We start from the raw sequence: 288,358 nt of genomic DNA on the forward strand, positions 1-288,358 counted from the left end.
ATATTTCCCTTCTTTGTGTTAAGTCAATGTATTCCTTCTGAATGATGCCCAACAAAAGAGCAGTGTTACTAAAATGTTGCGAACTTTGGGCTGGGAAGATTTGGGAGTAAGGAGACGAGATGCTCAGCTATGTGGTATGTTTCGAGCTGTCAGTGGTGAGCTGGCATGGAGTGACATTAGTAGATGAATAATCAATCAATCAATCACTTCTGATCTGCATTTAGGGCAGTCGCTCAGGTGGCAGATTCCCTATCTGTTTTCCTAGCCTTTTCTTAAATGATCGCAAAGAAATTGGAAAATTATTGAACATCTCCCTTGGTAAGTTATTCCAGTCCCTAACTCCCCTTCCTGTAAACGAATATTTGCCCCAGAGCTTGAGTGGAGCTTTTAAAAGTAGGAAAGATCGTAATATGAAGATAAAGTTGGAATTCAAGAGGATGAATTGGGGCAAATATTCAGTTTTAGGATGAGGAGTAAGTGATTGGAATAAATTATCAAGGAAAATGTTGGATAAATTTCCAAGCTCGTTGAAAATATCTAAGAAAAAGCAAGGTAAACAATCGATAGGGAATCTGCCACCTGGACAACTGCCCTAAATGCAGATCATCGATTGATTCATGTGAGACTTTTCCAATCATTTTATTCTTTTGTTGATAATGCAACATGTTGTATGTCAAATTATTAAACATTTTGGAGGAACCAAAACAAAAACTTATTTTCTTCCTTCGTCTGTGTTTATAAATATTCAATAATGCCAATAAAAACTCTCTAATTGATGGTGATATTCAAGGATGGATCAATGTGTTACTTGTAGTTTGGTTTTAAACTTCAAGATACAACTTCTTAAAGTTGTATCCATACCAAAGACCTTAGAAATGGAGCTAGTATAGTAATCAAAGTGTAGAATGGGTACAAATGAGTTAGTTTAAGATCTGTATTCAGAATTAGTTACTCAAGTCTAGTCTTCGTAGAAAGGTATGTCAGTGAGTGAGTTGGACGTGCGGTTAGGGTCGTGCAACAGTCGGCTTTTGTTCGGCAGATAGTGGGTTTGAACCTCACTGTCGGCAGCCCTGAAGATTGATTTCTGTTCTTTCCTGTTTTCATTCCAGGCAAATGCTGGGGCTATATCTTAATTAAGGCCACGGCTGCTTCCTTCCCACTCCTAGCCCTTTTCTATCCCATCGTCGCCGTAAGACCTGTGTCGGTGCAACGTAAAGCAAATTGTAAAAAAAGTTTGTCTTAGAATCAATGATAGTCCTATCTCCTGTGTGTAAGTAAATGACTTGCGGATGAATATGACGTCTTATTTGTGACAAGTAAGGAAAGCACAAAAGCATAGTCCAGCCCGTGACAAAACGTTTTTAAATCTAGGAGCCAGCACTCAAACTTAGGAGCCAGGTAATTTTTCTCGTACTCCCATCATTAACATACTGGCGTCAGCCTTCTGAAAAATAAAACATGCCAGTAATAGCAATAGGTATTGTAATTTTGTAGTTTTATACACTGCAACAGATTACCACAAAATGTAAAGACACTGAACTAAATAAGACATGCCACTAAGTATACAAATTTATGAGACCAGCCAATTGTTGCATACTTATATAGGGGGTACAAAAAAAAACCAATTATTTTTTAAAAGCTATATATTTTCAAATTTTTTTACAATACAACCTTATCCTCATCAATACACCCTCCATTACAACTAATACATTTATTCCACCGGTGCTTCCACTGTTTGAAACATTTTTTTGCAGTCATCCCTCGTTTTTTCATTGACATTTTCAATGTTGTCAAATCGGTGTCCTTTCATGCCCCTTTTCATGCTTGGAAATATGAGCCGGGTCAAGCGTGAAGCAGCAGAACCATGCCATTTTAGCCAAAAACTGTCTAACAGAGATGGCAGTGTGTGCAGGTATGTTGTCGTGGACAAATAGGTCTCCTGTCTGCCACAAATCAGGTCTTATTTTGTCAAACACTGTTGCTCAATCTTCTTAAAACTTCCCAATAAAAGTTTTGCACGTTGTTCACTTAAACTTGCCATCATAAAACAACGAATCAAGAACAAAACAGTGCTAGCAAAAACAATCACTGCAGATGAACAGACCAAGCCAGGTCGACAACACAGGCGGCACTGAACTGGCAATGAGTTGCACTAAACATGCCTAGAGGCAGAAATGCACAGAAATGGCCCATGGCAATGTTGTTCCGGTTACTTTTGGGTACCCCCTCATATTTTGATACTGTTCTAAGAAACTTGTAAATTGTCAATAGCAAAGTGAATATTGTTGTCAACGACACCAAATTGCACAATATAATTATGTAATAGTCTGTCATGTTAAAGGATTAATAACTTAAAATTTAAACATTATCTACCTATGTAAAAACAAATATGATACAAGGAACAGCCCATACTTTATAACACATTCTTATTTTGTAGCCCTGAAGATGGTTTATTGTTGTTTCCCATTTTCATTCCAGGCAAATGCTGGGGCTGTACCTTAATTAAGGCCACGGCCGCTTCCTTCCCACTCCTAGCCCTTTCCTGTCCCGTCGTCACCAGAAGACCTATCTGTGTCGGTGCGACGTAAAGCAACTAGCAAGTATTTTGCCTTTAATCCATGCACATGCCTGGGAGCTTCGTACCCTGTCAACATTGGGAAATAAATTCCATGATAGTGCGTACTATTTCACTTTAAAGTAACAGCTCTGTTGAAATAATCAATTTAATAGCAAATAAGATTCAGTTTGGTAATAACGGAGCATCGTAGGATATTATTCATGTCATTTACATGAGAAGAATATTTTAATTATTTCTATGTCGGTAATACTTTCTTTACAAGAGGTTTTCTCGACACCCACACATTCGTACTTAACATTAATTTTTATTCCATAGCTCATATAATGCGACCTTGATTCAGTTTGTAATAACATTAATATCAAAGCAGAAATTGCGCGGAGTGTTAAGGGGTATTGCAATAGTTCAGCAACACAAAACCGGGAATGAAACATATATGGAGGAGTTGTACCCAGCTCGAAAAATAAGGTGCCAAAGAAAGAATTATAGGTGCCCGGGATTTGTTGTGTCCTGGCATAGTCCTTTCAGTGTGAGTTCAAACCGAAGTCTAAGTATGATTTGCTATTTTTCCACTTCTCACCAATTTCTTTCTGTTGTTCACAAACAGCTTAGTAGTGGTGATTATTGTTTTAAGAGGAAGTACAAGTGGGCAGCCATCCTCTATTAACACAAATCAGAGAGAAAAAATGGAAGGGACGCAGCACTTCGAAAAATGTCCAAAGAAAGACAACGGCCACGAAGGGCATGAAAATGAAAGACTCCCTAGGATTCACGAACTTAATACCGTTGGGCTCAGAAAAGAACAAAAGTTGACCAAAGGAGATCAGACCGGGTAGATGGAAGTGAGGAGCCTGGCACAAGTAAGTGAATGCAATGTCAGGACTCAGCTAAGGGCCCCACGCTCCCAAGTTGAGAGCTCTCACAAATAGGTTAATTGAAGTGTGCGGCCAAATAATTGTCTTTATTACTTTTTTAGGCATGTTGAGTATATGGCGGAGTAAAGTCTATGGACACAATTTCCACAAGAAATGTTAGAGAATTAGCATGTGCGGAATAAGGGTCTACGTGCGCACTTGCCTACCGCCAGGCATACTGAAGCTCTCTGACCTTTTCAAGCTCATAACTCGAAACACTCCGGGTGTAATATAGACCCTTATTCGGCCTCATGTTTCAATTCTAATTTTTACCCAATTCTTCCCAGGAATATTTCATTTTTATAAAAAAATCATTAATAGTCATTCAATTTTCATCTTTATTGTGTTCATTAGCCACTTTGTACATTGTACCTGCCCTGTACAGGCTGCAGTTGCTACTTTTGGTTTGACAGTCAGCAGAATTGCAACTCAGGCTCTTTCAACATTTGTGGGAGGAAGTTAGTTATATTCATACAGCATTTCGAGCAGGAGTTCTCTCTGTATATTGTTATGAACATAACTCTCTAACACTCTGGTTAATACCCATGATGTTAAGTCAGTTTGCTTTTCTTGCAACATATGCAGTACCTACTTAGAAAAAACGGTTAAAAGTCGTGTGCAAATTCACCAAACACAGTAAAATGGATTGCACATTTGTTGCATCAAGACTGTTTCTCTCCTTCTACATGCATGAACTGGACACCAGAATCATACTCTAGTCTATGGAATGAACATGATCATCTAGAAATCACTGAAATTTTGCTTGAATATTGATTCCAGTAATCCATTTTGAGATGTAGGTAAATCTTCACTGCTGTTGTTTATTTATTTCTTTGAGCCTGAGGATACTACAATATGTGGTCCAAAACAATGAGAAATGGGTAAAAATTAGGTGTAGAATACGCACATTATATGCCTGCATATTAGTGGACTTCTCGGAGGTGGTGGTGATTATTGTTTTAAGAGGAAGTACAACTAGGCAACCATCCTCTATACAACACTAATCAGAGGGAAAATACGGAAGGAATCCAACACTTCAATAAAAGAAGATATCAGCCAAAGGCAGACAAGAGCCACGAAGGGCGTGAAAATGAAAAAGTGTCCCTACCCCTCGCAAACCTAATAGCGTTGGGGTCGGAAAAGAACAAGAGTTGACCAAGAGAGGTCTGATAGGATAGATGAAAGTGAGGAGCCTGGCACAAGTAAGTGGAAGCAATGCCAGAACTCAGCTGAGGGCCCCATGGTCGCCAGCCCACGCTCCACACTCTTACAACAGGCAGGGGATACTGTGGGTGTTATTCTACTGCCCTCACCCACAAGGGGAGAACTTCTCAAACTGACATGTAATAGTGAGGAAAGCAACAGAAAACTACCTTACTCCTCATTTCCCTTGTATGCTTCTTCAGTGATGTCTAGTCCATGTATGACAGCTGATGGTAGAGTTGTCCAGGATCAAACCAGCCTTTGGTCTGTATACCCAACATACATACGATCAAAATAATTCTCCTTCTACTGTTTTTCCCACCTGTTGGAGTGAACTGTATCACGTGTGAGTGGGTAGTTGCTCTCATTAAACAAGTAAATCAGTAGAATAATATCTACAGTATCCCCTGCATGTCTTAAGAGGTGACTAAAAGGGGCCTCAGGGGCTCTTAACTTGGGAATGTGGGCTCTCAACCATGGGTCTCTTAGCTGAGTCCTGGCATTGCTTCCACCAACGAGCTAGAAAATAATACATAGAGTGCCTATAGCAGCTCAATTAGCGCTCCGGGCAGAGGCAACCAGCACTACGGCGGCCATGATATAAATGTATCGGCTAATGACAAAAACTCTCTGATTAATATTGCATGTGTGTCAAGTTCATCGTTGATAGACATTACTTATAGTTTGGCTTTATTTGTTGAGGCATGAATATACCTGCATTCTGTTTTGCATACTTTTGTTCCAGGAAAATAAACAGTGTATCTTATTTCAGGTAACTTCCTTTCTTTTCTATCATAAGAAGGCTATGTATATTAAAAGACCATCTTAATTTTCACCACTGTAAACCACAAATTCTCGCCACAGGTTCTCACTGAAAGACAAATAATTGACTAGGCAGTGGGTTAATAATATGAAGAGAGACAAGTGGTATCCCAAGCAGCAAAGTACTCTCTGTTCAGAACATTTTGAAGAGCACTATATGTGTGTGACCAACCCGTGTCCCGTTTCTCTATAGAGTCAAGTGTTTAGTTAATGACAGGAGTCGTTTGCTGCCCAAGGCATTACCGAAATTTAGAATTTCTCTTTTCATCCATATGTAATAGTGGGGGAAACAGAAATAATCTCAGTGGTGATTGGTGGTGATTATTGTTTTAAGAGGAAGTACAACTAGGCAACCATCCCCTATATAACACTAATCAGAGAGAAAAATAGAAGGAATCTGACACTTCAAAAAATGACGGTATCGGCCAAAGAAAGACAAGGGCCATGAAGGGTGCGGAAATTAAAGACTGCCTAGGCCTCGACTGCTCTAATACCGTCAGGGTTGGAAAAGAACAAGGGAGGTCGGAGAGGATAGATGAAAGTGAGGAGCCTGGCACAAGTAAGTGGAAGCACGGGCCCCGTGGTCACCAACTCACGCTCCAAAGTCCAGAGACCCTGGGGCTCCTTTTAGTCACCTCTTACGATAGGCAGGAGATACTGTGGGCATTATTCTACTGCCCCCACCCACAGGGAGAAGAAATAATCCCAAAGCAGAGCAATTCAGATCAGCATATAGGAAGTGTTTACTGGGACAGTTTGATTCATCAACGACTGCAAATTGTAAACCATCAGGATGTGGTGTGTTTCTCTTATCTGTATAAACCGTTTCTTCTGAACACAGCACCTCTACTGATGTAAAACGTAGTATCTTTATCCAGCACATGATGTGAAATTGGCATGCGGCTGAAAAAGTATTCAGAAAAACAGTCACTGTTGCAAAGATAACATAAAATTTAGGTTAAAGTTACAGACTGAAATTCTCTCGTCAGTTGCAGGGCAGTTGTTTTACAGTAACGATCATTTATTTACTGCTACCGAGTTCAGTGTGCAATTCCATTATGCCAGCATGACAAAACTTCTCTTAGAGCAGTATTTTAAATTAGACTGCACCACAGATACAGAGCAATTATACAAGAACTGAAAAGAGAAACCATGAGGCAGATACACTTTTCATGGGACAGTGAAACAGAGCTAGAAAATATGTATTGGTTCATGAGGACCATGAGGAAAAAGGATGAAGCAAGGATTCAGGCAGCTGAATTGAGATTCGTATGAGCGATGGTCGGCAAAACAAGACGAGATAAAATTTGTAATGAGAACATCAGGCACATGGCTCAGGTTGACAGATTGCAGGATAACATAACTCTGCGTGGACTCAAATGGTATGGTCAGATCCTGATCGCACACCCAGAAAAATGTATGATCTGCAATTAAAATATTCAAGACCAAGAGGGCAGCCAAGAATGTGATATACAGACATGATGAAAAACAACATTCAGTAACAAGGAGAAGACTGGGACAGCACTGAAGGAGAAAAAGGCAGAAGTTAGTGGAGGGGCTTCATTCGCTGATCTATCATATAGATGGAACGACGTGAGGTATGTATATATGTGTGTGTGTGTGTGTGTGTGTGTATGTATGTATTTACTCATTGGAGGAATTTGAAAATAGGTTTAAAATAAAACAAAATTTGAATGGTTATGCTAAAAATGGATGAAAAGGGAACCTAAGTTCCCTGAGAAACAGGGCACTTGCCATTTATATGCCCTTAATTAATCCACTCTCACACATAAAGCGAATGACATTCCCCTTCCAAAACCACACCTAACAGTTCTCCTACCCCTACTCCCTCCCCTCAACTCCTACACCTCACTCATACAACACAAGGAGTAGATGCGGAACAGCAAGCAGTCGCCATACAAGCTTAGTTAACACCAAACTAACAAACGGCGGCTGGAGGGGTAAGTAAAGTTCCAGAAGCACGCAAATAACTAGCAACACAACTTCCAATTACGTACAAGTCTCCTTTTCTTGTTACAGAAATACAACAAGATAAACTACTCAACAACTTTTAACCACCATCGTCGATTTACATCCCTTTCAATCATACCTTTTTAAATCTGCAATTTCAACGTATGGTCACCAACGTCAGAGCTATTTATTCAACAGCACTCACCGTGGTCAAATGACAACAAGTATTTAAATTTCATGAAGGTCTATATTATCCTGTTACAAGTACAATTATCAAATCAACAAGATTTTTGAATCTTTATAGACACTTATCCGTAAGGGATATAAAACTCTTTCACCAGACCTCGTTGCAGAGAAATTTTCAAATTTAGTTCTTAAGATTGAATTTCAAGTCTTTCTAAGATGTTGGACATGCTACTTATTTTAAGTATTTTAATGTGTCTCTCCTACTAAACTCAAGTTATTAAGGCATGTCACCAAAGATTCTGGATTTTATGATACTCTAGTAAATCAAGTTTGAGTTTGTGAAATAATGGTTTAATAGTTCTTGAGTCATTGTTTACAAATGTAACCATTCTTTGAGATTCAGATTTGGTTGATCCTGTCACAAGTCCAATTATCAAATCGACGAGATCTTTGAATCTTTATAGACTCTTATTCTTAAAGGATATAAAACATTTTTACCAGATCTCATTGCAAAGAAACTTTCAAATTTTAGTTCTTAAGATTGAATTTCACTTATTTCAAAGATGTTAAACATGCTACTTGTTTTAAATGTTTTAGAATAACTCATTCTACCACAATTCTATTGTATATCTCCCACTAAGCCCATGTTATTAAGGCATGATCAAAGTTTATGTATTTTATGATATTCCAATAGAGTAGGTTTAAGTTTATGAAAAAATGTTTCAATAGTTCTGGAGTCATTGTTTACGAACATAACCATTCTTCGAGATTCAGATCTGGCTGATGATGCTTTGTAAGGGAGCAAAACGTCCCACATTGTCAATTAATGAAGATATTTTAAATGTGACAACATTATAATGTATTGAACAAGTGGATTAGAATAAAAACTTCATTATTACAAATACCGTTGATCAGTCGTGTGCTAAATACGGTACTGTACGTAACACCAAACGCTGGCCAATGGTAATCCTTTTTGATTTGTTGAACATGACTGCCATAAATGCCTTGTGTGTTTTCTTGGCCAATGATAAATATTCGAAAGTACATAGGCATTTGTTTCTTGAAGTAGATCGCATGAGACTTCATAAAGCCACAAATATCTCGGAGGTCAGGAGTAAAATCATTTCCAGTTTTTCTTCGAAAATGTGCCAAGTTTCTTCTTGGAACTGATATTCCTTTTGTTCATTCTTTAGCTGACCAAGAAAATCAAGTAGGAAGTTGCTTCTTGAGTGGACAAGGGAGGGATAAATCAACAAGAAAGAGTTGTGGAAAATACTATAGAAAAGTCTGTCCAAATCATTCTTTTTGCATTTGCGCAGTGTTTCAGTGAAAATGAAGTGTTGTAACGGTTCAAATCCTGTTACAAGCATTCATCTGCGTTATTACTTTATTTATTTATTTACATAGTTTACGCTCACATTAGAGCACTTAAATCAAACCCAAATACATTTATGTTAACAAAGAATTAACTGAAGATTTAGCTTGCATCATCTTCTTCCTTTCCCAAAACCTCTTCATTCTGGCTGACCTGGCTGCCCTTTCTTCATCAGATATGACATATTGTTTGTGTTGTACAGTTCTTAATGACAATCTTATTTGTTTGTTCTTGAGAATCCTTATTTTCTTCTCTATTTTCAATTTGCTTCATTGTAATATTCAGCTCTTCTAAATCATTCTGAACTTCTTTAAACCAATTATTTTTTGTTTTACTTTTCCAGAAGTAATTAAATAGTTGTTTTATTATCCTATTATCATTTAATCTAGAAAGATGACAGCTTCTTTTTCTCATCATATCTATTATAGATTCACTTTCCCTATAAACCACTGCATTAGGCAATAATCTCCATTGTCCATCCACCTGATGTTTTTTATGAATGATTGTTCTGAGTATTTATATTGTTATCATCATCATCATTATCATTATTGTACCGGGCGGTACACCTCCACGCCGCTAATTTAAAATGTGCGCCAGTTGAAACTCCTCTGCTGGAGGAAGTTTGAACTTCATCTACGCTATTAATTCTCTACTTTCTCAGAAGATGTCACCACGTGGAAAACTTTGAGTTTTTGAACTGTGTCATTTTTGATGTGTTTTTGTTTAGCTTGAAGTAAGAAGTGTGAACTTTCTCTTCTAGAGGACACTACTGAAGATCAACAATAGTGCAACCTAGTGCGGAGTCAAAGAACTATTTTGTTGAAGAAATTTTTATTTCAAATGTTTGTTCTTTGCTAAATTTCTTTCTGTTATTGTTTAAGTTGGCTGTATACCCCTCTCTTTCCCCTTGTTTTGCATGTAGCCAATCCCGAATTTCTTAAATTAATTTCTATCCAATCAGATGTATCTTCCCCCAACTTGAATCTGTTGCGGGGTCCTACCCAATAAAATCTTTGTGGGAGGGTGTTTTCTTTCCCCTAACGCCTAGAACTTTCTGCGAGAGTATTTAAACTGCTGATTTTTGGGTCTCCGAGCCACTTCTGTTCCATCTTTCAGTGTATTAAGTACATAGCAGGAGGCGGGAAGCGCCTCTTTCCTCGGCAGCGGTCAACAACCAGGTAATGGCCGATTAATAAATTCTTTCTTTGCTAGCTCAGCAGTTTAACTTTCGGGGCGGGTTCTAAGCGTTCCACTATGTAACCTTTTCCTAAAATGTAACTTCTCTTTTCTTCTATTCTCTTGTAAAGCTACATACTGGGATAGAGAGTGCTAACCCTCTCGAGCTCCCACTCGCATTGTCTTGAGGTGAACTTATTTTCTCAACCAATTCTTCGGTAATGTAATGTAAATTGTTATTTTCTTAAGTCACCTCTGTAGTATGGGATTAGCCCTTGCACTCACGGCCTAAGGCCAAGTAGGTCTTAAACAAGTGTATTAGGAGTGCAAGTTCGCCTCCTCTCAAATTGTTACCTTAAAGGTCATTTAATTAACCTTCTTTTCATTTACTAGACCTCAGTAGATTGGGTATTTTACCCCTGTGTTTAGGTCCGTTGAGGACAACTTGAAGGTGGAGTTTGGTGTGGCCTGGGAGAAGGCTTAAATCTGAGAGCGAGTGGCTCTTTTAAAAATCGATTGTGGTATGCCTCGTGGAGGCTTTTCAGTGTAATTTGGAGCAAGGGCTCCGAGGTATGAATGGGGTTTTTCTGCCCCTCTGTTGAAACTTGTGTTTTGGAGGTAAAACTGGGCTGATTGCCCAAGCATTGTGTTTTCGGGGCTCAAAGCCCAAATCCTGTAAATATTGTGACTCCCCTTTGATTTGCTACTTTGTACCTGCCATACTTGTTATTTCTTTGTTCTTGAAAAGAAAATATAACCTTGTTAAATTTTACATTAACTTTGATTCCGTAGTTTGAGACCCGTTCACGCCCGCACCTTCTTTCACCTCTACCTACCACCAAAACACGGTAACAAGTGGTAGCAGAGCGTGGTTGAATGGGTCTCAATTTAGCCCCTTTTGACGGCTAGACATTGTTTTGATCCGAACTTTAACCATTTTCTCAGTTGCTGGAATTTTTGACCTTTTCAAAATTGGTCTGTCATCATGCACGGCCCTCGCGATGTTCTCCTTCTTAACTATTTGCGCAAGGAGGAGTTGATCTATGAATTAACTATCAGAAATGTGCAATCTGGAGGCACGGTTGCAATAGACACTAACAAGCTTAGAGAGTCCCTTGATTTGCCCATTTCCATCCCCAATTTGGGAGAGAAAGAAATTGACGATTCTCTTTCCACGATCACGGAGAATATTACTGGGCTAGCTTCTGTAGTTAGTTTTTTTGATGAAAATGATCCGTCTCCTAATCAAATTAAGCGGGTGCAAGGCAGGCTATATCATTTTTCGAATAGGGTTAACGATCTGTTGTCTCTAAAACTGAATGACGTTCAGAGGAAGGAAGCTAGTACGCTCCTGGAAAATATTTCCGAATTATCTAGTAAGGTCACTCAATTGTTAACTGGGGAAGTTCCTCCCAAATCTGATCAACCCACCATTGTGAATGCAGGTAGTGAGGAAGCGCCTCCCAAGGGAGAAGTCAATAGGATAACCGTTGCTGCTCAAACTATCCCTGCCCCATTGGACAACGAATCTGAACGTCGGGCATCATTGAGTAACATCCGTTCTGAATTAACTTCCTTACCACTGAAACCTTTACCTACTATGTCACCCGGGTTTAGCAGCTTGCCTCATCCATTGGCAATGTTGCTCAGAGGTATCTCTAAGTTTTCCGTTAATACCACCAGTGATGTAATTTCATTTTTAAGATTCCTAGTGGAATTTCAGGATCATGCCCTTGTGTTTTCTCTTTCCCCTTGTCAGATCTTGCAAATTATCTATCCGTATGCTATTGGTATTCTCTCTGATAAAATCGTAAGAGCCATTGCCGAGCAATCATCTATTGAGGATTTCCATGCCCATTTGCTAGCTAACTTCATCCCGGCTAGGGCCAGGTCCTCCCTTATTCAGAAGTACTATTATCGTGTACAGCGCTTGGATGAAAACTTGGCTGATTTCATACAGGACATTAAGTTTTATACTAGGGTGTTTGCTCTTCACTTCCCTGAGGATCAAATTGTACAAGCTATTGTGGAAGGTATTTCACCATCCTATAGGTCATATTTGTGTTTCGCGGCGTGTCCGCAAACTTTCTCGGAACTTGAAGCATTGGCCGTCTCAGCGGAAGGAGTTGGATACGCCGATTCCTTGCGTGTCGCGAAAGAACCTCCGCCTTCCTTTAGTAACACTCGGCCTCCACCTCGCCGAACAGTCAATCCCCGTAAATGTTATGCTTGCGGGTCGCCTGACCATCTGCGCGACAAGTGTCCACTGATCAAGTCAAGTGGGACAAGGAATGGAGCCGGGTCATCACAAGGCTGTTTTAAGTGTGGGGCCTTCTCACATATCGCCAAGAATTGCCCAAACTCAAATAGCACCCCCTCCTGCTCAACTTCTGGTGCAAATTCCACCTATGCCAATAATAAAAATTGACTAGTGGCTTCGGCTGAGTCGACTAATCCATCTTCCCGAGACTCAGCCCCTAGTAAACAGGTTGTAAAGGCAGAGAACGATCAGCCTTCACATTCATCTTTTGAATGCCCTAAAGAATGTCTTAGGATTGCGGCGGATACCCCCGCACCTGTTCCTTTCCTTAAGATTGAGTTAAATAACGAGCCTATAACAGCTCTCTTAGATTCAGGCAGTGTTTGTTCGATTATTTCGGCTGAATGGTATTCTAAATTGAAATCGGTTTGTAAACTTCCCGACTACGTCTCTTCTTCTGTTCAATACGTTTCGGCTAATTCATCTCCATTAGAAATTCTAGGTTCCGTACTGGTCAAAATTCGTATTTTTAATTTAACATGGAAAACCAAACTGTTTGTGGCTAAGCACTTGTCTTGCCCCATCATACTGGGAGCGGACTTCATTTCTCACACTGGTCTTGTGCTCGATCTTCAGAGTAAGTCGTGCACATTCAAATTTGCGTCCAATTGTAAAATTCCCTTGTTAAAGTGTAATTCTGTGTCATGTTCATCTATTTCGCCTACCCAGGATGAGATGTTGTTAGACCTTAGACATCTACCTGAGGAGCAGGCTGATAGTATTCGTAAATTATGTCAGTCATTTCCAGAGGTGTTCTCTGATACTCTCGGTGTTACTGACCTTATTGAATACAAAATTGAGGTCACGGATTCGATTCCTGTCCGTTTTCCACCTTATAGGCTATCTCCACCTAAAATGAAGGCTCTGAAAGAAATTATCGATCAGATGTTGAAGGATGGTATTATTAGGCCCTCTAAGTCGGCGTATTCATCGCCTATTTTTCTAGTCCCGAAACCCCAAGGAGGCTTCAGGCCTGTAATTGATTACAGGGCTCTCAATCGGAAGGTGGTGTTACAATCTGTGCCCCTTCCCGACCTTCATTCTTGCTTTTCATGGTTTCGTAAGGCCAAGTTCTTTACTATCTTGGACTTGAATCAGGCCTATAATCAAATTCCCCTTGCTGAAGAGTCTAAACACCTCACAGCGTTTGCCACGGACTGGAATTTATATGAATACAACCGCGTGCCTTTCGGGCTCCCCACGGGGGCAGCTGTGCTCACTAGGCTACTAGATAGGGTCTTCTCCGACATCAAATTCGAGTACTTATATCACTATTTAGATGATGTCGTCGTATTTTCAGAGACTTTTGAAGAACATCTAGATCATCTGCGAGAAGTTCTCGATCGCCTTCGTAAGGTTGGGTTAACTGTAAAGTTGTCCAAGGTTGCCTTTGCTAAGCCCTCTATGTCATTCCTAGGGCATATTGTGTCACCCGATGGGGTAGCAGTCGACCATTCTAGAACTCAGGCCATCCGTGATTTTAAACCTCCCAAGGACATTAAAGGTATCGCCAGGATCATTGGTATGGTGAATTTCTTCAGGAAGTTTATTCCTAACTTTGCTAATAGAGCGGCGCCCTTAAACCTCCTTCGTAGGAAAGGCATCAAATTCGAGTGGGGACCTTCTCAACAAGCCGCTTTTGAAGATCTTAAATTAGCGCTTTGTAATGCCCCTGTCCTTGCTATGCCTGATTTCTCGAAGAAATTCATTGTCCAAACCGACGCGTCGTCGTCGGCGGTAGCTGCAGTCCTTCTCCAAGAGACTGAACTAGGGAGGCGCCCCATCGCCTATGCATCTAGGACTCTTTCGGCTCAAGAAGCAAAGTACTCCATATATGAGCTTGAAGGTTTGGCAGTCTTATTCGCCTTAGAAAAGTTCCGTCTCTATCTGGAACACGTCAAATTCGACCTGGAGACAGATAATCAAGCCTTAAGCTGGGTCTTAGGTAGACCGCGTCGTACTGGTCGTATAGCCCGTTGGGCCATCCGTATTTCTGCCTTCCAATTCGATGTCAGGCATATCAGAGGTACCGAAAATGTTGTGGCTGATGGACTCAGCCGTATGTTTTCTAACGACGTCGAGACCCAGGAACCGGCCGACAGTTCATCACCTCCCGAGTCCATACTACCTGGTGTTAATGCCATCTTAACAGATGCTCCCATGCTTTTTAGAGATATTGAGAAATACCAACGTGAAGATCCGACGCTGGCTCCGATAATGGAAACCCTTTCTTCTGGGGAACATGTTGTCCCTTATGTTCTGAGGAATGGTGTTTTATGTTGCCCTTCGAGGCATGACAAGATGATGAAAGTTGTCGTTCCAGCCGTTCTGGTAGCTATGATCTTCAAGTATTATCATGAGACCCCATTAGGAGGGCATCTTGGAATCTTTAAAACCCGTGAAAAGATTCGTGAAATGTTCATCTGGAAAGGTATGGACGGTGAAATCCGTGAACTTGTAAAAGCTTGTAAATCATGTTTGCTGAGTAAACCCACCATGTCCACCAAGGTAGGCCTTTTGTCTTCGCATCAAGCGTCGCGCCCCATGGAACGCCTGTATATTCATTATGTAGGACCCTTCCCCCAGTCAAAGGGTAATGCCAACAAGTTCATCTTTGTGTGCGTAGATGGTTTTACCAGATTTTCTTGGTTATTTCCGACTAAGCTGGCTACCGCTCAGTCTACCATTACCTGCTTAAATTCTATTTTTGCTTCTTTTGGTCCGTGTCAATATATTGTATCTGATAATGCTAAGGCTTTTACATCTAATTTATTTCGTAAATTCTGTTTTGACTTGTCCATCTCTCATGTAACTACTTCTGCTTATTACCCTCAACCATCTCTGGCTGAACGGGTTAACCGTAATCTCAGGTCTGCACTTATTGCCTATCATCATGAAGATCATTCCAGGTGGGACACGTCCCTGCATTGGATAGCTTTTGCTTTGAATTCGGCGGTTCATGAATCTCACAAGTTTACTCCAGCTTCTTTGATGTTCAAGTTTGTTCCCAACTCGCCGCTCTCTAACCTCTGGTCTCTGAATGACATTCTACCCGAGACAATAGATCCGGATAACATTAAAGATCTTTGGAAGAAGGCTAAAGCCAATCTTAAAGTGTCTCATGAAAAGGTTAGGGAAAGGTATGATCGTGGACGGAGATCCACCCCTTTGAAGGTAGGTGACCAGGTTATGGTCAAAAATTTTGTTCCCGCGGGCAAGCTTGCCCCCAGATTCCATGGGCCATGCATCATTCTCGATTTTCTCACACCGGTTACATTGTTAGTAAGTAATCCAGCCACCGAGAGAATATTTAGAGTTCACCTGTCCCAGGTGAAACCGGTGTAAATCTTGTGTCAACTTGCTTCATATAATTTGATAGGAATATGATGGTTATATTTTTTTTGAGTTCCACGCTTAAGGCATTCTGCTCCTTCTATAATATTTTGTTTTATATGTAAGCTTTTCTTGTAAACCTTCCCCTATTGTTAAACTGCCATCCTGTCCTTGCCACGGCCATTACCACGCTCCCGTCTCCTGCTTCACCTTATACAGTGGCTTAACTTATGCCATGGATATTTGCACGCCGCTGGCCCCTCAACCTCTCCACAAGCCTGTACCCTCAAAAAAGTCGATGGTCCAACACAATTCTGCCGCCTAGCTTTATGTTTCAGTGCCCCCGCAGCCGCGTGGCGCTGTGCCGCGGCTGGGTCCGAGGACGGGCCCCCTCGGCCCCAGCGAGGACGACATGTGCACGGCGAGCCGGAGCTCTCCTCCCGGCCAAGGCTGATGTGCGGCGCACAACCTGCTACTTGCCCGCAGCCTGTATATGTTCACCGCGGGCGCGGCGTGCTTCAACACCTCTGCTCCCCTCATAGTGCGGGCGAGCGGAATCTCAGGGTACTTGAGGGGTCCGAGCGGCCTCATTTGGACGCAAGCTGCAACGGCCGGTCTGGCCATCCAACTTCATTAACCTCAACTACATGAACAGTTACTATAAGTAATGACTACACCTTGGAAACCAACAAGCAATATTTGGTGGACATTGCAAAATTCTTCATCACTTTTAAGTATTAAAAGTTATCTTCAGAATTCAACTTCTACAACTTAAAGACTATACTTCACCTGCAACAAGAAAATTTTGAAACCGATACAAACCAAATTAAGAAAATCTTATAAATTTTTTTTTTTTGGGGCAATCAATCTCCATATCTACATCAAAACTTGGACCTGGTTTTCAAACAAATTTCATATATCACCCCTGGTGGAACTTTTGGGGGGGGAGGTCTGTACCGGGCGGTACACCTCCACGCCGCTAATTTAAAATGTGCGCCAGTTGAAACTCCTCTGCTGGAGGAAGTTTGAACTTCATCTACGCTATTAATTCTCTACTTTCTCAGAAGATGTCACCACGTGGAAAACTTTGAGTTTTTGAACTGTGTCATTTTTGATGTGTTTTTGTTTAGCTTGAAGTAAGAAGTGTGAACTTTCTCTTCTAGAGGACACTACTGAAGATCAACAATAGTGCAACCTAGTGCGGAGTCAAAGAACTATTTTGTTGAAGAAATTTTTATTTCAAATGTTTGTTCTTTGCTAAATTTCTTTCTGTTATTGTTTAAGTTGGCTGTATACCCCTCTCTTTCCCCTTGTTTTGCATGTAGCCAATCCCGAATTTCTTAAATTAATTTCTATCCAATCAGATGTATCTTCCCCCAACTTGAATCTGTTGCGGGGTCCTACCCAATAAAATCTTTGTGGGAGGGTGTTTTCTTTCCCCTAACGCTTAGAACTTTCTGCGAGAGTATTTAAACTGCTGATTTTTGGGTCTCCGAGCCACTTCTGTTCCATCTTTCAGTGTATTAAGTACATAGCAGGAGGCGGGAAGCGCCTCTTTCCTCGGCAGCGGTCAACAACCAGGTAATGGCCGATTAATAAATTCTTTCTTTGCTAGCTCAGCAGTTTAACTTTCGGGGCGGGTTCTAAGCGTTCCACTATGTAACCTTTTCCTAAAATGTAACTTCTCTTTTCTTCTATTCTCTTGTAAAGCTACATACTGGGATAGAGAGTGCTAACCCTCTCGAGCTCCCACTCGCATTGTCTTGAGGTGAACTTATTTTCTCAACCAATTCTTCGGTAATGTAATGTAAATTGTTATTTTCTTAAGTCACCTCTGTAGTATGGGATTAGCCCTTGCACTCACGGCCTAAGGCCAAGTAGGTCTTAAACAAGTGTATTAGGAGTGCAAGTTCGCCTCCTCTCAAATTGTTACCTTAAAGGTCATTTAATTAACCTTCTTTTCATTTACTAGACCTCAGTAGATTGGGTATTTTACCCCTGTGTTTAGGTCCGTTGAGGACAACTTGAAGGTGGAGTTTGGTGTGGCCTGGGAGAAGGCTTAAATCTGAGAGCGAGTGGCTCTTTTAAAAATCGATTGTGGTATGCCTCGTGGAGGCTTTTCAGTGTAATTTGGAGCAAGGGCTCCGAGGTATGAATGGGGTTTTTCTGCCCCTCTGTTGAAACTTGTGTTTTGGAGGTAAAACTGGGCTGATTGCCCAAGCATTGTGTTTTCGGGGCTCGAAGCCCAAATCCTGTAAATATTGTGACTCCCCTTTGATTTGCTACTTTGTACCTGCCATACTTGTTATTTCTTTGTTCTTGAAAAGAAAATATAACCTTGTTAAATTTTACATTAACTTTGATTCCGTAGTTTGAGACCCGTTCACGCCCGCACCTTCTTTCACCTCTACCTACCACCAAAACACGGTAACAATTATTATTATTATTATTATTATTATTATTATTATTATTATTATTATTATTATTATTATTATTATTATTATTTGTATTATTATTATTTTATCTGTGTTATTATTATGATTATTATTGTAACCATTATTATTGTTTGATTCAATTTTATAATCTGATTTCACTATGTATTAATTAATTATCAGTTGCTTTATTGTATTTAATTTATTGTGTATATATGTGCGTGTGTGTTAGCATTAAAATCATGTAGAGTGAGACTAACTGCCTAATATCAGATATGGATATGTTTTGTGAAACCTTTTGACATTGCAACATATGGTGTAATACTGCTACATTAACTGTCAAGTCATCGCTCTGTATGCATTTAGCAATGAGATCATATTTAGGGAACTCCTAGTTTGTCTTAGGCTATTTCACCACAATATGTAACATTTGTAGCTGGGTGGGAGTGATATCATAGTTATTTTGAGAGATGACGTGTGAGTGACAACTTATGTCTATATATATGGGCTGTATCCTATAGCGGCAGTCAGTTGGTTGGCAGGAGATGAATGGAAAGACTTGCCATGAAGTAAATTGGAGTCAATTGGAGGGAGATGAATGAGGAACAGTAATATGGATACTTAATCGTCAGTGACCAAATGGATCAATCAGCTGAATATTGAGTCGTCGTAAAACAGATTAACAGTTATCAGTGAATTACTTGTAAAGTTGATGGTGAAGTGTGAGTATAATTTCAAGCCATACTATGTCTCGTCTGTGAAACTAAAAGGATACATCACTAAATTAGGCTCGAGATACCTACAGCTGATACCTACGTTGTAATAACACTCAAAGTGTTCAATTAAGTGAACCGGTGAGGGATAAATTTCTTGTACAACTTTTAAATGTCCGGTTGAGAGGATTTCAAATTTAAAGCCTACAGTTTACTGCCAGAGTTTTATATTATTTTTTGAATTATCACAGTAAATATCACTTGTTGAAATCAGTATTTAAAAAATATATTTTGTTTAGTATCAAATAAATTAATTGTTTCATTTCAATAAGTAGATCTGATAACCTCACATTTTAATGGGGAAACCGAACACCAATCTCCTTTTCCCAGAACCTATATGTTATGCTGTCAAAGTAAGCTTATTACCTCATACCCTAAAGACTCTCATTCTATTATCGTTACATCTATTTGTAGCTGGCGCCCATCAACAATTGTTTGTGTAAGTAATTAGGTAGCCTAAGTATTAAGTGTGAGTACATAGTCCGACGATTGAATATTTTAATATTGTTTCATTTTAATTCAATTTCACATTTTTGAGTGAGGAGTAATCACAGTGTGAAGTGTGATCATGCTTATTGAGTTTTCAGTCAAATGTAGAGGCCAAAAAGACAAAAATCGTAAAACAATTGGTAGAGATATGTTTAAAGTGCTAAAATTCCTTAAAATGCTCACAGGAACTCTAAGACAGTTTATTTATTTATTGTTTCTATTTATTTACCATGCAAATATGTTCTAATGTAGGTGGTTTGGTGTATATACAAATAAATTTAAAGGCTCTAATTCTTTTACTTCTGTTTCCATGGTAGATTTCCCTTAGTGTGAGAAGCAATCAATTTCAAGGGATTTTATTTCCTCTTCTCAACAAAAGAAAAACCTATATATGGTCTTCAAATTTGGCTTAGAATATTTATATATACTACTATTTAAGATATTATTACCAAATAAACCTAAAAATAGCATGTACAAGTCATTCAGATTGAATTTTTATTTGGGCTTCATATGCAGCCTGCGCACCGAGTAGTGCTATATCTATTCCTAGCTTGAGTGTCTGAGGGTTAAGACACATTACTCCAGAAGGCATCTGTACTCACGACTACACCTCCAAAATCAAAATCCTTTCTTAAGCCTTAAAATTAATCCTCTTTCACACCCTGTCACAACCAATCCTATCACAACGCCTCACTCTACCACTGAGCTACTCCAGTCACTCCTAACAAACTGCAGCTACAACCCCTCCCCCATCAAGCCAAACCCTCCACTGCCCTCCCCTCTTTTAAACACTGCCTGCCCAAACTACCTCATATCCCCTCTCAACACAGTTCCTCAAATGCATGCCAGCACAGATGAGAGACTCCTTCCTGTACGCTAGGAGCCCCACCTCCTAATAAACCTCCACAACAACCACATTTCTATTACTTCACTCGACTGTCGCTCCACACCTTTCCTTGAAACACCTGAAACAAAGGGCCTTTACAATTTATTGCAACAACATCTTTACGTCTCACCAATAACAAAAAGGTACCAGCAATTTTCCAATCCGCTGACATGGGACAAAGGACCAGCAAAAGGTCGCCAGTCCTTTGGGAGCAAATCGACTGTGACTGTGATCCATTGGGCTACTGTGCTTCACAAACAGGCACGCATACCACACCTATTTGTCTGCCTACTACGTCGCTTGTATTTAAGACCTTTACAGGAAATGGTGGTATCTAATTGTTTCCCACACTCGTAGATACTCCAGTTAAGATGGCAATGTTTCATTGCCGCGGAATATCAAACTAGGAACCACAACATCATGGTTGCATGTGACAATGCCAGTTTCCATTACCGATTATGAACTTCATTCCGTGAATAGGAGGATTGTAATTATCTTGTTATAAGAATGCTGGTTACTGTACAGCTGAACTTAGGATTTGTTTGAGTAACATAGCTTTTAGCTTGCATTCGTGAGGTAGTGGGTTCGAACCTGACTGTCGGTAGCCCTGAAGATGTTTTTCCATGGTTTCCCATTTTCACACGAGGCAATTGCTGGGGATGCACCTTAATTAAGGCCATGGTCGTTTCTTTTCCACTCCTATCCCGTCATCATCATTTATTGGTATCAGAAGTATGAAACAGAAAACATTAAAATAAAAAAGAAGCATGAAATGGACACAAGTGCACAAACATGTGTTCCTCAAGTGACTTCAAACAGTTCTCGCCCAAAACGAAGCCACTTTGAGAGCACTTGAATTATCTTGAGTCAAATTACTCATTGTACTTCTGGATGGTTTGGGAGACAGTAGGTTCGAACCCCACTGTCGGCAGCCCTGAAGATGGTTTTCCATGGTTTCCCATTTTCACACCAGGCAAATGCTGGGGCTGTACCTTAATTAAGGCCACGGCCGCTTCCTTCCCACTCCTAGCCCTTTCCTGTCCCATCGTCGCCATAAGACCTATCTGTGTCGGTGTGACGTAAAGCAATTAGCAAGAAAACATCTGGATGGGCACAATGGACAATGTAAGAGATGTTGTGTTCTTTGAAATTCGCCACAATCACATAAAACTGTCTTAGTCGGAAAATACCACTTATATAAGTTGTCCCTCCTTCTTGCAACTTCAGCTCACAGTCTCTTCAGGGTCTTCCGGATTGGCCAGTTCTCTGTGTGGCCAGGAGATGGAGATTACTTTGGTTCCATCCGTTCAGACAAATTATTTGGTCTCTCCTTCTACATAACAACTCGTGCTTTTGCAGCTGTTCCTTGTAACGGTTGAGTAGTTGTTAGGAAGTCTTTTCTCGATTTTAATCTCCTTTCAGCAGGTCGATATCCGTACAGTGGGTGTGAGGTCATAGTAAATGATTTTCTCCTTTCATTGTTGGCAGCCACTTCTCTTCTGACATCAGATGGAGCAATCCCAGCCAGATAGTTCAATTTATTGATGAGAGTTAGCCTCAAACAACCTGAAATAATCTTGCAACTCTTGTTTAAGGCAACGTCAACCTGTTCTGCATGGGCTGACTTATACCACACAGCATAAGGCTAGTGCTGTTGTTCTTAACGTTTGGGAATGGGTGGGCCAGTTTATGGAGGAATTAGTTCCTCGAAGAGATCTTCAGCTTAAGACACTGCTCCTTGTATGTAAGTGTACGGTCCAAGGTGAACCCTAGATATCTACGATTGAAGCAGTGAACCAATAACGTACCATTCCAGAATACTTGACGTTTCCGATAAGTTTGCATATGTTTCAGGTGAAACGTACACACCCGAGTCTTACTAGGGACGGGTAGTAGTTGGTTCCTTTCATAGTAAGTACCAAACTGTTCTATAGCACGACTGAGAGTATGTTCTACGACCTCAAACTGTTCTGAGTGAGCAACAAGAGCAAGAACATCAGGGTAAATGAAACTTTTGCTCCCTTGAGGCTGTGGTTCATCATTGGTGTACACATTAAATAAAATGGAAGACAATGGGGCAACCATTATTCTGAGTTCTCCATCGGCTATGATGTCCTTGGAAGTTCATGAAGAACCAATGATCCTGTAAAAGTGTAGCTATCATCATAGTGAATCCTTAATTGTCAGTAAGATATTGTCATACAACATAAAGAAAATTGTAAAACAATAACTTAGGATTTTTCAGTACAGCTAGGCAACCATCCTCTATATAACACTAATCCGACACTTCGAAAAATGAAGATATCGGCCATAGGAAGACATGGGCCACAAAGGGCGTGAAAATGAAAGACTCCCTAGCTCTCGCAAACCTAATAGCGTCGGGGTCGGAAAAGAACAAGAGTTGACCAAGAGAGTTAGCATAGGATAGCTGAAATTGAGGATCCTGGCACAAGAAAGTGGGAGCAATGCCAGGACTCAGCTAAGCGCCCCATGGTCACCAATCCACACTCCAAAGTTCAGAGCCCCTGGGGCCCCTTTTAGTTGCCTCTTATGACAGGCAGGGGATACCGTGGATGTTATTCTACCACCCCCACCCACAGGGGGATACAAGGTAGGGAGACCCTGGCCATTTTTTATTCATTTCCCTGGCTTTCCTCATACAGGCAACTTCTAGTCCAAAGAGGATCCTTCCAGGGGCCTGGAAGTTCCTAGGAAGCTGTTTCTTGATTTCAGTCTTTGTCGAACAGGATTGTACCCAGATAGTGGGTACGACGGATGTAGATCTGCTTTGCCTCTCTCATTATTTGCCGTAACTTCCCTTTGAATGTCACCCGGAACAATCCTAGCAAGGTCTTTTTCTATTAGAGTCGGTCTCAGCAGCCTGCAGCGATTCTGCAGTTCTCATTCAGGGCCATGTTGATCCGCTGAGCATTAGACAGTTATAGGCCTACTCCCCAGCAGAGTAGCTGAACTATTGTTCTAAGTGGTGATCAAATAAGATAAAATAACGTACCGTACCGGTAACAAAGAGAAGGGATACTAAGTACTGACTTCAATCTTCCATTAAGTCATAATGTTGAGAATGCACCTTTTGGTGTGAGTTATTGAAAATTGAATTATTGGTGAGGGTTCAAAATGCAATTCCTCTATAATTTTTGCACAGGGAGTGAAACAAATCACAAACTACAGGTGGTGGTGGTGATTATTGTTTTAAGAGGAAGTGCAACTAGGCAACCATCCTCTATATAATACTAATCTGAGAAAAAAAATGGAAAATGAAGATATCGGCCGAATTAATAATTCCTTTATGATCAGCAGCAGCATAACGCCGAATTACAAAGATCCGTACGGTATTGAAATAAATTGCTCGGAAGGTCTTTCTGATCACACTGGAAGTGTTAAAGTGAGGGAACTTACTATGGTACCGGTATAACTGGAAATGAGGCATAATTGTACATATTAATTCCCGTTCGATTAAAATGCTATATATTGTGAGAACTGGTCGCATTTCAGTATTATGGATGATCTACTTCTCTGTCTGATATTTACATCCTTTACACATCCAGATTTACGTCTGACTACCTCTCTCTTTCCAATCGGTTTCCATCTCTCCTTGTTTTTTTACATTAGATTTCAATCCTGTATTTTGATAAATCGTATTATTCGAACGTAGACTTGACATCCAAAAATTTCCTGCCAGTGGGGCGAGGAGTCCGTTATTTTTGAAGGTCAAACCGATGGGTCTTCAGAATGACACTTGGTGCTAACAAATTATAAATATGGTACGGTATAATATATTAGTCGTGTATTAAAATATTTTATGTCTTGAATTCGAGGAGAATTAATGTAACTTCAAGAAGATTGTCTCAATCAAAGGAGAACGAAAGAGATGTGGTCTAATCCAAAGAGAATATGTCTAATCATTGCAGAATCGAAGTTTTCAGTTGTTACTTGAACAGGCAACATTTGAAAGATAAAATGTCATGCGATACTTTCCGGAGCGAACATCTTTTAGAAGATTTTATTCAGCCCAAATTCCTATTAAAATTAAAATGTGCGCTCAGAAATTATTCAGACGTATAATTTTGACTTCTTAACGATTACAAATGTGCATAATGTGGTTTATATGACAGGCCTGATAAGCATCAACTATACCTTTGAAAGTTGGATCCACAGTGTCAGTGTATGTCGTAGTATTATCATTTAGTAAAATAATTTCGGAAGTAGACATCAGTGTGACAGGTTATTGAGTGAATTTCTAATGTGTTAAAGTTTGCTTTCTTTCAGTTGAAAACCTGAGTTCAAGTGAACTGTTTTCTTAATTTTTCGTTAAGTTGTAATCGAGTTGTGTAGTTAGCTGTCAGCGGGGATCAGAGAGATATATTTTTAACGAAACGGTAATCACTCCCTTCGGAGGAATATGGTTTGAATCTAATTGTGCTCTTTTCGGAACGTTTACTGCGGTTTCTTCCTGTAATAATGCACATTTTCCTCGAAGTGTTTATCTATCATGGCCGACGTGGCAAATGTTGACATCCGTAAAGTTCAGAATAAGTTGCTAGAGTGGGAAGATCCTGATCAGTGTGTCGCACCCTTGACTTCATCTCAGAGGGATTCAGTGTTAGAAGTAGCTGAAGAGGTCGGCAGTATTCCAGTTCCCAGTGATGTATGTATTCGCTATATTTATAGGTTAGGACGTCTGTTTACATTAACCTATATTTGTCAGCTTTTCTGATGTTAGACTTTTAAGGTTGATAATAGTAGTCGCTGTTGTGTTTTCTAGCTTCCCGTCGGTGATGAAAATGGCTCATCGCTACCGGAAACTGTACGTGGTGTGTCAGGTGACGTTTCGCAGGATTTGGCAAAAAGTTTCGTGAATTTGGAATTAGGAAAGGTTAAAATAGAAACAACTCAACAGGTAAGTACATTCATTTCATATTTAGTTAAGGTTCGTTTGGTATAATATGAGACACTGAATTTTCATGTGATAATTTAATGCAAGAAGGACACATTACTTAACATTTTATGCTGAAGTTTTTGAAAGTGTACGTAAGTTATTTATGTTAGAGGTTAAGGACTTTCACTTCTGTGTTGTCATTTTATGAAATATGTTTTAAAGGGAAGTAATTGTTTATTAAGTAGTACAACATGTTCTGCGCTTAGGATAATCTTTTCATCCCTGTCCGGTGCGACGTAAAGCAAATTAAAAAAAGTGTTTTATGGGAGGAGTACCTCCTCATTAGTAACGTAGTCTACTCGTGGGATCTTGAATACACTGTGATTTATCTAGGCTACTAGAGCTCTTCAGTGAATGAGTCTGAGGTCATTACATCAGATTTATACCTGTCCACAATTCTGCTGGTAGAACGAACAGAGAGGGGGTCATAAAATGTAGGAATCTGGATAGACTAGAACTAGGCTCATTGCTGCTCAGTCATTGTTCTGCATTTAATACTGTCTCCTAGGCTTTTTTAAATGATTTCAAAGGCATGCATACATTGTTGTTGTCGGCGGCTTTAACTCGTTTCCCCTGTACATACGTACACTGCCTGACAAGAAAAATTGAAGCACCCTGGAGGGAAGGAGGAAACAGAATTATGTTAATTCAGTAATTACACAATCAAGTCAAATTTACTAAGAGCTTGGCAGTACGAGTATGACGTTTCACCCTCTCTGACCTGAATGCCTGCACTCATTCTGTTGGGAAGGATGTCATAAAGCCGTTGTATCATCTCTGAGCCAAGCTGGCCCCCAACTGTTGTACTTGGTCCTTGATATCCTGGGTACTGACAGTGGGACGGAATTGACGTCCAAGCTGGCCCCGCAGATGTTCTATCAGGGACAGATCTGGGGATCTTAGTGGCCATGGGAGTACCTCAACATCACTCAGACAGTTCATAGATAAAAGCGGCACCATGGTACCGTCGCATGAGAGGCAACGTGAGGATGCAGGATGTCTGTGACGTACCGTTCTGCCATTCGAGTTCCCGGAATCGCTACCAGCTGTGACCTGAAGTCATACCTGATGGCTCCCCGCACCGTGATGTCAGGAATAACACCCCTGTGCATCTCCAAAACATTGGAAGGATGGGACCTCTCCCCAGGTCGCTGCCATACTCGCAGACGATGGTCATCCGGGGTAGTGCAGAATCGTGATTTGTGTTGTGGTGTTAACGGCAGCCTACTCGTGGGATGGTAATTCCTGCTAGTCTCTGACCAGTGCTGCGGGATGACACAGAGTGTTGCTTGTTCTTGATGACGGCCGCAGATGTGAAGGGGTTACAATGGGCTTGGTGAATGATGTGTGGTGGTCAGACGTGATTAACTGGAACCTTGACCATATGAAATGAATTTCATTTTGGGTCCATATTGATGATTTATCACTATCAACAAAGATGAGAAGATCCACGTATTCAGTACTGTATCTGGCCAAATGGAGACCCAAAATGAGGCCTCTGTCATACGAGTATGTGGCATCTCCCCTCACAGTTATCACTCAACATCTAACGCTGTTTACACCCTTTATATACCCTATCACGTCTGGTAAAAACAACACTAATGCACTCTGGTAGCCGTTCTACGAGTCACATACTCGCCGATGATGTGTGCATGTACAAAGTTACATTGACATCCGACCATTTCTTCTGGGTGTACATCTTCTTTGTATACTGTTACGCCTTTCAGCGTTCAGTCTGCAAGACTCTTACTGATGCTTGTTGTTTAAAGGGCCTAACATCTAAGTTCATAAGCCCTTTGAATTTACTAACTGCCGCCACAATCCTCTCTTTGTAACTGGTTAAGTGGTTTCGTTAAGTTTCATACCATTTACCTTTAAATCGTTGTAAACCGAGTGTAGCCATCGTTGTGTTGGTCTCCCTGTACCTATCTTACCCTCCATGACCAGGTCCATTATCCTCCTAAGTAACCTATCCTCCTCCATTCGCTTCACGTGACCCCACCACTGAAATGAAATGGCGTATGGCTTTTAGTGCCGGGAGTGTCCGAGGATATGTTCGGCTCGCCAGGTGCAGGTCTTTTGATTTGACTCCCGTAGGCGACCTGCGGGTCTTGATGAGGATGAAATGATGATGAACACGACACATACACCCAGCCCCCGTGTTATAGAAATTAACCAACGATGATTAAAGTTCCCGACCGTGCCGGGAATCGAACCCAGGCCCCCTGTGACCAAAGGCCTGCACGCTAACCATTTAGCCATGGAGCCAGCACTGAAGCCTGTTTATGCGTACAGCTTCATCCATCGAGTTCATTCCTAACTTATACTTTATCTCCTCATTTCAAGTACCCCCCTGCTATTGTTCCCACCTCTTTATACCAGCAATCATTCTCGCTACTTTCATGTCTGTTACTTCTAACTTTTGAATAAGTTATCCTGAGTCCACCCAGCTTTCACTCCCATAAATCAAAGTTGATCTGAAAGCAGACCGATGTAAGGATAGTTTAGTCCGGGAGCTGACTTGCTTCTTACAGACCAGGTGAATTGGCCGTGCGGTTAGGGGCGCGCAGTTGTGAGCTTGTATCCGGGAGATAGTGGTTTCGAACCCCGACGTCGGCAGCCCTGAAGATGGTTTACCGTTGTTTCCCATTTTCGTACCAGGCAAATGCTGGGGTTGTACCTTAAGTAAGGCCAGGGCCGCTTCCTTCCCATTCCTTGGCCTTTCCTATCCCATCGTCGCCATAAGACCTATCTGTGTCGGTGCAACGTAAAAAACAAAATATATATATAGCCTTCTTACAGAATTCCGTTGATCGCAACACGAGCTCACTACTTTAGCTTTATTGCACCTTGGTTCAATCTCACTTACTATATTATCATCCTGGGAGAAAGATTTCAAAGAACTAGTAAATTTATCAAACATTTCCCTAATTCCTCTTCCTGTAAGTGAATGTTTGCCCCAGTTTGTTCTCTTGAATCCCAACTTTATATCTTCATGCTAGCTCTTACCCACAGCTTCGCCCGTGTGGATTTCCTAATTTGATCAAAGTAGTAAATTGTTCCTCGGTACTGCACTAAGACATTATATGAAAATCCCTAAGGTATAAAAACTGACCAAAAAAAGTGAGTTTCATTTACCCCTGAAACTCTTTATTTATAAACCACGTTTGTGGTATTGCTTTCCAGGGCTAAGATGACCATGCGACATAGAGCTCTACATGTGACAAACGGTCCTTTCTTAAGTCAGAAACAAAAAAATATGTGTTTTTTTTAAAAAAAGGAGATACCAAATACCAATTTTCACATCTTGGAACATATTCAGTTTTTGAGATATAAGTATCTTCATAAAAAAATTCAACTCCTTTTTCAATTCTTTTCACCCCTGTTCTGTGAATTTTTCAAAAAAAACCCTAACATATTCCTGTATTTTTAAAAGACTTTTCATATACATATTTTCATGTCTGTAACACGTTAAGTTTTGAGGTATAGGTATACTCATTTTACACATTCAGCCCCCTTTTCACCCCCTTAGTGACGGAACATCCAAAAATCCTCCCTTAGTGAGCCCCTACACTGTAATGTAAATATATCTCCAAAATTTTATTTCTTTATGTCCAGTAGTTTTGGCTCCGCTATGCTAAATCAGTCAGGACATGTTATTTTATATATATTTTATGCCCTTCCTGCATCCAAGCTGGGTCACATAAAAGAAATCGCGACCAGTCTCTCAGGGTTTTTGAATGGTAAAATGTTTTACGTGGGATCAGAAAAGAGAATTGATACGACAAGTGCTATTTCTGTTTCCCTGTACATTCGATGGACATCTCCATCCGACGTATCCGTGGTGCACATGAATATCCAAAGATTCCATTGCCTTAACTCAATGGTACCTTATACTACTACAACAAATTATAAATAATACATTGCCGGGTTGAGTGGCTCAGACGGTTAAGGCGCTGGCCTTCTAACCCCAACTTGGCAGGTTCGATCCTGGCTCAGTCCGGTGGTATTTGAAGGTGCTCAAATACGACAGCCCCATGTCGGTAGATTTACTGGCACGTAAAAGAACTCCTGCGGGACTAAATTCCGGCACCTCGGCATCTCCGAAGACCTTAAAAAGTAGTTAGTGGGACGTAAAGCAAATAACATTATTAAATAATACATCAAATAAACCTTAATTACTATTATTTATTGATAAAATGGAAATGTTGGAAGAGAAAAATGGAATAATAATAGTAATTCATATTAAGTTAATTAACTATTATCTAGGGGACTGAAATTCTTGGTTATCAATGGTATTCTTCATCTTGATTCCTAATTTCATCATTGAAATTTGCTATACTTTGATATTATTTACAGTCTTTGCCAATAAAATTAATAACAAATACAAATTGTTAATGGGAAGACTTTTGTGATATCAAGGTCATATTCTTCTATTCGTTGTAAATATTCCTATGTATTTACAGAATGCATTAATAAAATATTGCTGGTTAAGATTTATTTACATGTATGAATGCACATCTGCAGCTATGGATTATGTAGGAATGGGTTATCTCATAATATCTCTACTCTAGTTCCTCCTAAGCATCGGGAAAAAGTTATAAGTTTCCTTTTATTTAGCATAATTCTGCTTCAAATCAATTGTAATTACCAATTCATTCACATTCATACCTGAAAATAACCTTCCAATATGTACAAAGTAGCCATTAAATCTACAGTATAATTGTATCTACAACCTTAAATTAGTTTAAATATGGTTATGTTACAGCATTAGGGAAATGTCATTCTTGAAATACAATACGGTATTAACTCATCTCTATTCTCATTTACAATAGCCATGATCCTACATGTTACTCTAGGTACATATGTCATGCATAATTTAAGAGAGTGCATCTTTTCAAAAGAAAATCCTAAGTTAATATGTCCAAGTATAATGCATATTCATTCTTATAATGGATATCTTTCGGTGACCAGGTGCTATTATCCTATTCTACGAAAGGTTATGATACGTTACAGTTCATATTATACACGAATTCTTGACCAATGCAATATTATTAGATCCCAAATACAATTGATTCTAGTCTGCATCAATTATCTCCTTTCTTGCTTAAAAAAAATTCCATTTCTTCTTTTATTTTGACGTGGCTTACATATTTCTATTCAATTCATCTTATATTTCTTTCTATAACATCCCTATATTGCCTCCATTTACTTATTTAAACTCTCATCTCTTCTTACTATTCTCAACTCTTGACATATTAACTTCATTTTGACACATGAGTAGTTTTACTCTCATGTTTTCTCCTCATCTATACATATATAAAAGAACATGTCCTGACTGACTGACTGACTGACTGACTGAAATGAAATGGCATAGGCCTAAGGCTTTTAGTGCCGGGAATGTCCGAGGATATGTTTGGCTGGCCAAGTGCAGGTCTTTAGATTTGACTCCCGTAGGCGACCTGCGTGTCGTGATGAAGATGAAGTGATGATGAAGACGACACATACACCCAGCCCCTGTGCCAGCGAAATTAACCAATGATGGTTAAAATTCCCGACCCTGCCAGGAACCGAACCCGGGACCCCTGTGACCAAAGGCCAGCACGCTAACCATTTAGCCATGGAGTCAGACTGACTGACTGATTTATCATCGCACAGCCAAAACTACTGGACATAAAGAAATGAAATTTTGGAGATATATTTACATTACAGTGTAGGGGCTCACTAAGGGAGGATTTTTGGATATTCCAGCACTAAGGGGGTGAAAAGGGGGGGGGGGTGAATTTTTGAAATGAGGATATCTGTATCTCAAAACTTAAAAGTATACAGACTTAAAAATTGGTATTTGGAATCTCCTTTAAAAATAAACACATATTTTTTGTTTTTGTAAAATCCCCTTAAGATTCATCATCTCGTCTTGCTCAGTGTTGGAAATACAAACCATACATGCAATCAGTCGATATATATTAGTATAAGCAAATCCTTCTAATTTAACAGATATTAATCTCCTCTTTTAGAATTTATTTGGTTAATCTATGGCTTTTATATCAGACTCCCAATATGTCTGCAAAATTCTCGAATGTGTGAGTGGACCGGGTGAGTTGGTCGTGCGGTCAGGGACATGCGGCTGTGAGCTTGCATCCAGGAGACAGTGGGTTCATGGATCAGTTGCCCTCCTGTCTTCTTTCTAAGATTTCTCATCGCTACTTGTCGTGAAAGTAGATTTCCTAGCAGTCACAAGATGTGAAAGAAATAAGAGATTCCTTTCTTCTTCACTGTGCTGGTGATTGGGTCATTCTCTCGATAGTTTTATTAGAAAGGATTCTCCAGACTGCTTAGGCACGGTATTTTTTATTTATGTACGTTCTGATGATTCTTCTTTCAGTTTTGAGGAACTAATCAGTTCTTTTTTTCGTTTTTAATTTGGAACAGAATTTCACGAGCGGCAGTGGCTTCAGAGAGAGTTGGGTTTTATAGTGTTGGATTTTAAGGTCTAATATGTAGCAATTGAGGCTTTGACAACTGGCACTACAAATTATGTCAGTGCTTTCCGGGCTTGTAGGTCATTGTCCAGGAGCGTGTGATAGTCCCGACGTTTCACCGAAGACTGCGTTCGGCATTCTGAAGGGTTCTGACCAACTTCAATAGCAGTGAAGATCACAGTGGAATGAAATGAAATGGCGTATGGCTTTTAGTGCCGGGCGTGTCCGAGGACAAGTTCGGCTCGCCAGGTGCAGGTCTTTTTGATTTGACACCCGTAGGCGACCTCCGCGTCATGATGAGGATGAAATGATACCCAGCCCTCGTGCCAGTGAAATTAACCAATTATGGTTAAAATTCCCGACCCTGCCGGGAATCGAACCCGGGACCCCTGTGACCAAAGGCCAGCGTGGAGCCGGACACAGTGGAATGAAGTAGTGGAGTAATTCCACGTCATTATATAGTGCAGGCTATGGTATGCTACTCGCCTGTTTGTCCGCCAGGCTGGGGGGGGGGGGGCGGTCGCTGATTGGCTGTTCTTCGACCAATGGTTGAAGCCTTGAGGAGCCTGATATACATCGACCTACCTCGGTGGAGATAGGCAACTGATCACCCGTTGCGTTTTCTTTTCTTTTTCTGTTCTGTCTCTGCCATCGTGTCCTTCAGGATTGGAAGCCAGGCTCTGAACGGGTAAACAAAGCCTGGTGTCCTGGACCACGGCCTACAAGCCCGAAAAACACTGACATGATTTAAGGTGCATTGACAGGCATTTCTTATTATGCATTGAACGGGTTAGAAATTGGGCTTATTTTCATTTTGTCAGTTCTAGTTATCCATTTATGTGTGTGATGATTTCTCCAAGATATTTACATTTTAATACTATGTCCTTTTTTTGACCATTTATGAAGACTTTATTTATGTTCAGGAGTTCCATGGGATGATCTCAGTTTTCTCAAAGGATATTTTAAATGGTATTTTTTGGGTGATTTTTGGAGACTGGTGATCTTTTCTTCCAAGTCAAAGTTGAATAACCTAAATTGTCTGCAAATCCCAGGCAGTTTCTTGTTATTGGGGGTTTTGCTCCAGTTTTCATTGTAGATGGGTTTTCCTTTTGCCAAAGTTTCATGGTGGCTCTCGATTATATAATGAAATAATAATAACAATAATATTCTTTGATTGTTTTTGGAGACGCTAAAATCCTGGAATTTTGTGTCTCACAGGAGTTGTTTTACGTGGCGGTAAATCTATAGACACGGAACTGAAGTGTTTGAGCAGTTTTAAATACCACCGGATGTAATCCGCCACCTTGGGCTCATAGTTTGTCAACTTACATAACTAAAAGTGTTAGGAACGAAATTATTATTGCTTATGTGCAAATACATTTGAGAATAAACCTTTGAAAATACTTTCGAGAATGGCCGAGGTGAGTCCAACCTGATTCACCCCCATACTAGCATAGTAGGTGTAGGTAATGATAAGTTTACTGTTCTGTTTCAGTTCTTGAACTGGTACTCCCAAGTGGAGGAGGAACTACTTCAGGAAGATGATGTGCAGTACACAGAATATCTGAAGCAGCTGTCGGAGCGTCGGGATGAGTGTGCCTCGCTCTTAGCGCAGGTAAGTGGCTGTATACGTCTCGTAACACAAATTGGCGTCATCATTTCTATTCCTTGTCTTGTGTTCTGGTTGGTGGTGCTGTGGTACCCTTCCCGCATGTTTGGAAATGTAGAAAAATGATGTCCTTGTGTTGAATAAAATAGAGGTGGAATCCACCTTTTCAATACCCATAAGCGGAATACAATTACATATTTATTCACAGTAGAAGTGCAAATCCAACTAGAGACTTTAAATGACAATATTGAGTAATATGGGGGGGGGGGGAGCAAAGCAATGGTGATGACAAGAGATGAAAGAAAAGGAATCGTTACTAAGGTTGTTGAAAGCTTCAAATATTTGGGAAATAATGCGAGGTCAGATAAGGAGATCAGCAGAAGGGTACAAGTGGAAGGTACATTCTACCAGAATGTAAGGAACCTGGTGTGGAACAGAGAAGTTCCTATCAAATGTAAAGAGATGATGTACAAGATGTACTCTACCTCTGTATTAACGTACGCGGACACTGACAGGAAGAAATGAGAGTAACATTCAGGCCAGTGAGATGAAGTTCCTGAGGAGTGTGGTAGGAAAGACAGAAAAGAGCTAGGGGTAGGAAAACTAATGGAGATGGTTTGGACATGTTACGAGTATGGAGGAGGGAAGGAAACAGAGGGCAAGATGGATGGACTCTGTCAAGGACAGTACAAGAATACAATTACTGAAGAGGAGTCGTGGAAGGAGAGGCAGGAGCTGGACAAGGGAAATGAAAATGATGTTTCATCCCTATGAGGGACGTCCTCAGCTGTAAGGAGACTGACTACAAGAAGTCCAAAAAAAAAGTTAAAGATATACAATAAAAATAGTTAGCTAAAAAGAGGAATCTATGACATTCATTTATTGAAAGAACACTGGTGTCTGATGTAAGATGTATTGGATTATACAGTCCCAAGAAGAAAAACATAAAACTAGATGTTAAAAAAGGTGTGGATCAAAGAGTAAAATTGGTAAACGCCTTCGTTAAATCTTGTGTCCTTAAAATTAAGTGAAATCTGGTTAAGATATCACAACAATAAAATGTTCCTTTTACATGTTGACGTTGCTGAAGCCAGGGGAGTTCCTCTCTAATTTGAGACGGTGATGATTCTCATAAAACTTTGGAACGAGTGGATCAAATCAGGAAATAACTTGAAGATTTAGGGAAGTTATAATCTTTATGAAGTGAAATTTATCGACTTTTTAATCAGTAAGGCAGTTCATTCATAGTGCAGTGTGTGCCACACATCTGGAACTAAGGGTGTTTGCAACTTTCAGTTAAGTTAAAGTTATTTCGAGACAGCTGAAGATGGCCTAATGCAGCCGAAACATGTACTGTTCTCCTAATATGAGGTTTTTACAACTTTGAATTATACATACATTTGTATGTGTTGACTAGGTGGAACAAGCATACTAGTTTTTCAACTTACGTAAGTAAAAGTGTTAGGTATAAAATTAATATTGCTTATGTGCATATTTAAGCTATCGGTCGGAAGGGGTACGTTTTTGAGGCCAATGTTCTCCCTAGTGGGTGCACCGTTCTGCCGTTTTTACAGACCACCCGGCTAACATAACCTACATATGTGCTAGTTACATAGTATTAATATATATTTGAGTCATTGGATGCTCCAAATTAACATGTAAATACTGTAAAACTATTTATTTAAATGATAAATCTTAATTATTGTCAGCATAATTGCACCTGTTACATCAGAGTTTTAATGGTTAACTTGACTATCATGTAGTGCTGTACAAAAGCGGTGTCTTGATCGGCGTGCAATTGCATGTGAGTGCTGAATTCTGCACAATGTCACAAAACCTATGACACTCCACAGCAATCGAGTGTTACATGATTATGATTGAAAAGTAGAATACTAGAACTCAAAATATTCTGTTATATCTTATTCGTGATAATAACACTAAAATAATTAAATTTTGCAATTAGTGTTTACCTTTCAGAGAGAGAGAATCCACAAGGGATAGCTGCTCTAGAACAAGGGGTACCGTACGGTAACAGCATCAAATTATTACCTATTTTCGCACTATTTATCTTAGGATAAAATGAGCTTATATATATTTTTAATTTTGAATTTCCCCTGCTGTAGCCCTACAGCTATCCCCGGATCAGGAAAACTTCATTTTTCTTTACACATATCGTACAAATGATGATTTACCATTGCCAAAGAATCTCGTAAAACATCTAAACAAAATATCTTTTAGATATGAAACAGGAATACCAAAATGAAGGAAGAAATTTATTGAAAATTTTGTGACAGATCCTTGCGCACCGAAGAGTAACCCAATCACTTCCCAGCAACTGGCGGGTATGTGATACTTTTCTTCAAAGTACTTAAAATAGGGTTCGTAGTGTCTCTTCTTTTCAGAATCAACTTCTTTGGCCTATGAACTGTTACTCTCAATAACAACGCCGATGTTTCTCTTGCTGTCAATCGCGACAATGTCTGCACGTTTACTAGACCCATCACTAGAGATACAGTGCACTTCTTCAAAGACTTCAAATCTGTCAGATATTTTGAGAAGTTCTGCAATACTGCTCCTGACCCTATGGTGCCTGTTATTTCTCAATAGTTCCCCTTTCGAGCAGAAACCAAGAACATGAGAGGGGTTTCTATCTCTTTGCAGTGACGGCATCGGTTTTCTTGGCTTCTACCGGGAACGCTTCGGACTGCTATCACATTGCAGTTCATTTTAATGGCATTAGTCCATTGGGAAATAAATTGAAATTTTATAATGTTCATTTTTTACCTAGTATTCTCTACCCGGCTACTAATTACTGCCACCCAGCTTACGAACGTTTCCACTGGAGGCACGCTTGTCTTATCATCATCATTATGCATTTTGTGCATAAATATTTTTACTATTGCATGCATGATCATTCAATTATTTACCATTATTTATAGAAAAAATGTTAGTATAAAAATTGTTCTATTTTTCACCCTGAAGGGCATGGATATGTTACTTAATGTTCTCTTGTGTGTGTGCAGGAGTTGAGTCCTCCCGTCGTGTTATTTGAGAGATATATAGAAATATAGTAATAATATAATAACAACAATAATAATAATAATAATAATAATAATAATAATAATAATAATAATAATAATAGAAATATAACATGAAAAAGACCACACGACAAGATAAACGCAACCCCGTGCGTGTGGGGGACGCACAAATACACTTGCGGTATCCCCTGCCTGTCGTAAGAGGTGCCTAAAAGGGGTCCAAAGGGCTCTCAACTTGGGAGTGTGGATTGGCGACCACGGGGCCCTTAGCTGAGTCTTGGCATTGCTTCCACTTACTTGTGCCAGGCTTCTCACTTTAGTCTATCCTGTCCGACCTCCCTTGGTCAACTCTTGTTCTTTTCCGACCCCGATGGTATTAGAGTATTCGAGGCCTACGGAGTCTTTCATTTTCACGCCTTTCATGGCCCTTGCCTTTCTTTGTCCGTCACTTCATTTTTCGAAGTGACGGATCACTACTTTTTTCTTTTTTCTCTTTATCTACCCCATGTGGGTGGAGGACGCAGACGAAGAATATACCCACGATATCCTCTGCCTGTCGTAAGAGGCGAAATTAGAAGCATTAAACTATTTGTGATTAGTACCACCATGCGGGGAACACCATGGGTCGCTTTTCCTTGCGCATAGTACCACTATGTTGGGTACCAAATAGGTTTGTGATTAGTAGCAAACAAGAGCGCGACGGCTTTTACAGTATATGTGATTAGTAGCACTGTATGAGGAACACCATGGGATAGTACGAGTCCCTGTGGTTAGTACACTTAGGTGATGAACACCATAGGTTTGCGTTGATTGTCAAGGGCGCCGCAATGTGCGAAACACATTAGGTCTGTAATACATGTGCAAATTTCATTACCTGTGAGTCATACCATAATGTATGGAACCGCGAGTCTACGCTACTCTTGATTAGTACTGCAACATGACAAATATCTTGGTTCTACTTGTCTAGCAATAAATACCATTATGAGGGCCGATGATGTGGATTTTGGACCCGTTTTCAGAACGAGCATATTCTAATCGATTCAGCATCGTGCTATAGAAGCAGACCCTTGGTCTGTACTACTATTGTTTTGTGCCAGCTTCTGTGCATGTGAGGCATTGTGGGTCGGATCCACTGATCGTTTTAACTTCATATCAATCCATCCATTCATTCTTGTCCTCACGCTTTGTATTCTGCTCAGTAGAAGATTTTGGACTTTTAATTTGTCATCTCATTTCATCTCATTTCGTACCATTAGGGGCCGATGACCTCGATGTTAGGCCCCTTTAAACAACAAGCATCAATCATCAATCAAGATAAACACAATGACTGGTCAATGTCAAAAGAGGGAGCGATGGCAAGGAGACAAAGATGAACTTGTAAACACAAAAAGATAAGAACAGTCTTCCCATCTTCGCAGACTTAGGCTGCCCCCTCATCAAACCCGGCTTTTCTACGTCCATCTCTTCTCAGCTTCTGACGAGCTAATTTCTTCTTGATAGATCTTTAGTCTTGATGAGGGAAGTGTAGAATAAGAACTGGATAAAGAATGGGAAAGGGAAGAGACAAAGGTAATGATGAATACTGGTGACAAAAGGCTGAGAATACAGGACAAAGGAGCTTATGGATTAATACTTATCTCTTTCTTTTTATTTGTGTTCCAAGGTTTTTATTACCTGTATTCATCTTTATCTTTCTGTCTCCTCCCATTTCCTGGTTTTATCATTTCTTATCATCATATACTTCTTACATCAATGCTGCTTCCATACCTGGTGGGCAGACTTAGTGATGATAAAAATCACATAAAAAGAATGTGCAACGATGCCTTAAACAGTAGAAAGGAGAGATCCTTCCTTTATGCTTGCCAGAATCTCACATTCCCGCCCCATGGAAGTATTCTTACTTCTTGTTCTTCCTGATAAGTTTCTGCTTATGCAGGTCGTTCACAGAGTCTCTTCCAATCTTCTCTTTTTCCCCACATTCTATCGTTCATCACTATCTCCTACTGTAGTCCTCTCTGATTTACATCATCCTCCACCTGGTCTCTCCATCTTGTTTGTGGTCTTCCAATTGGTCTTCTTCCAGATTCTGTCCATTGCAGAGCTCTTCTTGGTAATCTTTCTTGTACCATTCTTTTGATGTGGCTGAACCATTTCAGCCTATTTCTCTCCATAGTTTCTTTTTGGGGGTTCATCTGTAGCATGTTTCGTATATTCTTAATTAAAACAGAGACTTTGTAAATCAGCTGAATGTGACTGTGTGCAATGTTCCTATTGGCCAGCCAAGCTTCGTATTGTCTCTGATAGAGCTTGCATCGTTTGCAAGTGCAGGGCTGGCATATTCACCACCAATTTCAAAGTTTGGTAAAAGTAAGTAAACCGCCGCTTTACAAGTGTCATGGCGTGTGCTGGATGTGAATGTTTTATCTGCGACATCATAACCTTGTGTACTGATGAAATAAAATTCATAGATTAATGGTTTTGTTACTAAGAATGCATAAGTTGGCAAGCCTGCCGAGTGTTACGTGACATCGTCCAAGCCGCGGCACGTTGGATCTCTAATGTCGCTTTCAGCCACCTGGTATGGAAGTTTTACCTATAACGTCAGGTAGTATTCAGAAGGCAGTGGTGAGTTCGACAGTCGTGTTGTAATTTATCTACTTGTTTACGTGTTTTCTAGAACCGTCTGCTGTCTCTTTATTTCTAGGACAAATATTATTTATGTTGTATAAACATTATAGGATATTTTATAATAATTCTAGCACACCTGAGCACACCTGTTTTATAATTTTTTCTCCTTGTCAGAATCATTGTAGTCATTTTAATCAAACCTTGTATTACAGTCCCTTATTTCTAAGACTAATTAATTTTGTTTCATTTGGTTATCATTTTCAGTTGATATAGAAAAGGTAGGGGGAACAAGAACTCCAAATTTTAGTGCATTTGAAATTGAAATGCTCATTGATTTGGCTAATTTCTTGATGAAACAGAATTATTCCTACGAATATTGAACTTCGAGTTAGTCACCTTTTAAGTGTAACAACAACGCCACAGTCTCTTTTTCTCTGTTCATCATCCTTAAGATTCTGTAGATATACGAGATGTGGTGCCAAATCCTTTTTAACCATAACATCATGGCTCTTCTGATGCACGCAGTGTGATGTTATATTGCCCACTCACGACCGGTAAAGTTTTAAATCGGATCCCAACACTTTTGATGCACACAATGTACAACTTAGTCGTGAGGTTATGTAGAATATGGAGGCCTCAAAGCCTCGGTTAGCTGCTTGACCGCTCGCTCATGAGCGGTAAACTTTTAATAGTTTTAAACAGTTTAAAATTTCAAAACCTGGCTTGATCCGACAGAAATTCAAGTTAACCATGGTAAACTACCCATTTTACCCCGGTTAAGTCGTAACCGAGGTTGACGCACCCGGGCACTATGGGTCGCAATGACCTCGCTCCTGATGAGGCCGGGAAGCAGAAGCAAGCTTGTCAGGGGTTGAGAAGAGATGGTACTGATGAAGAGAGTGTTCTTGTCTCCTTTCTGTTGCTCCAAAGCCAACTTGTCATGAAGTTGATACGTTTCTCCGTGAAGATCAGGTGTGCTAGAATTCATTGACCACATATTTCTGTGCTGTCCTTATAAGTCTTGACCTGTATGTTCATCTTTGTGATTGCAGATTGAAAGTTCGTTGAAAGATCTAAACCGGCTCACGGAACAGTACCAGACGGTATCGACACGAACCAAATCCTTACACCATGTGAGTGAGCAACTCCTGGCTGATCAGGTATGTACTGTGTTCTATAGTAAATATTGTGTGTTTTACTGCAGACATCTTTAGCACACTTTTGCAGTGTGAGAAAATTTCCCTATTATAATGCAATGTTCAGCTATAGTTCCTTCTGTGTAAGCTTATACACTAAGGGCCGTTTTCCCCAAATGAGTTTAAACTAGGTTTATTTTAATCTGGTTTAAATCTGAGTTTAAACTAATATTCACTTTCCCCATATTGGTTTAAACTTTGTATCATGTTTAAACTTGGTTCAAAGTTAAACCTTCTATATTGTAGGTTTAAACTGCTGTTTATATTCAATCTTCTTGACATTTTATTAACGTATCTGTGATTTTACTAGTAGAAGGGTTAGTTTTGACTACCAGTACTGCAGCACTTTAATAGAAAATGTACTAAAATTATAACCTAGTATTAGCATTAGAAAATTGGGAGAATTTATTGAAGTCTTTGGTTAAATAGGAAATAATTTTGATGTGCAAGTGAGGTTAAGAAGCCGCATTCCAACAAAAGTTTACAATCTTGGAAAATCGGATGTAACGGAGTTTTTTTTGATGGATTTATAATTCATAAGCGAACAGCAAGGATTGTCTAGTATCGAAGAAGGATTCATTTAAAACATCAACTGCACGAAATAATGCTATTTCGCTAGAAGCAATGATTCTGGTTGCTTTAAGATATGATGCAGCAGGCATTTTTCTCATTAACAATGGGGACCACAGACCTTAAATTGCAGTCTCCTTATAATATTACATACTGTAAAATACTGTTGGTTGTATGAATACTGTAATGTGAAGCATTAAAATATTCCTACATAAGTCGTGTAATACGTCTAATACGTCCGCCCGCCATGCCATGTGTGGTGGCTGTGGTCACTAAAGCATTAGATCAGCATCGTCCGAATCTGTGACTAGACGGTTCGAAACGAATTTATCGAAAATATTTTTACCATCAGAATGTCGACCGGCACGGTAGGAGAGGCGGTGTATACAATTTCTAATCGCTAGATTATATATTTATAGCATCAGAAAAACAATAAAGTGTTTCATGCTTGCTAGTAAACTTGTAATAGAATAAATTATAGTTAAGAATGTTTCGTCGTAACAATTGCCAGCATACCAGCAATAGAAATATTAATGCTATAGGGAGAAGAGTATTATGCATACAGTACGACATATCGCGAACTTGGTTATGTTATAAACGAATATGGAATCAAGTAATACATCTCCAAATAATACATCCTCAGTGGTCTGTCTGCTGGATCCAAGGCCGAGGGCGATGGATTTTAATAGGGGATTGATCCCGAGCATGCTTGGAATTTGTTTACTTGAAATTCACATAAATGTTGATTTTATGAGGAAAGGAATACCGTAGGCCTATTGCTGAAAAACCAGGATTGTAATATTTCAACGTTCCCGTGTGTTCCGTAAGACAATACAGACATCAAAAGACACGTATTAGGCCCACAGTACTTATTTATGTTAAAGCATGACAGAGAAATATAAGAAATAAAAGTGCGTTCCAAGAAATTGTAGACATCAATGGGTAAAATTATATGACACAACACTTCGCACAAATGTAAACAATTTATTTATCAGTAAAGCTAATATCCCGCAGAATTTCTTCTTTATTCACTACGTACGATAGCATTAATTCGCCACAAACAGCTGATATTATTACAAAAATGTCGGTTATTGAATTACTTGGCTCTGATTGGCCAATTCCAATCGACCATGCCTTCGACTATTCCTTCAGTGCAGCCAACATTAGCGCCAACGACAGCTCGCCCGTTTAAACTAAACGCGTGTCAGAAATTGGTGGAGAAAATGGACCCAACTTTAAACGAGGTACTAAAGTTAAACGGGTTTAATTTATACCAAGTTTAACTCGATTTGGAGAAAATGGCCCTAAGTGTTTCTAACTGTTGGGTTTGATTCAGACATTGTAGGGACCCTACTTGCCGTCTTACAGTTACTGTTAATCTTGCAGGTTGGCACTGTTTAGCCATGAATTTTTCGTGACTTGCGAGATTAAACGTACCGCTACTGCCATATTATGAAAATCACCAGTGTTACATTTGCAGGCATAAGTAAAGCATATTTTCATTTTCTGTAAGATTGTAAATCTGTTCGGGTAATACCAGATAAGTAGAACTGTGGCTTGTTCAAATAAGGATAACGTACTTGGGGTTAAATGGCTGGTGGAGGCTCAGCTCTCTGGATGGTTGAACATAATTTTACATGATCCTTGCAAATTTGGTTCAAGCTGCACGATCTTCAGATCAGTGATTAGTGTGTCTTGTATCATTGTGTTGACCTTCCGCTGTACCACTGCGAGCATTCCTCCTGGAGGGGAACGACGTTCGTCTTGTCATTAGGGAGAGAAACTGCATGGGACGATCTCCAGGATGTGTGGAGGACTGGTCAGCTCTCAATATATCTGTTGAGCACTGCATATTTATATGATTGAAATTAGTTTGGGACTGCGATTATTTTGAAGGGACCGAGCTCGATAGCTGCAGCCAGTGGGTTCCAACCCCACTGTCGGCAGCCCTGAAGATGGTTTCCCATTTTCACACGATACAAAAGCTGGAGCTGTATCTTAATTAAGGTCACGGCCGCTTCGTTCCCACTCCCAGCTCCTTCCTGTTGCATTGTTGTCATAAGACCTATCTGTGTCAGGGCAACAAAAAGCAGCTAAGGAAATACAGTAATGCTTTAGACAGTAGAATATTTCTTATTTACTAGAGCACTAAAGTGTTAAATGTTCATGATCACAACATACTGTGAATTAATCAACGGTACTTCACACCCGTCATTCTTCACAGCAGTGCAGAAGTGTGTCGTAAGCCCCAAAACACTGTTCCAAATGCAATGGAACCTGACATTTTTGGCATAACCACCTCAGTTCAGATTTCTTCTTGTGGTTTTTTGCAAACTTTACAGGCTTTAGAGGTGAACTGCTTTGTTGCATTCGATGAAGAGGGTAATGGCATTTACACCACAAACCACGTAACAAGCAATACTTCTTCTTTTATTGACATCACAGGTTCATTCCTTTGAGCGTTCCTTTCTCTATGTATCATGAATGTGTGCAAGAGTTTCATGAGTAAAACTTTGATTCTGTAATTTATTTTCTTTATTCCAGACAAAGTTGAACGGCATATGCGAGGAGGTGAGCCGCAGGTTGGTCTTCTTCACAGCTGTAGATGGCCTGTCGAACAAGCTAACATCCCCCACGTTGTCTGTTGCCAGCGAGGCCTTCGTGGGCATCCTTAACAAGCTAGATGAGTGTATGGAATACATGAGCACTCACGTAAGTATGAGCTGTGCTGCAGTGGTTATCCTGCATGTGATTTTTCTACTCTCCTCTTTTACATATAATTTGACAAAGTTGTAATCCACCTACTCAATACTATACAATAATTACAATAATTGTAATGCCTATGTGTACATTACAGTGTAATATAGGAGTAGTTTTGACCCTGTGTGGGACATCATCAGCCTAAATAAGATCATTTTTTATATGTTGGTATCCAGGAACAATATTTTGTTGATAAAAGAGTGTCCAATGCGCATCGTGATTTTGTCGCTGCAAAGCCTCATACAATTTGTGATTCAGAAATTATTTCTTCCTACATAAGAATCTAATTTTGTTTCTCAACCAAATGAGGATGGTTGCCTAGTTGTACTTCCTCTTAAAACAGTAATCACCACCACCTCAACCAAATTGTATTAGTCTTGTTTTGAGTTTTGGTAGTTTGTGGTGTAATCCAGCGTTTCTTTTTGTTATTTCTTAGAAAGTTTGGCGTTAAATCAAATAAAATACACTGTTTAAGGAAATCAACATCTTTGCATATGTTAGCTATTTTTTGCTTTAAGCCTAAGTATTGGAAGGCTTTGTGTTTTGCTTGGTTAGTTGCATCATCCAAGGTTATGAATTTCATTATTGGTTCCGTATTGAATTAAGAGTACATATAATTTAATTGACAAAGTTTTAATCTACCTACTCAATACTATACAATAATTGTAATGCCTATGTATACATTACAGTGTATTAGGGGAGTAGTTTCGACCCTGCGTGGGTCATCATCAGCCTAAATAAGGTACACTTTTTATATGTTGATATCCAGAAACAACATTTTGTCGTAAATTGATAAAATTAATCAAATGAGCAAAATGTGTAATGTGGTAACATGTATATAAAATGGTGAAATGCATAAAATGTTAAGTGAGATAAAATTATGTCGTGGTACTCATCAATAGATAGTGAAATGTTCAAGTTTACTTATGGCATAATACACTGCAATGTATACGTAGGCATTACAATTATTGTATAGTATTGAGTAGGTGGATTAAAACTTTGTCAATTAAATTATATGTACTCTTAATTTAATACGGAACCAATAATGAAATTCATAACCTTGGACTCTCCTCTTTGGTAAGATCTTTCTGGGTCAGTGCAGGGGATGTATGGCACAACGTCACATGCCTCTCCATCAAATGTCGTTAATGCTATGGGTAAATTTAAAAATTGACTCAGTTTTTGTTTGTTTTCATGATTTTTACACATTCACAAACTTGGCTGCTTAGCAATGGGCACACAGACCAGTGCCAACTTGCTGACACATTATTTTAGTAACATTGTATACCATCAGCTGAGGGCGGTGATTGTGGGGGGGTGCTATGATAAATAATCCTGCGGTTCCTCACAGTAACACTATCATGATGTAATCTACAGTTGCTAGATGGTGGTTGGTTTTTAGTGTATTCTTTCTGTCTTTTGAATAGTTTTATTGCTTTGAATGTGGATATAAAAAGTGGGGTGGAGGGTTGATATATGCACGTCAAAGCTGTTTTTGGTTGAGAAATGTTTGCAGTACTGTAGCAAATTCAAAAAAACCCTCAAATTTTATCCTATACTAGAAGCTACAAAATCGTTAACAGAACTGTACAGTTGAGTGCATAAATTTGGCTGTTGCAGGAGAGTGCTTTCTTTCAAAAGCCCCACCTTTGAAACTGGATCAGTGTATTCTGCAGGTGGAAGGATTCCAAGTGTCATCTCGTCAGCCAGCGGCCACCTACGTTTTGAGAATTTACAATATTAAACATTTCACTGCTGGCCAGTTTTTGTACACTCGATTGTACATCTGTGAATGTCAGCGCAGTGCAAGTAACCTTTCAGGTTTGCACTTCTGTTTCTTTATGTCAGTAGTCGCTACTGGGTCAGAGCTGTATTTCCCGTGTTTGAATGCAGCGACTCTCTGTGCCATTGGCGTGTGGCACGTTGAAGAGTTCCTGGAATAGAAAGTCTGACAACTCACATCTGTTAAGACATTTAGGAGGGGGTTCTAACTCCACTGTCGGCAGTCATGAAGTTGAATTTCTATGGTTTCCCATTTCCACTCCATGCAAATGCTAGGGCTGTACCTTAATTAAGGCCATGGCCGCTTCCTTTCCATTCCTAGCCCTTTTTTATCCCGTTTTCACCATAAGACCTATCTATGTCGGTACGAAGTGAGAAAAACCTGTAACTTCACACCACTTGACTCATCTTCTTTCCAGATCCTGATTTATTTTAGTGATCCATTTTTCTCTTGGTTAGCCTCTAGGTCTCTTTCCTTCAGGTCTTTGTCAAGCCATCCTCTTTACATATCCAAACCATCTTGATATACAGTGAGTTTTTCTCATCGGTTCGCCAGCAGGTGTGCGCAGCTTATCGGCTTCCCATTGACTCATCACTTCTCGTTACACGCGCTGCGACAGGACTTCGCAGTTCAAGTCTGTGCTTACAGCGTGTATTAAGTATTGATCTGTCACGCCAGCTGTTCTCGACTTGTGAAGTCTTACTTTTGGTATAATTCTCATAATGCCTCCACATGTGTACACGGTACAGGAAAGGGTATTTGTGTTCAATAATTACATGAAAACAGAGTCTTGCAGGGAAGTCGTTTGGCAGCTTATAACACAATTTCCAGGTGTACGTCCTCGACATAGAGAGACCGTGCAGAAAGTCATAAAAAAAAATGAGAGGAACTGGTTACTTACTTGCTAAGAAGCGAAGTATCCAGCACAAATTTCACATGGAGTGACCGGGATTTGAACCATGGTATCCAGCGGTGAGAGGCCAGTGCTCTGCCGCCTGAACCACGGAGGCTATTGAAATACTTGATCCATGCTTAATATTTTTCTCTGGCGAAGTACGGTTCGATTTACACGGGTATGTTTTGATGCAGAATAACAGATATTTGAGTACAGGAAACCCCCATTGCCTATACGAAATTCCTCTACATGACGAACAGATCGGAGTGTGGTGTGCAGTGAATGGATACAGAATTATCCTTTCTTTTTGGGACACAGTTAATGCCCAAAGATACAGCGATAATATACTCAAACCTTTTTTGACTGATACTGACTGTTGATGGGATGTTTTCAGCAAGACTCGGCCACCGCGCATACAGCTAATGACATATTAAACTTAGTTGAGGAAAATGTTTGAAGACTGTGTTATTAGTATGGTCTTATGGCCGTCATGGTCCCCGCATTTAACTGTTTGCGACTTTTGTTTATCGGGGAGCTTAAAAAATAAAGTGTACGCAAGAATCCCTCCCACGTTGGACGAACTGAAAGAAGGTATCCAGAGAGAAATAGCCTCAATTACAGAAAATGAACTTATGGTCGTGAATCAGAGTTTCCTAAGACGATCCTAAAAATGTGTCAAATTCCTAGGTGTTTCGACAGGATCTGATGATATTCTTTTAAGAACAAAGCGTGTCATTCTTTGTTTCATAGTGTGTCTGTTATTGTGTAGTATTTATATTCCTGTTGTTTGTCTTCAGGGAAAATGGAAGGAAACTGGTGCTTACTTGGTGAAATACCGCCACTGCCTGTCGCGCGCCGTGTCCCTGGTCCGGACGTACATCGTCAACACGTTCCAGCACGCGACCCAGCAGGTGTTGGCTCCCAGACAACACACTGGCTCACAGACAGATAGAGACACGGCCTTCGCCCTGTGCTACGGGAAGTTCCAGGCTTCTGCTCCCAAAGTGAAGCAAGTGGTGGCGCAGATAGAGGAGAGAGTGACTCGCAGTCAGGAGTGAGTGGCAAGCTTCTCTCTGGCGTCACCTTGCCGACATTGAGTAATTTAAATGTTTCCAATTTCTGCTTTTAAAATAGAACTTTCATTGTTTGAACAGGACAAAGAATCTGAAGAATTTCTAACTGAAACTCGAGTCAGAGGAAGAGAAGAGGGGGGTTAGGGATGATAAAGGAAAACACATACAAACGTGTCATCTCCTTCGATTTAAACGGGAGACTCCCTATTTTTGGTCCTTCCTCCCTCTCTCGTAATCGCAGAGACTTATCTCACGATTTTGAGAACTGATTTAGTATTCCTGTATTTTTTGAAACTCCCAGGGTTTTCCTTGTTCAGTACCTATACTTCTAAATTGACGTTTCACAAAACAAATGAGCATCACTTTACCTGTGTTGCGAGCGCGCTACCACCGCGAGAACAGCTGGTTCAATACGACGACAGTAAGTAGCCCTCGTAAAATGTAATACCGTACTCGGAAAAGCTAATGAATCGGGATTTAAAACAAATTCACAAAAGCTAAAAAGAGAATACTTTATTAAGAATAAAAGAGAATGAGGAACTAACGCATTTTAACCACTGAAGGCTGGCATGGGAAGCAGGGAACACTCCACTGATCTCATAGTCCCTTTCTTGCCACTTATCTTTCCCTACATACACTGACACGTGCTAAATATGCACAAACTAATACACTAACCAATACACGGACGTAAATAAAACTACAGCTACTTCTATACGCTGAACTATTAAACCAATATTGTACTAACTTATGCTAGGCTAAACTGTAAAGTGTGCTATACTGTACTATACTAGAGAGATAAAGACTAATATGAAAATCACTAATATAACTGAAGAAAAATGCAAAGATTGCAGACCATACCGAATACCACACACGCTGAGCGAGATAGGTTAACCATGTTGTGAATGTAAATATTAGAGTTGGCAACGAAGTTTTGAGGTGGCACTCTGTTGATATAAGTCGATATGAATGGCAGCTGGGCATTGGTTGGATGTCTGTATTTCAGTGTGTAACCACCAGACAGAGCCAAAATCGGGCAAAACATCAATTTAGAAGTGAAGCCTTGTGTAGTATAACTGGAGAGAATTGATGTTCCGTGGGCACTAGAAAGACAGTGGTGTTCTTAAATATGACAGAATCACTTATTTCATCATTTCCACATAGTAATGCCGACTGTATTTTGTAGCATATTTACAAGGACAGAAATTCAATTCAGATCAAAGCTTCCTGAAAAAGAATTCTAGAAAAAATTAAATCTTAAAACCCGTTCAACAAGGCCAGTGGTTCAAACGTTAATCTAGTTCAGAAATTTATGAAGAGGCCTAAGACAGTTACAGTGAAGAGTCATGTGTTCTAAAGCTTGGATACATGCAGTATTTCAGTATTTATAAATGAATGAATAAATAAGGTAAATTACATAATTGAGTAGTATAACGTGTTAAATGTTCTTCACAGTTACGTCATCAGTGTTGTGTCGTAACATGTTGGGATATGCCGCAAATAAACCTCATCTCCTGATCTTTTACTTTTGAAAGTTGGCACGTTTGCATATAATAGGACGTGGGGCAGACTGGGCGCAACTTCTTTGTTAGATATAAAGAATATGTCAACACATCAAAATACAATAGATTTTCAGCCATGAGTTTCCACATGATTGATTCTAACCGTTGATTTGCCTATATAGATCCTTTGTTAACCACTTGACGTACTTTGACAGATCTTTCCGTCCGCATGTAGTGTTTATTTCTGGACCCGCTCCAAGCCGGTTTCCTTTGTGAAAGGATTTGATATTAGTAAGGTAACCTCTTGACAGATGGAAGCACTGTTTTATTCCATTGCTGCATTCGATAAACACTTCTGTGCAGGTATTCTATGGAAAGAATAACCTTTATCTTAGCAAACCCATCATAAACAACATCATGGCTGCCCGTGATTAGTACCACCATGAGGAACTAGTGACCTGGATATTCGACCCCTTTAGATGAGTACCTCCCGGGCATTGTGAATAGGATCCACATATTGTTCTTTTTTTTTTTTTCACGGTCATTTTTCATTGTCATTCCTTTTAGACTAGTCAGTGGATACATTTTTAAGTTTTAATTTTAATTTTATTCACCTCGTTCCATTAGGGGCAGATGACCTAGCTGTTAGGCCCTTTAAACAACGTATATCATCATCAACATACAGTACGTATTGAAGAAATAATTAATAAATTCCTCAGACCCAAATGTCAGATTAGATCAACATACTCTTTTTGCCCTCCCGCTGGATCAGACTCTCCTAGCTAGCTTCTATCACAAGCAACTTCCTCATACAGCTCTAACACTCAAGGTGAGGCAGGCGTGCGGGACGGGTGAGGACGTGAGTAACGGGATGTGCCCACACATTTGTCTACTTTCACTTGTAGAATCATTTCATACTTTTAAGCCCTCATTGTCAAATTGTGGCACAACCCTTCAACCAACTTGTGCAGTTTGAATCAGAGATTTCACCTACTCATTGCTCCACTCATGACGCAGCCTGTGCATTCTACAGCGGTAAATAATGTGTGCATAACTTTTTCATCCCATGGACAGCACTACAATTTGTGCTGTTTTAAAGATACCACGTCCGTGTTCTGACAGCTCGCAGCACGTGGCAGCGCTGTGTTGCCACATGATCCGGCTGGAGTTACTGCAACTACAGTCAAAGCCTCTCGCTCTGTGCTACGGGGATCATGAGAGTGTTAGAATAACATTAAATATCGTTGCTTTTATTCCAAGGTGACTCTCCAGTAATTTTATCAGCTCAATAATATCGTAAGATATACTCGTAATTCCCCTCCCTCACAGTCTATCTCTGGATGATTCATTTCATTTTTAGGAACATTGCAGCAGCAGGATGGCACTTTGACTGGCCTGCTCAATATTCTGGGTTCAAATCTGGGTGAGGATGGGAGAAAGAGACTTTAGTATACATAAAAGAGGGAACTTGTTTGGAGCCTGCCATAGGCACCGACCGTCTATAACCGAAACGTGTGTTGTGATAGGTAAAAGTCCATCTTTCACCTTGTCATTTTGAGTGTGTTTGCCCGTCCACCTTAATGAGAAGGAAGCAAAGAAGAAGAATGTATAATTATTATCTTAAGAAACCAAAAATAATAAACATCATAATAATTTTGAAGGGTGCTGGTAACACCTGTTATACTTCAATTCAAATATTAACTTTTCAAGGCATTTTTCAGTTTTGCTGACTTAATGGTAGAACTAGAAAAAATGCATGAATATAATACTATATAAAATTTACACTGCACTAAAATGCCAGTCTTGATGATGATACAGTTATTAACATGAACACAATAGCACTATAAATATATAGGTGATTTAAAAAACACACTATAAAAATATCACTTAAAGCACTGTTATATAGCTCGGCCACAATGCCTACAGTATACCAGTTGGTAACCGGCCTCGTCATAGAGCTTTAAGACAGAGAGGGTAGGAAAAAGGGGAGAGCTTATCTAGCTGGGATTGGCTTAAACTGGAGGCGTGTACTGCCGTGCCTTACTACCACGCTGGGAGCTGCCAGAACATGCATGTTGTTTTAGTAGCACTATTTCATGACATGACATCAAATAGGTCACATTTTAATTTGATGCATTCGACTGAGAATTTCAGTTAACATTCAATGTTTCTAATGTCCTTACCATATTTTAAGGTGTCTTGTATACCATCAACTGAAGATGTCCTAAAGGAGGACAAAACATGTCTTGAAATCTAATAATATTGTCTTTAAATAAAGACAGGCAATTTGTATTGTAAAGGTGGTGTGTTTGATAAAGGATTTCATGATTATAAGTCTTGTGAAGTCTTGAATTTGAGAAAACTTTGATTGTGTTCAACATTCTGGAGGCTGGTTGGATCCTCAAACAGCACCACTAAAGGGAAACTGCAAACACCGATGGTGCTGCCGTAATGAGACATGGCGAAGCGTGAGGTATTTGTCATTGCCTTTCCCTATCGAACCAAGGAGTGCCCTTGCAGCGTGGCTGACCCTTTGAGTAGCAGCTTTCATAACTAGTCGTGCTCTCAGCAGCTTCCATACTGTCGCACTGTGACATCAGGGAAAGCTACATTTTACTATATTCTGTGCCAAGAGACAGATGCTAAAATAACAACAGCTCCTGTACTGGCAAAAAATGTGCAAAACCAAATCTTCGATGATCCGTTATATCTGATACATCTTTACCATCTTTTTCTTCCATCACCCTTATCCAGGGAGTTCCTGTGTCGGGCAGTGCATCATTGACCTCCAACCACTCGCTGCACCTCCCGGGAGAAACAAGAGTTGCCCGTTGCTTCTGGGTACTCCTTAGGTCTTTGTTCTGATCCACTTTAACGCTTCACGTAGGCTGCTATTACGTTGGACTTGTCACACCCAAAGGCATTTTCATTGACACTTCCCCTAACCACAGAACAATAGCTGTATGCTGGATTTCAGTGGCATTTCCTCTACTGGTAGAGCTCCTCCGCTCGAAGCCCTGTGTCCGTTAACAGAATCGGATTATTTACGGCTGCCAAACATTCAGCCACGTTCTACTCCATATTGTAGCAGCAGGTAAAATTGGCCAGACTTTACATTTTTTATGTATGAACTATAATAATGGAGATAACAGTATTTTTTATTGCTAAGTCCACCACTGCCCAGCATCTCCGACACAGAAATATTCTTCAGTCACCAAGTGAGTTGACTGTGCTGCTAAGGGTGCGCAGCTGTGAGCTTGCATTCGGGAGATAGTCGGCAGATTATGAACATTAAAATAAGAATAATAGTAAACACCACCTTTCCAATACTTATCTTTCCTTATATTTAGGAAATAAACATTACAACAGGCGTTTCACATAACTGTCATAAGCATCATCAGCTGAAATAAATCTTAGCCTAAAGTTAGGTCATGGCCCTGAACGTAGTGTCCTTAAAATATATGGCACCCTAAGAATTAACATTTACATTTAGAAAATCGAATAGGCTTAAAACTAGTGTGAAAAAAACATAGAATATTACAACATGGCTAAGACAAACACACACAATCGTGTTGAAACAGAGGTTTAAAACAGAAAGTACAATACAGAGCTGGTAGTGAAATAATTAAATTCATTAGGATATCATTGCTACCAGTCAGTCAATCAGAATGTTCAAACATAAAACAAGAGCGAAAATATATGAGAGTGTTCATCATGGCTAAGTGAAAAAAAACCCCACGTAATTGTGTTGCAAGAGGTTAAAAACATAAGGTACAACACAGAGCTGGCAGTGTAATAATCAAACTCGTAGCTACCAGTCAGTTAATAAGAATGCTCATACATAAACAATAATGATGTTTATATTCTTTTGAATGTAGAAATAATTAAATCTCACTCTTGTATAGATACATGAGTTGGGCAAGAGAAATCACATATTGTAGCAGACATGGAGTAGTAACACATCTTCCAAAAACAATGGTTAAAGCTGAATAACAGGTGTCTTCATTTTTACTGGGAGTTCAAGATCAAAACGGAAAAAATAAGATGCAAAGTGCATGAACTGAAGTCTGAAAAATGGAAAAAGGAAAAAGATGTACTTGGGCCTTGAAAATAGGGTGTTCAAAATGAGCGTTAACTGGAGACATTAGCTGTTCGAGGGGGTCTGTTAAACGTATGCCCGTTGCTGCGTGTGTTGTATCGGTGTGCTTGCTTAGGCGGAGAGTAAGTTGGGACGGGAAGGGGTAGGCGCAACAATGAGAGTGCTGGAAGGTGGCGGCGGAGTTGTGTTATGGGGAGGGGGTAAGGTGGAATCTGTTATCACAACCGGAGGGATATTTAAAGGTTTATAATTGAAGATTTTTGTGAAATTGTTATGATTTATATTAAAATTAGTGAGTAACTTGGGGACTTGTTCAATTAATGAGCTGTTGTTCTCAGGGACATCATTCAAATTATTATTATTATTATTATTATTATTATTATTATTATTATTATTATTATTATTATTATTATTATTAAAATGTTGATCCAAGAAAATGTATGTGTATTTTCCAATTCAGTCATTAAGCTGCTATTATTTACATATTTTATAATGTGGAGGTTCTGATCAATTGTAGAATAATTGTGGCCAGAACCCCTCATGTGGTTGCTCATGGCAGCCCTGAAGATGGTTTTCCACGGTTTCCCATTTTTACAGCAGGCAAATGCTGGGGTTGTACCTTAATTAAGGTGACGGCCGCTTCCTTCCCACTCCTGGCCCTTTCCTATCCCATTGTCGGCATAAGACATATCTGTGTCAGTGCGATGTAAAGCAACTTGTAATAAAATAAAAATATTCTTCAGTAATCATGGTAGCGAGTTAACTGGCCATTGTGGTAGTTGTTGCAGTTGTTACGTGGTCATCGGTCCCACTTCTCAGGAAAACACTGAGAACATACCATTCGAGTACATGGCGTTTCATATCTACTGGAGTGATACACAATTGAGTTTTTCTGCTAATCCTGTTGTTTGTAAGATGTTCTGCAACAGGTAGTTAAATACGACTCCGTTCTCTTCCAGGTACGAGCTGTTACTTTCGGAGTGTCACCAGTGTTACTTCCAACAACGTGAGGTCTTGCTCAGCTCGAGCGTCCGCTCGGCCATTGCAGACTTGTCCCTCGCCCACAAGGGCGATCACTGTTCCCTCGTTAGGAGCGGCTGTGCCTTCTTGGTGCACATCTGTCAGGATGAGCACCAGCTCTTCTACCAGTTCTTCAGCCTACCAACGCCACAACTCACGTAAGTCTGTGATGAGGTCTTGTGGAAAGGAAAGTGCACACTTTTCAAAATCTCCTGAGCCATTGCTACTTACCTTATTTCATTAAAAAAAAAATAGTAGTTCACACTTTTTTTAACTTTGAAACATATTGATATAGAAACATTTTATAATATTTTCATCATCGTCATCATTGTAATATCATTCTATTATTGAATATTGCACCCACCTCCACCTCTCTCTTGCCTACTTTCTTACCTTCCCCAGCTTTTAAATATTATACTCAACACAAGGCAGAACGTTCCTATTAACTTCCATGCTGCTAAAGCCTAATTCACAGGGGGATATTTTACTGGTGTCAAGTACTCAAAACTTCTAAAAGAACTAGAAAAAATCAAAAGAAAAGCAACTCAATTTGTTCTGGGTGATTTCCGAAAAAATGTTGCAAAGTTTGGGCTGGGAAGACTTGGGAGAAAGGAAATGAGTTGCTCGAGTAAGTGGTTCGTTCCGAGCTGTCATTGGAGAGATGGCGTGGAATGACATTAGTGTACTAATAGGTTTTAGTGGTGTCTTTAAAAGTAGGAAAGATCACAATATGAAGATAAAGTTGGAATTCAAGAGGACAAACTGGGACAGATTTCGTTTATAGGAAGGGGAGTTAGGGATTGGAATAACTTACCAAGGGAGATGTTCAATAAATTTCCAATTTCTCTGCAATCATTTAAGAAAAGGCTAGGATAACAACAGATAGGAAATCTGCCACCTGGGTGAATGCCCTAAATGCAGATCAGTAATGATTGATTGAATGATTGAAGCCAGTACTTTTAATCAGACAGGTAAAACCACACACAAACTGTTTTTAGAAGTGCACATAAACTTCAATATTTTAATATTGCAATTCACTAGTAACTGTCTGTGAATTTGCATTCAGTTTATTGAAGTGGAGATGCCAAGTGCACAAATACAAGCATGCATATTATTGTTGCATGAGTTATATAACTTATTGTTAGAAGCATTTAATTATTATATACTAACAAATATACTAAAAGTGTCGAGAAAAATGCATGTGCTCTGTTTTCGAAAGTCAGGGTTCAGACTGGGCAACTGCTGGAGTCATCAAGTGGACGCAAAAGTTGACAGTGCGGCAACTCAAATTTACTGGCAAGGAAAATTTCAGCTTTACTGTCCTGACCTAGTCGTACGCAGAAAGTTGAAGGAAAGTTGACTTTCTTGAAGTAATTGACTCTTTTAAACTATCACCATGCGAATTAGGCTTAAGAGAAAAATTTGAAGTACTCTTTGACAGGAAAGTTTCAAGTTAACTTTAGCCGACTTCTGCTGTGAACAGCGACTGCTGGGGTGAAAGGGTTAAACGTTAACCTCCAGCTTCGCACCCTCTTGCTCTTCGAGGTTCTGAAGTTGGTCGTCAGCTGGAGCTCAGGTCTAATGAAGCACTCAGCCTTAACGTTAGATAACCACTTCTTTTTCGTTTCTCTTGTCTTGCCTGTCTACCATTCTTTCAGTCTCACAACAAGGCGACAGTGCTATCCTCCACTGGTGAGGGCTGCTACAGAAAATTTTGGATCCATGTCTTTCTTAACCCTAGAACTGGCAATATTATATCTTGTGGTGGCAGCCTTCACTTGTCTAAATAAACTACAAAACATAAGCAAGATATGAAATAAATATACAAAGTTGTATGTATCTACGTGTAGATAATACACTGAAGATTCTCGTGGTGATGCGAAATAAATGTTTTGACTACGAAAATGTACAGTCTGTTCAAAATGTGTAATTCCTAAATTCGGAATAATAATAAGATTTTTGATCATATGAACACAAAACTGGAACGCGTCGCAAACATACAGATCGTATGTATTGTATCTGTAATGCACTAGCAAAAGTTTCATCACTCTGAAAGGTATATTTGTGAAAATATTAGAGACAATGTATTGACGTGCAGTCATTTGGAGACGTGACCTTAGATCGCGTTATTATAGGTTGCTTTATGTGAGGTTCATCATCACTTTCACTTTACAATGCTTGATGAGAAGAAATAGCTGATAAACATTCCAAATCTGACTGTGAATCTGTCAGTTCATTCTCAGTAACCTCAAAGTCAGATCCATCCCTTCATTTTCCAATAAATTTTGCACTACTTCATTACTAATTTTGTGTAATGAAGTGAAGATGCCATATTTAGACACACACTGTTCTAAAACTTCAATCGAATAACAAGATATATACAGAAGTAAATAAGTCACACTGAACAGAAAACTACGAAATAAAATGAAATAGAATAGCAAAGCAGAGCCCGTGAAAGTTTGCAAACACTACAGAAACGGCACTCAAACAGATCGCCGGAAAACTGCAGTCATTTATTTTGGTGATATTGCGCTCATAGAGGTTGTAAATATGAATGAAATTTAACACACGGCTGCTGTGGACATCAAGAACGACAAGAAGTAGACTGTCATGACATTGTTGAAGAAATGAGAAAATTATAAGAAGAAATAGGAACATGTTGAATATTCGACAGCTGTCAGTTCTAGGAAAGACAATATTATAAATGAAGCAAACAGTAAGGAGGCTGGGATCGAGCTTTTAGGAAGACGCAATGGTGGGGACATGTTATGAAGATGAACAGAACGAGAAGTGAAAGGGGAGACGCCAGCTGGTAGGCCAAGGAATAGATGGATAGACACAGTGAAATCTGAGGTCAGCAAGAGGAATGTCAAGTGGGAGGACATCAAGGAACAGAAACTTTACTTTGACACGAAGAAGTGGCGAGCGCTTGTACACCACACCCGGGAAACTTGCAGCTGGAAAGTGATGTCTTTTTTTGTGTGTTTAATCTATGTACTGAAAAGAAAATTAGACCTCGAAAAACAGAAAACGGATGATAGACAAAATGAATTAGAAATTGAACACCTAGCACAGGAATAGCGGAAAAAGAAACTGGCTGTAAAAAGACTGATCCAGGAAGAACAAGAAAAGTGCTGGGATGACTTTACTACAAGGATAGAGGAAGACTGTCAAGGAAGTAGGAAACTACTATACAAAACTGTAAAAGAAATGAATATATAAATATCCTTGCACTGGAAACAGATGATGGTAGCTTAATACAAACAGAGGAAGGGATCAGGGATGAAATGAAGAAGTACTTCAACATGCTGTTAAATCGAGATGGGGGCAACACCACCACCAATGACTGTAGTGTAGATGAAGCCAAAAACAACAAATACCCATTAACATGGCTTGAGGTTGAAACAGCACTAAGGAGCTTGCGAAATAGGAAGTCCCCAGGCTTTGATGATCTCAGCTCAGACATGATAAAGGCAGCTGGAATACCAGGCTTGAATTGGCTATAGAGTATGTTATCAGTGATTTGGGAAAGAAACAAAATTCCAGAAGATTGGAGTAAAGGAGTCATCATCCCACTGTTCAAAAAGGGCAACCGACGGAAATGTGGAAATTACGGAGGGATTACGCTGTTGTCACACTCACTGAAGCTGCTGGAAAAGAGCATAGAAATGAGACTTAGGAAGATAGTGGAACCTTTGCTTGAGGAAGAACAACACGGGATCAGGAAAGGTCGTAGTACTGTGTATCTTATCTTTGCAGTAAAAATGCTGACAGAAACGTACTGGGAATACGGGAAGAAATCTTGTGATTGTATTTGCGGACATAGAAAAAGCATATGATAGTGTTCCTCGAAACAAGATATGGGAATGTCTGGAAGACCTAAAAGTGCCAAAGTACTTAACTGACAAAGTCAAGATGCTATACAAGAAGTGCTACAGCTGTGTCCAGATAGGCAACGGATGATCAAAATGATTTGAAACAAAGAGAGGTGTCCAACAAGGAAGTGCTCTGTCTCCACTCCTGTTCGTAATAGTATTGGACAAGGTCATCAAATCTATCAAGAAAATGGACTGTGAACCAAACACCCTGGTATTTGCTGATGATGTTTTTTTATGCGGAGAGACAGAAGCTGAATTTCAGAAGAAATTTAATGAATGGAACAACACATTCAAAAATTTTGGACTGAAGATGAGCAAAACAAGGAGGTTGTGCTAAATACAGGGAAAGTTACATAAATATTAAACCATAATTCAGGGAGTGGGAAAGTTTTCCGATATAAACAGTTTTCGGGCTCATAAGGGCAGGTTTTACTGTATATCAGAAAGTTTGTATTACCTTCATTAATCCAGGACCGGAGGACCATGTTTGTGGCTCTCGTGACTCAACGGGCATTTGACTGCTTCAGATAACATTAATTATTTTGATGTTTTATTACCACATAACTCCATGTACGCACCTCTTAGTAGTAGTAAGATCTGTACTTCAATGAGGGGGACCATATAACTTACAGTATATAATTATAATAATGAAATAATATCTTCTCTGGAAAATTCATCGTAAGGAGATTACGATTTCAAGTGTAATTTGCAGAGAATCTCTTATGATCTGTAGTAAGATTTTCTCTATGTCGTTAAAAGGAATTTTTAAATTTTGAAGGATAGTGGCTGTGTTATTCATCAGGGTACCTCTGGATCCCAACAGGAGGCCTCTGACAAGCCATCGACCAAAAGGAGTATTATATTTGGCTGATAGATACGGCAGACATGATGCATAAATTGCTTGTTTTTGCAGATGAACATTGTGAGCCCGTTGCAGGTTCCTCTCCAAGTGATTGGTAGGATGTAACACCATTGCTTTATTCTCTTTCTTATTGTTGGCTGTCATGTCCACTCTTCTGCATTGAGTCGTCGGTAGAGACACACTGAACTTCTTCGTGCACCTCCCATCCACGTTGCCACAATTGATGTCCTTACAACAAAACATAAAATATGTCACTGCACGAGTCAAACATGGGTGATTTGCTTGACAATGTGTCAGAACGATTTATAATTAAATATATAATTTAAACTAAGTAAATTGATCATAGTAGGAAATAAAATATTTACTCTTCCCTTGCCTGCAGCTTGGACGTAAACATCTTACTTATAACGTAAAAGATCGCATTTCGTGACAGTTGCATAAATACTTATTCTTATGCTGGCCTCATAACATGTTAACACAGAATCACAGACATTTGCTCATTTCTCAGAAGTTGCAATTTAATTTTACCTTGATATTTGTAGGTCATTTGATTCTTGTTTTGATATAAGTAATTTTGTTTATAGAATAGCTTGTATATTTTGCTCCTGTTATCTTTATTTGTGACCATTAAACACCAGACAGTGTAGTTTCAGCCTCATCTGGTCCTAGATATTTCCCTACATGCCAGTGTAAGAATAATTAATCAGTATTTTTGTCTAGAGTTAGCCCATAGCATGTAACTGAATTCAACTCCTTCATTTTCCCTGACATTGCTGCTTGCAAGCATAATATAATTTATTTTTTTCCAGAAATTTCCTGGAGGGGCTGTGTACGACCTTGTACGACATGTTACGTCCTTACATCATCCACATCAATCACTTGGAGACGCTGGCCGAGGTGTGCAGCATCCTCAGGCTGGAGATGTTGGAGGAACACGTTCACAACAACCGTATGTGGTATATACCATATTTACTTGTACATTGTCAGTTCTCGACATCTTTCTAGTGCTATTTCTGCACAGTGGCACGGTGTGCTTCCGTTGTTTATAGATACCGATGGCAAATTGAGAGTCACCAGCATGTTATTATGTATTTATTTATTTAATTATATTTCTAAAATAATAATCCATCCGATAATAAAATCCATGAAAGAACTTTGCAAAGAGCCTAACACTCTCCTAATATTTGCAGATGTTCTGATCTGGGTAGAAAATGAGGCAGAAGGATAGAGAAACTAAATCTCTGAAATGGCAAGTTTAAAGAATATGGAATAAACATCAGTAAAACAAAAACTGTTGAAATGACTATCAAACATTTTCCTGGAGGGGACTCTGTCACAGTCTGTTTCTGACTTCAAATACCTTAGAAGTAATTCAAAAGATAACACAGTAGACCAAGAAATACTTAATAGGACTCAGAAACCTTCTCAGTTTTATTTTCAGGTGAGAAATCTACTCTGTGATGATAAGATGCGACAGAAAGCAAAATTGACAATGTTTTATACCTACTTCCTTCCAGTCCTGACCTATGTGCCCTACGTAACAAGGCTAATAGTAAAATCCAGTCAACAGAACAATGAACCAAAAGACCAGGAAGGACAAGATTAGGAATGAAGGAAACAGGAAGGAGGCTGGCATGTTATGAGGATGGACAAAACGAGAACAGCAAGGAATTAATTTGACGGAGAAGTGAAAAGGGAGAGTCCTGTCGGGAGATCAAGGAATAGATGGATAGATATATTGAAATCAGAGGTCAGCAAGATGAATGCCAGGTGGGGGGACATAGAGGAACAGGAACCATACTTTGACAGGAAGAGGTGGCGAGCGCTAGAGTACACCTTCCAGGAAACTGGAGCTGGAAAATGATGATGATGATGACCATTCCATCATTGAGAAACTGGTTGTCATTTTGTTGTTGGCCATGGGATGATGAAGATATGTTTAGTGGAGCATAGTGCAGGAGCTGGAGGAGGAAGCATGGATACAGGATTCTACTTACTCTGAGATTAGTGTAGGATGTATTATTGTTATATTCTCTTTATTTAGTTTTGCTTAATTTACTTTTCTCATTTTCGTGTCACATGTTTGTGTTTTCAGTTTTTAACATCTTTGTAGGACTTGTTATTTTCAAGGTATTACCTATTACAAGTGATGTGTGCCACAACTATTGCGTTGGCCATTTTCGCAGCATTACAACAGTGGCAACACAGGTGAGGTGTTGGTCATGTGGCATGGTCTGTTCCAAAGGAAGACTTCTCTGATAATGGTGGTTTGAATTTTTTTAAATACACTCTTGTTCGTCACCAGACGTTTCGCAGTACGCGAGCCTTCCGAGTGGGAGGTGACGATGCCATATTAGCTCCAGTTAAGATGTTCCTTGTTCAGTCGTATGTGTGTTACGAAATAAACAGCAAGATCATCAGACGAATGAACGACGGGAGATATTGGGTTCGAATCCCACTGTTGGCAGCCCTGAAGATGGTTTTCCGTGGTTTCCCATTTTCACACCAGTCAAATGCTGGGGCTGTACCTTTATTACTGCTTTTCTCACACCTAGCCCTTTTGCATCCCATTGTTGCCAGAAGACGAATCTGTTTCGGTGCAATGTTAAAATGTTAAAAGAAAAAAAAAAAACTCATTATGGTACATACCTATGCATAAAATGTAGCCCTCGGTAAGTGTTTGTATGTTATAGTTTGTAGCAAAACATCAGGTTTATAATTAGAAGCCATACTTTGAAATTAATCTTCCCCCACCCAAACCCAGGAATCCCCTGGGTTTCGCAGTGGATCATTGACCTTTGGAGACTTCTGAGGTACTTCTGGCTCTTTGTCGTGATCCACTTTGACAGTCATGTAGTGGGCTCCCAACACCCAGGTTTCAGTGTGGCCTCCACTTCCTGCTGGATTTCAGCGGCATTTGCTCAACAGGAGAACCATCATCCAACTAAATTAGCTGCTTCGCCCGAAGCTGTTGGATCGTTTCCAGAGTCGGGTTGTTGACCACTATCAAACACTTGCCATTGAGTCCCTGGCCTTAGGAGGTAACTCTGGCCAGACTTACCGTATTTACGCAAATAATCCTTGCTAACTTTAGGAAGGCTGATTTTGAAAGAAAAAATGCCAACATTGACGCAAATAAAACTCGCACCTCAATTTCGTGCCTCTTCTTTTTTTTTAAATGTGCAGGTATTATTCGCGTAAATACGGTATTATCATATAATTCGTTCTTTCTTTACTTTGATAAGTATTAAACACACAATCCTTAGCAAAATAATATTTCATTCACCTCAGTAGTTTTATTAAGAGTAAATGCTCTTTACAGTATATAATTTGGACAAATGGCTTAGGAATGATTGTCGTTTCAGTTAACGCGCAGGAGTGGCATAAAGAGCGTATGGGAGAAGGGGCACGCTACAGGCAGGCAGCTGGATACAGCCGCACTGAGCTACGTACGTACATCAAGGGGGGAAAAAACTAGTAAAATTGTCTGGAAAGAAATCTTACAAGGTCCATCACTCTCCAGCTCCTGCCAGGTCGGGGTATTGATGGCACTTCTTTTCCGGTGCCACTCTTTCAGTGATTGTATTCCAGTCCATCCATCTTGCTTTGGGCCTCCCTCTTGCCCTCTTTGCTTCTATCTTAGTCTCTAACACTTGTATCCTTCCCTCCTCCATACTCATAACATGTCCAAACAATCTCAATTTATTCTCCTCCATCCTATCTCTTTTCTGACCTCAACATTTCTTACTCTGTCTCTCCTTGTCTTCCCTACCACACACCTCAGGAATTTCATCTCACTGGCCCAAATTTTACTCTCATTTCTTGCTGTCAAAGTCCAAGTCTGATGCGTATGTTAATAGAGGGGTATAGTGCATCTTGTACATTATCTCTGTACATTTCATAGGAACTTCTCTGCTCCACACCAGGTTCCTTATATTCTGGTAGAACGTATTTCCTACATGCGCCCTTCTGCTGATCTATCCCTATGAATTCAAAATTGTTTCCATGCGGTGCAACTCCGTCAGTCGTGGAGTTAATCCATTTAAACTTAATATAAGAGGTTTATTGCAGCTATTAGCCATTAATCAAAATCAGTTATAGTTAAAATGAAAGGTTATTCATGACATAAGTCCTTACGAGACCCTTGTCTCCTATTACACCACTCGGCGTGATGTCGCTCACATTTCTGTCTATGTAGTTCACAGATGCACTTTAAGGCTGGCTCGTGGAAGGTTTTGGTTTTGTATACTCAAGAGTGGAATCTGTGTACTGAGAAACGAGTTATCATATGTCAAAGATCATAGTCTGAAGATGTCATGGCTTCAGTTGCATAGAGCTTAGACCACATTTCTTTCTTCTTGGCTTGTAGCTCTTAGCAGGTGTTGGTAGGCGTATCTGTAGTCTTATATTCTCTATATAAAAGAATTCTTTGGCTAATTATTCAGTTTTTCTTGTCTGATACTCTTGCTGTTTGTCTTAACGGTCTACCTTTTACATTCCAGCCGATCCATTGGAAGCGTTTGGTCGTGTGGCGTGGCAGCTGTTGCAGGACGTCCAGGAGCGGTTGGTGTTCCGGGCACATTGCTACCTCCAGTCTGATATTCTTCAGTATCACCCAGCTCCTGGAGATCTGGCATATCCTGAAAAACTGGAAATGATGGAGGTGAAATATTAAAATCCTCTGTACATAGGATAATCGCTTGGAAATCAACTTGAAAAGAAAAAGATAATTGGAGTAATATTTCATAAGACGTGGTCAACGTTTAGCTTGTTGGCGTGTGCACGTGATGCTCTCAGGCTTGGGAATACAATGGAAAGCAGGTTTTTCAGTCTGTTGACACTTTTGCAAAATTAAGAAATACTAGAAAATACCTGGATAAGAAACCTTGTAATTAATAACAGAATGATATGTTTTGTACCTGAAAGAAAATCTTCAGATACTATTACTTTTTACGTTTAAATTTTTATACCGTCATCATCATCAATGTCCCACTCCAGTCGCCCGGGTGTGGTTAACAAGCCTCCTCCACTCCTTTCTGTCCTTGCACATTTCCTGTTCCATTACTTCCGCCACATCCAATCCAGCTTCTCTAATGTCCTTCCAAATCTGATCCATCCACCTTCTTCTCGGTCTTCCCACTGGTCTCTTTCCCTTAACTTCTCTTTCCAATTCCCTTCTTGCTACGTGTTCCTTTTCCATTCTTTTTACATGTCCGAACAATCTCATTCTTGATTTCTGTATGTTCTGTACTAATGAGTCTGTATTTAGCTCTTCTCTGATTTTAATATTTTGAATTCTATGTCTTTTTAACTGATGTTCTTAAAATTTGTATACAGTATAACCCCGATTTTGCATGACCTTGATTAACGTAAACCCAGTCCCGAAAATTATTCCATAAGAGGAATGCAATTTTATATTTGATTTAACGTAATTCACAATATGGCAAAACCCGCTTTTAGCGTAAAGGAAATGTAAAAATTCTCAAATATTTATTTCTATTCGTTTTAGTTATGGGACATTAAGAACCTATGAAAAAGATGTTAAAAGCTTGCTGAGGAGGATTCAAGGCAGAGTAGGAATTTAGAGCACAGGCACTTAGGGCTAAAGTGAGATGTCGGACCCAGATGCACGTCCGACCACGGCCGCTGTAGCAGAAGAGAACCCCCGTTTTAATGACGTTGTTATAAACTTCGAAAATTCCTATATTAATCTGTGCAATATCCTTCGGTTACAATCAGAACTCTTTTACTGATACATCCGTTATTACTGACAAATTTAGGCGTGTTAGATTTTATCTGTTATAAATATTCATACACCTTGCCACGTATATGACTCTACTCCGCAGTCCAATGCCAATGTTGACGCGCAAACTGTAATTATCGAGCTGCTCTGTGGGGGGAAGGGGGGTAAGCTGTGGACCAGTTGCAGTTCTTCTTGAGATCTACTTGGAGTCTTCCTCGCAGTCACAGTGACATTTCTTACTGCCTAGAGTAGATTTCTGGCTTGGACAATGGTGGTTTGGCGTTCCGTCAAGACTTGGATGACCAGAAACCTTTCATCCCTAGCAGATGTAGACCTCCGGTCATCTGTGGTAGGTATCGAGTTCACGAAATTGTCTGAGAACATGATGGACACTTCCATATGATGCATCATTAGCATTAGCCGCATAACAAATGCTCCTTCCGTCATTCACCAATGCCACTGCTTTTGTAACATCTTCTGAGCTAAGAGGCTTCTTAACTTGTCAAATGTGAAAGAGAAAGTGAAAAATTTTTTTGTGTGTGCCAGATATTGTGTGTCTCTCTCTCTCTCACACACACACGCACGCATGCACACACTCTCTCTCTCCGTGCCAGTATCGTAAAACTTAAAAAGGCCGTAATTGCTAGTCGATGCAATAAAATTTAGTACCTGGTTATTGGATTGATGAACTGAATGCTGTAGCACACATGTTGTATTACTAAACAGCGATGATTATTCTGGTAGTGGACTGTAGTTTGGTTATGCACGTGATTAGACCATAGGGTCAAGTCATTCACCAATATTACACGCAATAAAACTTTTATTACAATTATACATGATTAACAAAATGCACAAAAACTATTTACACGTTACACAATAAAATGAAATGCCTGGATGGCTATCGATTAAGTTTGAGGCCATGTGGCTGTGAACGCGTGTCTAGACGACATTGGTCTGTGTTGTTCTGTAGTTGCCAGAAACCAGATGCATTCTGGTCACTCAAACGAGATGCGGACAAGAGCGTGCGCTCTATAAATTTTCTAAGAGGAGGAAACACTAGTACTTATGGGTGGAAAGCAGCTCTTTAAATTGATTTATGATCTCTAACTATCATATTCTTTTTCAAAACTGCACAATACATATTAGAAAATGCTTTAATGTATAAAAATGAATGTAATTAAAGGAACAATTCCCTCTAATAATTGTGTTTAACAATTACGATTTTGTTTTTACAAAGTGATCCACCTTTTTTTGTCCGCCAGTTGTTTTAACACCTAGGTACTTACAGTAATTACCATGACGTACTACCACCCCCATCAACAAAACTTGTTTAATATTATTGATTAAGAATGGGTTGTTATTGTGAACAAGTGTAAAAGCGTTTGATATAAAAATCTGATTTTACTGCCTTAACCCTCTTAGTGACATGCTCTTATGCTGAGAATGAGCCAAGAATGCCAGCTGATTAGTAGCATTTTGCAAGTACCTATAAAACACCACGTAAATTATTTTGAATATTTTTACTTCAAACTTGCAGGAAATGTTGAAGATGGTATGTACTTACTATTGACAATGATTACAATACTGTGAAATTAAAAAAAAAGATCTTAACACTTTGAAAACAAGGAAATCAAATTTCAAAATTAGCAATAAAAATAATTCATATTTAAAACTACAGATAAAATGTGGTAATCCCTCTGCTATGCCAAGTGAGTAAACACAGAAAATTTGAAAAGTATTTGTTTGGTAGTTCAGTAGGTAATTACCGTTTCGTAACTGCTAGTCGCCACCTGACCGGAGAAACACATGAAATTCAGAAATCCAAGGTGTGTAAATAAATGAACAAAAGGTCCGCGTAATGATAAGATTAGAAACTACATTCTTTATTCTATGGAAACAAAACATAAGATATTGCCATCTGTCTTCCATAATCCTGCTAAATGGAGATAGTAAGGCGCACTGTTCAAATGATGATATATCATTGCTGGCACTTTATGCACAAGTACCAAACAATGGTATATCGTTTTCTGGCTTCCTAAAGGTTAATAAATATCAAACTGTTTTTTGACTTACCTTATTGCACTCCGTCTGTTGTACGTCCTCGTTGTGTTAAGTTTTCTTTTCTGGGTATTTTCTAATATTTTCGTGTAATAGTTTTGAGAGACTGGTGGGTAAACTTAAATGTTAAAAGTTAACAAGTCAAAACTTGAAAAGAAAATAGCTTACAATTACATTTTTTTTTTTTAAACATAAAAAAGGATAGGAGAAGTGCATTAAAATCTCATGGCATGTTTCTTCTTATTCTAAGTCAAGACAGGTGGAAACTCGACCTCTAACTGAATTTGCTGTGTTAGCTATTCTACAAGGACGTTCGACAAACTCTTGGGGTCTTGTCAGCCCACGTGTCCCGCTCACCGCCAAGTTAATTTTGCAACTCTCTGCAGGATGTCTGTCATGTATATTGTTCTTTTTATCTCTTCTGATTTGAGGCTAACACCCTGTGTGTCCCTTTCCATTGCTCTTTCTGTGGATTGTAGTTTACAAGCACTTAACTGCATCAGAGTTGCAGTTTCTAGATTGGAAATTGTTACTGATATGGATATTGGTCTTTACGAAGTCCAGTATATCTTTGTTGATCAAAAGTAATGGAAGCTACGTGAATGCTCTCCTACTCGGCCCCTTCCTCACTCACTCTGTTATGAATTTCTGTGGTTTGATCACTCACTTCTAGCTTCATCTTTTTGGCCGAGTTTATTATTATTCTTTCTGATAATTGTGGAAGCTTATCTCTCCTGCATCTTATATGAAAGTATTAAAGAACAATTAGAAGAAGAGCTAGGAGAATACCAGGGAGGTTTTAGACCACGGAGTGGTTGTGCTGAGCAGATCATTACTCTCAGATTAGTTATGGCATATTACAAGAAACGAAATAAGGCGCTGTCACTAACATTAGTAGATTCTAAGAAGGCATATGATTGCTTACATAGGCCTTCAATATTACAAATTTTAAGGAATTTTGAAATCCATCCAAAACTAAGTAAACTTACAAAACTTACTTTAACTTATACTAAATAAAAAAATAAAGTTTAGAGGGGAAATTTCTGATCCATTCATGAATAAAACTGGTTTAAGACAAAGTGACTGTTTAACTGTGGATTAGAATATGTAATGAGAGAATGGTTCAAACAGAATCCTAAAAACATAAAAATTGGAAGTTCTAAACAAAAAATTAGTTTTGAACTGTTTGGAACTTGCTGATGACCTTGCATTTATTATCCAACAATATTCAAGAAACTGAGCATCAAATCAGATCTCTGCAGGAAATAGCACAGAAAATATGACCCAGAATTTATTTGTGAAAAAACTGAAATCACTCGAAAAAAAAAAAAAAAAATTAACATGGAATCAAAAGTGTTGATAAATTTAAGTATTTAGGTGAAGTTATAATCTAATGAAAAACCAACGTCGCAAAATAGAATAAATAAATTAAATAAAGTGAATCATGTCACTAAGAACAGTCACACAGCCAGAGGTGACTTTCTCAAAACTGCTAATACAGGTGAAATAAATAAGAAAGAAGAATGATAATCTGTGATAATAAACAGTATCGGTCATTTTAGAATAGCTACAAATAACAAAGTTTATAAGGAAATCAAACCAGCATTGAGCACAGTTAGAAAGAAATGCATCTCATTTTTTGGGCAACTTATTAGAACTCCAGAAATTAGAATTAGTAGAAGAGAATAGAAAATTTATGGAATAGCAATACCAGGATTAAATAGATCACAGAAATTAAGAATGATATTAATGAAGTACAAATAACACTAAATGATCTCAAGAACAAAAAAAAAAAAAAAAAATAAGATTCTCGACTCACATGTATTGGTGTATAAAATTAATAAATTATTGAAAGGGCATAAAGCTTGGTTGAGTGACCAGCAACAAAGAACTGAAAGTTCTAGGGAAGAATTAATCCATGCTAGATGATTAACAGCCAAAGAAATCACGAGGGTTAAGAGGAACCATCAGAAGTAAACATTAAAATCTATTGATGAAGCTTTCAATTGCCATAAAACAAGAGACTATTATAGGACATTTAAACAATACCAAACAAATTATACTCCCCCTACTCTTCTGTTGAAGGATACAAATGGAAAGGTGACCCATAATGATTATGACAACGCAATAATTTTGGCTGAATACTTGAAAACACTACTTAATAGTGATGAATCTGAAGATTATTTTGTATTTGATCTGTATCTGAGAAATAAAACACCCCTGGAAAAGATCATACCACTGGTTTACGATGAAGTGTGTGCAGCTATTGATTCACTTAAAAAATGTTAAGCGGTGGGAGAGAATCAGCCAGTAGCGGAACTTTGGAAGAATGAAAATGTACAGACAATTCAGAATGTATATAAACATCTCAATGACATATGGAATACCAAAAAATTGCCTGAGGAATGGAATGTTGCAATTATACACCCACTGCATAAAAAAGGCGATAGATCAGATCCTAGTAATTATCAAGGAATATCTTTGCTGGTTTTCACTTATAAGATTTTTTCTAAGATTTTATATTCCAGAATTTATGAACAACTTGATAGAGAATTTGGTGAATATCAGGGTGGTTTTTGTCCAGAAAGAAATTGTCCAGATCATATTATCAGTCTGAAATGGATTGTAAAATATCAGTGGATTAGGAGCAAAAATTTAGTGATCACTTTTGTTGATTTTCAAAAAGCTTATGATAGTCTCCATTGTGAATCATTATTGCATATCCTTACTGAATTTGGTTTACATCGGAAGCTTGTTAACCGTATTGCGGTCACTCTTAGAAATACAAAATCTAAAGTTAGGTTCAGAAATGAAATCTCTGAGGCATTTGAAATTCAATATTGGTCTTTGACAGGGAGATGGATTGTTCCCGTTGTTGTTTAATTGTGTGCTGGAAAAAATTATGCGTGAATGGAATAAGGTATGCCCACCGACTGTTAAGATTGGAAGAAATATTGAACTAAATTGTCTCGCATTGGTTAATGATTTAGCATTATTAGCAATAGTATTGAAGAAGCTAAATTTCAAGTAGAGCAATTGGAACGATTAGCAGCGAAGGTTGGGTTGAACATTTCTTTGGAGAAAACAGAAATGATGCCATCTTTTCAAGTTGACATTTCACATATTATGTTAAATAATACTCAAAAAATAAAGATTGTAGACAAATTTAAATATCTTGGCGACATTATAACTTGGAATGCTAATGGAAAAGCATCCATAGATAGTAGAACTCAAAAATTGAGACATGCACAACAAATTACCTGGCCGAGTTACAAGAAACAGTCTCTTTCGATTAATGCTAAATTTTGACATTATTACTCCATCGTAAAGCCAGAAGCGACATATGCAAGTGAAACATTATTTAAACTGCATACCCAATCAATAACAGACAAACTGCAGAAGGCTGATAGAAGAACTCTTCGGGCAATTATTAATAAAAACACCAGATTGATGGCCAGTGGAGACTTTTGCCGAATTCAGTACTTTACAAGGAAAATTAATCCATCATTGACACGATGCAAAAACAGAGGATTGCATTCTTTGGACACATATACTGCTTACCAAATACTAGACTCCTGAAACAATTTTTTATTTCTTTTGGAATAGTAAAACAAAAAAAAACCCATTGTTTAAAGAAATACAAATGGATTTAGATGAATTGAAAATTACTAAAGATCAAATTGAAAATAGAGAAGAGAAACGGAATATAAATAACAAGTACACAAGACTGTCACTAAAAATATCGCAGCGTAAGAATGAAGTTTTGGGAAAGGAAAAGTGTCAAGTGTTAAGAGCTGAACTTATTCTTTGAAGACTTTGATTTTGAGTTTGATTTTGGTGCTCCAGCGTGGGGATAAACAGTATAAATAAATAAATAAATAAATAAATAAATAAAAGGACAAAAGGTTGAGTGTTTTCAACTGAAGAAAGAATGTTGGCATCTGAGAGGTTGAAGAAATATTGGAAGGAAAGAAAACCTAAATTTTCCTTGTATAATTGACTTGAGTGGTCCTATGTTGACCACAAAATGTTACAATAACAAATCTTTGTTCCGTAGGTGGTGGCTGGCTGAGGGGAAAAGTCCCCTGGCCAGAACACTGCTCTGGGTGCTACTGTTCTCTGAACATGCTTTTCTTTTTTTTGCAATTGGTGTCATTGATGTTAGGGCGGTGGCCCCCAGTTTCTTCCTCAAAATTCTTGTGGCAATTTTTCTGTGGGGCTGTTCTATGGATCTTGCGTTGCATTGGTGGTTGTTCTCAGAAGGGTTGGTGGTAGTCAAGTGGTATTCACTGGACAAACACGCCTGAGCCATTACAGTCACTGTTTTCTTTTTAAAAACGTTTTCATCCATGGATATGTAATGGTTGCACCTTTCTCAATACAGTGGCATCTGGAATACCTTGAACTTGGTCTTCATTTCAGACCCATACAGGAATAATAACAATAATTTTTATTATTGATGTCTGTTAACCTAATAATGGTTTTAATTTTACTGAAGACCTGGGTGTCAAGCTGTGTTATTGGGTTTTTCTACTCTTTTCAAAATTACACAGTGTTTTTTTTCTTGCAGAGTATAGCACAGTCTCTCCAGGAACAGGCGAACCAAGCTCTTAGGAGATCAGAGTCGAGGACGTCGCTGGCCTCCGTCGGCTCGGCAACATCACAGGAAGTGGCTCGCATTAACAGTGACAACGCTGTGGATCAGCCGCGATCAAGAACAGGAAGTGAGTGAACTTGTTTGGACAGGAATGTTTGAGTACCCCCTCTGTGGCACAAGCCCGAAGCACAAACAGTTGTCATATTTGAAAATTATGGCGGTTTGTGTGTCATACTAAGAGTTGGTTCTCAATAATCTTCGTTCCACCAAGGATACCTGCTAGTAGTACTGTAGGTACAGACATATCTTTGAAAATAATCTTCTTAGAATATAGAAAAAGGCCAGTAAACATTACCAGACTCGGTAGTTATACACTAAAAAATCTTCAAATATGCATGATAATTCTCCTGAATACGAACGTATGTTTTCTCGTAATTGTTGAAACATATGCCTGGCATCTCAGGTGACCGTACAGATCCAAAATACAAATAAAAGTTAAGGTTACAATTTTCTGTGTAGAAAACAAACAAGAATTATTGTGAACTTTGATTATAAAGATGATTGTGTAAAAAAGTGAACGTGTACCGAGTGACTGGCCACATGGTTTGAGTTGCGTAGCTGTGAGCTTGCACTGTGGATATAGTGGGTTCAAACCGCACTTTCGGCAGCCCTGAAGATGGTTTTCTGTGGTTTCCCATTTTCACACCAGGCAAATGCTGGGGCTGAACGTTATTTAAGGCCACAGCCGCTTCCTTCCCTATTTCATCATCTCCATAAGACCTATCTGTGTCGGTGCGACGTAAAGTCAATTGCGAGTAAAATATTTCATTTATGTGTGAATGTTCATAGTGTTTATAAAACCAGTTTCAAATGTATGTTTGTTTTCTGCTGTAACATAAATAGCCATTTTCAGGGTGGGTGTTCTTTCTGTTGCAGACTCCCCTGCCGATCTCCACGGTATGTGGTACCCTACTGTGAGGCGGACGCTGGTCTGTCTGTCTCGCCTGTACCGCTGTGTGGATAGGCCTATTTTCCAGGGGCTGTCTCAGGAAGCACTCACCATGTGCATCGAGAGTGTAGCGTCTGCATCACAAGCCATCACTCAGCGCAAAGTGAGTTGGTTCACAGGCTGTATAAACTCGAACCTTAAGTGTTGTACACAGGGTGGTTGGAAAGCACGTGAGCATTGGAAGGTTGGTCATGCTTTTGTGGCGCTGCAGTACAGGGTGCACCTTGGCCTTTCCATCACGGTCACAATCTGTCTGGCTTCTGCTCTTCGGATTTTAATAACTTAGGTTTTTTTTTTAAACGTGAAAAGGATATTAACTTCAGGCCTAACCCCCAACGTGGGGGTCTGGATCATCACCTTAGACCTGTCCGGCTTGAACGGCCCTACCAGGAGCTTATCTCCCGCTGGCATAGCTCTAAGGATCATTTGAACATGCAAGCCTCCAAAACACACAGCAAAATGTAGGTGGTGATACCATTGGGAGGCATGCTGATAAATAATATGAAAAAAATAATTCAGCATCTCATGCCTTTTTTTTCCCCCTTATTGAAAGCGACTGTACTCTGTATTCTGCTGACTTGCTAGGCCTAACGCATAAGAGGATTTTCTTTCAGGGTTTACTCCCTTAACCTTTGAGAATGCCTTCCTCGTCCTACAAGGCAGCAGGTTCCATTTGTACACCCCAGAAGGATGGGTTGCCTCTTCCGCCATCTCCACCGTACCGAAGTCCATCTTCTCCGCCGTACATGCCGTTGAGGTCTTCATCCTTAACCCAGGGCAAGGGCCCTCCATATTTATGACCCCTGGAGAGAGGGTGTCCCTGTATTTTAAAACCCTCAGGAATTGGGCTACCTGTTGGTCCGTGGGTTGTATTGGTTATTTCAACCAGCCCTACATACTGTAGGGGCCTCCTATCCGCCACCTGGGACACGCTCTGTAGGGATCAGTGGTTACTTATTGGAAGTTAACCCCACTCACAAGGAGGAAGGAAGGAAGACGACCCGTGGGAAGGCCACGAAGGAAATGGATAGACTTAGTTAAGAATGATGTACTGCTGAGAGGTCATGATTGGTGCAAGTTGGTGGAGGACGAATGGTACAAGAACAGGATGAGATGGAGGAGGCTCATATACCACACCCGGAAAACTGGAGATGGTTTAGGATGATGATGACCTCATGCCATTGTCATTTCATCAGCTGCCAATCAGGCAAATTCAAATGGGTTTGTGAGGTGGTGTGGCTTGAGAACGCCAATCAAAGGAAAAAGAACAAAATGGACCGGGGAGCGATTCAAACACAGACCTCCGAGCTGATAAAATCGCACCGTAGTAGCAAGTGCACTACGGTGACACTGGCTGAAACCCACAGTGTGTTTGTGTGTTTTTTAAAAATGCTAATTTTTTTGGCATGACCCTGAGGCCGGTCTTAAGTCACTTGCAGATTTAGCAGTACCGCCTCGCAAAACCCATTTGAATTTGCCAGCGAAGCAATCTGATTGGCTAACTTCAGAAGCTAATAAAATGACAACGGCGCGAGATACTGAATAATTTTTTTCTGAATTATTTATGAACACAACCTACCCTCTAACGCTCATACACCTTGTTCACGTTGTTTCCATCCAAGAGATAGGAACGTGAAAATGCACACATAATAGGACAGACAGTGTGCGAAGAGGGAGCGTTAGAAGGAGAAGTCAAGGACAACATTAAAACACAGAAGTACAAGGACAGGCTCTCGTCTGATCACTCCCAGTTCTTCTACATCCATCTCTTCTCACCCCCTGGTGAACTCGTTTCTGCTTCCCAGCATCAGTACTCTTTGAGGGACAGAGGGAGTTGGCTGTGCAGTTAGGGTTGCACAGTAGTGAGCTCGCATTCAGGATAATACCAATGCCTGCAGCCCTGAAGATAGTTTTGTATGGTTTCTTGGTTTAGTGCAGAATTAAACAGGTAGGGAAAAAATGAAAGAATAACCTAAAAAGAGACATTAAAAAATTGCTCCAAAATTTTTGACAACACACAATGGTCGAATAGAGAAAGTAAAAGAAATTCATATACCTGGGAGGAATAATTAAAGAAAATGGCTCAGAAAAATCCGTTGTAGAGGAAAGATTACACAACAAGCGTATGGCATCACTAAGAATTTTTACAACAAGAAGTGCTTATCTAAAAATCCTAAAATAAAGCACTACAGTACAGCGATGAAACCAGGATGTCTTTACGTAAGTGAATGTCTAGTTTTGATCTGTGGTTTAGATAAACTGGAAGTAGTGGAAAGAAGGATCATGAGAAAAATCTTAGGTCTAATGAAAACAACAGAACAATGGAAAGTAAGAAGTAATAAGGAAATATAATAGTAAGAAATAGGAGATTGCTATTTTTTAGACGTATCTATAGAATGGACCTCCATGAATCTTTCCCGGAACTGTCGTTTTCCCGTATTAATCGTTCAATTTATTTGGTTCCAAAAATATTCCACATAAACCAATGTTAAATTTCCTTGTATCTATTGTTCCTCAAACTGACGTTTTATCGCATCAATTGTCAAAAAATATTTGTCCTCAACCATAATTTTCCCTGCATTGATCGTATGTAAGAAAATATGCGCAAAAGCTTTTTGAATTTAAAGCGACATTGCAATACTCTAGCATTGAATAGTAGCAACTTGGTACGTGAGAATGTACGAGCTATTCAGAGTTGCTAGCCTTGAGCAAGGATCTTGTAGGCAGGTTATTCACGCACAACCTTACTACGAATCTCCTGGCGCCAGTGCTTCGCTCCGACCCACCAACAGACCCTGTAAGAACACACTGTAGGCACTGTAAAAACACAGATTTGCCATCATTTTCTGTGTTGCTATTGGCCAGCTAGGGCTGCCACCTTGCTTGAAAATAACTAAATCGCGCAGTTTAAAATAGCCACGGCGTGCGCCGGGTACTTCTTAATTAGTCACAGAGTGATTAGTCGCATCGTACCTTGTGGAGTGTGTGGGATGCTAGATGCCTGTTGATCGCTTTGTTGATCCCTGCCCAATTGTCTTATTACAAGCAGGAACTAACCGAAAGTCACCTTAACCGAAATGCTCTGGCAAAATTGTTTTTTAATATTTTGTTTTTACCCTCTCGTTCTTAGTTGTCGATATTAGTTATTCTCTTGCTATATGTGCTGAGACCTACTAGGCAAACCGTATTTTTATATCATGACTTATCCCAGAATGCACGTGTAGCATAAAACAAAACAGTTTCTTCCCATCTAGTTCGTTCCATGATACATTTTTTCTTGAACAAGCAGGAATTATTATTATTATTATTATTATTATTATTATTATTATTATTATTATTATTATTATTATTCGGACTATACTTCAGCTTCTGTTAGGAAACCAGGGAAGTCCAGCGACCCTTCTCCATTCATATTTTTCTTTCACCCAAGGTCGTTCCACTGGCATTGCGGTTTTATACCATAGTTCCAGTGCTTTTCGTACCCCATTACAAAATAAATGGTTCATTATTTCAGATTGCTTTGCGCTTTGTTGAACAAAGCAATGAATCTACACCAGCTGATGTACTGTTGATTAAACGGTGGCCCGACATACTGTAGCTGCACGACAGCGCTGCACCAAGAAAATTCAGGAGAAAATCACTGATTTTTTTTTACAATGAGTGACATGTAAACATTTTAATGTTAATATACAGTATGTACCTCTGCTTAACAGAGTTTATGCATTTTTATTTTGGCATTTAACTTCCGAAAATATTTACCATGTATCATCCGCAAAAACGGGTCATCCGAAGTGGCTCCACCCCCTTCATTTTGGATAAACAGAGTTCTACTGTAGTATGAGCATGTCCGGCTCCATGGCTAAAAGGTTAACGCGTGTTGGCCTTTGGCCCAAGGGGTCCCGATCGGTTTGGAGATTTTTACTTTCCTTAGTTTATTCCGACGGTTCAGTGGATGTGTATTTGCCGACTTCAGCATTAGAATTCATCATAGGTAGGGCCATATTTTCATAGGCGCTTAGATCGCCTGTCATGCAACAATTACACATAATTAATCTCATGATGCGACCGTATTGAAGTTACATAAAATTTTATTTGTAACCACCCATTCAATACAATATACTCTTTATAATTAGGGTATAATCATTATACCATATTAATTATGGGACATGTTTCGCTCAACATAGCAAGCATCTTCAGCCATTAATACTCAAATATTAGGTTAGGGACCTGAGCCAGAATTGAACTTAAGACAGTCTCTTCATATCTAAAGTTAGCCATGTTACAATAAAAGAATGACCATTGGTTACAATAAGTTGTAAAATGAAACACAAAGGTATATTAAGAATGTTACAATATGTGTAGCAGATTTAAATTTTTTTAGCTTACAGCATCATAAATTACAAAGAAGTGATTCTCTGGTTGAGAAACCAGTCATAAGGAGTACCAATGTTTTACAAAGGTTATAAAATATATAAGCGTACGAAGCGTGGATTAATGAAAAATTCTTTATCGTGGAATAATAAATCACATGTCAGAAAAATGATAAGCCGAACCATAACACATTCATGTTGTACTAGTCAAATGGCACTTTATCAACAGTAGCAGTTACTGAAGACACAACAGTACTTTTATTATGTAAACTTGTATATCTTCTATGAACACATAATGGGGAGTTCAACTAGGCCTTAGGTGTGACATGGAAGCAATTAGACGCATGTTGAAGTCATCATTGGGTAATTTACTTCCTTATTCTGATCGCAAGCTGAAGGAAGTCAATTCCTCTCTTATGTGGTCTGGTTGCATCCTGTGCTCCATCAGGAGTTCTTGACTTTGTTGGATGAGGCAGGAATGGTATCCTGTATGGCGTCCCCACGTCGTTACTTACAAAAACCAAACCCCATGGGCTACCAAGCGACTGCTGCTCAGCGCAAAGGGTTGTAGGTTATCACAACAAATCCTCTCACCCGGTATTCTTAGCCTTCTAGACTGAGACCGTGATCTTGCTGTCAGATACCACCACGTAGGCTGAGTGGACCTTGAACCAGCCCTCATATACAGGTAAAAATCTCCGACCTGGCCAGCAATCTGAACCCGGGGCCTCACTATCACTACCACGGGGCTGGCTTTATACTTACTAGAGCAGAAAAGTACTGGAAAAAAGCAACTAAGTGTCAAATCAAATTATGTATTGTCATCGTGCCTGCGAAAACCTCAATGTGATAATGCTGCGGGAGGAATACTGAATTGTTAGGTGTTGGCGGGGTAGACGAATGAATTTTACAACTGCTAGCGTCTAACTCTAAAAATTTATTCATGAACTACTTAATCTTAAGATTACACACCAACACAAAGACATACCAAGCCCACAGTTTACACAACTGGTCGATGTGATGTACACTGTCCGCTCACTCCTTACAAATCACTTCGTTCGCTGTTCCATGCTGGTGCTCATTGTTCTCTTCCACGCTGTTCCAGTACCCGGCGTTCACAACACAACGGCAGGCCCAAGAGACTCTACTTCGCGGCAACAGACAGGCAGAACAAAGACTCGGTTCCACAGACTGCCTCCGTAACTATGGCTGTAACCATCTCGCTCACTGAACTCAGCTAGACAGCACTGGCAAGTCTCGCCTGAATCGTGTACCTGGGCTCGCCCCACCTGAATGCTTTGAGAAGGGAGATGCCTCCAGAGTCTTCCAGAAAGGGAACACTGTTTCCTCACCGTTCAGATACTTCTCACGATGCCGGAGGCCTCCGATGAGGAAGCAGGGCAACGGCAGAAACCTGATCAATGTGCGCCGTCTCTCCCAATAGGTTCACTGTGCGGCCGGCGAGAAGCGAGGCCCCAACGCAGTGACGTAGCTCGTGATCCACTCCAGGCTCGCTTGCTCCTCCCCGCCACTTACGACCATGTCACAATATTTTCATTTCAGTGATGTACATCTTGTTGTGAAGCATCTGTTGTAAAGATTGTTTTTTAATCTTTATTTCTAGATTTGATCAGAGTACTCGTGGTTTTACATGCCGGGACAGTTCCTATTATAGGCCACGGCTGACACAAATCTCCGTGGCCTAAGAGACAGGGTTACTCTGTCCAGGTACGGAATTAAAACTTTAACCCACCCACACTGAGTAGAGGAGGCTAGCCTTGCACCTCGACGTTCCCATTCTCCTGCACTGTGGCCAATGCTGGGACACATCCACCTCTCCTTCTCAGCAAATCACATCGCCAATACAAATCTCTGTGACGTAGGAGGCCCGCAATAACATGTCTCCCTCTCCCTACCAAATAAAGGACATACAGATAGAATTCTATGAAGTAACAAACCCAAAATTTAGACATTTAATTATAGTTAAACAAAAACAGTCGTTTGCATCTTATCTGTAATGGTAATTATGTTGCTCACTTGAAAATTATAAACATGCATCTTAAGAAATGCTGTTACAGGCTTGCTGCATAATATACTATCATAGTATGTAATATTCTCAAATTCTTATAACAAAAAGAGATTAAAAACCTCTTTTCAAAAGTGCAAATTTATTCATGTATGATCTGCTCAGAGGTCCACTGTATGTATTCTGTTGCAGAGTCCTATCGATGGAGAGCTCTTCCAAATCAAACACCTGCTCATCTTGAGAGAACAAATTGCTCCTTTCCAAGTAGATTTTACCATCAAGGAGATGAGCTTGGACTTCAGCAAAGTGAAGACTGCAGGTGAGTCCAGCTGACGATCATGCAGAGGTTTTATGTTTCATATAATTCATAAATAAGAACTGTTACGTGCCCGTCATTCACGGGTTACTTTCTGTAATTACTGTTCTGTCGGAAGTACGAACCCGAGCCCACGAATATTAAATTCTGCGGAGTTATATTATAAAGGGATGGAAAAGCTCGAGGTGAAGTTAAGATTGCTGTAACCGGCAGCAATACTACTGTCTATTTGTGATTGCTGTAATCACCGACAATACAGAGAGTGTGATGGAAAGTCACGCGGCCTGTAAGCTGCGTGGAAACTTACTAGCAAACAGGAGTATCGCAACTATTGGAAATTGGCGGCATTTAAGAAATCATAGAAGTTCTAGAAGGAATGTTATCATGTTGACAAAGAAGAGAAATTACTGAGAAAACAGGATGTTTAAGTATGACATAGGGCAGTCACGTATGCAATATGTGGAGTATAAAAGAGGACCAGCCGAAAGGGTCGTGTAGCTATTGACGGAAGCTGTGCCGCGCTCGTGAGAGGAGACTCATCCGTGAACCTGTTAAGAAGAAGACCAGTTGATACAGTAAGTTGTGTTCCTTGAGTATAGTAGCGCGCCAGGTAGGACACGAGTAAAAGGACAGTAGCCCGTGGTTTTCTGTGCCTAACAAAAGGCATTAATGTCAAGTGTATATAATTGTAAATAGTTCAAGTAAGAAATAATATATATTGACGGAAAAGAGGAATAGTCATTTCTCAACTTAGTATTCACCGAGAAACCTACCCGCTCCTAAACGGCACTTGCATTTCATGGTCTGGTAAACTTGCTCGCAAACACACTATCATTGAACATCCGCTGCTGCCGTAACTCGCGCAAGCAGATTTTCCCCTGACTTCAGCTGGTCTTGCAAATCCGACGTTTCCTCTGACCCCACAGGAACGACATAAGGCTCGATGCCACTTGTGTAGCAGTGAATGGCGGTCAAAAACAGAAAAGTATGACAAATTGAGAAAGACAGCAGTAATCTGAAACGGTTTAAAAGATACACATGTGGTATACAATAGCAGTTTTTTTTTTTAAATTTCGTGTGGCTATTTCTAGCCGAGTGCAGCCCTTGTAAGGCAGACCCTCCGATGAGGGTGGGCGGCATCTGCCATGTGTAGGTAACTGCGTGTTATTGTGGTGGAGGACAGTGTTATGTGTGGTGTGTGAGTTGCAGGGATGTTGGGGACAGCACAAACACCCAGGCCCCGGGCCATTGGAATTAACCAATTAAGGTTAACATAGCAGGTGAACTGTGATGTTTTGCGAATGTGAGGACGAGCGTGAGGAAAGTGATGCATGACAGTTTTCAGTTCTGTGAGTGTTCAGTGATTATTGAAAAGTATCTAATGACATTTCAGTGTGCTATGCATGCTTGCTGTAAATTGTAGCACAAATGTACTTTTATTGGCCACAAAATATCCCCCCTTCCGTTGGTAAAGTCCGTTCCTGGAATCTGTGAAGTGACGGTCAAAAACAAGCCGCCTGCACAAGCAGTGCTGTAGATAGTTGGTCCAGTGGTTAGTCAAACCGAAGGGGATAGTGTAGTCAGATGCATGCACATTCTGTAGATCTGTGTTATTTGCAAAATGGTATGTGGGACCCTCAGAGTGACTTCGTACAGGACCATACTTTGAGATTTGATGTATGGACTTCAGTACATTTTATTGAAATATCTTGACGTAATGAGGATTAAGTTGTATGCAATATTACACAGAATACACGTTTTTACTCAGTTTGTTACAAAATGTGAATTAGATGCTACAAAGTGCTGAAATTGGAACTCAGAATGGTTGCTCTGTTTACATGTGGTGGTGTGTTGTATTGCAGCCTTCGGACTGCTCAACAAGCGGAAGAGGCTCTTCTCACTCGGTACCAACAACGCCCTGCTCGAGTTCCTGCTGGAGGGAACTCCCCAGGTGAAGGAGCAGTTGGTGGACTCCCGTAAGGAAGTGGACCGTCAGCTGAAGAGCTCGTGCGAGGCCTTCATCGGACATGCGACCAGCCAGCTGGCTCAGCCCATCCTCTCCTTCTTGGAGAAGGTGTGTACCACTGTTTTACGTCCTTCATAAGCTTATATTACCAGTAGTAGATAATTTTAAATGTACGCTATGGACAGAGCAGGAAGGATAAACACAGTGGCATTGTCAGTGTAAGTTGCAAGAGGAACAAAAGACAAAAATGAAAACACAAAATAACAATCTCCACATCTGTATACACAGTCAGCTCCCTATTCATACACTGACCTCTCATTATACGAGTACAGGAAAGGAACATGATTTTTAATAATAATATTTTACACATTTACATGTTATAGAAAACAAAAAGTAAGTAAGTTTGTAACAGCATGTCCATATTGAGGGGCTTTGGGTATATAATGAGGATGGAGCCAGTAAGGACAGCTTATGTTATTTAGGAGAGGTAAGTGGCAGGAAAACAGATGGTGGGAAGACCAAGAACTCACTGGACGGACATCGTAAAGATGGACATTGCAGATCGGGGAAGGACACTGGAGGTCGTCATTAACCCATTCTGGTTTGGGCCCAAATATCCTTAACAAACGTTCTGGACTGGGAATTTTTAAGGATAAAAAAAAATCTCTCTCTGTGCCTGTAGGAGATATTTGCACAATTCTCTTTTCTTTGTGCTTGTTCAAGCGTCTAGTTTTGAAAAATGATGTTTGTTTTATGTCAGCTGTCACCTGAGATTTTAAAATTGTTTATAAATTACACCACGTTTTCCAGATGCAAAAAAGTCTGACGGATTACTAAGTAAGTATAGTTTTCTGAAATACTGTTATATTTTGATAATGTAAAATGTCTGTTGCAATTACAAAACAACATCAGTAGTGAAAATGATATAACAGTAATACCGTATTTCACGGCGTAATCGTCGCATCCTTTATTTTCAATACAAAAATCGGACTTTAAACCTTTAATTACATAATCGTCGCACGTCCAAATTTTGTTCACTAATCTGGTTAAAAGGTAAAGTGGAACTGCAACGTAAGTTGCACATGAATGCGCAATTTAAATACGTGTATGGTTTATGGGCAATTTGGCAACACAGTCACGTTTGCGACATGTTGCACAACGTATAAATAAATAATACCGGTATATGTACGACGCATGGCTTACCGGTAGACTATCGGCAGTTTGATAACGTGGTCGCGAGACAGTGTACTATTTATTCACCACCTACATATTATGAGTTCCCATTTGAAATACGTAAGGCTGTAAGTTATTGCTTATCGGCAACGTCGCCAGGAAGTACCGGCTAGGTAGGTTGAATGGACCTCGAACCAGCCCTCACATACAGGTAAAATTCCCTGACCCGGCCGTGAATTGAACCCGAGGCCTCCGTGTAAGAGGCAAGCACGCTACCCCTACACCATGGGGCCGGCTCCTGTGTTATTGCGCACGAAGTGAAATCCAAGATGATAACTCAGATTTCCACGGAATTATTCAGCCGAATTATTTACGATGTCTCAGTTGTCATCGCTAGACTCTTATCTTACTACTACGTCATGTGTCCGGGCATGGGATGAAAACTTTTATCCAAGCAGTCAAGATAATTATTATCCAATGCTATTAAAGTTTTATTTTATAAACTCGTCAGTAATGTAATGTAAAATCATCAATAACTGGGAAGAAATATTAACCTAATTACCGTATGTTTAAAAGAAATTGAAAAAAATGAATGTTTGTTACTGACATCTCGGAATACAGTCAACTATACAGTAGATTTACACCGCGCTAGCTAGAGCTCCGGTTTGCGAGCTTTGCGCAAGCGCAGTAGTGTGTCGCAACCAACAAGCTAAACTGATAAATTGTTGCATGCTTCCTTGCTGCCTAACAGTATTGGCTGCTCTGGAATGGACAGATCACAGATGCATTTATTTGTTTCAGATTTACGTGATTACTGTAGACATGTGTGCGTGAGAATTTAAATTTTTAATTTGTGTTTTGGGTGTTTGCAGAAATAATTTGTTTTAATAATTACGGAAAGTCATTTATATCGCAAAACATTAACGTGTGAAGCATTTATAAGCGATTATGGATAAATATAGAAACTGTTCTGCGGGCTTCAAGCTAAGCGTAATTGCCTTCGCTGAACAGCACGGGAACAGAGCTGCAGAAAGAAAATTTTCTGTGAGTGAAAAGTTGGTGCGTGACTGGCGGAAAGTAAAAAAACAAGCTAAAAAGCACAAACCCTTCTAGACGCGCGTTTAGAGGTCCTAAAACAGGGAAGTTTCCTATAATTGACGAAGAAGTGTTTAGGTACGTCAGTGAAATACGTAACAATGGCTGCAGTGTATCATATGAAATGTTACAAATTAAGGGACAGGGGGTAGCGTGCAAACACAACATACCGGTAACTCAGTTTAAGGCGACTCGTGGGTGGATTAAGGGGTTCATGCGACGACACAATCTGTCAGTGCGAAGGAGAACAACACTAAGCCAAAAGTTGCCTGCTGATTACACGGACAAGATTGTAAATTTTCACCGATTTGTCATACGTTTGCGCAAGGAAACTTCGTACTTGCTTTCTCAAATCGGTAATGCCGATCGAACTCCAATCTTTTTTGATATGCCTCGCAACAGCACTATTGCGCTAAAAGGATCACGCAGTGTATTAATGATAACCAAAGGTAGTGAGAAACTGCGATGCATGGCAAGGCTAGCCATTACAGCTGACGGGAGAAAGTTGCCGCCTTACATCATTTTCAAGAGGAAAACGATGCCTAAGAATATACAGTTTCCCCGTGGAATTCATGTACGAGTGCAACCAAAGGGTTGGATGGACGTAGAACTCATGCTGGACTGGGTTAAAACTGTGTGGAATAGAAGACCTGGTGCACTACTAAAACAACCAGCTCTGCTTGTTTTAGATAGTTTCCGAGGTCACCTCGTGAACGAAGTGAAGCAAATTCTCACTACAAATAAGACACGACAGATAGTCATTCCTGGTGGTCTAACATCTGCTTTGCAGCCACTAGACGTATGTGTTAATAAACCCTTTAAAGACCACTTACGTCGATTTTACAACGAGTGGATGATGAGCGGCGATCAGCAATTGACGCCCGCCGGAAATATCAGGCGTCTACCCTTGGACTTGTTATGCTCGTGGGTGAAGAAGAGTTGGGATCTTATACCACCTGAACTAGTCTCCAAGAGCTTCAAAAGGACTGGGATTTCGAATGCACTAGACGGTTCCGAAGATGACGCAGTGTGGCAGGGAGACGAAGAATCTGATACTGGTATTAACAGAGGCGAGGACGGCGCATCAGATAGCGAAACCTGCGATAGCGACACCGAAGATTTGGAATAAATTGCGTACCGGTAAGTCCGCATTTCACAACAAAGCGATAATTTTTTGCAAGTGTAATATTTTAACTTTAATACTCAAATTAATGAGAAATTAACTTAATACGTTCATTTTTATTTTCAGGTTGGAAAAACGTTCGCCGAATTGTTGCGAAAAATTATGAATTTTGTTTTAGACTATTTTAATTATTTTGATGTATAAACGCGAGTATTACGTGCATCTTAAATTTGTATCAAATACAATTTAGTTATAAATACATTTTTTGAGTAATACAAATACTGGTATTAAATATTCATCGTATAATGGTCGCACCCTACAATTTTTTTCGAAAATTTTGGTATAAAAAGTGCGACGATTATGCCGTGAAATACGGTAATTGTTCAATAATAATAGTAAGAATTAGGTGAATACCATGGAGGCTTCAGACCTTGGAGAAGCTGTGCAGAACAAATCATCACTTTAAAATTAGCCATAGCATATTACAAGAAGCAAAACAAACCTCTCGCAATTACCTTCGTGGACTTTATGAAAAAGCTTACGACTGTATCCATAGACCTTCAATGTTGAAAATTTTAAGAAATTTCGGGCTCTAAAATTAATCAAATTGATTGAACTCACCTTAACCAACACTAAATCAAAAGTCAAGTTCAGATGGGAATTCTCTGAGCCATTCATCATAAAAACAGGCTTAAGACAAGGAGATTGCTTGTCACCACTGCTGTTCAACTGTGCCCTGGAATATATAATGAGGGAATGCTACAAGAGTAACCCAAAGAACATCTGAATTGGAAGACCCAAAGACAACATAAGTTTAAATTGCCTAGGTTTTGCCTATGACCTTTCTCTCTTGTCCAACAATATTCAGGAAACCAGACAACAAGTTAGGAATATATCACTACAGGAAATAGCACAGAAAATTGGTCGTGGAATATCTTTTGAAAAGACAGTAATCATGTTTACTGATCCACCACTCATAAACAAAATTGCCATAGGAAACCAAGAAATCAATGAAACCTCAATGAAAACCAGCATGGCATAACAGAATAAATAAAGTGACCAGAGCACAATATGTCACGAAGAATACCTACAACAAAAAGGCCTGTCAATAGCAACAAAATTAAAACATTACAAAACAGTCACTCAACCAGAAATAGCATAAGCAAGCGAAACCATCTTCAAAACAACTAACACTACACAAATAGACAACATACTCAAGATAGAGAGAACGTGCATCAACAAATCATACCAAAAAGACTGACACTGGAGAGTAGCTTCTAATGAAACAGTCTACAAGGAAATAGAACCAGTAATGAGCACTATCAGGAAGAAACGCATTTCATTTTTTGGACATCTAATCAGGACACCAGAGAACAGGATCATCAGGAGAATAATAGAAAAATGATGGAATAGTAAGTGCAACATTAAGTGGATTACAGAAATCAAGGAAGATATATGAACTACAATTTACAGTGGAAGACCTAAGAAACAAAACTGACAAAATAAAGAAACTCACAAACAAACAAACCAGACTGCAAATCAGAATCAACAAACAGGCAATAGGAAGGGTGATTTCCGATGAAGAAAGGAGGATAAGATCAGAGAGAATGAAGAAGTACTGGGCTGACAGGAAACTGAAAAATTCTTTGTATAAAGTTGGCTAGAGTGGTCCAATGAAGGCCATAAAATGTAAATATTTATAATGATGACAAAAATGGGAGCTCCTAAGAAATGTTATTTGTATTGATAAATTTTGTCAAAAGTTCTTCTCATATGTAAAATTATTGTTCCATTTACCACAAAAGACTTCTGTTCCAGAGAAAATACAGTCTTCTAAACGTAATTTGCCTTTGTGTGGTAAATTTAAAAACAATGTGGCATAAAAAATCCTACATCACACACACGGCAATAATATGTTTTCTCTTTCCTGGCCCATTGTGCATAAAATTATAATTACATACCATCACTATCATCTTCACTCTGATTATGTTCGCTAACATCACCCTCTGAGCCACTATCATTGCATAAAATATCAAAAATTTCACTTTCATCAAGCACTTGTTTGCCGTGAGAAGCCATGTGTAAGAGCACAGTGAGTGACAACGTCTACTAATGCATACTCATCGAAAATATCATAAATTCTCTGACTTAGATAGATAATACTGACATTAGCTTAAATACTCCCGTAATGAATACATGAAGAACCACGACGTAGCCACCAGAATGCGTGCATAGCTCATTCTCGATTTTTAGTGAATTGTCAAACCTTTCTACAGGCAATGCTCGCAGTGGAGCTTCAGCGTAAATTTGGCCGATGTGAGCTATGCTCACAGTTAGACAGGAAAGAGTTAACAAGGGAATTTATCTTAATATGACAGAGTGGAACAGACTTGCCACCAGCACCCAGGAAACTGGAACTGTAAAATGTTGAAGATGATTAAAAAAAAAATTCAAAGCTGATGACAATGCAAGTTCAAATACATTCTACTGATGCAAACTTCACAGAGGTAAAATCTTTGATGTCTCCTGCATGTTATTTTATTAGTACAATCTTAGTCACACTTCAGAGAAGTGAGTCTGCACAAACTCCAGAGTTGGTTGTGATCCGGTTTAGTTTTCACCATTTCCGCGAGGTAAGAGAGGTGACTGATGGCATATCTTAAACTCCTAAGGAGCGAAAGCCTTCCCGTCATGAGACCACTGTCGCACCATATCGCAGTTCTCACGGATTAGTCTCGCAGCTGTCTTCGTAGGAGGCTGCCTTGAACGAAGTCTGGTTAAACGAGCGTCGGATACGTCAGCATGAGTAGGAAGATGCTGATTATCGAGTATCTTACGGTATACTTGTGGAGATGAGGTGGAGGGATGTAGCTCAGAAGTGGCACCAGAGATCAATGATTATCATTATCATCTGGAGCACTTCGCAACGTCAGGCTGGGTCTGCTGGGAACATAAACCACCTTTTCTCTTCTCTCACAGTCGTCTAGTTCCCTCCTCCTACCTCGATGTTCTTCTTTACAGCTTCCAGCCATCTTCCTCTAGGTCTCCTTCTCTTCAACTCCATTTCTAACATATTTCTTGGTATCCTCTCTTCTCCCATTCTCTTAACAAGTCCATACCACTGCAGCCTCTTTCTATCTTTTTCTGTAGGGGTACCTCGTTTAGCATTTCCCGAACTCTCTCATTTCTTACTCTGTCCATTCTTCTTGACACCTCTGAAACTTCATTTCCACTGCTTGTATTCTACTTTTATCCCTCTCCTTCATCAACCATGTTTCTGATTCATATGTCAAAATTGGCACAAAATAAGTCGTCTTCTTCTTAATCTGTTTACCCTCCAGGATCGTTTTTTTTTTTCTCGGACTCAGCGAGGGATCCCACCTCTACCACCTCAAGGGCAGTGTCCTGGAGCTTCAGACTCTTGGTCAGGGGATACAACTGGGGAGGATGACCAGTACCTCGCTAAGGCGGCCTCACCTGCTATGCTGAACAGGGGCCTTGTGGAAGGATGGGAAGATTGGAATGGTAGACAAGGAAGAGGGAAGGAAATGGCCGTGGCCTTAAGTGAGGTACAATCCCGGCATTTGCCTGGAGGAGAAGTGGGTGGGAAACCACGGAAAGCCACTTCCAGGATGGCTAGGTGGGAATCGAACCCACCTCTACTCAGTTGACCTCCTGAGGCTCAGTGGATCCCATTCCAGCCCTTGTATCACTTTTCAAATTTTGTGGCAGAGGCGGGAATTGAACCCAGGCCTCCGGGGTTGGCAGCTAATCACGCTAACCAGTACACCACAGAGGCGGACTGGCATGAAATAAGTCTTGTAGATAATTCCTTTACATCCCTGTTCCATATCAGTCCTCCCACACTCTTAAAGAATCCACTTGCACACCTGCCTCTTTCATTGATTTCCATCCTGTTTCCAGAGATCACTAGTGTTGTTTTATTGATTTCAGCATGAATCTTCCTGATGCGAGGGCTGTTGAGCCACGAGACACTTTCTCGTTCCTTTCCTGTACTCGTATGTTATCCCATTTGGGATCCTTTTCTCCTTTTGTGTTTGCCCCGTGTTCCTATTTTTTTACCACCTGTATTTATCTTGTTTTATATTTCTTCCCTTTTCCTGTACTTATCTGGCGTTCTTCTTGCCCTACACTGATCCCACGTAAGGACTGAAGATGGCCCTCAATGAATGTTGACGCCTGTCCTGCTGGTGAATCTGGGATGCAGAACGGGGCTCGTCCGGGACTGAGAGGAGGTAGATGTAACAGAACTGGGATTGATGTGGAGATTGTCCTTGTCCTGTTGTACAGGGTCCATACCTTCATGAATTTCTTTGCTCACTGTCGGAAGCTCTGATGAAGGCCAATGCAATTTGGCTGAAAGCTCGGCTTCATTAAATGAACTTAGTGGCTTTAATTTAGTGTTCATTTATTAAGTACTGGTGAACCTGAGAAAATTGAATTAATTTACACATTAAAATTAAAAATTAAACAAAACTCACCCATGTAGTTTCTAGTGAAAGTCTCTTCTAATGTTATTCTTACGAGTGTGGCTGACCATGAAACATTTTACTGCACAATACCATTGCAGTACGTTCGGTACGTGTGTTTATCAGCAAAGCTGGATATCACAGCGACTGGCACATCTTTCTAATTCCCGCACTTTGAAATGCTTGAATATTTCCAAAAGTACTCGTCTGATTTGCAAAGTAAACACATCACTGAATTTGTTGCTCGATTCTTAGTTGTTCTATTGGGTAAAATTAGTGTAGTACCATTTAAAAATACAAAGTTGCTAGCTGTTTCTTGGTAATTACGTAAGTGATCGAGAAGAATAGGAGAGTATTTTATGAGCCCCTTAGTACAATTTAACAATTTGAAAACAGAATGTCTATACTTTTAACGGATCAGAAGATATTTGAGGTGGACAACTTAGCTCAATCACCCTGTGTATGCCCCCTTCCCAGATCTCTCATTACGTTCATCCTGTTGTTCCTGTCTTCCTAAACTTGAGTTGAATTCTGTATTGTTTTTGGTGACTATTATATTGGTCTTAACCAACATGTCATAAATGTTATGGCTACTGTCCTGATGGACCTTGCCCTAACGAACGACTGCAGCTCAGCCTGAAGGATGCAGTGAGGTAGATGAGTCCTTTCCAACCTTATTTTTGGCTTTGTAAACCAGGGCTGCTATCTTACCATCAGACATCTCCTCAATTGTTTTTTACATGGGCCGAGTGGAACTTGAACCAGTCCCCAGATTGATGAAATAATTGCCTAACCTGGCCAGGAATTAAACCTAGGGTACCAGGCGAGTTGGTCATGCGGTTAGGAGCGTGCAGCTGTGAACCTGTATCCGGGAGATAGTGGGTTTGAATCCCACTGTCGGCAGCCTTGTAGATGGTTTTCCGTGGTTTCCCATTTTCACACCAGGCAAATGCTGGGGCTGTACCTTAATAAAGGCCACGGCCGTTTCCTTCCCCTTCCTAGGCCTTTCCTATCGCATAGTCACCATAAGGCCTATCTGTGTCGGTGCGACGTAAAGCAAACAGCAAAAAAAAATAAAAATAAATAACCTAGGGCCTCCAGGTAAGAGGGAGGTTTGTAACCCCTAGACTGTGAGCTGGGCATAAATATTATAACAAGTTATACTGTACGGGCTGGTTAGAAACAATGTGCTCCAAGTATAGGAGCAATAGAGGACTGGTCACACTGATACCTAATTTGAAAAAAATAATTTGATATCTCGCACCATTGTCATTTTATTAGCTGCTGAAGTTAGCCAGTCACATCACTTCGTGGGTGAATTAAGACGTGCTTTACGAGGCAGTGTTGCTAAATCTGCATGTGGCTTAGAGTGACACCACTTCATGTCATTAAGAGCTTTGTAGGCGTTGAAGTCAGTTGGAATCGTTGAAGATGCTGAATGCATTTTTCAGTGAAACGCCAGGACCATGATATGCTCCTAGATCACGGCGTACAAGCCTGTAAAATACAGACTTGATTATTAGTCGTTGGAACATCTTTGGGGGAATGGTAGACCCTTCTTCCTTCAACACCGTAGTAAGCGTAATAAGTGATGTGGGTTGTTGGGGTCGGGAGCAAAGTCACCATTCTAATTCATCCTAGATGTGTTCGATAGCATTGAGACAGAGGCTATGGGCTGGCCAGTTCATTTGCATTACCTTATTGTCTACGAAAACTACTCACAAACAGAACTTGCTGTACGACAAGAAGCATTACCGTGCTAAAACAGAGTGATTCTCTCCAAACTGGTCAAGCATCTGCTCGGAATCTCCCTCCACCTCTATGAGGAGACCAAGTCACTTCCATGAGAAACATCCCACTTCTGCCAAATTTCACTTTTTTTATTTTTATTAATTTTTTATGTAACTGGTTAGTTTCTTCAGTCTGTTGAAGCTAATTTATGTATAAATGCGTTTAGAAACTATGTGAGAAAGAAAACATATGAAAACAGAAATTAAAAAGAAGCAGTAAATTATTTTTCATAAATTAGTTTTGACAGACTGAATAACCTACCTACTCTCTTCTCTGTAGACTAGACCGGCATTTCCCATACCCATCGTCTCGGCTACTAACTGCAGCCATTTTGATTTGATGCCGTCTGGGCTGCTTGCATGTCTTATATTTTGCTGATCTGTAGTGCAGTTTCGTGACAGAGATCTTTTACCTGCGCAAATTGTACAACATGGAGAGTGCTGAACAGAGTTCTTTTCTGCCCACCAGAAATCGGACCACTTCCCGGTGTGTTTAAACTTGTGATCCACAGAGGATGAAGGGAAAACGCTATACCTCTTAAGCTGCACAGCCGTAACACCTAGCAATCCTTATCTTTAAATGTACATCCTTGTACTTTGGACGTTCTCTTTTAGTAATGTGTACTGTTCTTCTCAACAGGCACAAGTATTCCTCAGCATGAGCGCTGAGGTGTCTTCTACCAACAACATCACCCTGGCGCAGCAGCCCTTTGCGAGTGCGGACGCCGTGGGTAAACTGGTCCGCGAAACGCAGAGGCTAATCAAGACCAAGTTGCCAACAATACAGCGTAGCATGCAGTTGTACCTGGCCAACCGAGAGACTGAATTCATTCTCTTCAGACCCATCAAGGTACGTACTCACCTTTTAAGAATCAGGTTTAAAAAATATAAATACATATCTGAATGACTGAGCGATTGTTTGGTATCGGTAACGCATCTCATGACATACATCCTCTGTCTGTGAAGTTCTGGAACTTTTTGTTTTTCCCCCTCACCTAGAAGTGGCACTGTCTCTTGGTTAGATCTTGTGGTTAATGCTGTCACTGTCATTTAATGGTGAGAAGAGGTCTTTCATTGCTTTGTCGAGAAGCTGAGATTAGAACAGCAAGCAGTGATTAAATTTAACTGTAAACTCGGTGAATCGGGAACAGAAATGTACAATAATGACTTGTGTATTGCGTTTGAAAGGTTTTGAATTGTATGTGGGATTCAAAGAAAGCCGAGAGGCAATTGAATACAATGCAAGGTGGGGGTGGCTGATGCGAACATGGAAAGAATTCATGGTTGCTGTATCACTGACTGCTTGCAGAATGATTGCAGAAAAACAGTGGTTCAGGAAATTCTCCACAATGTTTTGAAGAAGAAAAAGCTGTGCTTGAAATTTGTACTCAAGTCAGTATTTGAGAAGAGTCCACTGTTTCCAACACCAGATCTTTTTAAAAGTTTGAAATTATTTTAGTGTGTTTTATTTGTTATGCATCTTGGAATGTGTATTTTCTTCAAGCTCATTATGTCACAAATGAGGGATGAAACATGTACTTTCAATATAAATTACTTGTATTTCTTTTAAAGATAATACAATTTCTGGTGGTGAAAAGGATGGACTCTTCTCAATTATTGACTTGAACATTTACTATTATTCCGCCTCTGTGGTGTAGTGGTTAGCGTGATTAGCTGCCACCCCCGGAGGCCCGGGTTCGATTCCTGGCTCTGCCACGAAATTTGAAAAGTGGTATGAGGGCTGGAACGGGGTCCACTCAGCCTCGGGAGGTCAACTGAGTAGAGGTGGGTTCGATTCCCACCTCAGCCATCCTGGAAGTGGTTTTCCGTGGTTTCCCACTTCTCCTCCAGGCGAATGCCGGGATGGTACCTAACATAAGGCCACGGCCGCTTCCTTCCCTCTTCGCTGCCTATCCCTTCCAATCTTCCCATCCCTCCACAAGGCCCCTGTTCAGCATAGCAGGTGAGGCCGCCTGGGCGAGGTACTGGTCATTCTCCCAGTTGTATCCCCGACCAAGAGTCTGAAGCTCCGGGACACTGCCCTTGAGGCGGTAGAGGTGGGATCCCTCGCTGTGTCCGAGGGAAAAGCCGACCCTGGAGGGTAAACAGATGATGATGACATTTACTATTATATAATATTAGCTTCATATCTGTATTGACAGTGCTGAATTATACAATTATCAGTCTTTTATTCAATCTTCCTCTTCGACACACAATTCAAACCTCTGTGAGGGGGTCAAACATTCAAACATTGTACATGTTTTGACCCATATCTGTGGGCCGTCTACAGTGAATTTTTAGCTTAAAAGTACAAGTGTTTCACAAAACATGGTACTTAACTAAAAGAGACACAGTATAAAAAGTTCTTAACTAATGATACGTTACATATTTAAGCTCGAGATGGTGTAATTAAATGGAAACAAACTTTTTAAAGGGTCGAAACACGCATGATTTTTGAACATTTGATATTAAACATTTCACCCCCCTCAAAGAGGTTTGAATTGTGTATTGAATAAAATACTCATAATTGTATAATTGAGTATTTACATCAATATGGATGTTAAAAATAAAATTCATGACATGCAATTGAAATTTGTACCCCATTGTTTGACTCCTCAGCAAAAAGAACACTGCATAAATGCTTGTAGCAACTTGATTCATACGGCTGATGATAATTCCTTTCCAAATATGCACCTTCCCTCACAGCTGGAATAGTGGTGCACGAAAACAAATCGCTGTATTCCAGCATCCATCATATTTATTGAATTTAGCTCTGTATGATTTTTTTTCTCTTTCTACAACTCAGATTGCATAGGAAGGGATCCTGCTGCAAAGGCACTGGCCTGTTGCCCTGGGGAACAAATGCAATGTCCATGACCTTTGACTTCATCATTCGTTACAGCTTATCCCCGATCGACTATTCAGCTCCTTGCCATTCTGTTGTAGGCTCACATCACGAGCAGAATGACGTTCTCTATCTACATTTCCCTTCTCTGATTTATCTGTAATTCTGAAAGATGTGACAAGGGTTTGTACCTCGCTCCTGGCGTGGCGGAGCACCTTCTCATTGGTGATGATGTCTACCCACGGGTTCTGCCATACATCCACATTTCTAACGCCTGCAGTCTGTTCATTGATGAAGCCTTTAGTTTCTACCCTCCTTCGACACCATAAATCAGCACCAGTTCACAGTATGCCAACAACTTTCAAGTCGGAGGCTCTGGATGCACACAAGATTATGGTTTTGATTTCTGCAACGCTATTCATGCATTCACACTCCCTGAAATTATGTAAGAATATTTCTTGCAAAGTTGAAAGTGTAACTGGGTGTTGGAGTGCAAACAGCAGAATCACGTTTTTGTGGCTCCCAAGCCACGTGGGTGTAGCGGGATAGGGCAGCCAAGGAGGCGGTTACAACGCTCCTGTTGCCTTTCAACGTTCCAGCCGGTGAGATTCGTTCTCAGCAGAGACATTTGGTTATGTCCCGTTAGGAAATGGAATGGTAGGCTGAGAATGATCCAAGGAACTACAATGGTATGGAAGACTTCCCTTCAGGTTTGTCTGAAAGAAGAAGTAGTGTTTTGTCATCTTGCGATCAACCATTGTATAACAAAACATTCTAACTTACTGAAGGGAAAAGCCACCCCAATGTGTACTTGTGGCAGTCATTTTATCGTGGTACACATTCTTTCGGAGTGTGCGGACGGGACCAATATGCGCTGTAGTCTAAAATATACGATTACTTTCTTCCTCATCCTATGAGATGATGAGCAGTCAGCAGACCTTGTCATGTGTTTTATGGGAGATGGTGGCGTGTTTTATCCCTATAAAAGTTAAAATTGTATTTCTTTTTAATTTTTAATTTTGTTGACCAGGTTTTTATTCTTTTAACTCTGTTTTTATCTATTTTTGTCTGTTTTACGTATGTTCTTTAAACTTTTAATTTCAATGAAATATAATATTTCACTTTAAAGGCAATGCCTTATTTAATTCTATTACATTTTAATTCAATTTGATTTATGAGGAAAAAACGCATTGTGAATAAGATCCATAATCATTCTTCATCATTTTTAAAATTCTAGTCAGTGGTTACTTTTAAATTTTAAGTTATTATGCCATCTCATCTTGTACCATTAGGGGCCGATGACCTAGATGTTAGGCCCCTTTAAACAACAAACATCATCATCAGTGAAAGTGTAAAATCATGTTTTGATCCGTAGTAGTTTGCCTGAAAACATTTTATCTTAATTAGGAAGTTAGTGAGAGAAGACACGTGGGAACAATGATAGGGGGATACTTGAAAGCAAGAGATAAAAACCCAAGTTAGAAATGAACTAAATGGATGAACTTATGCGTATCAATCCATTTCGGTGGTGGAGTCATGTAAGACGAATGGAGGAGGATGGGTTACCTAGGAGAATAATGAACTTCACAGTGGAGGATTAGCCTGAGTATGGAACTAAATGAGAGCACAGAATTGTGGGGGTGTTTCTTTAATTCACAGAGCATCATTTAATACCGTGGAACTCCGGATAATTGCCTGGATTTGGTTGGGAAGTGAGTCCACAAGATTGTGCAGGTACGTCAGCCACTCGCTGAGGATTTGATCGCACAATTCCGCCAAATTGCGGGGATGCTGAGGTCGGCGTTTTACGCACTGTTCCAACATGTCCACAGATTTCCAATGGGGCTCAAGTCAGGTAGTTTTCCAGGCCATTCGAGATGTAACAGGGTGGGGGTAGTGTTCATAAAAGCGGTCACATATGCGTCCAGCCAGATGAACTTTGCTGTTGTCGTCTTGAAAAGTCGTGCAGATGTTGACTGAAACGCAACACCTGACATGCCAGAATGTTTAAATAAACATGGTGGTTCATGTTAGTGGTCACCTCACCCACCTGCACCTGACCTGGCACACATCCAGGGTGAAATGTTTCATTTGGCACAACGTGCATCATTGGAATGCAGGCTAGACCACATTACATTCCGCCAGTCAGCTACTGTCCACTTTTGAAGATGCGCGACCTTATGTGCCTGTGTGAGCAATGGCCTCTTCTGAGGTGACACACTCCAAATGTTCATTGCATGCAGTTCTCTCGCTAACAATTTGGAATGGATTTTCATTCACTGACTGCAGCAATTCCTGTCGGGTTTGGAAGCGATTTTGATTCACAAGCCGCGAAACGCGTCTTTGGTCCCTCTCAGTCAGGATCTTTTTACGACTACAATTCTGATGATGTGTTTCATGGCCACGAATAATACACCACTGCTTGTAGACTCGTTGAACAATCTGCTGCGAAACACCAACAAATCCAGCAACTTCGTACACCGTAGGGCACGGGCAAACACGATTGACCCTTTTTGCCACTCTGTGACATCCTTACATCTACCCAAGTTGACTTACATTGTCCTCTTGAAACATCAGTGTCTCACTGATCGCTGCTGCCTTATGCTCACGTAGAGGCAGTGCGGACTCGTTCGCCGCACCGTCTGTACAGGCTTAACGATCATTGTGTGTGTGCGTACTAGGGTGAATAATTTTTTGTCAGGTGAGCTTATGTAATGCATGTAATTTGGTCACATGTGTAGTATCTTTGTTTCTGTTTCAGAACAATATCGTTGCTACGTTCCTCCAACTGCAGCAGCTTCTGGCAAACGGCCATTACAGCAGCGACGACCTGCTCATTGTCGCTTGCCCAACTCCAGAGCAGGTGACCGTTCTTTTGTCGTCAGTGTCTCTAGCAAGTGCCAATCAAGAACCTACCAAAAAGAGTGTCGTCGTTCACGAAGAGAAAGGCGAAGATTCATAGGACTGAAGCATAGGTACCTACCGTACACATCTCAACACGAGGAAACTTTCCGCAGTACCTTCAATGTTATCGAAGACTGCCTAGCGACATAAGTGTTCGTGATGTTGTTGCTCAAACTTTCCTTCTTTTCTCTGGATCCAAAACACAGTTGGAATTATTACGTCGCACATTATGGCATTTCAGAGCACTTCAGTGGACGTGCGTTACTTCTGAGGAGTTTTCAGATTATGATCGCTCATTTAATTGAAGTGGCTCTTTCGTGTATCTCCAGTTTATCACACATAAGCAGGAGGCTGTAGAAATAAACGATCAATGGAATGTAGGAGAAGCTTACTAAATCAGTAATTGTTGGATGCCTGTTACAAGGGAGTGGATTCATACGAACTAAAAATTAGCAAAATAAGCATGCCTGTCATCATCGTCTTCATTTCCAGTTTCCAGCTTCCCGGGTCGGGTTGTGAATCAAGGACCTCCATCGCCACCTGTCTCTCCACCACTCTTCTCCTTTTTTTAAGTACATCTCCTGGTTTTCCTCCCCTCTTCTCTATGCACTCCCGCACTGAATTTGTCCACCTCTTTCGGGGTCTTCCTTGTGGTCTCTTTCCTGTTAACTTCTCTTTTTTTGGCACTCTTTCTTCTCCCATTCTCATAATATGCCCAAACCACTTTAGCTTTGTTGTTTCTATCCTGTCTTGAAGTTTCAAGAGTCCTGTCCTTTTCCTTATCTCTTCATTTCTAATTCTCTCCTTTCTGGTCTTGCGCCCGATACCTCTTAGGAATTTCATCTCCGCTGCCTGTATTGAATAATATTGAATATAATACTTTCTTACATTTCTTCAGAACATCTTGGTTCCACAAAATACCCCTTACACTCTGGAAGAAGCTGTTTGCTTCTTGTATTCTTTTCCCAATTTCCTCGGTTATCTTTCCATCTTCTGTGATCACACTTCCCAAGCCCAAGTACTTGAAACTTTTAACCACTTCCAGAATTTTACCTTTTGAGTTTTATCTTTTCTCTTCCTTCCTTCCTTCCTTCCTTCCTTCCTTCCTTCCTTCCTTCCTTCCTTCCTTCCCCTTGTCATCACTATTGTTTTACCTCTCTCTGTGCTTTCTTTCATCCCAAATACATCTACTTGTTTTTGCACTTCTGTTTCATCCTCACCTCATATCACTACATCATCTGCAAACAACATGGCTTTTGTTGCCTGTCTTCCCAATCTCTGTTCAATGTTCTTATGAATTTCATCCATGACTATGATGAATAGTCGGAGACCAGTTTCAACTTTAAACCATTTTCTTTTTCCTATACTCATCTTCACACTTCTAACACAATTTTTGTACATAACTTTTATCATTTACACTTCCACTCTGTTAACTTGTTTCTTTTTTTCCCAGGCTGAGTGGCTCAGACGGTTAAGGCACGGGCCTTCTAACCCCAACTTGGCAGGTTCGATCCTGGCTCAGTCCGGTGGTATTTTAAGGTGCTCAAATATGACAGTTTCATGTCGGTAGATTTACAGGCACGTAAAATAACTCCTGCGGGACTAAATTCCGGCACCTCGGCGTCTCCAAAGACCGTAAAAGTAGTTAGTGGGCATAAAGCAAATATTATTATTATTATTATTATTATTATTATTATTATTATTATTATTATTATTATTAACTTGTTTTTTCCTTAATGTGTCACATACGAAGCATGCTTGTGTGCACATTAAAAGCTAGATATGTGCACTAAAAATAACTGGATGTATGATGTACGCGAATAATCTGCACCATTGAATGGTCCGCACACCCGAATTTTAAGAGAGAATTTAAAAATAAAAATTGGCTTCAATTTACAGGAAATTATTCTTACATAATGATGTACTTCAAATCCGAATACATTAAAATATAAATTTATTTTAGCAAACGCATCATAATCTACACATTCTGTTGGGAATGTAGCCCGTTGGTCAGAATTATCGTGACCTTCCGCCGATATTTGTAATTGGCTAGTTATACCTTTACTATCAAAGGGTAGAGAAGGGTCCACCTATTCAATACCATAAATTTGTATAAAACAATATTGAGATGGACCCTTGTCTACCCTTTGATAGTGATCAGTTGTCAATACGGACCATAATGAAACTCATAACTTATGATAGTTATACCTTTATTGTAATGAGTGTGCTGTCCAGTATAAGTTGTATAACAATGTTTGTGCAAAATGCCTGGCGAGTCTCGTTTCTTGATTTTTGCCAGTCGCGAGTAAAACTTTCTCTGACATCATACTTTTGTCCTGCTGCACGGTTTCCAATGTTTTCTGCATCTTCAATGACTCAAAGCTTAACTTGCAGCCAAACTTCAGTGGTTCACACTTCTCTGCTACTGATGCCTCACAAACCAAGGCTGGACAAGACTACAGTATAACAGGATCCATTGTTTGAGGCAAAGCGATAACAACCTTATTTAAAATAATGCGTGCGCCCAAGTATATCTTCGCTAAATTCTGAAAAAGTTATGTGCTGAGTATTGAGCATTTTCATTTGCTCTTGTCCAGCTCGTCAGGTCGGGGTGTTGATGATCACTCACTTTCAGGCTGCTGTTACGATGGCATTGCCCCTCCCAAAGGCGAGCTACTGCCAACAATTGTTCAGGCTGCTCCTTACATGATGCATAGTGTACTCATACTATTCTCTCAGTACTGGACTGCCTCTTCCATAATATCCACTGTTCCGAAGTAGATTCTGTTGAGGTGTTCGCTCATAACCCTGAGCGGGAACCCTTACCAGATGATGCACACCAGGTCAGTGTGCTCTGGCGCTCACAAAGGCAGGAGCGCCACTCCCTGGACAGGGCTGCCTTTGAACACGGTTCATACCTGCTACCCACAGTACAAATACCCCTAAACCCATCTGTATTAATAATTAAATTAAATTTAATTGTTTAACGATGGATAAAATGTTCCAGACTTGAAAAATGACCATCATTTCCATCAGTTGTTAAAGTCGCATCTCCTTTGACCAACTGGTTAACGCTAAAACCGCCAGAATAGGCTATATTATATACCTAGAACTGTCAATGCGGTCATTTTGAGCACTATCAAAATTATTATATTTTCATTCTCAATACGCACAGATATTCATTATTATCATTTTGCCTCTGTTTCAGTTTATGGCTTTGTGTGTTTCATCAATGATTTATCCATAAGAAGATACCATGCACTTTTTGCACTGCCATCAGAAAAATGCCGTTTTGAATATGGAGAATTTTCTGCATTTTCTTTCGATGTGTTATAATGAGCAAACCTATCGGGTGTAGTCTTCCCAAAGTTTACTTTAGTCCACTCCGTGATGCTATCAGTACCTAGTAACGTATTATCTGGCCATGGGAGGTTTTTATCTTGGTTCTTGCGTCCCCTATGATACCGTGCTTTACGGGTTACATTTTCTGCGGCTGTAATAGAATAATTGAAAACTTGGCAGTACTCAGTCTATGCGAGGCATCATTATAATTTGAATATAGTATAAATCAAGAAATTTCACCAAAGTTGTTATAACAACAACTACTACTTACCTTCAGCCTGAACAATTCAGTTTTCGGCGTGATCTTGGATCACTGCTTTGTGAGCGATCACTCGATTGGTAGTAATGTTCACGTGCACCTTCTCCTCGTAGGTCCTCTATATTTTGACCACACTCTACGTCAGATGTATTTTCAGGAATGTTATGCAGTAGACTCAGCCAACTCTTCTTCGTTGATAGGAGGTGGTCCACGAGTGACAAGATAACGAATGACAGCACAAATGGAGATGCTCGTACCATTCATAATATATCCGAGTTCCATTGTTGTGTTTTTTAACATTACCATTGTTGATAGGTTAATGATGAGCAGATGATTATATCTCAGCGAGAGACATGTGGTATAATACATTTTATTACGATAATTAACACAGCGGTAGTAGGTGTGCAAATTTAATTATATTTAATATGGATGATTCTGACCATTAATCAGGAAGTCATTGCAGCTCAGTATCCTACAATAAAAACTGTAACCAAAATAGAGTTGGAAAATGCCATGGCGGTTCTAGTGTCACATTTGGGCACATTTTTCCCTCATCATCAATGAAAAACCTAATTCAGAATTAATAATTTTCTCGTGAGTTACAGTACACTGTTCTGCAGTGTCCACAGATGTTTCTCTGACCTGCCGCCGTAATAAAATTAAATATTTTTGATTTGTCTTTTTGGTATGTAACAAAACAGAAAATTGAATTAGAAGGGCTGTATTATTGTTGACAGGAGGCAAAATTCAAGTTTACCCAGAGCAATGATGTCTCTCAACTCTCCCTGTAACTTCCGCTCCGATCATATTGCAGCATTCTGGTGACAGCTGTCAAATCTTGCAAATAAGGCAGCTCTTTGTTTAAATTCCATCTCCACCTTCATATATGAATCATACCTTCCCACTATTAGAGTCAGCAATATTTTTGGTTGTGGAGTGCTTTGCTGGTTGATGCAAGATTACTCTCAGTTATTTGCAACAACGGTGCAGTGTCTGAATATTGTCAGATTGCCATAAACAAATATAAACTGTAATGTGTTTCAGTGTGCCTGTTTCTTCTGTCCTTCATTTTTCTGATTTTCTGCAGGTCTGTCTGTCAAATGCTGCAGTTATTTTCTTCAGTATCCATCATGAAAATAAATTCATGCCTGTAATCGCATATTAATCCTAATAAATCCATATTATACACCAATAGAAAGCTGAAAGACTGATCTATGTGAAGATAACAGAAATAACAAGAAATATCATTTCGATTTATAACTATCGTAAAATCCAATTATAATTTTTTTGAACAAAGGAAATTGTTGAAATATTCTGCTCTAACAAAAGAATGTCTGATAGATAATTTATTCCTGAAACATAATATACTGAAATGCACATGTATATTCTTACATCAGTTCTCCACTTTTCATTTCAAATGCTAATTAAAACAATTTTTTATTGAAATGAATTTTGAGTTCTTCTTGCGAATTTCAAACTTACAGCTCATCTCATTTCTTCTTCCCTATATTGTGATCAAAGTCGTTATAACAGTTTACATAAATATCAACTGTTCAACTTACCAATAATAACATAATCTGCACCAACTCGAACATCGTTCCGGTTATCGAGATTTCCCATTACTTCCGAGGCACCTTGTACTTCGCTGTCACTTTCACTACTTTCAGGAATAATTTCCTTGTTGGAATTAACACAATAATCACTGTCACCATCAGTATTGTAACTAAGAGCTTCGAAAGTCAAGTGTTTGTTTTCATAATTGTTAGCAAAGTGCTCTGCCATCTTGATTCTAAGAACATACGTATGTAATTTTACTTCTAAATAAACTTCTCCAGACCGTTGCTTGTTTTTCAAAGACTTTCAGAATTGAAAATAAAAGTATAAGTATTCAGTTGGTATCTATATTAGTGCCGTCTGGCGTGCAATTAAAAACCTATGGCAGAAGAACAACAACATTCTCACAAAGTAAATAGAGAGCTGGACGATCCGCCTAGTCAATACTGTGTGTTAAAAAAATTGTAATTTGAATATTTACTGTTATTATATTATGTGATATTTACTGTGATTAAGTCAACATGGATCCAATATTGGCCGTTGTAGTCAGTATTATTAATAGTATCTCTCACAAAGACGATTGCACTTGACGAAACAGTTCACCGTCTTCTAAAAAGACGATCCGCAGTTTTAGGATTAAGCAACATGTTGCTCAAGAATCAACAAAATATGCTTTTATTAAAAGCTGAATCACTTAAATATGTATTTGCATTAAAAATCCAATATAGCAAGAATTCATAACGGCTAGAAATTTGCTTGCTGTACTGGATTGACATTATCCTGTATCTGGTTTTAAAAGATATGAAAAGAATAAAAACACATTAAAATAGTTATAAATTTGGCAGTTAGTTTATTCGTGGATGATTTGATTAGTCATTAGTAGAGGCACCCATTTTTGGCAAAGTGTGAAATTGCAAAATTTTTGCAAAATTTTACAAATTTGGCATAGAGCATGAAACTGTTTACCTTTAAGCAAAATCGCAAAATTATTGACGACGTTACATGCAATCACTTGTTGATCCTAGAAGCATAATGTTAGGTGATTTAGAAAATGACATTTCTCATCTAATAAATCAAATTTTGAGCGTCAGAATATCTTGAAGCATCTTAGGGATCTAGTTTGTAGTTCATGTACAGCAGTGCAGATTTAGCAAAGCCCATTTGAATTTGCCTGTGCAGTGATCTAATTGGCTGACTTTAGCCGCTGATAAAATGACATTATTTACCAGTATGACCAACCCACTAGCGCTCATGTACCCTGTTCGCGTTGTAACCAGTCTTTAAATTTAAAGCTCTTTTATGCACACACTGCTTAGCTCAATCTTAAACACGGTTGATACACTTAGCCATACATGATCTGACACCGCGGTTAGCCGGTTCGAGTCCTCTTGTTAAAAAAAAGTTTGCTGTGAGAATGTTGGACGGTAGGGTTGGAGAGGCTGTGGTATACGATTTCTAATCACTAGATTGTCTGCCAAAAGCCTGGATTCAATTCCAAACCTGTCCACACTGTTCATATCGAGTGAGGGCATATGGCGCTGTTGATACTGATTTGCCCTTCGGATGGGGACGTTAAGTCATATTGTCTTTATTGTTATTGGACAGGAGTAGGCTATCTGTCCTTTCCTACTATTGTATATCATGTCATTCATTTCTTCTCATTATTCCTCTGATGAGCTTGAATTCAGTTCGTAAAAACTTGCTACAAAGATTCATCTCACTTCATACCCAACCTCGCAGAGAATCAGGACAAGAATTGGACATACACTTTTGCACTAAAGTAGTGATTCAAAGCAGCCATTTTGTAAGAAACAGCTAATGTTTGACATTTAACAAGGTGGCGAAGGAACTCATACCAGTTGTTTAAAAAAATGGTGTATGGCCTGCTGTGGGTCTTTCAAGTTGACACCTGCATCTATGACGATAGCGCTCTTGCTGCATGAATTCCATGGTTGAAGTCTTCACACACATCCAGCTATTAAATTCACCAGTGAAGGTTAAATTCTCCAATCTAGCTGGAAATCAAACGCAGGCTCCTTGGACCAAAGGCCAGCATGCTAACGAGCCGAAGTATTGTTAAACTATTGATAAAACAGGGCTAAGGTAGACTGGTTAGCATCACAAGTAAAACTCTTGTTTATACACCATCTGCACAGAAATTTCTGGAATTTATATTTTTTTAAGAGAAAATTATTGCTTGTGATAGTCTCCTCTAACACAAATACAACAATTACTATCACCTATATCCATTGGTATCTATCAGTCAGTCAGTTACCAATGTTCTGCATTTATGACAGTCGCCCAGTTGTCACATTCCCTATCAATTGTTTGCATAGCCTTTTCTTAAATGTTTTCAAAGAAGTTGGAAATTTATTGAACATTTCCCTCAATAAATTATTCCAATCCCTAACTCCTCTTCCTATTAATGAATATTTCCCCAATTTCTCCTCTTGAATTCTGACTATCTTCACACTGTGATCTTTCCTACTTTTAAGCTGCACTCAAGTTTATTCTTAAGCAAATGCCATTCCACGAAATCTCTTCGCTGTCAGTTCGCAACATACTGTTTAATACCAATATAGTTGGGCTCATCACGCTGTGGACTAGCCATGCGTCTTGCTGTTTACCAAGTGATGAGCCCAACTTAGCACACTGGGGCGAAACGCTGGCAACCAGGAATGAGTGAGCTGGAAAATTTATAATGTCCAATAACTGACCAACTTTATTAGTATTATAAATTTACTCATTCGGGACAAATATTTCAGATTCCCTATGGGAATCAACATCTATATCACATACTGCTTAGTTGAGCACCTTGTCTCCTTACTCCTAAGTCTCCTAACTAGTAATGAAAATTCACTGAAGTGCCCAGGGAATGAATTTCTTGTGAATCAAACCCATGCCCTTCCATATAAACTACCTTTACCTCCTCGGCATGGCAACCAACTGAAATTGCGTAAATATTTGTCTATTTCTAATGCTTTTCCAATGACATATGATTCTCTTGAAATATTACGGTTTGCTTGTGACCTTGGTGCAAATGTGGCCGTGGACGGTTGCATAGTTTGTACACAATGAGTTGGCTACATTGTATTTGGCAGACTCCACTGTTGGGACTTTTTGAAGATACAGTAGTTTTGTTTGGTTTTTTTCCTTTATGTATCAGACTTACTTAATTCCTTTGATTCTGTGGAGTGTTGCAAATGTGCTAACTTTGTTGGTGCACTTGGAAGTCAGTTTCATCAGAGAAGAGAATTATTTCCCAGTATTGTGTTGTTCACTCGTGATGACAATGTTTGCACAACAAACTTTTCTACCCAGCGACTGGCTACACGGTTTGGGTATCATAGCTGTCAGCTTGCATTTGGGAGATAGTGGGTTCGAACCCCACTGTCGGCAGCCCTGAGGATGGTTTTCTGTGGTTTCCCATTTTGACACTAGATAAATGCTGGAGCTGTACCTTACTCAAAGTCCACGGTCACTCCCTTCCCACTAGTAGGCCTTTCCTACTCCATCGTTGCCATAAGATCTAAAGCTGAAACAGGTGTTGGAGCACCCATGTCTGCCAGAAGTCAGGAGGAAAAAAGACTTTGTGCACTCTTAGTTATAGCTCGTGGTCTGTGTGTGACACTTCCTGCGCAAACATTTTAAATTGTGTTCATCAAACGATTCTTGTACCGTTAACAACTTCTCATGACTACAGCTTGCAAAATGATGCCATCTGGTTAATCTCTGTTTAAAACTTCCCCATGTTTTTGAGTCGCCCTGTGAGACATCAAAATCCTGGAAGAGAAGTGCTAACTGTGGAATGTTAAAGCAATTACGCTCCTGTTGAGATGTGTATGGTATGTCTATCCCAGTGCAATGTATAAAGTATTTATTAAGATGGACCATCTGTGATCTTAGGATAAATACGCTACTTGTAGACAAAGATTTTATATTGCTAACGTGTATTACATTCCTGGTTTGTACTGAATATCATACCAAAGGAATACCAACAGTGTACCTGGCTTTGGGTTCGGGAAATAAACAAGAGAGTGAGTTGCTAGTTTCATTTTGTCTTATAGTGTTGCCTTAATTCCTCATAAGGGTTAAAAATTACAGCAGTAAGAACCTTTGTGTTATGAGGCCATGTGTGTGTTTCTTTCTCCCACAGCATGCTAATAAAGCTCGCCTTCCCAAGACACTGCCTAGTGTAGTTACCAAACAAGGATTACTAGCCTGTTAGCAAAGGAACAATTTTCCATTATTTAAATATGAAGGTCATTAAAAAAATTCTGCTCACCGTAAAATTATGGTTCAAAAACTTTTTTTATTTTTTTATTTCACAAAATGAGTTTAGAGGCCTTCAATGTAATCTCCATTGTTCTCAATAACAGCGGCTCGGCAAGTCCTGGATTGTTAGAAATCAGCTTCATTTCCCGTATCAAATCAATAAAAGTAAACTTTCACCTGTTTGATACTACTGTATATATTTGCTTTAAGCAAATTAATTATTAATAGAACATTTCATTCTTTAGCAACATCTTCAGCTACATAACATTGCTTAAGTGAAATTACAGAGAATGTTCTTCTCGAAAAACATCTTAAAATACTACTTTTCTTATGCTTCAAACAAAAGTAATTTTAAAAAATTATAAAAATAATTAAAATATGTGGGGAGGGAGGATGGATCTACTTATGTTCTAATCTAATTTAAAACAATTTGCTATTCACTTAAATAGATTTTAAAAACTTGTTGGTGTACAGCACTGCTATAATTGAAATGGAAAAATTTTTTGGACAGAGAGAATGAATAAATTATCCAGAGTCCAAAAAGTAACCAGAAATACACACAAGAAGAAATGTTTGTCAATAAATACAAAATTAAAACATAAGACTGTAGTCCAAGCTGAAATAACTTACAGAAGTGAGACATTATTTAAACTGAGGCAAAAGAATAACATACACAAATTTTACAAATAGAAAGAAGAATAGTAAGAACATGCATTAATAAGAAGGAGAATGGTGTATCACACCAAATGCAGCAGTACATTAGGAAATAGATCCGTAAGAAAGAAGAGAATATCAACTGTTGAGAGCACGTCTAGACAGGTTAATATGCAGAACTTTGGAGAAGCTTTGGAAACAAAAACAACAACCTGTCTGGATAAAAGAAATAAAAGAAGACATGAAAGAATTAGACATAACACTGGAGGATTTAAAAAATAAATCAAACAAAGTAAGTAAATTGAAGAAGAGTACAATTAGATTCCTACCAAAAATTGATAAGAGAAACAACTAACAGGGTATTTTCAGAAGAAGAACAAAAATGAAGATCAGGTAGAATGAAGAAATACTGGAAGAACAGAAAGGAAAAAAACCATAAAACATCATAGAAGATCAGACAGAAATTGACTACAGTGGTCCAATGCGGGCGTAAAAGCACAATAATAATAATAATAATAATAGCACTGCTATATAGCTGAAGATGTTCCTAAGGAATGAAGCATGTTCTACAAATAATTAATTTGCTTAAAGGAAATGTATATATCAAACAGGTGTAAGTCTTGTATTCCCATCTCTGTTGATGTGTCTGATTACTCTGCTCAGTGTATCAGGAACCTCCTCAATGGTTTGAAAACGGTTACCTTGGAGTGGTTTCTTGAGTCTGGCGGACTCATGTCAGGACTGTAGGGTGGATGGGGAAGGATTTCCCTTCTGTAATTCTCTAAAACTCTGCGTACTGGTTCGGCAGTATGCGATCATGCGTTATCATGCAGAATGAGCATTCCAGCTGCGAAAGTATTGAACATTCTCAGGCAAAAATATTTGCAGAAAGTCTGTGTAGTATCTCCCTACTTCGTGTGTAATTTCTTGACATATTTTGCGTTGGATCTCTTGCAAAATGTTGTCAGTAATGACAGCAAAAGTGTAGTCTGTTGTAGTTACCGCTCGCCCACTCCTTGTGTTGTCTTCAGAACTTGGTCCAGCCTTCGTGGAAATGGGAAGCCCACCATGACACTTATCTCTAATCAGAATTTCTCACTCAAGACACAAATTATCATAACACTGAAAACATGCCGTGATACCTGAAAGTCTGGCTCATATCTGCTACTTCGCGCTTGGGAATCATTTTACTGTTATGGATGCTCATGTGTTCTGTGCAGAAGTTTTGAAATGGCTCTCGTATTTCCTCCCCATAGAGCTATAATTTCTCAAACTTATTCACAGTCAATGTGGCACAGCAGTCTGGACCTCTGTGAGGAGTTCCAGTATTGCTGCAACTGTACACCTGTTCCTTGGACTCCTCCAAGGATGCTGTTACGGGATCTTCATGACGAAATGATGAGTCCGCTGAATTCTGTCATGGTTAAAATTATCTATCTATTTACAGCAGCATTTACGAGTCCTGCATTTCAGTTCATTATTCTTCAGTAGGCGAGTGAACGCGATAGTTAACGAGTTAAACAGCAAAAGGCTCCCAGGTACTCTGTCAGTTATGGGCCTGATTAAACTAATCGTGGGAGCTGTGCTGCCTTAGAAACTGTCGGCTGCCTGCGACTATGGAATGTCAGTCAGACAGTCTACCACATCGCCTCTGAGAGTCCCATCAAGGCGAGAGACAAGATTTTATCGATGGCTCAAGAACTTGGACTGTAATAATTAATAATGGCTGCTGGAAAGTGTCCACCATGAACTTGTTTTTCTGTTCTTTGTTTATTCCCCATTATTTTGTGCTTTATGTAAGGCATACACTGAATAAATAAATAAATAAATAAATAAATAGTTAACGAAACCCTGTATTCTTTGATTTTCAAATGCTTTTCTCTGGAAATTTTTAAAGCTGGCAGTTTGAGTTGTGCTGTGCTAGGGTGAGAGTAATATAAGAGAGTTAAAGGGATGTTTCACCATTCAACACAATGAAAAATATTTTAAATTTATTTCAATCCACTGGTAAACTCTTCCCTGTGGCAAAACATTGTCCCCGTATTGTGCTGAAAGTCTTCTATAAATTTCCACTCCTGGTACACCCTCAGACCACAAAAAATGGATTACGGAACGCCATTCTTCCTTGGTCCAAACAGAGAGAGGCGTGGCCATCTTTATGTCGCAACAGTACGAGCTGTAGTGGTCTGACAACTCGGAAATCTACCAGAGACGTGGACAACGGTGCCATCTAAATTTCAAATATTTTACATGGTGTTGAATGGTGGAACAGCCCTCTAACTCTATTATATTAGCTATACGTCAACACGAAAAGGAAAATCATAACCTATGATAGGGTGAGAGTAAGGCAGCTCATGGTATTGTTGTTATAATATGTGATTCCCTGAAAGCAAAGAAGAAAAGACATTGGATTTATTTAAAAAATGAGAAAATCAGTATAACTGGATTGCGCTCATTGACAATAATTGTTTCAAGGCAAGATGTTTTACTTGTAATTGGGATTTTTTCAATTGAACATGCGTGAGAAAGTGACTTCAGCACATTTCAACCGCACTACTTGAAAATAATAAACTTACTGCACTGAAAAAACAGGAGATAAAGAATCCACCTTGTCAGTACTAATAAAAAAAGCCAAGTCGGTAAGTAATCTGCAATTTTACTCTAATTGTCTTTAGGTTGGCTCTGTGGTGTTGTCACTAGCTGCTAGATGGCACCATTGTCTACGTCTGTAGTAGGTTTCAGAGTTGTCAGACCACTACAGCTTGTGCTGTTGCAACATAAAGATGGAAGAATAGCATTTTGTAATCCGTTTTTTGTGGTCTGAGGGTGTACGAGGAGCGGAAATTTATAGAAGACTTTCAGCACAATACGGGGACAATGTTTTCTCACAGCGAAGTGTTTACCAGTGGATTGAACAGCTCAGAAGGGATCACACGAGCGTAAAGGATGAGGAAAGATCCAGGCGTCCATCTGCAGGCCTTAACTGATGCCAATATTGAACAAGTGCATGATATCATCTATATATATAAAAAATAAGAATTTTGTCTGTACATTGCTCAGAATTTGAAAAGAATTATATTTCTGTATCGGTCATGTCCACAGTAAGAAGGAAATGCACTTTTTACTTTTCCGTAATTTCTGTCTGTCTGTCTGTCTGTCTGTCTGTCTTTATGTATGTATGTACACGCATCACTAGAAAACGACTAAAGAGAATTTAATGAAAATCTATATGCAAAGTCAGGGGTTACGTCTATGAATGTTTATTTATTCTCAGTTTCTGCATATTTTATTTTCGTAGAAACTCCATGAGGAGGAGGTTCTAACCCCCAGTAACCCCTCCCCACCTGGCTACGCCCCTAGTTTTTGCTATATTGGAAATAAATCGATGTTATTCAGTCCAACATATCATTACAGTGCCTACTGAACCACATTCGTTGTAGCTGTGTAAATGATTGTTACTAGAACCATTCTCTTTTGCTTTTCATTATCGAAGATCTCAATGCTACTGGGAAAAAGTAAAGTATAGTCTCGGGGTAACTCGCTACATTCTGAGCTCTGGTGTTCGAATCGCAGTGCGGCAGAGATTTAACTCGGTACATTCATGATTCTTACACTTAAGTAATATGATCATTTTAGCTCCCTTCTCTTTAAATGTTCATTAGCTACTATTTCAATGACAATGTCTGACAGTGATGTATGGTCGTGGGGTAACGCACTGGAGTTTGATTCCCAGTAGGGTGGAGAAATTTTACTTAATATTAAATGAATATCACTTTCAGTAATAGAGTACCGGTACCAAGAAAATGAGAGGTGCGGAGCGGCCAATAGGAACAGCTGAATAGAAGGTGTCATGGCGGCGACACTGATGGCTTCAGAAATTTGGAAGCAAATATCTGAAATGTAGTGAATGAGCAAATATGAAGTAAGGAATTCTGAAAAACAACAATGTCCAGGAAATGGTTCAGAAGGAATACGATATAAGGGAAGTTGTTCGAGGGTTGAATTGAAAATGCGAGTTGTGCCTGTGAGGTAGACAACCTCCACAGCAGGAGTCAATGACCTACTTTTAAACAAACCGACATAGAGTCCCCACTGTATTTTAGACTGCTGGGGTAATGGCTCTGGTTCCCCTCTGGGGTCGGCTGACCGCTGTCTTTGACGTGTCCCCAACCACTAGCCCATACTTATACATACATTTATCAACAGACCAGATTTGGTTCTGGTTACTGATTGGTTGTAAGCGATCACATGCTCATGCATGCGCACTACTGTACACTTGGACTTTGCGTTATTTATTTGCAAAATAATGTAAATATGTAACTCATGTGATCTGTACTATTATCATCGTATTCAAAGAGTTATTTACTTAATTTTTATCCTATTTACTCGACCATGGATATATGAGCATGATACTGTAGAAGTTTGTCGTTGGAAATATTTATTTATTTACTTAGCTCGTATGCTGCAAATGCTTTACTTTCTCTCTCCTAATAGTTCTCAAGTCAGTTCTTGCAGTGCATCCGCTACGTTCAGATTCAAATCCTCTTATTTTATTGTTATGACCTGTGCTGACATGACGTTCTTCGCAGCCCTTACTCCTTGGCTCCTTAGCAATGCAAATTCTGTGGGTTAGTCCTATACACTTGCTCTTTATCTTCTGCAATGATAGGTCTAAAACACAGAGTAATACAAGGTGCGTTCCATAAATAATGAGACCAAATTCATAAAAAATAATTTATTGAATATATTCGTACAAATAATCAAAAATCTTCAAAATGGCACCCTCTTGAGTCGATACACTTCTAGAGGCGGTGTTTCCATGCCTGGAAGGCATCCTGGAAGGCCTTTTCCGGAATGTCCTTTAGAGCCGATGTAACATGCGCCTGGATTCTTTCAATCGTGTCCCAGTGTTTTCCTTTCATGACTCCTTTTAACTGAGGAAACAAAAAAAATGTCAGCGGGAACCAGGTCAGGACTGTACGGAGGCTGGGGAAGCAATGGGGTGTTGGTCCTGGCCAGGAAGTCGTTGACAATGAAGGTGCTGTGACTCGGCGCGTTGTTGTGATGAACTTTCCACGTGTCCTTGATGTCGCTTCGGCAGTGCGAGACCCCCCTCCTTTTGGCGTCTCCGAAAACCGTAAAAGAGTAGTTAGTGGGACGTAAAACAAATGACATTATTATTATTATTAGACCCTCCTTTTCAGTCACAATGCCGAAAACGGTCGTTTTTGCCATGTTTAGAGTTTGTGCTATCAATTGAAGGCTCAGCCGTCTGTCAGAGTTCAACAATCGCGCACACGGGTCACATTTTCGTCGACTCGTGAGGTTGATGGCCGTCCACTGCGAGGTTCGTCGGTGATCTCCTCTCGGCCCTCCATGAACAACTTGTGCCATCGGTAAACTTGTGATTTGGTCAAGCAATCAGTCCCAAAGGCCTGCTGAAGTAATGGAAACGTTTCGGTGGCGGACTTCCCAAGTTTAACGCAAAATTTGATAGCGCACCGTTGCTCTACAGAACGATCCATTGTGCCGTGTTACATGAACTCAAAATGGGCTTGACGAAAACGCACGTCCTGACTCTTTGGCAGCTTGCTGCCGAATGAGACAAAGAGTGTTTGAAGCTAACACCCCTCCTCCACCTAGCCCAGCAGGTTAGAACACGCTGCGGTGTACAGTTGCATCAGAAAAAAAATTGGTCGCATTACTTATGGAACGCACGTTGTATGTACTGAACTTTCATTGGCTAAGAAGCAGGGTCTCTTAGATGGTGATGCCATCTCTAATAATAATAATAATAATGTTATTTGGTTTACGTCCCACTAACTACTTTTACGGTCTTCGGAGACGCCGAGGTGCCGGAATTTAGTCCCGCAGGAGTTCTTTTACGTGCCAGTAAATCTACCGACACGGGGCTGTCGTATTTGAGCACCTTCAAATACCACCGGACTGAGCCAGGATCGAACCTGCCAAGTTGGGGTTAGAAGGCCAGCGCCTCAGCCCGGCGACGCCATCTCTCAGGCAAGGAGATTTGTGGTGAAGGTGAGAGGTTTGGTTGCCATGACCTATACCAGGAACTGTCCTGGCATTCGCCTTAGTGCAGGCCATAGGAAAACTATTCTCAGGACATCCAATGGTGGGGGAACAGCCCTTTTCCATGTCCCAAATGCAGAGGTGTAGAACCACAGTAGAGCCATGGCCACCCCTCCTTTGCTCAGTTGGCCGGTCGGAGTGCAGTGCTGTCAGACAACGGATCAGCCTACCCTGCAACCACTGACACAGATTTCTGCCTTCAATACACAGGAGGTACAAATGGCACTGTGTCTGAAGTGAGTTTCCACTGTCTTTGACTGGCGTTTCATCTGGGTCACAGCAAAGCCCCTTGCACATGGCAATGTTGGAAGGTAGTAGCATATTGTTCATAATACTGTACGTAAATAAGCGACCAATTCCTTGGACGTATAGGTGGAGCTATCTTGTGATGTGGCATGGGAATGTTTTGTGCTGGATCAGCTGCCATATTGTTCTACGGAGATCGTGGTGCTACATATTTCTTTCAATTTATTGGAACTCCTCCCTGCAGATGGACTGAAAGGATGCATTATTTGTACCTCCTGCATGTTGTAAGAAGCTAGTAAGAGGGGAACAATCACAGAATCTGTAATCACTATCTCGTCTTTTAAGCCCATAAACATATTCATAGTTCTATCCTTTTTCGTGTAGCAGATAAATTTATATATACTGTATCTGTCACTCAAAATAGAACATTTTTAAGTACTGTAAATAGTACAGAACAATAGGTACAAGGAATGCATACAATTTTGTAGCTTGACATTGTTTATCCTCTAAATGCAGATGATTGATTGAATGATGTGTTGTTTTTTTCGTGCAATATGTAGGAATGAAGATTAGTACTGCAAAAAGCAAGACTTTGATCATGACGAGAGGTAACAGAAAATCCAGGGGAGTGATAAAAATAGGCAATGAACCTCTTGAAGTAATGAAAAATTTTTAATATTTGGGCAGCGTGATGTCACAAGATGGAAATTTGGATTAGAGATTGATTTAAGAATACAGCAGTCTGCAAGTTTCTACCAGTGTGTGAGAGACATTGTATGGAACAAAGATGTGCCAATGAAGTGCTAGAAGGTTTTATACTTGTTGTATTATAAACCTATACTGACCTATGCTTCAGCAACCTGGACGTTGACTAAGCGGAACCAAAGTAAAATACAAGCAGCTAAAATGAGTTTCTTGAGGAGTATACAGGGAAAGATAAGGCGAGATAGAATACAAAATGAGGAAATAAGGAGGAGTGTGGAAGTGCGCAAACTTCAACAAGAGATTGATATAGCAAAGCTAAAATTGTTTGGACACATGATGAGAATGCCAGGAGAGAGAATATCAAAGAGAACATTCATAGATACAGAGAGTGGAAAGAGGCCTAGAATGTGATGGAGAAGCTCTGTTGTGGACTGTATTGCAAATAGAGGAGTCGATAGCAATAGAGTACCATACTAGAAGAGGAATGGTGGAAAGATCGGGGAAGGTGGTGGACTTTGGTACACTACCGTACCCACTACTACCCGTACTCTGCCAGAGACTTGCAGTCCTCTAGAAGATACAAAAGAAGTACAAATCTCAATATTTCTCAGTGTGTGGCCCCAAGCGCCTCATTTGATAGACTGAAAGATGTGTCATATAGTAAGTTCGATGAGAAATACCAAATGGTGTTGCCAAAAATGTTTGATGCAACGTTAGACTGCAAAAAGAGAAAAAAGTACTGTTGTAACTTCCAGTCCTTCTTTCATAATGTATATGTGTTGTATTGTATTGTTTTCTCGTGATGACTAACACTACTGAATATAATGTAATGAAATACTCTGATCACTAAAACTTTTGTGGAAATTTCTATACAATACTTATACCTGTAATACTGTGGGTAGTAGGTAGAATATAGGTCCATAAATCAAAAGATAATGTTTTATTTCAATTTTCCTTTGAATCCTACAAAATACTTCCTCAGCATGTGAATTTCCTTTAATCATTTGCTTACTGTGTATGGCTTTCTTTCTTACATTGTATGTATGTTTCATTTCCTGTGTAAGTGGCAAATTTGATACTACTGACTGTCGAGGTTAAAGAGGACTGACGTACGAGGTGGTTACATTACATCATTTGACGGTTTTCACTTTACAAAGGTGAAAAAATGAGAGTATCCTCCTAATTCAATACATCATATATTCCATCATTAGACGGAGTAAACAAATTCAAACATGTTTCGGCTCGTTTGAGCCATCTTCAGTGAAAAATGAGGGGGAATTGAAATAATTTACATAATACAAGTTAAAAAATACCAAAAAAAACATAATGAAGGAACAAATGAAAAAAACAAACAAAAGAAAGCTTAGACAGAAACAAAATTAACACAAAAATACAATATTTACATCATTATGTGGAGCAAAAAACAACTCACTGAGATAAAATTCAGTGAAACAGGCGTTAATACAAAAGTAATAATTGAAACTAAGAACTGTGTTAACCTAAGAAGAATGAAAACAAATGATACATATGGAAATGAACAATAGGTGCACAGGGTGAGGTTGCGGACCTCATAGTTTACAAAATATTGGTTTTGTAACAAAAACAAAACAGCTTGAAATCACTGTTGAAAATTCAGGCAGAAAATCTGTCCTTGTAGAAACCCATCACATCAAATTGGTTAGGAGGGGAGCGGGAGCAAAAAAAATTTGGGAAACCAAGCCTGATATAACGTGCAGGCGAAAAGCCTGTAGCAAGGAAAACCACTGATGAAATTTAAAGCTTTAGAACAGCAGCATTCTCAATATTTTCTCAATCTAGCGGTCCCTTTTTTGATTATCGTTTCATAATGTTGGCTAGTTGGTTTGCTTTATTATAAAGGGTCGGAAGGGCCGCGACATAAAGTTGAGAAGCTGTGTTAGGGAGATGACAGATGCATGGTAAACTGTAAGTGACCTACTGGAAACCGTCAATGAAGTTCCAATCTGTAATGGAAAAAAATGAGGTTGTGTGAGAAACATAGGCTGATAAGTAAAAAGTGTGGAATGGGTGTGTAGAAAGCTTAAACTTCCGGTGTGTAGCAGGTGGTTGTCCTCTCGAATGGCCTGGCCTTCTCAAAGTAACTGTCTCGTTCGGGTGATCAAGTCTATTGTTGGTTAAGCTGTGTTTTTGAGGATGGAAGGGGCGGAGGGGGAAGGGGTAGTGCAGGGCTGGTGTGGGGAGTGGGGAGTTGTGGTGAGTTGGAGAGATGGAGGTGAGGTTTGTTTGTATTATGGAAGTTTTTGGCATTTTTTAACTTGTATTGTGTAAATTATTTCAAACCCCCTCATTTTTCACTGAAGATGGCTCAAACGAGCCGAAACATGTTTGAATTTGTTTACTCTGTCTAATAATGGAATATATGATGTATTGAATTAGGAGGATACTCTCATTTTTTCACCTTTGTAAAGTACGAGGTGGTGTTAGTGTCTATTTCTGTCATGGTTCTTAATCTGAAAGGATTGCCAATCCTACTCACCTGGTCACTCCCTTTCTTTCTTCATGGCTTTGAGAGTTAGTAACAACAACAACAACGACGACGACAACAATAAAGCTGTAAAATTACAGCCAGAAAATAAACTTCTTAAAGCAGTAAAGGGCACGATGGTTCTACATGTTAGTGGCGGTACCCCAACAGCGTCTGTTCCACATGTTAGTGGCGGCTGAATAAATATCCTCTGCGGCTAACAACCATAGTTATAAATTGGAGCCTGCTCCACTTAAGGTAGATAACCTTTGAAAGTCAGATATGGAAAAGTTTTTTTATTAAAAGAATTCCACCATCCAACCCCTTAAGAATGGAGAAGACTACATTGGATTGGCTAGGTAGTCGCCTAAAAGACAAGAATGAATATGAACACTCAAAAAGACATATAACCAAATATACAAACACAGAATCAAACATAAGCATATTAACTACATTGTGACACACGTTATAAACTCCGTACTGAAAACAGGAAAGCTCAAAAACTCCACAGACAAATTAGATAGGAAAAATATTCTTGTAGTAGGGCTCCAAGATATGAGAAATTTAACAGAAGATCCGTTTGAATCTCAAGGTTATGGAGTGTACAATGGGAAGCCAGGCCAGTATCCAGTAATCAGGAGATAGTGGGTTTGAGCCCCACTGTCGGCAGCCCTGAAGATGGTTTTCCGGGGCTGTACCTTAATTAAGGCCACGGCCGCTTCCTTCCATTTCCTAGGCCTTTCCTATCCCATCGTCGCCAAAAGACCTATCTGTGTCGGTGCGACGTAAAACAAAAACAAAAAAGAAAGGAAGCCAGGCCAAAGGGTCATGAAACATTTCCCCCATTTTGGTACAGGATTTATAGTAAATTTGAAAATAATAGATTCCGTCATTGATTCTAAAGCCATCTCACCGAGAATTGCAATTCTAACTTTACAAACCATAAAGAAACTTTACACCATCATAAATGCTCATGCCCCTACCAATGAAAAAAAAAAAATTCCTAACAAAAACTCTGCAAGAAGTCAATAATTTCTGGGATCTTCTTGATCAGACAATGAATAAAATAAATATGAATAACATCAAGATGTAGTAGGAAAGTGGGCTCCTCATAAATATACTAACAGAAATGGCCAAAGAATCATGGAAATTTACAGAACCCATGGACTAATCTCCAAATCTACATATTTTAAAAGAAAACCACACAAATGATTGGACAAAAGGAGAATAGCAGCTAGACCACGTACGTATGGACAAATTCTTTCACAAGGAAATTCACAATGTCAAAGTTCTAAGGGGAATGGGCACTGGTTTAGATCATCTTAATTAAAATCAAGATTAAATTTACTCCATTAAGAAGAAAAAACAAAGTAGTGTTGGAGAGAAAAGAACACACGACTTCATCAGTTAATCCAGAATGCCCAGTATTGGCAAAGAACACGAACTACAAGACTAACAGAGAATTTAGATGACCTAATAGCAATTCTTAAACAGAATGCAGAAGAACTAGCTCCATTAAATCCAAGGAAATGACATGTCTGGTGGACCTCTGATTGTGATAGAATGCATGAAGCTTGGTTGAAATTTCAAGCCAACAAAACAGAAGAAAATCCCATGAACCTCAAGATTGTCAGAAAAGAATTCACCCAAACTATTAGAAGAATTAAGAGAAAATATCATGCCTATAGTAAACAATTGCAAAAATATACACCCTCCCCCCACCAACACATTATTGTTGAAAAATAAAAATGAAAAAAATAGCGTATAACAATGGGGAAAATGCATAAATCATGGCGGAAGCATTTAACAAGCTCTTGAACAGTGATGAACCTGAAAAGCTCTTATTAATTGATACACATACCCTGATAAAAACTAAACCAGAAAATATAAACCCACCTACAGCTAAAGAAGTTGAAACAGTGCTTAAAGAAATGAAGAACTACAAAGCATGTGGAGAAGACCAGGTTTTGCAGTGCATCTCAGACATTCCTTCATATGATATTACAGAAGATTTGGATATCAGAAAAATTCCCAGAACAATGGACAAGAGCTATAATTAATCCAATTCATAAGAAAGATGAAAGAAGTAATCCAGACAACTATAGAGGTATTTCGATCCTTGAATGCACGTGTAAGATATTCTCTAAGATACTGTATAATCGGATTAAAGAACAACTTGATCAAGAGTTAGGTGAATACCAGGGAGATTTCAGATCTCGGAGAAGCTGCAAATAATAACTTTGAAGCTAGTCATGGCATATTACAGAAAATGAAAAAAAGCCCTTTTCAATAACGATTATAGATTTCAAGAAAGCTTACGACTCCATCCACAGACCATCATTATTAAAAATGTTAAGACATTTTGGACTTCACCCAAAGCTAATCAAATTGATTGAACTTACTCTAATACAATTTCTAAAATTAAGTTCAAAGGAGAACTTTCTGAACCATTCTTGGTGACAACTGGATTAAGACAGGGTGACGGAATGTCACCTCTTCTTTTTAACTGTGCACTAGAGTACGTTATGAGGGAATGGTACAAGAACAACTCGAAAAATATAAAAATTGGAACCCAGAAGGATAACATACATTTGAACTGTCTAGGATTTGCCGATGATCTAGCTCTTCTGGTCATTGATATTCAGGAAACAAAACAACAAATAAAATATTTACAGGAAATAGCTTAAAATATTGGTTTGAAAACTTTATTTGAAAAAACAGAAATTATGCTAACTCAACTTCTGTTTGCATGCAAAATTAAGCTGGGAGACCAAGAAATAAAAATTGTTGAAAAATCTAAATATTTAGGTGAAATAATCACATATAACCTGAACGAGAAACCAGCATGGCAAAACAGAATAGATAAACTGGTTACAGCACAGCATGTTACGGAGAATACATATAATATAAAGTGTCTCTCAGTAGCAACCAAACTGAAACACTACAAAACAGTCACCCAGCCACACATTACATATGCAAGTGAAATATTATTCAAAACAAAAAACACAGCTGCAATAGATAGAGTACTCAAGTTAGAAAGGAGAATAGTGAGAACCTGTTTAAATAAAAATTATCAAGTAAACAGAGTCTGGAGACTAGCTTCCAATGAAACAGTTTATGAAGAAAAAGAACCTGCGACTTGCACAATGAAAATGAGATGAATATCATTCTTAGGCCATCTAACATGGTCACCAGAAAATAGAATCGGTAGAAAAATAATAGAAAAATTATGGAAGAGTAATAATAATATTAGATGGATCACAGAACTTAGAGAAGACATGAGAGAGTTGCATATTACAATAAAAGATTTTAAATACAAAACAAATACACTCAACATATTGAAAGATAAACACACTAGACTACAGACAAGAATCAACAAGCAGAGAATAGGAAGAGTAATTCCAGAAGCAGAAAGAAAATTACGTTCAGAAAGGTTGAAGCAGTACTGGGCTGACAGAAAGAAGAAAAACCTCCATAAGCCTTATTAAGTAGTCCTATGTTGGCTAAAAAATTAAAATAAATAAATAATAAATAATACTTCAGAATGAAGTATTTCAGAAAAATATAAGAGAAAGAAAGAAAAAAGAAATGAATATATTTAAGAGTGGAGGGAGGGAGTATGAAAACCTGGAGACCCGACGCGCTGAACGATTTAAATTGCCCGCCCGGTAATTTTAGTTGAGACCCTAGCCCAGCAGAGGCGCTAGCTTGCAATTCCCGGCAGTCTTTGCGGCAGCCATTGCGTACGGAAGTGTTTCTTCCTTGGTTTCTTCTCTCGTCTCACTCGAACTCATTCTCTTCGGAGACAGGCCTGGGAGGAACATCACGTCCATTCTCTTTCTTTGGTCGACGCAAGTGCTACGACTCGGTTTCAAGCGTATTCGTAACACGGAGAGACAGGTAGGACTATGAAATTGGATGAACAATATTCTAAATCTACGGATAATTGTTTGAATATAGATTAACGTTAGCGGTCGAGGGTTGTAAACTATTGCTTAGTTACAAAACTTATTGCTGTCACGAGGTCGACAGCTGGAATAGGTCCTAGGTATCTGTCAAATTGGTACCAGTAGGAACGTAATTATAACTTAAGGAAATATTCCTTTAGCTGTGAAGTAGGTAGTGTTATATTTAAAGAAAATATATCTGGAGTGGAAAAACACTACGTATATTTGCATTCACTGTTTGGTAAGTTATATTCATTTTACGGTTTTTCTTTCCCATTCAACTTCATTAAAAGGAACCATAGGTTGCATTGTGGAAAATTGCGAAGGGATATGTTACAGTAGAAGTTATATAAATGTTTAAACATCGTACTTCAGTTGGGCCTACTTCCGTTTTCGTTAATTTATTTTTAATTATCGATTCGTCGCTTCTTATTAAGATTTGACAGCGTTCATATGTAGGACAGTAAAACGTATTCCGTGATCACTCCTTCGCGAATGGTAGCTAAAAAATCTCAACCACAAAACATTTTCTTTAAATTAGGTACCGGTACTTTCGTAATTCGAACAGTTTGACCTACAATACATTTACAGTTTAATTTTTACTTAGACACGATTGGGAAGTTACAAACCGGTAGTTGGATCCCAGTACCGTATTCATTTCGTATCCTGAGTATCTGATCGTCCTACAATTTTTAGACCCTTATTTAAAATACCGGGTTATCTGATCTAATGCTAAGCCAAAATATATTACAAAAACCTTTCATAATTTGCGTAAACACGCTTCAGGTTTACGTACACTTTCCTGTTAAGATTACAGAATAAACACAGCTCTTTTTACGGGGTGCCGTAAATTAATGTAGGATGCACCCCATATTTTCTAAATCTGTCGGCGAATACACTAACATTCGGTGGCTGTTGCTAAGAAAAATGCCTACCGTCGAATTACCACCCTCACACCGCAAGTTTCTATACTATGTTCAAATTCCCTAAGCTGTGCAAATGCGAAGTAAATATTATAGGGTATTTACAGATCTCGAATATTATATAGTTGAAAAATACTATGCGAATTTGCATTCTCTGTTCGGCAAGTATATTAGTTTTTTTCTTTCCCATTCAAACTCCATTAAAAGGAAGCGAACGTACCGTTGCGAGAAAAATTGGGACGCGAGACGTTACAATATAATGGTCTGATATGAAGCGAGATGGAACTTCGTAGTAAGCAAAGGGGATATGGCAGCAAGTTTTGACGACCGGAAGCTCTTCTTGACTTCAGCCGCAGCAGAGGAGTTGATGAGATGAAAGGATGTCGTGATACACAATAGCAGAAAGGGGGAGGGTGGAACCCGGTATCGGCACATTGCGTACTTCTGTCAAATGCTCCTTAGTACCAACAAATACAGTAGACAATACGCGACACTTACTGATTGAGCCTTGTTAAAATGGGAGACAATTCGACGGTTGCGCTCCTAGTGACTTGACCTGAAAAGTCGCGCTAAATTCAAATATCAATGGAAATGCATATACGAAAATGGATAAATAAATTACGTCTAGAAAGAAAGTATATTTGAGATATTAACTTCCAAGTTGCCAAAGCAATTCTGGATAAATGAATGAAGAATTATTTAACAGGTTATTATTTAAAGACTGAAATTATACATATAATCAAGATGTGAAATGGACTGCTGTGAAATGGCTTGATCTTTCATTTATGCATTACTATTTTAGCTTTAGAATTCCTGCCTGAACGTTCACGGCTAGATTTTTCTTTTTTCTCATTTAAAAGCATTGTATCATATTAAAACACCTGTCAACAAAAATATCGGCAGATTCCTTACACACATGATTCAGTTAAGAGCTAGACAATTTTCCTTTTAATTTGAAGCCTACTAACAAAGAAAATCTATAAATTTAGCCTCAAACATTCAAACTTGCCATAATGTCATTACATTAAGGTAAAGCAAATTTGCATTATATTGTTTCAACAAAATATGTACATTTCTTAAATCACCCATATTTACTTCAGTGCTTGACAATGCATTACGGCATTCCAAATGGGGTAACTTGGAACACAACCAGCCACACTCATATGCATATGTATTTTCCTGAATTAAATCTAACCCACAGATCACACCAACACATCGGTATTGAAGGTTAACTGCTGCACTATACAATAAAATATGCATATTATATTTTAAGCCAGTTAAAATATGGGTCGAGCAGCTCAGAAGATTATGAAATACTATAAAAATCTTTGTCACTGGAAGAATATATATGCAAACACAATATTACTTAAATTTCCTGGTCACGAGGGAAACGGAAGAAAGACCGCACATTTTCTACTTCATAGTTACTGCAGCCAAACACAGCACATACCTTTCCCCTCATGTTGAGAGGAGATATCAAGAAATGACACACGCTGTTATGTCAACTCACTGAAAACTCATAAATAACACCAAAAACTTCACACACAAATTCATCTGTTCTTATGACAGAATCAGTAGTTCTCTAGTCAATCAGCTAGAGAGCTCTAATAGCTGTCCCTCGATGTGTCGCGTATTGTCTCTACTGTATTTGGTACCAAGGCGTCTGCTAAAGGCTTATGTTAAGTTTACATCCAGATGAATCGTAATCAACAGCGTCGTGTGCCCTCACTCCATATTCTGAACATTGCAGAGAGGTTTGGAATTGCAATCCAGGCTTTTGACACCCAATGTCGTCATGAGAAATTGTATACCACCACTTCCATCCGTAGCCGACTACAGGTACAAGCCGGAGTCATGCAAGTTTGGCAACATGCTGCAGAGGCCATGGTGAAAGCGCAGGAGCTATCCATGTATTTAAATATGTTGATGTGTAGTGAACTTTGTCTTGTGTTTATTTTTCACGGATGTGTTAAAGTATGTATAACAAGATAAGTGAATTATCATATGTAGAGCCTATTATCGAATTAATATGAAGGCGCAGCAGGGATGACTAGTCCGGTCACTGTGGTCCGGTGGTATTTGAAGTTGCTCAAATACATCAGCCTTATGTCGGTAGATTTACTGGCAGTTAAAGAACTCTTATGGGAGAAAATTTTGGCATCTTGGCGTCTCCCCAAACCGTAAAAGTAGTTTGTGAGATATTAAATCAATAACATTATCTGTGAATGCGCAGACTGAATTTGGGTTATAAATAAAATGTTTCGTATTCATTTGCAGATGCCCAGAAAATGTTCCCAAGTATTGTAGCAACTACAGCATTAGAAAGGTTTTGTTGCCTAGTTTAAATTTTCTTCAGATAAGGAATTAAAACAAATGGATTTGTCACTTTAAACGGGATAATTGGGAACCTGCAAAGGATTGTAGTGTGCATAAAACACTTCACACAAATGTTTTTCAACAGGGGTAATGTTTGTGGTAGTAAAGGCAACGTAACTATATTACCATCTAAACCTAAAGATTCTTCCTGATGCATGTCCAATTATTTTCCCAAATTGCCAAAATGTTGTATCCAGGAGCTAGAAATGAAAAGTAGGTTAAATAAGATGGATGATTTGCCAAATGTAGGCCATTTACTCAAAATTCACAAAGATATGAATGTTGCTATGTACGCAGTTATCAGGTGTTGGTAAAAGAAATGACATGTTTAGCTGATGCTAAAATATTCAAGTTGTCTCAACAAAATTAATATTAAATAGGAGCCACTCCTAGTAGTGTAAGTGTTGAATGTGCACAAAGAAATATATTAAATGTTCGACAAGCTCATAGTTTTGTGAGGTAATCAGTGAAAGCACAAGACTGTCTTACTGCATATTTTTAAAGGAACAATTTGAACTTTGCACTAAAAGGAAAAGTTACTCAAAGTTTGGTTTGGAACTGAAAGCAAATTATTTACTGTTAGGGAAGTTTCAAAGTGATAACTTAGAAAGAAGTACTGATAGCTTAGGGTTTGTAACTGTTACTATACTGGAAGTCCTAGAAAGTGAGATTAAAATTAGAATCAAGGGTGTCCTATAGGCTGGTTGTAGCAAATTAGAAATGTCAAGATTCCATCTAGACAGGTCTTGTTACTCCCAATTTGGCAGTAATAAACAATTCACTCACTTTTATCATGTGAAGTTTTGGGTGGACATTTTGAGATGTCATGGTTAATATACATTTCTGGGTATGCAGTAAAAACAATATCCGGAAGGATAAGCTATGACAAAGGTTTAGGTCTCCTGCAGAGTAATGAAATAGATGAATCTCCCCCTTTTTAGAACTTGGAGAGGTGGGTTAGTGATGCCATCAGATTGTGTTGTATGTCTGCATAAGTGATCGGAATATTTACCTTGTTGGTATCTGAAGACGACGTACCTGGATTGTGAAAATCAAAAATTTGTTCTCTATTCAGAGCTGCTTTAGGAAGAGATGAAAATTAGTTCACTGTAGGTGCGCCAATAATGGTCTGATTGTCTACATTTTCCAATGTCTTCTTAAAAAATTATAGAGAAATCAGATGAGGAACCTGAGTTATATCAGCAGTGAGGATCATCACAAAAACATTAAGTGGAGGAATCTGTCAATCATCATATTCTAAAGGCTAAGCCTTGTCGCTGCAGCCACAGTTATCTATCTTGAGCCAGTTTTTTCAACTCAGCGTAGGTCTTGCACTTCATCCTCAGAAGCAGGTTCTTGAAGCAACAGACTCTGGGTTGTCCTTTTCCTCTTTTTCCAGCAATTCTTCCTTCAATAATATTACAAAGGAACTCCTCATGCCGCAGAATGTGACCAATAAATTTTATTTTCCGTTTTTCAATTTCGGTTATCAGACTCCGTTCTGCTCTTATCTCTCTGGGGACTTCGGTATTGCTCTTCATTTCAGTCTAACTTATCCTCTGCATTCTTCTCCAGATCCACATTTCAACTGCCTCTAGTTTTTCTTTTCTTGCATTCCTAATGTCCAGCTTTCACAACCATACAGAAGCAAGCTCCATACAAAGGTTTTTGCAAAGGCCTTCCGAGTTTGAATATCTATGTTTGTTGGCCAGCTGATGCTTTTTATCTTCATGACTTCTGATATACGGTACTCCTATTATCACTCGTGATCAGGATTCCTAGGTAGCAAAACTGTTTCACTTGTTCTATTTTATCAGGGCCAATTTTTAAGTGTCTTACAGGTGTTTTCTTGTCTTTACATATTGTCATGGTTTTTGTTTTCCTTGTATTAATTTTGAGGTTCCATTTGCCTAAAGTTTCTGTTAATATGTTGATCATTCTCTGCATACTTTTACCTGTTTCTGCTAGTATGGCAATATCATTCAGCAAATCTTAGTGTACTTGTTTGCCATTAATTTTGATCCCCGTTGTTTTCTCTTTCATTACTGCGATGGCTTCTTCGATGAACATATTGAAGAGATAAGGAGACAGTTGGCATTCTTGCTCAACTCTTCTTATTTTGGCATTTTTCTTTGTCCCACTGATTTCTAAATCAGTGTTCTGCATTCTGTATAAATTTAGTATGAGGTGTCTATCCTTCCAATCAATTCCTGCTTTTTTTCATGGAAAGGAAAAGTTGTTCCCAGTCTACTCGATCAAAAGCTTTCTCTAAGTCGACAAAGGTCACGTATACTTTCCTATTAATTCTTCTCTCCAGAATTAAACGTAATGCCAGAATTGCTTCCCTAATACCCCTCCCGGATCAAAATCCAAACTGGTCATTATCGATAGTGTTTTAACTTCCCTTTAATTCTATTCTTGATGTTGAGCAGTATTTTTAAAGCATGAGATAGGAGAGTGATAGTTTGATAATCTGAACAGTCCGTTTCATTCCTCTTTTTTGGTATTGCAACAGTTCTGGTTTTATTAAAGTCAGGTGGAACTATGCCATTCTCACAGCAATCTGACACCAGCTGAAAAAGGTAACGTTTCATATCGTCACCCAAGTGTTTCAGATGTTCTGCTGGAATGTTATCTGGACCGGGAGCTTTCTTTTCCTGGAGACTGTGTAGTGCTGCATTAAATTCTGAAGATGTGATTGAGGGACCCTTTCTGCATTCGTCTATCTTGTGTTCTTTTTCAATGTAGCTGGTTGTATTATTTACATCATTTCCTTGGTACAGGTCTTCAATGTATTCTTTCCAACATTCACAGATTTCTTCGGTGTTGAACAGGAGGTTTCCCATTTTATCTCTGACTATGGAGCTTCTGGTTTTTGGTTTGTGCTGTAGCGTTCTGATATTGAAATATGCCTTTTCCACCTGTCCTCTGATCATGTCCTTTTCTACAATCTCACTTGTCTCCTTCGTCCAGTTCTTTGCTTCGCGACACTTTGTTGTGATCTGATTTCTAATTTCTTTAATGTTCTTTATTCCCTACTCTCCTCTCCTTATTCCTTTCGTGAATAAGGTTTATGATTTCCTCAGTCATCCATGGCTTCCTTGGCTGTAACTGTCTTCTTCCCAGCACTTCCTCAGCAGCTTCAGTTATACCATTCCTTATTTCCTCTCATTTTGCACTGCCATGAAAAGTCTCTGCTAACTGATTAGGTTTTCATTTTGTATGCCAGTGCTCTTTAAACTTTGTGTTCCATTTGTGCTGGGCAATTTTCCTATTCTTCTTTAGCTTAATGTCACACTTGGCTATTACAAGATTGTGGTTGCTGTCCACATCAGGTCCTGGATAGCTGTAGCTGGATTTAATCTGGTTTCGATATCGCTGTCTAACTAATATATAATCAATCTGATATCGTGCGTTATCTCCAGGTGCTTTCCATGTGTATCTTCTTCGGACAAGTACTTCAAAGAATGTGTTTGTTATAACCATGTCATGCTGTTCACAAAATTCCAAGTCTGACCTCTTTTGTTCATGTTCCCTAGTCCGAAGCTGTCAATGCTCCACAATAATTGAGCTTGTGAATACTGTTTGTTTTTTATTCATGAAAAATGTGTGTTTATACCCACTGATGTGTGGGTTTCTTAGTATCATTTTATGAAGAGTGCGCATTTATCATGTTGGCCTAAATGTAGTTAATTTGTGAATTCATACAACAGAGTTGGACATGCCCACTTTTCTTTCAGCCTCTGCTTGACAGATTGGTGCAGCGTTGCCATGCGGACCTTCTGGCTTTAACTGTGGACGGCTCTGCTTCCACCCTGCTGGCCAATGTTCAAGAAATTTCCAGTTTCTTTGAAATCATTTAAGAAAAGGCTAGGAAAACAGATAGGGAATTTGCCACCTGGGCGACTGCCCTAAATGCAGATCAGTATTCTGATCGTGAAAATTGTTTGGACCTATGGGATTGGAACTAACAAATCACGGTGGCAAACCATTTAGACTTAACGCCTTCAACTATGATGGCCATGAAGTGGGCTAGATTCTTTATTTTTATAAGGAAATCAAAATTTACTAAAGGATAAACTCTTTAAATAGGCCTACTGTTTTCGCATAATTTGAAAATTGCACAAGACCGGTACTCTCCGATAGTGTCTAAACCAACAATGTTCATGACAATGTTTGGCTGTTAACACTCTATTTCCTTTTTGAGCAAGCTGATAGACAGAATACCAGTATCTAACTTTTGTGAATGAAACATTTCATTAACTTTTTATTTTCGTTAACATTTCAGTTCGCACATGCACAAAGACACAAATTCGTAGCGCGGAATACAAAGCTTTCTTATTTATTCTAAAAATTGACTATAAAATCTCAAGTGAAAGTTCTAATATTCTGACATTTTAAAAATTCTGTATGATGCTCTTTTAGCTATGTTCTAATGTAGTTTCATTTCCAGCTTTGATCCTCGCTGAGTAACCTAACCTTCCATAATTACTTGTATATAAAAATAATACTGTATCTTTATTTTGCAGTTTTACAAAATCCTTGGGATTTTTGTGTAAAGTTTCAAACACCTCAGGCACAATAACTGAAATTGTGTGTTTACTCTAGACAAATATATAAGTGAAATGTTAGTGACCAGTTGCTAGGAATCTTAGTTATACCTATAAAAAATATAGCCTGTCATAGTGGAGCCAGCTTTCTGATAATCTGTACCCCGTGTGGATGGGGGATGCAGACGAAGAATACACCTACGGTATCCCCTGCCTGTTTGAGCAGGCGACTAAAAGGGGCGACCAATGAATGATCGAATTAGAACCATGAAACTACTTGCGATTAGTACCACCACGCAGGGAACACCATGGGTCGCTTTTACTTGCGCGCAGTACCACTATGTTGGGTACACAATGGGTTTGTGATTAGTAGTGAGTGTGTGAATCCGCGTGGGTTTTAGTGTACTTGTGATTAGTACCACAATATGTGCAGACATCATGGGTCTGCCTTGCCTATGATTAGAACCCACTGTATGAGGAACACCACGGGATAAGAGTCTCTGTGGTTAGTACACATACGTGAGGAACAGTATAGGTCTGTGTTACAGGTGCGCATTGCATTACCTGCGAGTAGTACCATAATGTGTGGAATACTGGGAGTCTGCGGCACTTCTGATCAGTACTGCAACATGACAAATACCTTGCTTCTACATTCCTAGCGATAAGTACCATTATGAGGGGTTGATGACCTGGATTTTGGACCCCTTTACACAAGCATCATCGATTCAGTATTGTGCTTTAGAAACAGTCCCGTGGTCAGTAATGTTTAAAGCTAGTTTCTGGGAATGTGGGGCATTGTGGGTCGGATCCACTGATTGTTTTAAATTCGTATCCATTCATTCATAGTTTTGAATTCTGATCAGTGGATAATTTGAATTTTTAAATTGTCAATACATTTTGTCTCATTTCGTAATTGCAGGTTGGGTATGAAGTGATAAATCTTTGTAGCAAGTTTTTACAACCCGATGTCCTTTCTGAGGTGAATCTCATCAAAGGAGTTAACGAGATATATATTAGGGAGAGGGAGGACGAGCGCTCACTCCATATGAATACTGCGGAGATGCTTTTGGCACACAATCTACTCGCCAGGCAAGTTAGCCACGCTGTTAGGGGTGCACAGCTGTGAGCTTGCATCTGGGAAATAGTGGGTTTGAATCCCATTGTTGGCAGCCCTGAAGATGGTTTTCTGTGGTTTCCCATTTTCGTACCAGGTAAATGCTGGGGCTGTACCTTAAGGCCACGGCCACCTCCTTCCCCACTCTTAGCCCTTTCCTATCCCATAAGACCTGAGTCGGTGCAACGTAAAGGAGAAAATCTGCTCCACCTTTTTTAAGGTGTTAAATGTGAATATATTGTGGCATTGCCTGATGAGTCAATTGCAGCATCTTCAGGCAATATAGTGAAACTTGTGCAGCGAAGTGGGTAAGAAATGTCAGGTTTGGAATACAAAGTAGGAACAAGCGGATCATTTCAAGCATTTGGCATGTGTTCTCCCAGGATGGCGGGACAGTGAGATTGCATTGAGCTCGCCGTTCCGATCAAAAGTATTCTGTAAGAAAAGTCGGCACCTTGACGAAACTATCTTTACACCAGTCTGTTTTCAGACTACCTTTGCTTTATGGGAGTGAAAGCTGGGTGGACTGAAGATCTTATAAGTTAGAAGATTGTGAATGTAGTGAATGATCGCTGGTACAAACAGGCAGGTACAATGCCAGGACCACGAACCTACTACGCTGTCGTGATACTCTCCGGTGACGCATAGGGGGTTCCTAACAAGCTTGCTGGCAGTCTTCAATAAAATAAAATAGCTCTCAGTGACCAAAAAAAATCTCTGGGTGGGGGTATGCAGACTAATACATCCGCGGTATGCCCTGCCTCTTGTAAGAGGTGGCTAAAAGGGACGACCAAGGGATGCTGAAGTTTGAACCATGATTACTTGTGATTAGTACTACTATGTGAGGAATACCATGGGTGGATCACTATGGGTTTACAGTACCCATGTATTCTATCAGCCACTATGATGAAGACCTCCCTTTGCTCAGGTTTGGTTGGAACACCCCAACCACATAAGAGGCTATAATCGCTGGGGTGTTTCAGCATCTGGTTGGACATCCTGGGTCCGAATATTGAGAAACACCACAGGTCTGGACGTTGCCTGTGATTAGTACCACTGTATAAGCGACACCGAGGGTCTGAGTTGCCTGTGCATAGTATTTTACCAGCAAGTAGTACCACCATGTGAGGAACACCAGGAGTATGTTACTTGTGATAAATACTGCTAGCAGATACATTAAAAAAAACAAAGTGCAGATCTGAAGATGGCTATCACTGGTTCTGACCCCTTAAACGTTTAGTTGAAAGAAGTGTGGATCAAGAATTTGCACTGTTCAGTTAGTATACTGGTCTGAGGATTATGGTTTCATAGCTTTTGTTTGGAACAACTTTTTCCTGTAGTTTGAAGTTATTTAGTTTTGGGAGGAGAGTTTCTTGTTGCTGCTTGCCCTGTATTCTTGAGTCACCTTTACAGGTAGAATAACTGGTTGTCTAACTTCTGTTTCTTGTATTTTCTAGGTGTACTGCACATTGAAGGTGCAATGTTCAGCTCTGGTAGATCAAGCAGCTCAGAAGAACGGAAGAGGTCATCCGCACAGCAGACTCGACAAGCACAATCCCCATAGTCTCAAGTTTTCTATGCTGTTTACATGTTACCTGCTACAAATTATGATGGGAGTTCATTTCTCTGTGCAGAAACAGGTCTGTGTTAGTCCATTTTGATTTATTATGGTTTAATAACGTTTAGAAGTAGCTCTTTACTTTTAATACCTTGGGTAGATTCTCCAGTTTGCTTTTAATATGTTGTATATTAGTATTTGTAGGCCTACCCATTTTTCACACAGGAATTTGCAGTGGGTTACAGGTTTCCTTCAGGAATTCATGCAAAGTAACATGGCTCTATTTACATGTTAAAATACTTTCCTACGAAAACACGTGACAGTAACGGGATATGAAGCCGAACAGTCTAGAGAGATAGTGAATGAGAATTTCCAAATTTGTTGTACGGTATAGTTCCTTGTCCATAAATGTGTGAAATTCTCCATGGTTCTCAGGTTGTATATTGTATCTCTGACCACTGGCATGGTGATGGTACCTCCCTTAATATCTGGCTTATCAGAGTAAAATGGCTCTTTAATATTTCCGTTACCTACCTCGAAGTGACAGGCACATGTCCCGCGGGACTTGTACTAAAAATCCAATTTTTTGTAATCTGCCGTATCCATTGTACAGCAAATATGTACAACGCGTAAAGGAATGGAGATAACATATTCTTAAACTTCTTTGTAACATTAAGGGGAAAATATTTGAGAATCTTCCTCTAAATAACAATCCTGAGTAGATAACCAGACACCAAAGCAAATAGTTCTACCTCATGTTTCCTTGGTGTTCCGTTACATTAGGTGGGTTAGTTTTCAAGACGAGCGAAATATTATGCATCCTCTGATTTTCTCCTGTTATGGATGCTTCAAATAACTGAAGGTCTGTGAGGCTGTCACTGGCTGCAGAGCATGAAGCCTGAAGAAAATGGTAATTTTCCCTCATTTGAAAAATAAAGGTAATTATCCACATCAAAAATTATTTAAAATGGTGGGGCATTTCATAGTCTACAGATTTTTACATGTAAGGAGTAGTGTAAGAGAAAATTGAAAAATCTTTGAGTTTTTCCTATAAACCTGCTGTCTATTTGGTGATTTTTAAATATTCGTATCAAAACCTGCTTAACAAGTAGGCTATAAATATGAAGTTTGGTTGAGATCTGTTAAGCAGTTTACCAGTGATGCTGAGGCAGGCACGAAAGCTAAAAGCTATTGATATGATTTCGAGTTGATCTAAAATTGATAAATATATCCAAATATGGGAAAATAAATTACGCTAAACAGCGGACCCCCTAAAACTTTGTGAGATAAAGAAACCTGTTCTTTCAGGGATAGAATGGTGGGGTGTGAAAGTATCTGTTAACTGGAGGTTAAATTTACTCATGGGTGTACATTCTTTGAATCTGAAATGAATGTTCCTAGAGAGCTGGTCTTAGTAGAGGCCACTTGTATACAATTACTTTAACCCTAAACGTTTTGCTTATGACATGACATTGATATTCTAGTGATAGAACATTGCAGGCATTCATGTAATCAGTCATATCATAAGTCTTTCACTGATGCTTCATGTAGTGTACAGGATTGAGGACAGATGTTTTCATAACTCATTCCTCACTGCCTGGAAACTTACTTGAGCACAGAGCAGGTACAAAGTCAGCTGTTCTTCCAAACTTCCCCCTGTAGTTTCAGTTGCTGTGAAATATTTCAAAACTCTTAGGGATGACAGGATTACGAAACAAATTTTCTGTTGGAGCAGTAATCTATTTCCATAACAATTGCATCGTGTGGGGATAAACTTGGTATTGAGTTCTCAATGAATAAATTTAGTAGAACTTGTTTAGAATGTATCCTGGCAAGTGAACATCTCTCTGTATTATCAAGCACAGCAGTGGACATTTCTAATTTCGTTATGTGATATTCCTGACCTTGATACTGTGGGCTTGAATCCTGAAATTTAACCTTTCTTTACCGTGAACTTCAGCAGGAAAAGGAAACTCGGATGACTTGGTGTAGTGCTTGGTGGCAGATGGAGCTGTGAGCAGCATAGAATTGTAATTCTCTTGTGCTTTGCTTCTTGTATTTACATGGAGTAGACTATATTTTTTAAACTTTTTAAACATGTTTTTATATGGTAATACTTAAAACTGAATGGGGTTTTAGTGTTTAACATGAAAATCTATGACAGTTTTTTCAAAGTGTTGGTCTGAGTTTAGTACCTACTTACATAAATGGGTAAAATAGTTTTCTGAGAATTTGTCCTCAAGAGTTATTACTTCACCAATTACAGAGTAAATTACAATAACAGTAGTGACAGCACTTACTACTACTACTACTACATATTTAAAACACTTGGCTGATGTTTGTTACATTAATTTTGAGAGCACGGCTGAACCGATTGACACCGTAAAGCATTCTGACGAAGGCTCTGGGCTTGGTAGATTTGCAGAGTATCTTTAAAAGCATAAACATTTCCTTGACTTATATTTTTAAATTATTGAAGAAGTATGTAACATTGTGATTGGCTAATATGCTCATGTGCTGGAGAGCCTAAGCCCGCCTGAACCGTGATAGCGTGGAGCAGCAGGTACAGTGCCCAGGTGTTGAACAATGCAGATTATCTTCAACATTCCTCTAAATGAGAATTCGGTGTCTGGTTTAAAATAAAGTTCGAAAGCAGCTGGCAATATTAGATTAGCGCGGCTCAGTATGGGATAAAGCCCCAATGGCAAATAGTCATTCATTAATGTGTGAGAATCGTCTTCTAAAATATCATAGGTAACGACATTCCATTCCTTCCAGTGGGAAAATATTCTTGGGAGAGATTCCATAAATGTTATTCTGTTTTGCCACGTGCTTATCGCCAAACAATTATTTTATAAACCGAACCCCGTGGTGTAACGGCCCCGAAAGATCATGGCTTATAAAGCGACCTTGGAATTACTGGATTGCCTCCACATACTGTGTTCTTATTCTTAAAATTGGAGCCATAGTCATGCTCCTTAAAAATGGGAAAGTTTCCCAACGGCTCCTAAATGCAACCAGATTAGGGTCTAATTCTAAAGAGTTTATACAAAAATTTAGATTTTGGGAAAACATAAGTGAAGATAAAGCTGGACATAGAGCTCTGATCCCTAGAATTGTCTTAACAGTATCCAATTTCTTTGAAGAGATATAAATTTCAAATCCTGACTTTAAGTCTGATCTTCGAGGATCGAATTCAGGACAACCCCGCGTACATGGCGTTTGTAGATCTAGAAAGTGCATTTGATAATGTTGATTGGACCAAGCTATTTAAGATTCTGAAGGTGATTGGGATCAGATACTGAGAACGAAGAATTATCTACAATCTGTATAAAAATCAGTCTGCAGAGATAAGAATCGAAGGCTTTGAAAAAGCAGCAGAAATCCAGAAAGGAGTGAGGCAAGGCTGCAGTTTGTCCCCCCTCCTTTTCAATGTTTACATACAACAGGCAGTAAAGGAAATCGGAAGAATTTGAAAAGGGAATCACAATCCAATTAGAGGAAATCAAAACCTTGAGATTTGCCATGATATTTTGTCTGTAACTGCAGAAGATCTCTAAGTTGCTGAATGAAGTGCAGCCGAATGAAGGCTGGTGATGTAGGAAATATTAGATTAGGAAATGAAGTCTTAAAGGAGGTAGATGATTATTGTTACTTGGGTAGTAAAATAACTAACGATGGCAGGACATAAAATGCAGACTAGCACAAGCGAGGAAGGGCTTTCTTAAGAAAAGAAAAATGCTCACTTCGAACATTGATATAGAAATTAGAATGAAGTTGTGGAAGACTTTCGTGTGGAGCGTGGCATTGTATGGACGATAACCAGTTCAGAAAGAAAGAGAATAGAAGCTTTTGAAATGTGGTGTTACAGTAGAATGTTGAAGGTGAGATGGATAGATAGAATCACAAATGAAGATATACCTGAATTGAATTGATGAGGAGATAGATTTGGCTAAATTTAGAGCACATCTTAAGACACCCAGGACTAGTTCAGTTGGTTTTTGAAGTGTAGGTGGTAAGAACAGTAGGGGTAGACCAAGGTATGAATGACAAGCAGATTAGAGCAGATGTAGGATCCAATAGTTAATGTAGAAATGAGAAGGTTAGCACAGGATAGGGTGGCATGGAGGGTTGCATCAAACCAGTCTATGGACTGATGACTCACACACACAAATTTCAAATTTGCTTGGCATTTTGTTTGCGATCGAGGGACGTGTAGGTCTCTTTGTGCCATAGCCAGTTAAATTTGCAATGCCAAGAGCAATATTTAAAAAAAGTTATAATAGTGCCAAGAGGTACAAGGAATGCACAGAGCAAGGGGTAATGTAGCTATCAGCTTGCATTCAGGGGATAGTGGCACTGTTGGCAGCCTGGAAGATGGTTTTACATTTTTACACAAGGGCTGTAGCTTATGGCCAGTCACTTCCTTGCCATTTCTATCTCAACATAAGACTTCAAGTGACTTGAAGAAAATTGTGAAACAAAGTACAAGGAATGTCTTATAGGTCATCCTTCAGTGAATATTTACCCCATTGACCATCTTGTCTTGATGCGTTTCAACTAGCAGTAGTAATGACTAGGAAACATACTATATACACACACACACACACAAACACGTACAGAAGAAAAGAATATGAAAACAGCAAAGTGTTTATACATTTGAACTATCAGATAGAGAAAAGGTAATAGAACTTTGTTACCAAAAGTGCAGAACAGGATACAAGGAACTGTCTAACCCGTCAATAAAATTTTTACGAATTACAGTAGCTGACGAGTGTACTACATACACCATCCCACGAATTTCATTCAGGGATCTTCAGGCCTGCATAAACTAAGGGTTCCTATATGATTCAGTTCTGTACCTGGGTAACTGAAAAGTGAGAGTTAAAATCTATATAGGTTAATATAGAGAAATAATAAAACCAGAATGTCCATCTTCGACAACCAGTCCACTGAACTTGGTGTCAATTCATGCAGAGTCCGTAAACCGTCCTTGAATGCTGACAGTGGACAGCTCTCAGCATGAAGGAATGTCTGCTTCTCAGCATCATGCTCACACGCAGCACTTCCACAATATTTTTCATCATATATATTGGCACCTGCCGTGGCCTGTTCTGAAATGGTTGAGTTTTGACCACTCATGTTGAAGATCAAAACCTGGCACTTTCTTTGTTGGGTCTTCAATCAGAAAGGCGTTAGTGGGTGGACATTGTTCCCATTGCTGTCTCCATTCTGCTGTTACACTGAATTTTTCATGGGAGTGTAGATCAGTCCAGAGTGGATTCTGGGATTTTTTCCTCATCACAGGTGGATCTTGTAAGGTGTTGAACAAGAGTTCCTGTGTGCTAAGGTCTTCTTGAGCAACTTTGTTTGCTGCTTTTCTCCTAAGATCTGGAGGAGCAATGTTTGCTAAAACAGGCAGCCACTGAGGAGTGGACCTCACTGTACCAATTGAGCTGTGCATCAATCTTGCTCGAATGTATACTGTTTTCCCACAGGAGCACAGTACTTGCTAGCAGAGTATGCTAGAGAAAGTGAGGCATTGTGAAGAGTGTTTGCATATGCACCCCAGATCTACTTTGTTTAGCTTCTTTGAACTTAAAATTACACATAACATTAATTTCTATTAAGTCCATATATAATTCCATATTTCAATAAAAATAACTAAATATATGTGTACATATTTCAATAATTATTAGTACATATAAATCCATTCCCTGCTCATTAGTGTATCTGACAGACTGGACCATTTTGTTGGTCAACAATGTGAAGACTCCATTGTACAGGAGAGCCTTTTCAGTGTTTTTGTGATGCATGAAAAATTATGCTGAATGTAACATAAGTCATTTCTCACGCTTTTATCGCAGACAACTGTTTTTGCGGCTTCAATTGAGGCTGCAGCTTCAGAGTCCATGGCATGCAGAACATTCTTAAGTCTATATATTCAAGATACTATTCAGCCACTTGCAGCCGCGTACCGCACCTAGTTAGAATCGGCTTAGGCGGCAATGGAATCTCTGGGCACATTTCTTTCAAAAGATGAACTGTTCTGTGGGCTTTGAGAAAAACTTTTTTCACTGAGGAAATTAAATCTACTTTGGGGTAACTGCATCTTACCACTTCTGCCACACGATGAAAGGCATGTGCTACACGTTAAATGAGTCGTCTTAGGATATACAACACATAATGCTTCTCCGGCTTTTATCATATAAGGTGCGGCATCGCTAATAAAAAGTAACACTTTATTATACTTAACCAAGGTAGTTAAAAGTAAAAGGTATGGATCATGCGCAGGTCTCCCCACTACACTTGGCCGTCGGCGACGTCATCGTGAACCCTTGGCGCCTTGTCTTCTGTACGAGGTAATCCGCAGCTGTGAGTTATTCTGTTTTAGCAACAAGTTAGGGATAAGAGAACTTCATTGACATTTTACCATCACCTCAGAAAAGGCATTCCACTTCCCTATTAAGATTAGAGTAATAATAGATCAAATACAGTGTGAATCAAGCAGCGTTTCGGAAGTATTTCGATCTGTATAAAAGATTGTAACAATGCTAAGACTGTGATCGCAGTGGAATGGCCATTCATGTTCATGTTCTCTACACCTATGACAATAACAATGGGGCTCTAGAATAATTGTTACAGGCACGAACATTAAAGCTTGATGACTGCAGGAAGCATGTCCGTTGGTACAAACAATTTTAGGAAACTACAGTATATATGCTGTCAATAACACACACAGTACAATAAATGTCCTCCAAGTGCCAAGAACTGACAAATGGCACGTTAACATTAGATAGGATACATAAATTAATGAGCCTGTATATTAACATTCTTAGCACTAGTTTCATATACAACATAATAAACTGCCCTTCATAAAAAATTGACAGGTGTGTCATACATAAAGAATAATGCTGATGATATTCTTTAAAACGTATTTTCAAATACTCTTATCCATAGCATCAATGGGATTTCTTTGCTTTTCTTTCTTTATCAGTATTGTATTAACTGAAATCGTCTCTTGAATGTCTTACTTGTGTTTAAAGCGTAGATTTGTATAAATGAACGGCTTCTCCGGAAGCAACTTCCCAACTCATAGATTTCGGGAATTTCTTCAAGATATCCGTAAGGTTTGTGATTATGTTAGAACCCTCTTTCGGTTCTTTCCTGTGGTAAAATTTGAACTCGCCAAGCTCAATAGATGCAGTCGCTTAAGTGCGGCCAGTATCCAGTATTCGGGAGATAGTAGGTTCGAACCCCACTGTCGGCAGCCCTGAAAATGGTTTTCCGTGGTTTCCCATTTTCACACCAGGCAAATGCTGGGGCTGTACCTTAAGGCCACGGTCGCTTCCTTCCCACTCCTAGCCCTTTCCAGTCCGATCGTCACCATAAGACCTATCTGTGTCGGTGCGACGTAAAGCAACTAGCAAAAAAAAACTTTCCATCTGCACTACCGTGGTGTAACATCTCTCTGTAGGCTGCATCAAACTGTCTGTAGATGTCTTTGAAATCTAATTTCCACCCCTTGTAGGTTGACCTTTTTTCTCTCCATAATCACTTTTTATATTGAGGTTCTTCTTTACCCTAAAAGCTACATAGCCAGTGAAGTCTTCAAACTGTTCATAACGATCCTTGGTTTCGCGACTGTCCTCGAGCTGTTCCACTAGCTCTTCAAGGGCTTTAATGAGCCCTTGCTCATCCTCCGGTAAAGAATAGGATATTGTAGGCTCAATGCTGGCCTTAGACTGGCACACGGTATCAGTTTTGATTGACTTTATCAGTAGCATATAACACATTTGGACGTAATGTTTCATAATCTTCCAGAGAACAGTTGGCATTTCTTATCGCCTCGGAAGCATTGAGGCTGAAAAACGATTTCACCCTTTGCATTACAGCTGTCGGAAGAGAATGGTCATAAAATCTTCCGAACCCTCGAAGCTGAGAAAGCTGCCTCTGTGGATCAGTGGTAGTGTCGGCCTCCGGGTCCCAAGATAGCACGTTCAAACCCGGCGGAGGTAGTCGGATTTTTGAAGGGCGGAATAAAGTCCATTTGACACTCCATGTCGTACGATGTCAGCATGTAAAAGATCTCTGGTGACACGTTTGGTGTTTACCCGCCAAAATTCATTAAATCTCGGCCATAGACGCCCAAGAGTTTCGGTTTACTAGGTCTGCCATCTAGTGGGCCTAGAGTAAAACGGAACAACGAAATTGACGAGCAGACAGCCAGATGGCATCAAATTGAAATGTCTGCACATGGTAGCTGAGGCCATATTATGTTATTATTATTAATGATGTCTTTACTGCCACCATTTATTTACGTCAGTGGCTTTAGGGAATATATGAAAGTATGTTTTGTACCTTCGCGTGCCTATGATTTGTACAACCTGCAATACCACAACAATCCTTACTAAAACGTATACACTATTACTGCTGCTTTTTATGTTTTATCATATAAAATACACACAGTTTCTTATACACGACAGGTATGTTACTGTCGTGTATTTTAGCTCCTAGCTTCTGCGTGCAGAGATTCTTGTTCAAACTCTCTACCTCATTCAGGGCAGCTTCAACGCGAGGGTCCTGCGTGACGTCACAGCTCTGCTTTGCTACTGCGCAGCCCTCCCGTGATCCCTACCTTGTATTCTACGTACCTTGATACTCAACGTCCTATGGTCAGAGGATACCCATAGCCTTATTGAACAGTTTTGCTATAGTTTTATCACACGGTTGTAGAACATCACAGTGTAAGAGAATCCGTTTACAATAATCTTCGCTAAACCAATGATTACGTTGCCAGTTAGCCTGCCTTTGTTTTCTCATCAATAGAAACCCAAATTGGACAGTCTTTAATCTCTTGCCTTATCTTCTAAACAGTTCCATTGTATATGGCTGAACAGTTTTTTCTGAACGTCGACTCATCTGCAATGGATCGTTTAGTATATTTCTCAAGGAATTCCCTGAAGCACTGATTATTCAGTTTGAAGAGAGGTATGTCAGCAGAGATGAGAGCATGGCAGAGATCGGTGTTGAACTCGGACGTTACACTGGAAGTTGCCGGTTGTCAGAAACAGTCTCTGCTTGCGATCTAGTTTCTTAGCCTGGCGGGACATTGTATGGGGACAGTTGCGACATCTACTCAAAGCCTGGTGTTTACTGGTTGAAATGTGCTGTTGCACAAGGACATTGTATGGGGACAGTTGCGAGACGCTGTCCCTAGACTAAATCTGATACGTCCAGCGTTTCAGTATTTATAAAATGTGACCAGTATTTTAAAGAATATTTAACACATACAACTCAATTTTGTAATTTCTCTTTAATTCTTTTGTAAATACTGGCACGTCTGAATTTGGTAATGCTAGTGTGTTAGGCTCTTTGTAATCTTCTTTGATGGACAGAGCACGATAGCTGCAGTTGCTTAAATGCGGCCAGTATCCAGTATTTGAAAGACAGTGGGTTCAAACCCCACTGTCAACTGCCTTGAGGATGGTTTTCTGTGGATTTCCATTTTGACACCTGGCAAATGTTGGGGCTGTAGCTTAATAAAGGCCACGGCCCCTTCCTTCCCACTCCTAGCCCTTTCCTGTCCCATCGTCACCATAAGACCTATCTGTGTTGGTGTTACATAAAGGCACATCCCAGTTGGACTTCTCCCATTCTCTATATCTTGGACCTGCTTGCTGTCCGCTGTTCGGAACTTCTCATTAATCATATCCACGTACTTCTAATTTCCTCGTCCTGGAGATTTTCTACCCTTATTCGTTTGCAGACAGATTTCACATTCTCTATCCTAGGCCTAGATATACTTAGTTCCCTACAGATGAGATAGTGGTCTGTATCATCAAAAAATTGCCAGAAAACACATTCCTAACAGATCATTAAAGTATGAAGGCTTTCACGGCTGGTGTCAATATAATAAAAATCTTCCAGGCTATTATGCCGTAGTCCACTCCTCTCGCTTCTTCCAGACGTTTAGACAACTGCTGCGGTCGCCAGCGGGATACAGGAGAGCGCATCTACACGACTCCACAGAAGATAACTACCGCAGCAGTAGTCGAAGCGTCTGGAAAAAGCGAGAGGAGTGGACCACGGCATAATAGCCTGCAAGATTTTTATTATATTCCTAACAGACTTTGAATTCAGGAAGTCTTAAGATAGTCTATTATGGATCTGGTACCCCTAGCCTGCCATGTGTAGTGGTAAATAGCCTTATACTTGAGGAATGTATTTGTAACTACTATACCCATACTAGCACCAAGTCCAGCAAACTCTTCCCATTCCCATTAGCTTCCATATCTTCCCCACATTTACCAATCACCCTTTTGTATCCTTCAGTTCTATTCCCAACTCGCATTGAAATCGCCCATTAGCACTATTCTATCCTTGCTGTTGACCCTGACCATGTCACTCAATGCTTCATAAAACTTGTCAACTTCATCCTCATCTGCACCCTCACTGGGTAACTACACTGGGACAGTTTCATCCTAATTCTCCAACTGCCAAATCTACCCAAATCATTCTCATTTACGTGCCTAACAGAAACTGTTCCGTGCAATGGTATTCCTTATAAACAGTCCTACCCCAGACTCTGCCCTTCCCTTTTTAACACCTGTCAACTACACTTTATAATCTCTCTTCCTTGTTATCTCCCCTTACTTGAATATCACTGAAATCCTAGCACATCCAGATGCATCCTCTTTGCTGACTAAGGCCGATCTACTTTTTCTTCCATAAGCCATAGTTTGCCATCAAATTCCAGTTTGTTCACAAAGTTGTTTCCAAGGAGACCTTTGCCTGGCAAATGGGAGTGGGACTCAGTTACTCCCATAGGTCCAAGATTTGCTTAAAATGTTCTCAGCTTGGTAAATTCATGAAGCAGGATGCTGCCCTACTTAGTCTGAGGATCTCTCCTCTTAACAGGTTAGGGACCACTGGTGGATTGTATAGTCCTAGGCGCCCACAAGGAGGGCCACGACTCATATGTCCGAGATGCTAGTTTCCATTCCATAGCAACTGGTATCCAGACTCTCAGGACCACTTATTACGCCACTCAGCCGTTGCCCATGGTTCACGAACTAGGACGTGACTACAGTAACCCGCACCATGAACCATCATATTAATATTTATATTGAAATTTATTTTTATGGTGCAAAATGTAGAAAGAACATAAACAATCTGCATCTCTCTTCAGAATGAAAATTTCTAATTATATTTTCAGTAAATTTGTGGGCTATATTCATAGAGTAACATTTAATGATGGCACAGATTTTATAGCCTAAAATCAATTTTTTATTTTGCAAATGCTCGTTTTTATAATAGTTGTAATTTATTGTACGCTGTTTCAAAACCCGTGTATGCTGTTTAAATTTCTCGAAGTTCACTTTTATTTTGGAGGGGGTTTGAATCCCCCTGGGTATAGCACATCATGTACATTCTTATTTTCCTACCGCTTTGTCTACACGTATGGGGTCGTGGGTGCGAACTGTCGATCATATGGATTTGGTCCTCTTTTACGGCCGGATGCCCTTCCTGGTGCCAACCCTATATGGAGGGATGTAATTACTATTGCGTATTTCTGTGGCGGTTGGTAGTGTTGTGTGAATATGAAGAGGAGAGTGTTCGGACGGACACAAACACCCAGTCCCCGAGCCGGAAGAATTAATCAAAAGCAATTAAAATCCCCGACCTGGTTGTGAATCGAACCTGGGACCCTCTGAACCGAAGGCCAGTATGCTGACAATTCAGCCAACGAGTTGGACATCTTGTACATTCTCTCTACTTTTCATAGGAATTTCTGTTCCATAGCAGGTTCCTCACATTCTGGTAGAACATACTTCCCCTTCTACTGATTTCCTCATCCAACCTTGCATCTTGCATTGTTATTTCCCTAAAGTATTCAACAGCCTCAAGATTTTGTCCCCTGATTCCAAGGATTCCTCTTCCACTGTTTTGCTTTTCTCCACACTGATTTTCATACCATATTTCTCAATATTGTCATCAAAGCCTCTAGTTGGATTTGCACTTCTATATTGTTGACTCTCCAGATCTGTTGTGATGTGGAAGGTTAATATGAATAAAATATAAACAGTGACGTGCAGTTAATATAAATGAAAACTGTGACGAGGGAGGTTATATCAATTAAAACTGTAGCGTGCACATAAGAGAATTAAATTAATGCACTGACTAAATGGGTGAACAGAAATGTTACCCAGTACCAGAATCAGGTTAGGTCAAGAATAGCACACACAGTACACTTAGACAACATAAAACACTAGTGTCATAACAGCCCAAGGCAAAATACCAGGAAAAAGAAAATGTGCAAGAACAAAGATAAGTTACCTCAAAGGGGTAAATGAGTGGAGAGCGAGCTTATCACTGTTTCTGGATCCTCATGTATTCCACTACTCTTTTCTCCATTTCTCACATTCAGGAGTTTATTAAAATCTTTGGGCCTGTTACATTTCCACTCTTTTCCTTCCCTTGTGTAGATGTTTTCTTTTTATCAATCCACACATCATTTTCCTACTCTAGTGTGAATTTCCCCCAACATTTTTTCTTTTCCTAATTTACAACTTTTTAAATTACTTTTGATTTCCTGATATTTAATCTTCCTTCTTTCCTATCTATTCCATTCTTGCCATGCTTTCTTTTAACATCCTTCACCTTTGTTTCACCAAGGTGTCTCCTTTTCCTTCACTCTCACTGAAGTTCTGCCACAAAACTCAGCAAGCTTTGTAAATTTGGCCCATTCTTCTACATTTTCTACAGTATTCCTGATAAGAGGGATGTACCAGTTTCAATTCCTCCTCCTTGGTTGGACTGAAGAAAACTTAATTTTATTTTTTTCTCTTCAGGGTGTTGATATAAGATTTTTGTCCCTAAACTACTTAGTTACTTAGTAATCACTTTTCTTCATTTGCAAAAATGGTATAATATATAAACAATTTTAAAATCTCATGTGATAGCTGATGTGAAACACTCATAGAAACCATCTTTAAAAAATTCCAATTCTTTGAGAAATTCACTGGATGACTGCAACAGATTTATTTCTGTTGCTTTCTGAAAACCCACTGAAGTTTGCAAAGTGAGACTTAATTTGACAACACTACATTTGAGCTTGGGCCACAGAAGGCCCATGAGCCTGGCTCACTGAGATCAGGCCTGTGTTTGGGCAAGTCTTTCTCAGGCTTACATGTATTAGACCCAATCCAGGCTCAATGAACTCTTCCAGCTGGTACCAGACAGTGCTGTTACGCTAATTTGGGTTTTGACCTTTGACGGTTAACTCCTTCCGGTCTAACTGGCCAAAATTATGGTAAGGGTCCCAGTTGAGGGTGATTTTTGTTTCCAAGAGGAAGAACTAGGTAATCATCCTCTCTGAAAGAAATAAAGTGGAAAAGAAATTTGAAAGAAAACAAAATTATTTAAATAAAGGAATTTTGAAATTAATTTCATAATAAAATTTCTGTATTGAGCTGAAAGTTAACTGATTGAAAGGAACACTTCAAATGTGTATATACTCTTGATTAATCCATTGACACACACATAAAGTGGATGACTATCAGCAGTAGTTGCATCAGCTAATTATGAGTTTGAGTCTCTAACTTAGGCCAGAGAGATTGGTGCATTCTGTGAGGATGTGGGCCATGGTCAAGTTGGCACCACAAGAACACACTGGGGAGGGCTTCCTTATTTGGAAGATAAGTGTAGATCTTCTAAGGTAGAGGCCCAGAGCAAGATGGATACTAACAAGAACAGTGTAAGATGAGTGGAATAAGGTTACTCAGGAGAGGCAGTGGCAGTATAAACATGCCAACCTGGCAGGGGCTGGTCAGGGGGAAATGAAAATGATTGAGTGTTAAGTGGGTCAAATTCCACTGCCTCATTCTTGAAACTGTTCTAGATTTCTTATTCTACTCTGGAACATATTGAAGTTCTTATAAATGGTTTGTTCTTCAGTACTTGTAGTTTGTATTTGATGAAGCCTTGCTCTTTAGTTAATCTTCCAGCTTCTACTCTGTCAATTTCCTCCCTTGTTTAATGTTGCAACCTTAGCTTAGGTGTTCCCAGTTGTAAGCCAACCAGCAAGGGGAACCAATGTCAAGTGCTAACTGGGGAATTATAGACTTCAGCAATACTGGTGCAGGATTCAAGTATGGTATATTGAAGATACTAAGTTTCTTTAATGTGGTGCTGATGTTGTTGGTACCTGCTGTGGGTGGGGGATGTAGATGAATACACCCATGGTATCCCCTGTGTGTTGCAAGAGGTGACTAAAAGGGGTGCCAAGGTATGATTGAATCAGAACTATGAAACTACTTGTGATTAGTGCCATCATGTGGGGAATGCCATGGGTTTATTTGCAAGTATTACCACTGTTAGGTATACAATAGGTTTGTGATTAGTAGCAGCAGAGAGTTCACTGGGTTTACAATACCTGCGAGAATATGGGTTTATGTTGTCTGTAATTAGTACCATTGTGAGAAATGCCACAGGTCTGGGCATTGCCTGTGATTAGTATACCTAGGTGAACACCATGGTTGTGTGTTGCCCATGAGTGGTGCCATTATGTGAGGAACATGGTGACTACTTTTGATTAGTACTGCAACACGAGAAATACCATGGTTCTACTTTACTAGTGAGAAGTATCATTGTGAGGGGCTGTTGACCTGGACTTTGGACCCCTTTAGACAACAAGCATTATTAAGGACTATTTTGGAAGCAGCCCCTTTGTCAGTATATATTATTTTAACCTCTTACAGTCCTGAGGAGAAATGTGGGTGATTTTTTTTTTTAATGGAACATTAATGTTCTGTAGTCTACTGGGTCAATGGTAAACAGTTCAATAAAAATGTAATCATTTTCATTTTGCTGGAAGTGTATCCCCATGATACATTGGGATGCAAACACATTTATGTTTCTGTTAACATTTTTATATTTCACTTCACTGTTGTAATACTCAACCAATACCTCCAGGTAATTACTTATGATTAGGGCTTGGATGTTGAAGACCTAAAAATAGCCCAAATAAGCAAGCAAATATGACCTCAAAAATGAGGAAATATGACCTCAAAAGTGATGAAATATGATGTAAAAATGACAATATGACCCAAAAATGATTAATCAAAATATGGGCAGTTTAAAATAATTACCAATTGGAATGGTAATGTCTCTGATATATAACTAAATTCTTTATTCTTTCATTAATAGTTTTCTGAATATACATGTGCAGCAATTATTCAGTCTATTACCCTTGATTCACTTATCAGACTTTTGTGAACTAAGTTTGCTAAGATTATCAGATCACACAACATTGTAAAAGTCCATGTTTGCACCCTGCATTGGTGGTTTGAAATATGAGAACTATTTAAAAAATTATTTTGGAATGTTTAAGTCCAGATTTCATTAACATTATTCAAATCTGTAAGTTTAAACTGAACACCAAGAAATGAATTAAATAGATGTCTTTCAGTACATTATGTAGGGTGTCAGCCTATAGCCTATAATACAAACTCTCATACCTTTTTCATCTTCTCTGTGGGTGGAATTGAAGTGCATGACAAGATTAATCTTCTAAGCATCAGGTGCAAAAGACCTCTGATTATCACTTAACACATTCTTGTAAGAGAAGCTCCTTTCTACATCACAAGATGTTATTGGTGCATATTTAAATTATGTTAAATCACTGCTGTCCAGTATGCACTTGTCTTGAAGTGTACTGGTACCTTCTTCTCTAAGAACATCATTTATCTTGCACACACAGTGAAAACCATCATTTTGAAGTTTGTTTTACACTGTCACAAACTATTCCATGTGATTGTTATACTCAACACTTCTCACAATGTCAATACTTGCATGAATTTCTAAGCCAGCAGATTCTAAACAAGTAATTGCACTTGATATATTTCCAAAGTTTGACTTAATATATGCCAAACTATCTGACAAACTGTTGGAAAACAATTCCTGGGCAATCTTGATAGAAGAGGCATCATCTTTGAAGCTGTTAACTGTTTTTTATAGTGGAGTAGTTTACACAATAATACGTGGCAGCATCGAGCCATGTCCCCCACCTAGTAAGAACTGGCTGTGGAGGGAGTGGTGTTGAAGGAGCTAACTCCTTGAAAGTTGCAATCTGCAATGATGCTTTCAAAAATTTTTTTGACATTAGACATTAATTTATCAACTTCAGGAAAATGTCCATGAATTTCTTCTGCCACCCTATGCAGAGCATGTGCAAGGCAAGTAATGTGAATCATTCTTGGATAAAATAGCTTGAGGCCTTCAGCAGCTTACTCCATGTACGGAGCAGCATCGGTAACAAACAGAATGTTTTCCTGCTTAATTTCATCCTTCCACAAAATTTTTAGTGCATTATCAAAAAGAATTGCAATTGTTGAATGATTTGCATTCTCTAAAACTTCTGAGGTTAGTAGACAAATATCCCCAGGGCGATCAGCATGGAGTGTTCCAATAATTACATTCCCTACATATCTGCCTGCAGTGTCAGTTGTTTCATCAATAGACATCCAAATCTTAGTCTGCTACACTGTGTTGTATTTGATTTAGAGTATCTTCATAGCAATGTGATAGTTTTTTTGCAGTATTGATTCTGTAGGAACAGATTTTTTAGTGTATTTCTCCAGAAAATTCTTGAAATGAGTTGTTCACCTTGTTTAGAGAATGTTTACAGACATCTCACAAAGTTCCTTTGAAAAATCTGAACATCTGTCCATTGCTGAAAATGTAACAGCCTTATCGAATATCAATTGCTGCCTCTTCTTATCGACATGTTGTTTGACATTGTTGCTGTGTTACAATGTTGTTGCACATTAAAATGTTTTTCAGCTGTGACTCACTTCACAACTTGCAAAATAGAACTAAACTGTCTGTACAGAAATATTCTTCTCCAAATTCCTTAACAAAGCTTTGTAATGTAACACTAGTAGAAGACTTTTCCTTAGGCATACTGGAGTGTGTGCTGGGATATGATTTACTGTAAACTAATGCTTGTGTAAGTGAAAGGAGGTTGAGGTTCTAATATCTGAACTAAGACAAGTGAGTGATTACCAGAAGTAATTAGCTCACTGCTGGGATGAGATTTTCTGGATTATTTCTCTCTACCTGGGAGACTGGGTTGCTGAGTACAGCGGGTTGGTTATTCCACTATTTGACTTGTATCAACAGTGTGATACCGAGAAGCAGTTTTGTAAACACTAGTTCGCACTTGGTAAGTTGAAGATGATTTTGCACACCTACAGCTGTCGTCAAACTGCCGAAATGACGTTTCTACTAAAATAGCTCAAAATATGACCTTATGACAAAAAATAGCCAAAATATGCATTTATGACAAATTAAAATCACTTAATTGTGATGATAATCACCTGATTTGCACTGAAATCCAATCAGACAAGAAAACAGACAAAGAAAAAATGACTTCCTAAATATCTGAGCCCTACTTATGATAAACATTATAAATGAAATCTTTGCTCCATGTGTCAGATTTACTGGCATGTAAAAGAACTATGGGACAAAATTGACACCTTGGTGTCTCCAAAAACTCAGTTGTTAGTGGGATGTAAAGCCAATAACATTGTGTAATGTAGTAATAAATAAGGAAAATCATGCATGTATCAAAAAATAATTTGGATGACATTAAATGATTACTCTCCCCAGATTCAGGTGATCTGGGATGGGTGTAATTCATTCTAGGTCTTTCTGCTAGACCTTGGAGGGTTAATAGTGGTTTCACTGGGTAATGGGGTTTGCCACATCCCATGACATGTAGGGTGATTAGATGGCCTATTTTATCTGGATGTCCTTTTCAGACCATTGTCTGGGTGGATTATTTAAAAAAACATAAATGTCTTTCTTTTGTAGTGTATATGCTTATTTTGGGCTAATCTGTTTTATGACAAGTATTCTTCATTAAATGATGGCATCAATACTGTATTGATATATAGATGTGATTATTCTATACTTGTCTTATATTGTGATAACTCTATTTACCACTGTATACTGTGTGCCTCTCAGCAATACCCAGTCAGAAAAGTGTTGATGTGTGACAGGAGGTAACTGGGATTTGAATGAAGCCTTGCTGGTGCTGAAAAATGTATTCTGAATTTGTAAGCTATCTAAATCCTTCAAAGTTGATGTAAAATCTTTTGATAAGATCTGTAATTTCAGTTACTGAAGGAGAATAGTAATGACTCTGATCTACCTTGTAGTCAGAAATGGGCAAAGTATTTCAATTCACTAGTCAGCTGATTGTAGTTCAGAGTTATTAAAACTTTCAGAATGTTTTTTCTATACAATGCCACAATGCAAATGTAGAAAGACTATTTTGATTCATCTTGGCATAATGAACTGATTGGAACTGTTTCAAAGTGGAATATGTGAAAATCCTCTTAATAGTTCAGTATAATCCACAAGTAATTTACATGTGTTATGTTGGACATGCCAAAACTTGGGAAGGCATGTGAATGTTCAGAAAAGTACCAGCACTTTGTGTAAATTAGTTTAATTGCTTAAATTTTGTAAGAATTTGCAGTAAAATGGAAATGTGAAGAAAAAATAATTCTTATGAAAATTAGAATATATATAGCAAGCCTAAAGACTCCCAATGAATGATTTTGTCCCTTTTCTGGCATTGTCCTTTCAATAGTTTTGTCCTTTTTAAAAATCTATTTGCATCTGGTCACCTTAATGATGTGTCACTATTGTGTAAATGAACCTTGGTAGTATTGTTTCTAATTGCTGTGATTTTTTTGGATGTATACTGATTATATATCAAGTAATATTATAATTTAAGAGATTAACTTTCAAATATATTTTCTTGTTTGCAGTTCCTGAGAGCTGTATTTTCCTGTATGGTTTGGAGCAGATGAAGACTTGCTATGGCAGTTAGAAAATTGTTCAGCAACAAAGACAAGAAAATAGTGTATTTATGAAAATAAGTGGTTTTTCCAGAAAGTTTAAGGACACTGATTTGTATGATGTGATCCTGTTATTACTAGGTGATATAACAATGCTTTTAACTTTTAATGCTGGGAAAGACTATTGGCCCAAATACTTTTCTATGATTTATTACTTGCAGTAAATTTATAGTTAAAAATTGTGACTTTTTTGACAATTAAATGCAAAATAAGTAACTGGTGCAGTTTTTATTGCTGTTATATTTTAAATTGGCAAGGAAACATGTTTCATTAGGCATCTTATATCAAGTTCAAAATATGGAGCAATTGTGTAATAACTCTTGCACTGTTCCAAGATAACTGACATTCTGTTTCCACTTTCAGCAATGGTACCAAGGGCCACATAGACATGGTGTCATCATTTAATGGTACTTTATGTTTTTAAGTGGAAATATGCTCCTTTCTATATGTAAATCTTGCAAATTCAGCACTGATTATTTTGAAATTTGGACAAGTACTTGAAGATGGCAAATGAAGCTTGCTTGAATACATCTTATTTTCTAAGTATTTGTCTGATTTTCAAAATAGTCATGTTGCTGAATTTGTAAGTTTAATACTGTACAGAAAGTGTGTAGTTCCATTTAAAAAAATATGTTGGCACCATTACCTCTGAAAATGTTGATATGATGAAGATAATACCAGGAGGCTCAATCAGATTTGTTACTGAAGTATGAACAGAATGTTGATAAGTTTTCAGGTGGATAATTTGGTTCCATAACCCTGTATAACACAATTTATGGCTCCCAGTGCTTTATAAATACATTATGCTTTTTGTGAGTCTTCAAATGTGTTTCAGCTTCATAATGCCATGGTTGCAAACAGGGCACTTTGTACTGTTCAGATGTTCATTTAAATGTTGTGACCTGTTTGTAATCTACAGTTTGCAACTGTTTCCTTCCTGTCTGCTACTGAATGTGCATTTTTTATCTGGTAATTTATGGTAAAATAAATGTTTAAGGTACATTAAAACCAAAGGAGTTATAATCTTTCCTTAGCCTTGATCATCAATTGTATTACTATTGTAACATTTAAAAAATTTAATAAATGATGGAAATAACAGATGACTTGTTAATGTACATTCCTTATATTCTCCCCTTCATATAATAACAAATTACTTTGCTTTAACATTTTAGATTTTTCTTCCTGAATGAACAAAAATTACAAAAGTTTGGACTTAGTTTTTTTTAAATTTATTTTGGACTTTGTGAAAAATAAATGCAAAAAAAAAAACAATTACATTGGAAAATACAAAAACTGTTAAAAAAATTCAATTTTTTTCTGAATTTATGAAAAAATTCAAAAATAATTGAAATATTTACCAAAATTTGCTCAAAATGAGCAGAAAAACAGCTTAAAAATATACCCTAAGTCCAACACCTCATTTCAAGTGTCCAGGTCCAGCGTCGAAACTTTTATGAATCGCAGACTTTCCTGTTCAAAGAAAAAATTACAGAAAAACTAATATTAGTAAGTCCATCTAATACAGTACTGCTATTGCACAAGAAGAGAGCATTTTCACTCCCCCACTTGTGCAATAACAGTACTTGATACATATCAAAGCACCTGCAAAAACCACTGTGCGATTGAAATAGACTTTCAACCTATTAGGGCGTGTTACGTACATGTAGCACATGTTGAAGAGACTTTAAATATAGAGCAAAAATGGCCGGCCGGACACTGATGGGATCCGAACCCACAACCTCCTGATTTTGCGTTGGTTCCTCAACCGAATTGTGGGTTCGGATCACACTGGGGTCTGGTTGGCCATTTTTGTTGTGTACTTAAGGTCTCTCAACACGTGCTACATGTACATAACACAACCTGATAGGTTGAAAAGTCTATTTCGATTACAATGCGGTCGTGAAAATTCAATTTTCACTGTGTGATGCCAGAAATCTTTGAGGCAACTGTCGTGATATTTAACCTTAGAGATTTAGCCGGAAGAGTATAGTTATCTCAACTAAAACACTTCACACAGGTGTTTCCGCAGGCACAACGATCAACTGTTAAAACATTAAATGGAGCAGTACTGCCAACAATTGGAAGTGTGAATATAATGCACACAATTTCCTACTAGTGATGAAATCAAAATCAACAGCCTGTTTCCAGTCGTTCGACCGGGTGAAGACCCTATTTAGTGGCGAAGGCAGGAATTGTGCTAGCTGCCAAAGCCTGTCACACTCCTCTGGGGCAATGATTAATGACGTACAGATGAAATGATATTGGAGAGTGTTGATGGAATGAAAGATGACAGGGAAAACCAGAGAAAAACCTGTCCCACCTCAGCTTTGTCCTGCATGAATCTTGCATGGAGTGACGAGGATTTGAATCGCGGAACCCAGCAGTGAAATGCCGGCGCGCTACTAGTGACGAAATAATCTAGCAAAATATTTATCAACCACTCTAATTTTACCACAGGTTAAAATGTCACCATTATTTCTCTGGTTTTGTTGGCACAATATACTGAAAGGGCATGTGTTTATCATCCCTTACAAGCCATGACCTTAATTAAGGTATATTTTGCCTGGTACGAAAATGGGATACAAAGGAAAACTGTCTTCAGGGCTGCCGACGGTGGTATTTGAACCCACCATCTCCCAAATGGAAGCTCACGGCCAACTCTGCTCTGTTAGAGTAAGTACTCTTAAATGACTGCTTCCTTGAAAGTTCAAACAATAGCAATTAGTGTTATTAGTATTATTAAATATAAAGATTTTACGATAATTTCTCAAAAACGGAACCAAGATTAGTTATGTGCTTAAGAACTTGCCACAGGTTCACACTATCGGCACCAATTAAAACAATAATGATTCAGCACTTCCAAGAGTTGCAATACTACTACATAATAAACAAAAATTAACAATTTCTGACAAGTATGGATAACTTTATGATCACTGATTTGCACAACATAAATTATATTCAAATTTTTATATTTTAGTTTTTCTGCCATAAGAGTTCAAATAACTACGGTGAAAGTTCAGCAATAAATGTTTTTTTTCTTTTTAACACAAACTTTGAAAATTGAAACATGATCTTCAAATTGTAATTGATAATGACACGACAGCTATGAGATCTCAAATATCCTACGTGCACTGCTTTAGCGAGGAGGCGCCACACACAATATTTATACATTACTTTTTTTCAGTACAAGCACGCAAAAATTAAACACGAAATAGGAGATGCTCTACTAAACATTTTAAGAACCTAGGGTCTGAGGGGCCAGTTTAAACATGTTTATTACTATTTTCCAGATCGCTGACATTTAGTTTTCACATTAATTTGAAGTATTTTATTTACATTACTTATGGTTATTACTGTACGTTGCCACATAATCGACAAACCTGAATTAAGGTATAATTTTTCACCTCACAACTTCATTGTAAGCAAAGTACTTCTGCAGCCTTTCAAATCACCGACGACTACAATCCTGACAACAAATTCCATGCCTGTGTCCACTGGGATCTTATTATTGTATAATAGGAGATGCTCTACTGTACTGTCCACAAGGTGGCCCTGTCTTATCGTATTTATATTGTCATATGAGGGGTGGTGGTGGTGATTATTGTTTGAAGAGGAAGTACAACTGGGCAACCATCCTCTACATAACACTAATCAGAGAGAAAAATTGGAAGGGGTCCGACACTTCGGAAAATGAAGGTATCAGCCAAAGAAAGCCAGCGGCCACAAAGGGCGTGAAAATGAAAGACTCCGTAGGCCTCGAGTGCTCTAATACCGTTGGGGTCAGAAAAGAACAAGAGTTGACCAAGGGAAGTCGGATAGGATAGATGAAAGTGAGAAGCCTGGCACAAGTAAGTGGAAGCAATTCCAGGACTCAGCTAAGGGCCCCGTGGTCGCCAATCTGGGCTCCTTTTAGTCTCCTCTTACGGCACGCAGAACATACTGTGGGTGTTATTCTACCGCGCCCACTCACAGGGGCATATTGTCATTTGACAGAACTTGGTATCAATCAATGGTATATATGTTTTCATACCATATGAAGAGTCATACAAAACAATGGCCTAGTACTGGTAAGAGTTTCACAGAGCTGACAGACATTCACCTTGCGAATGGGGAAGTTTGTAGCAATGTCATTCACCACTGAAAGGCTGTACAGGAACAATTTCCCAACAGGCATCATCCATCACGATGAGAGTTTATTTCTGAACATTGACGAATGCAGGTGACTGGTCTGATGCAACCAATATGAGGACCCTTCTCACACTCAGCTTTGTAGCGAACAAGCACTCGTCTTGTTATACGTACAATGGGCCTCGGCAAGTGATCCACGGACAAGAATTACAACCCTACCACCCACTGCATTTGACTGACTTTACACCAAGAGTCAAATCGTGTCCGTGGTTGCTTCAGGAATGGAATTATCGGTCAGATTTCCTACAATTCGTGCCGTTAACTGTCGAGACCTCATTCAAAGGTAATAGTACCTGGAAGAGCAATGTGTGGAATGAGGAAACCACTACGGTCAAGTCACTCCAACAAGTAAATTCTGCTGTGAAAATCTGGGCTGTCATCTCATTCAGCTAATCAACAACCTGCTCATATGAATGGCCATGATTACCTGTGGTTCGGAATGAGTTTTGCCTGAGCTGTTGAAAGACGTACACTGGGCTGTTCACGAGATGATGTGGCTACAGCACGACCTCTCTCACAACGATACTACATCTCCCGGTCACTGGACTGGAAGGGGAGGCCCTATTACTTAGCCAGCGAGGTCACCCAACTTGAATCCACTCGATTATTTGCTATGGAGATATCTAAAATTATTTATGTGTAAGAAACCCCAGTGGGCACAGACATGGAATTAGATAGCAATACTGTAGTCGCCGTGAGGTGATTCAAAACGCACCCGAAAAGGTGCAGAAAAATCTTGTATGTCAATGGCGTGCTGGCACTGAGGTTTTGAACAACTGATAAGGTACTAAATGGTTCGTTAACGATATGGTACTGTGTAGAAATAACCAGCGGGACCTTGCGTACAAGTGCACGTAAACACCCAGAATCTGGAACTGGGACCCATGCCACTCTTTAACTACTCGGTATCTAACTTACTAATTAGAATTCTGATCTGCCCTGTTCAACACCTTTACATGCCAACAGCACAGTTTACTTAATATGTTATAATAGAAATGTATTTATTTCTGCTCTCCCCATTTGGAGGCTGCCAAAAGGGCACAGATAGTGTAAAATATATTGTCTATAAAAATATAATGTACCATATTATACATATTGCTGTGAAATGTTGTGAAAACCTAATTTTCTATTTGACTAGCCACGAATGGAAATAACTGTAAATATTATAAAGCTGAATGTCAATAAATACATGTAAAATGTAGCTGTAAATAATCCACAAATTTGTGATAGTGACAGCATATTTAACCCCATATCTCCTTAAAACTTAGGTTAACTAACTCAAAATTTTCAGCAGAGCATCCCCCATTTTCTGTTTAAGTTTTGAATACATACAATTCTGAAACATGCGATAAAATTTAATTGAATGTTGGCAACACTTTTCAAATACAGATGCACAAAGTTAATTTCCTTTCATTCTGACATATTCTCTAGCCTGTTAGGATTGGATTCAACATCGCCCAATCCCTTTCATCATTCTGCCATTTTATAATGGACAAAACAGATATAAAAACTTATCTACATTTCCAAATTATTCATATAATAACAGGGTCACACGGTGGACTACAACGTAACAAGCTGAAGATCAAAACCAGCGATATTGCTCGCCACCCAGAAGTATCACATCAAAACTAAATCAATGATCTGCATTTAGGACCGTCACCCAGGTGGCAGATTCCCTAGCCTTTTATTAAACATTTTTAAAGAATTCAGACATTTATTGAACATTTCCCTTCTTAAATTATTCCAATCCCTTACTCCCATCCTATTAATGAATATTTGCCCGTCCGGTGGTATTTGAAGGTGCTCAAATACGACAGCCTCGTGTTGGTAGATTTACTGGCACGTAAAAGAATTCCTGCGGGACTAAATTCCGGCACCTCGGCGTCTCCGAAGACCGTAAAAGTAGTTAGTGGGACGTAAAACAAATAACATTATTATTATTATTTGCCCCAATTTGTCCTCCTGAATTCCAACTTTATCTTAATATTATGATCTTTCGTACTTTTAAAAACTCCGCTTTATGCTATTTTACAGGAAACCTCAACACTTGAGATATGATCAAGGCAATATCCTCTATAAAATAATACAAATTCTAACCAAAGAGCTAAATGAGAAAGAAAATAAGTAAATTAGCCAAAGGCTTTATATATACTTCTTTGGGGATAGAATATAATAAATGTACCTCGGTACCAAAGCAGCCCACGGACATATTTATATCTTCAGTTTAAGAACATTTTAAAATTCTGTATCTACAAACTGCTTCAAGAAAGTTGTCCATACTTGCTATATAATATGAAATTCTCTTGGATAACTTCATTACAATGTAGGAACATTTCATACATGACCATTTTAATGAACAAATAAATCAAGAGAACTTGAAAGGACCGGGAGGAAGAAAAACTGAAAGAACTTCTGAAACCATTCGGCATAAAGCACAGAAACAGATTTCTCAAGTTCTTCTTCCAACCAGGTTGTAACAACAGAAACTCAATTCAAAATTGTCAACAAAAGCAGATTATTCTGTTTCCAAATCAAAATTTTCTTAAACGTTAATTCCTTATTATTTGCAGGGCTACCAGCAAAAGAGACAGGGAAATTAAAAAAAAAAAACCACACACAATGCTCTAAATATTACTTTTAAAGAAGTTTCTTCTTTACTACCACGAATTAACTAGTTTCTCTTTGAACCACGAATATACCTGTAATCTAGAAATAGCCCCTTCTCCTTCAAATTATGATCTGGACAGACCTGTGATAATCTAAAACAGTGCTTTCATTATCATTTGTTGAGTGATCAAATGATAAAAGGGTTGTTCGACGTGCGACTCATGCTATCAAACTATGCTACACCAGTGTATTGGAAGCTTCCCAGAACTGGACTACACTTCAGAATATTCCTACACAAAACCATTTGGCATTTATATCTTCATTTTATGTTACTTGAAATCATCATTCCTAAGATACACTCACAATGTCCCTAGAAATAAAATGACAGCCTTTCTGCAGTCACAAATATTCGCCTCATACTTTATACATTATCAACCTCGTGTCGCTGACTGCTTGAGGAAGCAAAATTCTTATTTGCTGTCATAAATTGGGAATGCTGACCAGACACCTGTCTATTTTGAAATGCCGTTGGAAAATACAGTGGATACAAAGGGTTCTAAAAGTGTAACCATCAGAACAGGTGGTAATGAAAATCAAATGATGCACGGTAATGTCGTGCGTATTCGTGGATGGAACCAAACTCCCTCCATATGTGGTTCTGAAAAGGAAAACACTTCCGTAAGGAAACTTGTCGCCCGGTGTTATTGTTAGAACACACGCGTCCAGCTGGATGGACGGTGCGTTAGTTGAGGACTGGGTGAAGTGCATTTGGCAGAGTCGCCTGGGAGCTTTGTTACAAAAACGGAACATGCTTGTGTTGGACAGTTACCGAGGACATACAACTGACACCGTTAAAGACATGATGAGGAACGGAAAAATCTATCTTGCGATAATTCCCGGAGGACTCACTTCTATTCTACAGCCGTTGGATGTGTGCATGAACCGGCCTTTCAAAACTGCAATGAAACAGCTGTACACCGAATGGATGTCTGATGGTGATCACGCGATAACACCAACCGGACAAGTGAAGAGGCCTGAAGTGGGACTAACATGCAGCTGGATAAAGACTACATGGGCGCGCATTCCCAACAATCTAGTGTCCAAAACCTTTAAGAAACGTGGAATTTCAAATTCAGTGGATGGTAGTGAGGACAACTATTTGTGGAAAAATGCCAGCAACGACAGTTCCTATGGTGAGATTTCAGATGACGATGGTGAATTGTGAATGATCTGAGTATTGGACCGATTTTATTTACGATTTTTGTGATGATTTTATTAATTGTAAGTTGTTTGAATTTATATTTGTGGTATATTTGAAGAAAATCGAATAGATACGGTATGTAAGTTATTGGATTTTAAATTTTTTTCCGTATTTTGCCGTCTCAAATTTACGGTGCGGGTCTTATTCCGGATTACAGTATATGGTACTTGTGCCAGGCTCCTCACTTTCGTCTATCCTATCCGACCTTCCTTGGTCAACTCTTGTTCTTTTCCAACCCCAACACAATTAGGTTTGCGAGGGCTACGGAGTCTTTCATTTTCACGCCCTTCGTAGCCCTTGTCTTTCTTTGGCCGATACCTTCATTTTTTGAAGTGTTGGATCCCTTCCCTATTTTCTCTCTGATTAGTGTTATATAGAGGATGGTTGCCTGTTTGCCAGACAACCTTTTTATTTACTACGTCACTTTCGAATATGAGTTTTTAGCTGCATTATTTTACTCAGAATACAAACAATAAAGGTACTACACCTGTCCAGAAATTAGGGCTTATCTTTCCGTTTAGACGAAGAGAGACAGGCTGATGATTCACCTGTACAGTGAAAAGAAAATAGATGGTGGCACAAGGAGTGCTAGCTATTAGCTTCACGTCGCACCGACACAGATAGGTCTTATGGCGACAATAGGACAGGAAAGGGCTAGGAGTGGGAAGGAAGCAGCCGTGGCCTTAAGGTACAGCCCCGGCATTTACCTGGTGTGAAAATGGGAAACCACGGAAAACCATTTTCAGGGCTGCCGACATTGGGGCTCGAACCCACTACCTCACAGATGCAAGCTCACAGCTGTGCGCCCCTAGCAAGGAGTGCAAAGTTGGACTGTGCATTTTAGAGCTACTATACCAAAAAGAACTACTCACAAATACGAAGGCGGATCAAATATAAACAGGAATTTGAATGTACCGCTGCTGTTAGTAATAATTCTGAGGCGGGGCTTTGCCAGGATGTTGCTGGGGTGTCTGTAGATGGGGTTTCAGTGCGCGAAAGACGGTGGAGAGCTGGGCTGCTTCAGTACGTCATGAGTGAGCACGAGGTGGACAGGTCGGTTGCACAATGCATCATTATCAAATTTCTTGCAAAAGAGGGGAATAAAAATTTCACAATTCTTTTAGCTGTAGGAATAAGTTATGGAAGTGTTCAAATCATCATCCGAGATGAACTCCGTTTCAGGAAATTGTCTGCCAGGTGGATTCCTCATCTCCTTAACCAGAAACAAAAAATAAACTTTATGCCAGGAAGTTTGTCAGAGACTCCTACGTCGCTACGAGGAGGAAGGAGAGGATTGTACTGTCACTTGTGATGCTTTTTTTTTCCCTAGTGGCTTAACGTCGCACCAACATAGAAGACAGGTCTTATAGCAACGATGCGAGGGAAAGGCCTGGGAGTGGGAAGGAAGCGGCCGTGACCTTAATTAAGATACAGCATTTGCCTGGTGTGAAAATGGGAAACCACGGAAAATCATCTTCAGGGCTGCCGACAGTGGGATTCAAACCCACTATCTCCCGGATACAAGCTCACAGCCGCGCGCCTCTAACCGCATTGCCAACTTACCCGGTGACGTGTAATGAAACTTGGGTGCATCCTTGCACCCCAGAGTCAAAGCAAGCAAGCATGGAGTGGCAGTGAAACACACCCATCTCCTGGAAAGGGGCTTGCAACCATTTTCTGGGACTCCGCAGGCGTTTCGCTGGTGGATTTTCTTCACAAACAAGGGAATGCAGCTTATTACTGTCGCCTTTTGGATGGAACAAAAGCTGCGTATCGCAACAAGCGGTCCGAAACGTCGTTCTTCACCGTGACAATGCAAGGCTGATTACCGCCGCTTTAACGTGGGAAAAACTGGAGGAAAGTCACTGGACACCTCAGGAACGCCCTCCGTACTGAACCCGAGCGACTTAGGCCCAAAGTCAATCATGATTTGATTTATGAAGGGAAATAGTACATTTATTGAAATATAGAAGTGTAGTTGAAAATATTTCATCTGTGTAGTGTTGAAATATGAGCTAAGGAACACGACAGACTGGAGCCTGATGGATTAGCTCGACACAACAACATTTAGCTGCTTCACAGTAGGAAAGACCATTAGTTGGCGACCAGAAAAATACAAGTCCACAAATAAGTCTTGGTCAGAAAGAGAAGGGGGTAGTCGAGACAAAGGAAGCTTGCAACATGAGTAGTGCTCTGGGATATTTTGGGCGGACGGAAATTTCCGCGATGTCATGGAAAAGTACAGTGGTTGCAAGGACATTCGCTAGCCTAGGTTCGGGCAGGTGGAAACTTAAATCACGTGACCACTTGCAGGCCAATCGTTAAAAGTTGATGGAAGACTCAGGGATACCATCTTAAGAGAAGGAGGGATGAGACACCAATGTAACTTTGAAAGTAATCAGTAATAAATTATTGTGAGTACACGGAGCAATGTAATGAATTTATTAGATGTCACGCATGGAAAAATAATCAATAATTATTGGCAAATTAAATAAATTGAAGGCTGGATTTCTTGGAAACCAGACAACTTGAATGTCATTGGCTGGACGAAAACCACGTTGTAAGGGACGCTTCCAAAGGCGCGAAATGTGAGGAGCTAAATCCACCCGTATCTCCTAAATCTATGATCTTCAGGAGTTCATATTTAATCCAGCAAATAAGCTAGAGGAGTGGATTAATTTGATATAAATGTTAACGCCCAATTCGGAGTGCAAGTGCCGATATTAAAAATCCACCCCCTCCCTCATGGGTATGACGTCAATGAATCCGCGAGGGAAGGCTTCATCCATATATACGGGCGCAAGGGATACACGCCACCACACTTGAAATGAATCTCTGGAGCTGAACCGTCGTTCGCAGCTGACTTCAAATCCGTCGGGCGTACAGTAACTCAACATTTAATGGCGCGAGCATCCGCCAGTACTTATAAAATGTGATCGCGCTCAAGCAACATGAACTGAAAGTAGTTAACTTAGGACAGTGTTTGCCAGTTATAAATATCATAGCGAAGTCAATTAATTGTATTGTAAGAGTGAGTAATATAAATTGTACCGCAATAAGTACGTAAATAACATACTGTGTGACGAACAGTACTTTGAGGGAATAATAGCCTGTACTTTGGAATATCGCACCGCTATCGTGAACACTTCAAGAGGGCCGTATGAAACAGGCGTATCGCGTCGGACGACGTAAATCGCGACGGGCGTAAAATTCGACACACCGTCGTACGTGTCCATGTCCATTGTGCGGTAATTGGACGAAGCTTAAAACAGTGTAAAATATTAAATTTTTGGGTCTAGGGTATTAATTTGTTTTATAAAAGTAAATTTTTCAGTGTTAACATTGTCAATGGTGAAGTATTGTGATAGTTAAGGTATTAGTGTAAAAATGGTAATGTGCCAGGAAATCGTTTGTGGAACTACGCCATCAAGAATGAACGAGTAGTCCGGCGGATAGGGGCCGAAAGGAGCCTCTCATCTGCCAAGCTGCAATGGATTACCAATAACTAAGATGAGTTCTAAAATGTAGATAATATTTGGGAAATGTTAGCGTGATTGGAAAAATGGGAATAATTTGATTAGACTTGGTTACCTTCTGTAGCAAGATGAGTCACTTAACGACCCCATCCTAAATTTGTAGCACGGACAGTATTAAATAATAACAATGTAAATAATCGGGTCTTTTTATGTATTCAGTTTGTTGTAGATGTAAATTTTGTAGATATAGGGTAGTACGTTAAGTCATGCATGCATTCATATTTTCTTTGTAGTCAAGAATATATTTTTTTAACATTTGATTTTGTTATCATAGTCTAATAGACCCGATATGTGCTTTTCTGTTTGTCATTTTAACGAGTGATGTAATGACATTGTCATACCAGTTGTGTTTTGTTGTTGATTAGTGTGTTCATATTTTCAAAGTGAAGTTGTTAAATTTGTGAGAAGCGATATTAATAATAATAATGATTCATGAGATATTGGAAATTTTAGTGAGCAGTGCGTAATAATAAAATTTAAGTGATCAGGTGTTGAGTTTATCGGGAATCATTTAATGACGGGATGTCGTTTTTAATTCGGAATTAAAGTGTGTGGTAATTTAACTTGATAAATGAATAATATTGAAATGTATATCGGTGCTAATAATCCGTACATGTTAATGAACGTGTGGTTTAAATTACGGTCCAATATTTTTTTTTACGAATAAATGTCGTGTCTTAAATTTGCAATTCAGTAGCCGGAACACGTAGAACTAATATTACGAAACCATGATTGTCAAATTTTGGTAAATATAATTTCAAGATGTTACGATTATTTGTGGAGAACGAACTAAGGCGTAGATCAAAATGAGATAGAAAAATGTTAAAGAATCTACAGTCAGATAATAAAAGGTCGTACGATGTCAGAAGTGAATAAATAAGTCAGTTGATAATTCTGTGAGAAATAAATGAATCAAGGAATATTGAGATAGAAAGGGATATAAATTCCGTACGAGAGACACTTAGGATATTGAAATGAGTGTAAAATGTACGGGCAGTGTCACAGAGAAATACTAAGTTACGTAGCGGGTAGAATTCGAACCCGTGACAGCATGTACGAAATAAATAGACTGCGTAGCTATTCGTTGAGATACAACGGATCTAAGGATAATGAGAGTTCAGAGTCCACATAAATGATCGTATATTGTAATCATTGTAATGACGAGTGATGACAATCATGATGCCATAATAATAATAAATATTGCAGATAAATGATTGGACCGCCTTAATTAAATGAGCGTTGATAAAGATGTTAAACGGGAATCTAAATGAGAATATGCAACCGATAATAATAGTAACAATGTTAGGACGATGTCAAATCGTCGCGGTCAGATTACTAATAATTATCATAATAATAACAGTAATGATGTCGTTGGTTGATCAGTGAAATAATTGTAATTGCGACCGATAGCCTAATGCATTTTTGGCGGAAGTGACCGGTTCATTAATAATAATAATAATAATCTTGAGTGACATTAATAATAATAATAACAACATCTTGAGTGACGTTAATAATAATAATATTTTGGGTCACCTATTCATTAATAATAATAATAACCACAAGAGGGATATACTAATAATAACAGTAATAACCATTTGTGTTTGCGTCCCGCATAATAATGACGATATTAATCAAACGTGACAGTGCCAGGAACCGTTGAGTATAATAATAATAATAATAATAATAATAATAATAATAATTTCAAGGATGATAATTTCGTGGATAAATGAATATTCTGACGATAGTGAATTAATTAGTTGGTGACAAAATCCCTCTACTCGTATGTTTGAATAATAAGAATAATAAATATTATAGTCATTTGTTACCTCGTTATCGTACGGTTTCCGCACGGGACATGTTACAGTATACTTAGTGTGTTTGTTTACTTCGCTTGCGATGCGAGGGGAGGTCTTCGGCGTGGTATTTCCCACCGCTTCTCGTTATCTCATCTGTGGCAGTAGTCTACTGAGGCTACTTTGTAACATTTCAGATCATGTGTAAATAAAATATAAATGCTAATTCAGTGGTATGGCATCAGCTGGACATCGTAAGATAGGAACTGTCCGTGTAATCCATTTTTCGTAATTCACGAGAAACATTACCCAGTCCGAGTACCGGTCTCGGAAAAATGTATATAGCCGGGGTACGTCATCTTAGTTAAATCGAGAAGCCGACCGTAACATGGGTTATGCTCGGGCTCCCGATAGAAGGAAGCTATATCCTTGAACAACGGTTCGATTCAAATGGAATCGATCCGTAAGTTATACTCCACTTGTAATTTCTTTCAGAAGCAACCCAGCAACATATTGATACCACTTGCGGTATAGCAAGTGATTTGTTTATGTAACGTGTGGAAATTTAAATATCATTGCCAAATGTATCAAAGTTTCGTACGTCGGGTGGCGTAATAAACTGCTCCTTCTGGCAATTAATTCAAAGGAAACCATTCTCATAATCTTTTTATTGTAGTTAGATGAGACCCTTTTCAAAGTTAACAGTCACTTCCTAGTCCTATCATGGAGTCCTTAAATTCAAGTTTACAATCGAGCTTTCCCCATTTTAATTTTAAATTGCTCCGTTCATTCCCGTGTTCATTGATGCCTCTATATTTATATATTTGTGGACTTAAATAATGAACCGACACCCCTGAGATTAATGCTAGTCTGGGACTCGGGAGGTGGACGGGTGCAGTACAGACTAGATTTATCGCCCTGCGTCTACCATTTGTTTGAACCACTCAAACAAGACCTTGGAGGACAGTGGTTAGATGATGAGGCAAGTGTAGAAGAGTTCGTGCGCAACTGCCTCCGCACAGGTCCCTCTTCTATCAGGACGGCATAAAAAACTTACCAATCTGATGAAGAAAATGTGTATTGAAGGCAGGACAATATGTAGAAAAGTGATCTCTATATGTGTATTTTTTTGGATGATGCAATAATTTTTTTTAAAATTTCTCATTTATATCTGATCTGCCCTCGTAGGTAAACTTTGTATTTCAAACATACCTGTGTTCATTTGTGGCTTAAGTAGCCCCATTAAATGATTCATTCTTATTGTTTGAGCAGGCTTAATGGTATAACCTGAATGTAAGTTTTTCCGTACATTTTAAGCAATGTTTTTCTGAAGAGTAGTATAATGAAATTACTTAGGATTTGTATTTCCTGATTAGGATCTTCATTTTGGATGGCTGACATGATGTACTATGTTTCGCTGTTGTGTAATCCGGGAAAAAGGCCCAGTTCATTGTCAGGGTCTGTGTTAAAATATGGTAGTGCTGAAAGTGTTAAAAGACATATTGCAATACTCAGGCACCACGACTTCTTCCATTGCAAGCCACAAGAGGCGATACCTTCACTAAGTGTAACACTTTCTGCAGCTTTGACTTTTAGCATATTCCCAGAAATCTTTATCAACTCCAGCTGATTTTCTAGTTTTCAACATTTACATCTTTTTGTAAATACCTTTGATATCACAGGTAAATTTCTAGTATTAGTCGCTTCCTCTATCTGGATATCTCCTTACATCCAACTGTCTTTACATATGGCTGACTAAATAGGCTTTCTGTCCTTCATGGATTAACCTAGTTACCATCTGCTGGTCACGCTTTCCATCATTCACATGACCTCCCTGGTTAAAATTTGGTAAACTGAGATCATCCACAACAATCACGAACCTTTCTCTGTCATTCCCCACATAGCTGATTATCTTATCACAGAAATTTGTGTCAGCATCACCCCTTCCAGGTCTGTACACCCCAAAAGCATCAAGTTGCCTAGAATTTCATGTTTCTTATTCTTAACATTTTCATAGCTTACAAGTTCTTCTTTCATTAGCATTGACACTCCCGCTCCTATTGAATCTCTCCTGTCTTAATGATAAACATTCCAGTTCTGGGAGAATTTTTTTTGCATCCCAAATATCCTGGAAGCTTCAATGACAATGACTTTATATTAATGAGCCACCTCATACAGATCATCTCCCTTCAAGCTATATTTGTAACATAAATAGTCAACATAATAGCTCTCCATAATTCCTGACAAAGTGCAAACATCTATAACAACCAAGCACTGTTCCTCAACACAGTTACAGGAATCACAGGCCATTAACAGTCAATTTAATGAAATACAATTAGCAAGTAGGTACTCACCATAATTTTAAAACTTCACCAATCTGGAAGTTCCAAGTCCATTCCGTTGGCAAATGAGGGAAGACAGCCGACCTATAACCCAAAAAATATTAGTTAGGCTTCTCAGATATGATGAAAAAATCTAGGTAAGGGTGCTTCACAGTATACTGCAGATAAAAGTACAGTCGAAACTGTTTATTGCAACATTACAACAGCGTACAGAATATAACGGCGATATCTAACAGTCTGGCCTAAATCCTATAAAAGCACTGTATTTTAAAAATCGCTTAGCACAACAAATTGTATAAAACAGCACATTTTTATTAAAGTGTATCGACTATACCGTCCAATGTTGATTTTTGTTTGTTACACGTTTGGGGCAGCTGGCAACAACAATGTGACGCTTATTTTCAAACTCTTGTTTTCAGTAGATTTCAGATCAGTCTGTCCACTAAATAGTCACGGCAAGCATCACTTTGAAGATGTCGCAAAAGAAAGGAAAAGTGTTTATTATTGAAGAAAAGTCACAAATAACCTGGAGATTACAAAATGGGGAAACAAACTTCAGCGTTACGATTTCTACAATTTGGAAGGACAGAGAGAAGATCTCGCATATTGGCGATATTACTGATAAAGCTACATTGTCTTTCCTCATTTATTATTTCATATTTTGCTGCATGTACTGTGTACAGTCCCCGCTCCACAAACGTACTGTGTACAGTCCCTGCTCCACAAACGTACTGTGTACAGTCCCCCTCCACGAATACTGTACTCTACTCATTTCACTTGTGCTGTTCATTAATCTTGTGAGTGTGCAGCCTAACACTACACATCTGATATTTTTAGCAACAGTTTCTGCGACTATCACTTATAACGACCGTTAATTAACGGTCCCTTCAGAGTCCATATAACTGGTTTCGACTGTACTTCTAGTGTAATTCTAGGAATGTCTTAAGTAATGCCCTCTACTTTCTTAATGTTTTATAAAATGACTTACAGTTTTGTAAGTACTCACCTAAGAATTAAAACTTCACCAATCTGGTGATTCCAAGTCCATTCTGCTGGCAACTGAGAGAAGAGTTGTTGACCTATAATAAACCAAAAAATATTAGTTATGATTGTGACAGTATAAATACAGCAGTGGGAATGGATTGAAATTTCACATTTTATTGCATTAAAAATTATTTGTTTTATAAGATTTTATTCTGTTTGGACCTTTGGATTTGAAAGAATTGTTTCAATTTCATAAACCTGAATCTATCCAGATCATTTTAACTTCCGTTTTAGAAACTCTTAATTATGGGTTGCATCAAAATTATCATTAATCTATGAATTTAAATAGTATCTTTCTGATCCAATTATTATGTGCCATTCTGTACTATACTACAAGCACAGTTCTGGAAGCGTGTTCCTGTTGCGTAAACAAAGACTTTTCTCTAACGTTTATTATCACTGCATCAGCAAGAAAGAAGAGACTTTTGATTGGAGAGAATAAGAGTAAATGTAATTGGTGAATGTGAAAGTCGAAGGTGAATTCTGTATTCTGATTGGTTCTCTTTGGTGGTTGCACCACTTCCTGTTATTTTATCTGATCCTGCTCCTTCAGTGGGAGTGAGGTTGGGAAACGCGGCGTCAGGGTAAGCACTGTTTCTGCGTTTATTTCGGCTTTTAACTTCATTAAATGTGTCATTCATCTTCTACTTATACAGGAGTTTGCCATCGAGTTTCACATTCACCGCTAAATTTGTCGGAACGACTGAGCTTCTCAGCTAAGATCATATACTACTTGTTTGGAGGCAATACCCTTTTTCTTAACCTTTGTATTATGTTGTAATTATCCCTTGGGTTTGCCTCCTTGTATTTCTGTGTCACCTTGCATAAGAATGGAAAATCTATGCACATTACCTGAAGAGTTTTAGATAATAATTCAAGTACACTGCACCTCTGTGTTTGGTTTTATTTCTATATTTGTGTGGAATAGAACTAGCCCTCATTTTAGTCGACATATATCGTCGGATTAGGGCACTGCGCATGTCTGCTGGCAAGATGAATAATTCTTTAATTTCCCTCTGTAAAGGTCTTTCAATTTTGAGTTTGGGATTTTGTTTTCTTTTTAAAAAATAAATGTTGTAATCCAAGGGCAAGTCGCCTCTCCGGTTTCTTTCATAGCAAAAAGCTACATTCCATTACCTCTCAGGGTTCCATGCTGCTTTCCACATCCATTCTGTAGTTGTCATATTTCCCAACCTGTTTGTTTACATTTCATGCTGTGATGTTCTTGTTGGATCTAAGTTCATTTATTAAGCTTTAAATGTAATTCTTTATTACTATTATTATTATTCTGTATACAAACAATAATTTCTTCAACAATGTTACAAGAATCACAGACCATTAACACTCAGTTTAATGATATACAATTAACAAGTATATACGTTTCTGCTTATGCAGGTCGTTCACAGAGCCTCTTCCAATTTTCTTTTTTTTTTTTGCCACATTCTATCATTCATCACTATCTGCCGCTGTACTCCTCTCCGATTCATGTCATCCTCCACCTGATCCCTCCATCTTGTTCATGGTCTTCCAGTTGGTCTTCTTCCAGATTCTGTCCACATTCCAGAGCTCTTCTTGGTAATCTTTCTTGTCCCATTCTTTTGACGTGGCCGAACCTATTCAGCCTATTTCTCTCCATAGTTTCTATTTGCTATTTTGCTTTACATCGCACCAACACAGTTAGGTCTTATGGCGACGATGGGATAGGAAAGGCCTAAGAGTGGGAAGGAAGCGGCCTTGGCCTTAATTAAGGTACAGCCCCAGCATTTGCCTGGTGTGAAAATGGGAAACCATGGAAAACCATCTTCAGGGCTGCCGACAGTGGGGTTCGAACCCACTATCTCCTGGATGCGAGCTCACAGCTGCGCGCCCCTAACCGCACGGCCAACTCGCCCGGTCCCTTAGTTTCTTTTATAGAGGGTTGATCTGTATCATGTTTCGTATGGCTTCATTTCTTATCTTATCCCTCCTTGTTTTACCCAAGATCCTTTGCAGAAAGCGCATCTCTGTAGCTAGTAATCTACTCAGATTTTTTTTTTTGTCCAAGTCCAACATTCTGATCCATAGGTCAATATTGGCACATAATACGATTTATACATTATAATTCTTACTTTGGTAGGTATTTTCCAATTTCTAATTATGTCTGATACACAGTAATAAAATTTTGAGCAATTTCCTATCCTCTCTGAAATTTCTTCCTTGATGTTTCCTTTCCCAGTTAGCTTACTTCCCAGGTATTTAAAAGCATCTATTTCTTTAAGAATTTTTCCATTACACTAACATCCTTCATTTTTTTGTTTTCTCTACTGATTTTCATTAAACTTATTTCCATGCCTGCTTCTTCAACTGCCCTCTGCCTGGTATTTAGTTGTTCTTCCAATTTTTGTTCATTTTCTTCCCATATCATTAGACTACATCATCTGCATATGCTATGACTTTCATATCATTTGCTGTTGACCCTTGGTGAACTTTTCTCGTAATGTTGTCCATCACTATATTAAAGAGCACTGATGAAAGTACACTTCCTTGTCGAACTCCTCTGTCTGTTTTAAACCATTCTGATTTTTTGCCATCTATTAAAACACAGTTCAGACATTTGTTATACATGTTTCTAATTCTGAATTGCATTTCTCTTGACAATTCCATTCTATTCAGCCTTTGCCATATCTCTTCTCTTCTAAGCGTGTCATAAGGCTTTTGTATACCTATGAATGCAACTGTGATGTCTTTCCCAAATTCCTATTTCTTTTCTACTATTTGTCTAGCTGTAAATATGGCATCAATAGTTGATCTTCCAGGTCTAAATCCTTGTTGTACTTCTCTTAATTGTGCATGTATCTTGTTCTTGATTTTTTTATAAGATTATCTTTTCACAAATCTTCATGCAATGTCACAGTAGTTCTCACAAAGTGCCTTATTACCTTTTCTAAAAATAGAATCATCAGGGATTTCTCCGTCAGTCCATACTATCATTATTCTATATGGCCACAGCATTCCAATAGGTCCTGCAGCTTTAATCACATCCACTGTGATGTCATCTATTCCAGAAGCTTTGCCATTTTTCATTTCTAATACATTTTTTTCTACATCTGACATTTGTAGATCTTCTTTTCCTATTTCACCGGATTGTTTTTTCATCCCTTCCACTATAGTGGTGATATTTATTTTATCTTCATCCATTTCCTTGGGTTCATTTGTTTCATTTTGACCTTCATATAGATTTAGGAAGTATTCTTTCCATACTTTCAAATCAAAACTTATTTTTCTTCCCACACAGGTTTTCCATCTTTGTTGATGACTTGATGCATTTTCTTTTTGCTTCCTTCTGTTACCTAATATGTAATACAATATTTTCTTGTCATTCCTATAATTCTCTTCAATCTCCTTTGTAAATTTTTCCCAGGACAACTTTTTTGGCAAATGCTATCATTTTCCTCGCTGCTCTGCTTAGTTGTTTTTATTTGTCTCTATTATGTTCCGTTCTGTTTCTGAACCATTCTCTCCTTCTTCTTGACTGCATCTGTAATTCTCTCATTCCACCATGGAGTTTCTTTGTGTCTGACTTTTGATGATGTCCTTCCACAGGTTTCTTCTGCTACTTTGACTAAAGCCTGTTTGAATCTTTTCCATTCTTCCTCAACATTCTACCTCTCATCTTCTGGTTTCCAGCATTTGATTTTTGCCTGTCTTTTCTCCCCATATTTACCCCTTCTGAATTTCAACAATGTCCCCACCAATAGTCTGTGGTCACCGTCAACATTAATGCTCGGTATCACTTCCACATTTGTCAAGCATCTTCTGATTTCTTCCGTTTATCATCATCATCAATGTCCCACTCGTGTCGCCCGGGTGTTAACAAGCCTCCTCCACTCCTTTCTGTTCTTCCACTTTTCCTGCTCCATTACTTCCGCTTCTCTAATGTCCTTCCAAATCTGATCCATCCACCTTCTTCTCGTTCTTCCATCTTGTCTCTTTCCCTTAACTTCTCTTTCCAATTCCCTTCTTGCTACCCGTTCCTTTCCCATTCTTTTTACATATCCGAACCATCTCAGTCTTGCTTTCTTCTTTTTTTTTTTGCTATTGGCTTTACGTCGCACCGACACAGATAGGTCTTATGGCGACAATTGGGACCGGAAAGGGCTAGGAGTGGGAAGGAAGCGGCCGTGGCCTTAATTAAGGTACAGCCCCAGCATTTGCCTGGTGTGAAAATGGGAAACCACGGAAAACCATTTTCAGGGCTGCCGATAGTGGGATTCGAACCTACTATCTCCCGGATGCAAGCTCACAGCCGCGCGCCTCTACGCGCACGGCAGTCTTGCTTTCTGTATCTTCTGTACTCACGGTTCTATATTTAGCTCTTCTTGATTTTAATATTTTGAATTCTATCTCTTCTTGTCTTTTTAACCGATGTTCTTAAAAATTTCATTTTTTCCGTTATTGTTATATAATCAATTATGGATTTCTGTTGCAAGTTCCAACTGTATCTGGTAAACTTGTGACTATCTCTTTTCTTATACCACCCATTGCCAATGATCCATTTATTTCTCAGACACATGTCTAATAACATCTCCCCTTCATCATTTCTGTGATCTTCTCCGTGGATTCCTATAACTGTTTCATATCCTTCTCTATCATTCCCAACTCTAGCACTGAAGTCTCCTATAATCACAGTCTTGTTAGATGTTACAGCATCCTCCAGTTTAGTGATAAACTCTTCCTTTTCATCTACTTCACAACCTATTTGAGGAGCATAAACCTGGATTATATCAAGGATATTTCCTTCCATCATTAACTGAACTTTAATTATTCTGTTGCAAATATAATCCACATTGAGTACTTTGTTGGCCAGTTCTAAAGCCACTATTACTGCAACACTATTTCCTCTTTTGTCTCTTTCTGACCACCACATTTTATATCCCCTCTCCAGCACCTTACTTCCACTCCCTTTTTTTTCTTATTTCACTTAGTCCCATTACTGGTATGTTTCTCTCTGTCTTTATCTGTGTGATTTCTTTCTTGCATCCTTTTCTAAGGATACTTCATTAATAGTCCCAATTCTTGTATTTTTCTTTGAACAGATGTCTATCATCGGAGCCATTTTGGCCGTCATACCTGACATCTGCACAAAGGCTTTGTCACTTTTGGTATTGGTTTTACATTCAATCCAAGGCTCGTTTGATTGTTGAAAGCGACGTTAATGCGCTACCACTGGCTTGCTAGGCCTATCACGGATCTTTGCGTTAATATTTCGTTATGAACTAGCTGGTCGGTGCCTGACATGCATTTCCTCATGTCAGTAAGGCTTACTGATAAAGTTACATTGTTGTTGCTTATTTCCTCACTTATTATTTTTATATTTTGCTGTACTTACTGTGAAAACCTTAAAAGATAAATTCCTCTCAGTCCCCGCTCCACAAGTACCGTACTGTATTGCAAGTAGGTACTCACCATAATGTTAAAACTTCGCCAATCTGGAAGTTCCAAGTTCATTCCGCTGGCAAATGAGGGAAGACAGATGACCTATAACCCAAAAAATATTAGTTAGGCTTCTCAGATATGATGAAAAAATCTACGTAAGGGTGCTTCACTCTATATTGCAGATAAAAGTACAGTCGAAACTGTTTATTGCAACAACGCTTTTAACGGTGTCCAATGTTGATTTTTGTTTGTTACATGTTTGGGGACAGCTGGCAACAAGAATGTGAAGCTTATTTTCAAACTCTTGTTTTCAGTAGATTACAGATCAGTCTGTCCACTAAATAGTCACGGCAAGCATCACTTTGAAGATGTCACAAAAGAAAGGAAAAGTGTTTATTATTGAAGAAAAGTCACAAATAACCTGGAGACTTAAAAATGGGGAAACAAACATCAGCGTTGCGATTTCTACAATTTGGAAGGACAGAGAGAAGATCTCGCATATTAGCGACATTACTGATAAAGCTACATTGTCTTTCCTCACTGATTAATTCATATTTTGCTGCATGTACTGTGTACAGTCCCCGCTCCACAAACGTACTGTGTACAGTCCCTGCTCCACAAACGTACTGTGTACAGTCCCCCTCCACGAATACTGTACTCTACTCATTTCACCTGTGCTGTTCATTAATCTTGTGAGTGTGCAGCCTAACACTACACATCTGATATTTTTAGCAACAGTTTCTGCGACTATCACTTATAACGACCGTTAATTAATGGTCCCTTCAGAGTCCATATAACTGGTTTCGACTGTACTTCTAGTGTAATTCTAGGAATGTCTTAAGTACTGCCCTCTACCTTCTTAATGTTTTATAAAATGACTTACAGTTTTGTAAGTACTCACCTAAGAATTAAAACTTCACCAATCTGGTGATTCCAAGTCCATTCTGCTGGCAACTGAAACAAGAGTTGTTGACCTATAATAAACCAAAAAATTATTAGTTACGATAAAAAGTCCTTGTAAGGTAATTTTATACCATATATCAGACGCATTTTCTTTTACTGTAGGTGCCCTAACACGTTGGCGGCCAATGAAGACACACGTGTCACCCTCTGTGCCAAATATTAAAGCTTGTATTTCCGCCAGTACCTTCGTAAACAAGCGGACCTCTTATCCATGAACTGTTACAATTTAACCCTTATGCTTTTAAGGAAGCAATCTATTCGCACCCACGGTTCCTGCGAAAATTGCCATGGTAATGATCCATCGTTACCGCCCTTTATTGTTATTATTTCATTATTTATACGCCAGATAGCAGCATTTTGCACGGAATAAGAAGAACACAGCTTTAACTCACGTTATTCTCTGCAGGAGCTGCAAACTGTATTTATCAATATTCTTAAGAGTCTGAAAAATGTGCTCACTGTACTTTGGTGATCTGTTAACGTTGTGGTTGGCGGCAAACTTGTGTGTCGTTCTCTCTGTTTTTTTACAAGTTGCTTTAAGTCGCACCGACACAGATAGGTCATATGGCGACGTTCAGACAGGAAAGGGCTAGGAGTGGGAAGGAAGCAGCCATGGCCTTAATTAAGGAACAGCCTCAGCATCTGCCTGGTGTGAAAATGGGAAACCACGGAAAACAATCTTCAGGGCTGCCGACAGTGGGGTTTGAAACCACTATCTCCCGAATACTGGCCGCACTTAAGCGACTGCAGCTATCGAGCTCGGTCTCTCTCTCTCTTTTTGTTGGTGATATTATGTAGTGAAATTCAGCAGTATCACAGACATTATATTTAGCTTACTTGTTAGTTCATAATTGGGTGCATAGTGTTAGTGAAGTGTTAGATATAGTTCATGGCGAAGAGAGTTCATTTAGCTGACAATGATATCACGAAATATGTTGACAATTATTCAAGTGATGATGTTTCTTTGTCTGAATCAGAGAGTGTAGATGACAATGATAATAATCCACCACCTCCAGTAGGAAATGTATGTTTTATGCAAAAATGGCTGACATTTTTCAGTGATACATCACTTTACACAATTTAATCTATTCTTGGATCTAATGCACACAGAATCTTGATATTTACAATGCTAGTAAACAATAATAGCCTATGACCTTTCTTCTAACATCAGTCACAAACTTGTGCAATGAACACCATTTCTCAGAATTACTACAAAACTTTCAAAATCTGAAACTTGTAACTTTGTTTCCACATATGTTTTTTTTTTTTAAATTGAACCCCTCTGGTTAAGAGACATGACTTACTTGCAGTGATAAGAAGTGATAAATACTCAAGTTTACAAATTTTATTGGTGTGACTTCCATGTAATTTTAAAAGAAGTGTGTGCATAGTGGGGTAAATATGGCTGACAGTTTGAGAGCTTGAAGGGGAAAGGGTTAATTGTTAGTTACTATCTCTGTAGTCGTTACAATTCGGCAGAATTTTCTGCGATGTCAACGGAGAAGAGCGAGTTTGCAGGTTCATCATCTCATAGGTACCCACGATCTATCACACCGTCTACAGGAACACATTTTCACATTTTGCCAGTAAATGTGTGGCTAAGGAAAATGGGCGTAGATTGCAGAAGCAAGGGATGCAGCGGCAGGACTGCATGTTCTACTGTAGAGAGTGTCCACTACAGCCAGGTTTGTATCTTGAGCAATACTTCGTGGAATTCTGCAGAAGACTCAAACAATCTGTGCTACTGCACTGGCTAGGTACGGTGTACAGCGACTGTTCATACAGCAATAACATGGATTTTACCGCGCAGCAATTTTGTCAGAAATGTTCAAAAACGTATTTATCTGTCGTAGGAATGTTACTGAATATCTAAGACCGAACAAAACATTCTTTCCTCGACCCCACTTTATTACTTCTCATGACGTATACGCTAAGTCAAATTGCACTGCAGGCGAAAAACTCATCTTGGCTCCCTTGCACAGAAATATTATTGAAATAATTCAAATGATACTCCAAAATGGATAAGGACACAGAAATAAACTCTATTACACAAAGAAAGTATTACGGTACCACGATAACGGCAGCCATGAACGTATTAGGGACTACCACTACTGAAGTTTCTTAATGTTTTATAAAATACAATATACAAGTACACACCATAATATTAAAACACCAATCTGGAGGTTCGAAGTCCATTCTGCTGGCAACCGACAGAAGACCTGCTGGCCTATAATAAACCAAAAGATCTATGTAAGGGAATTTTACACCATACACCAGATGTGTGTTGTTCTACTTCTAGGAATGTCTAATGCACTGTCCATTACTTTTATTTTTATTTTTACCATTTGCTTTACACCACACCAACAGAGATAGGTCTTATTGTGCCGTGCGGTTAGGAGTGTGCAGCTGTGAGCTCGCATCTGGGAGATAGTGGGTTCTAACCCCACTGTCGGCAGCCCTGAAGATGGTTTTCTGTGGTTTCTCATTTTTACATCCTTAATTAAGGCCATGGCCGCTTCATTCCAACTCCTAGCCCTTTCCTATCCCATCGTAGCCATAAGACCTATCTGTGTCGGTGCAACATAAAGCCACTAGCAAAAAAAAAAAAAAAAATGTTGATAAACTTAACCATAATTGGTATCTGATCTGATCCTGTACTAACTTGTCTAAAGCTATTTAAAATACTAAGTGTTTGGCCCACCTTGTCATGACACAAATTCTCAATAACACAACTTTTTTTTTTTTTACTCCAATGATACTGTCTAATTAAGATGAGCCCAGAGATACCTACTTTAAGGGTGCTACCAAAATTTGACAAACAAAAAAATTCCAATTAGACCAATAGTTAAATTTAGAAATAGTACGGTATATAAGACAGCCAAATTTATACAAAGATTTTTAAAAGAACACTATAAGTTTAATAGCCAGGCGCACCTAATTAATACTGTTGACTTTTGTAAAAGAATAAAAAACACTGAACTAACCGACAACTACAGGATACACAGTTTGGATATCAAAGATATGTACTCCAACATTTCTATCGTAGAATCTATAAAAATAGTAAGAAAGGAATTTAATGCAACACAGCAAATTAAGTAAGGTGGAAACTGAAGAATTGTTAACATTACTAAAATTCACTTTGGAAAATTTTTGACAACAAAATTTACAAACAATCTAAAGGCCTAGCAATGGGTTCACTGGCTTCAGTGAACATACTCATGGAATATAATAAAATAGATGGATACTTTGGATAAACAAGGGCATTTTAGTGTGGAATCTAAGAATGATGGAATTTTGAGTTATCTGGATTTAACAGTTACTAGAAATTTTAGTCATTTCGAATTTCAAATTTTCAGAAATATACTATTATCAGAAACGACTCCAATCATCCAGATAAACATTTTACAGCTTAATTAATAGAGCTATGAATATACCTATGTCTAAGAAGAATTATAACAGAGAGATGAATAATACTAATAAGATAATTTTCAATTCAGATAAAATTGAGAGTAAATGTATATTTAATAAGTCAGGAATTTACAAAATGACATGCCAATCATTACGCAACGATACATAGGACAGTCTGGAAGAAGTATGGCTACAAGGTATAAGAAACGTGTTAATGCAGTAAAACATAAAAGATATTCGGCAGTGGGGTTCTGCTCATTACAGAAGGTTTTTGATGACTTAGAATTTTGCAAGTACTCACCATGAATTTAAAACTTCACACCAATGTGGATGCTCCACATAACTTTTGCTCGTAACAAAGGATACTTCAGAAAATTTATTAATAGAATGATAAATAAAGTGAAAATAAACCCAGCAGTCTTATCAACTGGCTGAAATTTTCAGAAAAAGGAACGTCAATATTGCATACAAAACTGATAATAATACTAATAAGATAATTTTCAATTCAGATAAAATTGAGAGTAAATGTATATTTAATAAGTCAGGAATTTACAAAATGACATGCCAATCATTACGCAACGATACATAGGACAGTCTGGAAGAAGTATGGCTACAAGGTATAAGGAACGTGTTAATGCAGTAAAACATAAAAGATATTCGGCAATGGGAGAAAATATCGTTGAAAAGAATCATAAATTATCAGACATTTCTAATAACATGGAATTAATACATTCGGTCAAAAAAAAAAAAAAAAAGGAAAATTCATCAATGTTTTAGAAAGTTTAGAAATTTATCTTGCTAAAAAAAAAAATCACTTTGAATCAAGTTTAAACGAAGGAAGTACAGATTAGAACCCGTTGTATAAACTAGTATTTAATCATTTAAATAAAAAAATAAAAAAAGAAGAAAAAGATGAAACTTGAAGATCTTAAATATATTTAGGTATTCTCAGACATCATAAAAATATTAAAATTTTATATAATGATAATTTTCATAATATTTAACTGATGTCTGTTTATTGATTGGTGTGGTGAATTATGATACAATACTCCTTCAAATTTTGGGCTAAACAAAAGACAGTGTTATATTGTTTTTATTCTTTGATTGATTGGACTTCACCGATGAAGGGAATGTACTATGTTCCTGAAACATGTTTCAATAAATAATTGTCAATTATAAAAAGTGTACTGACAAGGTGGACCAAACACTTACTATTTTAAATAGTTTTTAATAGCATCAGATAGTTCTTATGGTGACGATGGGATAGAAAAGGGCTGGGAGTAGGAAGGAAGCGACCATGGCCATAATTAAGGTACAACCCCGGCATTTGCCGGCTGTGAAGATAGGAAACCACGGAAAACCATTTTCAGGGCAGCCGACAGTGGGGTTCTGCTCATTACAGAAGGTTTTTGATGACTTAGAATTTTGCAAGTACTCACTATGAATTTAAAACTTCACACCAATGTGGACGTTCCAAGTCCATTATGCGGGCAACTGAGAGGAGACTGGCTGACCTACAATAACCCAAAAAACATTAGTTATTGGATATGATTTCATCAATAAATAATCCATGTATAGGAATTTTAAATTAATTACAGATGTATGTTCTTTTATTTCTAGGAATGTATAAAGTACCAAACTGAACAGTGGTCCAAAGTTTAAATATAATTGGATAGTACGAGGGTATCAAAACATATGCTTGCAAAATATGAGGTGGACAGTCGAATTAGCAAAGCAAGTCAGTTTTACCACCAAGTAAGACAACTACTGTGGGATAAACAAGTACCACTGAAAGGTAAGATGACATTATATAAACCATATTACACACCCATCCCACGTATAGCTGGAAACTACCATGTTAACGAGACAAGACAACTCAAAACTACAAGCTGCAGAAATGAAGTTCCTTCGCACCATGAAACAGAAGACCAGGAATGACAAGATCAGTAACACAAATAAAAGAAGTCCGAGACTCCCTACTACAGTACAAAGGATCCAGAAAGCAAGACCGAAGTGGTTTGGCCATGTAAGAAGGATGAGTACAACAGGGACTGCAAGAAGAGCATATGAAAGAGAAGTAAAAGGAAAAAGACTACAGGGCAGACCCAGAGAAAAATGGATCGATCTAGTGAAGAAAGATGTCAAAGAGAGAGGACGAGACTAGGAGAAGATTACAAGAGAACAGTGGTTCGTGGACAGGCAAAGATGGAGAGGGCTCGTACACCACACCCGGGCAACCGGAGAGGGTTGTAATCATGATCCTCTTCGCCTTCCTACATGTTATTTCGTAGGTGTTCCTATGAAACAATGACTTGGTGAATTGATATTCTGAATTGCCTTGAATTCTCTTTTCACCTCCAGAATGTCTGCATAACGTGTCCCTTTCTGCTCCCTTCTCACCCAGGAAAAGAAAATGAAATCACAAGGCGTGAGATCTAGTGAGTAGGCTGGGTGAAGAAGTGGTGTCATGCGTTTTTTGCCAAAACGTCACACACGGAAATGACTGTGTGAGTTGGAGCATTGTCATGATGGAAGAACCTATCAACACTCTGCCACAAATCAGGCTGTTTCAACCAAACACTCTCACACAACCGCCTCAAAAGACTTTGTTCACCATTCACAAAACCACAAAAATCGAAGAGGTCGAAAAACACGCTACACAAAAATGGTCACAGGGGCTCGCTACTACAGTCTCAAGTCTTGGCAATTGGCTTACTGACCCAACTAGAGAGAGAAGTCCGAAATACAGAAGCGGCCAGTGCAGTGAATTACGCCCAGTTATTTTTGGGTACCCGTTCATAGGTTAGGTTTTAACTTTGTTTCATATCTGGCTTTGGGGAAATAGCAAATAATATTTCATGTTTTGGTTTGAATATCTACAAGATGTCCAAGAAGTTTCCGTACCACTAGTTTCATATTATTATTTTGTTTCATTATGACATGGACTGGTGAGTTTGTATAACTGGGGGATTAAATAGTTGTTGTATTGTCATCCCTGCTTTGAAGCTCTCAAAGTGCGTTGTTGTCAGGCTTATTTCAACTGTGAACCAAGAGCTTCTGTAAGTGGACACAGTTACGCTGTTGAGGAGAGATTAGCGGCGTGTGTGTGGGTGCACGAACGACCACAGACAGGGCAAACAATGACAGAAATAATAAGTGCGTTTACAGCCCCCCCCCCTTTCATAAAGCTACACTGCTTGATTGGAAGAAACGTGCTTTTGCTCCAGGCAGGGTCAAAGACAGGCCGTGTAGTGGACGTCAGAAAATGCAGGAAGAAACGTGTGCCACCGTTGCTCAATCAAATGAGGAGTCTCCAATTAAATCATTTCACAAACCAGTAGCTGAATTTCAATTACCGCAGTCAACAATGCATGACCACATTAAAAGAGATTTTAAAATGAAAGAATTTAGACCGATGCATGTGAATGAATTATCTGACAATGATATTGAGCGGCGACTTGAGCCTACCGTGCTTTTTGGAACAATTTCCTAATGCCGTGTCTCGCTCAAGAGTGCGATACATCACAGTTCGCAGAGGAGGAATGTGGTTTTATGGTCTAAGGAAAATCCCACTATGTGCAAGAGTTAGAAAGGAACCCGCCTCATGTTACAGTATGGGCTGGGATGTCATCACATCACCTGTTCGGACATATTATTTTGAGGGTATGTGAATGGAAATTCTTCTTTGCACATGTTACGAACTTGGTTAATACCTCAGCTCCAAGACAAGAGAATCATGGATCATGTGTGGTTACAGCAGGACATTGCTATTCAGGTGCGCGAGTTTCTTGATGAACAATTTCGAGGCTGCTGGATTGGGCATGGCTCACCAACATCTCCAGCCCCATGGAAATGTCAACTAAGGAACACGGACCTTACCATGCCAGACAACTCATTATGGGTAGTAATCAAGTCCCATGTACTGAACGCCAGTACACGACTAATGCAGAATTGCACCAAAGTGCGGAGGAAGCCTTTTGAAACATACCGTACCTCCTGAGATGCTCCGCAAGATGTCAGAGGATTTGGAGGTGGATAGAACTCTGTGTATATATAGATACCCTGGATACATAGTACTCCACTGTACAATATAATGTTTTGACGTAGGGGTACGGGGACTTGTCGGACACCCTGTATAGTGTTGTTGGGAGGATATTTATAGAGATAGGTTACTGCACCTGCAGCACTTTGTACATTTACATTGGTGTCAATACTAGACATGATATTTCGCCTCATGTTACACTATACAGTGTTTGTTTGGCCCAACACATTCCTCTTCAAATTCACACAACACACCACTCTACCAACCACCACAGAAACACACAGTAGTGATTATATCCCTCCACAAAGGGTTGGCATCAGGAAGGTGGGCATCCGGCCTAAAACTGAGCCACAACCACATGTGCAACAGTTCGCGACCGGGACCTTACCAAGTGTGGGGAAAGAGAAAGGGCAGTGGTTGATGCAACTGTCATTCACTGGAAACCACCCATCTCCACCAATGGTGAAATTTAATTGTAGGCCTATATAAAAGCCTGAATGAAATCGAACCCCTTACACCCTACATAGCTTAACATAATTACAGCAATATTATAGCAGAGTATACCGAATCCATAACGCTATCTCAATTGGGGGGCAGCAGTAAAATAAATTATATGCGATCTTCAATAGCTTTATTTTTGCGGCCCCTTTTCTTCACCATTAAGTTTAACAGAAATTTCATACATTTTTACAAGGGAATGACAAATAAAAATAAATATCCTCGAATGACAAAGACTTAACGATAATGCATGATCATTAATTTATTAAAATACACAGTAATATGGTACTTACAACAGCAATTATTATTCAATGCAAGAAAGTATGACCAAATCCATTTTTTAAGCTTGATATTTCTTGAATGCACAAAGCCATATCTTATCACACAAAAACGAATATTTCAGATCAACAACACAAAGAACATTCATTAGGCCCTAATGAATACTCATACGTAAGATATAAAAACATTATATTCACTGTCACACACGTGTGTAAACAAATTACAAATTTTCGGAATGCCTCGTAAACAAAGAAAACCAATAGTACCAACATATTGTAATATATTTAATGCAGCCAAATAGCCATAACAGAGAATATAGGTTACATTGATGGGTTACATATTTGCATAATCACGTATAGACATTGTTCTTCTTGTACAGAATTCAATGTGGTACTGTTCACACGTTTTTCCACATAGTTTGCACTCACAGTCTATACTTGGGTCATGGAAGTGTTTTGATTTGCAGAGTAGGTGATGAAAACCGTGAACTGCTAATCTTGTAATGACATGTCTTAATTCAAAATTAGCTTTTGTCCACGAGCGATCTATCATTGCCCCTGTGCCATAGAAGTCTGGTTGGACTTCTTCTCTCTTCTCAGTCAGATTTGCTAGCAGTTTCTTTGATGCACCGGTGTTCGGTAGTGGCATACTTGTCCTGAGATCTTCTATGAGAAATGATTCCCTTGCGAGGAGATATACAAGTCTAGATCGTGTTGTTTTTGATACACCTATCACCTTCTTTATATAGTTCGCTTTCACCTTTTCCAAGGTTGATAAGTTCCTCGTTGTTAAATGTGTCCAGATAATTTCAATGCATATTCAGAGCAAAACAAACAAGCATCGTAACTAGTATAAACACGGGCGACTCGGATATGCCGCTCAATGCCGCTCAGCTGGCGAAAATATACACCACCGTATAATGTATTTGGTTATTCCCAGTGATTTTTGTAAGTTTTCAGTAGAGATGTATGAAGCAGATTGCACAGCAAACAAATGCTGAATTACGAGCAGAAATATCGCCACAGAGAGAAAAGAAGAAAGTAGAAGCCAAACAATTGCATTTGCATATATCAGCTCTATGTAATGAAGACTTATTTCCCAATATTAGACTACTGCCACCCCCTCAGTCATAACAACCTCTTCAGTGAGAAGTTCCTCGGCCCTACGTAAGCTCAAAACCTACAAATACAAGTACAATGGGAGAGAACCGGCTCAATGGCCAAGGGCGCCTATACCCGGGGGCAAGGTGGGTCCGCGGCCCCCTCTAGCTCTCAGGAAAATCTATTCTATCCTCTTTGATCTATAGTGTATAGTGTAGTCACGTGTTTTCCTTTCAAGAAAATGATTTAAAAGTCAGTATTACGTAAAAGCGGTAGTACCGTCCACCACCAAGAGGCAGCGGATGCCGTGGGTTATTCAACCGCAGAATACAAATCGCCATTTATCTTCCAAAATATTAAAATTACTACGTACCCCCCGAGTCTAGCCCCCCCCCCTAGAAACTGCCATATGGGCGGCCATGTTAATGGCCTTGCATTAGCAACCATCCATATACAAAGGGCAATAAATATTAAAGATAAGTAAAAACCACGAAAGCTGGCTATTTCTTTCTTTCTTAATCGGTTTAATTGGTTTTTCCCTCGGACTCGGCGAGGGATCCCACCTCTACTGCCTCAAGGGCAGTGTCCCGGAGCGTGAGACATTGAGTCGGGGATACAACTGGGGAGAATGACCAGTACCTCGCCCAGGCGGCCTCACCTGCTACGCTGAACAGGGGCCTTGGTGGGGGATGGGATGATTGGAAAGGATAGGGAAGGAAGTGGCCACGGCCTTAAGTTAGGTACCATCCCGGCATTTGCCTGGAGGAGAAGTGGGAAACCACTTCCAGGATGGCAGAGCCGGGAATCGAACCCGGCCCTCCGACGGTGGTAGCTAATCACACTAACCGCTACACCACAGAGGCGGACGCTGGCTATTTCTAACTGGTCAAATGTTGATTGATGTGAACTTTTTATTTATATCGTGTCAAAAGCATACATTGATGTGAACTGCTAATATGTAATTATACATAGAAAAGTTGATGTAATACTTTAAACATTATTTAATGGAATTTTGTAGTGAAATAAACATCAATAAATTATCCTACCTAGCGTTTACTATACTGTAACAATTTCCTTAAAATAAACTTGTAAAATTTCATCCCTACGGAAGGAAAATGACCCAATTACTCGTTTGTGCTTTGTGGTATGCAATTTGATTTCAAGTTAGCCCCTCGCTTTAGGGAATCCTGGGTCCGCCTCTCACTAAACCAATCATCGAAAAGGAGTACCGTTAACCAAAGGCTAGTGGTATCCCCTGTCATGATCCCAGCATACGCCATTGACACCAAGGTAGATTCCAGTAAAGTTTTCGTCGATGTACGTAGTAATTCCTCTTGCCATTTTGTAGATTAAAGTACCGGTACCTCATTTTTTATTCATTACCTTCTGATAATATTCTTTGCATCTACTTTCTTTTGTAACAGTGTGTCACATTTGTTAATACATTAATATTGTCTGTTAAATTCCGACCTGCATTGTTTACTAACCTGTTCTTTCACCTATGCACCATATCCCGTTTTTATTATCAGAATGAGTTAACTGTACGAGTTACGCCACATACTACGTAACTCCTACTTTTAACACTTCCTGACTCACTCCGGTGGTGTTTGAAGGTGCTCACATACGCCAGCCTCTGACGAATTCCTGCAGGACCAAATCGTAAAACCGTAAAACTTGTTAGCATGACGTAAAAACTAATGCCATTATTATTATTAACTTGTAGCACTTACGTATGTAACAGTTTTCTTGAATATATGAAGTAGTTTACAGTTGCTATGTTATGGGGAACGGGCATTGAATAGGAAGCCGAAATACCTTTATAACAGTGACGTATACTGAGGGCTACCAAGGCTATCGGCGAAGCCCGAACCTCTAATGAAAACGATGGAAATATAAAGCACTTTATAATGTAAGCAAATGACACATTGTTCCGTTTACAAAACTTACGTCGCACGTATTTCTGAGAGCAAGGTATCGGAGACTGATTTTGCAGCGCAGGCTCTGCATCCCTCACACCTCGCATGGCTTGTTAATGTATGTCCGATAGGTGTGCTAGGCTTCGCTCCGTCACATCGCCACTGCCAACTAACAACCATGCGTTTCTCATCGTATATACTTCATAACCTGATACTCATAGATAACAGAGTGCTCGTATTCCACTCCCGTTGTCCGGCTGGCCTTTGGTCACAGAGGCCCTGGGTTCAATTCCCGGCAGGGTCGGGCATTTTAACCATAATTGATTAATTCCGCTGACACTGGGGCTGAGTGTATGTGTCGTCTTCATAGTCATTTCGTCCTCATCACGAAGCGCAGGTCGCCTACGGGAGTCAAATCAAAACACCTGCATCTGGTGACTCGACCTTGTCTTCGGACACTCCCGGCACTAAAAGCCATACGCCACACTCCCTTTTACTTCAGCATCCTTGTAGGAAGACAGTGCAGGGCTGCTGTTATAGCAGTAATATACTTTTCTTTTCACAGCTATAGGCAGATCTGCTAAAATGAAATGCAATCTTTCAGGTTTAGTGTTCTTATCTTTTCACAGATCGGTAGATCTGCTAAAATGAAATGCAATCTTTCAGGTTTAGTGTTCTCTTTTGTTGCTTGGAATCGAACCCGTGATCATTCCCCAGAAAGCTAATAAACCAGTGAACGATGGGTACGACCACTAGTAATGCAGTAAAATTCTAAATTTTAATTTAATAATAATAATAACTCCGCCTCTGTGGTGTAGTGGTTAGCGTGATTAGCTGCCAGCCCCAGAGGCCCGGGTTCGATTTCCGGCTCTGCTACGAAATTTGAAAAAATGGTACGAGGGTCCACTCAGCCTCGGGAGATCAACTGAATAGACGGTGTTCGATTCCCACCACAGCCATCCTCGAAGTGGCTTTCTGTGGTTTCCCACTTCTCCTCCAGGCAAATGCCGGGGATGGTACAACAGCCGCTTCTTTCCCTCTTCCTTATCTATCCCTTCCAACCTCCCCATCCCCCACAAGGCCCCTGTTCAGCATAGCAGGTATGGTCCTCATCCCCAGTTGTATCCCTCGACTCAAAGCCTGAAGCTTCAGGACACTGCCCTTGAGGCGGTAGAGGTGGGATCCCTCGCTGAGTACGAGGGAAAACCAACCCTGGAGGGTAAACAGATTGAGAAAGATAATAATAATAGTAATAAAATTAATAATAATAATTGGGCATGCCATATGTATAGGCTTGGTTGGTGCCCTAATGAAGATGAAATGAACCGGGGCCATCGGACCAAAAGCAAAGATTCTATCAATTTAGCTACAAAGCCGGATTTTAATTTGCTACCATCTCCAATAATAATAATAATAATAATAATAATAATAATAATAATAATAATAATAATAATAATAATAATAATAATAATAATAATAATAATAATAATAATAATAATGTTATTTGCTTTACGTCCCATTAACTACTTTTTCGGTTTCCGGAGACGCAGAGGTGCCAAAATTTAGTCCCGCAGGAGTTCTTTTACGTGCCAGTAAATCTACTGACATCGGACTTAGCCAGAATCGAACCTGCCAAGTTCGGGCTAGCGCCTCAACCGATTGAACCACTCAGCCCAGCTCCATTGATCAGGTGTAGACAGTAGCAGAGGCCAGGGTAGTAGCTTGTGAAGCACCCTTGACAACACACCAGGCTCTCCCGTTACCTATTCGTTGCAGCTCAAAACGCTTAAAGCCTGACGTCCACTAAACCAATTCTCGAAAAGCCGGGGTAACTTAAGTCTAGTGGTAGCCCACGTCTTGATCCCGGCATACACCACTGGTTTATGATATGATACCAGTAACGTGGTGGCCCGATAACCTGGATGTTAAGCCCCTTTACAATCTTTACAATTCTTCTTTGTCTTAAGTGGTATGTTTCGAGCTGTCAGTGGAGCGTTGGCGTGGAATGATATAAGTAGATGAATTAGGTTGAGTGGAGGTTTTAAAAGTATTAAAGATCATAGCATGAAGATAAAGTTGGAATTCAAGAGAACACATGAGTAAGGGATAGGAATAAATTATCAAGGGAAATGTTCGATAAATTTACAAGTTAAAAGCATTTAAGCTACCAACGGCAGGCATTCACACAAGTGGAGACACATGCTTCCCATAGTGCAGCGTCACTGCGTTGTCTCAACGGCGCACTATAGACGCCAGCGTCTTGGAAAGGTGTAGCAATCCAACTGATGAGCTCACTGCTACACTGGGGCGAAATGCTGTTAATTTCACGATTGAAGAAGCTTAAAGAGCTTAAATGTTTTTTAATATTTGCAGTCGATGAAATTAAATTATGGTGTCCTTCTAGACACCTTAGTTTTGAAATTTATAAGTTGTTTGAACATTTTAAAGAAAAATCTAGGCGACAGCCCCAAATACAGATCATTCATTCATGATTGATTAAACAACAAACATCAATAAGATGTTTAAACGTGCCGCTCCAATCACTCGGTGATGACATCACAACTGCTCCCACGGCTGACCTGAACTCTTCCCACGGAGTAAATAATGGGTACAGAATAAATTCTTTACTCCCTGAACCTTCCGCCAGTTCTTACTTAAATTTAGCAACGCTGGAACAGAAGATACGGTTTTGGGTCCTGCTAACGCCTCGCTATTCGCAAACGATATCTAAAATAAATCACCATTAATCTATATAACGAAAATAATGTGCCGCAAAATATTTTTTTAGTGAAGTCACCTGTTTCACTTTTTTTCTTTATTTCTTTCATTTCATTTTGTTATTTACACGTTGACTTGGAAATAACAGATATGCTAGCTGAGAGAGAGCGATTGCATTTACTACAAAACGTCTGTATACACGTCTCGGCCTTATACGTTGGAGGCTACCACGATCGAATTTCTTTGAAGCTTGGCAACACTGCTTATCCACAGTGTCAAGCGGGAAGACAAAGTGAGTTTTCAAGTCTCCCAACTGTTCTCGTTTATTTTAAAGCATTATTCAGTTTCTGTTGTTTTTTTTATGCTTGGCACGTTTAAACAAACTCTACGATAGCCTTTATATTGCCCTTACAGGTGAGCTTAAATTGCAAATGACTTAAAATAGAAATGAATTTCCTAATCAAGCACAGTGTGCTTTCAGCAATGGCTAAATATGAATTTTTAAATGGACTCGTCACTAAGATCGAAATCTTTTAGGCATAGGCCCTAAACTAAACACCTTAATTAAAATTAAATAAAAATTCACGTACTTGTTTCCTTTTCAGATATAATTGTATTTATAAATTTATTGATTTGTTTATTTAAATTTATTTATTAAGAAATTAATTTTGACATACTGATGAATCTAAATTAGCTGAGTCTAAACTGAAAAGAAAATATCTTCAGATATTAAAAAAAAATCTTAAAGAGTGTTGCTTGATGATTTAGGTTTCGCAAATGGTGTGTACCTGTGTGGAGCTGAAATTAGTATATTACATGAAATAATATTTTCAGCCTCCTGGTGGTCATACTCATTAAGGTGTCAAGCCTACATAGTCTGACACAAAGTCTTGTTGGTCAAAAGAATGTTCACCATCAGAATGTTGCCTGGCACTGTAGGAGAGGGGGTGGCATACAATTTCTAATCAGCAGATCGCGACCCCAAAAGCCTAATTCAATTCCGAACTTCTCCGCAGTGCTCACATCGAGTGAGGGCATATGACGCTGTTGATGGTGATTTGTCCATTCGATGGGTAGCTAAAGCTTTGACAGGAGTGGGCTATGTGCCAGCGCCCAGTTTCACCTTCTCCCTTCCTCCTATCATGTATCACGTCACTCATTTCATCTCATTAACTCCTCTGATGAGGTTGACATCAGGAAGGGCCTCTAGTCATAAAAGTTTGCTACGAAGATTCATCTCATCTCATTCCCGACCCTGTAGAGATACAGGACAAGGATTGGACATACAAATATATATATGAAATAATTTTTTCTCTTATTGCCAATGTTCTGTTAAATAATTATTTCAAGGTAATGAACGATGGCATTGATTTAAGCAAACTTATGTATCAGAAGAGAAGGCACTTCAGCATCACATAGCCCTCTATGATTAGATCTGTCTGTTGCTAATATACTGCCTATTTCTGTCACTCAGCAGTAGCAATATATGTAACCAATACAACTTTGGTTACTTAATCATCATCATCATCATAAGTAGTTTTCAGCTGTTGGCCAAGTCTGTTTGGAACATACACCTCTCCATCTCCTCTTGTCTTTCCACCACTTCTCCCTCTTCATTCTTGCCCAGTCTTCTCCTCTTCTCTGTACACACTTTTCCACTCCTTTTACCCACCTGTCTCTTGGTCTTCCTCTTGGTCGTTTTCCTGCTATCTCCATTTCATGCTTCCTCCTCAGTATCCTTTCCCCTGTCATTCTCTTCGTATGTCCATACCCTCAAAGTCTAGATGCCTCTATCCTGTTCTGTAGTGACTCTTCTTTTACTGTATCTCTAACCTTCTTGTTTCTGATCTTATCCATTCTTGTCACTGCTTCTCGGAAATTTCATTTCACTTGCACTGCTCTCTGCCTCATTACTAGAGTCCAGATTATATGTAATCACATATTCTCTTCCCATATGTGTAGCTACAAGAAAAACTAAAATGTTGGCAAATCACACTAAAAGGACCATTATTCCAAGAGTTTAAAGTTACATATTTTACATATTTCGATTCACAATAAATATAATCTCTTCTTTTAACCAGATTTTATTAGTCCTGTTTTGTGTTTTGCATGTCTGAGCGGTTCGTCTACGTTTGTTATTGTATTTATGCAGAAATTTGGGTGTTAAGTTATTCGAAAGGTATTCCTTCAAAAAAAGGCAATGCTTTTGGTTGCGTTCATTAATTTTATTTTCAGGTTTTGGTATTTGAATGCGTTATGGTTTTCCTGGTTGGCTTTCATATCATTATTTATAAGTTTCATTTCCATATTGATTGGATGCACGTATATAGACACGAAAGATTTACCAACTATCAATACTTTATTTATTATGTGGAAATAACAGATATGCTAGCTGAGAGAGAGAGAGATTGCATTCACTACAAAACTTCTGTATACACGTCTCGGCCTTATATGTTGAAGGCTACCACGGTCAACTTTCTCTGAGGCTTGGCAACACTGCTTATCCACTGTGTCAAGCAGGAACACAAAGTGGGTTTTCAAGTCTCCCAACGCAACCAAAAGCATTGCCTTTTTGAAGGAATGCTTTTCAAATAACTTAACACCGAAATTTCTCCAGAAATACAATAACAAACATAGCATACATAAAGTAATTCTGGACATATGGACTAGTGAGAGGCTCCCAGATGATTGGACGTCAGCCATTATCCATCCAATCCACAAGAAGGGAAGCAAAACAGATCCCAGTAACTACAGAGGAATATCACTCCTTGCTGTTACCTATAAGATATTTTCCAAGATTCTGGAACGCCATGTCACAAGACAGTTGGATAAAGAGTTAGGAGAATATCAAGCAGGGTTCAGAGCATCGAGGTCCTGTACCGAGCAGATACAAAATCTGAAGACCATCCTTCAATACAGCAAATCAAGAGCTCGACAATGGGTAGCTATATTTGTCGACTTCCAGAAAGCATACGACTCAGTAGATAGAATTACTCTTTACAATACATTAAGAGAACTAGGACTTAACGACAAGATCAACAGGCTGGTGCAAGCAACCTTGCACAATACCACAGCCAGAGTAAAGTTTAGAGGACAACTCTCGGAGAGTTTCGCCATTAAAACAGGGGTGAGACAAGGAGATGGCATCTCATGTATATTATTTAACTGCGTTCTGGAAAAGATAATTAGAGAGTGGATGAGATTCCTTCCAGAGAACACTGGATTACGGATGGGGATTAAAGCAGACAACCTGAGGATACCATGCCTAGCCTTTGCAGACGATCTGACTTTATTGGCAAATGACATACAGGAGGCTACTACTCAGCTCCAAACACTGCACTCAATAGCGGCTAAAACGGGTCTTTTGATCAACATAGGAAAGACCGAGTTTGTTACTAACATCAAAGATGCCCCTGGAAAGATGAGAGTCAGTGATAATATCTACATCAAGAGAGTCAAAAGTGTAAAGTACCTTGGGGAATGGTTCTCAGAGGACCTCAGTGAAACAATGGCTCTTGAACACAGGAGACTCAAACTAGATAAGGCTTACCATGCCTGTAGAAAGCTGTATGCTTCAAAAAATCTGTCGATGAATGTCAAACTAAGACACTACAATGCAGTAATCAGACCGTCAGTCCTCTATGCAGCAGAGTGTCTATATTTAACTAAGAAGACCCCACTAAGAGCCCTCGAGGTACAAGAAAGAAAGTTCCTGAGACGGATAGTGGGACCAAGAATTTTACCAGATGGAAGCCGATGGTATCAACCAAATCGTGAGCTATATAAACACCAAGAAAATCTCATAGATGCCATCAGAAGAAGGCGACTGGCTTTTTACGGACACCTATCCAGAATGGACTCAAATAGATTATCTCATAGGATCTTCAAGGCTGCTAACAAGGGCAAAGCTACTGGGTTCGTGTGGATGAAGCAAGTGGAGAAGGACCTTTTGGAACTCCACATAAATCAAAACGACATAGCTGATCGGAGTAACTATCATACAACTCTTAAAACTAAATCCTTTGTAACATCCCTCACAGAAGTTACCCACGGACCAAAAGACGAGACCAGGAAATGGTCTGAGGAACGTAAGATTGAATTTAGCCGGAAAATGAAGGACTACTGGGCCATCAGGAAAGCTCGAGGTACCAACAAGAAAACAGCTGCCAAACCAGCCGCTAAGAACACCAATTGTGGCAAACAACGATGATGACTTCAAGAAACAGCTAAAACACAAGCACCGTGGTCCATAGATGGCCCTAACGAATTAAAAAAAAAACATAGCATAATAAATATTTTGATAAATATTGCATATTTTAAATATTTTGTAGGATATAGCACATTTGACAGAAAACAATTCTTTTTCCACTACTTTTACATAAATTAAACTTTTTAATTAAACACTTATGGTTCATGTTTGTGGGTTACTGTAGTCACGTCCTAGTTCGTGAACCATGGGCAACGGCTGAGTGGCCTAGTAAGTGGTCCTGAGAGTCGGGATACCAGTTGCTATGGAATGGGAGTGGGCGTCTCGGACATATTCTGAGTCCTGGCCCTCCTGGTGCTCAGGCAGCTAGACTATACAATCCACCGGTGGTCCATAACCCGTTAGAGGAGAGATCCTCACTTGGACTATGTGCAAGTAGGGTAGCATCCTGCTTCATGAATTTACCGAGCTCAGAACATTTTAAACAAGCCTCGGACCTATGGGAGTAACGGAGTCCCACTCCCATTTGACAAGCGAGGGACTCCTTGGAAACTACTTGGCGAACGAAATGGAATTCCGATGGGGAGCTATCAATATTAATGGGGCTTATGGAAGAAAGAAAGTAGAACTGGCTGAATCAGCAAAGAGGATGCATCTGGATGTGCTAGGAGTGATATTCGGGTAAGGGGAGATAATGAGGAAGAGATAGGAGATTATAAAGTGTACTTGACGGGTGTTAGAAAGGGAAGGCAGAGTCTGGGGTAGGGCTCTTTATCAGGAATACCATTGCACGCAACATAGTTTCTGTTAGGCACGTAAATGGGCGAATGATGTGGGTAAATTTGTCAGCTGGAGAAATTAGGACTAGAATTGTGTCCGTGTATTCACCATGTGAGGGTGCAGATGAGGATGAAGTTGACAAGTTTTATGAAGCATTGAGTGACATCGTGGTCAGGGTCAACAGCAAGGATAGAATAGTGCTAATGGGCGATTTCAATGTGAGAGTTAGGAATAGAACTGAAGGATACGAAAGGGTGATTGGTAAATGTGGGAAAGATATGGAAGCTAATGGGAATGGGAAGCGTTTGCTGGACTTCTGTGCTAGCATGGGTTTAGCTGTTACGAATACATTCTTCAAGCATAAGGCTATTCACCGCTACACATGGGAGGCTAGGGGTACCAGATCCATAATAGACTATATCTTAACAGACTTTGAATTCAGGAAATCTGTTAGGAATGTACGAGTTTTTCGATGATACAGACCACTATCTTATCTGTAGTGAACTAAGTATCTCTAGGCCTAAGGTAGAGAAAGTGAAATCTATCTGCAAACGAATAAGGGTAGAAAATCTCCAGGATGAGGAAATTAGACAGAAGTACATGGATATTATTAGTGAGAAGTTTCAAACAGTAGACAGTAAGCAAGTTCAGGATATAGAAAGTGAATGGGTGGCATACAGGGATGCTGTAATAGAAACAGCAAGGGAATGCCTAAGAACGACTGTGTGTAAAGATGGGAAAAGGCGAACAGCTTGGTGGAATGATGAAGTGAGAGCAGCTTGTAAACGTAAAAAGAAGGCTTATCAGAAATGGCTCCAAACAAGGACTGAGGCAGACAGGGATTTGTATGCAGATGAAAGAAACAGAGCAAAACAAAGAGCTGTTGAATCCAAAAAGAAGTCATGGGAAGATTTTGGTAACAACCTGGAAAGGCTAGGTCAAGCAGCACACAAACCTTTCTGGACAGTAATAAAGAATCTTAGGAAGGGAGGGAAAAAGGAAATGAACAGTGTTTTGAGTAATTCAGGTGAACACAGAATAGATCCCAGGGAATCACTGGAGAGGTGGAGGGAATATTTTGAACATCTTCTCAATGTAAAAGGAAATCATCCTGGTTGTGTTGCGAACAGCCAAGCTCATGGGGAGGAGGAAAATTATGTTGGTGAAATTATGCTTGAGGAAGTGGAAAGGATGGTAAATAAACTCCATTGTCATAAGGCAGCAGGAATAGATGAAATTAGACCTGAAATGGTGTAGTATAGTGGGAAGACAGGGATAAAATGGCTTCATAGAGTAGTAAAATTAGCATGGAGTGTTGGTAAGGTACCTTCAGATTGGACAAAAGCAGTAATTGCACCTGTCTATAAGCAAGGGAACAGGAAGGATTGCAACAATTATCGAGGTATCTCATTGATTAGTATACCAGGCAAAGTATTCACTGGCATCTTGGAAGGGAGGGTGCGATCAGTCGTTGAGAGGAAGTTGGATGAAAACCAGTGTGGTTTCAGACCACAGAGAGGCTGTCAGGATCAGATTTTCAGTATGCGCCAGGTAATTGAAAAATGCTACGAGAAGAATAGGCAGTTGTGTTTATGTTTCCTAGATCTAGAGAAAGCATGTGACAGGGTACCGAGGGAAAAGATGTTCGCCATACTGGGGGACTATGGGATTAAAGGCAGATTATTAAAATCAATCAAAGGCATTTATGTTGACAATTGGGCTTCAGTGTGAATTGATGGTAGAATGAGTTCTTGGTTCAGGGTACTTACAGGAGTTAGACAAGGCTGTAATCTTTCACCTTTGCTGTTCGTAGTTTACATGGATCATCTGCTGAAAGGTATAAAATGGCAGGGAGGGATTCAATTAGGTGGAAATGTAGTAAGCAGTTTGGCCTATGCTGACGACTTGGTCTTAATGGCAGATTGTGCCGAAAGCCTGCAGTCTAATATCTTGGAACTTGAAAATAGGTGCAATGAGTATGGTAAGAAAATTAGCCTCTCGAAGACTAAATTGATGTCAGTAGGTAAGAAATTCAACAGAACTGAATGTCAGATTGATGATACAAAGCTAGAACAGGTCGATAATTTCAAGTATTTAGGTTGTGTGTTCTCCCAGGATGGTAATATAGTAAGTGAGATTGAATCAAGGTGTCGTAAAGCTAATGCAGTGAGCTCGCAGTTGCGATCAACAGTATTCTGTAAGAAGGAAGTCAGCTCCCGGATGAAACTATCTTTATATCGGCCTGTTTTCAGACCAACTTTGCTTTATGGGAGCGAAAGCTGGGTGGACTTAGGATATCTTATTCAGAAGTAACAGACATGAAAGTAGCAAGAATGATTGCTGGTACAAACAGGTGGGAACAATGGCAGGAGGGTACTCGGAATGAGGAGATAAAGGCTAATTTAGGAATGAACTCGATGGATGAAGCTGTACGCATAAACCGGCTTCGGTGGTGGGGTCATGTGAGGCGAATCGAGGAGTATAGGTTACTTAGGAGAATAATGGACTCTGTTATGGAGGGTAAGAGAAGTAGACGACGATGGTTATACTCGGTTTCTAACGATTTAAAGATAAGAGGTATAGAACTAAATGAGGTCACAACACTAGTTGCAAATCGAGGATTGTGGCGACGTTTAGTAAATTCACAGAGGCTTGCAGACTGAACGCTGAAAGGCATAACGGTTTATAATGATAATGTAGGTATGTATGTAATTAAACACTTAAAATAGTTTTAAAAGTCTGTACATCTCTAACATCTAAAAATTGTTTAATAATTTAAAGTGAAGTATTCTGTCAAAGAATCGCATCCCTTAGCTATGTTGACTGTGCAAGTCTCAGGTGTCTGGAGCTGTGCCTATCAATCTTACCCTGCACACTTTGTCACATTGTTCTCTTCTCAGATTTCGTGACTCTTCTTTTGTGATCCCTTCGCCAGTCCTCGGTTTAATGCCATATTGCAGGTTATAAACTTCATTTTCCTTGTCCGTATTGAAGATCTACTTGTGATACAATTCTTTTAGTTTTGCCAATTGCCACCTTTTCAATACAATAAAATTATATTACAAACTTACATATTTATTATGGTTTATATGGTACATGTTTCGCTCCTTTTCGTGAGCATCATCAGCCAAACTGTCATTAATCTAAGATTGTATAAGATCATAAAACAATTCTTTTGGTTCAAGATTACTCCTATAAAACTAATTGATAATCTTATAACATTTTAAAAGTCACACATCAATAAAACTGTCTTAAGCTAACACTTTTTTTTTTTAGTTATAAGATTATCAATTAGTTTTTTAGGAGTAATCTTGAACCAAAAGAATTGTTTTATGATCTTATACAATCTTAGATTAATGATAGTTTGGCTGATGATGCTCACGAAAAGGAGCGAAACATGTACCATATAAACATCATAATAAATATGTAAGTTTGTAATATAATTTTATTGTATTGAAAAAGTGGCAATTGGCAAAACTAAAAGAATTGTATCACAAATTAATGCCATATGTCAACAGTGCCTTTTCTCTTTACTTTTTGGTTTTGTCCATGCATCACTTCCATAAAGGGCTTCACTCCACACAAAAGTCTTCAGAAACATTTTTCTAATAAGCATATTTGTATTTGATTGGATCAAATTTCTTCTCTCTTAATAAGGACCTTCCTTGCTTGAGCAAACCTACAAATAAATATTTCTTTGCTGGGCAAAGTGACTTCATGTAAAGTTGAAGGGTCTTTTTATATATTTATAAGAACAATGTGACAGACAGAAGGCTTTCGATGACCACAGAAAATTTGGGAAACTATTTAGTTATTAATTGTGCCTCCAAATGAAATTTAGAGGTTGAATAACTTCTGCACTCTTAACTTTTTCTCGGTTTTGTTTCCTCTTCTGTGTACAAGAACACATGAAATAAAGCTTAGATATTAAGTTACATATTTTTTATTTATTACATATTCATGTACATATTCATAATTTTTATATTACATATAATCCGGGCTCTAATCATTACCCAAGTTTCTGCTGCATACATCACAATAGTACGTCCTGTATATCAGTCTCTCTTTTGCTTCTCTGAGGGACACCCCTGCTCCAAACCAGGCTTCTGACACTTTTTGGGAACACTCTGCCTTGTCTTCCATGCTCGATTATTTCCTTATCATTTCTTCCACTTTCTTCTATGATACTTCCCAGTTACTTGAAACTCTCTACCTTCCTAAGCTGTTCTTCTTGTAGGTCTCTCCTTCTTTCTGGTTGTGATCACTCTCTCGCTCTTTTTGGCATTAAATTTCATTCCATATTGTTCTACCTCATCCTCCCATGCATCTAACTGTTTCTGGATATCCTCTTCCTTTTCTCCCCAGTCTAACAACTCATCTGCAAACATCATCACCTTCATTTTTTTTCTTCCCCAATTTTCCTTGCCACTTTTGTCATCAGCTTGTACATTACTACAATGAAGAGCAAACATGACACAGTACTTCCTTATCTTAACCCACTTTTGTGCTCAAACCAGTCTGTTCTCTCTCCTCCTACTTTCATACAATTGAAACTTCCTCGCTCACTCTACTTCTGTTTCTCGACACCTTTTATCTGTAAGACATTCCGTACCTTGTTTCTGCACACATGATCATATGCTTTCTCAAAGACCAAGAAGGCCATCAGTAGATCTTTACCCCACTCATAATGACACTTTTGTAGTTGTCTTGCTGTCCAACTCGTTGGCTGAAAGATCAGCATACTGGCCTTCGGTTCAGAGGGTCCCGGGTTCGATTCCCGGCCGGGTCAGGGATTTTAACCTTCATTGGTTAATTCCAGTGGGCTGGGGGCTGGGTGTTTGTGCTGTCCCCAACATCCTTGCAACTCACACACCACACATAACACTATCCTCCACCACAATAACATGCATTTACCTACACATGGCAGATGCCGCCCACCCTCATCGGAGGGTCTGCCTTACAAGACCTGCACTCGGCTAGAAATAGCCACACAAAATTAATTTAGTTGTCTTACTGTGAATATTAGGTCTACTGTGGACCTCCCTGATCTGAAGCCATACTGCTCTTCTCTTAACCTTTCTTCCACCCTCTACCGGGCGAGTTGGCCGTGCGCGTAGAGGTGCGCGGCTGTGAGCTTGCATCCAGGAGATAGTAGGTTCGAATCCCACTATCGGCAGCCCTGAAGATGGTTTTCCGTGGTTTCCCATTTTCACACCAGGCAAATGCTGGGGCTGTACCTTAATTAAGGCCACGGCCGCTTCCTTCCAACTCCTAGGCCTTTCCTATCCCATTGTCGCCATAAGACTTATCTGTGTCGGTGCGACGTAAAGCCCCTAGCAAAAAAAAAAAAAAAAAAAAAAATCTTCCACCCTCTTTCTGATTCTATTCTCCAGAATCTTCTCAAACACCTTTGCACAGTGACATATCAATGTGAAACCACACTCTAAAGACTTTTGTTCTCACCAAGTGCCACTTTGACTGTCATTCCACCCTGGGGCCTCCTTGAAAGATTTTCTATACTAATATTATAAAGAAGAAAAATTTGTATATTTGTTTGTGACAGATAGACACGAAAACTACTTATCCGATTTAAAAAAATACTTTACCTATAGAAAGCTACATTGCCAGTGATTAACATGGGCTGTATTTTATTTTCAAAACAATTCGAGGGGGAGCAGGGGCGACGGGGGCAGATATAAAAATAATAGGCTAATATAGGCAAAATCGAATTTGTCATAAAAGGACGAGACAAAGCTCATTTTAAGCCCCTTGACGCAAAGAACAAAACGTGGTAAGCCCTATGGGCCTGAAAACCATGTTCTAAGGCCCTAAAACCAACCGTTTTTGAGATATTTGTACCACACTTCCCCTGCTCTAGGAATCGGATAAAGAAATTAACTGCCGTAACCATGGCATCGTCAGCTCCGGGATTCTACATCAGCGAAATTATCTACAATATATCACAAAAACCTAACATGTTTACAGACATGAAAATTGGTTTTTAGAATCTCCTTTAAAAATAAAAGAATACAAAGTTTTGTTTTCAGAAAATTCACTTAAGGGTAGAGAGATAGGGGGTGGGGGGGGGGGGGTGAAAAGAAGTGAGGAAGGAGTTGATTACTTTATAGGAGGATACATATATCTCAGAAACTGAAGATGTTACAAACGTTAAAATTGGTACTTGGAATCTCCTTTAAAAATAATTGAACACTTATTTTTTTTAAAATCCACTTAAGGGGGTGAAAAGAATATAAAAGCGGTTGAATATTAAAAATGAGTATCTTCTTCTTCTACCGCTTTTCCCACACCTGTGGGGTTGTGGGTGCGAACTGTGTTGCACGTGTGGATTTGACCCTGTTTTAGGGCTGGATGCCTTTCCTGACGGCAACTCTATGTGTAGGGATGTAATTACTATTGCGTATTACTGTTGTGGTTGGTAATGTGGTGTGTTGAGTGAATATGAAGAGGAGAGTGTTGGGACAAACACAAACAACCTGTCCCCAAGCCAGAAGAATTAATCACACACGATTAAAAACCCCGACCCTGCCCGGAATCGAAGCCGGAACCCTGTGAACTGTAGAACTCAAAGCTGATACTCAGCCAAGGAGTGGGGCAGTTTTTAAAATGAGTATATCTAAAGTATATCTTCTAAACTTAACATGTTACCGACGTGAAAATTGGTATTTGTAACTCCTTTAAAAATAAAGAAACATCAACTTAAGCTGGAGATCGAAAATAAGTGAAGAAGGAGTTGAATTCTGTTTATGAGGATACTTATTATCTCAAAAATTAGATGTTACAGATATGAAAATTGGTATTTAGAATCTCCTTTTGAAATAAAGAAAACTTTTTCTTTTCGACATTAAAGAGGACTGTTTCTTACTTACAGAGTTCCATGTCACGTGTTCCAGATTTAGGTCTGCTAGTAGTAGTATATTTTGTGCCAATATCATTGTTAGGTACTACTTACTGACTGCTGTCTGTTTCATTCATTAGTATTACACTATTCTGTTTTACTTCCTGAGTGACTGATTACTAGAGCCCGGATTTCCATGCAAATGCATGTTTTTAAATAAGCTGGTTACAATTCTCAAACTTTGCAAATACTCGTTTTATGGCTTAACGATTCCAAATAACCGTTCTTTTTCCGTGCATGTTTGCATGTTTTAACCTTTTTAGGACAAAATTCATGCATAATGCATATTTTGAAGATTTTGGATTTAATAGCGAATATCTGGACGTTTAATATTGCATAAAATGACTTTTCTTGTGACTTTGACGCATATATAATGCTAACTTGCATGATAGTGCCTTTTAGGAATGTTGGTTTGCAGAATTTGGGGCCTTTTTTCCACGTTATACAGAATGTCTTTTACTGAGAAACGGAGAGAATGTATTCCTAACATCCTACATGACAACCAAAATTAGTACATAATCCAATTAACCAAACACTTTCTTATCTGCTGCTTGAGTGAACATTGACGTAAGCCGGTAGGCCCCACGTGGATCTGTGTAATTCTTGGGATTAAATTGTCCCAGTTATACATTGTTATAAATCGAACCATAAATTGTGCATTACTCATTGACAGCTCATTCTTTCGTCTGTGTCAGACGAACAAAATAAAACTTGTATCGCACTTCTGTGACGCCGCGTTACTGAGATAGCAGCTGGTTTTGCACTGAACCCTCTTCCGTTGTTATCCTGGATTTTCCTACCGGGAACTCTCACTCGTCACTTTGTTATCGCAGCAGGCAATCAATGCCACTTATTGAGGAGATTCAAATGTGTCTGCCATCATCGCATGGAGAAGTATAGCTGCGGCAGCTAGATATAAGTTGAAAAAAGTGATCCGTTCAAATCCTGATTTTGATTTTTCAAGCTTATATAAGACGTATTGTAGTGAAAATGCAAAAGACGTACAATTTGACCTCACTTTGTCCCAAATGTCTTCAATTAACTACGCACTGTCACTTCTTGTGACGTAGAATTTCTGTGCTTAAGGATGTGCTGACAGACAAACGGACGAGCTTAAATCAAGGCAATTTGGAGAAATTACAGTAGTTGTTGTACAAATGTTTCAAAAGGAAGTGAATTTTGATTGTGCATATTTCCAGTTTATCGTGCATGTTTTGCTATATGATAGTGCATGAATGCATGCATATTTTGAGATTTATTAGTGCATGGAAATCCGGGCTCTACTGATTACATACCAATACAATGTGCAGGCACCCAAAAAAGAATGATTGCATGGTACTGTATAAGTTCTTTGAAGGTCCACTTTTCTCAGACAGATACATTTGTTGTGGGTCTCTACAAGGTTTGTATCTAATAGTAGGTGAATTGTATATTGATAGTTAAAATTAATTGTCATAAAGTATTAAATGTGTGATGAGCAGAAAATACAATAGGCTCCATTTTTTTTGAGTGACTATACATCCATATCTAGTACATACTATCATTGAAAGTGATCTAATGTTTAAATTTCTCTTTACAGCTGGTGTGTACCTGTGAAGAACACACGAAGAACCCGCATCAAGCCTTCACTGTCCTCCCCTAGTTGTTAGGCACAGTTAGCAGTTGTCCACTTCAAGATGTGTTCCCTCTTTTTAAATTTGTAGGAACTAGTAAGGAAGGATAGGATTTACAGAAAGTATGGTAGATAGCTTTGTAGATTAGTTACCGTATATAACTGTAACTTCATCCAGAGAACGCTGGCCTCCTGATAGTGCTATTGTGTATGCGAGGATCTTCGAAAGACAGAAGTATTCAGTCAGCAGTATGTAAAGATTGTTGGTCGCAAGGATAATGTCCAGATAGGGGAGGTGACTAATGCTAAAAAAGTATTAAAATTTACCTATGACAACAATGATATTTACTGTAAAATACAAAATTTAAAAACTAGAAAAGCGACTGGAATTGATAAGGTTTTGAGGAATATACTAAAGACAATGGGTTGGGGTATAGTACCATATCTGAAGTACTTATCTGAATATTGTTTGCAAGAAGGAGCTATACCAAATGAATGGAGAGTTGCTATATTAGCTCCTGTGTATAAAGGAGAGGGTTTTTAGACATAAAGCTGAATATTACAGGCCAGTAAGTTTGACAGGCGTTGCATGTAAGCTTTGGGAAGGCATTCTTTCTGATTATATTAGACATGTTTGCAAAATTATAACTGGTTTGATAGAAGGCAATTCGGTTTTAGGAAAGGTTATTCTACTGAAGCTCAACTTGTAGGATTCCACCAAGATATAGTAGATATTTTGGATTCTGGAGGTCAAATGGACTGTATCACGATTAACCTGTCTAAATAATTTGATAGGGTGGATCATGGGAGACTACTGCCAAAATGAGTGCAATTGGACTAGACAAGACAGTGACTGAATGGGTGGCTATGTTTCTAGAAAACAGAATTCAGAGAATTAGAGTAGGCGAAGCTTTATCTGACCCTGTAATAATTAAGAGGGGAATTCCTCAAGGCAATATTATTGGACCTTTATGTTTTCTTATATATATCAATGATATGAGTAAAGTAGTGGAATCAGAGGTAAGGCTTTTTGCAGGTGATGTTATTCTGTGAGAATAATAAATAAGTTACAAGAATGTGAGCAACTGCAAAATGACCTTGATAATGTTGTGAGATGGACAGTGGGCAATGGTATAATGATAAACAGGGTTAAAAGTCAGGTTGTGAGTTTCACAAATAGGAAAAGTCCTCTTAGTTTTAATTACTGCGTTGATGGGGTGAAAGTTCCTTTTGTGGATCATTGTAAGTACCTAGATGTTTAATATAAGGAAAGACCTTCATTGACCTAATCACATAAATGGGATTGTAAATAAAGGCTTCAGATCTCTGCACATGGTTATGAGGGTATTTATGGATTGCAGTAAGGATATAAAGGAGAGGGCATATCTCTAGAGGATGGTTCCAGTGTATGGGACCCTCACCAAAATTACTTGATTCAGGAACTGGAAAAAATCCAAAGAAAAGCAGCTCGATTTTTTCTGGGTGCTTTCTGACAAAAGGGTAGCATTACAAAAATGTTGCAAAGTTTATGGCTGGAAAGACTTGGAAGAAAGGAGGCAAGCTGCTTGACTAAGTGGTACGTTCTGAGCTGTCATTGGAGAGATGGCGTGAAATGACATCAGTCGACGAATAAGTTTGAGTGGTGTCTTTAAAAGTATGAAAGATCACAATATGAAGATAAAGTTGGATTTTTTTAAGATGATAAATTGGGCAAATATTTGTTTTTAGGAAGGGGAGTTAGGGACCAGAATAACTTACAAAGGGAGATGTTCAATAAATTTCCAAATTCTTTGCAATCATTTAAGAAAAGGCTAGGATAACAACAGATAGGGAATCTGCCACCTGGGCAACTGCCCTAAATGCAGATTAGTGGTGTCTGTCTGTATGTCTTAGATTAAGCATATAGATAGCTGTAGAAATAGACATCAGGCCATTCTTGCTAATAGGTGATAGGCTTTACAAAAGTAGTATTGTGAGATGTAGTCAGACTGCACGTCCTTCCTTTTCAGACTGTTATGTAGTGTAGGTCAATTACACACACACACACACACACACACACACACACAAGAAATACACAAAGTAAACACTGTAGTTCTGACAACCGAGTGGATCCTAACGGTGCCAACGAAGCGAGGCTGTCTAAAGAACTACTTTGTTTATGCCCATACACTAGCATCAAGAGAGAAGACTCTTCGCATCGCTTCGCTTCGTGGGACCTCAAATCGTGAGTGAGTTTTATGGTATAGCACTTGTCCTCCTGAATTATTCTCTTCAAGAACTGTATGATAAGCTGTAACAGTTCTCTTCATGTACTGTCTGATAGGCTGTAACAGTTCTCTTCAAGAACTGTCTGCTAAGGTGTAACAGTCCTCTTCAAAAAGTGACTGATAAGCTGTAACAGTTATCTTTAAGAACTGTCTGATAAGCTGTAACAGTTCTCTTCATGAACTGCCTGATAGGCTGTAACAGTTATCTTCAAGAACTGTCTGCTAAGGTGTAACAGTTCTCTTCAAGAAGTGACTGATAAGCTGTAACAGTTATCTTTAAGAACTGTCTGTTAAGCTGTAACAGTTCTCTTCATGAACTGTCTGATAGGCTGTAACAGTTATCTTCAAGAACTGTCTGCTAAGCTGTAACAGTTCTCTTCAAGAACTGTCTGATAAGCTGTAACAGTTATCTTCAAGAATTATCTGATAAGCTGTAACATTTCTCTTCAAGAAGTGTCTGATAAGCTGTAACAGTTCTCTTCACGTACTGTTTTCTAAGCTGTAACAGTTCTCTTCACGTACTGTCTGCTAAGCTGTAACAGTTCTCTTCATGAACTGTCTGCTAAGCTGTAACAGTTCTCTTCACGTACTGTCTGATAGGCTGTAACAGTTCTCTTCAAGAACTGTCTGCTAAGTGTAACAGTTCTCTTCAAGAAGTGACTGATAAGCTGTAACAGTTATCTTTAAGAACTGTCTGCTAAGCTGTAACAGTTCTCTTCATGAACTGTCTGCTAAGCTGTAACAGTTCTCTTCATGAACTGTCTGATAGGCTGTAACACAGTTATCTTCAAGAATTGTCTGCTAAGAAACAGTTCTCTTCAAGAACTGTCTGATAAGCTGTAACAGTTCTCTTCAAGCCCTGTCCGTTAAGCTGTAACAGTTCTCTTCAAGAACTGGCTGATAAGCTCTAACAGTTCTCTTCAAGAACTGGCTGATAAGCTCTAACAGTTCTCTTCAAGAACGTTTGATAAGTTGTAACAGTTCCCTTCATTAAGCGAGATTGCAGGAGGACTTGTGCTACTTGACACAGTTTGCGGACGCTGGTGAGGTGCTAACCATCAGCCTCTGCAGACTCTGTCGAGCGTCTTGTAGTGGGATTTGTTGAGTGTTATTTGTAAGCACAGCACAAACATTACTAAATACTGATGTTTTTTCAGAATATCGTCTTCACTACCAGGTTTGTGCTGCGCCCTGTTGTTTTATTACAGCAAGTGCGGACGAAGACAGCGTCACTGGTTGGTGGAGGGGTAGCTGTAGCAGTGACGCTGTTCTTAGTCTGCACCAACGTGGGACGTGCGGGTAGCAGTCCTGGATGAACGTGAGTCATAGTTGTAAGTCTAGAGAAACCCACATTAGAGACCGCGTACCCATAGTTCCGCGCATGTGTCCACTTCGCATAGGTGGCACCCATCGTTGTGGGGGGAGGGGGGTTGACCTGTCCGCTTTGTTTCTTCTTGGACAGAAAGCTTGGTCGTTAGGGTGATCAATGCTCTCCATAGGTCTGTCCGGGGTCCATCCAGCCCTAAAGAAATGGATACCACTTTATGGCCAGGGTGTTGCTTACAACACTCTTCGAGAGGTGTGCCGTAAGACACCTCTTTTACTAATGTAAATCCTTCTTTCTCTGCAGGTCTATTTGTTCCAGGACCCAAGGTTGGTTGTTGTTGGCTCTGGGCTGTCCTCCAATGTACGGGCAGTGATTTAGTCTGTTCATACTCAAGTTAGGTCAAGTTAGGTCCCGAGTTATGTTCAGACTGATTCTCTGCCTGTGTTGTAGTGACTGTTCAGTTGCTCTCAACTCTGTGGACCTTCCTTGGTGTCTAAACATTGTACGTTTCTTTTCATGAGCACCAAGATATGAAGAATGTAAGTATTCTGGAAGTACTGATGAGATTCCGGTGTTCCAGTGCCTGCTGGAATAATAAGTGTGGATCTAACAGGTGGTATGAGGTTCTAGTATTATTTTAATCTTATGAGTTAATGTGATCAAAGACCTTACAGTATACAGATTCATATATTAATAATGTCTTTCTAAATGTTAAAATTCACTGTTTCATGGTCTGTAAACAGCTGATGAAGGAGGTTCTCTGGTGTGTACTTCAAATATCCAACGGTCTTTCAAGAATTACTTGTATTGCCAGTCACTAATCTGCTAAGAGGGTTCCCATTTTCTACCTGTCGGCTTCAGTAAGTTTTTAGAGTATTCTGATTTGATTAGTTTCCCTTAATTGTTAGTTATAAATAAAAATATTTCTAATTTTTTAATAAATTCAAATATTTTGATAACCAGTGGTATGCTTCCTTGTTTCATGTCTCGCAGATGGTAGAGCTCTGGAGTTGTCTCAAAACATCCTCTTCCTTGCCACCAGCTGCTCAGCTGTTCACGTGAAGTATAACCGGCAACAGCAATAGATACAGTGTCGTCAAGTTTAACCTTCTGGCATTCTACTAGTTGACTGTTGCTTCACCTATTCATTTCTGAATTTGGCAACACTGGAGGACAAGATATTGTTTCAGGTACTGCCAATTAGCACATATCATTCAGTCACCACTGGCCTATATTTTGCCAAAGTGGCAGACTCCTTATGAACTATTTACCTAATCTTTCTCAAAATGTTTTGAAGGAACTTGGAAATTTATTGAATATCACTCTTGGTAAATTATTACAGTCTCAGATTCCTCATCGAATGAACAAATGTTTGCCCCAATTCATCCTCTTGAATTCCCACAATTGCGTAGTTAGCTGTGGCGTATGCCGAGGGCTACCAATGCTATCGGTGAAGCCCAAACCTTAAATGAGAACGATGGAAATCTAAAGCACGTTATAATGTAAGCATCTGATACATTGTTCTGTTTACAAAACTTGAAAGCAATCAGAAAAAACGTTGCTCGTATTTCTGAGAGCAAGGCTTCGGTGACTGATATTGCAGCCCAGACTCTGTGTCCCTCTCCCCTCGCCACAGCATGTGTGGCTTGCTGCTGTATAGTTACAAATTCTTGTTTTTATATCCACCTTATTCAATACATAAAAATGTTTATTGTTTCTAAAAGGACATTTACTACAATACAAACATTAAATGGGACATGTTTCGCTCGTTGTGTCGAGCATCTTCAGCCATTTTGAACATTATCTCAAGGTTGAGTCATTACAGTAAACCTTATTTTACAATTATTTGTTCATTAAAATGTTACTACACAATAAGATATTGTTACTATATAAAAAGTAAACAGGAAGAAGTAACAATTAAAATGGGTCTATAATAGACATACAGGGAAAGACAAGACAAGGTGGAATACGAAATGAGGAAATAAAGAGAAGCGTGGGAGTGTGTAAACTTCAAGAAGAGATTGATATAGCAAAGCTAAAATGGTTTGGACACATGATGAGAATGCCAGGAGAGAGAATACCAAAGAGAATATTCTAGGATACAGAGACTGGAAAGAGGCCTAGAATGAGATGGAGGAGCTCTGCTGTGGACTGTATTGCAAACAGAGAAGTCGATAGCAATAAAGTACTAGAAGAGGAATGGTGGAAAGATTGAGTAAAGTGGAGGGCTTTGGTACACTACCCTACCCAAAGAGTATCTGGAAAAGGGAATGGATGAAGAAGAAGAAGAGAGAAGAATAGACTAGGCGTTAATCAGAGGAAGTTGATGTCCAAGTCATAGTAATGTGCCAATTAAATTGTACGATTTGGCTAAAAATTCCCATTTTTTTCTAACACTGCTAGTGTTAAGTTATTTATCAAAGTATAAATGTTCGTATGAAGATTAGTGAATTAGAAGATTAAACTTGCAATATATTCTTGTTAGATGAGAATTACACCATTATTAAAAGATGGATCATTGTTGTATGCGTCATACTAGTAGTCTTCACCAATCCCCAACTGATTTGAGTCAGCCAATTTTTACTGGTCTGTTTGTTATTAAAGCGATATTAAAAGGCACACGAATATTTGTTACTTAGTTGTTGGTGTGCTGTTTACTACAACGTTATGGATGAATATGTCCCTTTTTTCGCGCTTTTGTGACTAGCTGGGCTTGTTGCAGTACTGAGACTATTAAAATTGGTCTTATGCAATTGCTGCTGTATGTCCTAGATGCAGGGACCGGGGATATAGGTGTGCAAGGCTTTGCACCATCATTTTGCCACTGCTAACTATCAACTAAGTGTTCCTCGTCATATATACTTCCTCATCCCATTCCTCTGACTTAATTATACAGAAAACAGAGTGCTGGTATTTCACTGCCATTTACTTCTACATCCTTGTAGGAAGACACTGCAGGGCTGCTGTTATAGAAGTAATATAGTTATCTTTTTATAGGTAGATCTGGTAAAATGAAATGCAATCTTTCAAGTTTAGTGTTCTCTTTCATTGGTTGGAATTGAGCCAATGATCATGGGTCAGACACACCACTGATCCCTCGAGGAAGCTAATAAACCAGTGAATGATGGGTTCAACTGCTGGTTAAGCTGTAAAATTCAACATTTTAACAACAACAACAACAACAACAACAACAACAACAACAACAACAACAACAACAATAATAATAATAATAATAATAATAATAATAATAATAACACATGGCATCTGTATAGGCTTGGTGGTGACCTAATGAGGATGAAATGAATGGCGAAGATGCCATAAACATGCAGTCCCCAAGCCAGGGGAATTATGAGTACAAGGGAGTTAATTCTGAGAATTGAACCAGGCCTATTGGACCAAAGGCAAGTATTATATCCATTTAGCCACACATTTAATTTGCTAAACCTTAAGCCCCATTCACAATGCAAACGTAGCATAACGTAAACTTAAAATTACCGTTAACTTAGAAGTTTGCGGCCCTTTTATTTGATGGAACCATTCACAATGCGCCGACATAAACTTAATTGCGAGTCCGTAAAATTAAGAGATTGCAAACTTGAAGCTCTTGCAGTTAATTTTATGTTAAGTTCAGCCAATCAGAGCAGGCGTAAACATGGTATTTTGTGCGCGATATAATGACTTCTTTCGATGAAACGCTTATAATTCTCTCTCAAAATAATCTTTGTGTGTATGATAAAAGGAAAAAAATTACAAAGACGCTGTACTGAAAATATAAATAAATGGAAATAAATATGCTGTAGCAATGAAATCTGACGGTAAATGGCAGGAGACAAGCTCGCAGCGATGGTGACTAGTCGAGTGGCAATTCCTGTCATAGATAAAACCAGATAAAACAGTGAAACAGTGTCCCCTACATATTTCTTAACATTATGACAGACTACTAGTTTACGAAAATGATATCATCCAGACAAATAGATCCAAACATCTCATCGGGGTGTGATACGTAGGGGCATAGATGTTGGTAAAGGAGACCTTAAATTTCTTTTTATTAGAAAAGGGGAATCAAATCGTAAGAAAGACAAACAGTTCAGGTTTCATCCACATGTACAAAACGAACTGATGAGGGTCATTTCTTACAGTAGATTACCGAAATCGCCCTGAGATTCAAGGGATGAACCCATTTTCTGCACCGTTTAGATTGTCTTTTCAGGTACACAGCTCCCAGGAGCAAAGCAATAAATGTTTGAAGTAATATGAATTCCGCTACCACGTTGTTTGATTCCATCGAGGTATTGAAATATAAAACTGCGAGAGCCCAAAACCCGACTTCCGTGCTAAATAACATGGCAGTGTTTTGATTGGCTGCAGTATACTCTTTATGGTTACGTTACGCCGTTAAGTTTACGGTTACATTTGCATTGTGAATGGGGCCTTAGGCTACCATCTCTACTGATCAGGTTTCAAGTATTGCAGTAGTAAAGGTCAGGGCAGTAGCTTATGCAGCGGCCTTGACAACACAGCAGGCTTTCCCATTGGCTATTGGCTGCAGCTCACAATGCTTAAACGGCTTGAAGTTCACTAAGATAACCATCGGAAAGGGGTAACCTAAGTCTAGTGGTAGCCCACATCTTGATCCCAGCATACGCTGCTGGTGACAGCGTATCTGATATATAGCCTGTGATTTATCGACCATCTCTATCCACCAATATCATTATATTTTCTCTGCATCTACATGTTGGTGTTTTAAAACCAGCTTTATTATATCTTTATAGAGAATATTCTTATTTTGGATACTTACAAATTCGTATTGAGGAGAAGACCATAATTTTCCTTTCCCGTTTGCTTTGTACCACTGTACTCTCTACAAATTTCTCTAGCGTAGTGACAGCACCAAATATGTCCTCACCAACGGATGACTTTCCTTTAATAAAACGGCAAAATATGGCCAGGAACTCCCAACGTTCACAACAGCCCACCCTGTCGACAGCTAGCTCAGTGTTATGAAGTAGACTAAAGTAGGATTTTAAACCATGTGGTACACGAATACTCAAACAATACACTCCGACTAAAATGTAGAGATGGCTTATACTCATATAAGAAGACGACTTAAGCTCACCGGACAAAAAACTAGTTACCCCTGGAGAAATCATTTAATACCGTGTAACTCCACCCCTGGATTCGGTTAGCAAGTGAGTCTACAAGGTTATGCAGGTACGTCACATCCAGGTTAAGCCACATGCTGAGGATTTGATCGCAAATTTCCACCAAACTGCGGGGATGCTAATGATGGCATTTCACTCGCTGTCCCAACATGTCCCACAGATTTTCAGTGGGGTTCAAGTCAGGTGACTTTGCAGGCCAATTGAGATGAAATAGGGTGGGGGATTGATCATAAAACCAGTCACATATGCGTCCAGCCCGATGAAGTTTGCTATTGCCATCTTGGAAAAATCGGGTATCAATAGCATATTCATCATGCAGATGTTGACTGAAAGACAGCACCTGATCATCCAGAATGTTTAAATAAACACGCTAGTTCATGTTAGTGGTCACCTCAGTGAGTGGGTGAAAAACACACCCAAAACATCAAAGATCCAGCTCCAGCTAGAACCTCACCTGGCACACATTCAGGATGAAATGCTTCATTTGCCCTTCAGTGCACTCGACGATGCGCGTAATTGCAATACAGACAGAAAAAAAAGTGACTTGTCAGATCACATTACGTTTTGCCAGTTAGCTCTTGTCCACGTTTGATCATTTCTAGCCCATTAAAAATGTGCACCTTTATGTGCCTGTGTGAGCAATGGTCACTTGCGAGGTGACCGACTCCAAATGTTCATTGCATGCAGTTCCCATCGCAATGTTCTCTCGTTAACAGGTTGAGATGGATCTCCATTCACTAACTGCAACAATTTGTGTCAGGTTTGGAAGCGATACTGATTCAAAGGCGATGAAACATGTCTCCGGTCCCTCTCAGTCACGATATTTTCTCCGACCACAATTCTGACGTCGTGTTTTCACTACAAAGTACCAACAAATCCAGGGGAAAATATTAATATATAGGAAGGGGAGTTAGGGATTGGAATAACTTACCAAGGGAGATGTTCAATACATTTCCAATGTCATTGAAATCATTTAAGAAAAGGCTAGGAAAACAACAGATAGGGAATCTGCCACCTGGGCGACTGCCCTAAATGCAGATCAGTAGTGATTGATTATTATATTGTTGTTGAGAAATAATGTTGAGCTGTGAAGTTGAGTAAAACAAATACCATAAAAATGACCATCCACTGAAAAGGAACAAACTCAAACCTCTTTTTGGAAGAAACCAAATTAGAATCAGTTTCTGACTTCAAGTACCTCGCAAAAACACAACACTGTCAAGCATGAAATACTCAGGAGGACACAGAAAAAAAAAGCTGCAAACTTTTACAATCAAGTCAGAAACCTACTCTGGAATGCGTTTAAAGCAATTGTTGAGCAATGTGAAAACAGGTTTGTATCTTTAAAGGTGGTAAGGAATGGTAGAGAACCAGTTTATTTTAACAGGGAAATAAAGAGGCTAAGAAGGAAGTGCAGATTGGAAAGAATAGAGTTAGAAATGGCTGTGGAAGTAAAGAGAAACTGAAAGAACTTACTAGGAAATTGAATCTAGCAAAGAAGTCAGCTAAGGATAACATGATGGCAAGCATAATTGTCAGTCATAAAAATTTTAGTGAAAAATGGAAGGGTATGTATAGGTACATTAAGACACAAATGGCTTCCAAGGAGGACAGTCCAGGAATCATTAATGAACAAGGGGAGTGTGTATGTGAGGATCTTCAAAAGGCAGAAGTATTCAGTCAGCAATATATAAATATTTTTAGTTACAGGGATAATGTCCAGATGGAGGAGGTGACTAACACTAAAGAAGTATTAAAATTTACCTATGATAACAATGACATTTACAATAAGATACAAAAGTTGAAAACTAGAAAGCAGCTGGAATTGATAAGATTCTCGTGATATACTAAAGAAAATGGGTTGGGATATGGTACCATATCTGAAGTACTAATTTGATAATGAAATGGCGTATGGCTTTTAGTGCCGGAAGTATCCGAGGGCAAGTTTGGCTCGCAACATGCAGGTCTTTTGATTTGGCACGCGTAAGTGACCTGCGCGTCATGATGAGGATGAAATGGTGATGAAGATGTCATACATACCCAGCCCCCGTGCCAGTGAAATTAACGAATTAAGGTTAAAATTCCCGACCCTGTCGGGAATCAAACCCGGGACCCCTGTGACCAAAGGCCAGCATGCTAACCATTTAGCCATGGAACCGGACACTAATTTGATTATTGTTTCCAAGAAGGAGCGATACAAAATGGATGGAGAGTTGCTATAGTAGGCCCTGTGTATAAAGGAAAGAGTGATATACATAAAGCTGAATATTACAGGCCAGTAAGTTTGACATGCATTGCATGTAAGCTTTGGGAAAGCATTAATTCTGATTATATTAGACATGTTTGCAAAATTAATAACTAGTTCGATAGAAGGCAGTTCGGGTTTAGGAAAGGTTATTCCACTGAAGTTCAACTTGTAGGATTCCAGCAAGATATAGCAGATATCTTGGATTCTGGAGGTCAAATGGACTCTATCGCAATTGACCTGTCTAAAGCATTTGATAGGGTGGATCATGGGAGACTACTGGCAAATAATGAGTGCAATTGGACTAGACAAAAGAGTGACTGAATGGGTTGCTATATTTCTAGAAACCGAGCTCGATAGCTGCAGTCGCTTAATTGCGGCCAGTATCCAGTATTCGGGAGATAGTAGGTTCGAACCCCACTGTCGGCAGCCCTGAAAATGGTTTTCCGTGGTTTCCCATTTTCACACCAGGCAAATGCTGGGGCTGTACCTTAATTAAGGCCACGGCCGCTTCCTTCCCACTCCCAGGCCTTCCCTGTCCCATCGTCGCCATAAGACCTATCTGTGTCGGCGCGACGTAAAGCAATTAGCAAAAAATATTTCTAGAAAATAGATCTCAGAGAATTAGAGCAGGCAAATCTTTATCTGACCCTGTAATAATTAGAGGGGAATTCCTCAAGGCAGTATTATCGGACCTTTATGTTACCATATATATATAAATGATGTGAGTAAACAAGTGGAATCAGAAACAAGGCTTTTTGCAAATGATATTATTCCGTATAGAGTAATAAATAAGTTACAAGATTGTGAGCAACTGCAAAATGACCTTGAAAATGTTGTGAGAAGGACAGCAGGCAATGGTATGTTGATAAATGGGGTTAAAAGTCAGGTTGTGAGATTCACAAATAGGAAAAGTCCTCTCAGTTTTAATTACTGCATTGATGGTGTAAACGTTCCTTTTAGGGATCATTGTAAGTGTCTAGGTGTTGATATAAGGAAAGATCTTCATTGGGGTAATCACATGAATGGGATTGTAAATAAAGGGTACAGACCTCTGTACATGGTTATGAGGATGTTTAGGGGTTGTAGTAAGGATGTAAAAGAGAGGGCATATAATTCTCTGGTAAGACCCCAACTAGAGTACGGTTCCTGTGTATGGGACCCTCACCAGGATTACTTGATTCAAGAACTGGAAAAAATCCACAGAATAGCAGCTCGGTTTGTTCTGGGTGATTACCGACAAAAGAGTAGATTTACAAAAATGTTGCAAAGTTTGGGCTGGGAAGACTTGTGAGAAAGGAGGTGAGCTGGTCGCCTAAGCGGTATGTGATATAGATGTGGATTCCCATAAGGAATGCAAAATATTTGTCCCGAATTAGTAAATTTATAATACCAATACAAATGGTCCATTATTGGACATTATAAATTTTCCAGTCAACTCATTCCTACTGTTTGTTAAAGTGAGAACATGTGTGGTTTTCCATTTGATTGAGTATTTAATATGAAAGCATTGCTTTCAATGGCGCCATTCCTGCTGACGTCATTGTAATGACCTATGTTTATTTCAGTTGGGAAAACTACTAAGACAGTCTTTCTGTGGATGTAGAAGGGCAGATGGAGAGCAAGCATATACCATTATAATGAAAACTCCCCAACCTGATTGGGACTGATAGTAGGCAAGTGGGTCTACCGTTACAATGAAAATTCCCTAACCCATTGTTCATATGAGAAGAGACGTTTGGTGACTTCCGTCGCGTTTCTAGGGAAACGTTAAGAGCTATGCATTTCAATACAATTTTGCTCACAACGTGTACACTACCTAACCTAGAATTCTGTATACAATGTAGAATTCCGTAACGAAGCACGGGCACATCAGCTAGTATGACAATAAACATGACTTCAAGAATTGTTGGTTACATTTTCAAAATCTACAAAATCTTGCCGTTGTTTAAATTAACATGTTATTGAAAATGTACTCTTTAAAATCTAGCACATTCAGTAATAATAATAATAATAATAATAATAATAATAATAATAAAAAATAATATTTATTTTATTTTCACATTTTAAATTTATTTAATTACTAAATCCAGAAGTAACTCTCGACTCTGCGCAGAATAAAATAAATGTCACATTTTGCTGGGTGATGAGAAAGAATTAAAATAGCAAGTTACACACGTTTTAAACTTTTAAAATAGGAACGATCTTCTATTTGCACGCACCATTGACTTGCAACGGGGAAAAGACCACTGAAAATCGCAGGATGTTATTGGAGCATATTTGAATTATGGTGCGTCGAATCATTACAGTTGTCCACCTCCGTTGCATAACGGTTAGCACTTTTAGCTGCCGTCCTCGGGGTCCCGGGTTCGATTCCCGGTACTGCCAGAAATTTAAGAATGGAGGGATGGCTGGTATGTAGTTGAAATGGTACAAGCATCTCACCTCCATTGGGGGAGTGTCTAAAACGAGCTGCACCACCTCGGGATGAGGACACGGGTTTAGTCTGGCTCCATGGTTAGCGTGCTGGCATTCGGTGACAGGTGTCTCGGGTTTGATTCCTGGCAGGGTCGGGAATTTTAACCATAACTGGTTAATTCCCCTTGCACGGGGACTGGGTGTATGTGCCATCTTTATCATCATTTCATCCTCGCGATGCGCAGGTCAAATCAAAGGACATTTCATTTCATTTCATTAGAGTTTTGTCTCTTTCTGTAGAGCTTATGCTCCTAATTCACATACATATATATTTCTAAGAAAGATAGACAATAATTAGGAGGTGTGAAATATCCATCTTCGAGATGACAAAGCAGGTATGCAAAAATGGTATAAAAAAGATAAAAATATGACGAAAATACGAAAATTCACGGTGAAATATGACCATGTCCGCCTCTGTGGTGTAGTGGTTAGTGTGATTAGCTGCCACCCCCGGAGGCCCGGGTCCGATTCCAGCCTCTGCCACAAAATTTGAAAAGTGGTACCAGGGCTGAAACGGGCCCACTCAGCCTCGGGAGGTCAACTGAGTAGAGGTGGGTTCGATTCCCACCTCAGCCATCCTGGAAGTGGTTTTCCGTGGTTTCCCACTTCTCCTTCAGATAAATTCCGGGATGGTACCTAACTTAAGGCCACGGCCGCTTTCTTCCCTCTTCCTTGTCTATCCCTTCCAATCATCCCATCCCCCCACAAGGCCTCTGTTCAGCATAGCAGGTGAGGCCGCCTGGGAGAGGTACTGGTCCTCTTCCCCAGTTGTATCCACACGACCCAATGTCTGAAGCTCCAGGATACTGCCCTCGAGGTGGTAGAGGTGGGACCCCTTGCTGAGTCCGAGGAAAAAACCGACCCTGGAGGGTCAGATTAAGATAAGATTAAGAAATATGACCATAGAGCAAAAATTACCAGAAAATAACAAAAACGTTAAAAAACCCAAATATGACTTTATATGATCCGTGAAAATTGTATAATTTTAGTCACCATAGATAAAATCATGCTTAAGTTGTATTTTCCATGGAAAGAATATAAAGAAAAAAGACGTCATAAATATCCGGCTGTAATTATTATTATTCTACCGTTTTTCCCACACCTGTGGGGTCGCGGGTGGGAACTGTGGATGTGGCCCTGTTTTACGGCCGGATGCCCTTCCTGACGCCAACCCTATATAGAGGGATGTAATGAGTATTGCGTGTTTCTGTGGTGGTTGGTAGTGTAGTATGTGGTATGAATATGAAGAGGAGAGTGTTAGGACGAACACAAATACCCAGACCCAATCAAACGCGATTAAAATCCCCGACCCGGCCGGAAACCGAACCCGCGACCCTCTGAACCGAAGGCCTCAACGCTGACCATTTAGCCAAGGATTCGGACGAATATTATTACTATTATTATTATTATTATTATTATTATTATTATTATTATTATTATTATTATTATTGTTAGTAGTAGTAGTAGTAGTAGTAGTAGTAGTAGTAGTAGTCAGGGCCGGATTAAGGGGGGGGGGGCTAAAGGGGCTGCAGCCCCGAGCCCCACGTGCCAAAGGGCCCCAGGCCTTGGCCAAACCTAAAATTGTATAAAAAGGCCTGCTGCTCCACCACCGCGCATGTATATGAATATTTACGCTCGCAAAATATAGAACACGCACTCTTCCTTCCTTTTTATCAGCTGTCCGCGTTAGTATTTCATCACTGCTAGAATAAATTACCGTCCGGAGACACGAATCCTCCTACTTACGCACTGTAATTATTATAAAGGTTATTGTTGACGAAAATTTAAATCTGGCAGCTTGCGAGTACGGGCAGAGGGGGAAGGGGTAAGAGGTCTAGGAAGTGAGCGGGAGGGGACAGGGGAAGCACGGTGTAATGCGCATTCTATACTATATCTTTGCATCATGAAGGGAACTTCCAGTTCACCTCGGATTCAAGGATCATGCAAGCTCTGATTATTGAACTATTCGTAAGTTACAACTGTAATGTTCTTGTAAAATGGATAGAAAATATCCTAGTGGTGCCAAAAAACGTAAGTTCTGTTTTGTATGTCGATTTGATAGTGATGATGAGACAAATGTAAAATATGTTTTGGCATTATGAAATATTAACATGAAAAATAGAGAAAAATTGTAGTCTATTTCAACACTTCCCTATTCATCAATTTAAGTGGTAGGGACCCCACATTTTTAAATAGCCCAGGGCCCCCAAACTCCTTAATACGGCACTGGTAGTAATAGTACCGTGAAATGAAAATCCACAGCCTGTTTTTAGGCAGTGACCGGGTCAGGGATGGAATGCTTTTTTTGCCAGTTTATTTACGTCGCGCCGACACAGACAGGTCTTATGGCGACGATGGGACAGGAAAGGTCTAGGAATGGGAAGGAAGTGGCCTTAATTAAGGTACATCCCCAGTATTTGCCTGGTGTGAAAATGGGAAACCACGGAAAACCACCTTCAGGGCTGCCGACAGTGGGGTTCAAACCCACTATCTCCCGGATGCGAGCTCACAGCTGCACGCTCCTAACCGCACGGCCAACTCGCCCAGTAGGATGGAATGAAAGAAGCCCCCTTCTAGTGGCGAGGATAGGAATTGGGCCGGCTGCCGAAGCCTGTCGCATTCCTCTGCGAGCAATAACTGAAGACTGACAGATTAAATGAAATTATTTTGGAGAGTGTTGCTGGAATAAAAGCTGCCAGGGTAAACCAAAGTACCCGAAGAAAAACCTGTCCCCCCCCCCCCCCCCCCTTTGTCCAGCACATCTCACTTGGAGTGACCGAAATTTGAACCACCGAACCTAGCGGCGAGAGGCCAGCGCACTGTCGGCTGAGCCACGGAGGGACATACAGTACATAGTATTACTGTATTATTGTTAAACAGGAACTGCTATAGAGACATCACATTTCTCTTCTCGCCGGAGGCCCAAGGTCGGCTTTAACTGTAAGAATCATTACTTTGGACACCCCTAGGCTAATGAGTGGGCAGGATTGTAATCTTGGTGCTGACAATGCGCTGTACTGCCCACCCGCAGCCCACTAAAATATGTGCAGACAATGTGAGACACGTGTCGGAGCTCTCTGATAAGCCCTTTTCCGTAATGCGATAGCACAGTGCCTTAGCAACTGGATTTCTACCCTGATGACTGAGGTTCCTATCCTTGTGACAGCAAGCAGTGGCGAAACGTGACAATTTTCTTTGGGTAAGCTGAACGGAACACAACCTTTCATGCAATAATAATAATAATAATAATAATAATAATAATAATAATAATAATAATAATAATAATAATAATAATAATAATAATAATAATAATACCCCCTGTGGGTGGGGGACGCAGACGAAGAATTCACCCATGGTATTTCCTGCCTGTCGTAAGAAGCGACTAATAGGGGCGACCAAGGGATGATCAAATTAGAACCATGAAACTACTTGTGATTAGTACCACCACGCGGGGAACTCCATGGGTCGCTTTTCCTTGCGCGTAGTACCACTATGTTCGGTACCAAATAGGGTTGTGATTAGTAGCAAACGAGAGCGCGACGGCTTTTACAGTACCTGTGATTAGTAGCACTATATGAGCGACACCATGGGATGACGGAACCTATGGTTCTGGCTTGCCTATTATTAGTACCCACTATATGAGGAACACCACGGGGTAGTACGAGCCCCTGTGGTTAGTACACTTATGTGATGAACACCATAGGTTTGCGTTGCCTGTCAATGGCGCCGCAATGTGCGAAACACCGAAGATCTGTAATACATGTGCGAATTTCATTACCTTTGAGTCGTACCATAATGTATGGAATACCGCGGGTCTACGCTACTCTTGTTTAGTAACGCAACATGACAAATACCATGGTTCTACATATCTAGCGATAAGTACCATTTTGAGGGGCCGCTGACTTGGATTTTGGACCCCTTTCGACTACAAGTATTATCGATTCAGTATCGTGCTATAGAAGCAGTCCCTTGTTCAGTAATACTATTGTTTTACGCCAGCTTCTGTGCGTGTGAGGCGCTGTGGGTCGGTTCCACTGATCGTTTTAAATTCACATCCATTCATTCTTCGTCGTCCCGTTTTGAATTGTGATCAGCGGATCTTTTTTTCGGCTTTTAATTTGCCATATCATTTCGTCTCATTTCGTACCATTCGGGGCCGATGACCTCGATGTTAGGCCCCTTTAAACAACAAGCATCATCATCATCAACAACAACAACAACAACAACAACAACAACAATAATAATAATAATAATAATAATAATAATAATAATAATAATAATAAATAATCTCTTCGGTACCTAGATGGACAACCAATGAAAACCCAGTTATGGCAAAATATTCCAGCTGTCTAAATTCAAATACCTGGGAAATATCCAACCTTCAGGACTGAATGGTGAAGGAAACAAAGAAAGGGTCTCTAAACTGCAAAGAGCATACAGACTCACTTGGAGCAGATATAATAAATAATCTATATCGCGAAATGCAAAATTAAGACATTGTAACGCTGTAATCAAGCCTGAATCAGTATATGCATCTGAAACACTGGCCACTGGGGGCAGACCATTGATTAAAGACGTAGACAAGCAAGAGAGAAAAATCTTAAAGAAATGTTTTGGACCAGTCTGTACAGGAGGAATTTGGATGATAAGGAAATCTCAGACACATTTAGGAAAAGATGTTTGAAATGTTATGGACATATTCTCATAATGAGTAATCAGAGACTAACCAAAAGAATTCTGAATCTTACCCAATCAATGAAAGTAAAAAACAATTGGCTGCTCGAGGTTGGAAAAGATCTTCAGGAAATAGGCATCACAGTTGACATTGTGTTACACAGATCTAAGTTCAGAAAGTTAGTCAACAATCACCGCTAAGAACTACCACCAACAAAACCTGGTCAGAAGATCGCAAGAAAAGCAACAGCGAGAAGATGAAGAGATTTCGGGAGAAGAACAACACCAGATCATTACCTAAGATAAAAAGACCCAGCCAACAGGGATAAAGGGTAGGAAACGTTAATCCACGAGGAAAGGAAGCCGATCAGTGAAGAAGTAAAAGAAAAAAGCTGTCACGAGAGCGAGTTCCTAGCTTACGCTACATAAACTTTCTAAAATAGACCTCAAGTATGCCTGGAACTGGTAATGAACATAAAAAAACTCTACGGAAAATCCCGCGACAGTGTGTACGGTGGTACCTATCTGTGATACGTAGCCCTCAATATACGTATTTATGTTGGAGTAAAAGAAACTTAAAAATTAGAAACCGTTTTCAGAATAATCTCGTAATCCTTATCAAAAATTCACCTCAATGATCTTATTTAGATAAAAATACCCTTTAGAGTTTGTAATTTTCATGAACGGTTTAGGAGTAATCGTAGTTTTTGTGAAAGCATGGGAATGGTTTAAATACCGCATAGAATAGAAACTAGTGAGAGAGCACTCTTTTATTGGAATTCATTAAAGTTTGATACATGCATTGCATTTTCCTCTTATAATTATTTGACTATTACTACGTTAAATATAATTTATTTTGTCCTGATGTTAACAATGCTATATTGTCTAGAACAACATGTGTGTTCCCGTTCTTTAGCTTATTGAATGCTTGCTTTTGTGTCACAAGTCTTTTGGAGTAGCCTGCCATTAACAACATGCCTTACTTAACGGCTGAATTATTAATAGAAGCTAATGACACGACAATAGAATTTCTTCTAGGGAAGGATGTAATCTCTATTGCGTGTTTCTGTGGCGGTTGGTAGTGTGGTGTGTTGTTTGAATATGAAGAGGAGAGTGATGAAACAAAAACAAACACCCAGTCCCCGAGCCGGAAGAATTAATCAGAAGCGATTAAAATCCCAGACGTGGCCGGGAATCGAAGCTGAGGCCCTATGAACCGAAGGGCAGTACGCTGACCATGCAGCCAACGAGTCGGACAAATGACAACACAACAATTAGTGTATTACTACATTTGATATTACATTTAACCTACTACACGGAGCAAGTGCCCGCGTATTTTAGATCACGTAGCTACCAGCTTGCATTCGGCAGCCCTGAAGATGGTTTTCCGTGGTTTCCCATTTTCACACAGGGCTAATGCATGAGCTGTTCGTTAATTAAGGCCACGGCCGCTTCCTTTCCACTCCTAGCCCTTTCCTATCCCATCGTTGCCGTAAGACCTATCTGTGTCCGTGCGACGTAAGGCAGATTTTTTTTTCTAGTTGCTTTACGTCGCACGGACACAGATAGGTCGAACCCACTATCTCCCGTATGCGAGCTCACAGCTGCGCGCTCCTAACCGCACGGCCAACTCGTCCGGTTTAAAAAAATAACCTACTAGCAATTATATTCATTATTCTAGGACACGCAGACCTCTTATCCATCTTATCCTTATCCTTCATTGTTCTCGTTTGTTTTGATTTGAATAACGTTGCAACAATCAGCTCAAACTTAATGAAAGGTCTAGGAACAGAAAGAGAACATGTTTTGTTGTAGTAGTAACGTCACGACATCACAGTTCGATAATTAACACTGTTTTTGGTGTTGTGCTCTCTCATGTGATAACCTTAAATAACTTATTCAATCAATCAATCAATCAATCAATCAATCAATCAGTACTGATCTGCATTTAGTGCGTTCGCCCAGGTGGCAGATTCCCTATCTGTTATTTTCCTAGCCTTTTCTTACATGGTTGCACAGAAATTGGAAATTTATAGAACATGTCCCTTGGTAAGTTATTCCAATCCCTAACTCCGCTTCCTATAAACGGATAGCCGCCCCAATTTGTCCTCTTGAATTCCAACTTTATCTTCATATTGTGATCTTTCCTACTTTTAAACACACCACTCAAACTTATTCGTCTCCTTTCCCCGAAGTCTTCCCAGCCCAAACTTTGCAACATTTTTGTAACGCTACTCTTTTGTCGAAAATCACTCAGAACAAATCGAGCTGCTTTTCTTGGGATTTCTTCCAGTTCTTGAATCAAGTAATCCTGGTGAGGGTCCCATACACTGTAACCATACCCTAGTTGGGGTCTTACCAGAGACTTATATGCCCTCTCCTTTGCATCCTTGCCACAGCTCCTAAATACCCTCATAACTACGTGCAGATATCTGTACCCTTTATTTTTAATCATATTTATGTGATTACCACAGTGAAGATCTCTCCTTGTATTAACACCTAGGTACTTACAATGTGGTAGAGAACTGCAAGAGCGACACAAAGACGACTTGGAAGAGTTTTTAGAGATGAGGTTGTTAATTTCAAAATATAATATTGCCGGACTGAGTGGCTCAGACGGTTGAGGCGCTGGCCTTCTGGCCCCATTTTGGCAGGTTCGATTCTGGCTCAGTCCGGTGGTATTTGAAGGTGCTCAAACACGTCAGCCTCGTGTCGGTACATTTACTGGCACTTAAAAGAACTCCTGCGGACTGAATTCCGGCACCTCGGCGTCTCCGAAAACCGTAAAAGCGTAGTTATTGGGACGTAGAGCCAATCATTATTTTTAAAGTATGTTATTAAGAGCAATATCTCCCTCTGCGGATTGCGGGTTCAGACCCAGCAGAGGTAGTCGAATTTTTGAAGGGCGGAAAAAAGTCCATCCGACACTGGTATGTAAAAAATATCTGGCAAGACGTTTGGTGTTTACTCGACAAAATTAATTAAAACTCATCCACAGTCACCCAAGAGAGATGCGGTTTACTGTGCCATCTACTGATTGATTGGTTGATGTTTGTTGCTTTAAGGGGCCTAACATCGAGGTCATCGGCCCGTAATGATACGAAATGAAATGACAACTTAAAATTCCAAAATCCTCCACTGACCAGAATTCAAAGCATGAGGATGAAGAATGAATGGATGGACGGATGGATATGAATGATCAGTGGAACCAACCCACAGTGCCTCACATGCACAGAAGCTGGCACAAAACAATCGTATTACCGACCAAGCGACTGCTTCTATAGGACGACGCTGAATCGATTATGTGTATAGGCGAAACGGGTCCAAAATCCAGGTCGTCAGCCCCTCGTAATGGTATTTATCGCTAGGAAAGTAGAACCGTGCTCCGTGTAATGTTGCGGTACTAACCAAAAGTAGCGGAGACTTGCGGTATTCCACACAGTATGGTACTATTCACAAGTAGTGTAATGCGCACATGTAACACAGACCTATGGTGTTTCGCACATTGCGGCGCTATTTGCAGGCAACGCAAACCTATAAAAGCAACGCAAACCTATGGCGTTCCTCACATAAGTGGACTAACCACAGGGACCCGTACTATCCCGTGAAAATCCGCACATTGTGGAAACTGAGCATAGGTAAGGCAGAACCATGGTGTCGCTCATATAGGAATACGAATCACAGGTACTGTAGGACCCCCATCCTGATTCACACACTGTCGCTACTAATCACAAACCTACTGCGAACCTAACATAGTGGTACTACGCGCAAGTAAATGCAACCCATGGTGTTCCCTGCGTGATGGTACTAATTACAAGTAGTTTCGTGGTTCTAATTGGATCATCCCTTGGTCGTCCCTTTTAGTCGCCTCTTACGACAGGCAAGGGATACCATGGCTGAATTCTTCGACTGCCTCCCCACCTACAGGGGGGAGTGTGTTTGTTCCGCGAGAGGTATTTCATTTCCCTCAAGTCCGCCGGCAAGCCGGTTAGGAACCCCTATCCGCCACCTGGGACGCGCCACGTGGGAGTATCACCTCTCCCCCTGCTGCGTAGCAGGTTCGTGGTGTGCCATCTACTAGGCCGAGAGTAAATCGGAACATCGAAACTGACGAACAGACAGCCAGATGGCGTCGAATTAAAATATCTGCACACGGTAGCTGAGACCGTACGGTTATTATTATTAATCGTTAGGGCTACTAAGCGACCGCGAGACCTCAACTGTTTGTCTTCTTGCAGGTCCACCTGGTTTTCATCCTTTCGGAGTGTGCTTTCTTTTATGCGTTAGAATGGACATGCTACAGTCGAGTTCGAACTTCTTCGTGGTGAACCTGTCTGAGTGGTGGTTGGAGTTGAATGTCTGTTCCTGTGATTCCATACTTTAAAAGATCCTTATCAATCTCCACCAACCAAGGATGAATCGTTTTGAAACTTCTGAAGTAGGATAACAAACGTTTGCAGATTCTTTCGGCTGGCAATCTGAAGAGGAGCGTAAAAAGTTATCCTTCTTTTCTGGATTACGTTTGATATCTTTTCGGAGTAGGTGTATATTTCTAAGTTGCTCCGACGTCTGTAAATCAACTATGTTTTCGAAGTGGTGTTGTTATTATTGTTACGGAGTTATCCGTGGAAGGCAGAGGTGAAAGAAGGTACGGGCTGGAATGGGTCTAACTACAAGTCCGAAAGATGAATTAAAATTTCAATAAAGGTTATATTTTTAAAACAGCCAAACTTAACAGATTTGATATAGACTTTGAACATACAACAAATAACAACAAGTTAACAATCAGGTACAAGACCAGGAAATTCAAGATATAGAGATATTTTAACGATCTGGGCTTCGAGCCCCACCTTTTACAATTCCTGAGCTCTCAGCTCACAACCACAAATTACCAAAGGGCAGAAAACCCCTAATTACATGGAGCACTTGCTCCCACCTAGTAATGTCAAGCCTCCTAGAGGCACCTTTCAAAACACCAGAAAGAGCTGACCCGCTCTCAATCTTTCAGGCCTATTAAAGGCAATACCAGACTTTACAGTAACTTGCCATCGAGGCACAAATTATAAGAATTAAACAGGGGTATCTAGTACCCAGGCTACAGGGTCTTAAAGGAAAATAGCAGGTTAATTTAAATGGCCCACAATGAAAAAAAAAAGGGAAAGGAGGCGTGAATTAACATTCCTAAATATACCTTTTAAAACCTAAGAGGCACTAGGGCGATGACACAGGGGCTATTCCCAAGCTAGGGAGGTGACTCGTATAAGAAAAATAATTTAACACATTAATGAAGAGAAGAAAAACGGTTATGAAGACGTAGTCACCTCAATTAAAAATTGAAGGGGAGCTCGAGAGGATAAAGCACTCTCTATCCCCGATTTACAGTTAAAGTAATATGAAAATATTAACATAAGCCGGCACTAAGTTACATTGAAAAGGTTTCGGACCTTCCCCGAGGGTTAAACTGCTGAGCTAGCAAGAAATAAAGATGTTAAAAGGCCATTACCTTTGCTGAAGAGCTGCTGCTCGAAGGAAGAGGCGCTACCCGCCCCCTGCTATACTTCCATACACTAAGTTAGATGTTATTGAACCATACACTAAGCTAGATGTTATTGAAGTGGCCGAGAGCCAGGAAAATCAGCAGTTGTTATACTCTCGGGGAAGATTCGAGACCTTTCATGAATAAAACAGCCACACCCACTACATTTTATTGGCCGCTTAAAGTTACACATCAAAAACGAAGAAGAAACCTACGATTGGTTGGAAATTAATTGCAGAAATTACCGATTGGCTAAGTTCAAAACTGGCGGAAAGAAAATCTTAATATTGCCAACCCACAATTAATGAAAGAACGAAATTTAGTTATAGGAAAACTTATGAGTACAAAATATCTACAAGAAAAGTTCCTTCACTTCGCACCAGAGTGCATGATCATAGTTTTTAGTAGAGACATCTGTGAGAGAATGTCCACACTTCTTGATAATTAGTAAACCAAAACAGTTCGAAATGAACACAGTGACATCTTCTGAGAAACGGTTGAGTTAATTCAGTTTTTAAAGTTCAGAGTTTCAGCTGTAGAGGAGTACTTTAAGGCGGAAAATTCAAATGTGCGGCGTATAGGTGTACCAACCGGTACGATTAATATTATATATTTTAAATTAGGATCGTTTCAACCTCCTATGGGTTACGATTACACAACTTCCTTGACTGTTGATGTTCTTTATTTTTACGCCAATACTCCATTCTCGGGCTCGCTGTTGCTCGTTCCTCATCCTTCTTGTTGTTCTCGGTTTCTCGACGAATAGATCCGTCACCTCTGCAATTTTCCTTCTGAACACTGTTCTTTTTGTAATATCTCCCTCCTCATTGCCACATTTTTTTAAAGATCCTGATGATCTTCTTTCAGCCATGGCACTTAGGTCTTTCTTCTTTCCTGGAAGATGTCGATCTTATTTGCTCGGCGTTCCGGTCCCATTTTTCTCAGGTGTTCTTATCGAGGTTTTCTCGCATTTTCATGAAGCTCTTGATTTGATCTCATACGGAAGGTAAACTAATTTCCTGCTGCTTTCTTGGGCCCCAGAATTTTCCTCAGAAATGTACGCTCTTTCTTTTCTATTTCGGTAATCCCCTTTCTGGCAATTGTCTCTGCTGCATAGAGGCATTCAGGTTTCACCACGGTATTGTTGTGTCTGAGTTTGGCTTGATAGGAGAGGGATTTGGACTTATAAGTTTCCTGGCATAGTCTGAATGCAATCTCCTCCATCATCTTTGCCCTTTCTTCCATAGCTGACTTCTCGTTGTTGTTACGATTCAGAATCTCCCCATGATATTTAAATTTGTGGACTCTCTTTATGTCACCATACTTGATCTTCATTGTCCGTGTTGGTTCTTTGGGATCTACGTTCATGTACTTAGTTTTCTCAAAGGATAATTGCAGTCCTTCCTTTTCGGCTGTTTCCTGGTAAACCCTTCTCTGTATAATGGCAGTCTCTAGATTTTCAGCGAAGAACACTAAGTCGTCTGCAAATGCAAGACATTCAAATTTAAGTCCAGACTTTTTGAGTCCTACCTTGATTCCATTCGGGATATTTTGCTGACTCATTTCTTTTCGCCATTCCCTTATGACCTTCTATTATTATTATTATTATTATTATTATTATTATTATTATTATTATTATTATTATTATTATTGTTCCGGGGTATCTGTGGAACGCAGAGGTGATGAAAGAAGGTGCGGGCTTGAATGGGTCTAACTACGGTCTCAAAATTAATTTAAAACTTTAACAAAGGTTATATTTCTTTAGAATTTCAAAAATCAACAAATAACAACGTAACAGGTACAATTAGCAATTTTGAAACAAGTCAAGGAAAATACAATATTAGTGAATTCAACAGGTCCGAGGCTTCAAGCTCCTCGCTTTACAATTCTTGAGTTCCCAGCTCAACTTTACAAAAGAGCACGAATTTATTCAAAGGCAGAAATCCCCTAATTCAAGAGCACTTGCTCTCCAAAATACAATATCTAGCCTTCCAGAGGCACTCGTTACAATCACAAAATTTGAAAAAGAGCTAACAGGCTCTCAGTTTCTTACTGCCTACTCAAGGCAACATTACATCAATCTCGGGTCCACCATTTACAAATGGAACTTATTTCTACAGGGGTATTAAATCCCCAACTTACTGGGCCTTCGTGGAATAAGAATCGCAGGTTAAATGAATAACCCGAACACAAAATGAATGGAGGCGTATACTTGCACTCCTAGATATGAACACTAAAAATCCTAAGGGGCTCTAGGTCGATGAAACAGGGGCTATTCCCAAACTACTGAGATGACTTGTATAGAATTTACTTTAATACATTACACGCAGAAAACCGTTACAAACCGTAGTCTCCTCAAACCAAGATGAAGGGGAGCTCGAGAGAGTGTATCACTCTCTATCCCCGATTTACAGTAAAAGCTTTATGAAATTTTTACGTTAGTCGAAGAAGATTTACATTTTAGAAAAGTTTGTTACATAAAAAAAGAGTCGGACATTTCCCTCGGGTTAAACTGCGGAGGTAGCAAGAAAGAAATAAGTTATGTGGACATTACCTTGTAGATGTTCTGCTGACCGATGAAAGAGGCGGCCCGCCTCCTGCTTTGACACACACACTCAGTACGATGACGATCAATTGGCCAAGAAACGAGAAAATCCGCAGTTTATAAACCCTCAGGGAAGGTTCGAGATCATTCAAGACAAAACTAGCCACTCCCTCTCAATTTTATTGGATGAATTTCAAAGTTACACGTAGAATCGAACAAGAAGCCTGTGATAGGTTGAAAATTAAATACAGAAATTAGGGATTGGCTAGATTCAAAACTGGCGGAAAGAAAAAGGAACTATTGCCACCCCAAAAATAAATGAACATCAATCAGTTACAAAAACCTAGATATACAAAACTTCTTTAAATTATAACTTCTTACAACTCGTACCAGGATGCATGATCATAATTTTTAGTGGTGTCCTCTGTGGAAAAATGTCCAAACTTCTTTATGAACGTTAAACAAAACTAGAAGAAATTCAGTCAGTGTAGGAAACTTTACAATAACAAAATTACTCGATATTTTAGTGGCGACATCTGATTAAAGCTCCGAGTTGGTTTAGTTTCAGTTTCACTGTTTCGCCAATAGAGGAGTTTATTTAGGCGCTAGTTTTGAATGCGCGGCGTTGAGGTGTACCTCCCGGTACAATTATTATTATTATTATTATTATTATTATTATTATTATTATTATTATTATTATTATTATTATTCAGCTACGTGCAGCTGTAAGCTACTTAGTGGCACAGTTATGTTGAAATAAGGGTCGGAAATATGTTTCTCTGCCGAAGGGCGCCAAGTAGCTAAATTCGCCCCTGACTGTAATACAGCGACCCTCTGTGGTAATCTGATCACTCTCATTTACTTCTTCTACACCTTTCTAATCATTTTTCCATTCGTTGGTGCCGCGAGAAGTTCTTGCCACCTCCCAGTCGTTTAAAGTTTTCGTATCCGCATTCAGCCATGAATGCTGACCTGGCGTGTATCCAGTGCCACTGCTAAGGAATCCCAGACGCGATCGTAAACCTTACAACAAAGCTTTGGTAGGAACTTTCCACAGATTTCTAAAATCTCTGAGGAAGCACGAGGTATCGTAGCCCAAGCAGTGAATGCCAAACTGTAGCATGAAACTTCAGCGTAATCGACGATGGAATACCTTTGCAGAGATTGGTAGTTATTTTAGAGGGTCTGGTATTGCCTTTAATAGGCCTGAAAGATTGAGAGCGGGTCAGCTCTTTCTGGCGTTTTGAAAGGTGCCTCTAGGAGGCTTGACATTACTAGGTGGGAGCAAGTGCTCCATGTAATTAGGGGTTTTCTGCCCTTTGGTAATTTGTGGTTGTGAGCTGAGAGCTCAGGAATTGTAAAAGGTGGAGCTCGAAGCCCAGATCGTTAAAATATCTCTATATCTTGATATTCGGCTCTGTGGTGTAATACTTAGTTTGATTAGCTGCCACCGGCGGAGGCACGGGTTCGATTTCCGGCTCTGCCACGAAATTTGAAAAGTGGTACGAGGGCTGGAACGAGGTCCACTCAGCCTTAGGAGGTCAACTGATTAGAGGGAGGTTCGGTTCCCACCTCAGCCATCCTCAAAGTGGTTTTCCGTGGTTTTCCACTTCTCCACGCACCCCCTGTGGATTGGGGTGGTAGAATAACACCCACGGTATCCCCCTACCTCTCGTAAAATGTGACTTAAAGGGATCCCAAGGACTCTCAACTTACAGCGACCACAGGACCCCCAGCTGAGTCCTGACATTTGCTTCCACTTATTTGTGACAGGCTCCTCACTTTCATCTATCCTATCCGACCTCCCTTGGTCAACTCTTGTTCTTTTCCGACCCCGACGGAATTAGCTTTGCGATTCGTAGGGAGTCTTTCATTTTCACGCCCTTCGTGGACCTTGTCTTCCTTTGGCCGATACCTTCATATCTTGAAGTGTCGGATCCCTTCCATTTTTTCTCTCTGATTAGTGTTAATAGAGGATGGTTGCCCAGTTGTACTTCCTCTTAAAACAATAATCACCACCACCACTTCTCCAGGCAAATGCCGGGATGGTACCTAACTTAGCTCTATCCCTTTCGATCTTCATTCCCCAACAAGGAGGGGGGAGAAGGAGTACGCGAAGTCTCACCCTCCAGGACACTGCCCTTGACGGGGTAGAGATGGCCCTCGTTGATTCCGAGGGGAAAACCAACCCTGGAGGGTAAAATGATTAAGAAATACAGAAAGAAAGAAAGAAAGAAAGAAAGAAAGAAAGAAAGAAAGAAAGAAAAACAATTCAGACACTCCAGCACAAGTAATTCTTGAACCGCATGTAATTGCTGCAATGAAGTTTGACATATTGTTTCATATGAAGTAGAAAGACATTTATCTCGGCATAAAAATATTTTTCTTATCTGTGAACTTGCATTCGAGAGATGACGGTTTCGAATTCCACAGTCGCCAGCCCTGAATGTGGTTTTCCGTGGTTTATCTTTTTCACACCAGACAAATGCTGGGCCTGTACTTTAATTAAGGACAAGGCCGCTACCTTCCCATCCTTGGATCGCTGACAACCTTTGATGTCATTTGATACACTTGAAAATGACGAACGCAGTTTTCGTCAAATACAAATACCTAAATCAGGTAAGCCGAACATGCCCTCAGACATTCCTGGTGATAAAAGCGTTAGAATAAATAAGCTAAATCCCTGTGCGGATAACACATTGATCCAGCAACCCTCTCGGAGTGGCCACTGCCCTGGGCTAGTGTGTTCAATCGCACAGTTCTACGCCAGGGCTTCACGTCGTGACAGATGTTTTACACTCAAATAGTATATAGGAGGGAGTAGCATGTGTAAGTGCACTGCTAGGATCTATAAAAGAGGTGTTGTCTGCACGACCCGACATTCGCACATACTGCATCCACGGTAAAACTCCATTTCTAAAAGTTGTTCATGCATCTTCTGAATATGTCGAAATACTTCCATGTTGATCATTTTCTAATGCATCTTTTCACGTGGTGTAAGACAAAAGTCTTGCTCGTTTCACACCATTGATCAATTCGAACTTCCTGCTGGGCCCTTACAAGTGCTTCCGTTCAGAGGATTGTGACCAGCCTGTTCGCAGAACACGCTGAAAACTGTGGCACTTTAATGTTATAAGATAGACAAGCAAGAAGATGCCAACATTTTAAAGAATAGCCAGTTTAAATAAACTTCTTAAGCACCAACAATAACAAATAGATTAGTTAGACAACCCTGAAACAGAATACTATATTTCTCCTTTAGTTTCCAGTCTGCTCCATGCAAGAATTTGTGTTGTGACATAATGATCGCATATTCCTCAAGATTTTCGAGAGATAATCCTTGTCTATGTTCTTGTACATATCGCTAGTGTTTTAATGTCCTACGAACACCTAGGAACTCAATCTAAGAGAACGTGAGAGAAGAGGAGAGAATTGCGAGTCAGTGGTGAGAGAGGAGACATTTCTGGACAGACAACGATGATGAAGACTTGTTCAATACCACCCTATCTATGATAATGATGATGATGATGATGACGATCTAAACAATACATATAAAACGAATGATGGGAAATACAATTTCAAATATTTTTCTCTTTCTTTCATTACGGCCTCTGTAGACGACGGGTAGATTTTTCATGGTTTAGGTTTTCTTCTCTTTCCAGAACCTCTTCATTCATTCTCTCCTCTTCCGTTCGTTCTTCAGCTGAGATTTTCAGTATTCTCTTCTCTTGGCTCCCCCACTGGTGCTTCTCTCTCCTCTTCCTGTATTTTACTCTGTTGTTGAACTCAATCATATTGGTTGGTATAGGCCAGGGATGGCGAACCTTTTACATCTAGTGTGCCATTTTAAGTCTGGTTTATTATTCTCTACTGTTGACCGTGCCATTTGTTCTTTTCCTTTAACGAATGGCTACAACCTACAACACTGATTTATTTATTTGACATATCTTGTAAATACATTTGACTGCATGTTCCGTGGTCGTATTTTGCAAATATGCAAAACATACATTTTTAAATAAGTAAGTTTTGAAAATCTTCTTCTTCTTTATCTGTTTACCCTCCAGGGTAGGTTTTTCCTTCGGACTCAGCGAGGGACCTCACCTCTACCGCTTCAAGGGCAGTGTCCTGGAGCTTCAGACTCCGGGTCGGGGGATACAACTGGGGAGGATGACCAGTGCCTCGCCCAGGCGGCCTCACCTGCTATGCTCAAGAGGGGCCTTGTGGAGGGATGCGAAGATTGGAGGGGACAGGCAAGGAAGAGGGAAGGAAGCGGCCGTGGCCTTAAGTCAGGTACCATCCCGGCATTTTCCTGGAGGAGAAGTGGGAAACCACGGAAAAACACTTCTAGAATGGCTGAGGTGGGAATCGAACCCACTTCTACTCAGTTGACCTCCTGAGGCAGAGTTGACCCCGTTCCAGCTCTCCTACCACTTTTCAAATTTTGTGGTAGAGCGGGGAATCGAACCCGGACCTCTGGGGGTGGCAGCTAATCACACTAAACACTGCACCACAGAGGCGGCTCAAGTTTTGAAAATACCTAATATTATTTGTAAAAAATAAATAAGCTCCCATTGTAACACACTTCATCATTAAATATTATTGCCAGGCGAATTGGTCACGTGGTTAGGGGCACGCAGCTGTGAGCTTGCATCCGGGAGATAGTGGGTTCAAGCCCCACTGTCGGCAGACCTGAACATGGTTTTCCGTTGTTTCCCATTTTCACACCAGGCAAATGATGGGGCTGTACCTTAATTAAAGCCACGGGGGTTTCCTTCCCAGTCCTAGGCCTTTCCTATCCCATAGTCGCCATAAGACCCATCTGTGTCGTTGCGACATAAAACAAATTGTAAAAACATATTATTAGATATAAACATCAAAAATACTGATATTTCCAATGAACTTCACTCCTCCATTAGCTTCATTATCTTTCTATGTCGTATGCTCAACAATTTAACCAATTTCTCCCTCACCACAGGGGAAAAAAAGAAAAAAATAAATAAATAAACAGCTATCCTTGCTTGTAAGGTCACATCCATGCTTTCATCAAAACGTCCTGGATACATCTGGGAGTTATCCAAATTAGCTTTCAGTTGCTCCGAAACTTCTTCACTCATTCTTATTATTCTATCATTGACAGCAGTTTAACTGGCTGACATTCCTTTAATTCTGTTAATACCGGGCGAGTTGGCCGTGCGGTTAGGGGCGCCCTGCTGTGAGCTTGCATCCGGGAGATAGTGGGTTCGAGCCCCACTGTCAGCAGCCCCGAAAATGGTTTTCCGTTGTTTTCCATTTTCACACCAGGCAAATGCTGGGGCCGTACCTTAATTAAGGCCATGGCCGCTTCGTTCCCACTCTTAGGCCTTTCCTTCCCCATCGTCGCCATAAGACCTATTTGTGTCGGTGCGACGTAAAGCAAATTGTAAAACTTTTTTTAAAAATGTGCAGACAAATAATACCCGGGTTTGTGGGTTTGTGAGAGCGATCGATCAATCAATCAATCAATCAATCAATCAATCAATCAATCAATCAATCAATCAATCAATCAATCAATCAATCAATCAATCAACCAATCAATCAATCAATCAATCACTATTGATCTGCATTTAGGGCAGCGCACAGGTGCCAGATTACCTATCTATTGTTTTCCTAGCCTTTTCTTAAATGATTGCAAAGAAATTGGAAATGTATTGAACATCTCCCTTGGTAAGTTATTCCAATCCCTAACTCCCCTTCCTATAAACGAACATTGACCCCCCATTTGTCCTCTTGAATTCCAACTTTATCTTCATATTGTGATCTTTCCTACTTTTAAAGACACCACTCAAACTTATTCGTCTAATGATTGTCATTCCACGCCATCTCTCCACTGACAGCTCGGAACAAACCACTTAGTCGAGCATCTCGTCTCCTTTCTCCCAAGTCTTTCCAGCCCAAACTTCGCAACATCTTTGTACTTTTGTCGGAAATCACCCAGAACAAATCGAGCTGCTTTTCTTTGGATTTTTTTTTTTTTTTTTTTTTTTTTTTTCCAGTTCTTGAATCAAGTAATCCTGGTGAGGGTCCCGCACGCAGGAACCATACTCTAGTTGGTGTCTTACCAGAGACTTATATGCCCTCTCCTTTACATCCTTACTAAAACCCCTAAATACCTTCATAATCATGTGCAGAGATCTGTACCCTTTATTTACAATCATATTTATGTGAGTACCCAAATGAAGATCTTTCCTTATATTAACACGTAGGTATTCACAATGATCCCCAAAGGGAACTTTCACCCCATCAACGCAGTAATTAAAACTGAGAGGACTTCTCCTATTTGTGAAACTCACAATCTGACTTTTAACACCGTTTATCATCATACCATTGCCTGCTGTCCATCTCACAACATTGTCAGGGTCATTTGGCTTGTGGGGCCGATGACCTTCGATGTTAGGCCCCTTAAAACAACAAGCATCTTCATCATTTGGCTGAATGGTCAGCGTACTGGCCTTCGGTTCAGAGGGTCCCGGGTTCGATTCTCGGCCAGGTCGGGGGTTTTAACCTTCATTGGTTAATTTCAATGACCCGGGGGCTGGGTGTTTGTGCTGTCCCCAACATCCCTGCAACTCACACACTACATATAACACCACAATAACACGCAGTTACCTACACACGGCAGATGCCGCCCACCCTCATCGGAGGGTCTGCTTTACAAGGGCTGCACTCGGCTAGAAATAGCCACACGAAATAAAATAATAAAATCGAGCTCATTATAGCGGGGTTGGGGGTATATAGCCTACATGAAAACTCTGAAGAAAACACTACAAAATGGTAAGTTTTTAATGTTCTCTGAGCGAATTTCTACAGAGAGGAAATGTTGGCACTTTACAACCTTTTTTTGAGATTTGTATTCAATATTAAACAATAAAACTTTCACCAAAGGAACAATATTACACATGTATTACAATTAAATAGAAGTATGGTGTGAATATACGATTCAAAATAATTTATTAACAGGCTGTGGATTTTCATTTTACCCTCTTTCACAGCACATGTAAAGTGTCCACTACTTGCTGTGGCGCTATACAGATCAGTTAGCGGCGAAGAACGACACTTTTTTTGCGTATTTCCGCCAATAATTTTGTTAATAATTAAAGAAAATAAAGAAAATCATTAGCTGATAAGACAACGGGGCTTGCACAAATTGCTTGTTTTAATAATTCCTAGTTTCAGCTGGCTAAAACGGAATAAAAATGTTATGTTTTCTCCGAAAAGTGAGAGGGGGCTGTTCCCTCCCATCGCTGCTCCTCATACCGCTAATGGGAGATATTCACTACCTATTTTATAGATTCGACTTTTGTGCCATGTCCATCAACGGCAAACATTGCTGGATTGTTTAGTCCTCATGGTAACGAGTTCAGGTGCGTCCACACCAAAATGGTTCGTTTACTTAGTTAGTAAACACCGTATTAAGGCCATGCCTTGCCCGCGGTGTAGGGGTAAGGTGCCTGCCCGCCCAGGTCTGAGGTTTTTACCTGGATCTGAGGGCTGATCTGACGGTGATTTGGCGGCCTCGGTCTAGAGAGCCAAGAATAACGACCGAGAATATTCGTCGCGCTGACCACACGACATCTCGTAATCTGCAGCGGTCACTTGGTAGGCCATGGCCATTCTCTTTGATGGCCACTGCCTTCGTGATGTCCCCTCGGGGCTTTTGCGCCATAGCCATCACCACCAGGCTAACTTTAATACGAGTCTTGTTTTAAAGTCTTTTTAAAAATCATATCTTTCTGTGAACAAAACAACGAAATCATTTTCTGGGAGAGTTGTTGTCGGCGATTTAAAACCAGTTTTAAATCCCTTGACATGAATAGAAAGAGCTACGCTCGATTGATCAAGTTCAATCAAGTGCTACTCATCGTGTGCTGAAGATAACGACGCCCAACAGCTAAGAAAATCCATGCTGGAAGTTCTTACAACCGGTGTCAATGTGGATCATTAGTGGTCATATTTTTAGAAGGAAGCTTCCCTAGGATTCAATTTGCATGTAGGCCTAACTGGGATAGTTGCCAAGAGAGGAAAAAAATAAAAATAAAAAAAATATCCTGCCCCCTGCCCTTGGTCAGATCATAAATATCGCAAACATGACGACAAATATGGGCAACTCCTGCCACCGCGACTATTTCAACGAATATTTTAAATTTAATAACATATTTAGTTTTAAGCAAGAATATTGAAATATGACTTTTATCGACTTACCATCATAATAATGTTATAAAATCTTTCTTGATTTCAAGGAGAAAGAATGGTTGGCCACATTGTAGACCGAAGAGGAATGTGAGTTTTAAGCGTTGTTGGTAACCCTGGTAGCTTGGCGTTGTTTACGTCTGTGGGAGACTGGTATTTACATGTGTGCATAATCATATCTTGTGGTAAGGATTGATCGATTCATGTAGTGAAATAATATTAGTCGTGTCGTGCGTAATGTTAACATTAATCTCTATACAATTCAATTTATAACGGATATAGCACATTGCCAAAACCTGGTTAGCAATGTTTGGTAGGTTATAAAGCTTAATTCTGCCTGCGGATGACTCGTAGATGAAGTTAATACTTTAGATATGCATATTAGTAACAATTGAAACCTTATTGCTATAAGCATTTCCTGTCAGTGGTGTCTAGAATTGGAACTGACGTATAGAAGAACTTAACGGTTTGTGGACATGTAACAGGGGAAACGCTACCGGCACTCCCATAGTTTACTATAATGCGTTTCCATTAAACAGAATGAAGACGTAAAATAGTGTTGATTTTAATTTAACAGTACCTGGCAATTAGTTGGTTAATTGTACTGTGTATTGACATGTCAACCCATTGTTTAGAAAATACGTATTTTAAAGGTCTGGTAATTCCTTTGCTTATAGCATTAACACTTTCAACACAACCATATTTTGATATGGACCCTGGCAGTGAACTGGGCCTTTTTCATGAATGTTAACACAGTATTACACAACAGCGAAACATGGTACATACCTGATTTTTGTATCATATGAATGTGTCAGCCATCCAAAATGAAGATGTTAATCAGCAAGTGCATATATAAAGTAATTTAATTTTTCTAGTCTTATGAAAAAATATACAGAAAAACTTTTATATTCAAGTTATACCAATAAGCCTGCTCAAACAATAAAAATGAATCATTTAATATGGCTATTTAAGCCACAAATGAACACAATTATGTTTGAAATACAAAATTTACCTATTCAGGAATAGTTTGTTTGGGTAGAGTCAAACCGTGCACTCCTTGCACCACCATCAGTGTGCGTCTCTTCGTCTAAACAAAAAAAATAAGCCCAAATTTTTGGAGAGGTGAAGTATTTCTATCGTTTGTATTCAGAGTAGAATAATGCAGCTAAAAACTTGCATTCAGAAGTGACGTAGCAAATAAAATTGTTGCCTGAACTATCGCTTGATATGTTATGTGCTTCGTAAGCAGATACTTCATCACTGCCGTATTTCTGAACCCGCTTCTCTTCGTAAAATATCCAGAATATCACTGTCATTGAACTGGTCTGAAGACAAGGTTGTACCATAACACACCTTTACAAAGGTAAAATGAAATGTATCCTCCTATTCAATACAAAACATAATTTCATCATTAGATGGAGCAATAAAATTAAAATATGTTTCGACTCTTTTGAGCCATCTTTAGTGAAATAAGGGGGTTAAAGTAGTCTACATAATACAAGCTAAAAATGTGCTAAAAACATAATGAACAAAAGAAAAAACAAAAGAGACATGACAGAAATAAAAACAATAACAATATACAATATTTACAACACTAGATGGAGCAATAAATAACTCGCTGAGACAAATTCAGTGAAGAAAGGTTAATATAAAACATAATTGGATCTAAAAAGTGTGTTAAAACTAAGAAGAAAAGAAAATAAATGATACAGATGGAAACAAAACAATAAGTGCTAATGGTGAGGTTGCAGATCTCTTAGTCTAAAAATTTTAGTTTGATAACAATTCAATAAGTAAGTCGAAATCACTGTGTTAAAAATTCAGGCGAACACAGTCTCTTTGTAGAAACACCATCACCACGAATTGCGAGGAGGGGAATGAAAAAGCTTGAGAAACCAAGTTTGAGAGGAGACAATGTGCCAGATGATGGAAAAACGTTGATGAATTTAAAATTTTAGAATGGCAGCATTCTCAATTTCTTCTCAATTTAGTGGTCCCGTTCTCGAAGATTGTTTCCAATGTTAGCTAGGTGTATTTGCCTTATATTAAATGGTCGGGAGGGTAGCGACAAAATTGGAGAAGCTGTGTGAGAGAAGTAACAGGTACATGGTAAACTGTAAGTGACCATAGTGGAAACCATCAATATGACTGTCAATGAAGTTCCAATCTGTAATGGAAAAAACGAGGTTGTGTGAGAAACTTGGGCTGATAAGTAAACTTCCCTTCTTATCTTTTCAGTTTGAATTTCCCAACAAGTGCTGCATTTTAGTGGACACTACATAAACTACTACCTTCTAACCAGGGACAGAAATTGTATGGGATACGTGCAACTGTGGCGTCCACAACCAGGAAAGCAGTGCGTCCGTATCCCGTATGGGCATTGTGTTGAAAGTGTTAAGTGATTTGTATCTCTAAAATTCTGTAAATTATGTGCTTGTTTGCATAGAGGCTGTCATTTAAAACAGCGGTGGTAGCATCCATTATAATCGACAGTTAGGTACAATTCATTCCTCTACTGGTATGTCATTGCTATTTTTTCTTTCAATAAAGATAGACCGAGTGTGTTACAGTGGGTTAAATGTCCCTTTCTTCATGAATCTAGGACTATTAATATAATGAAGTGTATCTGATGTAGTCCTTGATATTTGATGTGGTAGTGCAGCATCTTGGCTGATTGGTAAGAATAGAGGTTCTGGGGGTATAGCTTCAGTAATGATACAAGAGATTAAAGTATGGGTAAAACTTCAGGAGAGCTCTTTAGCTAAACTCCACACGTTAGGAAGTTGAATGTTACGAGTCTTAACTTAGGAGAGGTGGAAATATTCATTGCGACTGTCCTAAGAATTATTCTTACATTTATAGTCACATACCGATTATCATTTTGCAAAATAGGCTACTGAATAATTGAATATGGTATTACTCAACGTAGAGATGGGCACTGTCGACTAATTGGGCGATAGTGCCTTCGAATTATTGACTGAATAGTGGAATGTTTTCAGTTGAATGAAAGAATTCATGTAATGCAAGTAGTCGGTCGCTCCATGAAAAACATTCCAATGTTTCCAGTTGAAACTCCCCGTATCAAAACTGGAGAACCGTACTTTTACGAATTAGACTTATTTTAACGGAATTTAGCAGTAATTAGAAATTATTTCGTGTGGCTATTTCTAGCCAAGTGCAGCCCTTGTAAGGCAGACCCTCCGATGAGGGTGGGCGGCGTCTGCCATGTGAAGGTAACTGCGTGTTATGTGTGGTGTGTGAGTTGCAGGGATGTTGGGGACAGCACAAACACCCAGCCCCCGGGCCACTGGAATTAACCAATGAAGGTTAAAATCCCCGACCCGGCCGGGAATCGAACCCGGGACCCTCTGAACCGAAGGCCAGTACGCTGACCATTCAGCCAACGAGTCGGACATTAGAAATTACTTGCATAGACACTCATTAGAACAAAATTAATGTTGTATTGAGTGACTTACAAATTTATTCAAAGGGCCGCACGTTCGTAGCTGAGAAGTCCATTAGGAATAAGAGGCTGCACCACCTGGAGATCCCAGATTCGTAGTCCATTCACTGACAGCGGATATCGTATCCTTAATGCATTTTTCTATGGGGTTTTCTACATGTGACCATAAACCGATAGCTCGATAGTTATCAGTTGATAGTGCCCATCTCTAGCTCAGCGTATAGGCCTAATACATGCTGAAAATAATTCATTGGTGATATGTTTTCTTGCTCCACTTGGCATATGTTCTGAAAATAAACCAATGATGGTAAATTAATACACACACCCAAACAAAGTCTAACCCCCTTGATTTGCTCGGCATAAGAAGATAGGGTTGTCCCTATGTTTCACCATAAACTATTCAGGTGTTCCGCTGTCTTTGACTGCTACAAAGCTCTGGAAAAACAAGCAGTTTATATATACACCAAATCTGGCATATCGATCAGCCAAATATAACATTCCTCTTGGTCAGTGGGTTGTCAAAGTCCTCCTGTTTGGATCCAGAGATACTGTGCCGAAGAACGCATTTATACAGTTGCATTTATACCCAAAATCGCTATCTCCTTACAATGAATTTTCCAGAAAATATTATTTCATTATTATACAGAGGGGTCTAGAAAAATGTAGACACTCTTTGATAATCAAAATTAATGGAACAAAATGGCATACAAAATTCTTGCACGGGGGGGGAGGTTATTTTGTGTGTTCAAAGTGACCCCCATTAGCAGCTAAACAACGTTGATGCCGCTGAACTGCTGACCGAACTATGGCCATCAGTGTAGCTGGCTTCTGTCAATAAACTTCATTTTTCAGGTCCCCCATAGCTAGAAGTCAAGAGGTGTAAGGTCTGGAGACTGTGATGGGTACTCAGCAGCACCTCTTTGACCTATCCATCGTCCAGGTAGATTTTCATCCAAGTAGGCTGTGACATCTCTGTGGTAGTGAGGCGGAGCACCATCTTGTTGTAGGTAAAATCTTTCATTTCCAAACACCTCTCGGATGGCAGGTAAAATTGATGTTTGCAGCATATGAAGATACACCTCACCAGTTATGGTACCTTCAAAGAAGAATGGGCCATTCAAACAGCACAATGTCAGACCACACCACATATTAACACCAGGTAGATTAACATGTTTGTCCATGTGAATGTGAAGATTTTCAGGAGTCCAGTACACGCAGCTGTGGTGGATTACAGTACCGTTCAGTTTGAATTGCGCCTTGTCAGACCAGATAACCATCCCTGCAAACCGTTCATCCTCGTGAAGAATGCCTTCAAACCACTCGCAGTACTCCATCCCTCTATCCGGGTCGTCCTCGTTCATAGCGTGCAGCGATCTTGGAATATACACTTTCCACTTTGCAGCCTTCAGAATTCGTTGCACGGTTGATTGGCTTACCCCGCTTTCACGTGCACCCCGATTCACAGATTTTTGGGGTGACCTAGTAAAATGTTACAACACAGAAGCGCTGGAAGCTGAACCTGTTGATGTTTTTGGTCGACCAGACCTTTTCTTATGCACGTCCTGACCAGTACCGTCGGCTTCAAATGTATCCCGAACATGATAAATAATTGTACGTGTTGGTGGCTGAGTTCCGTACACATTATGCCATTGCCGTTATACCTCCATCATGTTTTCGAACTTCCAGTACCACTTCAATACGGCCTTGCGTTGCTCAAATGACAATCTTACTTCGTTCATTGTTGCACTTGTCATCTGTTGAGAAAACAATGGACTACACTACTGCACAAGAATTGCAACAATACGTCATTTTGTTCCAAGGATACTAATGTCAGAGAGTGTCTATATTTTTCTGGATCCCTTTGTACACTGTAAGTTATGTATTGTGACCGGGCGAGTTTGCCGTGCGGTTAGGGGCGCGTAACTATGCTTGCATCCAGGAGATAGTGAGCTCGAGCCCCACTGTCGGCAGCCCTGAAGGTGGTTTTCCGTGGTTTCTCTCATTTTCACAAGGAAAATGCTGGGGCTGTACCTCAATTAAAGCCGCTTCCTTCCCACTCCTAGGCCTTTCCTATCCCATCGTCATCATAAGACCTATCTGTGTCGGTGCGGCGTAAAGCAAATTTAAAAAAAAGGTTATTAATTCCAGACCCTTACTGGAGAATGGATGATTTATTTTTAAAATAAATCTTACTACTACTCCTTGTTTGTTTTCAGACTGAACCATAACTCGTAAGTTATTCCACATGGATAAGCAGTACGAGAATGAGCAGACAGTCATGTTCACCAAGATGACATCCCTGAGGTACAGAACCGAGAAAGATCTGCACAGTAATGGAACTGGACCGAAACCTCCCAGTTTTCGAGACAAATATGTGATCAAGAGTTTGCGGCCTTTCAATGAAGATAAATTTGCTTTGCTTGTGTTCTATTGTTCACTGAGCCTCGTCGTCACCAAGATCCTCTTCGTGAACAGAGAGCTCTTCTATGACATCTTCTTGATCTTCAAGAGCTTGTTCAGTTTGGACAGCGATGTGTTCCTCAGAATACAGACAGGTGTTGTCTCCCTGTGGGCGGTAGTGTCTGCGTTCAATTGGATTACGGTCCCGGTACTGATCGGCCTGGTGTCTTCCTATATCACATGGCGCACCGTATATCTGGACAGTTATATTCCTGGCGTGAAGCCTCCCAGTCCCTTTAAAGCGAAACTCGGCACCGAGCCCGTAAAATGGTATCACATCGGATATGGCTTGGCCATATATTTTGGGATTGTTGCCTTTTTCATAGCTTTCTTCGCCTGGAATTCTTTGGTTGGTTGAAGTTTTCAGTATCACTTAACAGTTGTTTCAGCCAAAGACTACCAATGATCTAGATTTTGAAGAGATTTTAAATATCTCTTTGTGTTTTAAAATGGAAAGAATATAAGAATGATGAATTTATGTAATATTAGTTATATTTAAGGAATCTTAATGGTCTTGGGCCGTGCCATTTTATGGCTATTTATATAAAACTAGATGAAAGTACTTATGAATGTATTTATGAATTTGAGTCATGTATTTTATTGGCTGGTTTAAAAGAAAGATTGAATGTGTGTTCCTCAGGATCTTTTTGAAATTGAAGAAATGACTAAATGAAGTATCTATAAAAATACTGTTTGGGGTGGGACTCTGGTGTTGACTTTCATTGTCAGTTCTGTAATTTGCTATTTAACCTTCTCACTGCTGGATACTCGGGTGAGGTCGTGGTCTCACAATGCTAGATATTTTGGCTTACCCTCAGCTGCCTGTTTATAAAATCTGATAATTACTTCTACAACATTCAGTTAAATGAAAGTTATTAATACTAGTTCTGGGAATCAGGAGTCAAATTAATGTTCGACGTACCTGGTACAATCTGACCGTGAGACTTTACAAAAGGCACATAGACTTTGTGGCAACTTAATTGGCACCTAATCACCATTGCCATTTTCCAAAATGCACCCAACATCCCCTCCTCGGGGTGCATGTGGAACCCATGTTGCAGAGCAGTGTGTTTACGTCCAGGTAACAGAAGATAAACATATTTATGCGACCGCCATGTGTTATGTAAAGTGTGCATGAAGAAACTGAATAGTTGAAAATATATCCAGCAGATTGGAGCAGCATATAAACATTTTTGAAGTAAACCAAGTTTGCAACTTTCAGGTCAAATTGACTGAATCGTGGCACTGGCAGACCACTTAGCCTGGATTGAGTAAACTTGAGTAACAGGCCTTGTGATATTTTTAACAAACTTTTAAGGTTTTCCCAACAAGTGTAGTTTTTATTTTTATACAATCAGTTAATCAGTTCTGATATGCATTTAGGGTTGTGGCCCAGGCAGCAGATTTCCCATCAGATGTTTACCTAGTGTTATTTTTGATTTTAAAAAAATAATTTGGAAATTTATCAAACATTTCCCTTGGTAAATTAATTCAATCCCTAACTGCTCTTCCTGTAAACAAATGTTTGTTCGAATTTGTCCTCTTGAAATTCAACTCTATCCTCACACTGAGTAAAGTTTGACAGCAGACCCTGCTCCAGTGCAGGACCAATGCTATGGAGATGATGATTGGATAAAGTTAGAATTCAAGAGGACAAGTTGACATCTTCACAAACAGATTTGTTCTCTTTGTTTCTGTCACTCAGAATTGGATAGCTGACAGTAGGATCCATCACCATTGAAAATTGTGAAGTTTAGAAGAATATCTAGGTGCCCTTTCATTATACCATACAGTATGGTTTTCTTCACTTTCAATTCTAGTCTACTTTCATCTTGTCTCTGTCTCTCCTATTTAAAGGCAGAAATGGGCATAAATTCTTCAAGACTCTTCTCTGCAGCATGATTCCAAACTTAGGCAGGAGTTATGGGGGGAAATTCATGTTAAGATTAGGAACAAAATAGTTTATGTGTACATTTGTCCAAAATATGAATGGGGACACATCATAGAATAAACACAAGAATTAAGAGGGAACAGTAGAAAAAGGAGATAAGAACAAACTTGAAAATACGAAGGATGCACTTTCCTCATCGTCATCCACATTCATAGTCAAATAGATTTGCTCTGTCCTCACCTCTGCCAGGTCTGCAAGGCTCTCAAGATGGGTTGACACCCACGATTCCTTTGGTCAACTCTTCTGACCTGATAGTATTAGATTAGTCTTTCAGTTTCATGCCCTTTCCTTTCCTCTTGCGCCGGGCGCGTTGGCCGTGCTGTTAGGTGCGCGCAGCTGTGAGCTTGCATCCAGGAGATAGTGGGTTTGAACCCCACTGTCGGCAGCCCTGAAGATGGTTTTCCGTAGTTTCCCATTTTCACACCAACCAAATGCTGGGGCTGTACCTTAATTAAGGCTATGGTCGCTTCCTTCCCATTCCTAGGCCTTTCCTGTCTCATCGTCGCCATAACACCTATCTGCGTCGGCGTGACGTAAAGCAACTAGCAAAAGCAAAACATAAAAACTTTCCTCTTGCCGACGCCTTCATTCTTCGAAGAATTGAGCCTCTACCTTTTTCTCTCTGATTAGTGTTAAGGGAGGACGGTTGCCAGCTTCCTCTTAAAACAATAATCACGTCCTAGTTGTATGAGTACATCCATTTCTTCTCAGATCTGTCGAGGTGGCACCTCGGTGAGTGTCAAGGCCCACCCTCCTCGTGAAGCTGAGAAGCAGAAATTAGCTCCTCAAGGACTGAGAATAAATGGATGTAGAATAGGATTTGGCGAGGAGAGAACCCTTGTATTTGTTGATGCTAGTGTATGAAGATACAGAGATTGACCTGTCGTTGTGCTATATATGGAGGAAGTGAAACAAGATGTGATTAACAGATATCACCGGGAGCTTTTCTCTTCCATGTGTGCTCCAGAGGAGACTTTGAACTGCCTTCAACTATCCTATTCAGTACAAAGAATGTTAAACATTTAAGAAAAAATAAAAGTCAAATTATTTTTTTGAGTTTCAAGAGGCTCTTCAGTGTACTGTATTTAACATACAACAGTGTGTGACATTTGTAGTGCATCTGTACTTCGAGGCGCTTTAGCGTTCAGTCTGCTAGCTTCTGTAAATTAACTACTAAGTTCCTCCACAATCCTGTGTTTGAGCTAGCTCAGTGATCTCATTTAGTTCTGCATCTCTTATTATTTAACATGTAAAAACCGAAGAGAATTTCATATTTGGGTTATTCCATATTGACTGTACAGTAAAGAAAATATATAAGTATTCCACCTTGGTCATAAATCACTACTGATCTGTGATTTACATGCCACTTAGTCGAGCAGCTCATCTCCTTTCTCCCAAGTCTTCCCAGCCCAAACTTTGCAACATTTTTGTAACGCTACTCTTTTGTCGGAAATCACCCAGAACAAATCAAGCTGCTTTTCTTTTAATTTTTTCCAATTCTTGAATCAAGTAATCCTGGTGATGGTCCCATACACTGGAACTATACTCTAGTTGGGGTCTTACCAGAGACTTATATGCCCTCTCCTTTACATCCTTACTACAACCCTTAAATGGGCCGATGACCTTCAATGTTAGGCCCCTTAAAACAGCAAGCATCAACAACCCCTAAATACCTTCATAACCATGTGCAGAGATCTGTACCCTTTATTTACAATCGTATTTATATGATCACCCTAATGAAGATCTTTCCTTATATACACCTAGATACTTATAATGATCGCCAAAAGGAACTTTGACCCCATCAATGCAGTAATTAGATCTGAGAGGACTTTTCCTATTTGTGAAACTCACAACCTGACTTTTAACCCCATTTATCATCATACCTTGCCCACTTCGTGGTCATGTTTGTTACGGCATCAAATCTGTGTTATGTGACATCATGGATAGCCAGTTTGAGTACCGTTACTGGAAAACAATTTCACCTTTCCGCGGTGTTCATACGGAGTGGGGGCACATAACGCTGTTGATGGTGATTTGTTTGTCGGATGGAGACGTTGAGCCTTGAGCAGAACCCTTGGGGTTATCCGACAGGTATAGGCTGTGTGCTGCCACTGGGTTTCACCCTCTCCCTACAGGGAAAACTCAGTAGATCTAATTTGTCACAGTGACCTCTCCTTTGTAACTGAACCTAAAATGTTAGACAGTAAGAAATTCTGGTCATGTATATGGACAAACGAGGAAACTGTCGGATTTCTGTTTTTTATGTAACAATGGCAGGCTTGCAATAAGGTTCTGATGTCTTAATTGATCACTCTGCCAGGTATCGTTGCTGTTTGTCTGATTCAACCCCAACAGCTTTCTTTTTAAATCTGCTGATTAAATTTGTCAGCATGGAAGGTATGTGTATTCCGTGGTGTAAAGGCAGCATAACCTCATCCTCTTGAGAATTGCCACACAGTGAGAGTTCAACCAATTGTTGTTCATGTGATTATTGAGAGATTATTTCTGGAACTTCTAAGTAGATATTTTCCCAGATCTAGTCATGAAAGACTGTTGCATATTTGATTAGTCTGCAAGGTTTTATATGATTTTGGAGCTCTGGTTATTCCGAGTCTTAAACACTGTTTGGCTTAAAGCTAAAACACCTATTTTTATTTATTTGATTGATTTTATCAGTTGAAAATGTTTAAAAACAAGGTTTACAGTCAACCTTGTTTAAAAATTAGTTAACATTCTAAAAATTTTAACAATTTTTTTTTAAATTTAAACTTTTAAATTGTCAGATTGATTTTTCTCTAGAAAATTTTTGACAGCTAATTTCACAGTCAATTTTTCTTTTCTTTTTTTAAATTTCAATTTTTCACTCAAAAACTTACAGCTGCATTTATCGTTCCTGAAAATGTATCTCCAACAGTCTGTAGTCTTTGGCTAAAGCTACATCCAAATCTCTTAATTGTCTGATTGATTTCCAGTTGAAGAAACAAACAAGAAATGTTTTTTTTTTTTTCAATAAATTAAATTTGCAAATTACTATCTTAAACATTTTTTTAAAATTCCGTTTTACAGTCAAATATTTTTAACTGAATTTTTTTCCCTGAAATTTTATCTCTTGTATTCTGAAGTTGTTGGCTAAGGCTATGTCTCATTTTCTTAATTATCTTAATAAATTTTCCAGTTGAACATTTTTGAAAAATAATTTTGCAATCAATTTTTTAAAATTCTGTTTTCATTCAAAAATTTTCAACTGTAATTTTTGGTTAAGGATACATCTTACTTTTATAACAGACTGATCATTATTTCTGTTGAATATGTTTGAAAGTAGATTTTTCACACATATATTTTTGAAAATTATTTTTGTTCACACAGTTCTCTTTGAAAAAGCTTTTCAGTCAAAAAATTTGAACTGCATTTATCTTTTAGAAATTTTGAGGAGGTATCCAATCACTTGGCAAATTGCTCATTGGGAAAGGCATTTTTCCCATTATCTTCCTTAATTGGAAAGTCAAATTAATAGTGTTTCATAAAGTACTCTTCTCCTCTGTGCATAAAAATATTTCTGTGATTCATTACAAGTTGCAGTTTATAAATATCTTTGATCTAGGAACTATTCCTGATGTGGTCTAAAGTGAAGGATCACAAGGTTCTGTCTCTCAGTGAAAAACAGAATTATTATTATTTAGTCACGGTAAAATTTGATCATTGTATTTTACTCAGCTTTTAATTTAGTCGTCTCTATCCGGTTAGGGGTAGTGGTCTTTTTTATACCAAGTTTTTGCTTTTTAATTATTATTATAGATTTTTTTGAGTGTTGGTTATTACATTTTTTTTTTAATAGGTTATTGTATATTGTCCCCATTATGGCAAACTAGCAAAAGTGACGAACTAGGGAACCTGTAGTTCTAAAGTTTTGGTCTAGATTTTATTATTTATATAATTTCTACTCTCTGACAAAGTCTCACATCTGTAGCTTGTTCTGTATGGCTAACAAATAAAACCAATTATTAAATATAAAAATTAATTTGACATGAGTAAATACAACTTCTTTCAGCTCTCCTAATTTTTTTATAATTTGCACATTCGTTAGTTTTCCAGAGGGGGGACGATATACTGTAATTTAGATGTGTATTTATTAGGCTGGAAGAAAATTTTGCCCTTCAGGGAATATTTTTTTCATTATGTTGCTCAAAAGCAGTAAAGCCTGTCTGTGATAAGACATGTTTGAAAATATTATATTTTTAACTGCTTTCCTACTTGAAATGGTGGTAAAAATAAAATTCACTCTTAGTGAGATCATTTGAAAACCATTCTGTCTTCACATTAAGCAGAATTTCAGCTTATAAAAGTATCTAAAAAACCTGATACGTTTAAGGTTCCTACTCATAGACGGGTTCTACTGTGAAAGCTTTCTGCTCTGAACTGATTTTTAGTTAATTTATGTTTTATTAGTAATTAAAAAAATATATTTAAATTTCTATGGCTCTCAGATCTCGGGCATTAATACAGCACTTTGTGGCAAGACAGTCGCAAGTACAAGGATGTTCTTGGAAAACATGATTATGTACATAGAGTGGGTCTCTCTTCTGCAGCAGAAAGCAAGGAGGAGACTTGCAGGTTATAAAGAAGATAACAAAGCCAAGCTCTATAGCCTAATTCACTACAGTGTTTGTTCAACAACTAAGACAGCAATTGCTCATCTAGGTCTGCATCTGATGCTGCTAGAGCATTTATCAGTCTTTATTGACACTCATAAGTCACAACTAGAAAGACTCAGAGCCACGTTTCTAAGAAGGACCCTACGAATATCCAAATCGCCACCGATCAGGCTAGTACATTGGAATAATATTAATAATAAATAATATTAAATTTATTTTGTAATATGTGCTGGGAATTCATTGCCGAGTCATGCAAAGTTTTGACGTCAGTCATACCGAATCCTTGAAGGTTCATTCTATTGGTAATCTCAGAAAGCGCCGCTTGACGAGCATTTTTGTCTTTGTACAGGTCGTAGTGCTGGTCCAACGAACACTGTCGTTCTCTATACAGCTCAATGAATTTTGTGTTAGTATTGTCACCTCACTTTGGAGCCATAATTATGCAAACAGCTTACAAATAATTTAAAAATTAAAGTATTTAAATCATCAAGAACATGCACCTCTCGGTTGACACAAGCAAACTGGCACAAAATAAATACAAAGCTACTGGCCTGTCACTTTCACACGGTGCCAACTATCCTGACAATACTGAGCTCCGGGTGGTGGCGGTTGCAGCTGGGCCCAGTTAGTAAAGTTGTCCTCAGTCTGCTCCTGGAGACAATCGATTGCCCGGGCAAACTGGACCAAAGTGTTCACAAGTAACCAATAATTGTAAGCCAGTCAACTGTCTTCTGACTATTGTCTCATCAACTGGCATCATGTAAACATGGCATTACTGTTCACATGTACGATGGTGGAATCCATGTATGACTGGACTGCTTCCATACATCACATTTCACTGTGCAAGCATCAAAGCAGCCTGGATCCATGTCTGATGTTTTTGCATTCTTTCACATACGTGGGTGTCACTCGCTGGTATGTTCTTGAGGTTATTCATGATCATCAGCTCTATTACAAAGGATCGACTGTACTAGCCTGTGGTAAAAGACTTGTAATAATGTTGGTTTTAAAGATATTACAATGAGTGAGGAATTTACAATTGGTGAAAGTATTTGTAATATTGACATTAGAAGGCTTTTGTTATAATTAAAATGAACAAAGCAACAGTCTGTTATGAACAAGTGATAAGATTGAGCACTATAAAATTATGTTGGCCGACCAGCGGTTACAACGAAAATGACGATCAAAATCGTATTTATTCAAAAAATAATGTTGAATAAAATAATGTAATTATTTGTTTACATGAGATAAGAGTCGAAAGTCAGTGGCATATGGTGAAGTTGTGGTTCACTTTGATCAAAAAATACAAAGTTGTAGTTGAAGGTTGAAGAACAATGCAATGCTAAAACGTGTTAAGAATATGGGTTTATTGACATTCTAGTCGAAACGGCAGTGTGACAGTTGAATCATTTTACCTCTAACACTCGTAGTAAGAAGTCGACAGTCGTCAGTAACGTTTAGTTTATAACGTAACAAATTACCCTCACCATCGTCAAAATACACACAATACATACATACAATACACTGAAAATACACATCTGAATACGTCAGTATCAGGGTAAACTTTGTTTCTGCAGCTGCTTCGATGTATTTTTTTTTGACATTTTCTCAAGCAAATGAAGGAAGGTACCTGTGTTTCCATTTAAGTGTGTGTGTGTGTGGGGGGGGGGGGATTTCTTCCGTAGAGTGTTACACCAATCAAGTAAAATGTGCTTTTGAAAATGGGTTTTCCTAGACACCTCTATGAAGCCAGTGTAACTGCTGTGAGGATAAATGGTAAAAATTCTGCAGTTTCAGAATAGGAAAAGTTGTTCATTAAGGTTGTATATTGTCACCAGTATTCTTTGACATTTACAGTGAATTAGTCATGAGAACTGCGCCTTGGTGGATGGGATAGGGGATTTTCATTGGTAGGAAGTTTTCAAATCTCTGATATGCAGATGGCACTGCTCTTATTGCCATTGTTGAGGAAAGAAAGAAAAATAGCACATGCTCATATAACTGCTATAAGTAATGAGCTGAGACTGAAAATCAACATGAAGAAAACCAAAACGATGATAGTTGACAAGGCCAAGAAATAACAAGAACACCCTGCATTAAAAGAAATTGAAACTGTCTCTGAAATGTTATATCTTGGATCAGTCAGGCCTTCTTGTGAGGTTGAAATAAAAAGTATAATTGCCATGGCCAAAAGTGTCATGACACAGCTGTCACTTTCATGTACTTTATTGTTTTCTGTCTCCCTGTACATTGCTGAGATGTGGACATTTTGCTGTTCAGAGATACAGAAAAATGTATGCCTTTGAAATGTGGTGCTGGTAAAGAGTACCTAGCTTTCTTTGGACAGCGTTCCGCACCAACGAATGTGTTTTGAAGGAGCTACACATCAAGAGCCTGTTGTCAGCTGTATGTGAGCTAAGAATTCTACAATTCTTTGCCCACATTGTATGACGTGGAGAAGGGAGCGTAGAATGACTCCTCATCACAGGAAATGATCCTGGAAAGAGAAAGTGTGGACGAGTTCCCATACTATGGATGGACGTGAAATGGAGGCGCTGTCAGAGCTGACAACTAGTGGTGTTATTGCCGGCCGAGCCATAGCTTGTCTGGGTGAAGAAGTAGACAGGAGCAGCTTTACTCTTGCACTTGCACTTACCTAAGTGCAACAGTAGTAACATTCTACCAATGTCTCCTCACAGTTTATTTCTTTAAAGGAATGTTCATCGCAGCCTTTTTCTATGTATTGTGTCCTTAAGAAATTTGCGTACCAAATAGGTGAAGCCAGGAGTCACTCAGTGCCTTACAACTGTCGGTCTTGCCACAAAGTTTGCAATTGCCAGGTTTTAGGTATGTACTGACCATATTTCCTCAATATGAGAAAGAAACATAGCGATGGGGAAAATGGGACAAAGATTATGTTATATTCTATTTTCCTCCAGTGTTTTTGCTTCTTTGATGTTACAACGATAGTGTTGGTGATTGACATTGTAACAGCATTGACGTTTCGCGCTGCTCCCACTCCTCCATTGAGACATCCTATGCCGTGGGGTACTGTCAGGGGTGAAAACAAGTGGTGTTATTGCTTGCTAGGCCATAGGTTGTCTCGGTGAAGGAGTGCTGATATTGGCAGGTCCTCACTTACTTCACTACCTGCTCCCTTGCTAGCCACAACACTGCATGCCACATTAGAGTTCGGAAGGTAGACCTCGGATCGTACCTCTGCCTTCTCATATCTCGAATATGCCTAGCGACGTCACGAACGAAAGTCGGCATGATTTTTCCTGGGGCTTTTGAATCCAGAGTTGCACTGCATCTGGATGTACAGGAACTTCTTAATAATTAATATTCCCCTCCCCCCCTCTCCCCCCCAAACCTTTGATGTTCTGGGTAATTTCAGGATTATGAGGTCACTCGAACATCAGTCTGATGAATGTACCTCTCCCCTCAGATCTCGTCTTGATGTACACGTTATAATGATTCAAATCAGTAGAAAGGAAAAGAAATACATCAAGATTTAGCAGAGGCAATACTTAACTAGAAACTTTTACGAAAATCAGCGAAAGTCACACCAAAAATTTCCATGCTCCACCTCACAGGTCCATAAGGTAACGGCTATTGGAAAAACCAGGAGTGAAATTTAATTGTCAATATGACAAAATCTAGACGAGTAATTAACAAACATGCAGTATTACCGATATGTTCCCTCACCTTTGAGCATAGTAGCAGGAAATATGTTCGTACCACATAACAGAAGATGGATCGAAGAATACTACGATGGCAGACATGATTTGTACATTTCATTATTTTTGTCAAATACATTCCTTTCAGCCGAACAGGATCTAACCAGACACTAACAGTAATTTTGACACTGAAAATACTAAGTATTTCGTTTGCTTTACAGTCTAAATGAATTCTAATCTAACCTTGTCTGTAACAGTAACCATCGGGGGCATTGCAGGGCACCACTGTGGAGGTTTTATGGTTAACAGTAACACTGCAGTTAGTACACTATGCCATGCAAAACCATCGGTCATCAGTACGCCATGCGGAGAACAGCAGAGAGAGGAGAGTGAAGACGGTGTTACGTCAAATGTTGTTATGAAAGCGATTTGGAAAATAAAGGACGCTGGTCTTGCGTGAGCTGGGTTCAGTGTTATGTAAACCTTCCCCTCCTGCAGTTGTTGACATGTAATGTACACGATCTTTAAAATGAACGTACATATAACTAATCCCACTGGCGGGGAAGTTTGATCAGTTAATAGTTTTTTAAAATGCTGAAAACTTAAGACGTATTGACATTTGTTCGACACTTTATGCAGTCTATAGAGATGGTGTTATGAATAAGGAAGACTCAGAACTTGGGAGACTTTAGCACATCCCTCTTACAAGTCTGGACTTGGCACTGTTGGAAGGTGAAAGAGCATCTTGCTAGGAAATGATTTGACAATGGTGATGACAATGTAGCTTATAAATCTCATATTTACTGTTCCGTACAGATACCAATATCATACAATAACCTCAAAAACAGCTTTGGTTACGGTGCACACGTGAGCATGTAGCAGTAAACAGATCTGCATGTCAACGTGGAATTTCTTTTATGAGCACTACAAATTTTATTTGCCTAATATTTACTTTATTCTGTGTTGACAGTATTTTTCTCTACAAAGTTTCTTATTCATCCAGTCTATTTTATTTGGGGCAGTTTAGTATACTTGAAGAAGATGAGAAATAAATGAAATTGGAAAGAGAATTTAACAAGCCACTGTGTTTTACCAGTGTGTGCGAGGTACAGTGTCAAACCAGGACGTTGCAGAGAAGTAAAAGAAAAATCTGTACTCGGTGTTTTACACACCAATACATGGCGGGCACATGGACAAGAACAAAACGTGATGAAAGCAGAATCCAGGCAGTTGAGATTAAATCCTTTACAGGAATAATTGGGAAGACATGAAGAGATACAATCAGAAGCATAGAAATCAGAGAGAGAACTGGATTCTCTAAACTGCAAGACAAGATAAAGAGCAGGAAGCTGAAAAATGGTATGGACACATGATGGGAATGGAAAATGATATATTTCCAAAGTGAATATTTGTGAAGAAAATAATAGGAGGAAGACACTGGAGAAGGCCCAGAAAGAGTTGGATGGATACGGTGAAGAGAGGAGTAATAATAGAATAAATATTGGAGGATTGAAGGCAGTGGTAGATAAATAGAAAACTGTGGAGGTCCTCGGTTCACAGCTGAACCCAGAAGACTGAAAGTAGGACATGAAGAAGAAGTTTAGTCTAAGAAGACTATTTGCCTAAGTGAATGTTTGCTTTCAGTGTAATTAACAGTTAGTATGGAATTTTTTCTAATGGAATGTCCAATGTTTTTAAAACTTAATCATGTGTCAATATATTTTATCAAGTGTAATGGTTAAAGAAGTCCTGTAATACTAGGACAAAACATGTACCAAAAATGTGTGATTCATAAATGTTGGTAATAATACTAATTATTTAAAGATTTTAAGAATCTAATTGGTATTGAATACAATGGGACCAGAATAATTTCCTTTCGAGGTTATTGTATGAAAAAGATATTTTGGACAGGTTAAAGTCACAGGTGGCAACTTTCTGTGATGAGGGAGTGCTTAATCTTGTCTCCAGGTCCAACAAGTGCCTAAATTTGGAAGACAACTGTGTGGAAAAGTAGGTTAAGGTACGAGACCATACTTATGTATTCAAGTTAATATTGTAACATTACAGTGTTTAATAGCTGAACATTTTTTGACTTTCCAATTCATTTTGTTACAACCAGGTACCCAGAGCAACTGTTTTGCCTGCTGGCGTATCGGAAAGTAGTGCCACACTAGGACAGACACTACACAAGTATTGCCAATAAGTGAAAATGAAAACGAAAATCCATAGCCTTTTTCCAATCATTTGACCGGGTCAGGAATGGAATGAATGAAGCCCGCAGCTAGTGGCGAGGATAGGAAATGTGCCAGCTGCCAAAGCCTGTCACACTCCTCTGGGGCAATGATAAATGACTAACAGATGAAATGTCAATGGAGAGTGTTGGTGGAATGAAAGATGACAGGGAAAACCGGAGTACCTGAAGGAAAACCCGTCTTGCCTCCGCTTTGTCCAGCACAAATCTCGCATCGAATAACTGGGATTTGAACCATTGTATCCAGCGGTGAGTGGTCGGCGCGCTGCCGCCTGAGCCACAGAGGCTTCTGCCAATAAGTGTCTTGTTATATTTTTCTTAGTGATGCATAGTATCAGTCTACCACTATGCTTATTCAAATCACTGAGATGGTCAGGAAATATGAATGAAACAGAACCGTTCCATTCAGAGCAGGAGGTATGGTCAGTATTTGCAGCCTTTGTTTGACTCTGTTGTACATTTTTATAATATTCTTGCACTGATGCAATATAATTTGGAGCTGAAAGTTTGGATGAGGTTGAATTACTTTTAAGGTGAAGTGAGGTAAGATCAGGCTCTGAGTTTGTGCAAACTTGAAAAATGTTCTCCATTTTGTAGCACCACAAAGTGCTGCCAGTGTTTTAATTTGCTTGTAATTACACAGTTGCATGGGATTCTTTACAATAACATTGTCATTGCAAACAATAAACTTCATGACGTTTCCGTAACAGTTCTCAAATATTTATTCTTAAAAGAGTTCGTTCAAACATCAGCGTGACATGACACGGCGAGGACAGTACATTTTTTTTTTTTTTTGCTAGGGGCTTTACGTCGCACCGACACAGATAGGTCTTATGGCGACGATGGGATGGGAAAGGCCTAGGAGTTGGAAGGAAGCGGCCGTGGCCTTAATTAAGGTACAGCCCCAGCATTTGCCTGGTGTGAAAATGGGAAACCACGGAAAACCATCTTCAGGGCTGCCGATAGTGGGATTCGAACCTACTATCTCCCGGATGCAAGCTCACAGCCGCGCGCCTCTATGCGCACGGCCAACTCGCCCGGTGAGGACAGTACAGAGTCTGCGCAATGAGGCCGAAGGACGGGGAATTCCATGTTGGGATTTTTATATTAGTATCAGAAGTGCTCTGTTCCACGATTAAAATCTGTTCGCCACAAATGAACAATAAATATTCGGACGAGGTTTATTACAAAAATGGTCTGTAACAATAATGCCAACTTTTATTAAGTTTGAAAAAAGGAGGTATTTTAAGATAACACACTTCAGGCTGCATTTTTAAGTAACTTTTTAAGCATCCTTGTTTTCATCAGTCATCATTTCGTATCATATTTTTATATATCTTTGTTGTTTTTAAGATGTCTTTCTCAGTTGTGTGAACTAACTGATAAGGGTTGAAACCTTTTCTGATTTTTTTTTTTTATGTGACTATAAATTGAACACTCAGTTTTTATGTTTAGTCCACACTGCATTGAAAATGTTAACCCAAAAATACAAATTCCTTTAAGAATTAATATTTGAGAAAAACGTTGTCTGCAGTGAGGTTATTCTGTAACATGGATACAGTTTCATTCATTCATTTGGAAGATATGTAAGGTACCTTCTTTAATATTGCATTTGAAGGAAAGCATTGTTAGAAGAAATAAGCATAAATGCATTTATGGTGAAAATTTCTTCACGCATGTAATGAAAAGCCGTTTCTTTAAAAATCCACATTCCTTTCATCATCAGTGTACGCGGTGTAAGAGAAAGTTATACCGAAAACGGTGAGGGATGTATAAGCAGTGTATTTGCTGGAGTATGTTATCCAGAAAGACAGAAGTCAATATTTTCTGTTTTGCTTTACATCGCGTGTGTGGTAAGCATTTGTACATAAACACATACGTACTCACTGCACATGGATGACCCTCTGTGTCTGTAACACAGAACAAGTGTTCGTAAACATCAAGCTTGTGTGCTTGTGATTTGTTCCACTAGTTTGATATTTTGGAACATAGAATTTGTTTTACAGCATTTGAACAGATTAATTAATTAACTGATTATTGTGTTGCACTTCTTTCCTCACTTCACCTTTCGTATGATCTTGAATTTTACAAGCTCTTGTACAGTTTAGTGGAATAGTAACTTATTTATATAGTGTGTGTTTAGAAATAAAAATATTGTTGAGTTTTTAGTCTGAATATTTTATTATTTAGCTTCTTACAATTATTTTAAATTCTATATGATTTAGAGACTAAGATGAAGATAGAATATTGAAATATGATTTTAAAAAGAATATACAGTATTTGTTTGTATGAGGATAAGTTTGTTTTTCAAGTTGTCTGTAATATTTTTTGACAAAACTTCTTTGAGTGTGATCCAAGGAGCCAACATGACCTAGTGTTTGTCTCAGACAGTCTGTTGTTTGTCACATTTATCTCACGTTTGTTTTTCCTGACTTACAGGGTTTCAGTAACTAATGAACAATGTTTTATTATTATATTTAAATAAAAAACAAATTTAGGTTCCATTTAAATGTGAAACTTGTTTATCTCAATAATATGTTTAATTAAATTGTTCACCTACTTGGAGAATGATTCACATTGCAGTTAGAAATGAGTTTTTGGTCCAGGGGTAGACAAGGATGTAATCTTTCACCTTCGTTGTTCATGGTTTATACATGAATCCCCTTCTGAAAGGTATCAAGTGGCAGGTAGGAATTCAGTTAGGTAGAAATATAGTAGTTTGGTCTATACTGACGACTTGGTCTTAATGGCAGATTGTGCCGAAAGTCTGCAGTCTGGTATCTTGGAACTTAAAAATAGGTGCAATGAGTATGGTATGAAAATTAGCCTTTCCAAGACCAAAGTTATGTCAGGTTGGGAATACAAAACTGGAACAGGTAGATTATTTCAAGTATTTAGGATGTGTGTTCTTCCAGGATGGTAATATAGTAAACGAGATTGAATGCAGTGAGCTCACAGCTGCGATCAGTGGTGTTCTGTGAGAAAGAAGTCAGTTTCCAAACAAAACTATCTTTACATCGGTCTGGTTTCAGACCAGCTTTGCTGTACGGAAGTGGAAGTTGGGTGGACTTAGGAGATATTTTATTGATAAGTTAGAAGTAACAGACATGAAAGTGGCAAGAATGATTGCTGGTACAAATCAGTAGGAACAATGGCAGGAGGGTACTCAGAATAAGGAAATAAAGGCTAATTTAAAATTAAACTTGGTTGATGAAGCGGTACGGATAAACCACCTTCGGTGGTGAGGTCGTGTGAGGCGATTGGAGGAGGATAGTTTGCCTGAGAGAGTGATGGACTCTTTAATGGAGGGTAAGGGAAGTAGAGGGAGACCAATACGATGGATAGACTCAGTTTTGAATGATTTAATGATAATAGGTGGGGAACTGAATGACACCACAGAGCTAGTTAAGAATAGAGGATTGTGGAGGTGTTTTGTAAATTCACAGAGGCTTGCAGCCTGAACGCTGAAAGACATAATAATGAAGATGTATGTATGTGTAAATTGTGCTGCAAAATATTGAAGAAAAATGTGTTGGTATAAACTACATAGCAAATGTTTCTGAAATGAACATCTTATTCAATCCACCTTCCTGTCTGTTATAATCTAATCATACTCAATTTTCCAAATCATTGAATTTCCTCATCAAAGTTTTCCAAATCCTCGTGCATTCTATACCCCATACTTGCAGTATTTGTACATAGAACAGTGAGTTTATGTTGCAACTTTGATTTTCTCACATAAAACGAAAATGAGAGATTGGGTGATGTTTGAGCTTTTAAAAAGAGCGGATTCAACTTTGATGTACTGTTATCTTAGTCTTCTTTGAGATACAATTCAGTTTACACAAACTCTCACTGTTCATTTCAAGAAAATATTTTTGGAAACAACTAAGCATTGTAATTCTGTCTCCCTTTTTATAAAAGGTTTGTCGTTTTCGAGATTGCACCTGGAACATTAATCACTGTGACATATCATGTATTATCTTTTTTTTTTTCCTTTTTCTTTGCAACTTTGTGAAATTATTGTTTTACAAACTTTGTGAAATTGGTGTGGTGATCAAATATTAGCAAACACTTGTTGGTCATTAAAAAAAAAAAAAAAAATCAGAACATTGCCATGTTGTTAAGATGAATTTTTTTGCAAACTTTGTCAAATTAATCTGCTTTGTAAAATTTATCTTACTGGGGATCAAACATCACCAAACTTTAGATGTTGACCACCTGTTGTAAATTAATGTTGTAATGTTAAAAGTTCAGAATGCAGAACGTCTAACTGACGTCAGCTGACGGAAGATTTGTGGAAGAATATGTAAGATGTGTTGCCAGAAATGGACTGGCAATTGCTGACAGTAATCGGTAATTGAAGTATCTCTGTTCAACTTACGGTGGAGGAGTGGTTGTTGCTACTTAGATTTTGAAGCAAAAATAGCCAACTTGGCTGAAAATCAGATTTTGGTACTTCTGTAGTAGAGACTCGTTATTTAGGGGCACATTACTTTTTTTGCATGTACGATCATTTTTAAAAGTTTTGTTGAGACTTTTAAAACACACCTGTGCATCCCTTTCATTCTACTTGACTACTCCTGTTTTGCTTTTTTCTCAAAAGTAACTTTTTCTAGAATTCAGAATGTTCCAAACACATTGGTTTTGACCCAAATAACTCCCTCTGTGGTAGTGTCAGTCTACAGATTCCAACATGCCGGATTCAAACTCAGCAGAGGTAGTCAGACTTTTGAAGGGTGAAAAAAAGTTTATTCAACACTTCATGTTTACAATATGATAGCTGAGGCCTTACGATTATTATTATTTTGTGTCAAAGCATTGATGACTTTCATAAAGTAAGGATATATCACAAAATCAATCACGGTCATTGTTCACACAGTGTCTACCCAGAAGCATTTCCCTCTTTAGTGACTTAGTGAGGTCTTGGAAGTGTGCGATTGGTAGAGCAGACCCGATGTAGTATAATTGGAACTTCATTCCCAAATACTCCCACTTGCAACACCACTTCTCTAGCTCTTTAGTGATCTCCATATTGTCCAGTCAAGTGGCTTACTTGTCGCATGTCCTCCTGAACTCCTGTTGGTTAATTATTCAGGGCAGTGCTGGTATTGTAAAAACTCTTCCTTGACTTAAGTCTGTTGGGTGCATACCCTGCTCAAGACCAAGAGCCGATGTCCTCAGCACGTTTACTAGAGCTTAGCTTTCGAAGTATTTTGTGAGCCTAGTGTCGATGAAATGATTCTTGTATGTTAAAGTCTATTCAAGGGTAACTCCCAAACGTTCCAGTCATTTACTCACCACGGTTACTCTACACACAACTGCCCATTAGCTTCCTAGTTTTTGAGGTAAAAGGCACACGCATGGGGTTCTGCAGCAACCATTTCTTTGTCTCATATGTTGACTGTTCATGAAGTGCATTTATCAGCAACGCATATGATGATAAATATTATTATTGCCTGTTAATGTCAAAACTTTGCTCAAACGACACCAATATGTTGTTCATAATTTGAACTAACTTTTTTTTTTAATGTTTGAAAACTTTTCACAAATACTTTTGAGTCAGTGCATGGAAAATGCAATACAATTAACAAAATATGTTAAAATATGAGTTTTAGTTAATATAATGTTACAAATGATTCCCTTTGCCTTCCCAAGTTAAACTGCCAAGTTTAATTAAAAAATGCTGTACCTGGAACTGTTTTTAAAAATCACTTTTATGTAAAAAGTAACATTCCAGAATTAACCACTAAATTTAAATCAGACTTTGAATTTTTAAAAATTTAAAAACTGTTTCATAAAATTCAGTGTAAACCAGACTAAAATTACCACATACAAATAATTCAAAAGGCTGCTCCTCTTTAATATTGAGCAAATTTTATCTAGGAAATTATGAAAAAGAGATTGATTTTTGTACTATTCTTTCTTTTTTCATGTGAGTTGTTCATCTGACTGGGAGCATGATCTTGTAGGCTAAATCAAACGAAGTTGTGGAATTTTTAACGTAAAATCAAATTTATTACAAAATTTGTGCCAAAGAGAAATAATCCTGTAACAAACACTCAGTTGGGGAGAGATATGTACATTGGACAGAGGCATAAGTTTCTTGAGAAAAAACTTTGCAAAATCTTTGGGTTTTAATCATCATATGTTGGCCAACATTTTTGTTGTAACAAATTTGATTCTCATTTCTGACATACTGTATTTTTATAAGTTTGAAAAATAGGTGAAGTTTTTGTATCTTTCCATAAAACAATGAATTTAAAAGGAATACACTCAAAATCCTTGTGGTTCTCTTTCACATCACCAGAACATTCATGTGTACAGCAGTTAAAATACAACCTACATGAAAACTGTTCGCACCAATGTACAAATTTCTCCCCCACTCAGGTCCTTCCATTGCCATGCCAAAAACAGAGATTATGTTCTTTGAAATTGTAAATTGTTGACTGGATGAAGGAAAAGAAAGCAATATTTTTCATTGTGCAATTCGTATTCTGTATGTATTGAGAATTAAAAAAATAGATACCAAAATTATTTTAGTTTTAATGTAAATCATTTTCCTTTCCTTGTCAGCCCCCCAGCGATCATGTTTCTGAGCTTTAGCACTCGTTGAGGGGTCCCCATTCAGTTTTAATGACGGAACTGAGGGATAAGAAGAAAGCTGACAGAAAGAGGGAAGAATCATAAGTTAAAGATTATTACATATGGTAAAAAGAACTGGGAACAAATACCTAGCGAGTTGGTCGAGCAGCTGTGAGCTTGCATTTGGGAGATAGTGGGTTCAAACTCCACTGTCAGCAGCTCTGAATATGGCTTTCCGTGGTTTCCCATTTTCACACCAGGCTGTACCTTAATGAAGTCCACGGTTGCTCCCTTCCCACCCCTAGTCCTTTCCTATCCCACCGTCGCAATAAGACCTATCTGTATCTTAAAGCGAACTGTAAAAAATCGGGGAGGGAACACAGGACAGACAGAAAGGACCCAAATGGGTCAAGATACTGTATTTGTGTGTGTTTAGGCTGCATCTTATTTTTAAGATGGCAGATATTTTGTTGGTGTATCGCCAGTGGCAATTCATGGCTGAAGGGTTTTTGGGCGACACACTTTCAAAAACGCCAACATAATTCCACAGTCTAACCGATTACATACAGAGATGGACAAATGTAGCAAAGTCAAATTTATGTGCTATTCAGTTATACAATTTGATCTGTATTTTACTGGAACAAGAGAGAAAATCCACCTGATAGCCACCCCTAACAGGGAATGGAAATGTTTGGTTTGCTAATCAGTTCATATGAAAAGTTTCCTTTTTATCTGTTGTATGGGTGTAGGTAAGGTACAGCCTCCGTGGCTCAGAAGGCAGCACGTCGGCCTATCACCACTGTGTTCTGTGGTTGAAATCCCCGTCATCCACGTGTGATTTGTTCTGGACAAAGCAGAGGTGGGGCAGGTTTTTTTCTGGATACTCCGGTTTTCCCCGTCATCTTTCATTCCAGCAACACACTATCATTTCATTTTATATGTCATTCATTAATCATTGCCCCAGAGGAGAGCAGCAGGCTTCAGCAACCGGCACAATTCCTATCCTCCCCACTAGATGGTGGCTTCATTCATTCCATTCCTGACCCGGTTGAATGACTGGAAACAGGCTGTGGATGTTATTATTTATGGGTGTAAGCAAGGTAAATATTTTCAGAATGTGGTTATTGTCCTGTGCTGCCCACGAAGCACGATATTTTTTCTTTAGGCTTGAGGTCAGTCAGTCAATCAATCACTACTGATCTGCACTTAAGTCAGTCGTCCAGGTGGCAGACTCCTTATCTGTTGTTTTCCTAGCCTTTTCTTAAATGATTTCAAAGAAATTGGAAATTTATTGAATAACACCCTTGGTAAATTATTCCAATCCTTAACTCCCCTTACTATAAACAAATATTTGCCCCAATTTGTCCTCTTGAATTCCAACTTAATCTTCATATTGTGATCTTTCCTACTTTTAAAGACACAACTCAAAACTTATTCGTCTACTAATGTCATTCCACACCATCTCTCCACTGACACCTCGGAACATACCACTTATTGCAAGTAACAACAACAAATTATCCTAGAAATCCTATGCCTACATACCACTTAGTCGAGCAGCTCGTCTCCTTTCTCCCAAGTCTCCCCAGCCCAAACTGTGCAACATTTTTGTAACCCTACTCTTTTGATGGAAACCATCCAGAACAAATCGAGCTGCTTTTCTTTGGATTTTTCCCGTTCTTGAATCAAGTAATCCTGGTGAGGGTCCGATACACTGGAACCTTACTGTAGTTGGGGTCTTACCAGAAACTTATATGCCCTCTCCTTTACATCCTTACTATAACCCCTAAATACCCTCATAACCATGTGCAGAGATCTGCACCCTTTATTTACAATCCCATTTATGTGATTTCCTCAATGAAGATCTTTCCGTATACTAACACCTAGGTACTTACAATGATCCCCAAAAGGAACTTTCACCCCATCAATACAGTTTTTGAAACTGAGAGGTTTTTTCCTACTTGTGAAACTCACAGCCTAACTTTCAACACCATTTGCCATCATACCATTGCCTACTGTCTACCTCATAACATTGAGGTCATTTTGCAGTTGCTCACAATCTTTTAACTTATTTACTACTCTATACAGAATAACATTATCCGAAAAAACGCCATATCTCTGATTCCATTTCTTTACTCATGTCTATATATAAGAAAATATAAAGGTCCAATAATACTGCCTTGAGGAATTCCCCTCTTAATTATTACAGGGTCAGATAAAGCTTCGCCTACTCTAATTCTCTGAGATCTGTTTTCTAGAAATATGGGCACCAATTCAGTCACTCTTTTGTCTTGTCCAATTGCACTCATTTTTGCCGGTACTCTCGACGATCTACCCTATCGAATTCCTTAGACAGGCCAATCGCGATGAAGTCCATTTGACCTCCTGAATCCAAGATATCTGCTATATCTTGCTGGAATCCTGTAAGTTGAGCTTCAGTGGAATAACGTTTCCTGAACCTTAACTGCCTTTTATCAGGCCAGTTATTAATTTTTGAAACATGTCTAATATAATCAGAAAATGCTTTCCCTAAGCTTACATGCATGTCAAACTGATTGGCCTATAATTTTGTGCTTTGTGTGTATCACTCTTTCCTTTATACACAGGGGCTACTATAGAACTTTCCATTCATTTGGTATAGCTCCTTCATGCAAACAATAATCCCATTATCTTTAGTATATCTTCTGAAATCTTATCAATTCCAGCTGGTCTTCTAGTTTTCAACTTTTGTATCTTACTGTATTGTAGCCTAAATGTTGTCGTTACAATAGGTAAATTGTAAAACTTCTTTATATGAACATAACCTCTACCAAGGGACCAACAGCCCTCGTAAAGGTGTCTCATCTGCGTGAAGCAATTGGCCTCTTTAGATTGTACTTGTATTTATCACTGAGTCCGGGGATGCCTCTACTGTTATCTCCACTGTACTAAAGTCCACCTTCCCGCCGTAGATGCTGGTGGGATCTTCACTGGTAACCCTGAGCTGGGACCGTTATCAGATATTACACACTGGGTCATTGTGCTCTGGAACTCACATAGGCAGGGCTGCCTCTGAAGAGGTTAACGTCTATCTGATCAAGAAAAAAAAAAAGAATAATTGAGGAAATATTTAGGAGTTGATCAGTAATAGAAGGAAAATTTCTTTTGTATGGTAAAAGAATACAGTGTTACGATAGTCCAAATATGAACATATTAGTAGCAAGTTTAAATATTTACAAATTAGGACTGATCAGTGACTAACTGCAGTACAATTAAAGCTGAATATCCAGTTTTCTTAACCAATTCATAGCTTCATCGATGGCTTCGTGGATATCCTTCGCTGTGCCATTAATTTTACGATGTGATGGATTGTCTGAGGCATACCTGAACTGGTACAGTAAGGGTCCTCGATGATCTTCCATTTGTTTCCAGAACTTACATCTGCCATGGTGGGTTCGTATTCTGTTGGGTGACGTCCAGACTTTCCTGTGTAAGTTTAAACCAGGAAGTTGCTCAACATGATTTAAGATTAGACCTAATCTTACCATTGATGCTTTCACGGCCCGTGCTTGTGGACACAAAACTCTTCACCTTTCGCAGAGAACTCTTCTCCGCATCGTCAGAATAAAATCTCTGCTGTTCCTGAGGAAGACTTCTCCAATTATGAAAGTTTGAATACAGATGATAGTAATAGAAGTGGAATTGGTACGTTCATTCGTCATCAGATGGCTCACCATACGCATTCAAAGGCGGACGCTGATGGCACCCGGTCTGGGAGAGGGTGGGGAGCATAACAGGTTCCATAACACGTTATGAAAGTATGACACTGACACAAGCCTGAAATGAAACATATGGTGATGGACGTACGAAATAACGTAGTGAAATGACAGGGAAGAGAACTACCTACATAAATCCTTGATGATGATGCTTGTTGTTTAAAGGGGCCTAACATCTAGGTCATTGTCCCCTAATGGTACAAAATGAGATGAAATGTAATGACAAATTAAAAGTCTAAAATCCTCCACTGACCAGAATTCAAAACGTGAGGACAAAGAATGAATGGATGGATATGAATTTAAAACAATCAGTGGCTCCGACCCGTAATGTCTCACATTCTCAGAAAGCAATAGTATTACTGACGAAGGGACTGCTTCTATAACATAATACCGAATCGATGATGCTTGTAGTCTAAAGGGGTCCAAAATCCAAGTCATTGGCTCCTCTTAATGGTACTTATAGCTAGGAACAATGGTATTTGACATGTTGCGGTACGAATCAAAAGTAGCGTAGTCTCACGCTATTCCACACATTATGGTACTAATCGCAGGTAATGAAATTCGCACATTGCGGCGCCATTTACAGGCAGCGCAAACCTATGGTGTTCATCACATACGTGTACTAACCACAGGGACTCGCACTATCCCGTGGTGTTCCTTACATAGTGGTACTAATCATAGGCAAGCCAGAACCATGGTGTCGCTCCTAAAGTGGTGCTAATCACAGGTACTGTAAAAGCCGGCAACGCACTCTGTTGCGACTAATCAAACCTATTTTGTACCTAACATAGTGGTACTACGCACAAGTAAAAGCGATCCATGGTGTTCCCCGCATGGTGGCACTAATCACAGGGAGTTTTATGGTTCTAATACAATCGTCCCTTGGTCGCCTCTTTCGACAGGCAGGGGATATCGTGGGTGTATTCTTCGTCTGCATCCACCACCCGCAGAGGGTTGTGTGTTTGGTCCGCGAGAGGTATTTTATTTCCCTCAAGTCTGCCGGCAAGCAGGTTTTGACCCCCCCCCCCCCCCCAATCCGCCACATGGGAGTATCACCTCTCCCCCTGCTACGCCAGTGTATTAGGTTTGTGGACGTAAATCCTTAATGGCTGTTAACCATGTATAACTCAATTTTTAGCCAGTGTCCCTGTTGAAATTTATAATCCTACACCTGTAGTGTTCAGTGTGAGTAAGAGCTCAAACAGACCTAATCTGTCTGGGTTAGAAGCATTCCACCTGTTGCGCCATGCTGCATTTACATTAAATTCATCTTGCCTAGTAGCCAAGGAGGGTTCCTAGATCTTCATATGATCAGTCTGGATGTATTGGTAGGAGAGAATTGTTGCACCATGTAAACCAACTAAATCTTCGGAGATGAGGTGAGATGTTTGAAAGAACTGGTAACCATTCTAGAGGTGTAGATTGGATAGTTCCTGATATGATCTTCATTGTTTCATTTCACTGGGCGTTAATCATCATTGCATCTGCACTGTTAAGCCATACTGGACTGCAGTACCGTATTCAGCTACTGGTTACATTAAGGCAAGTGCTGTAGTTCGAAGGGTACATGAAGTTGGACCAAATACACTGTAGGCATTCCTGGACACTTCCATATTCTCCTGCACTAAACTGAGAGACATGTTGACAGTGGCACACGTGGCGGCCCGACATTTGATTCGTCCTTGCTTGATCACCAAGGAAAGGACTCATTTTCCATACCATTTACTCTGGATCGAAACTGGCTAGAAACTCCCAGGAGCTGAATTCGGGCCTTATAGACTAGAGAAACAAAGTGTAAAAGGCACGTCCCCAAAGTAGAGAGACAATAACGTAGAGCAGAGGTCGGTTAAAAATAATGTTTATTAACATAAGCTTAGCAAGAAAAGATTAAGATATTGGCATAGAACAAGCAAAATGGGGAAACATAGGGAGTCGAATACTCACATTCATAGTTTATGGAGATATATCAATCGCAATTGAGTCGTTTACTCATCAAACTGTATCTAATGAAATTTTACACTGTCGCAACAGAGGTATCATGAAAACTCATATAATTATTTTCAATCATTACCAGACAGTGGTAATTAAAACGTGATCCAAAGTATTTCTTTCTTAGGGACCAGATGCTATAATCTATCAGCTTCATGTTCTATACTGATAATTTGAGCACACAAGTATGAAGGATGAGTTTTCCACCTAATCAGTACTTTATTTTACAAAGTGTTTAGAATTATTTACATTTAAAAACAGTACCAGTTTCGACCTGTAAATAGGTCATCATCAGCTGTTGAACCTGCTTAATAGCGATTGTACGTAATAAAACATTACTAAAGTTAATTCAACAAGATTGCCTTATTCTAATATAATACTAATGTTAATATATATATACATATGGTACAATTCTTGTTTGACATAATGTTGGCATACAGCATAGATATTTGAATAGGACTCCAGCAAGTCAAAGCCCTGTAATTGTACACTTCTAAACACTTTGTAAAATAAAGTATTGATTAGGTGGAAAACTCATCCTTCATACTTGTGTGTAGGGACCAGATGTCATAAAGAGATGAAAGTAGCAGCTTTCACACAAGAAAATATTATCACGGCTTCCGAGATAAAATCAAGGCTTTTATAAAAAGAAACATGGTTCCCAACAATCTCCATAGAGACTGTATCCCCAGAAATTAAAAAAAACGCCAGTGAAGCAGTGCTGGCCGAAGAGAAAACATATGGAACACAAGGAGGTTAAAAAGGAGTTGCCATAGTTACGGAAACAAATAAACATGAGTCAAATGAAACAAGTAAAATGAGAGTAAAATCCCTAAATAAGCATGTAAATCAGCTGAGCAAGCTGGAAACAATAGCAAGATAAAATAAGAACAATGATAAAAGCAAATATCTATAAGGAACTGAAAAATAACCCAGGTCCAAAAAACAAACACACACACACAAAATATGCGAAGCAGAATTAATAAATTATATAATATCAAGACACGTTACGATAAGAATCATAACAGCATGACAAGAATCCGTCAATGGCTCATGAGCTTGATCTGAAAGCACAGATCAGATATCTGGGTCGCCGCAGATAGGGCTGGCTCACCCAGTCGACACCATAACCAAAATAACTTACGCGTTCATATCGCACATCAAGGTGAACATGAAACGTACAGCATCAGCCTTAAACCATATTACAGAACATAAGCTCAAGCCAGTTGGGGAAGCCGAAGAGAGATAAAAGGTCTCCAATCAAAAACCACAAACAGACTCATCACACACACAAAACAATTGGATCAGTGCTACCTTTCGCTCAACGTAGGAATTATAACATAAAAAGCAGACATGAAGAAAAAGGAAGGATACTGAAATAAGTCTGCAGCAAATAAATAAAAGAATAATACATGGAACAGGAATCTCTCAGTAAACAAAACCAGCTTAACTATGGCAAGCCAAGGAAGGATAAATACCTGGAGACTGAAGAAATCAACTGCATTGATTCTAAGTAATAATATTCATTGCCTCTGAACAGAGAGAGCCTTACAAGGTAAAGTATGAATCTTTTTGAAATACCATTTATATGAGAGGAAAATCATCTCGTAGACTAACGCCTCCGTCTTTCTTTATCCAAGCCATTATTGTCCCCAGATCAGAGATCACACAAATCAAAGATAAGCTAGAATGAAAGCTGGTTCTATTCCCGTGAAAGCCTTTTTTGATAGAATGAAATGCTTTGGCATCGGGATGAACTACACGTCAAGTTAGGCATAGAGAATACTAACCAGTCACAACTGACTGATCTATGACATCGCAAAGAATGCGATATCAGTAATAAAGTAAGATATGAAGGTAATGAGGTGTGGCAGACCTTAAACATCAGGTGGCAAGATTGAAACTACAAAAGTTGCATGTTAAAATTTATAGAAATAATGAAACTCAATAATGATTTCGATTTGTCCGATTCCTTGGCCGAATGGTCAGTGTTGAGGGCTTCGGTTGAGAAGGTCTCAGATGCGATTCCCAGCTGGATTGGGGATTTTAATTGTGTCTACTTAATTCTTCTGGCTCAGGGACTGGGTGTTTGTTCCAGCATGTTTCTCGTCATATTCAGACAACACACTACACTTCCAACCACCACATAAACATGCAATTGTGATCACTAGACCTCGGATTGCTGGGTGCTTGAATGTTATTAGCTCCCTAAAATAGACTCTCAAAGAGGTTCTAAAATATTTCTAGGCAGCTTCAATTTTATGTATTTTAATAGGCATCAAAATATCATGTATATTTTTCTAAATTCATAATAACCCATTAGGGGGAAATATAAAATAAGTTTCACTCACCTCTTTGCTGAAAACGTTACAGAATATAATTTTACCATCCGATGTGAAATGGGGAAACTCCTGTAACCACTTTTTAATTAAAGATAACTTGGAACCTGACATTTTCAGCATAATTCATAGTGTACTGCTACACTCAGTTTAAAGGCTGCCCCGCTAGGTGTGCTGGCAATCAATGTCTTGCGATATCTCGCAAAGTGGCACGTGTTCTCTATAGTGTATCTGGTTGGTCCTAGCCTGTTCCCAATACTTTGTGCAGGATGTTATTGCGGGTCTTGATCTTGGCAGATGTTTTACGTAGATGTTCACTATAAGTGAAGAAACAATCCAATAAGACACCTAGGTGTGGATTGAACTTTAGTGTATGGCCATTGAATTGGCTAGCTTGTTGTTCAGATGAAAGCAAATGACCTCTGGTTTGGCCAAGTTTGGCTTTAGCTGCTAAATTTTGAAAAATTTATTGATTCTAGAGAGATCTTCAGTGAGTACAGTTTCGGCTGCAACAAAATGATGAGAAAAAGGGTTTGCGAACTAAGAAATAAGTTAACTCTTGGCAAGTAAATGAAATATCACATTTATTTCACAACCTGTATAATGAATGACTAGAGAATTGAGATCACAAGTACATGATTACAACAATTACAAAATTCTTTAATAATAAGTACACAATTCTTTCGATAAATACAGCTACACAAACAACATTTAACTGTAGACAAGTTCTTGTTAGATTTATAAATGAACTGAAATGAACTACAGATGCTCAACTGGCATCGCACTCGTGTTCAAGCCGAAACAATGAGCTGAGTATAGTGTTTTACTTCAAGAGCAGGTAAGATACTGATTGGGGAAGAGATCAAAATAACTGTTTGTAACTTATGGAAAGGTACAAATAAGTTATAAATTTAAGTTGCAAACGAAGAGAAAGGAACACAAAATAAACACATTGACAGGTCACTGTTGGAAGAGAGAGCAACAGAAAGAGAACACAAGGACAGTTGCCTCATAGATGCACTCTCCTCATCATTGCCAGTTCTTCTTCATTCATTTCTTATCAACCCATGACAAACTTGTTTCTGCTTTGCAGCTTCATCAAAAGGGTGGACAACTTCAACACTGATTGAGGGGCAATTTTGACAGATCTCCAATCTTGATGTGGGATAAGAAGGAAGTTGGAAGCCAGGTTGAGGGCTCAGATGGTTGGGCCGCTGGCCCTCTGACCCCAACTTGGCAGGTTCGATCCTTGCTCAGTCCGGTGGTGTTTGAAGGTGCTCAAATACATCAGCCTCCTGTCGGTAGATTGACTGGCACGTAAAAGAACTCCTACGGGACTAAATTCTGGCACCTCGGTGTCTCCGAAAACCGTAAAAGTAGTTAGTGCGACGTAAAGGCAATAACATTATTAAGAAAGGCAGGAAACAGGAGCATAATTTTGCACTCGTACATTTTTTCTGCTACACAGAAAAGCAGAGAATCTTGGATATGTTTTTTGAGGCTTAGAAGATGAGAGAGTACAGATTCTTTGGTTATTCCCCGCTTAGTAACCTTTTGTGATATACAGGGGGGTTGACTCCACCCACAGGGGAGATAAAGAATTCTGATAAATCAAAAGAAAAATGAGTGTGCCCACAAAAGAATGGTAAGGCTCATGAATTGTGGGACTGAGCGAGTTGGCTGCATGGTTTAGGGCCGCACAGCTGTGAGCTTGTATTCGGGAGATAGTGGGTTTGAACCCCACCGTTGGCAGCCCTGAAGATGGTTTCCTATGGTTTCCCATTTACACACCAGGCGAATGTTAGGGCACGACCACTTCCTTCTCACTCCTAATCCATTCCTGTCCCATCGTTGCCATAAGACGAATCCATGTTGGTGTGACGTAAAGCAACTTGTATCTTGAATTGTGAGAAAATGAAAGACGTTGCAGACCTTGTAAATACAATACTAATGTAAGTATTATTATTATTATTATTATTATCCAGCCCTGCTGTGTAGAGGAAGCGTAGCTGTCTCTTATTCCAAGGCCCTGGGTTAGTTTTCTGGCCAGTTCAAGGATTTTAATTCTGGACTGAGCAGTAGAACGGTGTTCACTTGATGCAGGATTTTCTCAAGCTCTTAGCTACAGGAAGAAAGCGCACAGTGAGAAGATGTCGCTAATGACCTAGTGGCTGTCATGGTTACAATGGCGTCTGGAAACTGATGATAGACCAAAAGCATATCCATGTTAAAAAAGGACTGAGATGATGAGAGGCGGTAACAGCCTAGGAACATAGGGCAAACACAAAAGGAGAGAAGGATTCCATAATAACTATATAAGAAACTGAGATTGTCCTTGTCATCAATCATGATGTTCATCCTATCTTTGTCTTTCTGTCTGTTATCTTTTCCTGTCTTTCTTTTCATCCCACATGAAGACTGAAGATCACTCAACGAGTGAGGAAGCAGGGAAGTGATGAGGAAAGAGCTTGTCTATGTGAGGATTGTCCTTATCCTTTCGTGTCTTCATGTCGGCCTGAATTATGCCGCACCAGCATAAGGTGGAAAATAACGATGATGAACCGAATACAAGGAGCATGAACATCACAGCTTGACATCGACACACTAAATCACACACAATTATAAAACACTCAGTCTCATACCAGTTTCAACATTCAGGAATGTTATTTTAATACAAATCAAACTCAATAGAGTACATGAAATATGGCTTTTGCTTTACATCTCACATAAATACATATAAAAATATAAAAAAATAAACCAACAATTATAATAAATATGTAAGTACACACTCTGGTCAAAAAATAAATGAAGATTGAAAATATCAGACGGATGCAAAGTTATAGCGGTTCCCAACAAGTGGCACATCCTTCTCAAGTAAACAGGCATTTGCTGCATCATTTCTGAATTTGCTACTTCTAGGCAGCTGTTAGTCTGCCAATGTGTTGTGATCGTTGAGATGTATTACGAGCAGTGTATCAACATTCACTTCAAACTGGGGAAAAATTTTAGGAAGAAACACCAAATGTTCAAGACAGTTTATGGCACCCATGGAAAAAATTTGCGGAACACGACAGCCGACGTGAAAGTATTCTCGACAGTTGGTTTTTTCCCCCAACATCAAACAATCATGTGCACCATGAATTCCTACCTCAGGGTTAAACAGCGAGCTGCTGGTATTACCTCGAAGTCTTGAGACGTTAAGAGAAAAAGACCAGACTTGTGGAGTCTACACTATGACAACTGAGGTTCCTTCTCCATCTTACTCGCCTGACCTGAACCCTACAGACTTTCTTTCTTCAATTCACGCTGAAAGGACAATTATTTCAGCAAATCAAAGAGATCAAACTGAAATCGCATATTGAACTGCGTATGATTCCCCAGATTGTCTAAACTCCGATCACTCCTAATAAATAATAATAATAATGTTATTTGCTTTACGTCCCACTAACTACTTTTACGGTCTTCGGAGACGCCGAGGTGCCGGAATTTAGTCCCGCAGGAGTTCTTTTACGTGCCAGTAAATCTACCGACACGGGCCTGTCGTATTTGAGCACCTTCAAATACCACCGGACTGAGCCAGGATCGAACCTGCCAAGTTGGGGTTAGAAGGCCAGCGCCTTAACCGTCTGAGCCACTCAGCCCGGCTCCGATCACTCCAACAAGTTGTCAGTTAGGGGCCGATGACCTAGATGGTAGTAGAATGGGTCTTATTACAGAGTACCAAAATATTGTGTACTAAAAACTACAGTTACCGAGCTTGATAGCTGCAGTCGCTTAAGTGCGGCCAGTATCCAGTATTCAGGAGATACTAGGTTCGAATCCCACAGTCGCCAGCCCTGAAAATGGTTTTCCGTGGTTTCCCATTTTCACACCAGGCAAATGCTGGGGTTGTACCTTAATTAAGGCCACGGCCGCTTCCTTCCCACTCCTACCCCTTTCTTGTCCCATCGTCGCCATAAGACCTATCTGTAAATATGTTGGAAGATAGTCCGCCTAGTCAATACAATTCATTTATTTACCTTTCACCTTAACATCTAGTACATGTTTCGAGAATATTATGCATTCTCTTCCTCAGCTAGTGGATTAAAATTCAGTATACAATAAGACCTGACTAAAATACGGGGGCCCCCATTAAAATTCAAAACAATGAGTATGACAATGTGACACTTAAAAATTTTGGATAGTACAAACATAGAATTAAAATCCCATTTTGTCAAGTACAAATTAAAAACACAATAGTCTAATTAAAGTCTAATTAAATACAACGTCATGTGATGATAAGAATTCACAGTGTCCTTGAAGTTGCCTTGCGTAGTTCAAAAATGTTGAGTTAAGGATGAACGGAATTGTATTTAAACTTGAAGTCCTGCCGATATCCACCGTTAATGGGTGTTAAAATGATGTCTATTTAAATTAAAATATTGGACACAGCGTCGTATAATGATGTGAAATTACGGTGTCCTAGGAATTATAATACTATCTTGCGTAGTTCAATTGGATTTGTACAAGAATAAATGAAGTTGCGTTAAAACTTGGAGTCCTGCCATTATCTTCGGTTGATAGATGTATTATGCAGCCAGGTTGAAAATAGGTTAAAATGGTCTATAAAAAGGAAATGAATTAAAAATTAACAAAAGGCTCCGACATGAACAAATGAGAATACAACGGGGTAAAAATATTAAACCTTACCAGTGTGATGATGTAAATATTACGTGTGGCATGCATGTGTTAGATGTTGAGGCACCTGATGTTGTATGGCAACTGGTTACAGAATGACATTGGGTTGCGTGTTGGATGGAAGGAGGGGTGGAAGGAACCGCCCCTGATACTACAGTCATACTTCCCCCCTTATACGCTTGACATCATTTGGCCTCTTACTAGGGTATTGGGTTACCAATTGAAACAACTGATTGTCTTCTGCAATGTGTTCATTTAGGTTGTTCTCATTATCAAATTTTTGCAATTTGTATATTTCTAATTTCTCTAAGGCATTCATTTGTTTGCCTTTGCTTAATGAATGTAATAAAGTCATATCACGTTCAATATTTGTGAAATGATGGTTGCTTTCATGCATGTGTTCACACATTGCAGAGTATCTAGAATGTTTTCGTGCATTGACATGCTCTTTATACCGTACCACCACACTTCTACCTGACTGTCCGACATATTTTTTTCCGCAATCTTGGCATGACAGTTTGTATACTCCTGATTTACTGAACCTACTGTTGGTGTTTACGCTATTCGAATTGAACAATAAATTATTATTATTATTGTCTGTCCTAAAGGATACATGGATATTGTGTTTTCTAAATAGTTTAGCCAAACTGTATGATTGTTTATTAATGTAAGTGAATGTAGCGAATTTCTTTTTTTCTTCCTTATTTACAAGTAGGGTGTAGAAATTCGCTACATTCACTTACATTAATAAACAATCATACAGTTTGGCTAAACTATTTAGAAAACACAATATCCATGTATCCTTTAGGACAGACAATAATAATAATAATAATTTATTGTTCAATTCGAATAGCGTAAACACCAACAGTAGGTTCAGTAAATCAGGAGTATACAAACTGTCATGCCAAGATTGCGGAAAAAAATATGTCGGACAGTCAGGTAGAAGTGTGGTGGTACGGTATAAAGAGCATGTCAATGCACGAAAACATTCTAGATACTCTGCAATGTGTGAACACATGCATGAAAGCAACCATCATTTCACAAATATTGAACGTGATATGACTTTATTACATTCATTAAGCAAAGGCAAACAAATGAATGCCTTAGAGAAATTAGAAATATACAAATTGCAAAAATTTGATAATGAGAACAACCTAAATGAACACATTGCAGAAGACAATCAGTTGTTTCAATTGGTAACCCAATACCCTAGTAAGAGGCCAAATGATGTCAAGCGTATAAGGGGGGAAGTATGACTGTAGTATCAGGGGCGGTTCCTTCCACCCCTCCTTCCATCCAACACGCAACCCAATGTCATTCTGTAACCAGTTGCCATACAACATCAGGTGCCTCAACATCTAACACATGCATGCCACACGTAATATTTACATCATCACACTGGTAAGGTTTAATATTTTTACCCCGTTGTATTCTCATTTGTTCATGTCGGAGCCTTTTGTTAATTTTTAATTCATTTCCTTTTTATAGACCATTTTAACCTATTTTCAACCTGGCTGCATAATACATCTATCAACCGAAGATAATGGCAGGACTCCAAGTTTTAACGCAACTTCATTTATTCTTGTACAAATCCAATTGAACTATGCAAGATAGTATTATAATTCCTAGGACACCGTAATTTCACATCATTATACGACGCTGTGTCCAATATTTTAATTTAAATAGACATCATTTTAACACCCATTAACGGTGGATATCGGCAGGACTTCAAGTTTAAATACAATTCCATTCATCCTTAACTCAACATTTTTGAACTACGCAAGGCAACTTCAAGGACACTGTGAATTCTTATCATCACAAGACATTGTATTTAATTAGACTATTGTGTTTTTAATTTGTACTTGACAAAATGGGATTTTAATTCTATGTTTGTACTATCCAAAATTTTTAAGTGTCACATTGTCATACTCATTGTTTTGAATTTTAATGGGGGCCCCCGTATTTTAGTCAGGTCTTATTGTATACTGAATTTTAATCCACTAGCTGAGGAAGAGAATGCATAATATTCTCGAAACATGTACTAGATGTTAAGGTGAAAGGTAAATAAATGAATTGTATTGACTAGGCGGACTATCTTCCAACATATTTACTGTTACTGAGTCAATACGGATCCAATCCCGACCATCATGGTCAAGATTATTAATAAAGACCTATCTGTGTCGGTGCGACGTAAAGCAAAAAAAAAAAACTACAGTTACAGAGGTTTCAATATTACATCCTTACTCGTGGTGAGTAAGTGACGTGCTGAGGGGCCCCAAAATAGTTATTATCAAAGTTCATTTATTTTTTGAACAGGCCTTATACAGTAAATAAATAAATAAATACATTGAAGTAAATATGTCTGTTTCTATAAAGAATAATCAGGTAACTGGGCAAATAGTTATAAAATAATGCAATTAAGTAAATTAATAAATACACAAAGGAAGGTATTTATGGAAATTAATGGTTGGCACTAGGAGAAGCATTCCTCTCTTTTCTTTGTCAAGTTCTGTAAATGTTTTAACCTCCATTAGGCATTCATAAGAGAAGTTTCAGTGACTGCCTTGAAATATTCGATCCAAATTATGAAGAACCATATCTCCCAAACTTTTTAATGTAACAACATACGTCAAACGTGCTTCCCAACCATTATGTAATCAACTCACAATTACTCTTAATATTCATCTTGGTTTTTTTTTTGGTATACTTTGCCTTCAGGGGCAATCTCCAGTTCGGGAAAGGCAAAATAAATAAATAATTGAGAAGAATAATAAGGCTTCCGTGATGAACAGAAACTGAAAGGGGGATGGACAGAGGAAAGAAGACACGCTGCCAGAGAAAGAATACAAAGAAGGCTTCCAGTAATGTGTGATTGTTGCTTAACGTGGTCTCAAATGGCCGTAAACGAATAAAATAATAACAACAACAATAATAATGTTGAAGCTGTAATGGAGATCAAAACAACTTTCAGACTAAAATTTCAACATGACAACTTATGAAAAATTGCTGATGACAGTGAAAAACTTAGCAAGAATTTCCAGTATTTGCTGTTCCTGATCTCCTAAAGTCCAAATTTGTTTTCACGATAAATTCCTGTCAGGTATTAATAACAATCGTATGGCCTCGGCTACTGTATGCAGACATTTTAATTTGATGCTATCTGGCACATTCCGTTCCACTCCAGGCCTACTACATGGCAGAGTAAACCAAATTTCTCAGTCACTTAAAGATAGGATAAATACAATTTTAGATGTACTTTTAAGGTTTAAAAAATGTCCTTGTTGACAAATGACACCTTTTAAAAATGAAACCTAAGAACACTGTACAGCTTGCTTCAGGTGTCTTGAACAATGCACACAGTGTAATGCTGTATTTTGCTTTTAAACAAATGGTTTAAAACATATAATGGTTGAATTAATAAACGCAGGTGAAGCCGCGGGTACATGCTAGATATTAATAACGTTGTACTGAATTGTATTTCTATCTGAATTGCCGACATGGAGTGTTGAATGGACCTTTTTTTCACCCTTCAAAAATCTGACTGCCTCGGCCGGGTTTTAACTCGCTATCTTGGGATCCGGAGGCGGACACTCTACCACTGATCAACAGAGGGAACTTATCAGGTGTTGACAGACGGTGACAAAAAATAAGAGCATTTTCCATAAATACCTGCCTCTAGCAATTGAACACAAGCAATATCTTAGCATATAATGCTACTCAGAAGGAAATCACAGAAATGATATATTACAATTCAAGCTGAATCTAAATGAGACATTGCAATAAATTCAACATTTTCAAATACCTGGATGACGTTGGTCTAGATGTTCTCCAGAACAGAGTTTCAAGCAAGTCTTTACCATGGAATTGGAATATTTAATATCTGTAAAACCCTTGATGATTGCCATACACACAAATCAGGTACAATAATTAAGAATGACAATAATAAATAAATGGAATGTTAATGTAATCGGTCAATGACAAATTTAAGTGAAAACTGACCTTTTGTTTTCTGCAACGATGACTGAACACTTGTATGAAAATTAACACATTTTATAAATATTTGGCACAATATAAATAAATACCCTGTCAGTAAGCAAGAGAACATAACACTTAAAGATAGGATAAATACAATTTTAGATGTACTTTTAAGGTTTAAAAAATGTCCTTGTTGACAAATGACACCTTTTAAAAATGAAACCTAAGAACACTGTACAGCTTGCTTCAGGTGTCTTGAACAATGCACACAGTGTAATGCTGTATTTTGTTTTTTTCAAAGGCAAGGACTCGATCTGGCTCCTTATCTTGGGGAACGGGATGGGGGAAACTTTCAACCAGGTACCTCTGATCACTGATCCACAACGGCAGCTCATTGAGAAATGTATGTGCAGGAACTGGGATTGGTAAGGAGTGAGCCTATTTATTCCATCATTAACTGAGGTGTTCCAATGCTGAAACACACTTTGAACCAAATATTTTCCATCCTTGTGGAACACGTCAGCCTCTTCTCATCTCCCTCTTGCGTGGTACAAGATAACTGACACCATCAAAACTCGTGTGTCCAGATCGAAAGCAAGCAGTTGCCCTCATCATATCTTCACAAGCTTAAGAATTCAGTTTCATAAAATCTCTGACAGACCTGCACAACTGGGTGATTCCAGGTAACGTAGCCATCATACTGCCCAGGTCAGACTCAAAACCATTTCCTTCTTTGCTTCTATGGCTCTGTCATTGCCTTCTCCAAGACAGTCGCAGTTCCCCCCTCTTGCTACGCTGGTCGAAAGTTCTCTGTGCGTACACAGACTAGATGGCAAAAAACTTCAGTGTTGTTCGGCACTGCGGAGGCTATCTGTGTGTTCTTTCATGTCAGACACTGAGAGTGCAGAACCTCAGTCAAAAACACTGAAAAACTAGTCCAACAGAAGATATGTATCGATGTTGCCCTGAATAAACGAGAAAAATGCATCGGTACTAAAATTGCATGTTGTTTAGAATTTTATTTATTATTTTGGGCTGTAACAAATCCATCAAACTTGTTTAAATGTATATCTTCAATATTGGTGAAATAGTTTTTCACAGAGTTCAACCTAAATATACTTATGACTTGACAATCCAATATTCTAATTTACAAACATAACTTCTCTAGTGCTCTACATTGCAGCTCGTGTCACAAATGCCGGCCCCGCAGAGTAGGAGAAGTGTACCTGCCTCTTGCCCCGAGACCCTGGGTTTGAAGCCCGGCCCGGTCAGGGATTTTTACCTGGATCTGAGGGCTGGTTCGAGGTCCACTCAGCCTACGTGATTACAATTGAGGAGTTATCTGTCACATGGTGGCCCTGGTCTAGAGAGCAAAGAATAATGGCCAAGAGGATTTGTCGTGCTGACCACATGCCACCTCGTAATCTGCAGGCCTTGTGAAGGAAACAGTTGGATCCTGGTGGTCAGTGTCCACCGTTTATTCAGTGTACTAACTTGCATGGATTGGCCCTGTTACTGTACGGCACCCCAGTTATGCAGGTGTATTGAATGGGATTGAATAAGTACTGTCTTGGGGTTCGGTTAAGAAGCAGACCGTTGCCATAAATGAGTTGTAAAATTTTTAAAACATATTAGGTGAATTTTACCATGTCAAAAGAAAAAAGAGAGAGAAATAATTTAGATGTGAAAATTGGGAGTTTTCTCAATTTCTATGGAATTAGCAACTTATCAGAGTTTTTTAAGTGTGGCCATGTTTATGATGTCACATATTCCATGGTTAACAGCCACATTGTTCTGTGGCATCGCACTCAAATTGTAAGATGTTGGAGTAAGTACTGAATATAAAACCAGAAGAACACGCTTTAAAGGAATTAAACCTCACATATATATCTAAAATAATATTGTGACAGCAGAAAGTATTGCAGAAATACTGATAATATTACAGATATTCAGAACAGTCCAATTTTTAACACTTGAAAACTTGGAACATTACTACATATGATGTCTGTACGTAATACTGTCAGAAATGACTCAAGATTAAGAACAGCACTGCTAAAATACTTGGTAAAACAAATTTAATTGTAGTACAATACTCGCCAATACACTGGACGTTTGAATTCTTGTATATTTCTTGTCAAAAATGTACTGTCACTGCTCAGTTCTCACCATCATCATGATAATTTCTTCACTCCACTAGCTGGGTGCAGTTGTGTACGAGCCTCCTCCAATTTGTCCTGTCCATCCACTGATGTTTATAGATGCGATGCCAGTTTACATCTCTAATTTCAAGGCTCTTGAAAAATCTGCTTCTTCCAAACATCACGAGGTCTCCCTCTTGGTCTCTTTCCAAGAACACTGAGGTCAAAGTATGCTCGAGGAGTCCTGTGGAGATCTCTATTCTTTTCATGTGACCATACCATTGTAATCTCTTCACTTCAAGGCTCTGCATCAAGCTTCTTTCCAATCCAAGCCATTGTCGGATATCCACATTCCTTATTTTATCCATTTTTGTTTTCTGCAGACAAAAATGGAGGAACTTCATTGAATACAACTCTTTGTTGATTGAGCATGTGTTGCTGCTTCCAGACCATACACAATATAGGTAACAGATATATTCTGTACAAGCTGATCTTGGAAAGTATTTGATGTACAAAATGATAGTGTGTGGAAGCTTTCTGTATTCTGTTGCTCATCTCTTGATGTATGGTATTGTCTGAGGACTGGAAGTTGTCCACAAGATCCATCTCCTCATCTCCAATTCTTAGACGAACAGTTGGAGAGTTTCTACTCATCACCAAGCCAATTGTCTTGGTTTTGCTGATTTTAAGACCTAAGGTTGTATAAAAGCTTCATGCCAAAGATCTAGTCTAGCTTGCCCTTCTGCTTCCATCTCACCCCATACCATTACAGCATCAGCAAAACCTAGGGCATTAGTTGTTGGATTCTTTCTTTTAACTACTTTTAAAACTTCATCCATTATGATTATGAAGAGGAGTGGTGAAAGACAACTTTCTTGCTGGACTCACCCCCATTGAAAATTACACTAGTAAAATTCTTTATTTTCATTTCATATGTGCTCTATAGCATTTGTCGAGTCAGAGTATGCTGATGATAATGCAGTTCTAACTCAGTCTCAACAAGAACTAGTGTTAATCCTGAATGCATTTTCAACTGCATACAGAAAAATTGGTCTCAAAGTGAATACCAGTAAGATGCATATTCTCTATCAAGCAGCTCCTGGAGAAGGACATAGACAGATCGATGTTTCCATCGACAGAGTGAGCCTTCAAGTAGTAAACTCCTTTCCTTATTTGGCATCATCCTCTCTTCTTCTTCTTCATAGTACCGTATCAGGTCCCCCTGACGTTGGCGATCACTGTGGCGAATGCAGAACAATCTCTAGCTAGGTGGAAAAGTCTTTCAACACTGTGAATTCCAGTCCATTCTTTGATGTTTCCAAGCCATGATGTTCGCCTCCTCCCGACACCTCTTCGACCCTGTATTTTGCCTTGTACAATCCGCTGTAAGATGAGGTAACGGTCATTTCTAAGGATGTGGCCAAGGTAAGAGATCTTCCGGAGTTTTATTGTTTGAACGAGTTCCCGACTTGCTCTTGCCCTTCTGAGTACTTCTTGGTTCGTTAGTTGTGCAACCCACGAAATCCTGAGCATCCTACGGTGGATCCACATTTCAAAGGCTTCCAAGCATTTCACTGATATGTTCTTGAGAGTCCATGTTTCCACACCATATAGCAAGGCTGACCATATATAGCACTTGACCATCCTCTGTCTAAGTTTTAAATTTAAGTAGTCATTGCAAAAGAAAGATTTCATTTTTGTAAATATTTTTCGTGCTATTGCTATCCTCTGTTTCACTTCTTTCTCGGGATCAAGTTGTTCAGTGACAATGGCACCCAGATATTTAAAAGTGGTTACTCTCTCAATCTGTCGGTTGTTTAGTTGTAAGAAGATTGCCTCAGCATTGGCACGTCTGCTGAAGATCATGAACTTGGTCTTGTTTACATTTATTTTTAGTCCCATGTCCTCACTTACTGCACTGATATTATTGAGCAGGAGCTGGAGACCTTCAAAATTGTCACACAGGATGACTGTATCATCCGCATATCTTATGTTGTTAATTATGCCGCCATTTACTTTTATTCCATATTGTTGATTTTCTAAAGCTGTTTTGAAAATTTTATCCGAGTAAAGGTTGAATAACAATGGAGACAAAACACAACCTTGTCTAACTCCTCTTTGGATGGCTATCTCGTTTGTAGTTTGATTTCCGATTCGGACAACGGCCTTTTGTCTCCAGTAAAGGTTTTCAATAATGCGGATATCTTTGCTGTCAACTCCTATATCCTTTAGGAGTTCTACAAGTTTTGGATGTTGTACTCTGTCAAATGCCTTTTCAAAATCAATGAAACAAGCAAACACTTCTTGCTGTTGATCTAGACTGTTCTGAATTAGGATATTTAGCGCAAACAATGCTTCCCTTGTACCTTGTATCAAGCGCAAATATAGTTTCGGAAATCCAATTTAGAATCAACCGTGCTGGAGCATCCTTTGCCAAACTACGATCCCGAGTATTTGACAATCATGATGTCAATTGCAACAAAGATCCTCGTACACAATTCAGTTGTAGTTCCCAGCTTACTATATGGATCTGAATCCTGGACATGCTACAGACGGCATACTAAAAAGTTGGAACAATATCACCAGCAATGTTTAAGGATAATTTTGCATATAACCTGGCAAGATAGATGCACAAATGTCAGCGTTCTTGAAGAAGCACAGACCACCAATAAAGAAGCCACGGTTTTAAGATGTCAGCTACGATGAATAGGGCATGTAATACGCATGCCCGACAATCGCATTCCCAAGCAAGTGTTTTTACTCCGAGTTAACAGTGGGTAAATGTTGTTTCGGAGGTTAGAGGAAGTGATTTAAGGATGTAATTAAGGCTAACATGAAAATGTGCCACATTTATATTTACAACTGGGAGACCTTAGCCCTCAACCGTTCATCCTGGAGATCATTAGTTCATCACGGCACACTACTTTTTTAAGAAAACCGTAGGTGAAAAACGAACGATAAGAGGCAACAAAGGAAGGAAAAAGAATGGAATAGGAGAGGAATGGCTGTTCCACCTGGGACTATGCCATTTTTGCACAAAATTCTGTGCCTCCCGTATTGGGCAGTTCAGCCACCTACGGACTCGCAGATGAAGAGGTGTTCTGATTGGAAGACCAACCTGCTCATTTTCGAGTGTTTGCTATTGTATTGCTCTAAATGAATTGCAGCAAACAAAGTTATGTATTTACACGACAATTCCAACACTGCATATCGACTAACAACGTGTGTGAACTGTCAAAGCTTCCAAATTTGAAAAAGTGACGAATGGACACAAGTAAAACAGTTTTGACACTTGTACCATCAGTATTCAACAACACACCACTGGCTCTCATGGCGTTTCAGTCATTTTTAACAACGTACATGTTGGTGACCCTGTTTATGATGTAAATATAAATTGTTTTAAACATTTAAACATGTCAGAAAGGTTATTTTTGTTCCTAGTGACCTGCTAAATAATAATACAATTCGTCAGACAGTAGCAAAAAACCAGGCTTAGTTTCTGGATATTACTTCACTGCCTCTCATGTCATCACTCCTTAGTTACCCAGTAAACACTGTTGACATGTGTTCTTGTAGTCATGTATAGTATATTATCCAAAGTTTTGTAGCTTGGGTAACGCAGTGTTTTAACACCTTATCTCATTCCTCTTATCTTAACCTGTTGACGAGTGCACCAAAGGACAGTCAATAGAGTTAGCACGGCATTTGTCGTTTTAGGCTAGTACTGAGAAATTTAGTGCTTACTGACGTAATATGACATCTGGCAGCGTTTCTTGGAACTTTTTCAATTATTCGATTAGTGTCACGGTACAAACGCTAGTTCTGTGTGGGGGTGGTCTCTGATGGGAATGCATATACTCACTACAGTGTAAAGAGTTTGGCGTGCCGTTAGCCCATAGGTTACAGCCTAGTGTTACAATAGCCGCTCGTGTGCTCTTCATGGTTGTAAATATTTTTGGGTTTTTGCAAATATAACTGAATATTTCTTCTTTCGTAAATTACAAGTGATGCTATGGAGTTTCTGGACACTTTACTGCTAAAAACAATGGGAGGAATGTTGCACGCCTGACTGGAGGTGGGACACAAGATCCGTTACGAGGCCACTCCCACAACGTGAATCAAAGAAGCGTAAACTTCTCAGGCAATGCTACGTGTGCAAACACACTACCCGATCAGGACAGAAGTGGAAAGAAATGAGCTACGAGTGTTCTACTACTTGCAAGGTGGCTCTCCGCATACATCCTTGCTTTGAACAGCATCATACATTTAAAAAGTTTTGAAATGACAGTGTTTTCTCGATCCATAATGTGTTTTCATGTCTTTCAAAGTTGTAATAAATAAGTTTATTGTAATAAAAATAAAAAATTTCTTACTTCCCAGAGGTTGTTTACCAGTCAAATACGAACTCGGATGCGGCTGTCATTATCCCACGGAATATATGTCGTGTGTACTCGTCAAAAGGTAAATGAACATATCTAAATAGCATTTATGAGTGCCTGTAAGTGAACTGGCAATGGTCCACTTCTTTACTGTAACCCTGGCTTGCGCTGTGATTACTAACAATCCCGCTGGGAATTACGCTGACCAGCAAGCAAATACACACAACAAAAAACATAAAAAAGACACTTTTTTGTTCTACTAAGCTACAGTTGTACCCTGACTGTTAAGCATGCGAATTATCGACTCTTTGTCAAAGTTTTCTGACGTGAAGAAAGAAGATTCAGCCTGCGGGACTTCTTTGTTAGGCTTGTTGTTAACTTCTGTGGCCAGAAACACTTTGATCAAATTTGCAGCCGAATCTTCCTTCCCGGCAGATACCACCTCTCCCCTACCCAGATCTCCAGCATGCCCCTGAGGCTCGTGGTTCCGCGTCTCCAAGAACACCTCGATGGAATTGCTGGAGTCGCAGTCATCCCTCTTGCAGTCCACGAATTTACTTGTGGAATGCTTTTTGGGCCTGAGAAATACTTCTACGAGATTATCAGAATCTGAATCTGAATCTATGGACTGGTAGTCGTCGCAGCCTCCTTCAGCCTGCACATCCCTCCTCTTGTCCGTCACCTGGGACATGACGTTATTCAGGAGATGTTCGTATTCGGAGGCCCTCGTCTCTTTCGGCACCATGACTATCTCCTCAACCGCAGTGTATTCGAGCTCATTTGAAGCTAACAAAGTGACATACTCAACATTGACCAGCTCACCAGTCGAATTACCTGCTATTTCGTTAGACTGTAGGAATGTCTGCAAGTTTGGAAATATCTTGGCTGAATTACCATCTGGACCAAGGATGGTGAGGCTGCCTTCAGGTGCAGTCAACGGGGGTGCGAATTTGCGAGAGCGGTTCCGTGGTTTCGGTTTCGGCTTGGGATTCTGATGCTGCATCATGTGACGCTTGCGGTTGCTGCAATCGGCGAAGGCTTTGTCGCAAATATTGCACTGGAAACAAATTAGAATGGCAAATCATAACTTAAAAATTCCTTTTACATAGGCAAAATATATTATAAGCAGTAATGAAGTAAGGGGAAAGGAATGGACAAGTATCAAATCAAATCATATCATAAAAGGAGAGTTAGGAACACATGTGAGGTCCATTCATTTAATTCCCAGACTGTACTTTGCGTTATTGTATGGAACACAGTGTTCTCCTTAGGACCTACTTAATGGGGGCCCAGCTGTTTTTACAGACATAACACAGATATATGCTAGTTACATAATACGGTATTAACATATATTTGAGTCATTGGGTGCTCTGAATGAAAATGTAAAAACTGTAAAACTATGTATTTAAATGATAAATCTTAATTATTGTCAGCATAATTGCATCAATTACACTGGAGGTTAGAGGTTTAGCTGACTATCACGTAGTATGGTGCTGCTCGAGTGGTGTCCTGATTAGGGTGGAATCGCACGCAAACTCTAAAGTCCCCATGACGTCAAGAACCCGTATGGCACTCTACAACACCCGAGTAGTAAGCCCCGGTGTTAAATGATTAAGAACGAGCAGTAGAACACTAGAAGTTCAGAGAAGATAAGGATAAACAAGAAAACATAAGAGGACAAGGTTAATCTTCACATCACATCAATCCTAGTTCTTCTACACCCATCTCTTCTCAGCCCCCGAAAAGCTTGTCTCTGTTTCCCACCTTCATCAGGAGAACAGATATCAACACTCAGAGCGCCATCCTGACAGATCTTCAACCTTGATGATGGGAAGTGCAGGAAAATGGAGGGGGCAGAAACATAAAGATAAATACAGGCAGCATCAAAGTTTCACAGTAGCCAGAGTAAGCAAAGAGAACTCAGCCTTCCCTGTTCACTATATAGGGGCAAGCCACTGACGTGCGGACCTCTTAATTCTCTGCAAGCTTGTACCAACAGGATTTTAGAGCTGGGCTTTACCCACCGAGTTTCATTCTCTAGAGTGAAAATACCGTGTTCTATTGCTATTTCACGCATGATAAACTGGTGGAAAAAAATATCCAAATACCAAGAAGGGATTGTGCTAGATTAATGAACATTGGTAGGCGGGTTTGTACATCTGAAAGATGACGTTGATTCAAATTTTCTGCAAATCGCATTAGTGTGGTGCTAGTAGTGGCCCCATGACGTTGCACATCAGGTTTGCTTTAAATACGGTCTGTACAGTGTAAGAGCGTTGCTTACATGTGAAATTGGATGGAGTGACCGTGAGTGGGTCAAGAATGCCTTTATGACGACGAAGAGGCCAGTATCAACAGCTCACTGCGGTTGAACGAGGCCATATAATAGGGCTAAGTGAAGGTGGATTTTCCTTTTGCGCTATTGGAGAATGACTTGGCAGGAATGTCTCTACTGTGCATGCGTGCTGGCAGCAGTAGTCAGGAGAAGGTACGCTTGCAAGAAGACCGGGCTCCGGATGTTCCCGTGGAACCACCGAGAGGGAGGACCGCTGTATTCGATGAATGGCTATGGCGCAGCGGACTGTGTCTGCAACACCAATTCGAGTGGCAGTTGGCACCACCGTGACGCAACGAACTGTTCAAAATCAATTACTTGAAGGACAACTCCGAGCCAGGTGCCTTGCGGCATACATTCCACGGCCCCAAACCACTGCCGTCTGCAACTTCAGTGGTGTCCAGCGAAAGCTCATTGGAGGATGGCATGAAGGTACGTTGTGTTTTCCTGTGAAAGTCGGTTCTGCCTTGGTGCCAGAGATGGCCGTGTGTTGGTTAGAAGGAGGCCAGGTGAGCATCTGCATTCCACCTGTCTGCGGCGTCAACACACTGGACCTTCACTGTGAGTTCCGGTCTGGGGAGCAATTTCCTATGACAGCAGGAACACTATCATGGTTCTTCCATGCACCCTGACTGCAGATGTGTATGTCCGTCTGGTGATTCGACCTGTTGTGCTGCCATTCATGGACAGCATTCCCAGAGGTGTTTTCCAAGAGGATAATGCACGCCCCCATCCCGCTGTTGTAACCCAACTTTCTCTACAGAATGTCGACATGTTGCCTTGGCCTGCTCAATCCTCCAATCTGTCCCCCATCGAGCAAACATGAGACATCATTCAACGACAACTCCAGCATCATCCACAGCCGACATTAACCGTCCCTGTATTGACCGACCAAGTGCAACAGGCATTGAACTCCATCCCACAAGCTGACATCTGGCACCTGTACGACACAATGCATGCATGTTTGCATACCTGCATGCCTGCATTCAACAGTCAGGCGATTACACCGGTCATTAATGAACCAGTATGGCACATATGTGTTGGCTTTTCTCGCGCGGATATTAACTTGTAGTCTTGAATTTTAATCAATTGAATATGTTACCTCGACAAATATATTGCCAAAATTTCCGTATTCTACATTCCTTATTTCATGGTGTTTGGATATTTTTTTCTGCCAGTGTATGTCTCTCAACTTAATGTTATGTAAAGCTTCAAAAGAGATGTCTTAAGACTGATAAACGACTTAACTAGGTTTGAATACAATTGAGACTGTGTCTAATGTGTAGTTGAAGGTAACCATCGGCTTAACTCCTCAGTAGAAGCACAAGTAAGCTGAATAGCAAAGGTAGAAGGGCACCTAAATCACTGTGAGAGCTACATGTTCGATTAAAGAGATTGCTAAACACATTATTATTACTGTTATATGTACAGGTATTTGGCCCTCTAAAGAACATGTAAAACTGTTACTTAGCGTTAGTTTTATTGTTCTTCATATCTTCTCAAAACTTCTTCATCTTCTCGCTATGAGTCTGTCGTCTTTATTGTGTCCACGCGCTTTTGAGTTTCAAATTTCTTGTCAGACTGAAGCATAAATTTGTAGTGCGAACTGTGACTACACTGACTTTGACCTTGATCCTGTTGGTTTCTTCCGGTGGTGGTATGCCAAGTCTTGTTTGAGTAATGTGTGGGAAACGGCTGCGCCTATCGGGAATCCTGACAAATGTGAGGTGACTGTCACTTTTTTAAATTGCAAAAACAGAATGCCTAGTGGTAATTCATTGGCAAATTGTTGGTGCTTGTGCGAACAATATGAATGAAAATGCTGTCAAGAATTCCTGCCCTTCTATATAAGACCTGAAAAGCAGTTTTTAAGACGAGTAAACTAAGTAAAAAATTACTTTAAAATATTTGACAAAACCAAATTCGGGAGATTGTGCGACCATGGTTTCGCAAGTAATACATCCCTGTTCTATTCACTGTACAGCTCTTGTTTTTAGGGGGGAAAAAGTGTCAGCTTCGTATCGGTAGATTTACTGGCATGTAAAGGAACTCCTGTGGGACAAAATTCTGGCACCTCAATGTCTCTGAAAACCATCAAAAAGTAGTTAATGGGACGTTAAAGAGTAACATTATTATTGTATTTGCAGAAATACTTATCTCCTAATTTACTCAGAAGTGTACATAATATGGACACACTGATTTACTGGGTATAGTGCTAGCACTTTGCCCCCGAAGAACATTGGGAAAACTTGTTCTTCCTCACACTCGTTACAGGTTTCAGATGTTTTTCTCATTTAACGTGCTGCTCTACAGCAAATTTCATTTCCACACTCCCTTCACTGCGCAATTTACGAAACAAAACATGCCCATCTATTGTAACACGTCTCTTCCAAATGCACTCTCTAGCCGATTTAAGAATATACTTTGTGGCGGTTTCACTTTCGGAATGTTTCTTGCACAGAACTTGGGAAGATAATTCTGTACTGAAGCCGAAAATAAACCATTGTTTGCAATCCCTTCTGCTTTCGGTTTGTTCTTGGCCTTGAGGTATGTGGGGGTGAATGAGTGGCTGGAGGAGCAGGGGCGAAAGACTGGTGCTTGAAACACGTTAGAAAATACTTTCTCCTAATTAGCAATTATGACGTGTTACTGCACATATCTCAGGTACACAATACTCATAGTTATAAATCATTTCCTGACTCTTCTTAGTGGTCAGTTTGCTTGGCCATGAAAGATATTTAGCAAATTTAAACAAATGTAAGGAAAATGTATAATTTTTTATACCATCACTTGTAGATTTTTATCAGTCTGACAGTAAAGAATTAATTTAATTTTTTTAACTTCAAAAAATCTAAACATTATTCAAAGAATCTAAAATGTATACAGTACAGTAATACAATGAATAAAGCACCCGCACAAACGGAGCCAGGATAGAATCATGGTTCTTTCTTTGGTTGCATGAGGTTATGTTTGCCAGTGAGTTATAGAAGTACATTATTTGAATACTGTAAATGCACCTTGTTGGATACATTTTGGAAATAGTTTTTCAATTGCATTTGAAAGGTTTAAACTACAAATCAAGGTTAATTGCATGCAGTAACGGGTCTTAGAATATTTTGTGACACAGCAAGGGTTGGCATTTCTGAATTACGAGTTGGCGGTTCATTTAAAATCAAGTAATTTGAAGTGTGATTTTTTCGTCCCAATCATTCGAATTAACGAGGTTTTACTGTAAAAACTAATCATCCAAAACTGCAAAAGACTGCAAAATAAAATTGCATTATACATCTGAATGAATTTATACACTATC

At 39.3% G+C, this 288,358-nt stretch overlaps 3 protein-coding genes and 1 long non-coding RNA gene across 5 annotated transcripts in view; 2 read left to right on the forward strand and 2 right to left on the reverse strand.

The window, feature by feature from the left end:
- The first annotated feature begins 24,664 nt into the window (after positions 1-24,664).
- Positions 24,665-108,201, forward strand: Cog3 (conserved oligomeric Golgi complex subunit 3). 2 transcript variants are annotated; one of them, XM_067155072.2, is made up of 16 exons: positions 24,665-25,121; positions 25,239-25,373; positions 33,390-33,509; positions 40,222-40,329; positions 43,480-43,647; positions 47,171-47,427; positions 54,004-54,222; positions 59,614-59,753; positions 63,307-63,467; positions 71,176-71,329; positions 72,139-72,314; positions 78,800-78,926; positions 80,786-80,997; positions 91,201-91,410; positions 96,167-96,380; positions 107,882-108,201. In XM_067155072.2, the coding sequence occupies exons 1-15, from the start codon at positions 24,966-24,968 to the stop codon at positions 96,365-96,367; spliced, it is 2,544 nt and encodes an 847-aa protein (XP_067011173.1). In that variant the 5' UTR covers positions 24,665-24,965; the 3' UTR covers positions 96,368-96,380; positions 107,882-108,201. The 2 variants fall into 2 exon arrangements, with proteins under 2 accessions (XP_067011173.1, XP_067011172.1); XM_067155071.2 differs by lacking the exon at positions 107,882-108,201 and having other exon boundaries at positions 96,167-96,613.
- A 7,771-nt stretch (positions 108,202-115,972) lies between these two features.
- Positions 115,973-150,421, forward strand: LOC136882239 (uncharacterized). Its single transcript, XM_068229493.1, has 4 exons — positions 115,973-116,122; positions 119,628-119,837; positions 130,305-130,487; positions 149,248-150,421. The coding sequence occupies exons 1-4, from the start codon at positions 115,973-115,975 to the stop codon at positions 149,287-149,289; spliced, it is 585 nt and encodes a 194-aa protein (XP_068085594.1). The 3' UTR covers positions 149,290-150,421.
- Positions 150,422-150,605: 184 nt separating this feature from the next.
- Positions 150,606-171,614, reverse strand: LOC137502438 (uncharacterized). The gene is made up of 4 exons (XR_011018803.1): positions 171,554-171,614; positions 166,071-166,143; positions 165,077-165,148; positions 150,606-150,807 (listed from the first exon to the last, which is right to left on the reverse strand). It is a non-coding gene; the product is annotated as an uncharacterized lncRNA (long non-coding RNA).
- A 111,358-nt stretch (positions 171,615-282,972) lies between these two features.
- LOC136882240 (zinc finger protein 93) overlaps positions 282,973-288,358 on the reverse strand; it is a 22,018-nt gene continuing 16,632 nt past the window's right edge. The window contains exon 6 of the mRNA XM_067154794.2: positions 282,973-283,770. Coding sequence (XP_067010895.2) covers positions 282,973-283,770 — 798 coding nt within the window. The remainder of the gene's footprint in view (positions 283,771-288,358) is intronic.

The sequence above is a fragment of the Anabrus simplex genome, chromosome 10 (assembly GCF_040414725.1).
Source record: "Anabrus simplex isolate iqAnaSimp1 chromosome 10, ASM4041472v1, whole genome shotgun sequence".
In the NCBI taxonomy this organism is placed as follows: Eukaryota; Metazoa; Arthropoda; class Insecta; order Orthoptera; family Tettigoniidae; genus Anabrus; species Anabrus simplex.

What these genes read in the sequence shown, in the direction of transcription:
- Cog3 (XM_067155072.2), top strand. Translation starts at nt 24,966, where the DNA reads ATGGCCGACGTGGCAAATGTTGACATCCGTAAAGTTCAGAATAAGTTG. An exon ending in AGAGTGACTCGCAGTCAGGA is followed by an intron (nt 47,428 to 54,003) that starts GTGAGTGGCAAG and finishes GTTCTCTTCCAG; the next exon opens with GTACGAGCTGTTACTTTCGG. An exon ending in AAGCCATCACTCAGCGCAAA is followed by an intron (nt 72,315 to 78,799) that starts GTGAGTTGGTTC and finishes ATTCTGTTGCAG; the next exon opens with AGTCCTATCGATGGAGAGCT.
- LOC136882239 (XM_068229493.1), top strand. Translation starts at nt 115,973, where the DNA reads ATGGCTTTGAGAGTTAGTAACAACAACAACAACGACGACGACAACAAT. An exon ending in CAACAGCGTCTGTTCCACAT is followed by an intron (nt 116,123 to 119,627) that starts GTTAGTGGCGGC and finishes TTGAGACCCTAG; the next exon opens with CCCAGCAGAGGCGCTAGCTT. An exon ending in ATTTCTCTGTGCAGAAACAG is followed by an intron (nt 130,488 to 149,247) that starts GTCTGTGTTAGT and finishes TCTTGTTTGCAG; the next exon opens with TTCCTGAGAGCTGTATTTTC.